The sequence below is a fragment of the Trachypithecus francoisi genome, unplaced genomic scaffold (genome assembly GCF_009764315.1).
Source record: "Trachypithecus francoisi isolate TF-2019V2 unplaced genomic scaffold, Tfra_2.0 Lachesis_group0, whole genome shotgun sequence".
Lineage (NCBI taxonomy): Eukaryota > Metazoa > Chordata > Mammalia > Primates > Cercopithecidae > Trachypithecus > Trachypithecus francoisi.
Window position 1 is genome coordinate 180,939,047 of NW_022681453.1, and position 276,686 is coordinate 181,215,732.

Sequence of the window (276,686 nt, forward strand, 5' to 3'; positions counted from 1 at the left end):
TTTCCCATCACACGTGTTTTTCCAGAACCTGGCCACTCCCGAACAAGAGGTGGAGTCTACGGCTATCCCCATCCCCTGAAAAAACTGGGTGGGCCTTTGTGACTGCCTCCATCAGTAGAGAAGGGCAGAAGTGATACTATCTGACGTCTGAGCCCAGCCCACGGAAGCCACCCAGCTTCCCCCTGGCTCTCTCTGGGGATGGCTTGCCCTTGGAACCTGGCTCTGCTGCTATGAGAAGCCACATGGAGAGACCCACCTAGAGAGATCCCTCCAGCCTCAGCCCTGGCTGATTGTCTAGTTGACAGCACCAACTTGACAGCCTGACTGAGCCATCTTAGAAGCAGATTTTCCCCAGTTGAGGCCTGCAGCTGACACCTCATGGAACAGAGACGAGCCTTTCCTTCCCCACCAAACCCTGTCCAAATTGCACAGTCATGAGCATAATCGTATTGTGGGGCTGCAAACTTCAACTTAGCATGATCTGCTCTCAAAGGATTCACTTTAAAGAACTGTGGGATGGTGGATAAACACTCAGCTGACTTGTCATGGCTGGCTCTTCCTAGCAGTGCTTTGTCTATAGCTGTACTGGGGAGAGACCTAGGTGTTAAATGGCTGCCTATTTCAGGAAGCAGTATTGAGTAATGAGCAGGTAAGCAGATTTGAGATCTAAAGGAAGCCAGGTTAAAATCTCAATGTCAATCACTTATTTTTTTTTACAGAGATTGTGCAATTTACTTCTCAGTTTCCCTGACTATTACATAGAAATGTCTTAAGCTAAATTTCTCAGAAAGAGACCCGAGAATAGGATTCATGCACAAGTGATGTATCAGGAAATATTCCCAGGAGACAGGGAAGGGAAGAGGGCCAAGCTAAAGTGCTATATCAAGCCAGATCCCATAGGGGAAAGTTTTGGTTTAGTTCCACAAGGGTTTAGGGCTACTGGGGGAAGGAGGTATGTAAACTGCCAGGCATTTGCAACTAGGCAGCCCAAGAACCATTCTAGGACAAAGAAACCAGAGACTCAGGTGCTGGCTGGGGAACCTGCGTGCAGGGAAATGGTAAAGGGATTCACAGGGATAAGGAACACGAACAGCACCAACCAGAGGATGACAGCACTGCTCATACCTAGTTATGTTGCTGTGCCTGGCTTCTGGTAACTGCTTAAGAAGCAGGAGGGAGTGAAGAAGAGGAATAGGAGGAGAAGAAGAGAAAGGCGAAGGAGAGAGGAAAACGAAGGGGGAAAGGGAAGAGGAGGAGGGGGAAGAAGGAGGAGAAGTTCTCCTGGGGAGGGCTAATACCCCATTGGGCAGTCACTCTGAAAGAGAAGAAACAGAACTGGCTATGCTCAGACTCGCTTCTTTACACTTTGTGACCAAAACACAAACCTAAGGGTAAACAACCTGGGCTAAGTCAAGCATCCTCTCCTCTCCAGACCTAATGAGAACATAGCCTGCACTATGGAGAAGAATCTGAAAAGTGCCGGGGTCAGTATGGGTCGCACAGAGGAGAAGAATTTGCTCACAGAGTCACAGCACACTGGCAATCGTTTCGGTAGAGCAGTGGATATCTGGTCTAGCCAGTGGACAGCCGGATATTAGTGAAAAGAAGGATTGAAGGATGGGACAAAACTGTAACACAGCTGGGATTTGTGAGAAAGGCTTTCCTACAGGGTGTGGTCCAGTCATTATTACTGTGTAACAATCCAGGCTAACCTTCGTAGCTTCAAAGAACAACCATTGTATTACGCTCATGGATCCTACAGGCCCAGGAATTGGGAAGGACTCCGTATGGCTGGCTTGCCTCGGCTGCACAGTGTCGGAGGCCTTGACTGGGAAGACCTGGAAGTTGGGATCCACTCAATGGCTGGGAGCTGGAATCAACTGCACACTTACTCACTCACGTGTATGGTGATTGATTCTGGCTGTTGGTCGGGACTACAGCTGGGCCTTTTGGACATAAAACCTGCATGGGACTGCTTAGGCTTCCTGAAAGCATGCTGGCGAGGTGCCAAGAACAGTTGTCCCAAGACAACCAGGCAGAAGCTGTTTTGTCTTTTATCATCTAACTTTGGAGGCCATGTAGTATCACCTCCAACATAGTCATATGCTCACCCAAATTTCAGAGGAAGAAACACAGATCCAAATTCTCAATGGGAAGAGTTTTAGTATCACATTGTAAGAAGAGAATGTGGGAAGATGTGGGAATTTTGAGGAAAAAATAAAAATAAAAACTGCTATAGGCAACTGGTACATAACCCTGAAGGAAAAAGGGTTATCAGTTTGACTCATTTGAAGAGAAGTCATTATACATTAGCATATTAAAGTCTGGAGTGTCCAACAGTAAGTCGATCTTACCACTTTGCTCGGCACAGCATATCTCCATTTTTTTCTGCTTCATACTAGTGCATAGAACACTCTAGTGGACACCTGCCTAGACTAAGTTCACCCCTTCTGGAAACCCTTAACCCAACTCAGAATTTGAGTATGTAAGATGAGGCAACTTCTGTCATTCTTTCCCCACAAACAGTCCCTAATGAATTGGACAGAGCTGTATTCTTGGAAAAAACAATTTATTGCTTCTCAGCTCTGAATGCAACCTTCAGTGTATGCTCTGGGATCACCCTGCAATTCTTTTAAGCATTTATTCTTGAAGTAGGGCATGATGTTCATTAAACTTCTCTGTACAGGGCGCTGGAGGAAACTGCAGGAGGAAGAGACTCTCCTGTCATTTCCCGAGTGAACCACGGGTCAGTTATATGGGTCCCGGGACAGCCAGTAGAGCCTGCCCCAGCCCAGGATACAGTCCCTCTGTGACATTACAGCCTCAGCCTGGCGATAGCCTTTCCACGGCCCTCTTGTCATGGAAACCAAAGCTCCGGTGCAGCCCATGTGCCCTGAGGGGCTCCTGTCCCCATGCAGACTCCCACGCTCACCCAAGCCCAGCTCCCAGGCTACCCTCTGGCAGGTGGCCTTTTGTTTTCCAGCAGCTGCAGGCCAGCTTTGGTCCAACAGAATTGGAAACCACTCTGCTGCCCAGTGGGCTGAACCACATCTTCTCCAGTGAGATGTGAACTTCTTTCAAGTTTGTGCTTCCTTTAGTACTTTCCCTCAGCCCAGGGCACCATATAGCGTTTTCTTGTATCTTATTGTTACTCTTTTAGCATAGTTAATACTTCTTTATATAAAACCTCCTCTACTTCACCTATGGTGTGGTTCTTTCTCCTGAATGGACCCATACTGTGAAACGCATGATATTACATTTCATTTATCCAAAGCAAAACATCAAGAAAGACTAGTCAGGGTAATCATTTCTGATTAAGAGAAAAAAAAAAGGAATTGTAAATTTCAAATAACATGAGGCTCTCACGTCAGCAATTTGTGTTAAGTGTTGAAGTGCCTCCCCAACACCACCCACTGTTTTTTTTTGTTTTTTGTTTTTTGTTTTTGTGACAGGATCTCGCTTGTTACCCAGGCTAGAGCGCAGTGGCACGATCATGGCGCACTGCAACCTTGACCTCCCACAGCTCAACCTCCTGAGTAGCTGAAACTACAGGTGTGTGCCACCACACCCAGCTAATTTTTAAATTTTTTGGAGAGACGAGGCCTCCCTGTGTTGCCCAGGATGTTCTCGAATTCCTGGGCTCAAGCAATCCTCCCACTTCGGCCTCCCGAAGTGCTGGGATTATAAGCATCAGCCACCAGGCCTGACCTTAGGTGCTTTTAATAGTAAATAGCTACTTTTAAAATGATCTGCTTTAGCCTGGAGTCATCCTTTAAGTCATTAGTCTGAAAATGGGTAAATCCAAATCACATAAGAAATACAATGGATTAGTTAATATGTGTGTGTGTTTCATGTGACCAAAATAAAAACAAGACAAAACCAACCTCCCTAAAAAACTTCAAATTGCTTGAAGAAGAGATGGAAAACGAAGGGGAAGGGAAGAGGAGGAGGGGGAAGAAGGAGGAGAAGTTCTCCTGGGGAGGGCTAATACCCATTGGGCAGTCACTCTGAAAGAGAAGAAACAGAACTGGCTATGCTCAGACTCGCTTCTTACACTTTGTGACCAAAACACAACCTAAGGGTAAACAACCTGGGCTAAGTCAAGCATCCTCTCCTCTCCAGACCTAATGAGAACATAGCCTGCACTATGGAGAAGAATCTGAAAAGTGCCGGGGTCAGTATGGGTCGCACAGAGGAGAACATACATTGGCTTACATAACCACAATATCCAAAGGCAGTGCTGGCTTCAGAATCAGTGTGATCCAAGCCTCAAATGATGTCTCCATGGGTGACTTTTTTTCTATGCTTTTAGATTTCTTCCCATACTATACCAGCTGCTCTCCCTCCAGCAGCGTCAGGTTCTCCCCTGTGTGGCAGCAAAATACCCCCAGAAAATACCTTCCTGTCTCGCTAGTTCTGATTGGGATATATTCCCTTTGCTGAACCAGTCAAGTGGCCAAGATGGTGACTTAGGCCAGTCAGGGCTCAGCCTTAGAATCAGTCCCATCTAAACCACATGGCTGAGAATGAGGAAACAGTGGTTTCCCAAAGGAAATTCAAAGTAATGTCTTAAATTCAAAGTCATGTCTTAACTGCAGAGTAGATGCTAAGCAGCTTTTTAAAATGACAAGTGTGGCTGGGCGTGGTGGCTCACTCCTAAAATCCCAGCACTCTGGGAGGCCAAGGAGAGTGGATCACTTGAGGCCAGGAGTTTGAGGCCAGCCTGGCCAACATGGTAAAACCCTGTCTCTACTACAAATGCAAAATTTTAGTAGAGCGTGGTAGCACCTGACTATAATCCCAGCTACTCCGGAGGCTGAGGCACAAGAATTGCTTAAACCCAGGAGATGGAGGTTGCAGTGAGCCCAGATTGTGCCACTGCACTCCAGCCTGGGCAACAGAGCAAGACTCTGTCTAGATAGATAGATAGATACATGGACAAATGTCATCTGTAGAAAGGATTCTAAATGTGAAAGTGAAAGAACACATTCCTCAACACATCACAGCCTTGAGCACATCCACTTCCTGGGCCCGACACAAACACATCACAGCCTTGAGCACATCCACTTCCTGGGCCCGACACAAACACATCACAGCCTTGAGCACATCCACTTCCTGGGCCCGACACAAACACATCACAGCCTTGAGCACATCCACTTCCTGGGCCCGACACAAACACATCACAGCCTTGAGCACATCACATCCCCCCATATGCCTGCCCGACACAAACACATTAAGAAAAACAACACCTGGAGAAGCTCCAATAAAGTTACAACCGTTTGTAAAAGCGCAGGAACCAATAAGAAGGCTGCTAAAAGCATAACTTAACATTAACATGTAAACCAATTGTAATGCTGTAGCCTAGAGAAATGCCTTGTTCCTCTGTAACCTGACAAGTCCTGTTCACTTCGAGCTATAAAAAGCAAGCGCACGCATTGTTCCAGGCCCCCTTGTATGTTATAGAACGGAGGGACCAAGTTCAAACTTGCATTAAAGATCCTTGCCGCTTGGCTTTGACTCTGGACTCTGGTGGTCTTCTTCGGGGAACAAACGGTCTGGGCATAACAAAAGTAATAACAAACAAAAAGATCATCCTCATTAGGGTGAAGAATTTGTGCCTTCTGCTTCCCTTCCAGAACTTTGGAGAAATAGGTCCATCTTAAGGGAGAAACGGTGGTACAATAATAAGTAATATGAGAAAAACACTTCAGAATGCCAGCCCCCAAATCCTAGGAATCTGACCTGTTATCATTTTAAAATACATGTGGGCCGGGCGCGGTGGCTCAAGCCTGTAATCCTAGCACTTTGGGAGGCCGAGACGGGCGGATCACGAGGTCAGGAGATCGAGACCATCCTGGCTAACACGGTGAAACCCCATCTCTACTAAAAACTACAAAAAACTAGCCGGGCGAGGTGGCGGCGCCTGTAGTCCCAGCTACTCGGGAGGCTGAGGCAGGAGAATGGCGTGAACCCGGGAGGCAGAGCTTGCAGTGAGCTGAGATCCCGCCACAGCACTCCAGCCTGGGTGACAGCGTGAGACTCCGTCTCAAAAAAAAAAAAACGTGAAAAAGTGGATCATTCACGAGGCCACTCCTAGCCCATTTGGTGCAAAAACACAATCCTGATCCAACACATTTTACAGACAACTACCAAAAATAGGCATACTTATCCAGATCTACAATGTCTACAATATGAATGGTGCCTCCACAGAGGGTGACACAACAGGTACAGCAGTTTGCAGAACACCAGTGCATTCACTCCAATGGTTTAAAACACAAAGGCACTTGAAAAGTATGTCTCCTTCCTTTCCCTGGTTTCACTGACCAGAGGCAGTGTTCCCAGAGAATTTGAGCTTCCCAAGATGTTTCCTTATTCTTCGTCACCTCTCGGGTTTAGAGAATACCAGGAGAAGAAAAAAGGTATTAGAGATTGCTTCACATCAGATAAACTGGCTTTCTTCCCAGCTGAAGGCAAGTGATGGCTCATTTTTCTAACTGCATATCCATGGGTACATTGATAATGTGCTTCTGATGGTAACCCTAGAGCACAACTTCTTTTATCTACTTACAATATTTATGACGTCTGATTACCATAGTGGTTGTTAATAGATATTAATATGCGACATCCTCGTAAACTGCAGTGTAAATACCATTCTTCCTTGATTCTGTACATGATAAAATTTCCATATAGAAATTACTACCTGCTCCCAGGATATTCAGAAATTATTATCGCTACTGTTGCCACCAAATGTCCACTGGTTTTCAGAATTAAATTTCACATGAATGACTATCTCACTCCTTTTAGACACTGCTGAAAAAATGACCTTTCCAAATGCCAATATAATCATGTCCTTCTTGTGCATAAATATTTCAAAGTTTTCCCCCTCTTTTAAGGATAAATTCCATACCTCTTAGCATGGTATGCAATGGCCTTCATCAAAGTATAATTTCGAAAACTGAAAAAATTAGACTTTCATAAAAATATAGATCAAAACGGTTAAAATTTATTGAATTCATTAATTAGCAAGGGAACCAATCAGAAAATAGAGCTGGACTGCTTGGGGAACTAGGATTTATATGGTCCTTTAAAAAAAGGTTAGAATAATTTTGCTAGGTTAGACATAAAGCTGGTTAATATCCTGCAAGGCAATAAAATTGTAACCTTTGGCATTATTTTTCTACCAGACAGAAATTATTTATACCTCTGCTAGACACAAATCTACTAGTTTACATGGAATGCTACAAAGTCTGAGTCCTTAATTAATAGTAAGTAGCAAAATCTGCTGGCACTGTGGCTCACATCTGTAATCCCAGCACTTTGGGAGGCCGAGGAGAGTGGATCACTTGAGGCCAGGAATTTGACACTGGCTTGGTCAACATGGCGAACCCCTGTCTCCACTAAACATACAAAGATTAGCCAGGCATGGTTGCACACGCCTGTAATTCCAGGTACTCAGGAGGCTGAGGCACGAGAATCACTTGAACATGGGAGACAAAGACTGCAGTGAGCCGAGATCACCCCACCACACCCCAGCCTGGGTGACAAAGCAAGACTCTGTCTCAAAAAATAAAAAGGGCTGGGCATGGAGGCTCACGCCTGTAATCCCAGCACTTTGGGAGGCTGAGGCAGGCAGATAGCCTGAGGTCAGGAGTTCGAGACCAGCCTGGCCAGCATGGCAAAACCCTGTCTCTACTAAAAATACAAAAAAATTACCAGTGTGGTGAAACGCACCTGTAATCCCATTTACTCGGGAGGCTGAGGCAAGAGAATCACTTGAACCCGGGAGGCGGAGGTTGCAGTGGGCCAATATCGTGCCACTGCCCTCCAGCCTGGGCGACAGAACAGCGCCACCCACTCTGAGGTTCATGTCCCTTTCTTCTCTACTGTAAGGTCCTAAAGGTCAGGGAAGACTGTATTCTCTTCTACTCTATGAACCATTATATTTCTTCAAATCTAAAATTTCATCAACTGTAAGATATATCATTATTTTGTGTACAATTAATAAAGTGGAGAGAAACTCTGTCAAGACAAATACAAGGAGTTTGTCTTTAACTCTATTGTATTAGAGAGGGTTCTCTACAGGGACCAGACTAATAGGATAGATGTATATATGAAGGGGAGTTTATTAGGAGAATTGACTCACACGATCACAAAGTGAAGTCCCACAATAGGCCATCTGCAAACTGAGGAGCAAGGAAGCCAGTCCGAGTCCCAAAACCTCAGAAGTAGGGAAGCTGACAGTGCAGCCTTCAGTCTGTGGTCAAAGGCCCAAGAGCCCCTGGCAAACCACTGGTGCAAGCCCAAGAGTCCAAAAGCTGAAGAACTTGGAGTCAGATGTTTGCGGGTAGGAAGTATCCAGCACAGGAGAAAGATGGAAGCCGGAAGACTCAGCAAGTCTGCCCTTTCCATTCCTGCTTTTAGGCTGGTGGCTGATGAGAATGGTGTCCACCCAGACTGAGGGTGTGTCTGCCTCTCCCAGTCCACTGACTTACATGTTCATCTCCTTTGGCAACATCCTCACAGACACACCCAGGATCAATACTTTGCATCCTTCAATCCAATCAAGTTGACAGTATTAACGATCACAAGTCCACCCCTTGTCAACTTGAAGCCATACACATTTCCTGAAATCATATATAATCTCCAAATAAAGACAGTGATAAGGTCATAATTATACCTAACATAATACAGCTATCCTTTGTACAACCGGAAGCGCACTAATCCTTAACCTAAATGTTTTTACATAAAGTTAACACCACTTAAATGCTGAAAGTCAAAAAATCTTAAGTCACATGACAAAGGAAAAAGAAAGGAAATTTAGAATGAAAATATTTTCTTAGTACAAGTGTATATATGCACAAACGTATTCTTAACAAAATAAGGAGGAAATATTCACAATTACGGTCCTTGTTTCTGCAACTGGTCACATGGTCGTAGCTGGTATTGATGACTAACTTCTTCTGCTACCCATTCTGTATTCTCTTTGCCTTCAGCAAGCACCTCAGCAGGTTGTGTTTATTTATTTATTTATTTATTTACCTGGTGGAATGACCCAAACCTTCATTCCTGAAGGTTCTCAGCCATTTGTAGTCCTGCCTGGATTGCGCTATTGTAGTTTCCCATTGACCTTAATTACACGGCATGGTAATACTAAGAGACACCCTAATGGATCTCCTGTATTCCACACATACTCTTCCTTACCTCCATTGTGGAGTAGCAGACTGATTTCATCTTGGTAGTCCAGGTCAATCACTCCAGCCAACACTGTAACTCCCTTCTTAGCCTGTTGACTTTAAAGGGAGGAGGAGCCCAAAGTGACCAGGTGACAATCTTAACTTCCAGTTTAATGGAAACGTCGTTGTGTCTCCTGATGGCAGCATTCCTCCCTCTGGAACTAAGACCTCTAGACCAGTATAGAACATAATGTCATGGGAATATCTATTCTTCAGTAAACACTAACTCTCAGAGCAGGCCTAACGGCTAAATGCTAACTGTTCACAATATCTCACAGGGAAGTCATTAGCAAGGACAATGACCCTCCCCTAAGATAACATGTGAGGCTATGTCTCTGATAGAATTCTCACTGAAAGCGGTGGTGATGTAGTAGATGTGGTTGCTGCCCCACCCAGATGGCCTTACCTGGCTGGCAGAACCATTCCCTAGCTGCTGCTGACTGTTGGCTGCTAACAGGTCACAGCTCCCCACCTTCTCCAGAGAACTGCACTCAGAACCACCTTGTTCAGAGATGCATATTCCCAACATGAGAAGGTGTGGCACCTAACGCCATTGACAGACCGAAAGAGGGGTATATAAGCCCAGCCTCTTAACCCAAAGTGGGAAAACTCCCTCTCCAGGGTTGCCCATGAGATCAGACTGAGGCTGGACTTGGGCTGAACCTACATCTTCACTTGGCTTCAATCTCTGGCCCTATCCTGCATCCTTTAGTCCCTTACAGGTTTTTCCTGAGATCACGACCTCAATAAATCCCTTACACAAAGGCATCCCCATCTCAGGCTCTGCTTCTAGGGAACCCAACCTAAAACAAATGTGGCTTAGGAGGAAGAATTATTGGAAGAACCTTGTCTGAGACTGAGCCTTTACTAGCCGAATGATCCTAGTTAAGTTATTTAACTTCTTTTTATGGGTTCATTAAACCAATGTATATTGGGCTAATCATGTGGCCTACCTACAGGATGGTTAAGAAGATGCCACAAATATAAATGTGGAAACCCAGTGCAATCTGTAAAGCTCTAAAATATAAAGACTGCTTTGTAGGTGCACTCCCACGGTCCCATTACAGCACTCAGCACCACCCACTCTGAGGTTCATGTTCCTTTCTCCTCTACTGTAAGGTCCTAAAGGTCAGGGAAGACTGTATTTTCTTCCACTCTATGAACCATTATATTTCTTCAAATCTAAAATTTCATCAACTGTAAGATATATCGTTATTTTGTGTACAATTAATAAAGTGGAGAGAAACTCTATCAACTAAACTATGAGACAATGACTCCTTATCACTTAAATTTTTTGTTTTGTACTTCTTGAAAGAGCTCTTTTGGACTTATTTTTATTTTTTATTTTTATTTATTTATTGTGAGATGGAGTCTCACTCTACCGCCCAGGCTGGAGTGCAATGACGTGATCTTGGCTCACTGCAACCTCTGCCTCGCGGGTTCAAGCGATTCTCCTGCCTCAGCCTCCCGAGTAGCTGGGATTATAGGTGCCTGCCACCGTGCCCAGCTAATTTTTGTATTTTTAGGAGAGATGAGGTTTCACCATCTTGGCCAGGCTGGTCTTGAACTCCTGACCTTGTGATCCACCCACCTTGGCCTCCCAAGGTGCTGGGATTACAGGCGTGAGCCACTGCACCCAGCCTGGACTTCTTTTTAAAAATTTTTCCCACCATTTTATTTTGAAAATTTTCAATCATACAAAAAAGTTGAAATTTTATCCCCAATTATCCACCACCTTAACGTTTCAAATTAATTTTGGATATGGTATGAGGTAGAGAGCAAATTATTTTTTCTTGTTGGTATCCATTGTTCTGGCACCATCCATTGGAAGATTTTTATTTTCCTATTGGATTGCTTTGGCCTTTTTAATAAACTTATTTACACAAATTTTTATCATATCTTCCTCTTGTGTATATGTAAAAGGAAAATATGTTTGTTAATACATACATAATATATAGATTGTATATGTATCATATTGTCCTCTAAGACATCCAGAGTATCGTATATATTCAGGATCTTTTAAGAAAGTGCTCCATTCTTCCCAGCTGGGAGCAGTGGCTCACGCCTGTAATCCCAACACTTTGGGAGGCTGAGGTGGGCAGATCACGAGGTCAGGAGATTGAGACCATCCTGGCTAACACAGTGAAACCCAATCTCTATTAAAATTACAAAAAATTAGCTGGCTGTCATGGTGGGTGCCTGTAGTCCCAGCTACTTGGGAGGCTGAGGCAGGAGAATGGCATGAACCTGGGAGGTGGAGCTTGCAGGAGCCAAGATCATGCCACTGCACTCCAGCCTGGGTGACAGAGTGAGACTCTGTCTCAAAAAAAAAAAAAAAAAAAAAAGAAAGTGCTCCATTCTTGTCTCCAGGTTTTTTCCAACGCTTTGACACCCATTTTGTGAGTCTTAATGATTTTTCTGGGTCAATAGAAGGGTTTTAGACAATAACCAGGACTCATATTTCTTCTTTAAATGCTTTTTAAATGATTTGTTGACTGATGTAATTTGAGTATGTCTTCCCAAAAAACATGTGTTGAAAACGTAATCCCCAACACAACAGTATTGGGAGGTGGGGCCTAATGTGAGGTGCTTAGGTCATGAGGGCTGTGCTCTCAAGGATGAATTAAAGCCAATTCTAAAAGGGCTTGAGGCTGAGTTCTATCTACTCTCTCTTTCTCATCTTCTCTTTGCCCTTCCACCATGAGATGATGTGGCAAGAAGGCCCTCACTAGATGCTGACCCCTTAATTTTGAACTTCCCAGCCTCCAGAACCATGAAATGATAAACTTGTTATTTTTCATTTTATTTAGTTTTTGAAATGGAGTCTTCCTCTGTTGCCCAGGTTGGAGTGTAGTGGCATGATCTCAGCTCAGTGTAGCCTCCGCCTCCCAGGTTGAAGTGATTCTCCTGCCTCAGCTTCCTGAGTAGCTGGGATTACAGGTGCCTGCCACCACACTGAGCCGATTTTTGTATTTTTAGTAGAGACGGGGTTCCGCCATTTTGTCCAGGCTGGTCTTGATTTCCTAACCTCAGGTGATCCGCCTGCCTCGGCCTCCCAAAGTGCTCAAAGTGCTGGGATTACAGGGATAAGCCACCGTGCCTGGCCTAAACTTCTGTTCATTATAAATTACCCAGTCTCACATATTCTGTTATAGCTGTACAAAATGGACTAAGACTGACCAAAACATTAAAGGAATTATAACTAAATTCACAAACATGTAAGCAGTGACAACTACTATCTGGACAATAGCCCTTTTACATTTCTTCTTCTTCTTTTTTTTTTTTTTGAGATGGAGTCTGACTGTGTGCCCCAGACTGGAGTGCAGTGGTGTGGTCTCAGCTCATTGCAACCTCTGCCTCCCAGGTTCAGGTGATTCTCCTGCCTCAGCCTCCCGAGTAGTTGGGATTACAGGCGCATGCCACCATGCTCGGCTAAGTTTTTGTATTTTTAGTAGAGATGGGATTTCACCATTTTGGCCAGGCTGGTCTCAAACTCCTGACGTCAGGATCCACCCGCCTCGGCCTCCCAAAGCACTGGGATTACAGGTGTAAGCCACCGCGCCTGGCCCAACAGTGCTTTTTAGACACCATTAGCTACCTCTCTACTTTTGAGATGTCAAACTGTTGGGGGAAAAAGTCTAATCTAGCATTGTATACTCAGTGCCCAGGACTGTGCCTGCCCACCAGGTGACCTTCAGTAAGTATTTCTTAATTAAATACATTAATTTTTTATCTTACAGATTCCTTTGACTTTCTGTTGTTGTTTCATAGTTCTGGCTTATGAAATACACTGTCATTATGTTTGCCAAGCCCCAAACCACCTGCTTAATAACGATGAAACTGTGTTTTGGGAACACTCTTAATTCCTGTTATTTGCTTTCTTTGATTTTGCTATATGCAACCTCAAGAGTGAAGGGAAAGAGGTACCAGATGAAGGTGCCAAAATAAAACACATAGCTTTTGAGGGACTAATGTAGGTGAGGCCTTGGAGGCAAGTTTTTAAATTCCAACTAAAATATACTGGTGCCATCGTTCTTACGATTGTTACAGATGCTGCTGATTGCTGTTTGGAGCAATGCTCCAAAGTATATGTGATGTATATATGATGTACTATGAAGTACCTAGTACTTTAAGAAAAATTTATTTTCAAACTCATTGCCCCTAAATATAAATGTGTTTGGGCCATCAATATCATGGGTTACTCTAAATTCAGTTATTCAAACTAGGAGGGTGCAGAATTTAAAACACTATTGTCCGTCAAAGCCCATTACATGTTATGCCTGTGACCTGGTATCTTGTTACTTTCACTAATTAAAAATGTTAATAGGTCCTTCTCCTATATAGAAACCTTGTAGAAAAATTTTATGTGGGTATAAATAATTCAAAGGGCCTCTTGTTATATTTATAGTAAGATTTTCCCAAAATGATGACTTGATGTTTCAAAAAGAAGTGAGAAAAAGAAAAAGAAAAACAAACAAACAAACACTTTCCTGGCTTGGATAGTATACTACGGTTATATCCCATGTAACCATTGGGGGAAGCTGGCTTCAGGGTTCCAAGGACCTTTACTGTGTTTGCAACTTCTTTTCTTTAAAATTAAAAATAAAGAAATGCTCTTTTGGACCATTGGATTTTAGGATTAAAACTGGTAACTGATTTATACTCAATTAACAAGTAGAGTGACATTGACCTCCAGAAAAAGTATCTTTGCATTGATATATGCATGTGTGTGTGTGTGTGTGTGTGTGTGTGTGTGTGTGTACAAAGCATATTTACTTTTTTTTTGAGACAGGGTCTCTCTCTGTCACCCCAGCTAGAGTACAGTGGTGTGATCACAGCTCACTGCAGCCTCGACCTTCCAGACTCAAGCGATCCTCCCACCTCAGTCTCCCAAGTAGTTGGGATTACAGATACATGCCACCACATCCCCCTAATGTTATTTTTATTTTTGATAGAGATTGAGTTTCGCCATATTGCCCAGGGCTGCTCTCAAACTCCTAGGCTCAAGCCATCCACCTATCTTGGCCTCCCAAAGTGCTGGGATTACAGGCATAAGCCACCATGCCTGGATTGTTTTGGGTTTTTTGTTTTGTTTTGTTTTTTTAGACAGTATCTCACTTCGTCACCCAAGCTGGAATGCGGTGGTCCAATCATGACTCACTGTAGTCTCCTGGGCTCAGGTGATGCTCCTACCTCAGCCTCCCAAGTAGCTAGGACTACAGCCACACATTACCATGCCTAGCTAATTTTTTATTTTTTGTAGAAATGGGGTCTCACTATGTTGCTCAGGTTGGTCTCAAACTCCTGGCCTCAAAAGCCTCCTTGGCCTCCCAAAGTGGTGGGAACACAGGCAGGAGCCACCACAACTGGCCAAAAACCTTTTTAAATCTTGCTTAAATTAAAAAATACAGTTATTGGCCGGGCGTGGTGGCTCATGCCTGTAATCCCAGCACTTTGGGATGCCAATGTCGGCAGATCAACTGGGGTCAGGAGTTTGAGACCAGCCTGGCCAACATGGTGAAACCCTGTCTCTATCAAAAATACAAAAGTTAGCTGGGCATGGTGGCAGGTGCCTGTAATCCCATCTACTTGGGAGGCTGAGACAGGATAATCGCTTGAACCTGGGAGGCAGAAGTTGCGGTAAGCTGAGATCGCATCACTGCACTCCAGCCTGGTGAGTGAGCAAGACTCTGTCTCCAAAAATAAATAAATAAAATAAAATTATTGTTACTTCTGAAGAGAAGAATAGAGAAGCAGCAATTTTCATTTCTTGCATTTCTTTATTGTTAGACAATGAGTTCTTACTGCTTTCACAATTTGGTGGTAAAAAGTGCTTACGGTAGACTTAAACAGCTGTAAGACTCAAATTATCCAGTGACAATTTTCCTAAATATTCTTTATTATCAGAGGGAAATCTTTTTTTTTTTTTTTTTTTTTTTTTTTGAGACGGAGTCTTGCTCTGTCGCCCAGGCTGGAGTGCAGTGGCCAGATCTCAGCTCACTGCAAGCTCCGCCTCCCGGGTTTAGGCCATTCTCTCGCCTCAGCCTCCCGAGGAGCTGGGACTACAGGCGCCCGCCATCTCGCCCGGCTAATTTTTTTTGTATTTTTTTTTTTTTTAGTAGAGACGGGGTTTCACCGTGTTAGCCAGATGGTCTCGATCTCCTGACCTCGTGATCCGCCCGTCTTGGCCTCCCAAAGTGCTGGGATTACAGGCTTGAGCCACCGCGCCCGGCCTATCAGAGGGAAATCTTATTCCCCTTTCAGTCTTATGTTTTGGGAATAATTTCAGCAGAGGAATAAATTTATGAACCAAAACTACTATTTCTACTACTCTACTAAATAAAAGTGAACTACATGATATTAAAACTAAATGTTAACATGCATTTCCCTATGGATTCTAGACTTTTCAGAAAGGACTAGATAATTATTATAATTCTATAAACTATCATTTTTATGTTTTCAAGATTAAAACATATTATTCTACAGCCACACGACAGTCACTATAAATAATTTTCTTTTCAGCATGGGATTATCCGTATAAATATTGAAAGATCTTAATACTTGTTGACTGCAAGGGAGATTTCATTCTCCAAACTTTGGTTTTGGAGTAGCAGATCCTGTTCCGTAAGAAAAATTTGAAATCATTGCTGTTTGTGGAACACTCCTATGCCTTGGGTGATATTTACCTCCTCCTTTGTTTTCCTCTGCCTCGTATCTTCTTAAAGCTCTATCACTCAATCAAAGGGATTTCAAGTCAATTCATTTTTTCTTTTTCAGTCACTACTAGTGGCCTATTGTGATTAGTGAGCAGACTCAAGCACAATACAATAACTAGAATGAAATAATTAAGACTGGGCTTAACCACAAAATCTCAATGGAAAATATCAATCCTTTGTTGACTTTAGTTCCTCAGTAAACATTTCCAGGGTACCTAGCGTGTCTCAGATTCTGTTCTTGGCACTGAGGACACAAAGATAAAAAGAAAATAAAGTGCTCCCTTCCTCAGGGAACCCACAATCTCAGTAGGGAGATGCCACACCTCAGGGTGACCTGTGCTATAATTAGAGCAACCGGGCAACTGTCCCCAAGGTGGGACAGTTTTAAGAGTCAGAGGAGAAACTATTGATACAACAACTGGAAAAAACATGTACACTCAGATTGTCACTGGCTCTAATGAAAGTTTACATAATACGTTATGGGAACAAAAAGGAAGGAGCTGGATGAAAAAACAACTGAAATAAAAATCACCATCCATTTCGATCCCCTAGTACTTTTAAAGCTAGGCTTTTAAAAATAATGTGCAATTAAATTATTTAACCTGTGAAGAACCTTTATTCAAATGGCCATGTATAAAAGGCACTATTAAAAGCAAAGTTGCCCAGTGTAATTTCTGAAAGTTGTATGAACATTTGGGTACACGGAGAAGGTTAAAGATAATTTATTCCTGGAACAAGTCTGTCATAGATATATTCATTTAATATCAAAAGTTAATAAACCAGCTCTAATGGAGTATTTATTTGAAAGCTCCCATCCAAAGCTTTCCTTTTTTACCCACTGCCACTCCCAGCACTGTTTAAAACTTCAATCCGAGCCACTGCAGATAATTACATGTGCTCATCTGGCATAAGGAATAAATTAATTTTGCATGTAATTTCCCACAATGACCTATATGACGGGCAATCCTATTTTATACTTCCCCCCCCCCGAATGACAATAAATAGCACTAGATATATGTGAAACTATACCTTGCTATGGTTTAAAATGTCTAATTATTTTTAGTTTACTCACGACGGTATTTCTAGTCCACAAAAGCACAGGTTTTTCTAGAGGGACTTATAACCATGTAAAATAAATTTTCTGTGTGTGTCTTTAATGGCTGTGCCTGTTGACAAATTTGTTTGTTTTCCCAAGTCAGCTGCCTAGGGTCAGGTGGGCTGCACGCATTCTGTGTACAGAGGCTTTCAGAGGGAGCAAAGTCTTATGTGCTATCCAAACAGGCCATTCCACCAGGGCAGGCTGGAAATGATATTTGCATGTGTGCAGCAGATACCTGAACAGTTGGTACATTGTGAAAAAACATCTGGACACCCATTATGTGGTATTTGGACAAATATGGATCGTTGCTTGTCTGTAGGGAAAGGAGTGCTGGGCTTAGGTCCTGACTTTGAGCACTCATCTACCCAGGTTGTTCTTGTATCTGTGAGGTCTGGGGTTCCACGTTCTCTAAGCCTCCTCCCTACCGAAAGAATCCTAGTCCAGTCCATAGCCTTGAGATGATGCACCATAGGGAGCAGCTGATGCAAGCCATTTTTGTTTCACATAAGCTTTCAGGCTTAATAAGATGGGACAACCATGATGACAATGTGCCAAAGGGGAAGCAGGAGGTGACAAAGGAGGAAATGCTGTCATCCCTATTTGAATACATAGGGCTCTGCCACTGGCCTGTGAGTCTACCATGGCTGGCTTTCTTTGGGATATTTAAATGCATAAAGGTTCAGGGTATAAAATAAGACCTCAGAAGTCACCTATAACAACACCTAATTTTCCAACAAATAATTATGATTTTCACCCAAATAATAATTACTACTCCTAATAATAAACTTTAAGAAGGCAGACCCAGGTTTTACGGGGTCAGAAAGTTTTGCAGTTTTGAGAGTCTTCTTTAAGAAAGAGAATACACAACTAGGCAAAATACATAAATAAATAAATAAATAAATAAAGACATTCTTAGAAGTCCTCCTAGGGCCTTTGGAAGGGCCTGTGCAATTGAGGGGCTTATAGATTAAGCATAATTAGTTTCACAGTAAGTCTGCCTCTTACTATGTGTTCAAGAAATACTTGTTGCATAAATGAATGAAAAGTAAAAACAAACCCTAACATTTCTAGGTCTCAAGAACTATGTTGAGTACTTTACATGTTACAAACTCATTGGATACTCACAACCATATTATGAGATCAAAATTGCTAATAGTTATTGCTACTTGATGGCAAGCAGTGGCTGCTCTTGGTGCTTTACAATATTTAGCAGTATAATTCTGACAAGAGCACTAGAAGGCAGGCGCTCTTATTACAATTCCTGGTTTCCAGATAAGGAATCCAAGGCACAGAGAGGTTAAGTCCATTGCTGATGGTCACATAGTTAGAAATGGCAGAGCTGGTATTCAAAGCCAGGTAGTCTGGCTTCAGAATCTATGCTTCTGGCTACACTCCAGCCTCCTAAATAAGGCTCAGAGAGATTCAGTGAAAAGTCAGCTTTGTTCATGCCTGAAAGCCCAAATCTCTCTTGCATTAGCCTATGTTACACAGTTCTTTTTTTTTTTTTTTTTTTTAAGATAGAGTCTTGCTCTGTCACCCAGGATGGAGTGCAGTGGTGCAATCTCGGCTCACCAACCTCCGCCTCCAGGTTTCAACTGATTCTCATGCCTCAGCCGCCCAAGTAGCTGGGATTACAGGCGCATGCCACCACACCCAGCTAAATATGTTTTTAGTAGAAATGGGGTTTTGCCATGTTGCCCTGGCTGGTCTTGAACTCCTGGCCCCAAGTGATCCACCCTCCTCTGCCTCCCCAAGTGCTGGGATTACAGGCATGCGCCACCGTGCCGGGCTGGTACACACTTCTTAGATAACACAAATATTGCCCGCTTACTAGCATGGGAAGCAAATACTTCTCAGCTCAGTCTTCATTAGAACCCAGACTTCGCCAAAACATAAGAGAAAAGGAAGAACTGAGTTGAAGTCACATTGAAAACCCAGTGGAAAAAAGGAAAAAAACATTAGATGTCTTTCCATTCAAGATGATGATTTCTAGGGGTCAGAAGGAGTTACCTTAATCACTCTCTCTCCTCACTGCCCGTGGCCATTAGCCCAGACTAGTGAATCTTTCTCCCAGTGAAGCCACTTGACATCAATGTAATTTTAAAAGATTCCAATTCAAATGTATTTTGGTCATATTCCACTTCCTCCTCCACTACCACCACCACCACTCATCCACACACACACATCTTGCAGTAATATCAGGGAACTTGGATTCAAATACCTACTCATAAGGAGAATGACTGGGCCATCCCTCCAGGAAGTGGCATCCATTTCCTTATATCCTTGGGAAAGGTACTTAACCTATTTGAACCTTCATGGTTTTTTCCTCTGTAAATTAAATCAGGATGATGACTTTGGGTTGGCTGAGCTCGCTTTGCTCCTGTGGATATCCTCTCTATACTTTCCCGTCCTGCTCTGGGTACCATACAGCCCTCTTTGGCCAGTGGGGGCCCACCTGGCACTAAGCCTCGGCCACTGCACAGCCCCTGCCCCATGTGGTTTTCTACCCTTTCCATAACTTCTCAAATAGTTATTTTATTAAACTCTTCTCAAATCATCCAATCTGATGGTACCGTCAGTTTCTGGGCGGGTCCCTGACTGATATAGATATGTTAATAACTAGGATGTTGGGAGAATTAGGGAGAAAGGAAATTTGGAAAATTGTTTTCTCTACGGACAGCTAAAGTGAGCCAGCTGGGCTTTCAGTAGGGAGAGGGAAAAGGAGTGGGTTGCATATCTGCCATAAGCCCCTTCCCCGAAGCCTAAACTTCCCAAGGGCACCATCACTAAGTCCTCAAGCCAGCAGATGTAACACACCTGTGACAGGTGAGGAGCCGGGCCTCCAGGAGAGGCATTAATGTTAGATGTGAAGCTGCTTAAAGTGATCCCACCTGAAAACCGACAGTGTTCATTCTCAAATGGCTCTGCAAGATCATAGCCTTGAGTGTCTGAATATCAGTAAGAACAATAGTAAAAAGTATTCCTTGGGCATTTACTATGCCAGACACAAGTCTCTTAACTTATCCAATGCTCACAAAATCCCAGTTAGACTGTGAGTACTATTAGTACATCCCCATTTTTCAGACAAGCGATCTGAGTGTGTACGTAGCAGGCACAAGGTAAAAAATGCTAATAATGGCTGTTCTGGTTATCTGCTGCTGTGTAGTAAACCACTCCAAAACTTGCTCGTATAAAACCACCACCATTTTTTTGTGCTCCGGGAATCTAATGGCCAGTAATTCAGACCAGGGCACCATAGAACTCGCTGGTCTTTGCTCTATAATGTCTGGCTATCAGCTGGGAAGACTTGGGTAGCTGGTGGCTAGAATAATCTGAAGGCATTTTTTTTTTTTTGAGACGGAGTTTCGCTCTGTCGCCCAGGCTGGAGTGCAGTGGCTGGATCTCAGCTCACTGCAAGCTCCGCCTCCCGGGTTTACGCCATTCTCTTGCCTCAGCCTCCCGAGTAGCTGGGACTACAGGCGCTCGCCACCTCGCCCGGCTAGCTTTTTGTATTTTTTAGTAGAGACGGGGTTTCACCATGTTAGCCAGGATGGTCTCGATCTCCTGACCTCGTGATCCGCCCGTCTCGGCCTCCCAAAGTGCTGGGATTACAGGCTTGAGCCACCGCGCCCGGCCAATCTGAAGGCATTCTTATTCACATGTTTGACACTTGGGCTGAGATGACTTGACCATCTGGGCTTCACTAGCACAGCCAACCAGACTGTCTGCATATGACCTCTTCATGTGGCTTGGGCTTCCTCACAGCATGGAGGCCCTCAGAGTAGTTAGACTTCCTACATGGTAGCTCAGGGCTTCAGGAGTAACTATCCCAGTGAATAGGATAAAAACAGCATCTCTGTTTATGATCTAGCTGAAGTCACATAGTATCACTTCCACCCGCATTCAAGGGTACAATATACATGACAGGACATAGACTTCACATCCTGGTGGGGGAAGGGTCAAAGAATTTGCAGCCATGTTTAAAAACCATTCGAGTGAAACACAAATTTGACCCTAGTCAATGCCTCAGTTTAGCCACCATTTCACTGGGAATGACCTAAAAAATATAATCCAGCACCTGAGATTTGTATAGTCTTTTACACTTTACAAATCAATTGCTTGATTTGTGAAACTTATTTCACAGGGTATTTCTATCCCTATTGTACAGTTAAGGAAACTAAAGCAGCTCTGAGACTTAAGCAACTTGCTAAAGCCAAATGACTAGTAATTCTGACCTCCTGACCCCAACTCTAGGGCTCTCTCCTGTAAACACTGGTCTTGACTATAGCAAGTAGCTTGGGCTGTGATTCAGAGGCTCCAGTTACACCACTTTCAAAAACATCTCTTCTAACAATGAAAGTTTGATTCCTGTGGGTTTGGAAGGAATCACTGCTTTTGGCGGTGTGCAAATAGCATAAGGTGAGTATGAACAATTACCTGTCTCTCCTCCATAGGGCATAATTTAAGGCAAAACCCTGCTAGGAAACAGAAGGGACTTAAGTGGCAAGGACAAAAAGGTCAAGGGAGAGGAAATGCCACCACTGAAAGACATACTATGAGCCTGCGGCTATGCCAGGTGCTTTATTTCCTTCATTTCATTTAACACTTCTAAAGACACGACAACATTATCTCCCATCCCATATGCTCTTGTACAATCTGATATTGTCACTCCTCCAGTGAGAGCTGGGGTCTAATTCCCATACTCTTTAGTCTGGGCTGGCCTTACAACTCACTTGCAAGTAAAAGGATGTAAAGAAAATGATGCCATCTGACTCCCCAGGCTAGGTCAAAAAGGCTGTACAGCTTCTACATGGTTCTCTCGCGATGCTTGCTCTGGGATAACCCAGCTGCCACGTAAGAAGTCAACTAAGGGCTGGGTGCAGTGGCTCACGCCAATAATGCCAGCACTTTGGGAGGCAGAGGTGGGCGGACCACCTGAGGTTGGGAGTTCGAGACCAGCTTGACCAACATGGAGACACCCCGTCTCTACTAAAAATGCAGAATTAGCTGGGTGTGGTGGCACATGCCTGTAATCCTAGCTACTCGAGAGGCTGAGGCAGGAGAATTGCTTGAACCCAGGAGGCGGAGGTTGCAGTAAGCCAAGATTGCGCCATTGCGCTCCAGCCTGGGCAACAAGAGCGAAACTCCATCTCAAAAAAAAAAAAAAAAAAGTCAACTAAGATTGTCATTCCAGATAGGCCACGTGTAGGTACCCCACTCAACTGTCCCAGCGGAGCCCAGGCTTCCAGCCATCTCCACCAAGGTGCCAGGCATGGGTGACACCATCTTGGATTCTTGCAGCCAATCCATCTGCCAGCTGTGCAACCTCAACTGACACTACAAGGATCACATAAATGACCCAGTCAAGTCCTGCTCAAATTCCTGACCCACAGGATCTGTGAGATATAATAAAATGGTGGTTGTCTTAAGTCATTACCCGTTGGGGTAGTTTGTCATGCAGCAAGTGTAATGGAACACACGCCTTCATTTCCTATAATCTTTATGACAATCATTATTTCCAGATTAGGAAACCAGGGGAGAAGAAATTAAATAACTTGGCCGGGCGCGGTGGCTCAAGCCTGTAATCCCAGCACTTTGGGAGGCCGAGACGGGCGGATCACGAGGTCAGGAGATCGAGACCATCCTGGCTAATACGCTGAAACCCTGTCTCTACTAAAAATACAAAAACTAGCTGGGCGAGGTGGCTGGCGCCTGTAGTCCCAGCTACTCGGGAGGCTGAGGCAGGAGAATGGCGTAAACCCAGGAGGCAGAGCTTGCAGTGAGCTGAGATCTGGCCACTGCACTCCAGTCCGGGCGACAGAGCGAGACTCCGTCTCAAAAAAAAAAAAAAAAGAAATTAAATAACTTGTCTAGCACTGGCCAGCTGATAGCTAGGGCTATAGCCTGGATCTTTTAGAGCAGGCAATCTCTGCCGCTTCTACTGCCACATGTTCCTTCTGGTGGGTGAGAGAGAACCTAGATGAAAAGTCTGCAGAATGCTAAGGAGAAGCAATGTCTCTCTCATAATTTGTCTGGGTCAGGCTGGTCCCAAAATAATGAATTATGGAAACAAATACATCTCCCACAGGCTGTGGAGTTAGACTCGAGCAGCCACCACCATGGCCTCAGCTTCAGAAAGGTCTTAGAAAAAACTGTTGTATCTCTCTGGGGTTCACGAAAGACAGGAAGCAGCTGGGGAAAGAGAGATGTTTGTCACCAGTCGTGAAGTCTCTCTGGGACAATGATTAAAGTCCCCTTTACTGCCTGCCCACAGACTGACTTCCCATCTCAGTTCATGGCAATTCCATTCATCCTGATGTTCAGACCAAAAACTTTGGAGTCACTGCCAATCCTTTCTTTCATATCCCCATCCAGTCCATCAGCAAATCCTGTTGACTGTATCTTGAAAATATATCCAGAATGTAACTACTTCTCATCTCCTCCCCTGTGACCACCAACATCAGGCTATCATCACCGCTTGTCTAGATTATTGTGGTCACCTCCTCACTGGTCTCCCTGCTTCCTGCCCCCTTGCCTACTGCCACTGCCAAGAGGCCTTTCCTGGACATCCCAGATAAACAGCACAGTCCTCCTGTAACCTGCCCTCCTTTTGAGTTGTGTCTTTCTACATGGCACTTGTCTTCATTTATGATTTATTTTCTGTCTCCCCCCTTGTATGGAAGGGATTTTGTCTGTTTTTTTTTTTTTTCACTGCTTTATCCTCAGCACCTAGCACAATATTTAGTGTGTAATAGGCATATAATAGTTATCAAATGTCATTGAATGAATTGAATCACACACTTTCTTAAAAATCTGATGACAGCAGAGAACTTCTGCTCAGATCAATACTTGGGCAGGCCTTGTTTTGCAGACAATTTCTGGGAGTCCCCAGATTTCCTGTATCCATGCAAGTTAAGAGCCTCTGCTTTAGAGTGCCAGTTTCAAAAGGCAGGAAGTGTAACCTCTGAATTCTAGAGAGTTGGATGTCAATCTCTAATTAGACTCGAGTCAGGTATCCAGTTACTTAGATTATTCTTTTATCCATTCAATCAACATTTGTTCAGTGTCAGCTGTGTGACAAGCTCTGTGCTAAGCCCCTGTGCTAGGAGAACAGAGGTACCTGTTCTTAAGGCCCTTAGATCAGAAGAAACATCACCAGGTAAACACCTAACTCTAATAAGATCACTTCAAAACTGGAGTGTTGTGCATCATTCAATGAAAACCTAAGGGATGGCATGACTAACTTTTCTTAGTTGACCTAGGAAGAACCCACAGAGAAGGATAAGCTTGAATTGGGTCTTGAAGCATGAGTAGGAGTTTGTCTGGCAGACACCAGGAAGAAAGGGTGAGACAGGCAAAGGGCCAGCAAACATCCTGGCATCCACAAAGAGAAAGCCACACATTTAGTCTAAAAATTCAACTTCAACAAAACTGTCTTAGTTTAGACTTCCCCTAGAAGCAGACATGCATCAAGGATTTGGGCATAAGTCATTTATTTGGGGATCTGAAGGGAGTATGGGAAGAGAACTGTGAAGTAATGAGGAGTAGAGAAGGCAGCTAATAGAGGGGGCATTGCTAAATTACTTACAGACACTGGACACCCAGAGGGTAACCCCCAGGGAAGCTCTAGGAACTGATGTACAACACATGGCTCAGAATTATCTCATTCCAGGATAACGAAGCTAGGGTATGTAGGAACTGACTCCTGAGCATTGAGAGTTATCATTGAGGGCTGCATCTCCATTTTTCTATTTTTCCCCAACATATTGGCTTGGTCCTCAGACCAGCTTTCTCCATACCAATCACGATGGCAAAAGGAAGTGGGATAAGCCCCAATTGCCCTGAACCAATCATGGTCCAGCCAAGGAGCTGGGGGTGGGATCAAACTCATTCTTCCATGATGGCCCCGTAGTGGAGGGGTTGATAGATGTTGGGGAAGAAATCTCAATGGCTATCAATTCCCTCTTTTCATACATGAACTCATCTTTCAACTTCAAGATGTGGTTTAGGAGGCTCTGAGGAACCGTGGCACGTGTTCGTAGTTCCAGGTGGCTGCTTGTTTGATTTGGTGGCTCCCTAGATTTGGGGAGATGACCAAAGTCCTGGTTGGTTCAGTCTTCTATATCTGACTCTGCCATATTTTACCAGTCACTGCTTGTTGAAAAGCCTCCTACCTCCCGCAGTTTTCAAGTTCTCTGGTTTTGAGTTTCAACATCTCCCTCAATCAATTTTAGGAAACGTGATTCTTATTACTCAAGAAAAGAAAAAGAAAGGCGTTGGGGAGATTGAGAGGTGACATTGAAAAGCCCTGGACTGGGGTGATGATTGACATTCCGGGAGAGAGTACAGACCTTTTCCTGTGAGGCTAATTTTGAGAATAATAAAGCAAAGGGGTCCCCTCCCTCAGTGAAAGCTGCCTTGACATAAAAGGACAATTGTTCTGCAGTAGCTTTCCATTATTTTCCTCTGATGCTATCTAGCTAAAGAAAACCTGAGCTGGCTTTGACGGGTTCTGGAGAGCTTTTTAGTTTAGCTGTTCACAGCAGGGGCAAAGCATAAATTGAGCAGCCGAGAAGGCTGAGACCTTAAGCAGAATGGAAAATTTCCCCAGGTTGAGACATTGAATCAATAACAAATGGCATTCTGTGCTGTGGACACCAAGGTGAGCATCAGGAAGCCTAATGTTTATTTTTTCCTTTCTCTGCCTTCAAAAAGTGGCTTGGAAGAGAGAGAAATGACGCCTAGGGGTGTGGTTCTGGAGACAGAAGAGGTAGAGAAATAGACAGGCATGTTTTTCAATCAATTCTTGAAAAGATTCAAATAGAATCTTTAGGGCTATATTTTTGCCTGGAGTTACTTACCTTAAACCTAAATCAAATAGCACAATAGGATAACTAGGATAACTGCTTTCTTGAAATTCACTGTCCTAACAGAAAGGAGATTTTCAGGACTGACTCTTTAGTTACTTTGGGGGCAGGGAGAGAAGTGGAGTGGAGAGTGTGGCAAGGGAAGACCCTTAAGGCCATGGTTCTCAAATTTTGCTGCCTTTACAGTCACCCAGGAAGCTCTTAAAAAGCTCAATTCCGGCCAGGTGCAGTGGCTCACGCCGGTAATCCTAGCACTTTGGAATGCCGAGGCGGGCAGATCACTTGAGGTCAGGAGTTCGAAACCAGCCTGGCCAACATGGTGAAACCCCATCTCTACTAAAAATACAAAAAAATTAGCTGGGCATGGCGGCAGGTGCCTGTAATCCCAGTTATTTGGGAGGCTGAGGCATGGGAATTGCTTGAAGCACTTGAACCCTGGAGGCAGAGGCTGCAGTGAGACAAGATCACGCCACTGCACTCCAACCTGGGCAACAGAGTGAGACTCCATCTCAAAAAAAGAAAAAAAGGAAAAAAAAAAAAAAGCTCAATTCCCAGACTGTACTTCAGATAAATTAAATCGGAATCCCTGGAGGTGGGATCTGGCTTCAGTGTTTTAAAAAACTCCCCAAATGACTCTGATGTGCAACCAAGTTTGAGAATGAGGGTCTCAAGGTGGCATTTCTCAAGTCTAACGTACACACAAAGCACCTGGGGATTTTGTTAAAATGCAGATTGTAGTTCAGCAGGTCAGGGGTGGGGCCTGAGATACTGCATTTCTAATAAACTCCCAGGTGATGATAATGTCACTGGTCTGTGGACCACCTTCAGTAAGCCAATCTTCGGATGTTTCTTTAACACCTGAAGGGAATGGAGCCACTAACGAGTCACAGAACAAAGCAAAGCACTTTTCAGAACACACAGCTCCCCACTTAAAACCTTTCTGAGAGGATTCCTCTGCACTGTTAAGATACATTGCAAACATCTTACTATGGCCTACAAATCATCACCTGGGCAACTTTTGACAAAGCACCAAAAAATCATAGTCTCTGGGGTAGGGCTTGGACTTTGGCAGATTTTTAAGATTCCCCAGGTGATGCTGATGTGCAGCCAAGTTGAGAATCCTGTCCTAAGTCCCTGTAACAATGTCCTAAGTTGTTGGCTCCTGCAGTTTCTATCAGAACAGCCCTTTTCCCAAATCCCCATGGCTATATTCTCTCTGGGCATTTTTGATTGGATGAAAGGCAGGCAGTGGGCTTAAGCTACAACATTATGCCCTTTCCCTGGGAAATTAGGTGTGAGACCCAGCTTGATCTGGCTATTCCTGTGTATTAGTCCATCTTCACACTGCTGATAAAGACATACCCAAGACTGGGCAATTTACAAAAGAAAGAGAGTTAATGGGACTTACACTTCTACCTGGCTAGGGAGGCCTCACAATCATGGTGGAAGGCAAGGAGGAGCAAGTCACATCTTACATGGATGGCAGCAGGTCAAAAGAGAACTTGTGCAGGGAAACTCCCATTTTTAAAACCATCAGATCTCATGAGATTCATCACTATCACAAGAATAGTGCAGGAAACCACCACCCCATAATTCAATCACCTCCCACTGGGTTCCTCCTATCACACATGGTAATTGTAGGAGTTACAATTCAAGATGAGATTTGAGTGGGGACGCAGCCAAACCATATCATCCTGTTAACCCAGGAAATATGTAGTGGGGAGCAGTTGGTCACCATTTCCCCCAAGTAGACCGGTAACAGAGAAAGTTGCTCTCCCACAGGAATCCAAAGAAGAAAAACAGTGGAACTTGGGACTTGGGGCTGGGGGGTGGGGAGGTTTCCAGGTCTCCCACTTTGAGGTTGTACATGGCAGCGTATGCGAGACTCTCAGTAACTACCACCTTTATCTTTGGAAGAGGGCCAGTTTCCAGGCTGAGGGGCTTCATGAAACTGTCCCTGCAGCTTAGAAGGTCTAATGTGACCCACAAACCTGGAATAGTCAAATCTTTTAGGAAAGATCCCTAAAAATCAGCTTAAACACAGCATTTCTGTGTCATAGCAACATCCACCTCCTTTAAAATTTATAAAAAATGAGCAGCTATTTTGCAAGCTTCAAGAATAAGGGCTTTTGGGGTCTCAAACTGGTTCTATTTGTAAAGGAATCATCAGTCTTTAATTTCTGCAGCTGCAACTTCTAAATCTAGGCTCTCTGTTGCGTTTGGGGATATAATTGCATGTCTTGCCTGTTTTCTCATCTATGAACTGGAACTAAGAGTACCAATCTGATCAGATTGCTTTGAAGAATAATAAAAGGGTTATGAATCATGATACAGACATGGAAATGTCTCTTATGAATGAGTCACCATCTCCAGGAGGCATTGCTGTAGAGTAGTGAAAAAGAGGCCTTTGGTGAAGACTTACTGAATTCCCAGCCTATTCGACTATCCAATTATGTGACCTTAGACCAATTATCGCCCTGGGCCTCAGATTCCTCATCACAGATACTGGCCAATAATCCCTATTTTACAGAACTTTTGTAGGAACTGAATGAGATCATATATGAAGACACCAGATATACAGTAGGTGTTCAAAGATATGTTTCCCTTCCCTCTGTGACCTAGATTAGTTAGGATATACCCCTTGTTACAGTATGGCTGTGATAAAAGACTACCTTTCCTCTCCAAATAACAATGGCTAAAATCAGCTAAACACTTATTTCTTTCTCATGTAACAATCTGAACATTGGGAATTCAGGCTGATGGATAGTTCTGTGGCTTTGGGAACTCTAGGCTTTTTTTTTTTTTTTTTGAGAGACAAGATCTCCCGCCGTCACTCAGGCTGGAGTGCAATGGCATGATCATGGCTCACAGCAGCCTTGAATTCCTAGGCTCAAGCAATCCTCCTGCATCAGCCTTCCAAGTAACTAGGACTACATGGTCATGCCATCAAACCTGGCTATTTTTTTGTTTGCTTTTGGTAGAGATGGGGTCCCCCATATTGCCCAGGCTGGTCTTGGCCTCAAGTGATTCTCCTGCCTCAGCTCCCAAAGCACTGGAATTTTTTTTTTTTTTTTTTTGAGACAGAGTCTCGCTCTGTCGCCCAGGCTGGAGTGCAGTGGCCGGATCTCAGCTCACTGCAAGCTCCGCCTCCTGGGTTTACGCCATTCTCTCGCCTCAGCCTCCCGAGTAGCTGGGACTACAGGCGCCCGCCACCACGCCCAGCTAGTTTTTTGTATTTTTTAGTAGAGACGGGGTTTCACTGTGTTAGCCAGGATGGTCTCGATCTCCTGACCTCGTGATCCGCCCGTCTCGGCCTCCCAAAGTGCTGGGATTACAGGCTTGAGCCACCGTGCCCGGCCTAGCGCTGGAATTAAAGACCACTGCACCCTGCTGCACCCAGGCACTTCCTATCGTGCGGTCCTGCCAACTTCAGTATGGAGCATCCGTCTTGTAGTTGAAGATGATGATTTTTAGCTAGGAGGAAAGAGAGAAGGGGCAATGGACAGCAATCCTCTCCCCTTTGAGGGCATGGCCTAGAAGTTCTGCTCTCATCCATCAGGCTAAATGTAAGCTAATGGCAAATGCAGCAGCCCCGTTTTTGAGATGAAACCCCAGCTCTACCATTTACTATCTATGTGGCCTTGGCCAAGTCACTTAACATATTGGTGCTCCTGTTTTTAAACATTTCATGAAGTTATTGTGAAAAGTACATGGGTTAGTATATCTAAAGCATTTAGGATAATTACTCAGCATATACAAGAGTATAAACTATTATTATTTTTATTTGTATAGCTACTTGGCCACCCCGAATTGTGAGGGAGACTGGGAAATATCTTTAATCAGGCGGCTGCATGTCCAGCTAAAGTTTTAGAATTCTATATTTGAAGGAGGGAAGAGTGGACACTAGCAAACAACCAGAGTTTCTGCCATATCTGCGTAGTTAAAACAAGTGAAAAGACTACAGAAGGAACGTGATTGTAATCTCTAATTTGGGTCTTAAAAAGCCTACATAGGCTAGGCGCGGTGGCTCACGCCTGTTATCCCAGCACTTTGGGAGGCCGAGGCGGGTGGATCACCTGAGGTCAGGAGTTCGAGACCAACCTGGCCAACATGGTGAAACCCCATCTCTACTAAAAATACAAAAAATTAGCCGGGCATGGTGGCGGGTGCCTGTAATCCCAGCTACTTGGAAGGCTGAGGCATAAGAATCGCTTGAACCTGGCAGGTGGAAGTTGCAGTGAGCCGAGCTTACACCATGGCACTCCAGCCTGGGTGACAAGAGCGAAACTCCGTCTCAAAACAAACAAAACAAAAGCCTCCATAAGGCCAGCCATGGTGGCTCATGCTAGTAATCCCAGTGCTTTGGGAGGCTGAGGCAGGAGGAGCACTTGAGGCCAGTAATTTGAGACCAGCCTGGGTGACATAGTAAGACCCTATCTCTACAAAAAACAAATAAAAATTTTAGTTAGCTGGGCATGGTGGTGCATGCCTGTAGTCCTAGCTGCTTGGGAGGCTGATGTGGAAGGATTGCTTAAGCCCAGTAGGTCGAGGCTACAGTGAATTATGATTGCACCACTGCACGCTAGCCCGAGCAACAAAGTGAAACTCTTTTCTCAAACAAAAACAAAACACAGCCGGGCGTGGTGGCTCACACCTGTAATCCCAGCACTTTGGGAGGCTGAGGAGGGTGGATCACCTGAGGTCAGGAGTTTGAAAGCAGCCTGACCAATGTGGTGAAACCCTGTCTCCACTAAAAATACAAAAATTAGCCAGGCTTGGTGGCGCATGCCTGTAATCCCAGCTACTTGGGAGGCTGAGGCAGGAGAATCACTTGAACCTGGGAAGCAGAGGTTGCAGTGAGCTGAGATCCTGCCATTGCCCTCCAGCCTGGGCAACAAGAGTGAAACTCTGTCTCAAAAAAACCAAAACAAACAAAAAACCCCACATAAAACTCCTCCTTGTGTGATAAAGCGAATGTGCACCATTCCTAGAGATGGAGAGAAGAAAAATAATAACAGTATGTGAGGCTCAGTGCCCAGCTGGACTTACCTGTCCACAATGCCATGTTTGGAGGCCTCATAATATTCTGACTTTATGAAAAGTACCATGTTTTTTAACCCCATTCTCTCTCCAGATCTTGTTGAATGCTTACCATCTGCCAGGCACTAGGCTAGGGGTCCACGGTGAATTTTCTTCTCTCTGGCAGTGCCATCATGCTCTGAAGTTTGTGAAGGCCCTCACAGGCAAGGCATCAGCACCCCCCACTGTGAAAGCACGGCTCCCATGAAGGTATCCCCTGCTCCTTCCTCACCAGCCCCCACCCTCCCAATGTGTCAGGAGATCTGGCTTTTCTGGTTACAGATTCACTAGGTCAAGGGAGGGGAGGAACAGTTTGTCATGCAGTCATACACCTAATGCTAACATTACTTCAGCTTGTGCAATGGGAGGCCTAGAAACCCGGGCCCAAAGCCTCTCCCCCAACTCCCAAGGCAGGCACAGGCTGGGCCCGAAGGACCAGTTACTTACCTTCCAGCAAAGTGGATTTGAACATGGAAATTAAAAAACAAAGGAGTGATTCTTGACATTATAAAAGATAGGCAATACAATTTCCAGAAAAATCCTGTAATACCTTTTACCTTTTATTTGCCAGTAACTCTTCAAGATTGCACACTTAAACATATCTTTTGTACAAAGTTGATATTTTACTGATGTTTCTTGGTGGTAACTCTTTAAAGACCCTAGCCACCTTTAAATTTCTCAGCTCCATCATGTCTCCTCAAATAGTTTATTGTCCATAAACAAACACTTAAATGTTCGTTGGCCCCTTTGGCTCAGAAGAGCCCTCCAATTAATTCTTTCTAAAGCAAAATAACCTGGTAAGCAAATAACCACTCTGTAAACTGCTTGCCTAATGTGTTCCTTTCAGAGAGTCTTCTGGTGAGGCATGTTATGGGTGTAATTACTCTGCCCCTTTTTTTTTTTTTTTTTTTTTTGAGACAGGGTCTCCGTCTGTCGCCAGGGAGTGCAGTGGCGAAAATGTGGCTCACAGCAGCCTCAACCTCCCAGACTTAAGCGATTCTCCTGCCTCAGCCTCCTGAGTAGCTGGAACTACAGGTATGAGCTACCATGTCCAGCTAATTTTGGGAGGGGTTTTGTTTTGTTTTTGTAGAGATTGGGGTTTCAAAATGCTCATCATCACTGGCCATCAGAGAAATGCAAATCAAAACCACAATGAGATACCATCTCACACCAGTTAGAATGGCAATCATTAAAAAGTCAGGAAACAACAGGTGCTGGAGAGGATGTGGAGAAATAGGAACACTTTTACACTGTTGGTGGGATTGTAAACTAGTTTAACCATTATGGAAAACAGTATGGCAATTCCTCAAGGATCTAGAACTAGAAGTCCCATATGACCCAGCCATCCCATTACTGGGTATATACCCAAAGGATTATAAATCATGCTGCTATAAAGACACATGCACACGTATGTTTATTGCAGCACTATTCACAATAGCAAAGACTTGGAATCAACCCAAATGTCCATCAGTGACAGACTGGATTAAGAAAATGTGGCACATATACACCATGGAATACTATGCAACCATAAAAAAGGATGAGTTCATGTCCTTTATAGGGACATGGATGCAGCTGGAAACCATCATTCTCAGCAAACTATTGCAAGAACAGAAAACCAAACACCGCATGTTCTCACTCATAGGTGGGAACTGAACAATGAGATCACTTGGACTCGGGAAGGGGAACATCACACACTGGGGCCTATCATGGGGAGGGGGGAGGGGGGAGGGATTGCATTGGGAGTTATACCTGATGTAAATGACGAGTTGATGGGTGCTGACGAGTTGATGGGTGCAGCACACCAACATGGCACAAGTATATATATGTAACAAACCTGCACATTATGCACATGTACCCTAGAACTTAAAGTATAATAATAAAAAAAAAAAAAAAAAAAGAGATTGGGGTTTCACCATGTTGCCTAAGCTGGTCTCAAACTCCTGAGCTCAAGCGATCAGCTCGCCTCAGCCTCCCAAAGTGCTGGGAGTATAGGCATGAGCTGCCATGCCTGGCCTGCTGTCCAGTTTTTTGATGTGCTTCTGATTTCATTTTGCAACCATCGTGGCACTTCTTTAGCTTTGGATGGACAGGCTCCTGCTCCTCCTTGGGCAGAGAAAGGCGTTGGCATTAGGACCTTCATATTCACCTTTTCCAAGACCTTTTAAGGGGGCCTAGAATTTTTGTCAGTAAAATACAAATAAAGCCTATAGGTTTTGGCCCATGTACTTTTAACAAGGTGCTATTAACATGCACAAGGTATTTTTAGCAGCCACTGCCTTGCGATTTCCCATGATTCCACGGAACTCCTAGAGCAGGTCCTCCAAACTCAGCTGATCTTTTCTCTAAAACCAATGTCCATCTCACTTGGGCTTCATCCACAAACACAGTCATTCATGCGTTTCCATCCGCTTGTCATTAATGCTGTTTCCTTCTTTGAATTGGGCCCCTTCAAGACATGTTTCAGGTAAACCTGCCCTTTCTTCAACAAACCTCAGTTATTTTCTGCTCTGCAACCTGATTTGGGGTTAACTAAGCCACCCTACAGAGGACAAAGTTAACTGTGTGTATCCACCCACCCCCACCCCATCCTCCAGTCCTCTTACTGATTTTTGTGGAAAAATGTATGTGTGTATACATTTAAGTATATATAGAAATTTAAATTTTCTACTGATTTGTCAAAGCAATTGCTAAAAAAAGTAAAAAGTCTGAAGACCAGGAAAAGACTCAAGGATTTCACCCTTCTAAGATTATACACACACACACCCCCTATGCCCTTTCACTATCTGGAACAGGATGTGAGTATGGTTTGACCTCAAGCTTCATAAATGCTCATTGATGGAATTTCTCCACATCTGCCCCTTTGCCAAGCACAATTTAGTGAACGTTTATTGAAGGAATGGAGAGGGAGCAGGGATGGCCCATTGTCTCCTATGCTGCGGGGGCAGAGGGTTGAAACTCCCTGTAGCTGCATTTCTCAGCAAACACACTGGTCATAATGCATCTTGTTGGGACAGGTTGTGTCCCTCCTTCTAGAATTTCCTCCTCTGTCCTCTTGTTCTTTCCTTAGCTAACTTTGAATGGCCCTTGAAAACAGTTTAAATGGCTGCTCCTTGAGGAAACTGCCTGAGCCCCAGGCTGACCTCACCATCCTCCCCTTACATGGGGGTGGCCCTGGGCCCACCTGTGGCCTGGCAGGGGTCCCACCCATCACTGATGTACTGGTCTCTCTCACTCTCTTGATGACCTATTCATTAAGGGAAGGGATAGTGTCTTATTGAGTTGTATATTTTAATAGTGAGTGGCATATTAGATAAATAAATGTTGAGCCAATGGATGCAGCTAAGAACTTTGAGAAATCCATCTTTCTCATTAAGGTTAAGACTCATAAGAATTTTTGTCTTAAAAGAGACAGGGTATTGCTCTGTTTCCCAGGCTGGAGTGCAATGCCACAATCATGGCTCACTGCAGCCTCAACCTCCTGGGCTCAAGCGATCCTCCCACCTCAGCCTCCCAAGTGAGTAGCTGGGACTACAGGTATGCGCCACCATACCAGCTAATTTTTGTATTTTCTGTAGAGACAGGGTTTCACCATGTTGCCTAGGCTGGTCTTGAACTCCTGGGTTCAAGCAATCCGCCCACCTCGGCTTCCCAAAGTGCTGACATTACAGGCATGAGCCACTGCCCCCACACAGAAAATTTTTTTATAATTAGTGACCTAATAAAATTATTCAAAGAGTTAAGATAGTGCTTGGCACAAAATAGGCCAACAATAAATTAGTTATTATTACATCTTCTAAGAATGCCTACTTTTAAATAAGTTAATTCTTAACATCCCTCCACAGTCTCCCAATCTGAAACTTCCCTGGCTCAGAAAGCCCTCTTCTGCCATTAGCAGCATCCCATTTGTTTCACGTTTTATTCACCACTCTTCTAAATATTTCCTCCAGCTACTCTGCTCTTAGTCACCCTCTTGACCCAAATTTTGTGTCCTCTGAGGCCTCTGGAGGGTCTTGCAGGGACGTGGGGGTCTGAGGCAGCTGGAGACAGAAGAGAAAGTCTCCTTGCTTTGTCGGAATCTGAAGGTATCAAATGATGGTTCTCATATATGTTTGTTTGGCCCACAAAGGCGACACACCGTGTTTTGAAATAAAGGATACTAGCTGCCAATATTTATTAATAAAAATTGGGATTTCTGTCAACACGAGGCCAAAATTCTTTTTTTTTTTTTTTTTTGAGATGGAGTCTCGCTCTGTCACCAGGCTGGAGTGCAGTGGCGCAATCTCGGCTCACTGCAAGCTCTGCCTCCCAGGTTCACGCCATTCTCCTGCCTCAGCCTCTTGAGTAGCTGGGACCACAGGCACCCGCCACCACGCCCGGCTACTTTTTTATATTTTTAGTAGAGATGCGGTTTCACCGTGTTAGCCAGGATGGTCTCAATCTCTTGACCTCGTGATCCGCCCGCCTCGGCCTCCCAAAGTGCTAGGATTACAGGTGTGAGCCACCGTGCCCGACCACTAGGCCCAAATTCTTTCAAGGCAATAATCAGGTGGGGCAGAAACTGAGATGGCCCCTTTAGAGCATTCATGCTCCTGTTCACCACAGACCTCCTGCCTCCACCCCAATTCCCTATTCTGCCCCAACAGAGTTCAAATGCTGGGGCTGATTTCACAACATTAGCAGTTTCTCCCAGTGTTATTTTCCTCATAGGAAGAGGAAAGGGAAGTATTTCTTGTCCCTGTGTCTCAAACTAAAGAGAAAAGTGAGAGTGAGACCCAGGAGGTCATATGTTTTGAGAAAAATACAGTGAACATACTCTTTGTGTAAGTAAAGAATTTGATACAAATATGTAAGCCCAAATGTGTCTGGTTCAGAAGAATACAATTCAAGAGGCCATTCTGAAAACAATCTGACTCAGTTCACTTATTTTCTTACCTTATATGCCTCACCCTGTTGTCACTTGGGCTGCAAACCTCTGGTCAAATTGACAGAGCCTCTTGGAACTCAAATCTACCCGAGATCCAAAAGTTCATTAGTGAATGGATTTAGGTTCCATCTCTTCCTTTTTTCAAACTGAAGATGGACTAGGCTGACTGGTGGCTTTGGGGACTGGAGTAGGAAGAACACTCTTACTTCTCAGCCAAGCTCCTGATTTCTTTCCCTACAAGACAAGTATTAATAGCACGATGAAGGGAGGCAGGAAGTTCTAAGATGGATAAACCACAGAATCCAGTGTGCCTGGAGAGTGTGAACTACTGTTTGGATTAGAGAGCTCTATTTTTAATCAACCATAAGTAATTATTTTTATTTTCTGAACTTTCCTTTTTGAAACAATTTCAGTCTTTAAAAAGTTGCAAAAATAGGCTGGGCACGGTGGCTCAGGCCTGTAATCCTAGCACTTTGGGAGACCGAGGCGGGCAGATTGCCTGAGCTCAGGAGTTCAAGACCAGCCTGCACAACATGGTGAAACCCCGTCTCTACTAAAAATACAAAAAATTAGCTGGGCATGGTAGTGGGTGCCTGTAGTCCCGGCTACTCGGAAGGCTGAGGCAAGAGAGTCACTTGAACCCGGGAGGTGGAGGTTGCAGCCTGGGCAACAGAGTGAGATTCCATCTCAAAAAAAAAAAAAGTTGCAAAAATAGTAAAAAGATTTCATATAAACTTTTACCCAGATACTCAAAGTGTTAATCCTTACTTGAGTACAAGAATTAAAATCACCAGGTGCGGTGGCTCACGCCTGTAATCTCAGCACTTTGGGAGGCCAAGGCAGGTGGATCACGAGGTCACGAGATTGAGACCATCCTGGCCAATATGGTGAAACTGTCTCTACTAAAAATACAAAAATCAGCCCGGCATGGTGGTGCGAGCCTGTAATCCCAGCTACTCAGGAGGCTGAGGTAGGAGAATCGCTTGAACCAGGGAGCTGGAGGTTGCAGTGAGCCGAGATTGTGCCACTACACTCCAGCATGGTGACAGAGTGAGAATCCATCTCAAAAAAAAAAAAAAAAAGGAATCAAAATCATGAAATTAACACTAATACAATGTTATCATTGTATCAATGTAACACACAATGTTTATCTGATCTATACAATTTATTCCGATTTCACCAATTGTCCCATTATTGTTCTTTTTCCAGCCCAGGCTCTAATCCAGGATTTCACATTGCATTTCACCGTCAGGTCTCCTTAGTCTGTTTTAGTATGGAACAGTTCCTCAGTGTTTGTCTTTCATGAACTTGAAACTTAATCAACCATCTCTCAATTTCAGTCTGTCTGCTCCCTCCTCAGGATTAAATTCAAGTTATGCATTTGGTAAGAATACCACAGAAGTGATGTTGTATCCTTCTCACTATATCATATTAGGAGATACATAATGTTTGGTGACATCCCAAAGGTTTCTCCACTGTACAGTTATGAATTTCAAAGGGAGAATAGTATCTTCTGAAGACTTTGAAATGATATCTTTTTGTTATTTTCTTTGTTACTTCTATTTTTTAAGAGATGATGTAAATATCCTTTTTCTCATCACACTTTCACCCAACATCCATCGATGATTCTTGCATGAAACTACCATAATTTTTTTTTTTCTTTTTTTTTGAGATGGAGTCTTGCTCTGTTGCCCAGGCTGGAGTGCAGTGGCACTATCTCAGCTCACTGTAAGCTCCACCTCCCAGGTTCACACCATTTTCCTGCCTCAGCCTCCCAAGCACCTGGGACTACAGGCGCCCACCACCACACCTGGCTAATTTTTTGTATTTTTAGTAGAGACGGGGTTTCACCGTGTTAGTCAGGATGGTCTCCATCTCCTGACCTCGTGATCCACCCGCCTCGGCCTTCCAAAGTGCTGGGATTACAGGTGTGAACCACCGCGCCTGGCCTATACTACCAGAATTTAAAACTAGAATAACAGTGAGGAGAAACATAAACCTATGAAAATTACCTAAAAAATGGGAATGTCCCTGGTTCTCTCTCAGAGAGCAGGTGGAAGTTATAAGCTGTCCATTGTTTTCTTTCAATTATTAATGAGTCCTGGGCTTCCACTGAATGCCCTTGACCCCACAGACCTTTGAGAGTGCTGTGTCTCATAACTTTGGCTCATTGGGTAATATGGCCTTGTGGCATCCATATTTTAGACTCTGCATAAATCCTTTACCCTACACTCCATGCTAACAGATCTTAGATTTTTCTGTATCTATTTGCACAGGACCTGCTCATCCTGGCACATGTGGTGTCACTTGGGCTGTACCTGTTTCCATTTTCTTCACCATTTTTACAAATCAAATACTTCCCAGAAGTCTCAGCTTGAAGCTCTCTTCTGCATTAAGGCATTATAGGGGTACAGGGCTTAGCTTTTCTTTTGACATTTTTCTGTACTTAAGAATGAAGTTTGGAGCCAGCATGGTGGCTCACACCTGTAATCCCAGCACTTTGGGAGGCTGAGGTGGGAAGATCACTTGAGTTCAGGAATTTGAGACCAGCCTGGGCAACAAAGTGAGACCTTATCTCTACAAAAAAATAAAAAACGAATTAGCTGGATGTAGTTGTGCCTGCCTGTAGTCCCAGCTACTCAGGTGGCTGAGTGGGGAGGATTGCTTAAACCTAGGAGGCCAAGGCTGCAGTGAGCTGTGATTATGTCACTGTACTCCAGTCTGGGTGACAGAACAAGACCCTGTCTCAAAAAAAAAAAAAAAAAAGTTTGGGCCTCAGCATTCGTTCAATACCTCCTATGGCAGGGGGCAGACAAGGAAGGGTAATTCATATCTCTTTTTTTTTTTTTTTTTTTTTGAGGCAGAGTCTCGTTCTGTCGCCCAGACTGGAGTGCAGTGGCCGGATCTCAGCTCACTGCAAGCTCCGCCTCCCGGGTTTACGCCATTCTCCTGCCTCAGCCTCCCGAGTAGCTGGGACTACAGGCGCCCGCCACCTCACCCGGCTAGTTTTTGTATTTTTAGTAGAGACGGGGTTTCACCGTGTTAGCCAGGATGGTCTCGATCTCCTGACCTCGTGATCCGCCCGTCTCGGCCTCCCAAAGTGCTGGGATTACAGGCTTGAGCCACCGCGCCCGGCCGGGTAATTCATATCTCTTGAGAAGTAGTAAAAAGAAGTGCATAAAATCAATGAATTATAAAACAAAAAAGAAAAGAACAAAGCTCATGGAAATCCAAAGAAATCACAGAAAAGGCATTTAAAATGGGCCATGAAGACTGCAGATTCTGAGCTCTGTGTGAAGGTAGGAGGCTTTTAGGCAAAGAGGAAAGCTGGCTATGGGCATAAAGGGATCACACTTACAGAGATATATGCAAAGTGTATCTGGGGTTGAAACAGTATGCATTCTAGAGTGGTTGAGAAAAGGGATCATAAGAGATAGGCTGAACTATCTTATATAGGCCCTTATGCTGTGCAGAGTGGTACCTTAGCCTGGGGTTTCAGGACAATAATTCTTGCAGGAAGATGGAAGGTGGACTGGATAAAGATGTTATTGGAAGAATGGGCACCAATCAGTAGAGTTTCAGGTGGAAGATAATCACCCAAATGTAGGCAGTAGTTAGAAAGGGGCAGCTAGTTTTCAAGCAACCACTGTATATTTTTTTCTCTGCAATTCTGAAATCTCAAAAGCTGAAAACCAAAAATTTTTTCCTCAGCTTGCATAAAACATATTTGGTAGAAAAACATAACCTAAACTGATGCAAAGCTATTTATTATCTTTGTCTTTATCTCACCTAGATTAAAAGACAGCCACAATTCTTTACTGCTCCTCCCATCCACAGGCGGTGTCTGTTTCCCCTCTGCATGAAGCTGGCTGGCCTTGTCATTCATTGGCTTAGACCCATAGAATGTGGTGGAAATGAGTCTATGTAGCCGTCACGGCTGGGCCTTAAGAGATCTGCTTCTGCATTTGCCCATCTTAGAAAGTCTCTTCCAGTAGCCAGCTGCCAGGTAGAAGCCCAACCACCATGAGCTTATCCATACTGTTAGAAAGCCCAAAGTTGCACGGAGAGGCAAGTTGAAAGAGCACTGAAATGCTCAAATGGGAATGAAGACTTTTTGGATTTTCTAGCCCTGCCAAGTTACCAACTGAAAGCAGCTGAGTAAATGACTCCAATCACACCATGCAAAGCAGAAGAACCTGCCAGCCAAACCCTTCCCAAATTCCTGACACAACAGATTTCTGAGCAAATAAAATGGTGATTTTAAGCCACTAATGTTTTGTGAACATTTGTTACATTGCAATAGATAATCCAAGCATATACTTATGTAATTCATGATTTTCTTTGCAGAAAATTAGTAGTCACCCCAGACCCTACCGAAGGTACTATGTAATATACGATACATGCACATTTTACCTTTCTAAATTGAAAAACAAAATCTGAATTTAGAAATTCATCTGACCGCAAGAATTTTAAGAGAGGATTGTCCTTTGTATTATGGAAATAGAGTCGTCTAGACTCCCTGTCTTTTGCGTTCACTAAATGTCATGCATGATGGTTGAGTCTCCTCCAGCCATTTCATGTATGTATCTATTTCCCCATACTCATTAACAGTTTCTCTAAACCAGCAGCTAACTTCAGCATGCATCAGTGTCTTTTGGAAGGCTTGTTCAAACACAGCTTCCTGGCTCCACACTCAGAGTTTCTGATTCAGTGGGTCTGGGGGTGGGGCTTGAGAACTTGCATTTTTGATAAGTTCCCAGGGAACTTACCTGCTGTTGGTCCAAGGACCACTTTGAGAACTACTGCTCCAGGGAAGAGTGCTATATTTTAAATTTTAAGAATTTACCCACCAGCCCAAAGTGCTTACCAAATACACATGGATGGAATTTCTCCGCATCTTCCATCTTTGCCATGCTTTTAAAGCCTCAACTTTTACTCCCAGAGGTCTTCCTGGCTAGGTCCTAGACTTAAAAGACATTAATTCCTTGTCTTATTAGATTGTCGTTTTTGCTTTCTTCTCAGCACATTCGATAAGACACTGAAGAAAATGTCCCTTGTGATCTCTTTTTTAACCTGTCTTGGAACAAATCAGCAGAAATGCCTTCACTGTGAATCAAAGTTACCCTCGATTTATAGCCTTTTCTTCCTTTTCTTATTTCTTTTTCTTTTGGTGGCTTCCAGATAAAATGTTTCTTGCTACCGTTTCACAAAATAGAAGGAGGGACCAATAGGAAGATAATCTTTTTGTTTAGAGGTCCATCTGTCAAAGCCTGCATTTTAGAGACTGCATTACTGAGGCCCGAAAAGTAGAGCCACTCGCTCTGGGTCATACAGCTGATAAACGCAAGCACCCGAGCTCAGTTCTTCCTGACCCTGTTACAAACTGCCTCACTAAATGAGGACCCCCATCCGCTTCCCATGCCAGGAAAGCACAGCTCATTTGTCCTAAAGTTAACTTTACACAAATCACACCTTTCAAGCCTTCTTGAAACTTTTTTTTTTCCCTCAAGGGTGACGGGACGGTCACGCTGATTCATCTTGGCCAGGGACCCCAAACATCTCCCCTCCTCCGGCCCAGGCGCCGTCACCCAGGCTCCACGGGTCCGCGGGACACAGCCGAGGAGAGCGCCTGGAAGCGTCGCGCCCTCAAAGCCAAGCGATTAAGTTGGTTCCTCAAATTGTTCCTGACAGGAGGGGCAGGAAATAACACCGGGGTCTGGCGGCGGCCGCAGCAGGAGGGGGAGAAGCGCGGGCCGTCTCCTGGGCAGTGCTGGCGGCCTCTCATCGATCTCGGGTCTAAGGTCCGGCCGGGTCATCATTCCTGCCGTTTCCCCAGCATTCGCGGCACCACATCACCCCTGCCTCGGTCGTCGCTCAGTCACTCCCTCCGCGCCGAGTCCTGGAGCGGCGGGGTTCCTGGAGGCCTGGGTTTCCCTAAGGGGCCCCAATGCCCGCAGCCCCCGACCCGCCCAGGTGGAAGGAAACAGGTCACTGGCGGCTGCAGGCCTGGGCCAGGCGGGGCCTGACAGAGGCAAAAGCCGGGAGGAGGAGCGGAAGACGGCCGGGAGGACCCCTGCGCCCTCTCCTCCGCGCCGCCCGCCGGGCTGCCAACCCAGCCACCCTGGGTGCGACGCGGCGCCTTCTCGGCCGCTGGGAGTCGGGCAACAGGTGAAGAGGCCGGGCGTCCGCTGCGCCTCCGCGGGGCGGTCCCTCTCCTGCCCGCCTCCCGCCCGCCCCTCTCCACGCCCCCTCCCCTCCTCCGGGCCTCCACCGCCTTCCCGGCTGCCCGGCAGCCTCCCCTCGCTCGCTCTCCTCTTCCTCTAGGGCCCCAGCGCAGCTCGGGAGCCCGCGCACCGAGGCGCTAGGGGCGCCGCGCACTCGAGGGACACGCGCCGCGCCTGGACAGCCCCCGGCGGGCGCCCCCTCGCACCCCCTGACCCGCGCCGGCCGCGCTCCCCTCCCCCGCGCCTGTGTCCCAGGGGCGCAGGGCCGCGCGTCCAGCCGCAGACCCGCCGGGGGTCCCCGGGGACGCGCCAGCCCGGCAGTGGCTCGACGATGGAGGATCCGCAGCGCGCCCGCTCGCACACGGTCACCACCACCGCCAGCTCCTTCGCGGAGAACTTCTCCACCAGCAGCAGCAGCTTCGCCTACGACCGGGAGTTCCTCCGCACCCTGCCCGGCCTCCTCATCGTGGCCGAGATCGTGAGTGCCGACGGGCCGGGGGTGGCGGGGGGCTCAGCTGGACCCCGGCGCGTGCTTCCGCCGTGCTTCTCGGGATGGAGCCTGCTCAGGTCTTCCCGCGGGCTTTAGGGAACGGTTTTGCTCAGCCTCGCCTTCTTCCCAAAGTGCAAAGACTCTCTAAACAAGGTCCAACAAACTCTGGCTGTCCTGGGAAGAAAGGGTTGTGATCCGCAGGATGCCTTGCTGTGGGAGAAATGCAGCTTGTTGGGCCCTCTCGGTGCGGCAGCAGATCCTGGGAGCAGGATAGTTGGGTTAGTGGCTATTGAGTTTGTGTTGAGTGTCAGAGACACCTGGTGCCTTTCTCACCTGATCTCCACGTGGATGGCTTCCTCCCTGAAAATAAAGCTTTCCTAAGATCAGGGGAAGAGGAAAGAGCTTCTTTCTTTTCCTAATTTATCTCCCCGGTAGTAACATTGAGGTGAGTTAGGAAAATTTTACTGAATAAAATCCGAGTGCCGCAACCTATTTTAGGACCAAAGAGGTCTTTTGCAAGGTGCTGTGCACATCCTGGTTTAGGCTCACAACATTCCTGGGAAGGAGGCAGGGCATGGGCGTTCTTCTCTCCATTGGAGGGCATAGAGGCTGGAAACTCACGTGATCTCCCCAGAAGTCCCAGTCAGTCCTTCATGGGCTGAGAAAGGACTGGAGCCCTGTCAGCAGCTAGAGGTGGTCACTGTTTGAGTCTTCTTCGTGTACCAGAGTCTTGTCAAGCCCTTCAGATGTCCTCATACCCTCGTGTAATCCACACGACCACCCTCCCCTGTGAGGGCCTAGAGAGGGGACGTAAATCACACCGGTGGATGGTGAAGCATGGCTTCAAACCCAGGCCTGCCTTTCTGCAGGGCCCTGCTAATAACTGCGAACAGTTGAGACAGCTTCCAGCTGCCTCAGCAGTGCCCTTCTGCCATCTCTCATAGACTTCTGTTAAATATTTGGGAATTCAAAGCGAGCCTATGTAGGAGTTAGAGAATGGGCACGCCATCACGGTGCAGAAGTGACTGAAGACCTGGCCGGTTCCTTTGAGAAACCTGAAGTAAATCCTGTGTACCTCAAGTAGCTTGCTTGCTCCCCCAGTCTCAGATCCCACCCGGACCTGCTCTGTGAAACTCCTGGTAGTCATAGTGCACATAAGGTATGAGAAATGTTGGCTTAGCTCCTCTCCCAGCTGGTTGCCTCAGCGGGTATTGAGGACTTCAGGAGACTCAAAAGCCGAAGGTATTAGAATCGCCTTGCAGGGCCTGGCTTTTAGGACTTCAACAAATATTTGCTGTGCAAATGGAGGAGTTGGCAGGCTCCTCTGCTTCAGCAGCGCAAACAAAAGCTAAAATGAGGGAGATGGGCCTTCTACCTTGGGGTGGATTTGGGCCAGGCATGAAGCCTAACTCCTTTTTTTTTTTTTTTTCCCTGATTTATAATCAATATGCTCTGTGTACTGCACTTTTCAGGAAATACAAAAGTGAAAGAAATGTAAATGGCCCACAATCCCATTACTAGAAATAGTCACTGTTGACATGTTAGCATGTGTCCTTTTAGATTTCATGTAAGTTTTTTGAAAAAGATGGGAAAACATGTAAGCAAAATCACCCTTATTACTACTATAGTTTTTATTTTTGACAGAGATAATTATGCACCTTTTTTGTTTGTTTGTTTGCTTTGTTTTGAGACAGGGTTTTGCTCTTTCAGCCTGGGGTGCAGTTGGCACCATCATGCCACCTTGACCTCTCCGGCTCAAGCGATCTTCGCATCTCAGCCTCCCGAGTAGCTGAGACCACAGGCATGCACCACCACAGTTGGATAATTTTTAATTTTTTTCCTAAGGACAGGGTCTCTCTGTGTTGCCCAGGCTGGTCTGAAATTCCTAGGCTCAAACAATCCTCCCACCTTGGCCTCCTAAGGTGCTGGGATTATAGGCATGAACCACTGTGCTCCACCTTATGCCCATATTTTAAAGATTCGGTCCTACAGGCAGAAATGTATGTTTCTCCGACTGTCTTCATCTCTTAGAGCTCTAAACAACATGTTTATAATGCTGTTTTTTGGTGTTCCCTCACCCACCCAGTGGTAGACATTATCCGTTGCCTTTCTACTCTGAAAGGTGAGGCTTTAGCTGGGATGCCCTCTTCCCCGCCTCCAATTATACATACCCTCTTCCTGTCTCCCAGTATAGGTCCCCACTTATGATGGTTCAACTTAGGATTTTTCAGCTTTACAGATGTTGTAAAAGCACTATGCATTCAGTAGATATCATACTTTGAATTTTGAATTTTGCTCTTTTCCCGTGCTAGTGATACGCGGTAGATATTTTTTCATGATGCTGGTCAGCTCTCAGTCACCCACGCCATCACCAGCGCAAACCACCCATCCTCTCCAGTGTGCTGTGCTGCCGGGTGATTCTGCCAGCCGTAAGCTAACCTAAGTGTTCTGAGCACGTTTAAGGTAGGCTAGGCTCAGCTATGATGTTTGGTAGGCTAGGGGTATTAAATGCATATTTGACTTTGGATACTTTCCACTAGGGTGGGTTTATCAGGATGTAACCTCATTGTTAAGTCCTGTCAAGAAGCTGAGAGACTTCGGATTCTGTCAGAATCATCCTCATGACTGGCCTCTCTGGGAGCCTCTGGCCTGGTGGCCTGCACACAGCTGGCCGAGTGGGCTCTCCTGCACCATCACCCTGAAGATTCTCTTCCTTTCTTTCCTGGGTTGGATCCTCTGCTTCCCATGTCCAGTGTCCTCTGTCTTGCTTTGCTTCCACTGGGGGGACCCAAAGCCTCTTATAGTTTTCCAAGAAAGCATGCATGTGGAAATGGAAATTTGCACCTTTCAGAATATCTGGATTCTATATACAATTCCTAGTTCGACTAGGTAAAGAGTGTTAGATTGAAAATGTTTTTCTTCAGAATTACATTCTTCAAATGTAAATTCTTCAGAATTTAAAATGTATTCTTTTATTGTCCTTTAGCTATTCTGATCTAGTTTTGTTTTGTTTTGTTTGAGATGGTATCTTACTTTGTCACCAGGCTGAAGTGCAGTGGTGTGATCACAGCTCACTGCAACCTACCCCTCCTGGGCTCAAGTGATCCTCCCACCTCAGCCTCCCAAGTAGCTGTGACCACAGGCATGGGCCACCATGTCTGGCTGATTTTTTGTGTATTTTTGGTAGAGACAGGGTTTCGCCATATTGCCCAGGCTGGTCTCGAACTCCTGAACTCAAGTGATCTGCCTGCCTCAGCCTCCCAAAGTGCTGGGATTATAGGCATGGGCCACTGCACCTGGCTGTAAAAATTTTTATTTCAATTATATATCTCCCTCTAACCCTGACTTCTGGAAATGTGTTGAACCTTCTTTTTCCCAGAGATCTAAAATATCACAATAATGTACCTTCATTTGAGTGTGTTTTCTCCCAGTGTACTGGGCACCTGGTGTGTTCTCTCAAGTAAGGGAAATTTGCGTAAGCTTTAGGAGACTCCTCCCCCATTTTACAAAAGTGTTTTTAGTAAACAAAATACAATTTTTTTTTGAGACAGAGTCTGGTTCAGTTGCCCAGGCTGGAGTGCAGTGGGTCTCATAATGTCACTCAGGCTGGAATTGAGTGGCGCAATCCCAGCTCACTGCAACCTCTGCCTCCTGGGTTCAAGCAATTCTGGTGCTTCAGCCTCCCAAGTAGCTGGGATTATAGGCGTGCACCACAACGCCTGCCTCATTTTTTTATTTTTCATAGAGACAGGGTTTTGCCATGTTGGCTGGGCTGGTCTCCAATTCCTGACCTTAAGTGATCCACCCACCTCAGCCTCCCAAAGTGCTGGGATTACAGGTGTGAGCCACCTCACCCAACCAAAATAAAATAATGGCTCTTTTAAAAGTTTATAAAAAATAAACATTTATACATTGTTGGTCGGGCATGGTGGTTCACACCTGTAGTCCCAGTACTTTGGGAGGCTGAGGCCGGCAGATTGCCTAAGCCCAGGAGTTTGAGACCAGCCCAGCCAACATGGTGAAACCCCATCTCTACTGAAAATACAAAAATTAGCCCAGCATGGTGGTAGGCATCTGTAGTCTCAGCTACTCAGGAGGCTGAGGCAGAAGGATCACTTAAGCCTAGGAGGTCGAGGTTGCAGTGAGCTGGGATTGCGCCACTGCATTCCAACCTCGGTGACATTGTGAGACCCTGTCTCAAAAAAAAAAAAAAAATCACATTCTTTTAAGTTAAAGGTATAGGTTGGGAGTGCATCCTTGGACACATTTTCGGATAAATGTCTTCTCTTCTCAGCTGCAGTTCACTCAGACTGACTTTTACATTACAAATTCAGGAAGGCAGTGCAGCTCACTCTGGTTGAATGCATTTGACTTGTGTTCAGTTTCTGGTTCTGCTCCTCACCATCTACAGTGTGAGCCATTCTTTCAATTGGAAAGTATCTCATAGAGTTGTCAGGACCCGAACCACACAGCTGTGCATGAAATGCTTAGCAAAATACCCTGGATTACTCTTCAGTTATCTCCTTGTCTCATTGCCTTCTCTTCAGCTTCCAGTTTTTGCTGCTTTGCTTCCAGCCTTTTCCTTTGGTATATTTTAACTCCAGCAAATGCCAGACAGAGAATTAATGGTTTCTCTGCCAAGATATTATAGCAGCAGGGATGAGTATTCAAGCATCTTCCAGTTCATGGTAGACCAACTTTGAATTCACTCCTGATCAACATAGCCCAGCCTCCAGACAAGTACATGAGGAGAGGGAGCTGTGGAAGGTCAAGTCCAGGGAGCTAGAAGGTTTGATGGTTTCTGGCTGCAGAACCACCTGTCCTTACCTGCACATAAAGCAAGACCTTACCGAAGGAGTTTTTTTGAGACAGAGTCTCACTGTGTCACCCAGGCTGGAGAGTGCAGTGGCGCAATCATAGCTCACTGCAACCTGGAACTCCTGGGCTCAAGCAATCCTCCTGCCACAGTCTCCTGAGGAACTGGGACTACAGACATGCACTGCCAATGCCCAGCTAATTTTTTTAGAGACAGGGTTCTCACTATGTTGCCTAGGCTAGCCTCGAACTCCTGGCCTCAAGCAGTTCTACTTAGGCCTCCAAAAACACTGAGATTGCAGGCATAAGCCGTTGCGGCCAGAAGATTTTTGTTTAATTTAAATTTTCTCTTTCCATTTTCTCAGTTCTTTCTAAAACTCCTTTTATACTTTTTTCTTTGCGTATGTTTTCTCATGATTGTTTTTCTAACTGATCTGTGACCTGCTGTTTGCTTTTACTATTCCGTGAACATTTTTCAGGGTCTTGGATCTTTTGAATTACTACCATTTTCTATCTTAAAGAAGTACCGTACCTGGTTTCCCCAGTTTTCTATTTTAAAACTAATGTGTTTCTAGGGTTTACTAGTATAACAAGTGCTGTAGCAATCTTTTTTCTTTGTCTGTCTTTCCACATTTGTCCAGTGCTTTTCTTGAGGAAAAGTTCCTTGAGGTAGAATTGTTGGGCTAAAGGGTATATAAATTTAAGGATTTTGTGACATAGTCTGAAGTTATCTTCCCCAAAGTTCTACTGGTTGAAACTGTCATCAATAGTATGAGCCTTTTAAACTAAAAATACTTTTTAAAAATTCCAAATGTTAAGGATTACCTTAAATAACATACTGTGTTTTATTGATTATAATGGGTATTTCTTATTCATGTTTTAATATCTGAATCAGGGTACAGCTTATAATTGAGGGTTTCTTGGATCTCATGAAAGATGGACCCATTGATTCTTTATCTGGGGATAGAGGAGAGTGTCTGTTTCAAACCTTTGCAGTCCCATTCCTGAGACTAAGATATACCTACCCGCCCCACCCCAAGAAAAATGCTACTTTCTGCCTCGTGAAAACAAAATACTGAGACAAAGAATGACTAAGAACCTGACTTCCTGCCTGAACCTGGGGAAATGAAATTATGCAGAGGACAAAACAGTGTTTTTTCAAATCCCTTGTCAAAATCGCTTGCTCTGGCTTTGAAGGTGAGTGGTAGTAGCTGTACCTGTTAAACTCAAGGCTGTGCCAATGTAACATCATGTGGAAACCAAACCATGGTAGTTTCCTTCCTTTTAAAGTTTTATAACAAGCTAGAAGCAATCCAGTACTTGACCTGTGAATTGTAGGATGCTGTGATCTCATAACTATTACAAGTACTTGAAGAATGAAAGTGATTTGTAAGAAGCTGAGTAAATTGTGCCCTTCCTGTTATTGATGACTTCAAAATGAATTATAGTATCCATGTAATAATGTTAGGTCACCTTTTATTTATTTACTGTCATGAGCAAACTTAGTTGGGAAGGATAAATAGGGTTTACTGAGAGTTGGAATTTTAATTATTCTATTGCCCTGTTGAGTTCCTTTAAAAAATAGTGAACATGGTTTCCATTTCTTAAAAGCAATACCCGACATTTATAGAAAAAACTTTTATTTATTAATTTTATCATTGTTGTTATTATTTTTAGATAGAGTCTTGCTCTGTCCCCCAGGCTGGAGTGCAGTGGCATGATCTTAGCTCACTGCAACCTTAGCTCACTGCAACCTCTGCCTCTCAGATTCAAGCGATGCTCGTGCCTCAGTCTCCTGAGTAATTGGGATTACAGGTATGCCCGCCACCACGCCCAGACAATTTTTGTATTTTTAGTAGAGACGGCGTTTCACCAAGTTAGCCAGGCTGGCCTCGAACTCCTGGCCTCAAGTGATCCACCCACCTTGGCCTCACAATTGTTCCAGAATTTAAGTTATATATTATCTGTAATTTTTTTTTTTTTTTTTTTTTTTTTGAGACAGAGTCTTGCTCTGTTGCCCAGGCTGGAGTGCAGTGGCCGGATCTCAGCTCACTGCAAGCTCCGCCCCACCGGGTTCACGCCATTCTCCTGCCTCAGCCTCCCTAGTAGCTTGGACTACAGGCGCCCGCCACCTCGCCCGGCTAGTTTTTTTGTGTTTTTTAGTAGAGACGGGGTTTCACCGTGTTAGCCAGGATGGTCTTGATCTCCTGACCTCGTGATCCGCCCGTCTCGGCCTCCCAAAGTGCTGGGATTACAGGCTTGAGCTACCGCGCCCGGCCTGTAATTTTTTTTAAAGCGTAGTCTCTTGTAAACTACTCTGTTTCCTGCTGTGACCATCTGTGCTGGATACCTTCCATTTGTCCTTCACATTCCCTCTCCACCGTGATCCTGTATGGACTTCTTAAGGGCCTCCCTGCCCTCTGATGTCCCACTGGCTGTATCTACTGGTATCATCAACACGAGACTCTCGGGTGAGAGGAGAGCAGGTTCTGGACCTTCATTCCGCAGGGTTCCTCCCTGCTGGGTCTCTGCTGGTTGTCTGTGTCCCTGTACAGAAGACAGGCTACCTAGCAGCTCTCTGCACACTGCTCTTTTCCCTGACTTTGATAACTGTTCGCTCACCCCCGCTTCTGATTGCCAAGTACTGCCCTATAGCTTGTGGTTTTCCTGCACCCTGCGGTATAAACAACATCTTTATTAAACCCTACTCAGATTACCCAATCTGAATGTGCCTGCTTTCCTGCTGAGACCTGATATATTACCTGTTTTCATCAATGATTAATTTCTCATGACATTCATAATGGCCATATAGTATTCCATAAATATCCAGGCTCCTACTGTTCAACGTATGTTTATTTCCTTCTTTTAAACATCTTTTAAGCTAAATCTTTCTGGATGTTCTTTAGTGTTTTCTGAGGATGATTACTTAGAATTGATAAGAGGGTATGTGAATCTTCTTTAAAGATAAGTTTATTGGCCGGGCAAGGTGGTTCACACCTGTAATCCCAGCACTTTGGAAGGCTGAGGCGGGAGGGTCACCTGAAGTCAGGAGTTCAAGACCAGTCTGGCCAACATAGCGAAACCCCATTTCTACTAAAAATACAAAAATCAGCCGGGTGTAGTGGCGGACACCTGTAATCCCAGCTACTCTGGAGGCTGAGGCAGGAGAATCGCTTGAACCTGGGAGGCAGAGGTTGCAGTGAGCTGAGATCGCACCCCTGCACTCCAGCCTGCGTGACAGAGTGAGACTACGTCCCAAAACGAACAAACAAAAAAGATTATTAAGGTATACAGTAAATCCACGTTGTTTAGTGTAGAGTTCTATGAGTTTTGGCATTTGTGTTTTTGAAAAGTAGCTTTATTGAGATATAATTACATATAAAATTGACCTTTTTAAAGTCTGCAACTCGGGGGTTTTTAGGATATTCACAGAGTTGTATAGCTATCACCACTGTCTATTTTAGAATTTTTTTTCCCCTCTGAGATGGAGTCTCACTCTTTCGCCCAGACTGGAGGGCGGTGGCACGGTCTCAGCTCACTGCAACTTCCGCCTCCCAGGTTCAAGCAGTTCATCTGCATCAGTGTCCTGAGTAGCTGGGATTACAGGCCACCATACCTGGGTGGCTATTTTTTTTTTTTTTCCTGAATTTTTAGTAGAGATGGGGTTTCACCATGTTGGCCAGGCTGGTCTCAAACTCCTGACCTCAAGTGATCTACCCACCTCAGCCTCCCAAAGTTCTGGGATTACAGATGCGCACCACCACGCCCAGCTAATTTTTGTATTTTTAGTAGAGATGGGGTTTTGCCATGTTGGCCAGGCTGGTTTCGAACTCCTGGCCTCAAGTGATCCACCCATCTAGGCCTCCCAAAGTGATGGGATTATAGGCGTGCGCCACCATGACCAGCCGAATATTTTCTCTTTAAAAATTTTTTAAAATGTCTTCCTACTGTCACTACTCTTATTCAAAGAACGTTTTCACCCCTCAAAAACAACTTCATCCTTATTAGCAGTCACTCCCCATTCCTCCCTTCCCTCAACCTTTGGTAACAACCAAGTTAACTTTCTATCTTTATGAATTTGCCTATTCTGGACATTTCACATAAGTGGAATCCTATGTGGCCCTTTTGGTCTGACTTCATTCACTCAGCATCATGTTTTTTAGGGTCATCCATGTTGTAGTATGTATCAGTACTTCATTTTTTTTTCAATTGTCAGATATTTCACTGATGTATACATTATTTTGTTTACTTATCAGTTGATGGAGTTGTAATAGGTACTTCGTGTTCATGTTTTAATATCTGAATCAGGGTGCGGCTTATAATCGATGCCAAATTCATATACTGCTAAAACAAACAGAAACCTGGCAGCTGGGATTTCAATCTGGATTCTGTTGAATCTATAGATCAATTTGGTGAGTACTGCCATCATAACAAAATGAAGTCTTATAACCTATGAACTTGGGATGTTCATATTGCCTATTACGAATAATGCTGCTGTGAACTTTCATGTACAAACTCTTTCTTTTTTTCTTCCTTCCTTCCTTCTTTCCTTTCTTTTCTTTCTTTCTTTCCTTTCTTTTCTTTTCTTTCTTTCTCTTTCTCTTTCTCTTTCTCTTCTCTTTCTCTTCTCTTTCTCTTTCTCTTTCTTTCTTTCACGCAGTCTCACTTTGTTGCCCAGGCTGGGGTGCAGTAGCGCAATCTCGGCTCACTGCAACCTCCGCTCACTGCAACCTCCGCCTCCCCAGTTTAGATGATTCTCCTGCCTCAGCCTCCTGAGTAGCTGGGATTACAGACGCCTGCCAGCATGCCTGGCTAATTTTTGTATTTTTTTAGTAGAGACTGGATTTCACACGTTGGCCAGGCTGGTCTGGAACTCCCTGACCTCAGGTGATCCACCTGCCTTAGCCTCCCAAAGTGCTGGGATTACAGGCAAGAGCCACCCTGCAGCTGGCCCAAGTTTTCTTTTTTTTAATTAACAGTTTTTTTTTTTTTTTTTTTTTTTTTAGAGACAGGATCTCACTCTGTTGCCAGCCTAGAGTGCAGTGGCATCATCATAACTCATGGGCTTGAGCAATTCTCCCCCTCAGCCTCCAAGTAGCTAGGACTCCAGGTGTGGGCCACCATGCCTGGCTAATTGTTTAACTTTTTGTAGAGACAGGGTCTTGAACTCCTGGCCTAAAGTGATCCTCCCACCTTGGCCTTGCACAGTGCTGGATTACAGTCATGACCCACTCTGCCCAGCCTATGTACAAGCTTTTATGTGTACATATGTTTTCAGTCCTCTTGAGCATTTAGCAAGGAATGGAGTTACTGGGTAATGTCATATCTTTATGTTTAATATTGAGGTGGCTCACGCCTGTAATCCCAGCACTTTGGGAGGTCAAGGCAGGCAGATCACTTGAGCCCAGGAGTTAGAGACCAGCCTAGGCAACATGGTGAAACCCCATTTCTACAAAAAATACAAAAAATTAGCTGGGTATGGTGGTGTGTGCCTGTAGTCCCAGCCACTCGGGAGGCTAAAGTGGGAGGATCACTTGAGCCAGGAAAGTTGAAGCTGCAGTGAGCTGAGATTTTGCCACTACACTCCAGCCTGGGTGACAAGAGTAAGATCCTGCCTCAGAAAAAAAAAAAAAAAAATTAAAGCACTGCTAGACTGTTTCCAAAGGGACTGTACTGCCTTACAATCCCTGCTGCAACATGAGGGTTCTAATTCTTCACTTCCTCGTCAAGACTTATTTTCTTTGATTCTGGCCATCCTAGTGAATGTGAGATCGTATCTCATTGTGGATTTGGTTTGCATTTTCATAATGACTAACAATATTGAGCAATCTTCATGTGCTTAATGGTCATTTGTACATTTTCTTCAGGAAGCTTTTGTCCATTTTAAAAATGGGTTAATTTGTCATCTATTGTTGAGTTGTACGAGTTCTTTACACATTCTGGGATAAATCCCTTGTCAGATATATGATTTGAAAGTATTTTTCTCCCATTCTGTCTGTTATCTTTTCACTTTTCTTGAAGATGTCCTTAGAAGTGCAAAGGTTCTTAATTTTGAAAAAGTCCAATTTTTATAGTTTTTCTTTTGTCATTTGTGCTTTTGATGTCATATCTGAGAAGGCTTTGACTAATCCAAGGTCACAAAGATATTCTCTATTTTCTTCTAAAAGTTGTAGATCTTATATTTAGGTCTACGATTCATTTTGAGTCCATTTTTGTCTATGATGTGAGGGAAGGGTTTAACCTCAGTCTTTCACATATGGATATCAATTGTCCCAGCACCGTTTATTAAAAGACTGTTTTTCTCCCATTGAATTATCTTGGCACTCTTGTTGAAAATCAAATGATCATAAATATGATGGTTTATTTCTGGATTCTCAGTTATATTTGATTGATGCACATCTCTACTCTTATGCCAGTACCATGCTGTATTGATTACTGTAACTTTGTAGTAAGTTTTGAAATTCAAAATGTGAGTCCTCCAGCTTGGTTCTTTTTCCAAGTTGTTTTGGCTATTCTGGGCCCCTTGCATTTCCAAATGAATTTTAGGATCAGCTTGTCCTACAGTGCCAAAACAAACTACTGAAAACCTGGTGGCTGGGATTTCAGTCTGGATTCTGTTGAATCTATAGATCAATTTGGTGAGTACTGTCATCATAACAAAATCAAGTCTTATAATTTATGAACATGGGGTATCTTTATATCTATTTAGGTCTTCTCTAATTTCTTTCAACAATATTTTGTAATTTTCAGTATACATGTCTTGCGCTGCTTTTGTTAAATTTATTTCTAAGTATTTTATTCTTTTTGATGCTATTGCAATTGGAAGTATTTTCTTAAGTTCATGTTTGGATTGTTCAGTGCCAGATTATAGAACTCCAATTGAGTTTTTATTTCTCTTATTTTATATAAAAAATTTATACAAAAAAATTACAAGGTTTCACCATGTTGCCCAGGCTGGTCTCAAACCCCTGAGCTCAAATGATCCACCTGTCTCGGCCTCCCAAACTGCTGGGATTACAGGCATCAGCCACCATGCCCAGCCTCCAAATGAGTTCTATATCCTTTCTCTTGCATTCTATAACTTTGTTGACCTAATTTATAGTTCTAATAATTATTTTGTGGTTCGACATATGTTTTTAAGGCTTTTGGTGTTGCTGCCAAGTTATACAAAAAAGTTCATACCAGCTTGCATTCGAATGGTGTTTCAGCATATAACAAGATTTGTTTCTGCAAATACTCAAATTTTCTTTAGATATTTGCCAACTTGTTTGGGGTAAGAGATATTTGGAATAATAAAAACCAATTTGGCATGGGCACCAACTGGTCAGAGAGAACAGCTATAAATAATATTCAGGGGATCCTGGACATGTGAAAAAGAGCAAATTGTTTTTATTTGCATTTCTGTGATCATTAAAGTTGAACATTTTAAATATGCTTATTAGACATCTATTTTTAATTAATTAATTTATTTTTTTTTGAGACAGGGTCTCACTCTGTTGCCCAGGCTGGAGTGCAGTGGTGTGATCATTGCTTACTGCAGCCTCAACCTCCTGAGCTCAGGTGATCCTCCCACCTCAGCCTCCCAAGTAACTGGAACTACAGGCACACGCCACTACACCTGGCTAATTTTTTGTATTTTTGGTGGAGACAGGGTTTCGCCATGTTGCCCAGATTGGTCTTGAACTCCTGGGCTCAAGCGGTCCACCTGCCTCAGCCTCCCAAAATGCCAGGGTTACATGCCTAAGCCACCATGCCCAGCCACATGTTACTTTTTATTACTATTCATGCCACTTTTTTTGTCAGAAATTCTAATTTGTATGAAATTTAAACTGTTAACTTCCTTTAGCCTTCTGGGCATTACTTAGCTAAACAGGGCTTCCCCAGCCCCCAAGGTTACACAAATACTTGAAGAAAATATAGGAGAATTTTTTTTTTTTTTTAATATTTACTTTTTTGGTTGGGTGTGGTGGCTCACACCTGTAATCCTAGCATTTTGGGAGGCTGAGGCAGGTGGATGGCTTGAGCTCAGGAGTTTGAGACTAGTGTGGGCAACATGATGAAACCCTGTCTCTACAAAAAGCACAAAAATTAGCTGAGCATGGTGGCGTGTGCCTGTAGTCCCATCTACTTGGGAGGCTGAGGTGGGAGGATGGCTTGAGCCAAGGAGGTAGAGGTTGCAGTGAGCCATGATCGTGCTGCCACTGCACTACAGCCTGGGCAATACAGCCAGACCCTATCTCAGGAAAAATACAATAAAAATATTTACCGTCTTAAATTTTAAGAAGATCTTCTTGTATGTATAATGTAAGAATTTTACTTTTTTACCCAAGTGGATATTCAATTGCATCACTATTAATCATATTTTATTTCCTTATATGCAGAACTATTTCTTAATCCTATTTTGTTCTATTCCTGTGTGAATTCCCAGGCCCTTTTAATTATTATAGTGTTATGTATTTTTATATTCAATAGGGTAAGCCATACAAAATTTTCTGTTTCTTTGCTGTCGCTGTATACTTTTACTAACATTTAAGGTGATTTTTAGAATCAATGTTTCTTCAATTCCATTTCAACTTGGATTGTGATTTCATTATATTTATAAACGAATTTGAGGAGTTGACTTTCTGTTACCAAACCGTACCATCTAGGAATGTTGTATCTCTTCATTTATTCAGGTTATTTTATGTTCTCAAAGTGCTGAGTTTTTTCCAGATTAATCTTAGGCATTTCTTACTCAGTTTTAAGTATTTTCAATTTTTGATAAATGAGATTTGTCAAAAATGAATTGGATTTCACTCATTTCTGATTATTTGTGATTTATAAGAAAGCTGTTAATTTTTAAATTTTTGTCTTGTGTGTAGCTATCTTGAGTTATTCTCATACTTTTTGAATATGGGTTGTTTTCATTTTCTTTTTATACTTTTTTCCATTATTGCATAGACTAAGATTGCCAGTGTAATGTCAAATAATTGGGATGATGTAGATATCCTTGGCTTGCTCATAACTTTAATTGGATATTTCCAATATGCCAAGCTTGTCCCTTTATGTTTTTATTTTTTATTTTTTTGGGGGGAGGATGGAGTGTCACTCTTGTTGTCCAGGCTGGAGTGCAATGGCACGATCTCAGCTCACTGCAACCTCTGCCTCCTAGGTTCAAGTGATTCTTCTGCCTCACCCCTCCCGAGTAGCTGGGATTACAGGCGCACACCATCACACCCAGCTAATTTTTGTACTTTTAGTAGAAACAGAGTTTTACCATGTTGGCGAGGCTGGTCTCGAACTCCTGACCTCGGGTGATCCACCCGCCTCAGTCTCCCAAAGTGTTGGAATTACAGGCGTGAGACACTGCACCCGGCCTTGTCCCTTTATTTTTTAATTGAGTGGGATTTGTATAACATAAAATTAACCAGTTTAAAATGAACAATTGAGTGGCATTTACTACATTTACAGTGTTGTACAATTGCCACTTCTAATTCCAAAACACTTCATGTCCTCCAAAAGGAGACACCCCTTTTATTTTTTACCTTTCCTTGTCATCTTGTTTTAAGTACATCTTCTATATGTATCATATAGTTAGATTTTATTTCTATACGCAGTCTGAGAACTTGTCTTCCAATATAGGAATTTAACACATTTATATTTATTGTGATTATTTAGAATTCTTAGTTTTCCTTATTTTTTCCCCTAGTGATTTAAAGTTATAAATTCTATTTGTTTGGAGTTACTTTAAAATTTTTACCCACATTTTAAGCTAATAGTTTTCTAAATATCCAGATAATTAATCAAGATATATAATTCTATGATTCCATTCAAAGGACAACACTTTCCTCCTTACCTATTCCTGGCCATGTACTTTATGTCAGCCAACTTTCTCTGGATTAAAAAAAAAAATGACAGCTTTATTGAGATATAATTTACATACTGTAAAGTCCACCCATTTAAAGTATACAACTAAGTTGCTTTTAGAATATTCACAGCATTGTATGATCATCACTACAACTACTTTTAGAACATTTTCACTACCCTAAAAAGAAACCCCATACCCACTAACATATATTCTCCATCTCTTCCCAAATCCTCCCTCCACCAGCCCTAGTCAGCTACTAATCTACTGTCTGTCTCCATAAATTTGCCTATTTTTGGACATTTCCTATAAAGGGAATCCTATAATATATGGTCTTCTTTGACTTCTTTTTGTGGCTTCTTTCACTTAGCATAATATTTTCAAGATTTATCCATGTTGTGGCATGTATCAGCATTTCATTTCTTTTTTTTAACAAACTATAGTCCATTGTGTAGAAATATCACATTTTATTCATCTGTTCATAAACATTTGGTTGTTTCTGCCTTTTAACTATTATTAATAATGCTGTTAAGAATATTTATGTAGAAGGTTTTGTGTGGATATATATTTTTATTTCTCTTGAATATATTTCATGCTGTTGAGAGTGGAATTGCTATCATCATATGGTGACTCTCCATTTAACTTTTTGAGGAACTGCCAGGCTATTTTTCGAAGCGTGTGTGGCATTTTACAATCCCTGTGCTACTTTTTAAAAAATGATTTCTTAGGAATCATTGCTTGGCAGTCATCTTAAGATTCCCACCGAATATACTGAACAACTATTTAGACTTAACCACAAGTTTAAATTTGTTCACGATATTATTTTTCATGTTATTTTTTGTGTCACTTTCTTGATTTTTCATTTTGCTGGAGATACCTTTTTGCGTAATTCTTTTAGAAAGGGTTTGAAAGTGGTAAACTTTTTGAATCATTGCACATCCATCACATATTCTTTTACCTTCATACTTGAATAATAATTTGGTTAGTATACAACTATAGATCTCAGAATTTCATTAATTTTTACTCAGTTCTTTTTTTGGAGAGGTGAGGACAGGATCTAACCCTGCCACCCAGGATGGAGTGCAGTGGCATGATCTTGGCTCACTGCAGCCTCAACATCCCCAGGCTCAGGTGATCCTCCCACTTCAGCCTCCCGAGTAGCTGGGACCACAGGCACTTGCCACTATGGCCAGCTAATTTTTTTGTAGAGACAGGATCTTGCCACGTTGCCCAGTCTGGTCTCAAACTCCTGGGCTCTAGTGAGACACCTGTGTTGGCCTCCCAAAGTGCTGGGATTACAGGTATGAGCCAGCATGCCCATCCCAGACAATTTTTTAAAATTAATTCTTTGAGGATATTGTTCCATTGTCTTCTAACATCCAGTGTTTTTGTTTTTTGACTTGTTTTGTTGTTGTTAGATAGGGTGTCACTCTGTCACCTAGGCTGGAATGCTATGGCTCAAACATGGCTCACTGCAGCCTCAGCCTCCTGTGTAGGTGGGACCACAGGTGTGCACCACCATGCCTGGATTTTTTTTTTTTTTTTGTAGAGATAGGAGTCTCACTTTGTTTTGCGGGTGGGTCTCCAATTCCGGGGCTCAAGCAATCCTTCTGCCTCAGCTTCCCAGAGTGCTGGGATTACAGGTGTGAGTCACTGTACCTGGCTGCATTCAGTGTTGTTAATAAGAGACTCGATGGTCTGGTAGTATCTAAACAGGCCTGTTAGTCTCAGCATCTCCCAGGCCTTGACCATTCGTGAATGTACATTCCCACAGACTTTGTTGCAGCAGAGTCTTGCGTGAATGATGTCTTGCACTACTACCCATGCAAATGTACACTGGTGGTGTAGCAATAAATTGTAGGTGAAATGGCGGTGTTATATACAGGAGAATTGGCTTATGAAAGGCAGTTTTGTAATCATGTAAGATAATTATAGGGAAGTTTCTTCAGGTTGATGTGGTTTGGAATAAAAGATTGTTAAGGCCTTCCTTGAAGTTTCCCAAGTCCTGGTGGGATCTCTCCCTGCCCTCACTCTAATCTGGGAGGACTCAGGGAGACAAGGCCCTCCTCTCAGGACAGCTCTAGCCTGATATTTCCTGGTGTTACCTGCTGAGAATATGTTCCTTGCATCTGTTGCAGTAAACTGTAACTTCTATAATGTTTGTCAGAGGGCTAGCTTTCGCTGGGCTTCAAATCCACTCCTCTGTGGGAATCAGGTTCTCTTTTCCTTTTAAGTAACTAAATGGTCTAGAAGCTTTTGAAATTGTTTCCCTAACTTTAGGGATCTATGGCGATATCTCCCTAGATACCACTATATGTCTGGAAGAGGCACGATCTCGGATCACTGCAACCTCTGCTTCCTGGGTTCAAGCAATTCTGTGTCCCAGTAGCTGGGATTACAGGCGCAGCCACTATGCCTGGCTAATTTGTGTGTTTTTAGTAGAGACGAGTTTTTGCCGTGTTGACGCAGCTGGTCTCAAACTCCTGACCTCAAGTGATCCACCCACCTCAGCCTCCCAAAGTGCTGGGATTACAGGAGTGAGCCATCACACCTGGCCTGGAAAGGCATTCTTTATTTGTCCTCCTTGTCATTTTTTGGGCTCTTTATGAGTACTATACAAATCTAGCTTCAGCATAGGGAAATTGCTCTTATTTTCTGCATTGGTTCTTTGTTTCCTCCTGTAAAGGAATCGTAATTCAATCCAGGAGTTCCAGGACAGATTAAACTATCTTCAATATCTCCTAATTTTTCTTTCATGTTTCTCTTTGTACTTTGCAAAGAGTGTAATTTTCTAGAAAAATTACACTTTAAGCCCAAATTCAGATTTCCAGTTAAGTATGCGCTGCCTTTCAACCCATCTATTGCTTTATTATGGCCTTTATAGTTTTAATTCCCAAAAATTAGTCATTCTAAAATGTTTGCTTTTAGTCTGATCTCTTTTTTATTGAATCACTGTAAGGATCTTGAGTGTATTTTCTTTGTTTTGAGAGACCACTTCTGCTTGTTGAATCTGTTGCTTCTCCTGTACTGTTTTCTTCAGTCATTTGGTGATTAATGGTTGTCCATGTTTGTAATCATAGATGAAATGACTGGAGCCTGTTTGCTCAGCTTAAGTGAGAATCCCTGTACCCCGGCAGTGAATACGGGTTTTCATCATGTGATCTGCATCTGGTGGTTTTTCAAAGGAAAGGAAATATTGATAGGCCTGGGAGGGGGAAACTAGGGGTAGTGGAGCTGCATAGGCTTTCTTATGATGTGTGCAAATAGCTTGTTGAAGCATCTGGAAATCTCAAATCTTTATCCTGGGGGCTATTTCCAGAAGTAGCTGCTGCAGGGAGGGGGAAGATAATTTACTCAGTAGTTTCTAAGTCTTTAAATGTACTCCTTAGCAGATTACCCTTGACTCATTCCTTCTCCAACTTTGGTTATTGCTTCGAATCCTTGGCTTATCTGAAGGTGTTTGGAGGCTTGCTTTTTTTAGTAGGTCCTCTATTTTCCACTCCAGAGCTGCAGACAAGAAACTCCCTTGGTTATCATTGGTTTGTTCTGAAGTGCCTTCTGGGAAGTTCTCTCTGCTCCAGACTGCTGTTGCTGCTTTTTCTAGCTTTTCAGCACTACTACGTATTTTTTTAATTTGGGGGTGGGAGACGTTTCAGTGGAATTTGGGAAGGATAAAGAGGTCAACATACGGGTCTAGCTACAAAGAAGTTCAGTAGTTTTGTTATTCACTTATGGATATTTTTAGCATCTATTAGGAATATTGACCTTCTTTGTTGTGAATATTTTTTCTAGCTTATCTCTTAGTTTTATTTACAGTGCTTTTTTTTTTCTTTTTTTTTGAGATAGTCTTGCTCTGTCACCCAGGCTGAAGTGCAGTGGCACGATCATAGCTCACTGCAGCCTCGACCTCCTAGGCTCAAGTGAGCCTGTCACTTTAGCCTCCTGAGTAGCTGGGACTACAGTTACATGCCACCATGCCTGGCTGATTTTTTTGTTTGTTGCCCAGTTCTCAAACTCCTGGGCTCAAGCAATCCTCCCGCTTTGGCCTCCCAAAGTGCCATAGTGATTTTATTTACAAAATCTAAAGTTTATCTTCAAATCTCTCAGTCTTACTGTCTTCCCCATGTTGGGCATCATCCTTACAAAGTACTGTCTCACTAACATGTCAGCAAAGCCTGAGTTCTGTCCCCTCGCTTCCCCACACCCCCGCCCTCGGACAGCGTGAGCTTCACCACTTGTTCCACCTTCTCCACCAACTGCCGGTCCCTGGGCTCTGTCCAGGCACCCAGCTATGGCATCTGGCTAGTCAGCAGCGCAGCCAGCATCTCTGCAGGTGCCGGGGGGCTCTGGTTCCCAAATCGCCGTGTCCCACTCCACCGGCTTCCAGGGTGGCATGGGGTCCGGAGACCTGGCCATGGGGATGGCCAGGGGTCTGGCAGGAATGAGAGGCATCCAGAATGAGAAGGAGACCATGCAAAGCCTGAACGACCACCTGGCCTCCTACCTGGACAGAGTGAGGAACCTAGAGACCATGAACCGGAGGCTGGAGAGCAAAATCTGGGAGCACCTGGAGAAGCAGGCACCCCAGGTCAGAGACTGGAGCCATTACTTCAAGAACATCGAAGACCTGAGGACTCAGATCTTCTCAAATACTGTGGACAATGCCCATATTGTTCTGCAGATTGACAGTGCCCGTCTTGCTGCTGATGACTTTAGAGTCAAGTATGAGACAGAGCTGGCCATGCGCCAGTCTGTGGAGAATGACCTTCATGGGCTTTGCAAGGTCATTGATGACACCAATGTCACTCGGCTGCAGCTGAAGACAGAGATCAAGTCCTCTCAAGGAGGAGCTGCTCTTCATGAAGAAGAACCACAAAGAGGAAGTAAAAGGCCTACAAGCTCAGATTGTCAGCTCTGGGTTTATCGTGGAGGTAGACGCCCCCAAATCTCAGGACCTTGCCAAGATCATGGAAGACACCCGGGCCCAATATGACGAGCTGGCTCGGAAGAACCGAGAGGAGCTGGACAAGTACTGGTCTCAGCAGACTGAGGAGAGCACCACAGTGGTCACCACACAGTCCGCTGAGGTTGGAGCTGCTGAGATGCTGCTCACGGATCTGAGATGTACAGTCTAGTCCTTGGAGATCGACCTGGACTTCATGAGAAATCTGAAGGCCAGCTTGGAGAACAGCCTGAGGGAGGTGGAGGCCCACTACACCCTGCAGATGGAGCAACTCAACGGGATCCTGCTGCACCTGGAGTCAGAGCTGGCACCGACCCGGGCAGAGGGACAGCACCAGGCCCAGAAGTACAAGGCTGTGCTGAACATGAAGGTCTACTGGAGGCTGAGATTACCACCTACCACTGCCTGCTGGAAGATGGCGAGGACTTCAATCTTGGTGATGCCCTTTACAGCAGCAGTTCCATGCAAACCATCCAAAAGACCACCACCCGCCGGATAGTGGATGGCAAAGTGGTATCTGACCAATGACACCAAAGTTCTGAGACATTAAGCCAGCAGAAGCAGGGTGCCCTTTGGGGAGCAGGAGGCCAATAAAAAGTTCAGAGGTCATTGGAAAAAAAAAGAAAGTAGTATCTCACTAACAAAGCTAAATATAATGAACTATGCATTAATATTTTGCCTATATTTTTCTTGTGCTTTAAAATATTTAACTTTAATATTGAACTGCATTTCAGCAGAAATATAAAGTTGGGCTCTAATTTTATTTTCAAATGTCTACTCAGTTGTCCCAGCATTTCATATTGGTAAATTCATTGTACATTCCCTTACCTGGATTGCTTTCTGTTTTTCATTTACTACTTGTACCTGCTTGGGTTCAACTGTACACTTTCTAGTCTGTTCTATTCTTTGTTTCCACGTTAGTTCTAGATTACATGTTAATATCTGATAGGATAATCTATCCCAGCTGTGATTTTTTAAAAATTTTTTTCCCTATTTTCACATGTTTATATGTTTCTTCTTCAAGTTGACCTTTATAACTTTTTTCACAGTCACTGCTGGTGCCTCCTTTCCTTTGTCAGATTATATTGGATTTTTATATGACACATAGATTAATTTTGGGAAAATCATTTTATACTACTCTAGTTCCTAAGAGGGAAACTTTTCAGCTATTTCTTTGTCTCAGGTTATGTCTTAGTACTGATTCTTAAGCTCCTCGAGGTCTTTCCCAGTCTAAATGCTATGAAGGTTGGATACAGTGGCTCACGCCTCTAACCCCAGCCTTTGAGAGGCCAAAGCCAGAGGATTGCTTGAGGCCGGGAGTTTGAGATCACCCTCAGCAACATAGTGAGACCATGTCTGTACAAAAAATTTAAAAATGAGCCAGGTGTGGTGGTGCTGCATGGCTGTAGTACCAGATACTTACTTGGGAGGCTGAAGCAGAAGGATTGCCTGGGCGACAGAGTGAGACTGTGTCTGTCTCTTTAAAAAAAGAATAAAAACTAAGAAAACAAAATGCTATGAGTTTTACAGTGCAGATTAATAATGCATATCTTGTTTATTGTCATAAAAATGTGTTGAATATTTACTGTGTGCCAGAATCTGTGTCTAGCCCTTAGAATATAGTGGTAAATAGCACTTTTCTATGTTTGTTGAAACAAATGATCAATTACAGGATTTAAGACATGTAAAGAAAAATATACTTAAAAAGATATTAAATTATAGTAGGAAAAACTCAAGTTTTCAAATTTGAGGTGAAATTCAAGAGACATTTATTCCTTGTAGGTATTTGGTCCTTTATTCACCCTATAGAGAGAGTTAAATCTAAAATTTGGCAGGAAAATACCATTTGTTTGTTTTTACTAAGATTTATGAGTAGCACTGTTTCTAGGAAGCTGCCTGTACTTTTAGAGAAACACTCTACCATTTAAAGGGTTTTCACGTTCATTATCTCACTTGATAATAAACCAGTCCCAGGTTGTGGGGAATCCCTTCTTTCTTTCATTTCCGTTTCTAGTTGAGCCATGATTTGAGGAAACAGTTCTTAAATAACGCATGAATGAGTCAGCCACACCCTTGTGGAGTTCAGCGTGAAATAAATGCCATCTGATTGCTTGTCCATCCTCTGTACACACCCATGAGATTCATGGTTCCAGCCTAGTAATATGCCCCTTTCATGGGAAAGTAGAATATTCATTGTCTTAGAGTTCAACTGAAGATGTCAGTCTACTGTAGCTGGTTGAAGCTGCAAGGGATTTATTATGCATCATTAGTTGGCTTCCAAAACTTTTGGTAGGGTTGGAGGAGCAGGCTCTAGGCTGAGCTTCCTGGAGCACCTACTGGAATCATACCACAGAACTGGCCTGCCATCAGAAGGAAGGCGAGGAAGCAGGATCTACTCTCATGTCTACTGGGTCCTGGATGTCCATTGTCCCCATTGCGGGTCATGATACCAAATGGCTGCCCCCTGACTTGCCTCTCAACACTATGAAGCAAGGAATGGGACACTGGGATTTCAGTTTTCTGTGGACTGACGCAGAAAAACAAGTACCTCCATGGCTATGTCTGCCAGCAGGAACATAGAGGCATCCAAAGCATGTCCTTTGGGACATGGTGTTGTCTTTTTCCTTCTAAGTCTAGGTTGGGTGTGCCTGCCGTAGCTACATCATTGTGTGGAACCTGGGCTGTGGTCCAGCTTTCCAGCCTCTAGTGAGCAGTAAGGCACACTGCAAGGGGAATGTGGCAGAGGTGAGTGGATCCACGTGGAGTATTTACTACATCCACTTCATTGGATTCTACCTGGGTCACTGTGTTGGAGGTGGAAGGCCACCTGTGATTTGTGTTGCTTCTAAAACATCCTAAGGACTTGCCCTATTTCAGTTAAGACACACATTAGATTTCTAGCTATGTAACCTTTACAACTGACCTGATACTTCCTGAACTTCCATCTGTAATAATGAGAAAGATAATGACGATGTCACATGTTAGTAGAAGATAAAGTGAGCAAAAATACATTGAAGCTCTGTCTCAGAGGTAAATATTAGCTTATTTCTTGGGTTACTATAGGCTTATTTCTTCCCTTTTTTTATCAGCCGGTCTAGATATTGTAGATTAATTCTGCTTGGACTGGGCTGTGTTTGGAATGAGTGGTCATATCAGCTTCTAGTGAGTTTTCACACACTCAGCAATGAGCGGGAACATAGAATTTAGCCTCTCTGGTATATACTAGGGTTAGAATTAGGATCATACCTGTAACTAAAGAAAGCTTAAAAGCTATATTAAAAACCACAGAGACCTGCTTATTTGAACTTTGAACACAACGAGTTCATTTAGACTATGTAAATGATTAGAATGATCTAGACACCGTCATGAGTGATGCCAGCTTTGTAGGTAGAGTGGGAACATTTCACTGATTTGTGTTCCTATAGACTGTATTCAAAGAAGTCCTAAAAAGCCATGGGGTAGTCAATTTTCCAGAGGTCTGAGTTTAATGACCTGTGTTGGAAAACATGCAAAGCTCTGATCTCATTCCTTATCTTGCCTTGCCCTTTCCTTCATCTATTCAAACTCTAATTATAACAGGTGCCGCTTTCTACAGGGAAAATGGGGATCTTTATTGTGTGTTTTAACCTGCCTTGTTTCCAGAAAGAGCTTCAGGTAGGACAGAAATCTTTAAATTTAGGTTTTAAAGGATGCAACAAGTAATCTACGTCAATCAAAAACTGAAAAGCACAAAGATCACTTTGTTTGAAGCACTAAACACTGAGCAGGCTTGAAGGGATATTCTCAGATAAGTCACCTTTAGAGACGAAAAGCAGTTATGTTGCCTGACACTGTTCACAGCAGTCTCGGAGTAAACAATATTGAGAGCTTGTCAGCTAATCTCCCTGCAACTTTAGTTTCAGAGGGGAGAAATGTCTGCGTTCTTTGAAGCTCTGACCTTCTTTTGGTCTCAGGGAATTTCCTCAGGGAGAGAGATGTCTGAAGAGATCTATAACAGGTATAGATTAATATTCTACTAGCTTATGCTTTGGAAATTATGTCTAAGATTCCTTTTAATTGTGACATGAATATTGAGCAGTTTTCCTTTTTATTCACATTTCAGATCATGAACTAATGTTCATACCTCCCTGGGAAGCTAATGTGAGATTTTCAAACTTCCCTTTATGTGATTAGGTTGCTTTTGTGACAGGTGGAAGACCAAAGCTCAGTTAACTAGGTCACTGGTGACTACCAGGCTGGTTTAGCGGCTAGCCTGTGGAACAAGAGCTCAGGTGGGAGCTGACGCTTATGTTTCCAGTCTCCCAAGGTACAAAAAAGGTCAGTCCACAAGAGTTAGGTTGCAGATTTACATAACTGAGAAGTGGGGAGATGTCTTCTGCATGCCCCCAGAACTAAGATTCCTTCTTTGTTTCACTACAACTTTTTTTGTGTAAAATATCATACAGTACTAAAACCCATATACAATTTATTTTTTTTAAGAGATGGGGTCTTACTCTGTTGCCCAGGCTGCAGTGCAGTGGCATGATCATAGTTCACTCTAAACTTGAACTCTTGGACTCAAGCAATCCTCCTGTCTCAGCCTCCTGAGTAGCTAGGATTACAGGCTTGCATTACCATGCTTAGCTAATTTTTTTTTTTTTTTTTTTTTTTTGAGACAGGGGTCTCACTGTGTTACCCAGTCTGGTCTCAAACTCCTATACTCAAGTAATCTTCCTGCCTCAGCCTCTCAAAGTGTTGGGATTACAGGCATGAGCCGCCATACCAAGCTATCTGGCTAATTAAAAAAAAAATTTTGTGTGTGGGGATAGGGTCTCACTATGTTGTCCAGGCTGGTCTCAGACTCCGGGCCTCAAGCGGTCTTCCTGCCTTGGCCTCCTAAAGCTCTGAGATTATAGATGTAAGCCACTGGGCCTGGCCTAGACTTTAAATCATGATCAAACAAGTAACCATACGCAGCCACTGAGGTTAAGAAATAGAACATTACAATATTTTAGAGACCCCTTGTAGCCCCTGCCCTCTTCTGCAGAGGTAACCACTATCCTGTTTTGTTTTGTTTTTCTTTAAGCATGTATGCATTCTGTATCCTTTTTTAATTTATTTTTTATTTTATTTTATTTTTTTGAGACAGAGTTTCACTCTTGTTGCCCAGGCTGGAGAGCAATGGCGCGATCTCAGCTTACCGCAACTTTTGCTCCTGGATTCAAGTGATTCTCTTGCCTCAGCCTCCTGAGTAGCTGGGATTACAGGCATGCGCCACCACGCCCAGCTAATTTCGTATTTGTAGTGGAGATGGGATTTCTCCATGTTGGTCAGGCTGGTCTCAAACTCCCGACCTTGGGTGATCCGCATGCCTCGGCCTCCCAAAGTGCTGGGATCATAGGCATAAGTCACCGCACCTGGCTGCATTCTGTATTCTATAAAGTTCAAAATTTTCCAAGTATTGTTTACCTTGCCTCATTTTGCATCTTACGGAATACAGAATCACATGGGATTTCCTTCTCTGACTTGCTTCTTCCATTCATCATTGAGTGTTTTCCATATTGACATAGGTAGCTGTTGTTTCTTAACTTTTGAAGTTTTACCATATTTTATTTTATGAATGCACCATAATTTGCCCCTTCTAGGTTGATGGCCTCCTGGATTGCCATCTTTTGAACTGATTAACTTTGTGTGTGTGTGTTTCTCATTCCCTTTCTTCTGTTTGTTTGGAAGTTATGCTGTATTCTTTTAGTAGATCTCTAGCTGTCTTAACATGCATATTTAATCTATTATACAGGCTAAAATTAAACAGTATTTTTATCCTGCTCCTAAACAAATACAAAGACCTCAGAACTCTAAATCAGATAACATTCTTCACAATTTATAGTATTTTCTTGTTATTTAGTGTTAGCTACTTTTCCACCTACAAATTAAGCATTCTAGTTGTTTTACATAGTCAACAATTTAGCCCTATTCACAACCCACATAGTTGCCTTATATCTTTGCTCATTGTTCCTTCTTACACCTCACATCTCCTATTTTTCTCTGGAAATCTTTTTCTTCCTCATTCTTGAAAGATAATTATACAAGTTATAGAATTCTAAGTTGGCAGTTATTTTTGTCTCAGTGCATTTGAAAGTATCATTCTTCTATCTTACTGGTCTCCATGGTTGTTGTTGATGCTGGCAGTCAGAATTGCAGATTGCCATTCTTTTTTTAAGTTTAGCTACTTTAGCTTTAAAAATTTTTTGTCTTTGTATACAGCAGCTTCATTATGATATGTCTAGCTCAGGTTTTCTTTTTATTTATCCTTGGGTTTGGTTGAGATTCTTAGATCTAATTACTACTCTTTCAACAATAATGGAAAATAATCAGCCATTAGCTCTTAAAATATTGGGAATATTGTCTTTCCCATTTTATTGCATCTACTTCTAAAACTCTAAATATGTATTAGATCCTTAGACTCTATCTTCCATGTCTTTTAAACTGATAATTTTCAACTCTGGGTTCCTGGGCTGCATTTTAGTTATTTATATAACTTTAATTTTAATAATTCTTGTTTTTAGCTGTTTAATCTATCATTGGATTTTGAATTTCAATTCTCTTACATTTCTAGAAATTCTTGAACTTTTCCAGATCTACTGTGTTCTTTATGGCCTACATAGACTCAGACCCAACTCAAATGAGAGAATAAGTGTGGCTATAAATTGAAAGCGAGATCTTTTACCCCTCCACTCATTGCCGAGATTGAGATACTAAAGTTATCTTGCTGCTCCCTCTGGACACTGAGTTAATTTCTTGTCCATCCTCACATTGAAGGGATGGCCTTTTAAAATCCCAACTGTACATGAGTGGTTTCCTGTTAGACTTTCTCCTTAAATGGGCCCTTTGCTTTGTCTCCCGCCACCCTGTACCTAGATGAAAGCTTGACAAAGGATTTGAGTAGATATTTCTCCAAAGATATACAAACAGCCAATAAGCACATGAAAAGATGCTAAAAGTCATTAGTCTTTAGAGAAATACATTCCAAAATCACAATGAGATGCCGCTTCACACCTACAAGGATGGCTATAATTAAAAAGATAGTAACAAGTATTGGCAAGGATGTGGAGAAATTGGAACAAATATATGTATGTTTGTGTGTGTGTGTGTGTGTGTGTGTGTGTGCGCGTGTGCGCGCGCGTGCCCAGGCTAGTCTCAAATGCCTGGGGTCAAGTGATTCGCCCATTTCAGCCTCCCAAAGTGCTGGGATTACAGATGTGCGCCACCGTGCCCAGCTAAAAAAAATATATATATATATATATATTTTTTTTTTTTGAGACAGAGTCTCGCTCTGTCGCCCAGGCTGGAGCACAGTGGCCGGATCTCAGCTCACTGCAAGCTCCGCCTCCCGGGTTTACGCCATTCTCCTGCCTCAGCCTCCCGAGTAGCTGGGACTACAGGCGCCCGCCACCTCGCCTGGCTAGTTTTTTGTATTTTTTAGTAGAGACGGGGTTTCACCGTGTTAGCCAGGATGGTCTCGATCTCCTGACCTCGTGATCCGCCCGTCTCGGCCTCCCAAAGTGCTGGGATTACAGGCTTGAGCCACCGTGCCTGGCCGCCCAGCTAAAATATTTTTAAACATGTTGCTGAGCTGGCATGAAAAGAAAGTATCCCAAGTTATATGTATATCTGTACACACACACACACACACATATACACACATACATGCTTTTTCAAGGTCATGAATGTTCATCGCAGCGTTATTCATAATAGCCAAAAGGTAGAAACAACTCAATTGTCCACTAACTGATGAATGGATAAACAGAATACCCATACAATGGAATCTTATTTGGCAATAAAAAGAAATAAAATATTGATACATGCTATAGTATTGATGACCCTTGAAAACATTATGCTAAGTGAAAGAAGTTAGACACAAAAGGCCACATATTGTCAAATTCCATTTATGCAAAATGTCCAGAATAGGCCCATCCGTAGAACAGCAAGTAGGTGAGTGCGTTAGTGTGTGCTGGGAGAGGGAGGAATGGAGAGCGATTGCTCATAGGTGTGGAGTTTCTTTTGGGAATGATAAAAATGTTATCATCTGAAATCAGATAGTTGTGGTAGTTGCACACCTCTTTGAATAGTCTAAAAATGACTGAATTCTACACTTTAAAAGGTGAATTCTGTGATGTATGCATTATATCTTGAAGTGGTTTAAAAAAAGGATAGAAGCTCAAGAGTCCTCAAAGTTTAACAGATTTTCAGGGTGGAAACTGGTTTTGACATTGATGACTCCTAGGATTCTTGTTTTATTTAATGTTTGGCTTCTTGGGATATTTTCTTTTCATGCCAGCTCGGCAACATGCTTAAAAATGTTGTAGCTGGGCACAGTGGCTCACATCTGTAATCCCAGCACTTTAGGAGGCTGAGATAGGCAAATCATGTTTGAGACCAGCCTGGGCAACATGGCGAGACCCTGTCTCTACAAAAAATTACAAAAATTAGCCAAGCATGGTGGTGCATGCCTGCAGTCCCAGCTACTTGGGAAGCTGAAGTGGGAGGATTGCTTGAGCCCAGGAGGTTAAGGCTGCAGTGAGTAGTGATTGTGCCACTGCACTCCAGCCTGGGTCACAGGGTGAGAAAAGAAAAGATCACTTTTCTTTTCTTTTCTTTTTTAAAAGACAGAGTCTCACTCTGTCACCCAGACTTGAGTGCAGTGGTGCAATCACGGCTCACTGGAACCTCAACCTCCCAGGCTCAAGCAATCCTGCCACCTCAGCCTCCCAAGTAGCTAGGACTACAGGTGTGCACCACCACACCTGGCTAACTTGGGTGTTTTTTTGTGGAGACAGGGTTTCGCCATGTTGCTCAGGCTGGTCTCAAACTCCTGAACTCAAGCAGTCTACCCATCTCAGCCTCCCAAAGTGCTGGGGTTACAGGTGTGAACCATCACACCTGGCCAGAATCACTTTTCTGCAAGCTAAATGTGATCTTTTTCTAAACAGAGTGACACAGAACTGGGAGCCAAACAGACTTGGCCCTGCTACTGTTAGCTCTGAGATCTTAAGCAAAATATTTAATATGTTAAAGCATCTGTAAAATTTGTCTAATAATACCCACCTCTTACGATTATTGAAAGAGTCAAATAGAAATCCATGTAAATTGTTTAGTACTAGCACATTATAAGAACTCATAACTCTTGTTCTGGGGGAGATGATAGTATCCAAATGGCATGGGGACCTCTCCGTCCCTCAAAGCTATTGGTGAAATTGCTCAGAATCTCTGTGTGACGAGCACAAAGGCCTCCCATATTTCTTTTTTTTTTTTTTTTTGAGATAGAGTCTTGCTCTGTCACCCAGGCTGGAGTGTAATAGTCCGATCACAGCTCACTGCAACCTCTGCCTCCAGGGTTCAAGCAATTCTCATGCCTCAGCCTCCAGAGTAACTGGGATTACAGGTGTGCACCACCACGCCCAGCCAATTTTTGTATTTTTAGTAGAGGTGGGGTTTCACTATGTTGGCCAGGCTGGTCTTGAACCCCTGGCCTCAAGTGATCTGCCTGCCTCCGCCTCCCAAAGTCTGGGATTACAGGCATGAGTCACCACTTCTATGTACTTCAGTTAATTCCCAAAGAGCCCGTATTCTCTTGCCCTTTTCCGCCTTCTCCCCCACCTCCTTTATCCTTTGCTGTCATCCATCTCTGGTGTCTGTAAAAAGCTCACTGGTCCCAGTGGTGGGTTGGTTTTAGGTGTTGACCAATGACCGGTACAGAGGCTCTTGGAGAATGCAAAGACCTACCTCCTGTTCCATTCTCCTCCCACTTCTGTTTGATCTCCCTTCCCTCCTGGATTACTCATCCTTCTCCTCTCCAAATCCTTCTTCTGTTGTGCAGGGAAACTCTCCAGCTCCTACCTCCAAACTGTGTATCTTACTTCAGTGAGGGCACTGCAGAGAAAAGACTCCTCGCCAAACCGGAAGCAACTTCTTAGAGGGCAGTGGGCCTTATAAACAGGAACTTCTTTTCCTGCAACATGATTGTTTTTATTCTTCTTATTGTGCAACAGCAATGCCGTGGATATTTCCCTGATGTTTATTTTGACTTGAGAGCACAGCAAGTGGTTTGAACCTGTATGAGCAATACCTTCATGCTGGCACTGCTTGGCTGGCAATTAGAGTAATTGCCTGTGGCTAACCATGGACCTTTGCATGGGTGCTTTACCTGAATCCAGAGGAGAAAGCTGGGGTCAGCTAAAATTGTGCCCACAAGATCTTTGTTCTTTGGAGGGGAGGATTAGCTGGGGCCCCGTGCAATGCTGATGCCACTTTGGTTGTTTTCTTATAACCCGTGTCGTCCGTGGTTCCCACAAAATGAGCATTGGATATTGCACCTTCTGCGTCTTCCTTTATGCCACCTCCCACTCCTCCTTCACGAAGCTGTTTGTCTGGATGAACTTGTTTGGTGAGGCTGCGAGACCTTCCATATCAAACTGAGAGCTGCCTTTTTCACCTGCTGTTTTTTGCTTCATGATTCTAATATCTAGCCCTGTCTCCTGAGAAAAAAAATTTGTTTTTTTGAGATGGTGTCTCACTCTGTCACCCAGGCTAGAGTGCAGTGGCACAATCATAGTGCCCTGCATCCTTGAACTTGGCTCAAGGAATCCTCTTGCCTCGACCTCCCGAGAAGCTGGGACTACAGGCACATCCCACCCTCCCCAGCTAACTTATTAATTTTTTTGTAGAGATTGAGGTCTCACCATGTTGCCCAGGACAGTCTTGAGCTCCTGGCTCAAGCGATCCTCCCACCTCAGCCTCCTGAGTAGCTGGAACTACAGGTGTGCTCCAACGCACCCAGCCCTGAGAAATTATTTAGTCTTGAAAAGAGGAGAGAAAGGGAGAAGAGAAAGGAACAGAGTTTAATCCTGGTAAAGGCCACTGGTATCCAGGGAGGCCCTACATGGTGAGGCTGTGGGCAAGTAAGGCCCCACCGTGGTTGCTGCTGCTGACTTAGAGGCTTTGTCTTTCCATTTTCCAAGGATTCTCCCTTTTTCTTTCTTTCTTTCTTTTTTTTTTTTTTTTTTTTTTGAGACAGAGTCTCACTATGTTACCCAGGCTAGACTCAAACTCCTGGGCTCAGGTGATCCTCCTGCCTCAACCTCCCAAGTAGCTGGGATTACAGGTGTGTGCCACCACATCTGGTTTATTCTCCAGGGAATGGGACTGCATTTGAGGGTAATGAGAGTTTGCAGGGACTATGTTGTGTTACCCAAACTCAAAGGACTCTATTACCCTAAGTTATGTTACTTGTTCCAGTGAAGTCGTTGTTTTGGAGAGGCCTGTGGACCAGAATGATACTGGGCCCCAGACCAGTTGTGTTGGCCTATACAGTGCTGAAAATCAAAATTAGTTGCCAGTATGTAAATCTCAGATATCATAAAATCTAGATTTCCATGATCTCTTGGAAAATTGGACAAATGCACAATACTGAGCCTACATTTCCTCATGGCAGTAATCCTTTGGAGCCAAGAAGTGGCTGCCCTCTGCATATAAGACTGTTGGTCAAGATGCATGTTTGTTGTACCAAAGACCAAAACAAGTGGCTTAAACAAAGTAGAAGCTTGTTTTTCTCTCATGTGACAGTCAAAGCACTAATTGCCCAGGGCAGATATGATAGCTCCATGGTGTCAGAGACACTATCTACTTCTGTCTTGTTTTTCCCTGTTCTCTGTAGTGGGTTCCATCTTCTGGTCCAAGATACTGCTTCATTTCCCACCTCCTGCCTGCTCCAGCCTTCAGCAGGCTGGAGAAGTAGGTCCCTTTCTTCAAGATCCAACCTGGAAGTTACATGTATCATTTCCTCTGGCATCCTGTTGGTCAGAATGTACAGCATGGCCACATCTGACTGCAGATGAAGCTGGCGAAATGTCCTCATCCACGTGGCCATGTGAATAGCTAAAACCCACTTCTTGCTAAAGGCAGAAGGTGAGAGTGGATGGTATGGACAAACTATACTCTGTGCTGTGAGGGGCCTTGCAGTCACCTATTTGCTACTACCCTCAGCTCTCTCCAGTCTTCCCGTAACTGAGGCCAAGAGGCATTGTCATTTGTTGCCTTATAACTGATGCGTTTCACTCATTTATGTTACCTGCTTGGTCCTTGTAGACATTTGAGTTTGCCTTCTCAGCTAACCCTGATCATCTCTTTCAACAGACCTCCATGCTTTTATATGTGTTGCTGCCTCTGTTTAGAATTACCTGGCCTCCCTTTCAGGCCTGGCAAACGCCTTCTCTGGATAACGCAGCCCCATGCCTCCCTTCCCAAACTGAGTTATCTCTGTTGACGTATCCTAATACATAAGCTGCTAATGTTACATAATACCTTTTAGTTTACTTACCTTTATATACTTGATGCCCAGAACAGCACTGGGTACATAAAAGACTGAGGGTCAGTCCTGTTTACTGAGTGTTCATTCAGAGAAAGACACTTCCTAGAACTTCAAAGCATTTTTAATATCTAACAGTGAAATAGTGCATTAGTCACAACCTGTACAGCTGTAGATGATGGAAACTTGGCTAAGTCGGCTTCCATGACAACGAAAAGGAGGAGGACTTACTGGCTCATGTATCTGACAAGCTGAGCTATGTATCAAGCTTCAGGTATGGCTGGAATCAGGAGTTCAATAGATAGCAGGACTCAGTCTCTCTCCTCAGTGTCTTGGCTGTGCTTTCTTCTGAATAAACTTCATTCTTAGAAAGACTTCCCCTGCATGATGACAAAGATGCCACCCACAGTTCTGTATTTTTCTTATAGTTAGTGACTTTTTAAGAAACCATCAGGCTGTTTCTTCACAATGGTAACCAAGCACTTCATAGTGGCCACCAATCAGAAGGAAGTCCCTGATTGACTTAGCTCCGGTCACATGGTCATTCTCGGTCCAGTCAATGTGGCCAGGCATAAGTGAGGGGGGAGAATAGGGTCTGGAAGCAGGGAGCCTAAGGCCGATTCACACTGACTTCCTAGAACGGAATCAAAAGGAAAACCCCAACTTTCCATGCCCAGGTAGTGAAAGGATCAGAGGCTACTTCCTTTGCACCCCCACCCACTTTTTCTTCCTGGCAGATGGAAAATGGAAAGTACTCTGATTGCTCCCCTCCTGCAACCAATCAGACTGGTCGTGGGCCTAGTCTTCATTTGCATAGGGGTATAACTTTGTAACTTCACTTCAGCCTTTGATTGGTCACCTTCTACAATCAATCAGACTGGTCATGGGCCACAACTTTATTTACATAGGATGTAACCAAGTAACCAATGAGAAATCTCTAGAAGGTATTTAAACTCCAGAAAATTCTATAACCAGCACACTTGAGCCCACTTCCACACTGTGGAGTGTGCTTTCGTTTCAAAAATCTGTGCTTTCATTGCTTCATTTGTGTGTTTTGTCCAATTCTTTGCTCAAAATGCCAAGAACCTGGATGACTCACAGTGAAGACCCCTCACTGGTAATATAAGTGCTCTGGCCACACTTGGGTCATCTGTCTACTTCTGGTACCTGGCATGGAGTCAACCCTACTCCAATTACATGGAAGGAAAGATAGGTCTCCAAGACAAAAGAAAACAGGCAAAAAAGAAAAAAAAAGTGGCAATTATATTTGGAACTACCTTTGTCTCATTTTATAAATAAAGCAGTTGAGGCTGAATGATTATAGTAACCTAAGGTCACAACCAGGATGCGGCAGAGGTGGAATTTACTCCAGATCTTCCTGACTCTAAATGGTAGACTGTTAATTCACTGTACCCAGTTATTTCTGAAGGGAGTTATCCTGGAACTCCCCAACCCCCATCTCTGCATGGGGACAATCCTGAGGTTTGATGCTCCTGTGTATGACTGTTAGAATATAGAGATACCTTGTAGGCCCATCATGGCAGGATTTTGTGTAGGTGCACATGTTTAGCTGTAAGCTCTGTTTTCCCTGGCACCTCTCTAGCGGCTACACTGTACCTGAAAATATTTCTCTTACCCATCAAAAGAACTCTTTACATTAATAAAAGTTGGAAGAGTCAGGCAGCTGGATTCGTCTCTTGGAACCTTTTTTGTTAATTTAGCACATGCATTCTCATTAAGGGGCGGTGTTGCATGCAAGGGAGCAAAAACAGGTTCTGGGCGGTAGGGAGGGAAATCTTACCTTTTTTAAATGAATAAAGTACATATATACATGTAGTATGTAAATAGACAGTTTATCTGTGATGTTAAAATTTCCTGGCGATAATATGCTGTGATGAATGCCGTCTTGAAAACTGTAACAAATCATCCCTCCAGGTCTCATTCTTCAACGGCTGTCACCTTTTTTCTCTGCTCCACCTTGGCAGCAAAACTTCCTGAAAGAGTTGTCTTTATTTCCTAATTCCTTTCATCCCATCTGCTCCTGAACCCTCTCCAATCAGCCTTGTCACTAGTCTACCCAAACAGCTCTTACCGAGGGCACCAGTGATGTCTGTTTTGCCAAAGCCAAGTGGTCAACTTTCAGCACTTACCACATTGAGCCTGCAGGCCACATTGACACAGTTGACCCCTCCCCTCAATCCTTTAAATATCTTATTTTCGCCGGGCGCAGTGGCTCAAGCCTGTAATCCCAGCACTTTGGGAGGCCAAGACGGGCGGATCACGAGGTCAGGAGATCGAGACCATCCTGGCTAACACGGTGAAACCCCGTCTCTACTAAAAATACAAAAAACTAGCCGGGCGAGGTGGCAGGCACCTGTAGTCCCAGCTACTCCAGAGGCTGAGGCAGGAGAATGGTGTAAAACCCGGGAGGCAGAGCTTGCAGTGAGCTGAGATCCAGCCACTGTACTCCAGCCCGGGCGACAGAGCAAGACTCCGTCTCAAAAAAAAAAAAAAAAAAAAAATCTATTTTTGTGGCTTCAAAGGTCACTGTCCTAATTTTGTTTTCTTATCTCACTGGATGTGCACCTCATCTTCTTTCCTGGTGCCTCCTTATCTCCCCAGCTGTAAACACAAGAGTGCCAGGGCTCAGGCCTTAGAACATTCCTCTTCTCCATCTACATTCATTCCCTCAGAATCATGGCTTTCGACTCTCTCTATAGGTCCTCATTTCTAGCCTCAGCCTAGACTTCTCCCCTGGATCCCAGATTTGTATATGCCCGCTCACCATCTTTTCTAATATGTCTCATAGGGAACTCAGGCTAAGTATCAATTTTGGGTTAATACAGAGAACAGAGAAACATATTAAAAGAACCCAGTCAGCAAAAATCAGATTGTATGTACAGGACAAATGACCCCATTTTTTCAAAAAGCAAATTTTAAAGAAAAAGTAATAGAGGAGATGCCTATAGATTAAAAGAGATTTAAGAGAGAAATGTCAATCAGTTGCAATATATGTACCATATTTGGATATTGATCCAAGCAACCATAAAACAATTATGAGATGATCAGGGTTATTTGAATATTGACTGGGTATTGGATATTATCATTAATTATTTTTAGCTATGAGAATGGTGATTTGGCGATATTAGAAAGAAATTCAAAAAAATATACCCAGAATGTTATCAGTTCTTACCACCTGCAGTATAATCACCCTCAACCAAACTAACATTCTCTCTTGTCTTATTTTTATATTGCCTCTTAGCTGATTTCCCTGCCTGTAACCGACCCCCTACACCAGTCTGCTCTCAGCACAACAGCCAGAGATATCCTGGTAAGATGTGTCATGGTATTCCACTTCCCATTGCATTTGGAGTGAGAGAGCCAGTCTGTTCAGTTTCAGTCTACAAGACCCCATGGGTTCCTCCCTTACCTCTCTGACCTCATATCCCACACTGCACTCCTGGGTGAGCAGCTCTGGCCCCCTTGCTGCTTTTGTGACACAGCAAGCATGCCCCAGCTCTAGGCATTTGTATTTTCTCTTCCTCCTGCCTAGAACCGACTTTCTCCGGGTCTTATTTCAGCACCTCCTTTCCCTGAACACTCTATGTAATAAGTTAACCCTTATTTCCTTGGCCTACCTAATATTTTTCCATAGCGTTTGTCACCATCTGACATATGTACTGTTTTTTAGTCTGATGCTTCCACTAGAACATGAGTTCTGTGAGAGTAGAAATTGTATTTTTCATTGCTCTATCCTTAGGACTTAAATTGCACATAACAGGCACTAAATAAATGTTGAAAGAAAAATAATTTTTCATGCAGGGGGAGAAAATGTTTATAAATGTTTAGGGGGAGCATGATAATGAAAAAAGTTGAGAATCCCTGCTTTAGCCTTGGAAAGCATGTGGTCATCTTGTACCTGCTCTTACTGTTGTTACTGTACTTACATTTTTCTCTCTTTTACACCTTGGGATACTCTGTTTTATCATGTTATAACGTGTCATACAGCAAAACTTTGTGAATTAGCTCTAATTGGGGGAAAAGCCATTTGAGTTTCTTCTCTTCAGACTGAGCGCTTGCTGTCTGGCTTCTGTACTGCAGTCGGGGAACTGCACATCACAGGCGCATGTAACGTGACCAGCACATCCCAGGGGAGTTAGCTTCCTTCCCCATGCATGAGCTGGAGCCTGCGGAACAGGATGGGGACAGTTTACTGAGGTGCCATTGATCCCGGGACACGTCTAGGCATTTCAGGCCGGGCAGTTGACCATCATATGGGTCTCTCCTACACAGCAGGATGTTTACTGTGTCTGCCTTTCATGATTTATCTTGACACACAAAAAAACTTGTTTTTTACATGCCCACACACATCCCCTCCCCTCCCCTCCGTCCCACCCTCCACGCTTGGAGAACTAAGATGTCAGGGAGGCCCCGAGGAGGAATAAGCAAGAAATGAGACAATCCAGGCAGGCACTCAGATGTGCCCTTAGTTTATGGCCAGAAAACAGTGCTCTAGGTGTTTCCAGATGACTGTAGCACCTTTTCTGAAACTCCATTTGTAAATATTTATAGCACACTTCTTTCCAAAAAGGATTTGAAGTAGCTTTATGAGTATACATAAACCCACACACAAATATACACTTCAGGCTGGGCGCAGTGGCTCACGTCTGTAATCCCAGCACTTTGGAGGAGGCGAGGTGGGTGGATCACCTGAAGTCAGGAGTTCGAGACCAGCCTGGCCAACATGGTGAAACCCTGTCTCTACTAAAAGTACACAAAATTAGCTGGGCATGGTGGCACATGCCTGTAGTCCCAGTTACTTGGGAGGCTGAGGCAGGAGAATCACTTGAGCCCAGGAGGCAGAGGTTTCAGTGAGCCGAGATTGTGCCACTGCACTCCAGCCTGGGCAACAGAGCAAGACTCCGTCTCAAAAATAACAAAAAATAGATATATATGTATACACACTTAGATTTAACAAAACAGGAGTGGAAAACAAGAAACCTGGCCTGAAAGAACAGGAGGAAGCAATGAGGGAGTCTTGAGGGTTAAGTTGGGATCTGTGATCCCACATGCAGCTGGATGCCCTCTGCCAGCCCAGTGCCCAGGGGAGCAGGGTGGGGCTGCCTCACCTTGTCCTCACCTTCTACCAGCCTGTGCATTATATCTCATAATTTTTCCCCTTTAGTCATCACATTGGGTTATCTATTGAAAAATCCTAGTAGCCAACTATATAGTATCATTTCAAAGTGGACGTAGGACTTTGAGTAGACACTCTAGGTGATTGGTGCCTGTCTCCAGCCCAGCCTGTGACCACAGCTTGCAGGGGGCGTGAACTGCATCTATTCATCTTTGTGCTCCAGTACCTGGAAGCCAGGAGGAACTCAATAAATATTTTACTGTATAAATGAAGGGCATTACAGTTCTTCTTACAAGAAAGGAAGAAGCCTGTCAGTTGTGTGAGGGAAAGGTCTTTGTTTTTGTTTTTTCCTGGTTCTATTTTGAGCGTTCTCTCGTGGGCGGTTATATTAGGAATTTTGAGTGGTGTCCTGGGTCTAGTTCTCAAGAAAATTGGGAGAAATACAGACACAGGATTCATGTGGCTTTCCTTGTAAAGGGGAAAATTGAAGTCCTGACTTTGATGAGCAGTTTAATGCAGAATCTGAGAGGCCCCAGCAAAGGTGATGAAGGGACACACCTTTTGTCATATGACCTGTTTCAAGAGCAAGCGGAGATTCCTCAGGGAGGGTAGAGAGCGGTACCTAAATGTTAACTGCTTTCAGGGCCACTTTGGGTACATGCTAGAGGTGGTTCAATTTGGGATTATGTAATATAGTAGTAAAAAGCAGGGACCTTGCATAGAATTATACACAAAAATATACCACAAAAAATAATAGTACAGCTGGGTGCAGTGGCTCTTTCCTGTAGTCTCAGCACTTTGGGAGGCCAAGGCGGTTGGATCACTTGAGGCCAGGAGTTTGAGACCAGCCTTGGCAACATGGTGAAACCTGGTCTCTACTAAAAATATGAAAATCAACTGGGCGTGTTGGCACACACCTGTAATTTCAACTACTCAGAAGGCTGACACATGAGAATTGCTTGAACCTGGGAGGCAGGTTTCAGTGAGCCAAGATGATGCCACTACACTCCAGCCGGGGTGACAGTGCAAGATTCTATCTCAAAAAATAATAATAAAATAAATAATAATAGTAGTAGCATGTGTAAACATGGGCGAAATCTATGTGAAGTGTATTGTGCTCATTTCGGTTTCCTGGTTGTGATAAAGTACTGTAGTTACATAAGGTGCCACTAATTAGACAAATTGGGTGATGGATATATAAGACCTGTCTACACTGTTTATGAGTCTATAATTCAAAATTAAAAAGCAGGGCATTGGCAACAGAGTTGGATTGAATCCCCCATTACCCCAGCTGAGAGGTGACTTTTTTCTCCTAGCATTTAACATAATTCTTAACTACCTATTTGTTCTTTGCCTTTCTCCCCCAGGAAAAAGCAGAAGCTGAGTCTGTTTTGTTCACTGCTAAATTCTCTGTCTCCTAGCACAGTGTGTGGCGCCTATGTTTTGAAGTCAGATGTTTGGATGAAAGAGTAATTGTGGACACAGGTGACTTAAATTCTCTCAGGTGGTCTGCAGTTAGGTTAATACCTCCCTCTCAGGACAATGGGAGAATTAAATGTGTATAATGTAGCTAAAGCTTAGGACCTTCTGCAAGCAAACACTCAACTCCAGGAGGTGGCAGACTTTTCCTGTCAAGGGTCAGATAGTAGTGGCTCGGGCTTTGCAGAGCCTGTGGTCTCTTGTAGCGGTCCACCTTGGCCACTGTAGCACAAACGCAGCCAGAGACAATCGGTTCATGAATGAGTGAGGTGCATTTAAAAATGCAACTTAAAATCTTTTAAATTGCAATTTAAAAATAATACTTTTTATGAATCTGAAATTTGAATTCTTTCCAACCATTTCAATGTATAAAAGTCTCTCTTAGCTTATAGGTGGTAGGCTAGATGTGGTCTCAGGTCCACAGTTTGTGCACTGTCACTTTTGGCAAGCTCCTTCTCCACACTGCTGGCCACTGGGGTACACAAAGAAGCTGTGGAAACTATATAATTTTGTGGCAAAGTTAATGTTCCCCACAAAAGCATATCTGTGCAATGAGTTGCTCTCTGGGCTGGGACGAAGGCTGCTCCTGTGGCCCAAATAAACCCAGCATGCATTTTACATGGGAGGCTTTGTACGACTGGCACCATTTCCCATAGGAAGGTGTAACACACATGTTCTCAGCTCTAGGCAGCTTGCTGTAGAGCAGGGCTGTCCAATCTTTTGGCTTTCCTGGGCCACACGGGAAGAAGAAAAATTGCCTTGGGCTACATATAAAATACGCTAACACTGACGGTAGTTGATAAGCTGAAAAAAAACGGTGCAAAAAAACTCATGTTTTTAAAAAGCTTACGAATTTGTGTTGGGCTGCATTTGAAGCCATCCTGGGCTGTAGGCAGCCCAATGGCCGCAGGTTGGACAACTTTGCTGTAGCGTGTTGTCCAGGTGCACTTGTCTGCTAGAAAGGGCAGATAGATGTGGGCTCTAGCCTGGCCTGATAGCCTCAGCTCTGAGCATGGGCAGATCTCTCAGGTCCTCTGAAACTTGGTTTCTTCTGCTTTAAAGGTGGAAAGGTGAGGTGCAGTGGCGTCCTACTTGTGGCTGTTTTGCTTAATTTGGGGTTAGCTAACAGCTGTTAAATTCCTTTTTCTGCCTAAAGTAACTATACTGATCCAATCCATTACAAAGTTGCTTTGAGGACTAAAATGAAACAATTTAAGGTGCCTGGCATTTAACCATCAGTTTTTTTTTTTTTTTTTGAGACGGAGTCTTGCTCTGTAACCCAGGCTGGAGTGCAGTGGCCTGATCTCAGCTCACTGCAAGCTCCGCCTCCTGGGTTCACGCCATTCTCCTGCCTCAGCCTCCCGAGTAGCTAGGACTACAGGCGCCCGCCACCTCGCCCGGCTAGTTTTTTGTATTTTTTTTAGTAGAGATGGGGTTTCACCGTGTTAGCCAGGATGGTCTCGATCTCCTGACCTCGTGATCCGCCCGTCTCGGCCTCCCAAAGTGCTGGGATTACAGGCTTGAGCCACCGCGCCCGGCTTAACCATCAGTTTTATTGGGCACCTTCTTAATGTTTGAATCTACAAAAGGTAAGATCATCTACATTCTTTCAGACACACAGCTATTTACTTCTCTGAATTTGAAATTTTTCTTCAACTGTTTGTCTTCATAAGAATTAACATGTTAGAGTCATAAATTTTGTTTTCAAAGTTTTACCTAAAACCCTCAGATATCTTGCTCCTAAATAGATTAAGGACCAATGTGATACTGCCCTCACTCTTAAAATCTTGAAATCCTTCAACTGTTAATACCATTAAACTATTACTAGCTGATTTATTTTTGTAGTATTCAAGTAAATTTTAATATAGGTTGGGTGAAATCTAGAAAAGTTGTATATTTTGTCTTTATGTATGATAGGAATTACAAGGAAGTGCCAATTCAGAGTAAAGTTAAATGAAAGCATGAGAGTTAGGGAAATAAGGCTTTATTAGACTACATAAATGCCTTCTGTGTTCAATTAGATTGTGAGAATCCGAATAAATATTTTAGAAAATTATTCTCTGAATAAAAGTGCACATTATTTTATGTATCCCTCATTATTTAATGTATTCCCTCAACCATATGGAGATGGTAGAAGAGATATTGATTCAGACTTTGGTTGTGAGTGAAGGAGATAGGAAAACTATCTGGAGGCTGCTGGTAGGATTATAAGGAAAACCACTAAAGAACCTGGAAATATGTTCATATGCCAGTGCCCCTCACCAGACAGTATTCCGTGCTTGAAGTTTGGCAAGAGAGAGCTAATCCGTTTATGACTTTTAAAAAAAAGTATTTACAAAATCTTAATTCACATGATATATACTATTTATTTGACATGTTTTATTATGGATCGTAAAACTAAGGTTCTGGAAGATTAAGTCACTTGCCAGGTATCGCATAGGTAGACCTGGAATCTGAACACAGTTGGCCTGACTTGCAGTCCATGGTCTTTTGACAACATCTTTGTTTCTCTGTGTTCAGGACTCTGCTAACACAGGATTTTACATGATAGGTCTTGCTCGCAAGGAGCTTACAACTTAATTGAGGAGCTGACTTTCGTATATGAGAGTAAGTAGAAGAAAATACCGCTATCATTTCTTTTTTTATTTTTTTAGAGACAGGGACTTGCTCTGTCACTCAGGCTAGAGTTCAGTGACATGATCGCCCACTGTAACCTTGAACTGCTGAACTCGAGTGATCCTCCCACCTTAGCCTCCCCAGTATCTGGCACTGCAGGCACCCACCAGACCCAGCTAATTTTTTAAAACTTTTTTGTAGAGATGGGGGTCTCACTGTGTTGAGTAGGCTATACAGCTGTCATTTCTTTTCTTTCTTTTTTTTGAGATGGAGTCTCGCTCTGTCACCCAGGCTAGAGTGCAGTGGCTCAATCTCAGCTCACTGCAACCTCCACCTTCCTGGTTCAAGCAATTCCCCTGCCTCAGCCTCCCAAGTAGCTAGGATTACAGGCGCATGCCACCACGCCCGGCTGATTTTTTGTATTTTTAGTAGAGATGGCATTTCACCAAGTTAGCCAGGATGTTCTCCATCTCCTGACCTCGTGATCCACCTGCCTTGGCCTCCCAAAGTGCTGGGATTACAGGTGTGAGCCACCGTGTCCGGCCACAGCTGTCATTTCTAAAGCACCTTTTGGTTTCCAATGAGCTATCTCATTTGGATTTCCTACCACTATGAATTAGCTGAGGTACATGCCATTAGCTCATTTTCATGGTGAGGAAACCATGAAAAGGCTCAAAGAGTTAGTGACTTTCCTAAGATTATACCAGTAAGTGACAAAGCCACAGTGTGGTACTTTGTGTCTTGCAGTTTCTTTTGTACCAGAAGTCACAATATCAACTGCATACAGGGGCCAGGAAAGCAGAATATATGAGTAAAGTGTGTTGTAAGGCAACAGGGAACAGTGGGTTTGTGATGAACCGGAGACTGACGCTTCCGTCTGAAGAGGGCACTGCTACTTTTCTACAGCTGGTTGTGCCCATAAAGAAGGGAAAGCCCTAGTGATAACAGATCTAATTTCTCAGAGATGCCCTAAATCTGAATTCTAATTTAAAATCTCCTGATTAACCTCCTCTTTGAAAATTCTCAAAACACTGAATTAACCAACACTATGTGTGCTAACCAAAACTGTCTTTTGGGCCTCGAGTTTGAGAATGAACTCTGCTGTATACTCTATGGCCTCTAAGACAAACTCTGATGGCTTTTCCCCAAATGAGTAAGAAGTCAGGAAGCTTCAGAGAGCCATAGTGTCAGAGAAGGCTTCCTGGAGGAGGTGGGATCAGAAAGGAGCCTTGAAGGATGGATAGTAGAAAAGAAAGGAGGGATCCTTCCAGGCTAAGAGAGGGGAGAGAATATACAGTATTGAGCACAACACCTGAAATATTATCTGAGGTAATAATATTAGCCATGATGCCAGTATGCTAGTATATTAATAAGAAAGCCAGTCTAACTGAAATAGATGCATAGAAAATGTAGGACCAGCCACCCAAACCTCCAGCAAATACCACACTTAGTGATGAAACATTAGAAGCTTTCTTTTATAAAATCAGGAACATAAGGATCCTATTACCATTTATATTCATCGTAGTACTGGAGGCCCTAACCCGTGTAGTAAGACAAGAATAAGAAATATAAGGATTGGAGGAAAAGGAGGCCAGTCATGGTGGTGCACACCTGTAATCCCAGCACTTTAGGAGGCTGAGGCAGGTAGATTGCTTGAGCTTAGAAGTTCGAGGTCCGCCTGGGCAACATGGTGAAACCCCATCTCTATAAAATATACAAAAAGTAGCCAGGTGTGGTGGTGTACACCTGTAGGCCCAGCTACTTGGGAGGATCACATGAGCCTGGTCAAGGCTGTAGTGAGCTGAGATTGTGCCATTGTACTGCAGCCTGGATGACAGAGTGAGACCCTGTCTCAAAAAAAAAAAAAAAAAAAGAAAAGAAACAAACAGTCATTATGCATAATCAGTATTATCTGCAACAAAAATCCAAGAGAATTTACAAAATAATGTTCAGCATGATTGCTCAATGTAACATCATAATACAAAAGTCAATTCCACTTCTGTATACAAACAATACACAGTTTGCAAATATAATTTCTAAAACTTACTATATTACCTTTATGGAGCAAACCTGTGAAACTTCATAGAAAGATAAAGATCTAAATAAATGGGAAGCTGTACCATGTTCATGAATAGGAAGCATCAGTATTGTAAGATGTCAGTCAGTTCCTAAACACATTCCATGTAATTATAATTCAAATCACAGTTTTGTGTGAGTATGGATAACGTACATGTATATTAAACTGCTTCTAAAATGTGTTATATGTGAAACAGGTAATCAAAGGCCAGCTTTGGAGGACTTTGGTGCCAGAACATGGAGTTTAGACCTGATCCAAGTTTGCTGCTGTTTCTCAGACTAGGGCCAGTGCTTGTATTTTCAAGCATTAAAAACACATTTTTGTGTTATTTTAACAATTCAAGCAAATTCTGGAATTTAAAATTTGCCCAAGGGCTTCTGGGTGATTTCAGGCTAGACACTTGTATTTGTGTTTGCAGTCACATTTATACCGAGTTACAATCATTTGTCATGGGCTGATGACAGAAGAACAAGGCAGACTGATTATATAAGCATCTGGTTAGACCAAGTGTAGGCCAACTAATCTTACAGCCCAGCAAAGGCTTGCAGCAGCTAGTGTAAAATGGTTGAAGAATTATGAGCCTGGCTCATTTTTGTATTTTTTATAGATACGGGGTTTTGTCATGTTGCCCAGGCTGGTCTTGAACTCTGGAGCTCAAGTGATCCACTCACTTCGGCCTCCCACAGTGCTGGGATTACAGGCATGAGCCACTGTGCCTGGCCAATTTTATTTTCAAGATTTTACTGCTAACAATATGTAGGATAAATGGGAGATAAGAGGCAAAGGTGAGTTTGAGTAGAGAAGAGTTTTTTCTTTCTTTTTTTTTTTTTCTGAGACGGAGTCTTATTCTGTCACCAAGGCTGGAGTGCAGTGGCACTATCTCCACTCACTGCAAGCTCCACCTGCCGGGTTCACACCATTCTCCTGCCTCAGCCTCCCGAGTAGCTGCAACTACAGGTGCCCGCCACCACACCCTGCTTTCTTTCTTTTTTTTTTCTTTTTTGTATTTTTTTAGTAGAGATGGAGTTTCACCGTGTTAGCCAGGACGGTCTCGATCTCCTGACCTTGTGATCCGCCTGCCTCAGTCTCCCAAAGTGCTGGGATTTGAGCTACCATGCCCAGCTGAGAAGAAAATTTATTGAAGATCAATTGTTGACAAGTCATTAGGCACTTACTCCCCTCAAAACGACTCCATGAGATAATTTCTCCCTTATATAAATGAGGAAGTTGAGCCTCAGAAATGTTTAGTAACTTATCCAAAGCTACACAGCTAGAAAGTGAAGCAGGTAGGTTGTCAGTTCCGACTGCATTCTGTCAAGCGATAATACGGGGATGAGTCATAGCCACTCTGGCATGGCCACAGGGGAATCCGGATAAAGGAATGAATCTGGAAACCTTAGTTTTGAATTGCCCTTTCCCACTAGAAAACCTGTGATACCCATTACCTGCCTGGTGTACGGTCTGTTAAACCTGTGATCTAGGGACTGTGTGGCTGGGTCCCAAGCCCTGCCTCCTTAAACCTAGTTCCTAGAATGTATGGTTAGAGGGGGCGTCCTTCCCTGCCACTCTGTATAACTAGTTGCGACTAGTTTCATGGCCTGTATTACTGTTGTTTTTTATTACTTGGTGATTGCATATAGGATGTAAATATTTTCTCGGAAAGTGGAAAAATAAATTAGGTGAGATTATATCTACTTGAACTCTTCCTGCAGATCTATAGCTCTCATTACCTTCTATCCGGATCAACCTTGTGATTTGAGTTTTAACAACCTGGCCTGGAAACAGAATGTTTTGTGTTTCAAGGAGAGATTATTGGAGAAAATGTTCAGGAGAATCCAAGTATTCATGAGCTTGAGTTTGTGTGTGGTAGAAATGTCTGCCTCCCACATTCAACCCACGCCACCTTGGATTGTCCCCACCTTCATCATGCAGGGCAGCTTGAAATCAGAGGAGATTGTGAAATTGGAGATTTCAAAGGGACCTTGAGCTCGTCTCGTATAGATGCCTCGCAGATAAGACAGGGGCCAAGAGACAAGGACACTTTGTGAGTTTCTGGAAACCCAGCTGAGTCTTGATCTAAAGCCACTCCTGTTTCCCATATGTTGCAACTTTGTGTTTCTCTTTTCTCAATTAAACTCAATTTTCAAATAGGCATAGACTAGGTAATCCATCTACATGGTTCAAAAGTATGAAAAGCTGTGCACAGAAATCTTGCTCTCCCCCGCCTTCCTGCCATTAATGCTACCTCTTACACATGACAACTTTAGGTTTCTTATTTCTCTTTCTTTATATAAACAAAGGATACTGTTTATCCTTTAGGCCCGGGCTTCTCAACCTGAGCACTGTTGACATTTGGGGCTGGATAATTCTTTGCTGTAGGGGACTGTTGTGTGCATTGTGGGATGCTTTGCAGCATTCCTGACCTCTACCTACTAGATGCCAGTAATAGCAACCCCCTGACCTGAGTCATGGCGACAAAAACGTCTCCAGATGTTGCCAAATGCTCTGTGAAGGGCAAAATCACATGTAGTTGAAAACCACTGCTTTATGCAAATAGAGGCAAATGCAAACATGTATTTTGATTTTCACCCTTTTCCTTGAGCAATCTATATACATAGCTTCTCTTTCTGACATGCATATATCCTGATAGACATATATCCATATCCTAATAGATAGATATATATCCGTGTCCTGATAGACATCTGTCCATATCCTGATCCATGTATCCCAGAATAGATGATGTATGTGTGTATATATGTGCATATATGTGTGTGTGTATATATATATTTAACTTTTACATGTATAGATACCCTAGAGATCTCTGAATCCGTGGAGGCTGCCCTCACTTTGGCAGCTGTGCAGCAGTCCATGGTGTGGAGGTGCCATCACTGATTGAACTTGTCCACTGTAGTTAGTTGGGTACTTGTTTCCAATCTGTAGCTATTAAACTGTGCTCAGGCCAGGCATGGTGGCTCATGCCTGTAATCCCCACACTTTGGGAGGCTGGGGGGGGGGGGGGGCGGATCACTTGAGGTCAGGAGTTCAAGACTAGCCTGGCCAACATGGCGAAACCCCATCTCTACTAAAAGTACAAAAATTAGCCAGGCGTGGTGCACACCTGTAATCCCAGCTACCCGGGAGGCTGAGGTAGTAGAATTGCTTGAATCTGGGAGGCGGAGGTTGCAGTGAGCTGAGATCATGCCACTGCACTCCAGCCTGGGTGACAGAGTGAGTGAGATTCTGTCTCAAGAAATAAATAGGCCAGGTGTGGTGACTCATGCCTATAATCCCAGCACTTTGGGAGGCCAAGGCAGGTGGATCACCTGAGGTCAGGAGGTCGAGACCAGCCTGGGCAACATGGTGAAACCCCGTCTCTACTAAAAATACAAAAATTAGCCAGGTGTGGTGGCACATGCCTGTAGTCCCAGCTACTCAGGAGGCAGACAGAGGTTGCTGTGAGCTGATACTGTGCCACTGCACTCCAGCCTGGGTGACAGAGGGAGACTCAGCCTCAATAAACAAACAAACAAACAAACAAACTGTGCTCTGTGAGTAAGGCTGTTCATGTGTCATTCTTCTTTGTGCAGGTGTATCTGTTGTGCATGTGTATCGGTTGTGCATGTGTATCGGTTATGCAGGTATATCGGTTCTGCAGGTGTATCTGTTGTGCAGGTGTATCGGTTGTGCAGGTGTATCGGTTGTGCAGGTGTATCGGTTGTGCAGGTGTATCTGTTGTGCATGTGTATCGGTTGTGCAGGTGTATCTGTTGTGCATGTGTATCGGTTGTGCAGGTGTATCTGTTGTGCATGTGTATCGGTTGTGCAGGTGTATCGGTTCTGCAGGTGTATCGGTTGTGCAGGTGTATCGGTTGTGCAGGTGTATCTGTTGTGCAGGTGTATCGGTTCTGCAGGTGTATCGGTTGTGCAGGTGTATCGGTTCTGCAGGTGTATCGGTTGTGCAGGTGTATCGGTTCTGCAGGTGTATCGGTTGTGCAGGTGTATCGGTTGTGCAGGTGTATCGGTTGTGCAGGTGTATCGGTTCTGCGGGTGTATCGGTTGTGCGGGTGTATCGGTTGTGCGGGTGTATCGGTTGTGTGGGTGTATCTCTAGGTTAGGTCCCAGAACTGGGGTTGCAGGATCAAGGGTAAATACATCTCATTTTGGTGGCCACCTCCAGATTTCTCCTCCATGAGAGTTGTGCCCTTTGGTACTCTTATCAGCAGTGACTTGAGAGGCCAGTTTCTCCACAGCCTCACCAACAGGATTGTGAAACGTTTGAATTGTTGCCTATCCCATAGGTGAGAAGTGTCACGTGTTTCTTAACCTGCATAACATTGATCCAGCCTTACGTAGCGTGAACAAGGAGCTAAGTGAACTCAGCCTAGTCTGCTTTTCCCTGAGTGGCAAGTGTCCTGTGCACATCTGTGTCCAGGCCTTTGTGCTTGCTGTCCCTCTGTCAGGAATGCTCTTCCGTTTCACTTCGGACATTTTCACATCCTGTGAGGCTTCCAGATGCCTTCTTTTCCAAGAAACATTTTCTGATTGTGCTTTACGCTCCATTTTCATCCTTCTCCACGTTCCCTCTAGCTTAGTGCTGCTGCCTTGTGCAGCTGCCAGTCACATAGCTGTTGCCCAGAGCCAGGTGGGAGTCTGTGGTCAGACAGGTCTGGTTTTGAATTCCAGTCTTACCACTTACTACCTCTGGATCCTTGGTCAAATTTCTTCTTGGAGCCTCAGTTTTCTCACCTATAAAATGGGAACAATACTTCCCTAGGAGAAGCCACATGAAGTATGCAGCAGCAGATAGGCGTTTAATAAACATCAGCTCCTCGAGGGCAGATCTGTCTTCTTGTTTTCTGCCCTGCCTTCCATGTGCCTTTGTATGCGGTAAATATTGTGTCTATTCTTTAAAACACAAAACTGTGGCCGGATGCGGTGGCTCACACCTGTAATCCAGCACTTTGGGAGGCCCAGGCGAGCAGATCACTTGAGGCCAGGAGTTTGAGATCAGCCTGACCAACATGGTGAAACCCTGTCTCTACTAAAACTACAAAAATTAGCTGGGCGTGGTGGTGCACACCTATAATCCCAGCTACTCGGGAGGTTGAGGCAGAAGAATCTCTTGAGCTTGGGAGGTAGAGGTTGCAGTGAGCTGATATCTTGCCACTGCAATCCAGCCTGGGTGACAGAGCAAGACTCTGTCTCAAAAAAAAAAGAACAAACTTTATAGGAAGTGAATGGTAATTTATTCAGCAATTATTTGAACACATATTTTGTTCCAGGCATAGATCTAAAAACTGAGGATTTAGGCTGTGCACAGTAGTTCACACCTGTAATCCCAGCACTTTGGGAGGCCAAGGCAAGTGGATCACCTGAGGTCAGGAGTTCCAGAACAGCCTGACCAATATGGTGAAACCCCGTCTCTATTAAAAATACAAAAATAAGCTGAGCATGGTGTCATGCACCTGTAGTCTCAGCTACTCGGAAGGCTGAGACAGGAGAATTGTTTGAACCCGGGAGGCGGAGGTTGCAGTAAGCCAAGATTGCAACACTGCATTCCAGCCTGGGCAATAGAGCGAGACTCCGTCTAAAAAAAAAAATCACCTGAGGATGTAGCAGTGGAAACAGAAAATCCCTGCCTTTGTGGAGCTTGCATCCAATTAGGGTGATAGACACCCAATGAATAGAAGTAAATGATACAGTAGTAAGTATAGATCCAACTACTGTATATCATTTTGTTAAGGAGCTGTAAGTTCCTTGGGGGCAGGAAGGATGGCTGCCCTTCATGGAACCTTCTCAGAGCCTAGTACAATGGAGGAAACCCAAACCCACCTCTATTAAGGTCTCTCCTCTGCTTAAACCCCTAGCAGCTCCTCGTGGCCTCTGGGCTATGGTTCAGACTCCTTTCCTGGACTGTAAGGCCCTGTGTCGTCCGGGGCCTGCCTTTCTCTCTGGCTTTATTTGTTGCCTGGATATCTATCCACCATATGTTCCAGCCCCACTGGACCTCCAGTTCCTAGAATGCTCCATGCTGTCTCATCTCTGCTTTATTCTACCTGCTATTCTACTTGCCTGTAGTGGTTTCCATGCCTATCTCACCTGGCTAGTAGCTATATATCCTTTAAATCCTTTTGTTCTCTCTTGTATGTCACTGCCTTCAGGAAACCATCCTTGATTTTCCCACCTCAGTCGGGGTCATGTGCCAGCCCCTCTGTGCTCAGTAACAGTCAGGACTTCTTTGCTTCAGATTTTTTTTTTTTTTTAGTAAAGATGAGGTCTCACTATGTTGCTCAGGCTGGTCTTGAATTCCTGAGCTCAAGTGATCCTCTCACCTCGGCCTCCCAAAGTGCTAGGATTACAGGCATGAACCACTGCACCTGACCCAAACTTCTACAGCATTATAGGGTAATTGCTGGTTTACTTGTCTGAATCTCGCTAATTGTTCAGCCCCCTCCGGAGTAGGCAAGTCTCACCCATCTGGTGGTATGTATCTGCAATGAGTACCTGACCTGGTATGTATCTGCAATGAGTACCTGGCACAATGAGTTATGGCTAGACAGATTAGACAGATGGATAGCTGAAGCGTAGAATAGGAAGTGGATACATGTTCTGACTTGGCTCTCCTCACAGGGGCCAGCCCAGTCGGAACCTGTTTTCCTTTGTAGAAATCTTGTTTCCCTTTGCCACTCCCTTGAGACAAGCAACAGGTCCTGCTTCTGGTCCATCGCAGGTCTGATGACCCTGGAATGATCACTTACCATTCTGGGGCATTTATTAAATGACCCACTGGGGCTGCAGGATTGCTTAAGTGCAAGGGCTCTGTTGATGTGTTCCACAGGAATGGCACCCCTTAGGGTTGTGTAATATGCCCGTGTTGCATTAGATGTTCCTACCAGATCTGAGGTTCCATGGGCGGGGGCCTCTTGCCTCTCTCACCCAGGTTTTCCTTGGGAGGAGCAGTGCCTAATTAAACCACAAAGGGAAAAACCAGGGCAGCTGGCTGTGTTGTTGTGGCTGGTGATGCTTGACCTGGCCAGTAGAGGGCAACACAGCCATCCACCATGATCTCCACATTTTTGTTATTGTAAATAAGGGATCCTCAGGATGCCTTCTCCGCCCCCTCCCCATATGTTTGCTCTCCTAGGACCGTTGTTTTTCTGGAAGGTTTGTGGTCTAGCCATTGATCAGAGAGAAAAACATCTCCTTAGGATGTGTTGGTGCAAAAAGATGGTTTTAGAAAAATTGCCCTCTGGGTTTGAAGAAAGATTACATCATTTCCTCACTTGAATGTACACAGTCTGGGGATATCTAAACTCTATTTTATTTATTTATTTATTTATTTTGAGATGGAGTTTCACTCTTGTCACCCAGGCTGGAGTGCAGTGGTGCAATCTCGGCTCACTGCAACCTCTGTCTCCTGGGTTCAAACGATTCTCCTGCCTCAGCCTCCCGAGTAGCTGGGATTACAGATGCCCACCACCATGCCCAGCTAATTTTTGCATTTTTAGTAGAGATGGGGTTTCACCATGTTAACCAGGTTGGTCTCCAACTCCTGACCTCAGGTGATCCACCCACCTGAAGTGTTGGGATTACAGGCATGAGCCACAGTACCTGGCCTGTACCTAAACTTTGATGAGGCCATTCTCATCTATGACCAACATTTGTGACTAAAGCTCACCTTGGGGAATACAGTGGTAGCCTTGCACAGAGAATGCTGTGGCTAGCAGCAGCCCTGTTCAGGGTGGCACAGACATGCCAGGCTGCTTTGTCTGTCTAAAATCCCAGCAGTGTCATCACAGCATCTTGTGCAAAACATTGATGGTGAAAGATAACAATTTCTTCTATTGTTCCCCAGCCTCATTTGGAAAGTTAATTACCAGTTAAGGAAAAATAAAGTTCTTAAACTCAGGGGGATTTGGCAGTTTAAAATAAAGGTCTGTGGGTGGGGAAAATAAGGTTTGTGTGTGGGAAGGATTTGGGAAAATGGGCTGGGTACTAATTTAAGGACTTGAAGTGTTTATGAGGGAACCCTGGATAAGAATAACATTTTTAAAATTGGAGATGATGAGAAATTCAAGGACCGAGGTAAAGAAGTCTGGCTTGTGTTCTTCAGCTGGTTTCATGGTCGTTAGCAGCAGCCATTGCTCAGAACGCCAATAAAAGCTCTCTAATCCCCTAACTAAAACCTTTATTTTTTTGGCGGGGGGCAGCGGGGATGCGGGTGGGGGCTGGAGTCTTGCTTTGTCGCCCAGGCTGGAGTGCAGTGGCGTAATCTGGGCTCACTGCAACCTCTGCCTCCCAGGTTCAAGCGATTCTCCTATCTCAGCCTCCCCAGTAGCTGGGACTACAGGCTCCCACCACCATGCCCAGTTAATTTTTGTATTTTTTGTAGAGACGGGGTTTTGCCATGTTGGCCAGGCTGGTCTCGAACTCCTGACCTCAAGCAATCCACCCTCATTGGCTTCCCTAAGTGCTGGGATTACAGGTGTGAGCCACCACATCCAGCCCCTAATTAAAAACTCTATATAAATATTTGAGGATCTAAAATACAGAGATACTATAAACATATGACTTTTTTTTTTTTTTTTTCACTTTCTGAAATCTTTCGTTCTCTTTAAAAAATTTCAGAATAAGAACTCTTGGTCTCTTTCCAGGGCGATCCTTGCTAGGTATTTTTCTTATATCCAGCTTCTGCTAATTAAATTGAAACCATCCTGACTTCGTATTTCACTTGCTCTTCTACCATTCAGCTCCGTATCAGATTGCTGCTTTTAAAAAACATTTTTTTTGAGAACAGGGTTTCACTGTCACCCAGGCTGGAGTGCAGTGGTGCAATCTCAGCTCATTGCAACCTTCTCCTGAGCTCCAGCAGTCCTCCGACCTCAGCTTCCCAAGTAGCTGGGACTAGGGGCATGTACCACGACACCCAGCTAATATATATATATGTGTGTGTGTGTATGTGTGTATATGTATATATATGTATGTGTGCATATATATACACACATACATATATATACACACATACATATATATACACACATACATATATATACACACATACATAATACACACATATATATACACACACACACACACACACACACACACACACATATATATTTTTTTTTTAAGAGACAGGGGTCCAGGCTATGTTGCCCAAGCCAAATCAAATGATCCTCCCACGTCAGCCTCCGAAAGAGTTGGGATTATAGACACGAACCACTGTGCCTGGTCCAGACTGCTGCTTCAAATCCCTCTTGGGATCACACCTCAGAGTCCTGACGTATTTTCATAGAAAACAGCCCATGGGCCTAGAGCCTGTATTATCATATAGTGTGAGGTGAGAAAATTTCAAGGCACGATTTTAAAATGTTAATTTTTCTTCCTTTACTCCTTCCTTTTGGAGAAGTATTTAAAAAGGACCGTTGGTTTGAATCAGTGAAAATACTGGCTTAGGTTACTCTGTATTTTGTAAACTTGTTGGAATACTTGGTTTAACCACTGAAATGCCAAGATTCTATTTAGTTCAGCTGTCTCTACACCAGAGATCAACTTCCCTGTTATAGGAGTCATTGATTCAAGAGGAAAATATAAACTTGTATTAGGTCATTTTTAAGAAAACTTTAAAAAAAATTTTTGTGGCTACGTAGTAGGTACTTATGTACATGGGGTACATGAGATGTTTTGATGCAGGCATGCAGTGCATAATAACCACATCTTGGAAAATGTGGTTTTCCACATTTTTTCTTCCCTCATGCATTTATCCTTTGAGTTACAAATGATCCAGTTATACTCTTATTTCTTTTTAAATTTATAATTAAATTATCATTGACTATGGTCTTCAAGAAAAATTTACCTGAAACTTAGAAAAAGGTTCAAGAAGATGACTGAGTGCCCTTTTAATATCCTACTAGAACAACATTGTCTGACAAACCCAGCAAAGATCATCTGATATTCTAGGGAAAAACATAGCCATGTTTTTCTGCAGATGGCCAGATAGTAAATATTTTGGACTTCGTAGGCCAAAATATGTACTCTCCATAGCTACTTAACTCTGCCATCATAGTGTGAAAGCAGCCACGGGTAATACGTAAGTGAATGGATACAGCCACTGTAGGTGCTAAAAAGGGATGATGCCTTTCTTCTCCATCATGAAAATCATGGCCAGCATCTCTATAACAAAAAGGTTAACAGACAAAAAGCATAACACATTTCTTTGATCATAGTTTTACATGACACAGGAGTCTTCAGATGGAAGACCCAGAGATACTGGGGAAGCTGTCCATTTTTATGCTTAAGTTTGATGATGAATGGATAGCTGTGTGGAACTGTGGTTGGACCAAAAGGGTATGATCTAATGCTAATAGGCTGAGGGAGGGAACCCAGCAAGGGCTGTCTGTTCAGATTCTTCTTGGACTCTCTGCAGCATAATTTTCTTCCAGGTATGGGGCAGAACCCTTTCTGGAATGGGGGTCTTATGACCTACGACCAAACAAGGTCGGTCAGATTATTTCTTCGTGGCCAATTCTTACACAGAAAAGTAGGGGAAAGTTTTCGATTTTATGACTGGCTTTGGGAAAAAGGGTTTTGGTTTCCATGACCTCCACTGGGGAAGAGGGATTCTAGTATCTGTGGCTTGCCTTTTTGGGGGAAAGGGGGAATGAGGCTGAGAGGCAAGCAGGAGAAGGTCAGAGAGAAATTGCTTTTTGAGTCCTTACTTTAGGGTATTGTCTTCTGAGCCCTAACACTGTTCCAATAAAACTTTATTTATAGACACTGAAATTTGGATGTCATAGCATTTTCATGTTTCATTTTATGTTATAAAATATTCTTTTAGGCCGGGCACGGTGGTTCACGCCTATAATCCCAGCACTTTGGGAGGCTGAGGCAGGTGGATCACCTGAGGTCGGGAGTTCAAGACCAGCCTGACCAACATGGAGAAACCCCGTCTCTACTAAAAATACAAAAAATTAGCTGGGTGTGGTGGCTCATGCCTGTAATCCCATTTACTTGGGAGGCTGAGGCAGGAGAATTGCTTGAACTTGGGAGGTAGAGGTTGCGGTGAGCCGAGATCGCACCATTGCATTCTAGCCTGGGCAACAAGGGTAAAACTCCATCTCAAAAAAAAAAATTATTTTAATTTTTTCAACTATTTAAAAATACAAAAATCATCCTTCACCTGTAGATCTTACAAAAACAAATGGCTGAGATTAATAAATTGCAAATGATTTTTGTCCAGTTAAGATGGGAAGGATTTTCTAAGGCAGAAAAGGAGCATCAGGGGTACTGTTTTATGCCTGGCAGGACATTAACCAGGTTTGTTTCTAAGTTTCCAGCCTTATTCCAGCATTCATCTTTCCACAGATTTTTTTGCCCTACTTAGGTTTCTGTGCCATCCACCTTTGAGCCAGCTTTGTCATTCTGCTTAAGTTGACAAACTCATCAAGTTACAGAATCTTTGGCATATGCATATTCTATATGAGTCAAGAGCTGACCTTTTCAAAAAAAATTATACTTTGACAGCCATATATATGTAAAGCAACATAAGACATTTTAAATAACAATATATAAATTTCTATCCTTTTGTTTTTAAAACTAGAAACAGGGCAATTAAATAATCATTCAATATATGGGCAAAAAGATTCCACCTTATCTTTCCCTCCTACCAGTGGTGCAGAAAGTGGTCAAGGGAGAGTGGTGGATGAAGAGGGATGGGGAGACACAGTCGTTGGGAGGGGTCCTCTGCCTACCTGAACTTGATCAAGCTGTAGTGTGACTCCTCCCAGCATCAATGGTGACATTGCAGTGGAGATTCCTGAAATCTCATACAGTTTTCCACTAATGATTTTGGTTTCCATCCAGCAGTACTTATCATTGATATGAAACAAACAAACAAAAGAGAAAAACAGTATTTTTCAGAGGGCATTAGTGTGAAAAGGCAGGAGATGTCAGAGAACATTGGTCTGAGTGTCAAGAGGTTTCCGTTTCAAGTCTGGCTAAACAGCAATGTGACATTGGGTAAATCACAGTACTTTTGTTTTTGCATATGTCAAATGAAAAGCTTGAATCATAGTCATTAATATTCTTTCCGGTGCTAGAATTTTTGCCACAAAAATAGAGTAGACCCAAATTCCTTTTGGTGGAATTAACAGTGATCACTGACTGCTGACTTTTTTTTTTTTCCCCTAAATAAGAATAGCGTAGACTGGACATGGTGGCTCATGCCTGTAATCCCAACGCTTTGGGAGGCCAAGGCAGGAGACCAACATGGGCAATGTGGTAAGACTTCTGTCTCTACAAAAAATTTTTTTTTAATTAGCTGGAATGTGGCACGTGTCCTAACTACTTGGAGTGGGGGCTAAGGTGGGAGGACTGCTTGAGCCCAGGAATTGGAGATGCAGTGAGCTATGAGTGCACCACTGCACTCTAGCCTGGGTGACAAAGACCTTGTCTCAAAAACAAAACAAAATACCCCCACAAAATAACTACCTTCAAGTTAATTCTTGACTGGAACAAGTAGCACAGCATTGGATAGAAAAGTACAAAATGGAATTGACTGTCCCCGTATGCTGTTCAGTTTATGGTTGTTCCCGACATCTTAGGTCACTTTCCAGTTCAAAGTTAGTTTTAAGTCTGAGAACAAAGATTTCCTTGCCTAAGGGAGGATGAGATGAAACAAGGCTCCCAAAAGGCGATTGGCCCCCTAACAGAGCCGGAACAGTGGTGAGACAGATGGAAGTAGAAGAGAAGGAATCAGAGGCCCTTTTGAATTTAGAAGTAGACTTGTGAGTGCTCGGAATTCCCTGGACTTTCAAGCCTAGAGAAGAGATTGGAGCAAATTTTACAAGGCATAGGTTTTTCACCTATTTGAGGAGGTGAGGAATCTGTTGAGAACAGAAGGCTAGGTCCCCCTCTTTGGAAACCTGTGCGCATACACACCAAGTTTTATCTATAACTTCAGGATCTTTCAAGACCCATGGCATGAAATTGACTGGCTGAATTTGAACAGAGGAACCCTGGGGCATTAGATGTAGAACTTTGTTGTCTTTGGAGAGGGACCTGGTCGCACACTTGAATACCCAGGTGACCCCATTTTGTTTTATTAAACCAATTTTGTCTCTTTAACCCCCAGCTCTTAAAATCACATGCCCGATTGCACAGCTTTCTCCCTTTCTTCAGCACATCATTTTCGATCACTATTACATAAACTCTAAATTGAATGTCCAAATTGCACAAGTCTAGGATCCAAAATAAATGTAGGTTGCAAATAAGTAAGGTTTTTAAAAAAAGATCTTTGTCTTCTTAAGTTGCTGATAGTTACTGCTTGCTGGGAACTGTAGGCCTTTCCTGGCAAGATTTCTCAACATTCTCTTGAGAGCAGTTGTGTTAACAAGTTATGAAGATTACTTTAATGCTCTGCTTGGAATTCATTTCGTGTCTGCATAAATCTTCAAGGCCATTATCATATCAGTGAGATATTTCTAGTATTTTTGAGAACTCTGATGCATCAAAATGTCTGAGTTCAGCTCGTTCTTAATATGGTGATAGGGTCAAACATGTTGGATTAGATTCGGGTGTTTCGTTTTTGTTTTTATCTTATGCCTCCAAACACTTAAAAGTAAATTGGGTCGCTTATCTTCAGATTTGAGGCAGGAAATACTATTTGGTTCTTATACTTTTTTCCCCTATGTTGCATTTCTGAAACATTCCGGCTTGTTTACACATTGATGGCAACCGAGCTTCTCCCCCCTCCACCCAACTGTAATTTTGAAAAATTTCAAATCTATAGGACAAGAGAACAATATAGACTCCTTCGCTTAAATTTTGTAGACTCCCTCACTTATATTTGCCAGTTCACATTTTTTTACATCTGCTTTCTCTCTGTGTGTGAATGTGTGTGATCTTATTTTTGTTGTGGTTGTTGTTAAACCACTGGGAAGTTGCAGGCCTGACATTTAGTCCCTAGGTATTTCAGTATGTATTTCCCAAAAATCGTTAAATAACTATTAAATTATTTAAATTAACTGTAATACCTTCACACTCAAGGAATTTAGCATCAATTCCTAATATGTGATACAGTCCATATTCAAATTTCCTGCATTGTCCCAACAATGTCCTTTACCTCAGCCTTTTGAGGATCCAGTCAAGGATCCACAGATTTCATTTAGTTGCCATGTTTCTTTAGTCACCTTTAATCTGGAAAAATCCTCAGCCTGTTAGACCATTTGGGTAAGAATACAGCCCAGGTGGTGCTGGCATGTGTCTGGTTGTGATCACATGATGATTGGTTGTACCAAAATCAGTGTTGCCAAGTTTGGTCACTTAGTTACAGTAGCATCTGCCAGGTCTTATAAAAGGGACCCTATTCTCATGTAAAAGTCTGGGTGTTGGCAGGGGGGTGAAAATGGGGGTCCTATTCTGAGACAAGGAGAATGAATTCTTCCCCAACAGACGTGGCCTCTCTGATTGTAACATCCACTGATGTTCTACTTTGACTTGTTGTTGGAGGTGGCATGGGGGAAAGGAAAAGTACAAAGGAAATGTGTTCCATCAGCTCTTTGCAGAATCATTTCCATTACTCCTTTATTTGTATAGTTACAAGAAATGAATTATGTGAGTGCTCTGTATTTTCTAGATTGTGATACTCAATCTATATGAACAAAAGAAGCTTAGTTTACTTGTCTCTGTAGAGAAACCTCCAAGGCAAATATTTGTCTGGAGTTAGTAGCCTGCAATGATTACCGAAGGTCCAGATGAGGTTATTAAAATGCCTGGTGTTTGCCCTGGTGGCACACACAAGATAAATGAGGCAGAATTCTTTCAGCTTAGTTACATGTTGGTTTTTCATGTTCCGGTTAATAGTACAGAGTAGGAACGTCTGCTTTAGCAGCCTTAGCTAGATAAACAGCTTCTGCAGTATGACAGAAATCAGCAGCCTATAGCATTGACTTAAGGAGACAGATTTAAACTTTGTAAATAAAAGATTTGACTAAAGCTTATGAGGAGGAATATTTCTGCATAGATGAGAAAGCCCAGGTGAATTTTGTATTTAATCTTTCCCCATAGGGTAGTGAACTAAAACATTAGTTTGGGCTAGTGGCTGAGAACCATCTCTTTAAGAAGGAAATATTTTGGCAATCTAAATCTCCCTTAGGCAGTATTAGGTAGAGAGTGATGTAATTCTTGATCTCAAACATTTTTGTTTCAAACATTAAATGTTTCTACAAAGCCATCTTCGAGTTGTGGCTTTATGGACTCAAGCGGCTAAGGCAGTGGTTCTCAGAGTCAGGGTGCAGTTTTTTTTTTTTTCCCTAGGGAACATTTGGTAATGACTGGAGACTTTTTCTTTTTCTTTTTCTTTTTTTCTTTGAGACAGAGTCTCGCTCTGTCACCCAGGCTGGAGTGCAGTGGCACGATCTCCGTTCACTGTAAGCTCAGCCTCCCGGGTTCACGCCATTCTCCTGTGACTGATGGCATTTTTGATTGTCACAACTGGGGGCGTGGTATTGGCATCACATACAAAATGTCACTAATGCCAAGGTTGGAAAAACTGCTTCAAAGGATAGAAAGCATATTATTGACAAATGTTTGCAGTATATGAGATACTAGGTGTTCCAAGAAAATGAAGTCCTAGACCCTGCCTTCAAAGCTGGTTAGATCACAGCTGTTGACAATCACAAAACTATGGTAAATACACTTTCTTATTCATCTGCAAACCTTAATGATCTGAGAGAAGATGGCACAGCAGGCTATAAACAGGAGCCCCATTTGGGCTGGGATTTACCAGATGAGTAGGCATTACTAAGTGTGGAGGTTTGAGAAATCCCACTCTTCAGTTCATACAGCATCATCCTTGGTCCATGGAGGCCTCCTACTGTTTCCTCATTTGTGCCTTCTTTCCTCCATGCCGTTGGCAACCATATTCATGGGTTAAACATAATAGAACTCTTTAATTTTGCATATTTTTTAAAAAATAAAATGTGTATTGACTATAGATAGCTTACACAAATGGAACTGTGTTAAGATATCTCATTCAGTTCTTTTCCAGTTAACTCTACGCTATTAAAATTGATTCATATTGTTATGGACCCATCTATTCTGTTGCTTCGGATTGCTTCCTGATACTCCTTGGAGTGTGTAGCAGTTAGTATGCTTTGTGATAAACCATCCCAAACTTAGTGACTTGAAACAATGGTCACTCCTTTTTCATGAGTCTGTGGGGCTGGTTGAGTGGTTTGGCTGATTTGTGTCTGAGTCAGCTGATCTCAGCTGGTGTCACTCATTCATCTGTGATCTGCTGGAGACTGCATGATTTAAGAGGGCCATGGCACATTATTGTTACCCTTCATCAGTTTGGCCTGAGCTTGGTCACCTGATGGCAAGGCCAGGAATTCAAGGGAGGAAAATTGCTCAAGGCCTAGACTTGGAACTTGAACACAGTCATTTCTGCCATATTCTGTTGGCTAAACCAAGGCATGAGTCCAATCCACGAGTCCAATCTAGATTCAAAGTGTGGAGAAATAGACTCCACCACTTGATGGGAGGAGCTGAAAAGTGACATTGCATAGGGAGTTTAATTAGAGCCATTGATTAGTCAGAGTATGCATCTACCACCTTTTACCTATTCACTCTTCCAGTGATGGAAGCCAAAGTTGATTCCAACTCTGGATGCTGTGATAAATATCTTTGTACAAGTCACCTTATGGAGCTGTTTGATAATTTGGGAGCTATATTCTCAGGAGTAAGATTGCTGAGGCAAATGGTTACATCTATCTGGAATGTCTATAGGAACAGCAGGAGATGAGACTGGGGACTTCCTTGTTGAGAAGTTGGGACTTGGTGCTAAGGTTTAGTGGGCAACCTTGAGTTTTAGGTAGGGTTAATGCATTTAGACTCATGTTTTAGAGGGATGTTATCTTGGCAAGAGTGTGAGGGTGGAAAAAACAGATACTACATTAGGTCCTTGGGTGCCTCATTGGAAGCTGACTTAGGCCAGCTGAGAACCTGAATTAAGGTCATAAAAATGGAGAGAAGAGGCCAGGCACAATGTCTCACGCCTGTAATCCTAACACTTTGGGAGGCCGAGGCAGGTGGATCACGAGGTCAGGAGTCTGAGACCAGCCTGGCCAACATGGTCAAACCCCGTCTCTACTAAAAATACAAAAATTAGCTGGGCGCGGTGTCGGATGCCTGTAATCCCGGCTACTCGGGAGGCTGAGGCAGGAGAATCACTTGAAACTGGAAGGCAGAGGTTGCAGTGAGCTGAGATCACACCACTGCACTCCAGCCTGGCCAACAAGAGCAAAACTCCATCTTAAAAAAAAAAAAAAAAAAAAAAAAAAAAAAGGGAGAGAGGAGGTAGAATCAACCCGACCTGGTGGCTGACTGGATGAGGGAAAAGCAGGAGTCTAGGATGACTCCCTGGTTTCTGTCTTGAGTAGGTGGGAAGATGGTGTTGGCATGAGTTGCTGGAAATAAGAGAGAAAGAACAGATCTTGGAGATGAGAAGTAAGTCCTTTCTGGGCAGTGTTGAGTATAGGAGACTGTGGCAAGGCAGAGATGTCCAGAGAGCGTACTTGCATATGTAGGTGCGTAGCTTAAAGAGAAGTTGAGGTTGAAGATGAAGATGTGGGAATTTCCAGTCAATGGGAGGAGGTTTGTCTAAGGCAATGGTTCTCAAACTTTAGCTGCATCAGAGTCACCTGGAAGGTTGTTAAATCGGAGGTCACCAGGCCCCACCCCCAGAGTGCCTGAGTCAGTAGATCTGGAGTAGAGCCATAGAATTTGCATTTTTTTCTTTTTTTTTTTTTTTGAGACAGAGTCTTGCTCTGCCGCCCAGGCTGGAGTGCAGTGGCCGGATCTCAGCTCACTGCAAGCTCCGCCTCCCAGGTTCACGCCATTCTCCTGTCTCAGCCTCCCGAGTAGCTGGGACTACAGGCGCCCGCCTCGTCACCCGGCTAGTTTGTTGTATTTTTTAGTAGAGACGGGGTTTCACCGTATTAGCCAGGATGGTCTCGAACTCCTGACCTCATGATCCACCCATCTCGGCCTCCCAAAGTGCTGGGATTACAGGCTTGAGGAATTTGCATTTCTAACAAGCTTCCAGGTGATGTTGATGTTACTGGTCTGGGACCACACTTTGAGAGCCAGTCTGGGGCAAAAGTACAAATGGAGAAGGCCCTGGCAGGCCATGTTCAAGGAGCGGGCAAAGGGAAATAAGTCAGCAAAAGCATTTAACAGAGTTTAGGCTCAGAGAAGCCAAGAGACTACTGAGATACCCAGTTAAGACCATTCCTTTTAGCGGCTCAATTCAAAAGGAGAAGAGAGCAGAAAATAGAAGACCCCACAGGGTGTCGGGGATTTTTCTTACCATTTAATTGTTATCGTAAGAGACTTAAGCATCCTTTCAGGATGAAAGAGTCATACCTCCTTCAGACTCTACCGACTCCTTGTCTCTAACTTAGCACGGGGAGGAGGAGACATTCCGACTAAATGGTCGTCCTTTCCACAGCATCAGAAAACGCAGAAGCAGATTCATGTCTACAGTGGGAGAGATGTTAGTGATATATTGTGAAGAAATAAAAAATCAAGCTACAGAGAATATATTGAGTTGTCTTTATAGAGAAAAACAATTATGTAAAGTCCCCCTCCCTATGCATGGTTATGCTTAAAAGAAAACGATTGCAGGAGAGCTCTTGAGCACACAGCTAAGCATTTCCACCCCGCAGTTTCTTCTCCAGAACTTAGCTGCTTGGATGGGACAGTGGAGAGTGCACTAGAGTTGGAAAAGGCGTGAGATCGTTGTTCATGACCTCAGCATGACTTCACCTCTCTGTGTCTCAGTTTCTCCATCTGTAAAATGGGACTAATTATGGTACCTACCTCAGAATCATGATGAGAATGAAATAAGAATAAATGGAAAGCCCTTAGAACACTGCAAGGTATGTATGAGGTACTCAAAATAGACATAATCTGCTCTTAATATATTTTAATATGGGTTGATAGACACAATGATGCTTAGTGAACTTTAATATATATTATCCATTAGATTCTATGGTACAACTGTTACATGAAAATAAGGTGGTAACACCTCTAGGAACCTAAGGTTCAAAACTCTTTCAGAGTTTGGGGTCACAGCAGCCCCACCAGTTAGAGATGTTCCTTCCTGTGCTGGAAAGTCATCGTGGCAGCTCCGTATCAACCATGACTGGAAGGGATTGGCCCCTGTCTTGAGACAGCCATCATCCCTGAGGTTATGGCATTGTGAGGCTGGAAGAATCAGGAGGTTTAAAAGGTCATTGGATGTTTCTTAGTGACAGCTCGGTGTCCTGGGGAGTGCTGAGTCTAGATCATATGTATGCATGTGTACCAAATTGCTCATCTCCAGACAAGCATCCTTAACACACTCACTGCTGGTTCACAGAAATGGGTGGGGCAGAGCATTACCTAAGCCTTTCTAGACTTGGTGCTGTGGCAAGAGCATGCCTGAGCTCTCAACCAATTTACCAATTTATTTTTATTTTTATTTTATGTTTTAGACAGAGTCTTGCCCTGTCCCCCAGGCTGCAGTGCAGTGGTGCAATCTCAGCTCACTGCAACCTCCACCTCCTGGGTTCAAGTGATTCTCATGTCTCAGCCTCCCGAGTAGCTGGGATTGCAGGTGTGCACCACCACACCCAGCTAATTTTTATATTTTTAGTAGAGACAGGGTTTTGCCATCTTGGCCAGGCTGGTCTCGATCACCTGACCTCAGGTGATACACCTGCCTCGGCCTCCCAAATGCTCCGATTGCAGGCATGAGCCACCACACCCAGCCAACCAATTTTTTTCTTATGCCCCCGTGCTTGACTCTTGTATCCATGTGGTATTCCAGACTTACAGAACCTAGGTGTCTCACTTTTCCTCAAAGGTCGGCCATGCTTTCAGTAACTTGGCTATTCTAATTGAGCCTGTGGTCCATCAGAAGTCCAGAACAGATGTTCATACCCTGTGCTAGCCCTGGCTGTGCTCCTGGGGTTTATGATTTTCCAAGTCACAGTAGGGAATGGGAGCTTTAGGCAGGGAAGGCCCCCTCATACTGCGGGCATCCTGAACTTTCAATGAGAATGTCTGTTCACACCCCCTAGGCATCAGATGACTGAGTTCAGTCACCCTCAACCTTGCCTGGTCAGCCCTGCTTTCTGCAGGACCATTTGAGGTTCTCACAGCCAGTCTTTATTTTCACAGCTCAGTTTTTAGAAAAGAGAAAGCAAATTAAGGACATCTCAAAATGAGACTAAGTGAACACAAGAGATCCATCCATTCTGATTTTTACTGTTCTCACATGTGTAGAAAGGAGTAGTGGAGCTGTGGATGATTTTTAACATTTTGTGGGTTTTTTTTTTTCCCCCAAAAATTGAGTTTATTAAGGCTAAAGTGTGGCTTTGAAATTAGGTACTCAGCTGTCAGGGGCAGATCTGGGAAACGGCTCTCCAAAGGAAGGTCCCATCAGCATTCCAGCGTGGCAGAATTCTAGAGCAAAGGGATTTTGCTGGCACTGTCAGGCTTCAGCTTAAATTTACAGTTCAGCTGTGTTTTTGCTCCAAGAAAAAAATATACCTGAGCTGTAGATACACTGTCTGGAGATGCTTTAGAAATCTCCCATCTGGTAAATAACATCTTAATGGGAGGCCTTGTCCTTGCCAATGAGGGGTGCCAAAGGAAGAAATGAGTTCAAGTAAACTAGGCCGGACTTAAAAATAGCCGTTTACTACTTTCTCCTAGGGTTATTTTCCTGCAGTGCGCGGAAGAAATCATACTGCGAGGCTCAACACAGCAATCATGTGTGCCATTTCCTCCCAGGAAGCTGATCATTTCTCTGCCAGGATTATCCTTATGGTCAGCTATGGGCTCACGCTTTTGAGTGGTGCCAGGTGTGACTCTGAATGTCTAAACAAACTAGGAAATACTCTGACTTGTTTTATGGGATTGGTTTGCATTTTCGTGTCATACAAGTATAAAGAATTGTGAATTGTAGAAAGTTGGAGGAAAACATAGAAATTTGGAAATATACAAAGTTGGAAAAAAATGTTACACACTTAAGCTACTATAATTTTTGCTTTTCATTCTGGACATTTTTAGAGCATATGCTTAATATTGCAATAATTAATAATGATTATGATAAAGACAAGGTAAACAATTGAACCTGTCTTTCAACAGGTGAATGAATAAACGGTTGTGGCGTAGTCAACAATGGGACACTGCACAGCAATGTTAATTACTAATGTACACAACCTGGATGAATTTTAGACATTGTGTTGAATCAGAAGCCAGACACAAAAGAGTATATACAGTATCAGGGGTGGTCAGCAAACCACAGCCTACAGGCCAAACCCACCCCATGACACAAGCTAAGAATGACTTTTATATTTTTTAATGACTGTGGAAACATTAAAACAAGAATACTGTTTTACAGTTTGTAAAAAATTATATGCAATTCAAATTTCAGTGTCTACAAATAGTTTTATTGGAACACAGCCATTCACTTGTGAACTGTCTATGGCTGCCTTTGTGCTCCAAGGACAGAGTTGAGTCATTGTAACAGAGACCATATGGCTGCAAAGCTTAAAATATTTGCCATCTGGCAGGACTTCACTCCTTCTGGAGGCTCTAGGAGAGAATTGGTTCCCTTGTCTCTCCAGCTGCCTTCTTGGGCTCATGGCTCCTTGTTCCATCTTCAAAGTCATCTTCAAATCTGACTCTCCCGACTCGTTTTCCACCTTTGTGGACCCTTGTGACTATATCAGGCTCATCTGGTAATCCAGGAGAACTTCCTCACTTTTAAGATTCTTAATCACATGCGTAATGTCCTCTTTGCCATGTGAATAGGACAACTCCTGTTTCCTCTCTAGTATTCATCATCAGCCCACTTCTGTGGCCACATGTGCACTTCTTTTTCCCACACCAACCAATTCTCCACCAGCTGGATGGCCTATAAATCAATTCAATTCTGACAGTAACTAGAGTTAGCACAGATCCCACAGGTTGAAGTCTCAGTCCCACAAGACTGCCCCCACCCACTTCAAACGCCAATTGCAAGTAGTAGGTCCTGTTGATCTAAAGGAAGAAACTGAGGCAAATTAATATAGGTAGAGAACTGGTTTGGGATAAGTTGATGACTGCAGCCCGGGAAGCACTGGGAAGTCCTCTGGAGAACAAAAGAAGCTTCAGCTTTTAAAGAAAAAAGGATGACTCAGAGGAGGGGCGATTATAAAAATTGTTTTTCAAGAATTCTCTCCTTGGTTTACAGAAGTAACATTGATGAGTGACTGGCTATACATTGTTGAACTATAGGGTATGGGTTATGGTGTCCAGTGTATGGCATCGTTACGTTAATTTATAGCTATTTGTGGTGTCAGTCTAGAGCCCTCATAGCAAAGCAACTCAGAGATGATTACTTAGTTCAAGCGCAGAGGATGTGACTCCCGAAATGAACTGTCTCATTTCAGTGCCTCCCTAGGCTTGATAATTTAAAGGTGGGCTGCGTTCCTCAGATTAAAAGTTTCTTTTCTTTCTCAGTCCCCAGGTTACCCACAATTTCTGTCTGACTTAGCTACAAATTGAAGTTCCTATGATCTCCCCCCATCCCCACTGCCACACACTCAGGTACAATCACTTGCTAGAACAGCTCACAGAACTCAGGAAACACATTTACTGTAAAGGATATTACAGAGGATACAGATGAACAGCCAGAGGCAGAGGTCCCCAGGGCAAGGCATGTGGGCAGGGGCATGGAGCAGCAGCTCTGTCCCCATGGAGTTGGAGGTCACCATCCTCCTGGCATGTGAATGTGTTCTTGCTCACCAACCTGGAAGCTCTGCAAACTCTGTCCTTTGAGGATCTTATGGAGGCTGCATGACAGAAGCACGCTAGATTAAATCACTGGCCATTGGTGGTCAACTCAATCTTCAGTCCCTCTCCCCTACCCAGAGGTTGGGATGTCAGGCTGAAGGTTCTAACCCTCTAATCACATGATTTGTGCCCCTAGCACCTGCCCCCCATCCTGTGGTGGTTATCTAGTGGCTTTGCAGAAATCACCTTATTAACATAAACTCAGGTGTAGTTGAAAGGGGCTTGTTGTTAAATGACAAGACTTTTTTTCACCTTTATTGGTCCAGAGGTGTTCCAGGAACCAAGGACAAAAGACCAAATCTTATAGTAAAAGATACTCCTATTGCTCTAATCACTTAGGAAATTATAAGGGTTTTAGGAGCTATCAGGCAAGAACCATGGATGAAGACCAAAATGTGTATCTTATTTCACAGTATCACACCATGTAAGGTAACATATTCACAGGTTCTGAGGATCAGGACATGGACATCTCTTGGAGGCCATTATTCTGCCTACCACCAATGGAGACAGGAGGCAGCCAACGCCTGCCCCCAGTGAAACCCCACTTTAAGCCTAGAACAGCCTGAAAGCGGAAAAACCGGACTGCTGGTCCCGGATGAAGCCCACTCTTTCCCAACTGATTCTTTCTGAATAATGCCCACCTGAGCACTGGGAGGACAGGGTGGGGCCTTGGAAAGTTCACGCCATTTGCAGCAGGGAGGAGCCTGGCGTTTCGTGTTCCTGTGTAGTGAGCTGGGATTCAGTCAGTCAGGTAGAGAGCCTATTAGCAGGACTCCATCTCACTTTGCTGAGTTGTTTTTCCTTTTTCCTTTTCACCCAGTAAATTCCATTCCTCATCCTTCTATGTGTCCACGAGCCTAATCTTTCCTGGTCGTGTGACAAGAACACTTTTTTTTCTGTAACAGCACAATGAGTCATTCTTCCTCCCACTCTTCCTTCTCCACCCAGTCTTTTAAAGCAGTGCTTTGCAAAGTGTATCAGTTACCTGTAACTTGTTAAAATGGATTCCAGAGCACTAAACCCCCAGAGATTCTGACCCAGTAGTTCTGGGATGGGTCCCAGATGTCTGCATTTTTAACAATTTCTCCAAGAGATTTGGATGCCGGGCCAGGCCTGGTGGCTCACATCTGTAATCCCAGTACTTTGGGAGGCCAAGGTGGGCACCTTGCTTGAGCTCAGGAGTTCGAGACCAGCCTGGGCCACATGGCAAAACCCCTTCTCTACTAAAAATACCAAAAAATTAGCCGGGCATAGTGGCATGAGCCTGTAGTTCCAGCTACACAGGAGGCTGAAGTGGGAGAATTGCTTGAGCCTGGGAGGTCGAGGCTACAATGAGCCACGATCGTACCACTGCACTCAAGCCTGGATGACAGAGCGAGACCCTGTCTCAGAAAAAAAGATTTGGATGACAGTAGTCCAAGCATCACACTTTAGCCTAAGCATCTGAGAAGATGACTCAGTCTCAGAGAAGCTGCCAAGGCTAGTTCCTGGAGAGGGTTCTACAGGATCTAGTTCTCATTTTTGGAGGCTGGTACAGCTGCAGTAGCGGCTATACCCTACAAAAGTAAAGCATCATTGCTTTGGTCTCCATCAACCATTGGGCCGTCTGGAGAAAGGGGAGCAGTGTGAGTTCAGAAAAGGGCAAGCTTGTTATTCTGTGGTTATGAGACATGAGAGCAGTGTTGGGTGTACAGGACTGTGGGGACTGGTTGAGGTACCACACGATTTGCTGATGAGTGCTGGAAGCTCCAGACCAGTGGCTGCTCAGCAGAAATTGAGAGAGGGTTGATGCAAGTTCCTAGTTCCAGAGGAGTCAGCCCTTCAGACCTCAGGGGTGTGAAGGCAGGTCCTACTGGGGAGAGGGTGGGTAGGCAGAGTACGCCAGAAATTTCATATATATATATTTTTTAAGACAGAGTCTCTGTTGCCCAGGCTGAAGTACAGTGGCACCATCCCAGCTCACTGCAACCTCTGCTTCCCGGGTTCAAGCAATTCTCATGCCTCAGCCTCCCAAGTAGCTAGGATTACAGGCACCTGCCACCACGCCCAGCTAATTTTTGTGTTTCGGGTAAGACAGGGTGTTGCTCTGTGGGCCAGGCTAGTCTCAAACTCCTCAGCACAAGGGATCCACTTGTCTTGGCCTCCCAAAGTGCTTGGATTGCAGGCATGAGCCACCACACCTGGGCCAGAAATGTTAATGTGCCTTTCTTTCTTTCCATTATTGGTAAGGAAGGAACATTTTCTAGGGTGGGCTCAGGGTAGGGGGGTCCAACTGAGGCCTTGTTGATGGAGATATTGATGGCCTTTTACACAGATCTTTATTTTTTGTGTGTTCTAGTGAATATAGGTGAAAACTTAGTAAGTGCCAAGAAAATTCCCATCACAGTTGTCCCTGTTTCCCTGTTCATACTTCCTGACCTTTGAGTGCCCCAGTGAGCCTTTGGTCTTTAGTTCAGTGGTGAACTAAGTGCTATGGGGAAACAAAGGTAACTAAGCCACAGCCTCTGTTTTCTTCGTCTTTTTTTTTTTTTTTTTTGAGACAAGGTCTTACTCTGTTACCCAGGCTGGAGTACAGTGGCATGATCTCGGCTTACAGCCTCTCCCTCCCGGGTTCAAGTGATTCTCCTGCCTCAGCCTTCTGAGTAGCTGGGATTACAGGCGCACACCACCACACCTGGCTAATTTTTGTATTTTTAGTAGAGACGAGGTTTTACCATGTTGGCCAGGCTGGTCTCAAACTCCTCACCTCAAGTGATCCACCCGTCTTGGCCTCCCAAAGTGCTGGGATTATAGGCGTGAGCTACTGCCCTCAGCCCTGTTTTCAAAGACTTTGCAGTTCAAGGAAGAGATGTGGACACTGAACCACGAAACAGGGTGGGATGAACCAATTGCTAGAATAGAGGCACCACTGGCCAGGTGCTCAGCGAAGGCACCCACAGTGGGATTCCCGGAATGTTAAAGCAAAAGAGATTCCATGGCTGAGCAAGGTTGGAAGGCCAGGTTAGCTTTAATATGACACATTTCCAAGAGATGGCTTGAGTCCAGCTTTTCCCAGATTTGACCATGAACCTGTGCTTCATAAAATATTTCTGAGAACATGCTTTGAAAAAGGTGACTTATGGAACAGATGGCATATTTTTGGTGGCTTGTGTAGTATTAAATACTAATCCCTAAACTATCTGGAGTTGACAACCTATACTTTATTTCTTTTAAGAACCCCAGATTCCTCTCACTCCCTCTCTTTTTAATGAATTGGATCTATTTTGAGAAACTCTTAGTTCTCCTTCAAATCACTAGACATCCTCTGGAAAGTTACAAAAGAAAATTACCAAGATCTAACATTTTACTTGATCTTTTCTGTGATTTCGCCTTTTTACTTTCTCAAGTCCATTCACTAGTTAAGCAGATTTGATGAAGTTTTGGCCATTGTCTTAAAAATAAAATTCCCCTGAGAAGAATTCTGACTTTCCCAGATGCTCGGTGTTTACACATTGTGTCCTGAGCCTTGACAGATGGGCAGCGTTTTAGAGCAGCTTTAGTAAAACGTTGACAGAAGGCATGACAAGAACGCAACCTTTATTGTTGAAAGGTTTATGGCTAAATGTATAGAGCCTGATGGAGATGTTGAATCAATTGTTGAGCTCTATGCTACCTGAATATGAAATGAAAGCTGCACATAGAAGTTCCTGCTTGTTTGGGAATTTTTTTCCCCCTAAAACAGCAGCAATTTTCATTAAAACTCCAGATTTATTCAGGGGAAATAATATTTGGGAGTGAGATGGGAAGGTGAGTTGAATGACTTGAGTTGAAAGCTAAATTTTTCAGTAAAGTTTTTAGAAACCAGTTATTACATGGCAGGATCAAATCCCTGACTATAAGTCCAGACTTGAAAGTCAATTTGCCAATATGGTAAATATCTTCCTATGATAGGAGGATGTTTTTGCATATAATTTATTCCTAAAAATACAGGACAAGCCAGTGTTTGGAAATTGAACACTAGACTTACATATTACTCTAAGAGAACCGAATATTGGAAGCATCTTGGGATCTAAATTTCTAACGCTTCAGAGAGCTCTGCACAGATAGGCAGCCAAGGGAAAGGGTGAAGTACATCTGAAATCTGCTTGTCACTTGCAAGCTGTGGGACCTGGGACAGGGACTCATATCCTCATCTGAAATCATAGTTGGTCATAGGATTGACCTCAGGGCCAGGCTAGGATTAAGTTTTTTTTTTTTTTTGAGGCGGAGTCTCGCTCTGTCGCCCGGACTGGAGTGCAGTGGCCAGATCTCAGCTCACTGCAAGCTCCGCCTCCTGGGTTTCCGCCATTCTCCTGCCTCAGCCTCCCAAGTAGCTGGGACTACAGGCGCCCGCCACCTCGCCCGGCTAGTTTTTGTATTTTAGTAGAGACGGGGTTTCACCGTATTAGCCAGGATGGTCTCGATCTCCTGACCTCGTGATCCGCCGTCTCGGCCTCCCAAAGTGCTGGGATTACAGGCTTGAACCACCGCGCCCGGCCCCAGGATTAAGTTTTTCAGTACATGGAAAGGGCTCAGAGCTGCCTGGACCACAGGGACTTCTCAGTAAATGTTTATTTTTTATATAAATACTTAAAACAGATTAAACAGTAAGTATGGACAATTGTTATTACTTTTTTAAAGTAAATTCCTCACATTTACCTTGTTCCATCTTACTTGAAATGACAGTAGAAAAATAAACATTAATGTTGGAAGAAAGACTTACTGCTAAAGGGAAGGAGGTAAATGGTCATAACTTTGGATTTTATTTTTGAATTCACACATTGTTGGTGGGAAATAAATTGGTCTAACCTTTATGAAAGTCAGTTTAACAGTAGCCATCACAATGATGAATGCAGGTACCCTCTGACCTAGTACTTATACTTCTATATAAACTTACCCTAAGGTGAACCTGAACACATACAAAGTGGCATATGTAAAGGTGATACTATGCAACACTGTTTGCAATAGGAAGAGACTGGAAACAACCAAAAATGCTCACCAATAGGGAACTAGTAGACACACTGTCTTACTCAGGAATACCAACTTTGTAGCAGTTTAAAAAGAAATAAGGGCTGGGTGTGATTGGCTAATGCCTGTAATCCAGCACTTTGGAAAGCAGAGGTGGGCGGATCACGAGGTCAGGAGTTCAAGACCAGCCTGCCCAACATGGTGAAACCCCGTCTCTATTAAAAATACAAAAAATTAGCTGGGCGTCGGTGTGGGCACCTATAATCCCAGCTACTTGGGTAGCTGAGGCAGGAGAATCACTTGGAACCAGAAGACAGAGGTTGCAGTGAGCCCAGGTCACGCCACAGCACTCCAGCCTGGGCAACAAGAGCAACATTCTGTCTCCAAAAGAAAAAAAAAAAAATGTGTTCTAACGTCTTAGAAAAGATCTCCCAAATGCAAATGTGTTAAATCAGGAAAGCAACCTGGGGGATGTCAGGGTGGGGATTAATTATGACTTTGGAAAGATACACAAGAAACTAAGAACATTGTCCACCTCTAGAGAGTAGGCAGGAAAAGCCGTGGCAAAGAAGACCCCAAAGGGGATTCCAGAGACAAGGAGACTTCTCCCAGTCTAACCTCTTATACTTTTTCATTTTTTAACCATGTCAAGGTGTTATCTATTTGAAGAATTAAAGTAATTAGAAGGAATTCAACCCCACCCTTCCTCCTTTTATAAAGGTGTCTGCGGCAAGCCGTAGCCCTGTTAGCATTCCTGAGACCCTGGGAGCTTCTTTCTGGGTTTAAGTTTCAGGAATGGCTGGTTTTATTTTTATCTGACTGTGGGAAATGTGAAACTGCGCACAATAAAATCCCATCTGCCCACTACACTACTCAGCTTTAGTCATTATTAATTTATGGTCGTATTGTTTCATCCATGTCCCTACCTATTCTTCTTCCAGCAGGATTTTAAATGAAATTCTAGATGGCATATCATTTCATCCATAAATATTTTCATAGGTAGCCCTAAACAATAGGAATTTTCCTTAATATTTTTGAAAATATTAACATTTTATATATATATATAAATTTTTTTTTTTTTTTTTGAGACGAAGTCTCATTCTTGTCACCCAGGCTGGAGTGCAATGGCGCAATCTTGGCTCACTGCAACCTCTGCTTCCCAGGTTCAAGGGATTCTCCCGTCTCAGCCTCTTGAGTAGCTGGGATTACAGACACCCATGACCATGCCTGGCTAATTTTTGTATTTTTAGTAGAGACGGGGTTTCACCGTATTGGCCAGGCTGGTCTCCAACTCCTGACCTCCAGTGATCCGCCCACCTGGGCCTCCCAAAGTGCTGGGATTACAGGCGTGAGCCACCACATCTGGCCATGAAATAGAAATTTGTGAGTTAAGCTTAACTTCTCTCCTTCTCCTCCCCTCCCTCCCTCTCCCTATGCCCCCACAAAATCACAATACTATCATACTTGAAAATTTGCCATGCTAGGTTTTTTTAAAAACACAAATCCTCAGTGCATACTTGTAAAGTTGTCTCCACCTTGCTTTTTAGATGCTCTGTAGAGAATTACTTCCAGCATTTCCTACATGTTAAGTGGCCCTTTTTAATTGAACAGTCTAGTGACTTTCACTCACTTTAATAGGCTAATGAAGGTAAAAGGCAAGGAAATATTCAGATATTTGTGCAAACTCTTGCTACTGTGAAGACAGGCATGGCAGAACTGTCAAAACAGCCCTTGAGGAAACATCCCCTGGAAGTATTGGTTTTTCAGCTCATGTCAGGATGCTTAACATAAAAGTCTTTGGGAGTTGCAGTCAGTACTGTGCCAAAATTGAACTTGAAATTTGAGGCCCGTGTGTACTTTCTTATGTAGGTATGCTCTGCTCCATGCAGCTTGTAGGAGAGGCAGCACCAGGAAAAACTTGTGTTCCTTCTGACTAGAGACCTGATGATTCTATGATCTAAAAATCTAAATTGACCCCTTGCTGGGCCATTCCCTCAGCTCCTGAGCAAGCTTCCCTTGTGCATTTGAAAGCGTATTTGGTTTAAGAGAAATGAAAACATATGCTCACACAAAAACTGTACACAAATGTCTTTTGCAGTATTCTTTACAATAGCCAAAATGTAGAAACAATCCAAATGCCTGTCAATTGATGAATCTATAAACAAAACGTGGTATACCAAACAGTGGAATATTGTTCAGTCATTAAAAAGATCGAAGCACTGTTACATGCCACAACGAGGAGGAACCTTAACAACTTTAAGATGTATGAAAGAAGCCAGACACAAAAGGCCACATCTCGCATGATTGCATTTATGTGAAATGTCCAGGATAGGCAAACCCATAGAGACCATAGATGAGTGGTTACCTTGGCCTGAGGGTGGTAGGGGTAGGAGAGAATGGGGAACAGCTGCTAATGCAGAAGAGATTTCCTTAGGGTGATAAAAATCCTCTAAAGTTGATTGTGATGATGGCTATACAATTCTATGAATATACTAAAATCTATTGAATACTTTAAGTGGTTGAATTTATGGTGTACAAATTATTTCTCAATAAAGCTGTTGTGTATCAAATAGGATTCATTTACACTGATGCCTCAAGATACGCCCAGAGGTCTTCACTGGCATTTATTTTTATCTTTTTCTTTGAGCTGGGGTGCAGTGCAGCAGCAGGGTGGGGGGTATGCTGGGTAATACAAGGGTGCAGAAAAACCGGTGTCCTTTCATCTTTAAAACTCTGTGTAGGCCGGGCACGGTGGCTCAAGCCTGTAATCCCAGCACTTTGGGAGGCCGAGACGGGCGGATCACGAGGTCAGGAGATCGAGACCATCCTGGCTAACATGGTGAAACCCCGTCTCTACTAAAAAATACAAAAAAACTAGCCGGGCGAGGTGGCGGGCGCCTGTAGTCCCAGCTACTGGGAGGCTGAGGCAGGAGAATGGCGTGAACCCGGGAGGCGGAGCTTGCAGTGAGCTGAGATCCCACCACTGCACTCCAGCCCGGGCGACAGAGCGAGACTCTGTCTCAAAAAAAAAAAAAAAAAAACTCTGTGTAAACTTAGTTCCTCTCCTCAAAAATCGCCCATGAAACAGTGGTGACTTTGTTTGGCCCTGTGGTCTTATTTTATTTCCAGTTCTTCGTTGGAGTTACTTTTAACAGATGATAAAGTAACTCCTTCCTTCTCTACCCACTCCTCTCAAACTAAATGTAAAGCATCTTTGTACTTCATAGACAACAGTCAATGACTTTCCTTTTTTCTGGAGTTTTCCTGGGTCAGGAATTGCTTTAGTCTTCAAAAAACAATATTGGTATCAGCTAAAGACAGGCCCTTTTATTTATAGGACCCGTCAAGGAGACAGAGTTTAGAAATAACACCAAGTCAGCGGTGTGTTTTCCTAGGGTGAAGCGGGGAGCGGCCAGCATTGTTTCCCAGAGAAACGCGACTCTGGTTAAACAACACTGGGGACTAACTAGATGAGGCTCAGGTCATATGTCAGCTTGTTCACTTGAAAAACTGCTGAATGTAGAAAACCGTGGTGGGAAGAGGGGCAGGAGCGCATTCACCCCGGTGTGCACTTGCGACGGGGGCCTGGGTGTGCACGTGGACCCTGATGCCTCAGTGGAGCCTTGTGAGGAGGAGGAGGGAGGTCAGGCTTGACCTTTTCAATGCCATGTTGTGCTGAGGAGGAGTGTGCCCTCCCGAGTGGGAGCCCCCAGCCTAGGACCCCCCAAACTCCATTTGCTGTGAAGGGAAATTATGACCATAATCTGCTAAATCAGGAGTTGGCAAACTACAACCTGGGGCCCAGATCAGGCCTATTGCCTGTTTTTAGAATTTTCTTTTTTTTAAGACAGAGTCTTACTCCCATCCCCCCGGCTGGAGTACAGTGGTGCAATCACAGCTCACTGCAGTCCTGACTTCCCCGGGCTCAAGCAATCCTCCCACCTCAGCCTCCCAAGTGGCTGGGACTACAGGCGCAAGCCACCACACCTGGTAATTTTTTTCTATATTTGGTAGAGACAGGGTCTCACTATGTTGCCCAGGCTTGTCTTAAAATCCTGGGTTCAAGTAATCCACCTGCCTTGGCCTCCCAAGGTGCTGGCCCCTGATTTTGGAAGTTTTTGTTCAAACACAGCCATGCCCGTTTGTTTATATGTTGGCCGCTTTCCGGCCTCAACATTAGAGATGAGTTAGCGCCACTGTCTGTCCTGTGAAGCCTAAACCATTCATTATCTGGCCCTGTCTAAGAGAAAGTTTGCTGACTTCAGTGCTAAATGATGGAATTCCCTTCCCATGGGAGTCCCCGAAGAGGCCTTTATTGGTGGTACTTGGAATTGGAGTCTACTGTGTGTATGAGGAAAACCGCAGGTCCCAGAGCTGTATACCTAGGGGTTCAAGAACCCAACGGAGCGTGCAGTCCAATTCAGATTATTCTGACGTGGCACATTGGCTGTGTATTCATTAGATGGCTTGTTTTTGGTTTTTTTCCTCCCTGGAGGAGTCAAGAAGGTAATTATTTGGTCATCTTTCAAATATTTTTTAGTGGTGTGTTTACTAATTACAAGAGCATTTGGAGTCAGTGAGGAGCAGGCATGAGACTAATTTACATTTTGCTTCTAAAGGATGAAGTTGTATGACACCAAGTTTAATGTTTCCCCGTGAGGGTAATCTCCTCATGGACTGATTACCTAAGCAGCTTTCTGACTGGGCTGCTTCTCATGCTGCCCTGGTAATGGATACCTGTTGAGTTATTTGTTCACAGTGTTTCTAGGAATTGTTAGTCCTTCTAACAGACTCTCATGTATGGTGGCAGTGAGAAGGGTGTGTTCACTTACTGTGATATCCTCCCACCCCTTCCCACCCCAGCCATGGCATAGATGGTTGGTTCAAAAGTGGGTGCCTGGCCCAAGCTGAGCCAATAGTGGCATAGCGTTCCCTGGGAAATTAGACCTCAGACCGAGTTGCTGTAAGCCTCTCTCTAAGTGACCGGAGCTCTAACTTTTACAATTGGGATTGCCTTTCTCTTTCATGTGGCTGGGATACAGAACAATCCAGAGACCGACATAGCAGAAGGGGACATCTTGCATTCCCCATGACATCTTGGAGGATCTTGGTTCCTGCTTCTCCAGAGTGGGTATTTTATGGCTTGGGCGGGGTGAGACCTCAGGGGATGCTGCATAGGCTCTCACCATAGACCCTGGCCTAGGTGCTAGCCCTGAGGCCTGGCCTTTCCTACAAGCAAGGAGACAGTGAGGACAGCCTAGCAGTTGGAGGACCAGGGATGCTGCAGCCAAGGGGAGATGATCTTCAGATGCTTTGGTGGCAAGACTAGGAGTGAGACCTCCCAATTGAACATCTGGCAGCTTTTGAGCTCCCGAGGCCAGCCTGGCTGGGGACAGGAAGGATGGGGACAGCTGGACAGCTATTGAGGGCCTGTTCGGGTAGCTTTCTACTAGCCACGCATCCATCCAGGTTCCTGTCCCGAGTTCACTTCCTTGAGATGCATTCATGGATTTCTGGGAGCAAGCAGCAACAGTGGAACAACCGTTTTCACATTCTCCCCCAACTCACCATCTCTATTTTATGTAGTTTACAAAAACAAGCTTGTTTTACTCCATGTGTAAAATATATTTTTTTAAGTTAATGTGGGCATGGCCAGATTTTGACTCTCATATTTTGTAACTTTTACCTATAAGGTAACCTTGTAACTTTTACCCCCAGTAGTCCTTCCATAGAAATAGTTACCTGTTGTTCTTAGACCAGAGACTGAATCATCACAACCTTCCTTGGAACTTATGAGACTCCCAGAGCCTTGTAGCAAAGCCCCTTTCCGGCTCAGGTTCACACAGAGGACGCCTGTGACCCTGAACTGCTGCATCCCCTTGGGCGTTTTGAGCATAACTCTAGAGATGGCCGAAGATCTTATAAATGAGTAAAACCTCTAGAAGTCAGAAAATCAGATACAGATTCTGCCTCTATGAGCCTGCTTTGCGCAAGTTGCTGAGTTAGCCTCTGTTTCTCCACTTTGAAAACGTGGATAAAACCAACACTATCAAGTTGTTGCAGAGATGAGTGGTGATACTTAGGAAGCCCATGCTAGGGACTCCAAGACTGTTCACTGTTTCTCTTTTTCTCCCCTGCAAATGATGCAGGCCAGGGCCAAAACTGACCAGTTCTGCTAGTTGCCAACAGCTCTGTAGAAAATTGGGTGGAAGAAGAAGTAAATGGCTTTGAATCTGTTAAAGTGAATTTGGGAGATGGATGGTAAACTTTGATATGCCAGCCCTCCTGTTTCTACTGCTAGTTGAGTCGGCTGTGCTTTATTTTTCTATTTGAATCCCTTCCTTAATTTCCATGTCTTTCACAATTATCGACTTTGAATTTCACCAGTGGTTTGCAACATGACCTATTACCCCGTTTATTTAAGAATAACAGAGTAGAGGTCTGGTTATGAAGTCGCATGCTTATAACATTAAAAAAAACAACTTTTTCCAGTCTAGTAGCTGAATCTGGTGAGTTTGGAAAATCTACTTCCATCCAAAAATGCTTTCAAGCTATTCCCAGAGAAAAAGGGTTCCCTGGGCCTTTCCTTCCAAAAGAGAACGCAGACTTGTTATAAATATTATCAACACCTGTCTGTTAACATTTGAGAGGAAGGTTTGTTGTCTACAGCGCGCAAGCTGTTGATTTAAGTGTAATTGTCTCAGGTTTATTGGCTAATTTTGGGTATGTCCTTCCCTTACGTAAAACTATGCCATGCTTCTCTAAGAGGGTGAAAAGGTAGCAGATGGTCTGTTTTTCCTCATTTAGGGAATTATTACTGTTAAACTTGTCTAAGGACAAAGATGGCAAGGTCTTTTGGCAGCATCTTACCCAGGAAGGAGCTCAGTGATGTAGAGGAGGCAGAATTACCTGCCAACCCCCTGCATCTGGCTGGGCCTAAGAATCAAATTGACATCAGACAGGTTAACAGGAGAGAAGTGTATAGATCTATAGATTTTTACACGTATGTGGGAACCCCATAGGAAAACAAAGACCCAAGGAAATTGCAAAGCCCAAATGCTTATATACTAGATTGGACAAAAGGAGGCAATCGTGGAAAAGTAACGTAAGAGGAGACCAAAGGAAGATCAGAGTTATGTTAAGAAGTTCTGTTTGCACAGAATTGTCTTGGCCTCAGTTCCCCACTTCTGGTGATAAGAATGTTCCCTTTCCTTCTGGGGCAGGGAGGGCATCTTTTTATCTCCTGCTTTCAGGAAGAAAAGGGGGCGGTCAGAGCACCCCTCTTGCACCTGTTGTTCTCCAAGTGTCTTTAGCTCAAATTAATGCTATGCCAAAGTGGCATATTTCAGGGTAGCATATTCTGCCATCCTTCAGTGAACTGTTTAAAATTTCAGCTCATTTGGCAGCAGCACTTATTCCAGCTTTAGTGGGGGCATTGATTTATGACCATCCCCAGTAGGTCATTACATGCCTATTTAAATTGTGAAATAGACCAAGGGGTGCTTCTGTGTAACTCAGTTACAGGGGGGAAAGTTCCAATAATAGAGATGCATTATTATTTGCATGCTTAAAAAGCCTCCACAATTGTCAGTTCAGATAAAAGGCCATGCTGAGCCATGAATAATCACTTGCTCCTAGAGTAGGGGAGGGGACTTCTCTTTTTTTTAAGACGTAATGGAACAGAAATGTCACAGTAGGCATCTAAATTAACAAATCTCGTTTCTGTAAGCCTGGACTTTCTAAGCTTTTCAGCCAAAGTATCTCACACCTCTGAAAGTGAACTTACTCTCTCAGGGGTCTTAAGGTGAGGCCTGGAACTACCCAGGTTAAATTTTAGTTTGAAGTTTTGTTTCACTTTTTAAATTTCTGTGAGCTGTCTTCTCCCCTACAATATTTCTGGTTGTGATTTTCAATGAAAATGTATTTATTTATTTCTCTGTGACAGTGCTTCTTCCCTACCTAACTCCCAAATTTTTGAATAAAATTGATTCTCCATACTCCAGCAGATCTCCAAAATTAGTTGGGCACTGCACAGTTTTCCTTCTCATCACTCAGTAGTCACAAAGGAAGCCCAAAGGGGTGAGCAGCTAATTGTGAAATGCCAGTGGAGCTTTCGAACCCACCGAGGGGAGGGATATTCCTCTCCCGGGGCAGTGGCATCAGTGGCTTCCACCAGGATGGGGGCGTTTATTAATGAGACTTGTGAAGCAGCCAGATCAGGATGACTGGCATGAAACCTTTTCTCAGGAATGCAGGTCTGCCCCCAAGAGGGGCAAAGGCAGCCAGGAAAAGTGCAGAACCCACCCTGGCAGGGCCCTCCCCACTATACCACTCATCTGCTGGCCTTCTAGGCAACATTGCATCAAAGCAAATCCTGCTGACTAGTCACACTTGATCGCATGACTGGGTCTCCCCATACAGCCATTGGCAAAGGAGATCTTGAAGATGTGCCAACTCTGAAACACTGATGCCAGAATAGGTTTTCGAAAATGCCTCTAGTTCTATCACTGCCTGCTCAGTGACTAAAATCTGAACTCCTTAACCTGCCATTCTGAGCACTCCAGTGCGGCCCCAACCACCCTCTCCTTCTATATCTCACACTACCGTCCAAAGTGTTGCCAACTCTATGGCCTTTTACCGTGTCCTCAAAGCAGGTAGGTGCCAAATCCCAGCCTCATCCTGGCCTGGAGTACAACTGCTCACACTGAGGTCCTGACTTTTCTTTCTCTCTCTCTCTCTCTTTTTTTTTTTTTTTTTTTTTACAGAGTCTCACTCTGTCGCCCAGGCTGGAGTGCAATGGCATGATCTTGGCTCACTGCAACCTCTGCCTCCCAGATTCAAGTGATTCTCTTGCCTCAGCCTCCCAATTAGCTGGGACTACAGGTGCATACCACCATGCCTGGCTAATTTTTGTATTTTCAGTAGAGACAGGGTTTCACCATGTTGGCCAGGCTGGTGTCAAACTCCTGACCTCAAGTGATCTGTCCACCTTGGCCTCCCAAAGTGCTGGGATTTCAGGTGTGAGCCACCAGGCACAGTCAGTCCTGGCCTTTTTGAGGCAGTGAGTTCTCTCTGAGCATCCAGAGTCATTTATTGGTCAACCCCATACCCCAAGAATGAAGCTCTCAACATGTCTTGATGGGATTCCACTTCCTGGACCCTTACCATTGGCTACATTTACAGTGCTAGTTTTCTATTTGTTTTATGTCCCTGGCCACACTGAACATTCTTTGAGGGAAGGGGCTCTGTCTTCTTTCTTGTATACACTGGCCTTGTGCATCACTTCCTTCGTTGTCCTGGTGTCCAGTAACTTTAGTGACCTTCATTCAGCTGCCACAAGAGTTAAAAAAAAAAAAAAAAAAAAGGAGTTTTTCACAAAGGTGCTGTAAACAGGTGCAATCCAGGAAAAGTCAACTTTACATGAAAACTAAATTAGAAAATGGTTGTCCTTCCAAATAGAATTATATGCATTCTCTTCTCTGAGGCTTTTTTTTTTTTTTTTTGAGATGGCGTCTCGCTTTGTCACCCAGGCTGGAGTGCAGTGGCGCGATCTCAGCTCACTGCAAGCTCCGTCTCCCGGGTTCACGCCATTCTCCTGCCTCAGCCTCCAAGTAGCTGGGACTACAGGCGCCCACCACCTCGCATGGCTAATTTTTTGTATTTTTAGTAGAGAGGGGTTTCACCGTGTTAACCAGGATGGTCTCCATCTCCTGACCTTGTGATCCGCCCGCCTCGGCCTCCCGAAGTGCTGGGATTACAGGCGTGAGCCACCGCGCCTAGCCTCTGAGGCTTTTAAAATAAATTTTTATTTACAGCAACTTGATAACATCTTTTAGAAAAAAGTCCCTTAAAATGTTGGGGCTTACCTAGATTTAAAAATATGGTTGTTGATGCATTTTTAAAAGATATTAGAAAGGCAATATTGATGGCTGTTAAATTTAAAAATGAAACATACTCCTAAACTCAATAATTCATCATTCTCCAAGGAGGATTTTATTTTTAAGGAGTTGCCCTACTTTGATTGCCTGAAGGTTTTGATTCTTCTCCTCTTGGAATGAAATTTGAATTTGAGACTGTCAAGCAAAATTGGATTTTTCTCAGTTGCAAAATACCAGATTCAGCATATAGGGGCTTTCAGAGGGTAACTGGAGGGTTCCATTCCCATCTGCCAAATTATATAAACTGTGCTGCAGCCTCTCCTAGTATTTAATGTAGGTAGAAGTTTCATTTTTTATGTGGCAGGTCAAAAAGATTGAAGTTTGGAATACATTGAGAGGAGAAACTGCCTGCTCCATATTTAGTATTATGGCAGATTGGCCACTTTCTCCATGCAGAATCTTTTCTATTATAGCAATAGGTGAACTTATAATCAGTGAATATTAGAACCCATGAATACATATATACATTTGTATGCTATAAGGATATGTGATTTTTGCAACACTTGGCTAGGTGCAATGGCTTATACCTGTAATCCCAACATTTTGGGAGGCTGAGGCAGGAGGATCGCTTGAGCTGAGGGGTTCGAGACAAGCTTAGAAAACATAGTAGAACCTCATCTCTACAAAAAATTTTAAAATTAGCCTAATTTCTACAAAAAAAAAAAAAGTGACTGGGCACAGTGGCCCATGCCTGTGATTCCAGCACTTTGGGAGGCCAAGGCACGTGGATCACTTGGGGCCAGGTTGACCAAGACTAGCCTAGCCAACATGGTAAAACCCCATCTCTACTAAAAATACAAAAAATTACCCAGGTATGGTGGTGCACACCTATAATCCCAGCTACTCAGGAGGCTGAGGCATGAGAATTGCTTGAGCCCAGGAGGTGGAGTGAGCTGAGATCACGCCACTGCACTCCAGCCTGGGTAATAGAGTAAGACTCTGTCTCCAAAAAAAAAAAAAAGGAATCCCAGCTACTTGGGAGGCAGAGGTGGGTGAATCACTTGAGCCCAGGAGGTCAAGGCTGCAGTGAGGTCTGCTTGTGCCACTACACTCCAGCCTTGGCAACAGAGCAGGACCAAAAAAGAAAAAAGAAAAAAAAAGCAACATTTAGTTGGTTTTTTGAAAAGATTGACAGAATTGACAAGCCCTTAGCTCAGCTAAGAAAAAAGGAGAAAGGACTCAAATAACAAAAATCAGAAATGAAAGAAAAGACATTGCACAAAAAAAAGCTGAAGTATCATAAAAGTCTTCTATGAACAATTACATGCCAACAAATTGGATAATCTAGAAGAACAGATAAACTTCTAGAAACATATAACCTACCAAGACTGAATCATGAAAAATCTGAACAGACCCATAACTACTAGAAAGATTGAATCAGTAATCAAAAACCTCCCAACAAAGAAAAGCCCAAGGCCAGATGGCTTCACTAGAAAATTCTACCAAATGTTTAAAGAAGAATTAACACCAGTCCTTCTAAAACTCTTACAAAAAATTGAAGAGAGAATGCTTTCAAACTTATTCTACAAGGCCGTCATTACCTTGATGCCAAAATGAGACAAAGATACTGTAAGTAGACCAAGATACTATACTACAAACCAATATCAATATTGATTCAAAAATTCTTTTTTCTTTTTTTCTCACAATACAGAGTCTAGCTCTGTCACCCAGGCTGGGTGCAGTGGCGCAATCACTGCAACCTCCACTTCCCAGGTTCAAGCAATTCTCCTGCCTCAACCTGCCGAGTAGCTGGGATTACAGGTGCCCGCCACCAAGCCCAGCTAATTTTTGTATTTTTAGTAGAGATGGAGTTTCACCATGTTGACCAGGCTGGTCTTGAACTCCTGACCTCAAATGATCCACCCACCTTGACCTCCCAAAGTGCTGGGATTACAGGCATGAGCCACCACGCCTGGCCTGATTAAAACATTCTGAACATAATACTAGTAAACCAAATTCAACACAGTAAAAGGATTATATGTGTTCAACTGGGATTTATTTCTGAAATGCAAAGATGGTTCAACATGAAGACTGATGTAATACACCACATTAATGGAACGAAGGATAAAACCACATGATCATCTCAATTGATGCAGAAAAAGTACTTGGCAAAATTCAACACCGTTTCATGGTAAAAACACTAAACATACTTGGAATAGAAGGAAATTACCTCAACATACTAAAGACCATATATGACAAGCCAATAGCTAACATCATATTCAATGGTACAAAAAAGATTTTTGGCTAAGACTAGGAGCAGGGCAAGGATGCCTACTCTTTCCACCCCTATTCAACATAAGACCAGAAGTCCTTTCCAGGCAAGAAAGAGAAATAAAAGACATCCAAATAGGAAAGGAAAAAGAGTGATTATCTATGTTAACCAATGACATGACCTAGTATGTAGAAAACACTAAAGATTCTACCAAAAAAGCTGTTCAACTAATAAATTCAGTACAGTTGCAGGATACAAAATCAACACACAAAAAAATCAGTTAGCAGTTCTCTGCACTAACAATGAGCAATCAAAAAAGGAAGTTAGGAAAATTCTATTTACAATACAATCAAAAAGAATAAAACACTTAGGTAAAAGACTTTTACACGGAAAACTACAAAACACTGCTGAAGGAAATTAAAGGAGACATAAATGGAAAGACATTCTATGTTCATAGAGTGGAATATGTAATATTGCTAAAATGCTCATACCACCAAAGATGATTTACAGATTCATTGCAATCCCAATCAAAATCCCAGTGGCTGTTTTGTTTTGTTTTGTTTTGTTTCGCAGAAATAGAAAAAAAATCCTAAAATTCCTATGGAACCACAAAGGACCCCAGAGAGCCAAAACAGTAGAAAGAAAGAAGAATAAAGCCACAGGCCCCACGCTTCCTGATTTTAAAAGGTGATACAAGCTGGGCACAGTGGCATGCTACTTGGGAGGCTAAGGCAGGAGGCTCTCTTGAGCCCAGGAGTTTGGGACTGTAATGAACTATAATCTCACCTATGAATAACCACTGCACTCCAGGCTGGGCAACTTTTAAAAAATATGTATATAAAACAAAGCTACATAAAGGTACTGGCATAAAGACAGACATATAGACCAATGGAACAGAATAGAGAGCCCAGTAATATATGCTCATGTATGTAGTCAAATGATCTGTGGACATTCATAATTTGTTATCAATATATGTCATTTATGGATAATAGATCATTTTCCAAATGGTCTATGGAAAAATGGACAAACATACCAAGACTACACAATGAGAAAGAAAAGACAGTCTCTTCAACAAACAGTTGGGAAAACTAGATATCCACATACAAAAGAATGAAGATGAATCCTTACCTGACACCATGTATAAAAAGTAACTAAAATAGATTATAGACCTAAATGTAAGACCTGAAACTCAAACTCCTAGAAGAAAATGAGAAAAGCTTCATGACCTTGGACTTTGCAATGATTTGTTGCATATGACACTAAAAGCACAGATGACAAAAGCAACAGTAGACAAATAGGACTATCCCAAACTTAAAACATCTGCCCAGCAAAGGAAACAATTATTACAGAAAGGGAAAAGATACCTGCAAGCCATGGATCTGATAAGAGGTTAATATCCAGAATATATAAAGAACTCCTACAACTCAACAACTACAACAATAAAAATCAAATTTTAAAATGGGGAAAGGACTTGAGTAGACATTTCTCAGAAAAAGATATGCAAGTGCCAACAAGCATATGGTAATATGAGCAATATTACTAGTCATTAGGAAAATGCAAATCAAAACCATAATGAGATATTACCTCATACCTGTTAGGATGGCCACTATCAAATAAACAGAAAATAGGTTCTAAGATCGCTGAATAAGAACAGCTCCAGCCTTCAGCTCCCAGCGTGAGCAACACGGAAGACGGGTGATTTCTGCATTTCCAGCTGAGGTACCAGGTTCATCTCACTGGGGCATGTCAGACAATGGGTGCAGGACAGTGGGTGCAGCCCACTGAGCAAGAGCTGAAGCAAGGCAAGGCATCACTTCACCCGGGAAGCACAAGGGGTAAGGGAATTCCCTTTCCTAGCCAAGGGAAGCCGTGACAAACAGCACCTGGAAAATCGGGTCACTCCCACCCTAATACTGCACTTTTCCAAGGGTCTTAGCAAATGGCACACCAGGAGATCATATGCCACGCCTGGCTCAGAGGGTCCCATGCACACGGGGCCTCCCTCATTGCTAGCACAGCAGTCTGAGATCGAACTGCAAGGTGGCAGCAAGGCTGGGGGAGGGGTGCCAGCCATTGCCAAGGCTTGAGTAGGTAAACAATGCGGCTGGGAAGCTCGAACTGGGTAGAGCCCACCACTGCTCAAGGAGGCCTGCCTGCCTCTGTACACTCCACCTCTGGGGACAGAGCTTGGCCAAACAAAAGGCAGCAGAAACCTCTGCAGATTTAAGTGTCCCTGTCTGACAGCTTCGAAGAGAGTAGTGGTTCTCCCAGCATGGAGTTTGAGATCTGAGAATGGACACACTGCCTGCTCAAGTGGGTTCCTGACCCCTGAGTAGCCTAACAGGGAGGCACCCCCCAGTAGGGGCAGACTGACCTCACACAGCTGGGTACCCCTCTGAGATGAAGCTTCCAGAGGAACGATCAGGCAGCAACATTTGCTGTTCAGCAATATTCACTCTTCTGCAGCCTCTGCTGCTGATACCCAGGCAAACAGGGTCTGGAGTGGACCTCCAGCAAACTCCAACAGACCTGCAGCTGAGGGTCCTGGCTGTTAGAAGGAAAACAAACAAACAGAAAGGACATCCACACCAAAACCCCATCTGTACATCACCATCATCAAATACTAAAGGTAGATAAAAACCACAAAGATGGGGAAAAAACAGAGCAGAAAAGCTGAAAATTCTAATAATCAGAGAGCCTCTCCCCCTCCAAAGGAATGCAGCTCCTCGCCAGCAACGGAACAAAGCTGGACGGAGAATGACTTTGACAAGTTGAGAGAAGAAGGCTTCAGACGATCAAACTTCTCCAAGCTAAAGGAGGACGTTCGAACCCATCGCAAAGAAGCTAACAACCTTGAAAAAAGATTAGACGAATAGCTAAGTAGAATAACCAATGTAGAGAAGTCCTTAAATGACTGGATAGAGCTGAAAACCATGGCATGAGAACTACGTGACAAATGTACAAGCTTCAGTAACCAATTCGATCAACTGGAAGAAAGGGTATCAGTGACTAAAGATCAAATGAATGAAATGAAGCGAGAAGAGAAGTTTAGAGAAAAAAGGATAAAAAGAAATGAACAAAGCCTCCAAGAAGTATGGGACTATGTGAAAAGACCAAATCTACGTCTGATTGGTGTACCTGAAAGTGACAGGGAGAATGGAACCAAGTTGGAAAACACTCTTTAGGATATTATCCAGGAGAACTTCCCCAACCTATCAAGGTAGGCCAACATTCAAATTCAGGAAATACAGAGAATGCCACAAAGATATTCCTCGAGAAGAGTGACTCCAAGACACATAATTGTCAGATTCACCAAAGTTGAAATGAAGGAAAACATGTTAAGGGCAGCCAGAGAGAAAAGTCGGGCTACCCACAAAGGGGAGCCCATCAGACTAACAGAGAATCTCTCTGCAGCAACTCTACAAGCCAGAAGAGAGTGGGGACCAATATTCAACATTCTTAAAGAAAAGAATTTTCAACCCAGAATTTCGTATCCAGCCAAACTAAGTTTCACAAGTGAAGGAGAAATAAAATCCTTTACAGACAAGCGAATGCTGAGAGATTTTGTCACCACCAGGCCTGCCCTACAAGAGCTCCTGAAGGAAGCACTAAGTAAACATGGAAAGGAACAACCGGTACCAGCCACTGCAAAAACATGCCAAAATGTAAAGACCATCAATGCTAGGAAGAAACTGCATCAACTAACAAGCAAAATAACCAGCTGACATCATAATGACAGGATCAGATTCACACATAACAATATTAACCTTAAATGTAAATGGGCTAAATGCTCCAATTAAAAGACACAGACTGGCAAATTGGATAAAGAGTCAAGACCCATCAGTGTGCTGTATTCAGGAGACCTATCTCACGTGCAGAGACACACATAGGCTCAAAATAAAGGGATGGAGGAAGATCTACCAAGCAAATGGAAGACAACAAAAGGCAGGGGTTGCAATCCTAGTCTCTGATAAAACAGACTTTAAACCATCAAAGATCAAAAGACACAAAGAAGGCCATTACATAATGATAAAGGAATCAATTCAACAAGAAGAGCTAACTGTCCTAAATATGTATGTACCCAATACAGGAGCACCCAGATTCATAAAGCAAGTCCTTAGAGACTTACAAAGAGGCTTAGACTCCCACACAATAATAATGGGAGACTTTAACACCCCACTGTCAACATTAGACAGATCAACGAGACAGAAAATTAACAAGGATATCTAGGAATTGAACTCAGTTCTGCACCAAGTGGACCTAATAGACATCTACAGAACTCTGCACCCCAAATCAACAGAATGTACATTCTTCTCAGCACCACATTGCACTTATTCCAAAACCGACCACATAGTTGGAAGTAAAGCACTCCTCAGCAAATGTAAAAGAACAGAAATTATAATAAACTGTCTCTCAGACCACGGTGCAATCAAACTAGAACTCAGGATTAAGAAATTCACTCAAAACCTCTCAACTGCATGGAAACTGAACAACCTGCTCCTAAATGACTACTGGGTACATAATGAAATGAAGGCAGAAATAAAGATGTTCTTTGAAACCAATGAGAACAAAGATACAATATACCAGAATCTCTGGGACACATTTAAAGCAGTGTGTAGAGGGAAATGTATAGCACTAAACGCCTGCAAGAGAAAGCAGGAAAGACCTAAAATTGACACCCTAACATCACAATTAAAACAACTAGAGAAGCAAGAGCAAACACATTAAAAGCTAGCAGAAGGCAAGAAATAACTAAGATCAGAGCAGAACTGAAGGAGATAGAGACACAAAAAACCCTTCAAAAAAATCAGTGAATCCAGGTGCTGGTTTTTTGAAAAGATGAACAAAATTGATAGACTGCTAGCAAGACTAATAAAGAAGAAAAGAGAGAAGAATCAAATAGACGCAATAAAAAATGATAAAGGGGATATCACTACCGACCCCACAGAAATACAAACTACCATCAGAGAATACTATAAACAACTCTACACAAATAAACTAGAAAACCTAGAAGAAATGGATAAATTCCTGGACACATACACTCTCCCAAGACTAAACCAAGATGAAGTTGAATCCCTGAATAGACCAATAACAGGCTCTGAAATTGAGGCAATAATTAATAGCCTACCAACCAAAAAAAGTCCAGGACCAGACGGATTCATAGTCGAATTCTACCAGAGGTACAAGGAGGAGCTGGTACCATTCCTTCTGAAACTATTCCAATCAATAAAAAAAGAGGGAATCCTCCCTAACTCATTTTATAAGGCCAACATCATCCTGATACCAAAGTCTGGCAGAGACACTACAAAAAAAGAGAATTTTAAACCAATATCCCTGATGAACGTTGATGCAAAAATCCTCAATAAAATACCAGCAAACTGAATCCAGCAGCACATCAAAAAGCTTATCCACCATGATCAAGTGGGCTTCATCCCTGGGATGCAAGGCTGGTTCAACATATGCAAATCAATAAATGTAATCCAGCATATAAACAGAACCAAAGACAAAAACCACATGATTATCTCAATAGGTGCAGAAAAGGCCTTTGACAAAATTCAACAGCCCTTCATGCTAAAAACTCTCAGTAAATTTGGTATTGATGGAACGTGTCTCAAAATAATAAGAGCTATTTATGGCAAACCCACAGCCAATATCATACCAAATAGGCAAAAACTGGAAGCATTCCCTTTGAAAACTGGCAGAAGACAGAGATGCCCTCTCTCACCACTCCTATTCAACATAGTGTTGGAAGTTCTGGCCAGGGCAATCAGGCAGGAGAAAGAAATAGAGGGTATTCAATTAGGAAAAGAGGAAGTCAAATTGTCCCTGTTTGGAGATGACATGCTTGTATATTTAGAAAACCCCATGGTCTCAGCCCAAAATCTCCTTAAGCTGATAAGCAACTCAGCAAAGTCTTAGGATACAAAATCAATGTGCAAAAATCACAAGCATTCTTATACACCAATAACAGACAGCCAAATCATGAGTGAACTCCCATTCATAATTGCTTCAAAGAGAATAAAATACCTAGGAATCTAACTTACAAGGGATGTGAAGGACCTCTTCGGGGAAAACTACAAACCACTGCTCAATGAAATAAAAGAGGACACAAACAAATGGAAGAACTTTCCATGCTCATGGACAGGAAGAATCAATATCGTGAAAATGGCCATACTGCCCAAGGTAATTTATAGATTCAATGCCATCCCCATTAAGCTACCAATGACTTTCTTCACAGAATTGGAAAAAACTACTTTAAAGTTCATATGGAAACAAAAAAGAGCCCACATTGCCAAGACAATCCTAAGGCAAAAGAACAAAGCTGGAGGCATCATGCTACCTGACTTCAAACTATACTATGAGGCTACAGTAAGCAAAACAGCATGGTACTGGTACCAAAACAGAGATATAGACCAATGGAACAGAACAGAGCCCTCAGAAATAATACTACACATCTACAGCCATCTGATCTTTGACAAACCTACAAAAACAAGAAATGGGGAAATGATTCCCTATGTAATAAATGGTGCTGGGAAAACTGGCTAGCCATATGTAGAAAGCTGAATTTGGATCCCTTCCTTACACCTTATACAAAAATTAATTCAAGATGGATTAGAGACTTAAATGTTAGACCTAAAACCATAAAAACTCTAGAAGAAAACCTAGACAATACCATTCAGGACATAGGCATGGGCAAGGACTCCATATCTAAAACACCAAAAGCAATGGCAACAAAAGCCAAAATTGACAAATGGGATCTAATTAAACTAAAGAGCTTCTGCACAGCAAAAGAAACTACCATCAGAGTGAACAGGCAACCTACAGAATGGGAGAAAAATTTTGCAATCTACTCATCTAACAAAGGGCTAATATCCAGAACCTACAAAGAACTCAAACAAATGTACAAGAAAAAAACAACCCCCTCAAAAAGTGAAGGATATGAACAGATATTTCTCAAAAGAAGACACGTATGCAGCCAACAGACACTTGAAAAAATGCTCATCATCACTCGCCATCAGAGAAATGCAAATCAAAACCACAATGAGATCCCATCTCACACCAGTTAGAATGGTGATCATTAAAAAGTCAGGAAACAACAGGTGCTGGAGAGGATGTGGAGAAATAGGAACACTTTTACACTGTTGGTGAGACTGTAAACTAGTTCAACCATTGTGGAAGACAGTGTGGTGATTCCTCAAGGATCTAGAACTAGAAATACCATTTGACCCAGCCATCCCATTGCTGGGTATATACCCAAAGGATTATAAATCATGCTGCTATAAAGACATATGCACACATATGTTTATTGCGGCACTATTCACCATAGCAAAGACTTGGAACCAACCCAAATGTCCATCAATAACAGACTGGATTAAGAAAATGTGGCACATATATACCATGGAATACTATGCAGCCATAAAAAAGGATGAGTTCATGTCCTTTGTAGGGACATGGATGAAGCTGGAAACCATCATTCTCAGCAAACTATTGCAAGAACAGAAAACCAAACACTGCATGTTCTCACTCATAGGTGGGAATTGAACAATGAGAACACTTGGACACAGGGTGGGGAACATCACACACTGGGGCCTGTCATGAGGTGGAGGGAGGGGGGAGGGATAGCATTAGGAGATATACCTAATGTAAATGATGAGTTAATGGGTGCAGCACACCAACATGGCACATGTATACATATGTAACAAACCTGCATGTTGTGCACATGTACCTTAGAACTTAAAGTATAATTTAAAAACAAATAAACAGAAAATAATGAGTATTGACAAGAATGTGGTGAATTGGGACCTTTGTGCCTTGTTCATGGGAATGTAAAATGGTGAGGCCACTCTGGAAAACAGTATGGAAGATCCTCAAAAAATTAAAAATAAAATTTACCATATGACCCAACAATCCCACTTCTGGGTACAGATCCAAAAGAATTAAAAACAGGATTTTGAATCTTACATTCAACTGATTAAAAAAAACAATGAACACATAAACCATACAAAAAAAAAAGGATCTTGAGATATTTGCACACTCATGTTCATTGCAGCATTATTCACAATAACCAAGAGTTAGAAGCAACCTGAATGCACATCAACAGATTAATGGGCTATGCATACAATGGAGAATTATTCAGCCTAAGAAAAGGAAATTCTGTCATATGCCACACATGGATAAACCTTGAGGACATCATGCTAAGTGAAATAAGCCAGTCGCAGAAAGTCAAATACTGCATGCTTTCACTTATATAAGGTATCTAAAGTAATCAAACTCTTAGAAAGTAGAATGGAAAGTAGAATGCCAAGGGATAAAGGGAGGGTGCAAGGGGGAGTTGGCAATTCAGTGCATCTACAGTTTCACTTTTACAAGATGAAAAAGTTCTAGAGATCTGCTACACAGCAGTGTGCAGACAGTCAACACTACTACACTGTGTACTTAAAAATGATTAAGGTATTAAATGTTACATTCTTTTGACCACACACACACACACACACGTCATGAATAAAAAGGGAAAAAAAGCAACACCTGGCCAGGCGCGGTGGCTCAAGCCTGTAATCCCAGCACTTTGGGAAGCCGAGGCAGGAGGATCACGAGGTCAGGAGCTCAAGATCATCCTGGCTAACACGGTGAAACCCCATCTCTACTAAAAAAAAAAAAAAAATACAAAAAATTAGCCAGGCATGGTGGCGGGCGCCTGTAGTCCCAGCTACTCAGGAGGCTGAGGCAGGAGAATGGTGTGAACCCAGGAGGCGGAGCTTGCAGTGAGCCGAGATTGCGCCATTGCACTCCAACCTGGGTGACAGAGCGAGACTCCGTCTCAAAAAAAAAAAGCAACACCTAAATTGTGAGGCAACCATAAAATAAACGAGGATTCAAGCAAATTTTGGATGAAAAAGTTGAAATCCTACAGAAGCACAGCGCACTTAGAAAAGCAAGGCATTGTCCATATGGGGCTGGGTTAGGTGCAGCCCGTCACAGTGGACGCAGCACAAAATGTAAAGCTGGGGTGCTGGTTTCTAGTTCCACCTGCTGCAGACCTGCAGTGGGGACAGTTACCTTTGAGCCTCAGTAGCCTCAGGCGTATATAAGGAAGGTGACCTCTGCCATGTGAAACCCAGTTAGAAGAGAGAGGGGGCTTATTAGCTGGGATAGAATCTCAAGCAAAATCACAGTGGGTTTTGATACCTGAGGAGTGGCAGAGAAGAGTCAGGAGATGAGGGGTGGGGAGCTTGGAGAGGGGCACAGAAGGAGGTGATAGGAATGGAGATCTGGCCTGTAGGGTAAAGGCCTCATGGGGAGGGGCTGAGAAACAAGGTTGCTGAGATATGAATTCAGGCTGGTTAGGGAAGTGCCTTCTAATGCTGTCCTGAGCACGCTCAATGGCCTGGATCTTTCCTGAATCTGTATAAAGCAGCCAGTCTCTGAAAATAGAGACCATTCGATGGGGCCTCTAGGGGACCCCTGTAAGAGGAGAGAGATGCTTAGCGAGGCAGTCCTGGTTGGTGATTGTCAAACTCTGTTGGACTTGGGGAAAGAGTTAACTTCCCCACCCAGTTCATGGCACTGTACCCTCATTGGTCCTCAAAAGGCCCCCCTTGTTTGGTTTGTTGCCTTTTATCCTTGTTTCTTCCTGTTATTCCCTCCCCTTCTCCCATGGGTTACCATTAATAATATGTGTTTGATGGTATATGCTGTTTGTATGTATTCTTATAAAACAAGAAGGTTTGGAATGTGTGTGCTTTTAATGTACATAGATGGTAGCAGTCTAGAGCAGCAGTTGGCAAACTGTAAAGGGCCAGAATAGTAAATATTTTAGGCTTTATGGGCCATATGGACTCTGTTGCAACTACTCCACTGTGTCATTGTAGCACAAAAGCAGCCAACGACATATGCAAGTGAATGAGCGCGGCTATGTTCTAATAAAACTTTATTTATGGACACTGAAATTTGAATGTCATATCATTTTTATATGTCACAAAATATTCTTTTGATTTTTTTCCAACTGTTTAAAACCACTTGTAGCTTGTGGGCCATACAAACACACTGTGGCCAGATTTGGCTACTGGGTTGTAATTGTGTGACTCCTCATCTAGCTCCTTGCTGCTCAGTATGTTCTGTGGACCCATGGCACGGGCATCACTAGAAAGCTTGTTAGGAATGCAGATCTCAGGCCTCATCCCAGACCTGCTGGGTCAGCACCTGCATTTTAACAAGATCCTTGGTGATTGTGTACACACTGATGTTTGGGAAGCACTGGGCTACATTTCATTTTTTTTTTTTTATCCTTTCTCATTTAGCACTCTTCTAAAGACCAAACCATTTTGCTAGATCTAATCCATTTCTTGTAACTGCAGCACAGTATTTCCATATTCATTTTTCCACCAAAAAAAAAAAAAAGAAAAGGTGCAGAAACATTGGAAAGATTACTGGTTGTCAAGGGTTAGAAATGACGCAGGTGAAAGATGAATAGGCAGAGCACAGATTGTTTTAGGTGGTGAAAATACTGTGTGCTGCTCTGATGATCTCTGATGATTGATACATGTCATTATACATTTGTGTAAACCCATAGAGTGCCTGCTACCGTGAGTGAACCCTAATGTAAACTATGGGCTTTGGTCAATAATAATGTGTCATTAATTGGCTTATCAATTATATAAATTATAGGGGAGCTCAGGGAGGCGAGAAGGGGATATGTGAGAACTCTGCATGTTCCAATCAATTTTTCTTTTTTTTTCTTCAAGACAGAGTCTCCCTCTGTCACCGAGGCTGGAGTGCAGTGGTGCAATCTCAGCTCACTGCAACCTCCGCCTCCCAGGTTCTAAGCGATTCTCCTGCCTCAGCCTCCGGAGTAGCTGGGATTACAGGCGTGCACCACCACACCCAGCTAATTTTGTATTTTCAGTAGAGACGAGGTTTTACCGTCTTGGCCAGGCTGGTCTCAAACTCCTGGCCTCAGGTGATCCACCTGCCTCTGCCTCCCAAAGTGCTGGGATTACAGGCATGAGCCACCATGCCTGGCCCAATCAATTTTTGTGTACTCAAAACTGCTCTAAAAAAATAGTCTATTATTCAATAAATGGTGCTGGGAAAATTGGCTAGCCATAAGTAGAAAGCTGAAACTGGATCCTTTCTTTACCCCTTATACGAAGATTAATTCAAGATGGATTAGAGACTTAAATGTTAGACCTAATACCATAAAAACCCTAGAAGAAAATCTAGGTAGTAACATTCAGGACATAGGCACGGGCAAGGACTTCATGTCTAAAACACCAAAAGCAACGGCAGCAAAAGCCAAAATTGACAAATGGCATCTAATTAAACTAAAGAGCTTTTGCACAGCAAAAGAAACTACCATCAGAGTGAACAGGCAACCTACAGAATGGGAGAAAATTTTTGCAACCTACTCATCTGACAAAGGGCTAATATCCAGAATCTACAAAGAACTCAAACAAATATACAAGAAAAAAACAAACAACTCCATCAAAAAGTGGGGAAGGGATATGAACAGACATTTCTCAAAAGAAGACATTCATACAGCCAACAGACACATGAAAAAATGCTCATCATCACTCGCCATCAGAGAAATGCAAATCAAAACCACAATGAGATACCATCTCACACCAGTTAGAATGGCAATCATTAAGAAGTCAGGAAACAACAGGTGTTGGAGAGGATGTGGAGAAATAGGATCACTTTTACACTGTTGGTGGGATTGTAAACTAGTTCAACCATTATGGAAAACAGTATGGCAATTCCTCAAGGATCTAGAACTAGATGTACCATATGACCCAGCCATCCCACTACTGGGTATATACCCAAAGGATTATAAATTATTCTACTACAAAGACACATGCACACGTATGTTTATTGCGGCACTATTCACAATAGCAAAGACTTGGAATCAACCCAAATGTCCATCTGTGACAGACTGGATTAAGAAAATGTGGCACATATACACCATGGAATACTATGCAGCCATAAAAAGGGATGAGTTTGCGTCCTTTGTAGGGACATGGATGCAGCTGGAAACCATCATTCTTAGCAAACTATCACAAGAACAGAAAACCAAACACCGCATGTTCTCACTCATAGGTGGGAACTGAACAATGAGATCACTTGGACTCAGGAAGGGGAACATCACACACTGGGGCCTATCATGGGGAGGGAGGAGGAGGGAGGCATTGCATTGGGGAGTTATACATGATATAAATGATGAATTGATGGGTGTTGACGAGTTGATGGGTGCAGCACACCAACATGGCATAAGTATACATATGTAACAAACCTGCACGTTATGCACATGTACCCTAGAACTTAAAGTATAATAAAAAAATAAATAAATAAATAAAAAATAAAAAAATAGTCTATTAACAAAAAAAAAAAAAAAAAAAGAGGGCGAAGGAGCGTGTCCCAGAAGTTCCCCAATTCAGCACAATTTGAACTTTTTGAAGCCAAAAAGTTTTTATCTTAAAAATACATTCAAATTTGTATTTGCCATATTCTTTTGCCTTAATGTGACAATTAAATTTTAAATTTCTTTCTACTTAAAGTTCACCTCCCCTCCCCCAGTTAAAAAAATTTGTGTAAAGTGAAAGCTGCAGGAAGATGTGTTGTTACTACCCTGTGACATCCCCTGCTCATGCCTGCCCTCCGCTACCTCAGTTGAAAACTGAAATCCTAGGCCAACTCCTACCTTCCAGAAGGTGAGGCCAAGGGTCTCCTGCACTCTTGCTTCCCTAGCCCCTGGGTCATCTTGGTGAGGGAGGGAGGGAAGGGAGAAGTTGCTGGCACATTTGGGGGCTGGGTCTCTCAGTGCCTACCTGAGTGCCTCAGTGCCTGCTACTGCTCCCTGAGTAATAGCATACCTTTGACATACTGTGCCCAAGTCGGGAGGCCTGGCCAGGGGCAAGAACTCTGTCCTTTCAGGGTTCTTATGTCAGATACAGAAGCAAGGACCTGGCTTGCTCTCCAGGGGCACCAGTGGGTCTGCCAAGCTGACACCAGGCTGCACCCCCCATCCGACTCCTTTCCTGGGAGAGCTGGGAGAGTATGAAGCCTTCCTGTACATCTCATTCTCCCCACCTTGAGCGTATTTGTGCTCATCTCCTTATGGGTGTAGACAAAGAAGGACCACTGTGGCATGTCGGAGTCAGGCGCACTAGGTGGTGGAACTCTCTAGTAAGCTGTCCATCTCCCGTCGGAAGCAGACCAGCTTGCCTGGGGAAAAGGCCACATGGAAATATGTGCAGTCAGACTCACCTCCGCAGAGGGCTTGACATTCCTAAACTTGTTTTCAGGGGCCAAGTGGTCAACTCTCTCCATCTTTGCAGCCATGAGTTTACTGACCTTGGCCATTGGACCCTACTGATCCTGGTGCAGCTGGCAGCTGTGGGGGCAAAGGCTAATTGGGTAGAACAGATGTGTTGAAGGTCACCTGTTCTCATGTGTTTCCTGGACTGATCATTATGATTTAAGGCCCTCCCAAGTTTTCTTCTGTTTGAAAGAAGGTCCAATAATCCAGGAATTTTAGAAGTAAGAATGGACATGACAAACGAATATAGATTCCTAAAGGGCATGTATGTCTGCCAGGCCCTGTCAGCTTCATAAAAGCAAGGATACTTGTAGGGCGGGAGATCAGAACTCTTCCCTGGAAGATGAAGCGCAGTCTTGCTTCCTGCACTCAGAGGCAGTTAAACATCCAGAGGGCAAGTGGACCGAGGGAATGACAGACTCCAGAAAGCAGCCCTGACCAAGTGGGAGAGGCCCTCCAGGGCAGCGACTCTCAGCACGAGGGCATGGATTCTCACACCTGCCAGCGCTGGGGCAAATGCTTGGCATCTTTGGTGGAGGCATGCATTTCATCATCCTCCTTGTTTGATTTTTATTTCATTTCTTTTGAGATTGACATTAAAGAGTAGCTGTGTGACTTTTGATACATGCACAGTTGTACAACTGCATCTGAACCTTTTTGTGTGATGTCCCTCCCTCCTCCCACCTTCCTCCCTAGTGCCTAAAGGTAGAAGGACAGAGGTGGAGCTATCCCAAGTAGAGCCGGTTCTCAGGCTCTGTGCAGTCCCTTCAGGGGACCTGTGATAAAGTGGAGTCGGCACAAATCAAGGCTTGTACATGTAAGATTTTATCTTGACCTCAAACTGAGCTGTGGACCTGAGGCAGTGCTGGGAGGCTCTGTAGCAGAAAGGAGTCCTTAGACCTGGCTTTCAGCCAAGGCTCCAGCAGCTTTGCAGAACATGGTTTTGAACATAGCCTTTCACTGCTGTGAGCCTCGGTTTCCCTCTCTAAAATAGAGATGATCATATCTCCATCATACAACTGTTGTGTGGCTAAATGAGATGTGAGTGATGTAACTGGTGACATCCTATACAAATACTGATGGTACTGGAGGTGAGACGTTTATTGTCATTCAATAAATGTTTCTCTCCCACACAGAAATGGAAAAAGCTGTTTTTATAGGGACTCTTGCCTCTTCCTCACTACTCTCTCATCCTCTTTCCTGTTGCTTCTTTCCTGTAAGCCTTTATCTCAGTTCTGTTCCTTAGGAGATAGCATTCATTTTTTTTTTCTCCTCTTTGCCTTTTATCCCCCCTGCTTCACCAAAACAGAAGGAAATTGTCTGTTTTCTGTTGCTATGACTGAATACCTAAGACTGGGTAATCTATTAAGAAAACCGTTGTTTCTTCCAGTTTTGGAGGCAGGAATTCCAAGGCCAAGGGGTTGCAGCTGGTGAAGGCCTTCTTGCTGGTGGGGACTGTCTGCAGAGTTTTGAGGCGGTGCAGGGCATCACATAGCAAGGAGGCTCACGAGAGACAGCCAGACTGGCTTTTAAAACAGCCTCCCTCTTGTGATAACAAACCTACTCCCATGATAACTCATTAATCCATGAGTGGATTAATCCATTTGTGAGAGCAGAGCCCTCATGATCCAGTCACCTCCTAAAAATCCCACCTCTCAACACTGCTGCATTTGAGGACCAAGTTTCCAACACGTAAAGTTTAGGGGACGTGTTCAAACCACAGCAGAAACCAACATGTGAAATGGAAAAGTGTTTAAAGAAGTAAGTAAATGTGGGAGCCAGGTTAGCATCTGACTACAGACAACACCATCCAGGCCTGCACAGACAGAGGTGGCCCTGGAATATCACCAACTCCAATCCTCTCACTCTGAGAGTCTTCTTTTCACACAGTTTGTTCAGTGTTCTTGAAGACTCTAAGCTGTTTGGCTGGGGCTGGCTGTTACTTTACTTATTGGTGATCCAGGACCATGATCCAGGTGTTTTTCACTGATTCTGGGGGAAGATTTGTGTTCTTTGTGAGTCCTGAGAAGATCTTGGATTGGGTCATCAGCATCCAGTATTCCTCTTAAATCCCTGGTGGGTGGAGCAACCCATGAGAAAGAGGGAAGAATACAGTGCTTCTTAAAACTTGAGCTGCAGAGGCCGGGCGCAGTGGCTCAAGCCTGTAATCCCAGCACTTTGGGAGGCCGAGACGGGCGGATTGCGAGGTCAGGAGATCGAGACCATCCTGGCTAACACGGTGAAACCCCATCTCTACTAAAAAATACAAAAAACTAGCCAGGCGAGGTGGTGGGCACCTGTGGTCCCAGCTGCTACGGAGGCTGAGGCAGGAGAGTGGCATAAACCCGGGAGGCGGAGCTTGCAGTGAGCTGAGATCCGGCCACTACACTCTAGTCTGGGCGACAGAGCAGGACTCCGTCTCAAAAAAAAAAAAAAAAAAAAAAACAAAACAAACAAAAAACACTTGAGCTGCTTGGAGGCGGAGCTTGCAGTGAGCTGAGATCCGGCCACTACACTCCAGTCTGGGCGACAGAGTGGGACTCCGTCTCAAAAAAAACAAAAAAAAACAAAACAAACAAAAAACACTTGAGCTGCTTGGGAAGACACCTTGCTGCGCTCCTTCCCAGAAATGCTGATTCAGCAGGTCTGGGTGTGACCCAAAAGTCTGCATTTCTCACACGCTCCTGGGGGATGCTGATTCTGCTGGCCTGGGACCAGACCACATCATTGGAGAAGCCAAGGCTACAAGGTAGAGGTTAGCAAATTACAGACCAGCAGCCAGGTCCTGCCAGCTTACTGTTGTCAATAAAGTTTTGGTGAAACACAGTTGCTCCCATTCATTTACATACTGTCTATGGCTGCTTTCATGCTACAGTGGCAGAATTGAGTAGTTGTGGCAGAGACCATGTGGCCCACAAAACCAAAAATATTTACTATTTGGCTTTTCTTTTCTTTTTTTTTTTTTTTTTTTATTGAGACGGAGTCTCGCTCTGTTGCCAGGCTGGAATGCATTGGCATAATCTTGGCTCGCTGCAGACTCCGCCTCTGGGTTCAAGTGATTCTCCTGCCTCAGCCTCCTGAGTAACTGGGACTACAGGCATGTGCCACCACGCCCAGCTAATTTTTGTATTTTTAGCAGAGATGGGGTTTCACCATGTTGGTCAGGATGGTCTCGATCTCTTGACCTTGTGATCTGCCCACCTCGGCCCCCCAAAGTGCTGGGATTACAGGTATAAGCCACTGTGCCTGGCCTGGCCTTTTACAGTAAAAGCATGCCCACCTCTGCTCTTGCAGTTCCTCAGCACTCTTAGCCCAGTTGTTCTAATTACAGGCATGGGACACCTCCCACTCCTTTCTTTCACTGACTGAGTACCCTAGGACCACTACTGCTAAGAAATCAACTCTGCTAAGCATTAAATCATATTCTCTGGAAGAAAAAACATGAGACTGATATCACTGCTTTTACCTCTATCTTTGTAGATCACAAAACACCTTAAGACCCTGTAGCAACCTAGGTGATGCTGTACCCATCTTGTGGAGGTACAAACCAAGGCTCGGAGGAGAAATAGTTACGCCTGTGGTCACACAGCAAATTAGTGACAAACCCGGGTCTTCCAGGCTTTGTACCTAACACGTTACCTATTGTATATAAGGCAAAATTGGATGGTACTTGGTATATTGGTCATCTAATTCTGTGTAACAAATTACCCCTAAATGTAATGGCCTAAAGCAGTAGACGACATTTATTATTGCTCACAGTGTCTGTACATAAGGAATTCAGGATCAACTTGGCTGAGCAGTTCTGGCTCAGCTGTTTTCCTGAGGCTCCATCAGATGTCAGCCAGAGCTGCAGTCATTTAAAGTTTAACTGGGGCTGGAGAACTCACTTCCAAGGATTCAGCTTGGAGAATCAGCTTCACTCACGTGGCTGGCAAGTTGGTGCTGGCTATTGGTGGGAAACTTCATTTCTGTTCCATGTTGACCTCCCTGCAAGGCTGCTTGAGTGTCCTCACAACATGGCTGCTAGCTTCCCCAGAGGAAGTGACCCAAGAGTGAGACAGCTGGGGGATGCTATCTCCTTTTTATGACACAGCCTCCCAAGTCACATAGCATCATTTCTGCCACATTTCTGTTTATCAAAAGCCAGTCAGGAAGTCCAACTTACCTTCAAGAAGAGCGTCAAAAAATTTGTGGGCATATTTTAAGGCCAGCCCAGCAGGCCAATTTCCATTCCCTTGCCTGCTGGGAAGATTCAGGGTCCTGTGGTGTTGTCACAGTGCCGGTCTTTAGTTGATTGTAGAATGTGAGACTAAAGTCCTAAGCAGGAATAAGGTAATTCACAAATTACTAGCAACATCTAGGCCTCAAGTTTTGTTCTGTTCTGGAGTAGTGTACCCAAAGGAATCCTACAGAAGGACTTCAGAAAAGGTCAGAGAGGGCCAGAAGGAGATGCCCATCTTCATGCTGTGTTTGAAAACAGAAAGACGACCACGTGGTTCGAAATCCTCCCACGCAATCCAGACATGCTTCTCCTAAGGGTCAGCTCTCCATTCCCAATTTAAAACTACCTTTCTAGCCCAGAGGCCAAGTGCCTTGTTGGAGAAAGCAGCAAGGCCCGAAGCCCTTCGGTTGTACTGGTTGATGCTCCACACAGTTCTCCTATAAAGTATTAAACACACTTCAGTAAGAACTTTGTAGGGGTAGGCCTGGTGCGGTGGCTCAAGCCTGTAATCCCAGCACTTTGGGAGGCCGAGACGGGCGGATCACAAGGTCAGGAGATCGAGACCATCCTGGCGAACACAGTGAAACCCCGTCTCTACTAAAAATACAAAAAACTAGCCGGGCGAGGTGGCGGGCGCCTGTAGTCCCAGCTACTTGGGAGGCTGAGGCAGGAGAATGGCGTGAACCCGGGAGGCGGAGCTTGCAGTGAGCTGAGATCCGGCCACTGCACTCCAGCCTGGGCGACAGAGCAAGACTCCGCCTCAAAAAAAAAAAAAAAAAAAAAATTAGCCAGGCAAGGTGGCGGGCACCTGTAGTCCCAGCTACTCGGGAGGCTGAGGCAGGAGAATGGCGTGAACCTGGGAGGCGGAGCTTGCAGTGAGCCGAGATTGTGCCACTGCACTCCAGCCTGGGCTACAGAGCGAGACTCCATCTCAAGAAGATAAATACATAAATAAAAAGAACTTTGCAGGGGTAGAAGGAGGAGGCTATGAATTTGTGGATTAAATTTGCCCTTCCAAGTCTTTGTATTAATTCATCCTTATCTCAGCCAGCTGACTGCATTTCTTGTCAGATCTGTTTCCAGGCAATGTCTGGTACTAATGGGTGAGAGTCGAGTTTATTCTTCCTTGCCCTGCCACCTCTGTGCAAGGCGTTTTAAGTGTAGGAACTCATTCAGACAGATGGTAAACTCTGATCTCTCTCCATTGAACAGGGTCTGGTTGTAGCGCCTTAGGTTTTCATAAGCAGTGTTTGGATACCCTCTAGTGGATAAGTGAAGATGGTCGCCATTCTTGCTAAACAGAAGGGCTCGGAACCTGGGATGGGAGTGGAGGTGACTGGGGCTTGAAGAGCCCCTTTGACTCTGGAAAACAAATGTAGGGAGAGGTCACTTTGAGGATAATGTAACTCCTTGATGGTCCAGGAAAGAGGTATACTTGTTCATTGTATAATCTTCTCTGGCTTGATATATTTAATAACCTGATTTGAAAAACAGGTAACAAAAACATAAGGACACATATATGTGCATGTGTGTGTATTTCCTAGTGCAAAGAGTGTATGTGGTGGTAAACAGGAATTGGCAAACTTTTTCTATAAAGGGCCAGATAGTAAATATTTCAGGCTTTGTAGCCAAGAGGCCACATATTCTGTTGTTGTAGTGTGAAAACAACCATAGATAATACATTCATGAATAAGCATGGCTGTGTTCATTGACTATACAAAACAGTGAGCCGCATGTGGCCATGGGCCAAAGTTTGCCAACCCCTGGTGAAAAAGAAAGAACTGAATTGTGTTTGTCTCTTGCACTAGATGGCAAATTCCTCCTGTGCAGAGACCCAAGCCTCATTCACCTTTGTACCCTGGGCACTCAGTATTGTGCCTAGCCTGTGGCAGGTGCCCACAGCCTGTTTACTGACTCAATAAGGCTTCTATGTCAAACTCTGTAATATATCACCTTTCTTGCAAGATTTCTTGGAATTCATTGAATTAAGAGCCGCATGCTCTCTAACTTAGATGTTTAAGCCATCAGAACAAACAGGATTAATTGCCATCCTGGTTTCCATGTACTTGTCCTTAACCAAGATGCCATGTGAAAGACCAGCACTTCAAAAGGCCTTGTCGTGATCAGCTCTATTCAGTCTGAAGATGGCACTCCCTAGTGGGCCAACAGTGGTGGGCAGCTGCCGGGCATCTTGTTTTGCAGAAGTGGGAGTGGGTTTGCATAGAGGCTTCTGCTGCCTTTACTAGAATCTCCATATGCCCAGAACCTTGCACGTGGGAAGGGACTGGCTGGTGGCATTCCAGGTAATGTCCCATCCCTAAGAACATGGCAGGAGCCAGCTTCTCTGTCTCAAACACCAGCCTGTTCCTCTAAGGCACGCTTATGGTCTGCCAAACTGCCCTGTTATTTTAAAGTATTAATCACAATAGCAACTATCATTTGTAGAGCTTATTGTCTTATGTGGATTTTAGGAAATATGTATTATCTCTATGTATTGAAGAAACTGAGGCACAGAAGAGTTAACTTACTTGCTGCATGGTGTTGATGTGTAGTACAGTAAAACTTGAGGCCAGGCTCACGCCTGTAATCCCAGCAGCAATTTGGGAGGCCAAGGCAGGCGGATCACCTGAGGTCAGGAGTTCAAGACCAGCCTGGCCAACATGGCAAAACCCCCTCTCTAATAAAAATACAAAAATTAGGCAAGTGCGGTGTCATGTGCCTTTGATCCCACCTACTCTGGAGGCTGAAGCAGAAGAATCACTTGAACCCAAGGGGCAGAGGTTGCAGTGAGCCAGGGTTGCCACTGCACTGTAGCCTGGGCAAGACTCTGTCTCAAAAAAAATAAATAAATAAACTTGGACTAAGTTTTTTAACTCACTGTGCCTTGGTTTTCCTATCTATAAAATCATCATGATAAAACCTATTTGAAGGCTGGGCGTGGTGGCTCACGTCTGTAATCCCAGCACTTTGGGAGGCCGAGGTGGGCGGATCACCTGAGGTCAGGAGTTTGAGACCAGCCTGGCCAACATGGGGAAACCGCGTCTCTACTAAAAACATAAAAATTAGCTGGGCGTGGTGGCATACACTTGTGATCCCAGCTACTCGGGAGGCTGAGGCAGGAGAAGCTCTTGAACCCAGGAGGCGGAGGTTGCAGTGAGCCAAGATCACACCACTGCAGTCGAGCGTAGGCAACAGAACGAGACTCCATCTCAAAAAAAAACCCCAAAAAAACAAAAACATATTTTAGGGGGCTAGCTGTGTGGGGCAAATGAGGTAAGGTACAAGAAACGTTTCCTTACTCCATAGTAGATATTAGACTGTTACCAGGGGCTTGGGCACATAGGTCCTCGATAAATATTGGTTGAGTAGATGAAAGCTATTTGCCTAGTCACACAGGTGGTAAGAAGTCAAAGCCCAGCTCTTCCTACCAGGCCAGATGGCCTTGGCATTATACCATTTAGCCAAACAGGAACAGGGGCATGCTAACCATGGTATTGAGGTGGGCCATGTGGCATTCAGGTGTCCACACAGGGCAGGGAAGACAGAGGTTCAGGGTTAAGCATTCACAGTTCACTTAGCCTGACATCGTATTGGCATTATTACTTATGAGAGAGCTCTCAAGCTCAGTCCATACATCCAGGGAGCTGGAAATAGACTTCTTGGCTCCACACAAATGTAAAAAGCTTCAGTTGCAGAGAAAAGTAGGTGTTTTACCTGAGAAACAGGAGAGGTGTTCCTCCTAAGAGCCATTGTAAACCCTGGCAATAATATTAGCATAGTAGTAGTAATTGCCACAGCACCTGGCAAGCACTGTTGCGCATACACTGATTAACTCATTTTGTCCTCGCACACCCTAGGAGGGAAGCCTCTGTATCCCCATTTGACAGTTGAGGAAACCGAAGCTCAGGTTAGTAACTTGCCCGAGGGCTAATGGAATTCAGGTAGACGGACTCCACAGTAAGAATTTTCCCCATGAAGCAAACTCTGCCTTTCGGTCACTGAGGTGACACTACCACACATGGTAATATGGTAATATGTGTGGTAGGGTCACCTCAGTGAGAGAGGAAGGAGAAGGAAGGAACAGGGAATCAGACGGTGAAGACTAGAGGATAAATAAAAATAGCACCAGATTGGAAGATGCCGCTGAACACTAGTTCTGCTTTGACCCCTGACTAGCTCCATGACCCTAGGCTGGTTGCCTCTGAACCTGTCCTGGACTTCTCTTCATTTGTAAGCATCTCTTCGTGTGTGAAATGAGTTAATCAATCCAACACTAACATTCTCTGGCCTTCAAACCACTATGGGATAAGTCTTGGCTTTAAGAAAAGGTGCCATCCTTGGAGACTGCTGTCTGATGCCAGGCCTTCTTTGCAAGTGGATTCCCACCTGGTCTTCATGTATCAAGTCAAGACCTCCAGAAGACCCATGTCACCAGCTGGGGTGTCTGTCTCAGAGTTTTGGCATTCCTCCCACCACCCAAATTTTGCCTGGCTAACTGTCATTCATCTATTTGTCTCTGACTTCCTCTGACCTTCCAGACTGGGTTGGGTCCTTGTGCTTTACATTCTTGTATCAGCATAGTTTCTTTTCATAGGATTTATTACAGCTTATGATTAAATATCAATTGACTTACCTTCTCTAGGGCCAGAGACCATATCTTTTTTCCCCATCGTTGCACTGCCATTGAGACCTCAGGTGTTTTGTTTTTGTTTTTGAGATGGAATCTCACTCTTGTCACCCAGGCTGCAGTGCAGTGGCATGATCTCAAGTCACTGCAACCTCCGCCTCCCGGGTTCAAGTGATTCTCCTGCCTCAGCCTCTCAAGAAGCTGGGATTACAAGCATGTGCCACCACGCCCAGCTAATTTTTTTGTATTTTTAGTAGAGACGGGGTTTCACCATGTTGGCCAGGCTGGTCTCGAACTCCTGACCTCAAGTGATCTCTCTGTCGCAGCCTCCCAACGTGCTGGGATTACAGGCATGAGCTACCACGCCCAGCCAAGACCTCAGGTTTTTGAATGAATGAATGTTGCCACGTGTGTGCCATATTAAATGTACATCAGAAGTAGAACAGCCAGGCATGGTAATATTGGTTGGTGCTCTTCTGGCAGACCACATAATAGCAAATCTGCAATCACTGATTTCCAATGCCGCTTCATTGCAAGGAATTAGTGTGATAAATGATTTAAAATCTAATGAGGTATTTCAGAGGTATGCTGAGATCTCACCAGAACAATGCACATCCCCTGAGTGAAGCCAGATGGGAACAGCTGGTGCATTGCTTCTAGGTTAGCCTAGTTAACTGTCAAAAGTTACCTGTTTTCAAGGCTAGAGTACATTTTCAATCATGGTGCTCCTGTCAGTCAAGGCTAAAGTCAAAACTAAGTCAGCCAACTTATGTCCTATAGCAACGTAGCATTTCCTGCCCCAGCAGCAGTGCCTAGAAAACCTGTGTCATAATAATACTCAGTAGGTATTTGAATAAATGAGGCTTTCTAACACTGCCATCAGATAATTCCTCTGAGCAGCAGAATAGCTGTCACAAAGCTCATAGATACCACAGGGAGTCCTCAGGGACAAACTTATTGTCTTTCTGGAAGATGTTGAAAATTGTGCCAGAATCAGTGGCTCATACCGGTAATCCTAGCACTTTGGAAGGCTGAGGCAGAAGGATCACTTGAGTCTAGGAGTTCGAAATCAGCCCGGGCAACATAGTGAGACCCCGGCTCTACAATAAATTTAAAACCTAGCTGGGCACGGTGACACGCACCTGTAGTTTCAGCTACTTTGGAGGCTGAGGTGGGGGAATCACTTGAGCCCAGGAGGTCGAGGCTGCAGTGAGCTGTGATTGTACCACTGCACTCCAGCCTGAGTGACAGAGCAAGACCCTATCTCAAAAACAAAAACCTGACATTTGTTTTCTTAGTCCATAGAATACTCGAATACAGATGATGTGGGGGTTGGAGGGTACACACAAAGGACAGAGGAGGGCAGTTGAAATCAGCTCACTGAGAGCTGCAAGAGGTGAGTTGATTTTCAATTTAAAAAATTTCTTCAGGCTGGGCATGGTGACTCATGCCTGTAATCCTATAATAGCACTTTGGGAGGCCGAGGTGGGCAGATCACTTGAGCCTAAGAGTTCAAGACCAGCCTGGGCAACATGGCAAGACCTCATTTCTACAAATTAAAAAATTACCTGAGCGTGGTGGTGTAGTCTCACCTACTTATGCTTGTAGTCCCAGCCACTCAGAAGGCTGAGGTAGGAGGATCACCTGAGCCCAGGGAGGTCGAGGCTGCAGTGAGCAGTGGTCATGCCACTGCACTTCAGCCTGGACGACAAAATGAGACTAGTCTCAAAAAACAATTTTTTTTGTCATAGAAAAACACATATAATCTGGTACCATTCCAAATAGAAGCAAGCAATTTCCTTCTATAGCACAAGGCAGCAATTGAAATATTTGATGTTTGTGATGATGCTGGGTCATCAAAAGGTTTAGCTGTGTTAGTAATACTGTATTTAATTTTGAAAAGGAGATACAGAAAATATATTTAATTGAGCTCATCAACTTATTGTTCACAGGAGAGGTTGGAAAAGAAACCTTAGGTCACTGAAAAGTAGAAACTTTCAGCTCCATAAAAGGTATCCATCATCTATCAAAAACCAACAACACATATAAAAACATAAAACATTAAAATTATAAAACAGAATAAAATAAGGATTGCCACCATCACTTGTGTTCTGGAAGATTGTTCTGGATATTTAAGCTAATGCAATAATTCAGGAAAAAGAAACAGGTGACACAATTATTTGAAAGGACCAAAGCTGCTGTTATTGCAGATGGCTTAGCCAGAAAATTCTAGATATCGGCCAGGCACGGTGCCTCACGCCCGTAATCCCAGCCAAGGTGGGCAGATCACCTGAGGTTGGGAGTTCCGCGACCAGCCCAACCAACATGGTGAAACTCTGTATCTACTAAAAATACAAAATTAGCAGGGGCGTGGTGGCTCATGCTTATAGTCCCAGTTACTTGGGAGGCCGAGGCAGGAGAATCGCTTGAACCCAGGCGGTGGAGGTGGTAGTGAACCAAGATCATGCCATTACACTCCAGGCTGGGCAACAAGAGTGAAACTCTGTCTCAAAAAAAGAAAAGAAAAGAAAAAAGAAAATTCTAGAAATCAACTGACATCAGTAGGGTGGTCAAATACATGTAGACCCAAAAGGCTTGTGAAAAACAGCAGTTCTCACTTCCATAACTCCCCATGTTTCTCCTCAGAGACAGCTACTCTGGCTTTACCTGTATCTGTAGTTATAAATAATATGTGAGCTGCCATCTTCTGATTCAATTCTACATGTTAACTAGTCACTTCTCGTTACCTTCTCTCTTAGCTTGGGCTGCCATAACAAACTACCATAGACTGGGTGGCTTAAACAGGAATTTATTTCTAATAGTGCTATAGACAAAGTCTAAGATTAAGGTGACAACAGGTAGGTGTCTGGTGAGGGCTCTCTCCTTTGTTTGCAGACAGCCACCTTCTTGCTGTGTCTTTACATGGCCATTCTCTGGTACATATCAGTGGAGAAAACATGAGAGGAAGCTCTCTGGTGTCCCTTTTTATAAGGGCACTAATCTCATCATGAGAGGTTTAGACTGCATCTAAACCTTATTACCTACGAAAGGCCCTACCTCCTGATACCATCACACTGGGATTTAGGGTTCAACATATGAATTTGGGAGGCACACATTTGATCTGTGGCACCATCTACATGCTTGAAGCTTCCTTTCTCCATGTTATAATTCCTTTTTTTTTTTTTTCTTTTTTGAGACAGGGTGTCACTCTGTCATCCAAGCTAGAATGCAGTGGCACAATCACAGCTCATTGCAGCCTCAACCTCCTGGGCTCAAGCAATCCTCTCACCTCAGACTCCTGAGTAGCTGGGACTGTAGGCATGCACCACCATGCCTGGCTTGCTTGCTTGCTTATTTACTTAATGTAGAGACAGAGTCTTCCTATGTTGCCCAGACTGGTCTTGAACTCCTGGGCTCAAGCAGTCCTCCCGCCTCAGCCATCCAAAGTGCTGGGATGATTCCAAGGTATGAGCCACTGTGCTCAGCCTATTAGTTTATGATTTAAGTCAATATTCTGTGTTTATTACCCTTACGTAAATATTATTTAGAGCTGAGTATCATAGTGCACAATGATTTTGTTTTTACTAAGGTTAATAATAGAGTGGGTTTGTTTTGTTTTCTTTAGGTTTTTTTGTCTTTTTTTGTTTAGTTTTTTTTGTTTTGTTTTGTTTTGTTTTTGGTGTTTGTTCTCTCTTTATAGAGACTCCGGTTCTAGAAACAACTCGCCTGCAGCTGGCGGGACCAGCACACACTCACGCTGATGGGGCTAGACTATTTACAGGCCTATTGTGGGCTGTACTTTGGCCACCTCCCAGCATAGCACTAAGCTGTGACGATAAAATAAGTTAGGTCCAGCAGGGCAGGGCTTGGAGGGGGCAGGGACGGGGACTTTACACACCAGTGCTGGGGGGCTCAGGGCCTCAGTACTCTCAAGGACCCGGCTTTGTAGCTAATTTTGTCTCACATGTTTTCCAATTGCCTCTTGGTGAAGTTTCCCACAAGGCCAATCACATCACATAATCAGAGTTCCCATTGTTATCTTGGATGTATTTCTCTTGGGGTCCTCCCTTCACTGTCATCTGTGGAATTCCTTTTGCCTTTCTGTTAGGTTGAATTTCTTGTTTTCTTATCTTCCTTATTGTCCTCTTTCTCGCTTTCCTCCCTCATTGTGATGGAGCAAGTTCCCTAATAGCTTCAGTCAATAAAAAGGGAGTAAAATGGCATCAGGCATGGTGATGAGAGCCTGTAACGTGGCTTGGCTGTCTTTCGAGTCAGTCTGCTCCAATCTGGTTACCTTCTATGTCTGAGGCACCTGTCGTGCTTGGATTTCCCTTCATCCTGGGGATGACCTTCACCTCTCTCTGTAGTTCTCTTGTTGGTTTATTCCATGTTGCCTTTTTTAAAGTTTTATGCTCTCCTTTTGGTGAGTCAGGTCCTTCAGTAGATTCCTAAGACAGAGTGCATGGAAGGTAAATTTTTCAGATATTACATATCTGAAAAAAATATATTCTCCACTTGCCCTTCATTGATCATTTTTGCCAGGTAATTTCTAGATCAAAAATAATTTTCTTTCAGTAATTTGAAATCATTGGTCATTGTCTTCTAACATTCTGTTTACTTTTAGAAAAGGTTAAAAGCCATTCTTGTTTCTGCTTCTTTTATTAAGCAGCCTATTTGTTCTCTGGTGGTTTAAAGAACCTTCTCTTTGTACCTGATGTTCTGAAATTTCATGATGTACCTTGATTTGGGTCTATTTCATCCACTGTGCTGGGTACTTAGAGGAGTCCTTTTATATAGAAATTCACATCCATAAATTCTGAGTTTCCTTGAGTTATTTTATTTGAGTTTTCTTGAGTAGTTGATTTCTTTCCCTCCATTTTCTTCACTCTCTCTTCCTGGAACTTTTTTTTTTTTTTTTTGAGACAAGATCTGACTCTGATCTCAGCTCACTACAGCCTTGACCTCCTAGGCTCAAGCAATCCTCCTACATAAGTCTCCCGAGTAGCTAGGACTACAGGCCCGTGCCATCACACCCAGCTAATTTTGGGGTTTTTTTTTTTTTTTTTGGTAGAGATGGAGTTTTGCCGTGTTGCCCAGGCTGGTTTTGAACTCCTAGGCTCAAGCAGTTCGTCCACCTCAGCCTCCCAAAGTGCTGGGATTACAGGTATGAGCCACCTCGCCTGGTCCCTGGAACTTATTAATCAGATGTTTGACCTTCTGAACCCATCCTCTCACTTTTTTACTTTATCTCACCTGTTTTTTTCTTTTTCATTGTTACCTTTTCTAGGAGGTTTTCTTGATTTTTATCATGCAGCATTTCTATTGAGTTTTTAATTTCTACTATTCTGTTTTTAATTTCAAAAACTATTTTTGTTTTAAAGGACTATTTTTGTGTCCTTGCAACCTCCTGTTCCTTTTTCCCTTTTGTAATATCTTTTCTCTCTAAGATACTGATGATTTTGGGGATGGGAAATGTTTTCTTCTACCACTTCAAAGTTAGTTTCTTCCAGTTTATTTTTTGGTTTGTACTCTCTGCCCTGTTATGTAGGCTTTGCTTTCTTCATAGATCCAATAATCTTGGTTATCTGCCTATGTTTCAAGAGCGCAAAGCTGTCTGGATGCTCTGAGCATGTGGATGGGGCTTATGAACCTTGAACTTCATTGAAGATTGACCTGGCTGGGCTGCGTGTTGAGGAATCCCCAAAGCAGTATCTTTGTCTTTTTTCTTATGCTAATGAAGACCAAGCAGAGGGAAAGGTTAGGGATTGGACAGATGAGGAAGTGTTCATACTGAATACTTAGTATTTAAGCCCCTGGTTTTCACTGTAATGTTCAAACCTTCAACTGTGTCCCTCAATCCAGAGACTATTTCGTTTTACCTTTTTTACAGTGTTTCTCAATCAAAAGTAATTTTGCCTCCTAAAGAGCATTTGCCTCCTAAAGACATTTTCGATTGCCATTAAGAGTGGGTAGGTGGAGCACAGCTGCTGGCATCAAGTAGGTAGAGGACAGGGAAGCCGCTATACACATCCTGCAGTGCACAGGGCAGCACTCCAGATCAATGATTTTATTGGCCCAGGCCAGGCGCAGTGGCTCACGCCTGTAATCCCAACACTTTGGGAGGCCAAGGCAGGTAGATCACTGGAGGTCAGGAATTCTAGACCAGCCTGGCCAACATGGTGAAACCCCATCTCCACTAAAAATACAAAAATTAGCCGGATGTGATCCCAACTTGTAATCCCAACTACTCAGGGGGCTGAGGCAGGAGAATCACTTGAACCTGGGAGGCAGAGGTTGCAGGGAGCCAAGATTGTGCCACTGTACTCTAGCCTGAGCGACAGAGCGAGACTGTGTCTCAAAAAAAAAAAAAGAATTTTATTGACGCAAAATGTCAATATGCCTGAGGCTGAGGAATCCTAATCTAGAGAATAAACTTTTACACTAATGACAGAAGGGGGGCAATCCACCAGCAGCTTGCAGTAGAGCAAAGGGTAAGGACTTAGCGACTTTCAAACAGCTTCCCACCAATCCTCCTTATTTTAGCCGCTCCTCTCCCACCCTCAACCTTCGTTTTCTGTCCTAGAGCTACCTGAGTCTTTTTAGACTTTGCAGTGAAGTTGATTTGTTTCTTGACTTACCTGTTAACCACCTTAGAACTCAGCTTTCTCAGGGTCATTAAGTCAGTTATCCATTGTTCATATGTGTTCTAAGCCTTTTTTTTTTTTTTTTTGAGACGGAGTCTCACTCTGTCACCCAGGCTGGAGTGCAGTGGTGTGATCTTGGCTCACTACAACCTCCACCTCCCGGGTTCAAGTGATTCTTCTGCCTCAGCCTCCCAAGTAGCTGGGACTAGATAGAGGCATGTGCCACCATGCCCGGATAATTTTTGTATTTTTAGTAGAGATGGGGTTTCACCATATTGGCCAGGCTGGTCTCCAACTCCTGACCTCATGATCCGCCCACCTCGGCCTCCCAAAGTGCTGGGATTACACGCATGAGCCACCACGTCAGGCCTAATTTTTGTATTTTTAGTAGAGATGAGGTTTCACCATGTTGGCCAGGCTGGTCTCGAACTCCTGACCTCAGGCGATCTACCCGCCTCGGCCTCCCAAAGTGCTGGGATTACAGGCATGAGCCACCGCACCCGGCTGTGTTCTGAGCTTCTAAAAATGTTGCTGTTGTCTCTTTTCCTATTCAACCCATCCTCTTGAAAAATTTAGAAGGGTTTTTGGAGGGAGCAAAATTAGGTGTTCAGTCTGATATACTTTCCAAGAGTGCTAAAATACATGAAATACATGTTGAAGCTACAGTCATTGGCACTGACACAGCAGATGACATGGGTGAATGGAATGGAATAAAGATTCCAGAAACTGCCACAATATATGGGAAGACACCGATAAGTGTCTATCTGCTAGAAAAAATAAAATTTGCCTTTCTTTACCCCATATGTAGAACTCAATGCTAGTGGGATTCAAGATGTAAGCATATATACAAAACCATAAAAATATAGGAGAATGTTTTTATAATCTTCTGTTGAGAATGACCTTGCTAAGAATGTAAAAATAAAAGAGAAAGAAAACCAATTATGTCGGCCAGTCATGGTGGTTCACACCTATAATCTCAGCACTTTGGGAGGCCACAGCAGGAGGATCACTTGAGCCCAGGAGTTCAAGACCAGCCTGGGCAACATAGCGAGACCTCATCTCTACAAAGAAATGAAAATCAAAAAGTTAGCCAGATGTGGTGCATTCCTGTAATCCCAGCTACTCAGGAGGCTGAGGCAGAAAGATCACTTGAGCCCAGGAGGTAGAGGCTGCCATGACCCTTGATCATACCACTGCACTTCAGCCTGGGCAACAGATTGAGACCCTGTCTCAAAAAAAAAAAAAAAATTATGTAAAAACTTAAAACTTCCATAGACAAAAGACTGTATGGCTTTGAAAAATAAAACTGGATCAGGAAAATATTTGCCACATATATGGTTGGTTACCATTGCTCTTATGTAAAGATCTCTACAAATCAGAAAGTGACTTAAAAATCTATCAGGCCAGGCATAGTGGCTGACCAGGTGCAGTGGCTCACACCTGTAATCCTAGTACTTTGGGAGGCTGAGGCGAGCAGATCACTTGACGTCAGGAGTTTGAGAACAGCCCGGCCAACAGGGTGAAACCCCGTCTCTACTAAAAATACAAAAAATTAGCCAGGCATGGTGGCGCACTCCTGTAATTACAGCTACTGGGGAGGCTGCAGCATGAGAATTGCTTGAACCTGGGAGATGGAGGTTGCAGTGAGCCAGGATCACACCACTGCACTCCCAGCCTGGGTGATGGAGTGAGACTGTCTGAAAAAAAAAAAACCACACACACACTGACAAAAAAAAAAAAAAGAAAAAGAAAAAGAAAAAGAAACTCTCAGGAAATAAGAGGAGAACTCTACGTGGTTGATAGCATTACAAGCATTCAAAAAACTGCTCTACTGTCCTTGACACTGATGAAGAAAAATGCAAATTAAAGTAAAAACAAGATGCTGTTCATCAGTGGTTCTTCATGTGTAGTCCCTGGGCCAGCAGCATCAGCATCACCTGAGAACTTGTTAGAAATGTAAATTCTCGATGCATCCTAGACCTGAATCACAGGCAAGTGATAGGCCTAGCCATTTGTTTCAACAAGCCCTCCGGGTGATTCTGATGGTCAAATTTGAGAAACCAGCAGAAAGAAGGAACTGCCTTCGGTATTGCAGATGACTCTCTCACACAGTATTTAGCAAGAGATGTCAGACATAAGACTGAATACTATAGGATCCATTTATATGAAAATCAAAAGCAGAAATTAATCTAGGATGATAGCGATCAGGGCAATTGTCACCCTTAGAGGAGTAACTAGAAATGGGGGTAAGGTTTTCAGGTGCTGGCAGTGTTCTGTTTCTTGATTCGGATGCTGGTTACACAGGTTTGTTCAGTTAGTGAAACTTCCCCAAGCTGTTCACTTAGGATTTGTATACTTTTCTTTATGCTGTATTTCAATACAGCAGTGAAAGTTAAAACAGTGAGAGTTCTGTTTTTTAAAAATCAGGTTTTTAGCCATTAAAACATAGAAATTTAGTCTGGTGAAGGTGGAAAGCATGCATATACTGATAACAGAGTAAATTCATACAAACTTTTTTTTTTTCTGGAGATAGAGTCTCACTCTGTCTCCCAGACTGGAGTATAGTGGTGCAATCTCAGCGCACTGCAACCTCCACCTCCCCAGCTCAAGGTATTCTCCTGCCTCAGCCTCCCTAGTAGCTGGGATTATAGGCACGCACCACTACGCCCTGCTAATTTTTGTATTCTTAGTAGAGATGGGGTTTCGCCGTGTTAGCCAGACTGGTCTCAAGCTCCTGGCCTCAAGTGATCCACTTGCCTCAGCCGCCCAAAGTGCTGGGATTATAGGCGTGAGCCGCTGTGCCCGGTCAGTAAATTAGTACAAGCTTTTGCCGAACAATTTGGTAGTACCTCTAAAGCTTAAAATATGTATTCTAGAAATTTTCCTCCTAGACATCTCCTGGAATTCAGGTATACAAAGGCATAGGTTATAAAAATGCTTCTGGGTATTTTTGTACAAACATAAAGAAGACAACCTAAATTTCCATCAATGGGGGATTGGTTACATGAATTGTGGAAGACTGAGCAACTGTTAAAATTGGCAGAGATGCGTGTGTAGTAGTGTGGAAGGTTGTCCTCTATGGTATTACTGACTGAAAGAAGCAAGTTATAGACTCTGTGAACAGAGTGATCCATATTTATACGGGAGAAAAAGAAAGATGTACAGGCAGTGGTTATAAATGCTAGGAAAGAGGCTAGAAAGGGTAAATACAAAATTGTTTATGTTGGTTTTTCTTGAACTTTTATAACTGGTGGATAGGGATGGGGTTGTCATTTCTTTAGATACTTCTGTGTTTTGTTTTTTTTTTTTTGAGACGGAGTCTCGCTCTGTCACCCAGGCTGGAGTGCAGTGGCACAATCTCGGCTCACTGCAAGCTCCGCCTCCCGGGTTCCCGCCATTCTCCTGCCTCAGCCTCCCAAGTAGCTGGGACTACAAGCACCCGCCACCACGCCTGGCTAATTTTTTGTATTTTTAGTAGAGACGGGATTTCACCGTGTTAGCCAGGATGGTCTTGATCTCCTGACCTCGTGATCCGCCCGCCTCGGCCTCCCAAAGTGCTGGGATTACAGGCGTGAGCCACTGCGCCCGGCCTACTTCTGTGTTTTTTATTTTATTTTATTTTATTTATTTATTTTTGAGATGGAGTTTCCCTCTGTCACCCAGGCTGGAGTGTAGTGGTGCAATCTCGGCTGACTGCAACCTCTGCCTTCTGGGTTCAAGCAATTCTCCTGCCTCAACCTCCTGAGTAGCTGGGACTACAGGCATGCACCACCACGCCCAGCTAATTTTTGTATTTTTAGCAGAGACGGGGTTTCACCATGTTGGCCAGGATGGTCTCGATCTCTTGACCTCGTGATCTGCCCACCTCAGCCTCCCAAAGGGCTGGGATTTACAGGTGTGAGCCACTGTGCTCGGCCCTGTGTTAATTTTTTACCTGCATTTATCACTTTGAAAGGTTAGTTTTGCCATTAAAAAAAAAAAAAGTCTTAGCCTAAAAAAAAAAAAAATGCTTATAATGCTTATCAGAGGAAACAAAAACAAAGAGTATTTTTGTAGTCTAAGCAAATAAAGATTTAGGTTTATCTTAAAGCAGAAGATGAGTAACATTTTGGAAGAGTGGTTTTTATCAGTATTGGCTACAGTGGAGATAAAAGGCTTGCTTCTTGATATATTTCAGTTACCTAGGAAATTCACTTGGGTAGAACAATTCTTTTCTTGACAGAGACATTCTTTTTACTTTGTTTGCTTGTGAGGTCATGTGTCAAGTATTCCTGTTCTTTGAAAGACGGCTCAGTTAACAATATCGTGCCTTTGTGTAAAAGATGACCACAGCCAGCAAACTAGACAATGCAGCCCGGGACAGCAGGCTTCACTTGTGTTAATAATGAAAAACGTTTTTGCATTCAGAGCCAAGAGCTGTGAGTTGAGCCTGTTTAGCTGGATACAGACTTGTGATGGAAACTCTTAAGCCCTTGTGATCACACAGAGAGACACTATCAACACATCTACAGTGCCTCTTCACTCACTGTTATGTTTCCTATGTGAATCATTCACAAAGGGCCTTTCTGACCCTATCTCAATCAAGAAGCCTGAAATGTTTCAGACGCTGCCATGCCGGATTACATCTGTTACCAGTCTTACTGATCCAACAGAATGTCAAACACATTGTATAGATTACCTGTCAGAATCAATTTGGGCCAAAAACCTCATTAGTGTGAGGCTTAGCGCTTTCTGGAATTATATCCCATTCTGTGTGTCTTCACTTTCAGTAAGTGTTGTTGCCACAGATGTAAACACAAAAGCACATCTCCATTAAGCATCTTGTCTCTGGAATTCATATACTAATATCAAGCAGATAAAAGAATGTTGATGCTCAAATCTAAAGAGCAGGAACAGCCACATTTAGAGTCTTAGCTGCTCCCCGGCACAGGCACCCAAACTGTACCAGGAAAGTGGCTTCTCTCGGGAAGCAGTTTAACATGTCCCTTGGAAACCTGTCTGATGGCTTCAAGATCTTCACGGGAAGTCTTCCTTCTTAAAGAATGGCCTGAAGTCTTCTCTCTTCAACATCCACTTCTAATCCCTGTTTGAAGGTCCCCAACTACCTCAAACTGAGTAGTTTGAAAATTTAACTCATGAACAACACTCCCTTAACCTGTCCCTCTTCCACTGTTCCAACAGAACAAGTCAAACCCTGATCCACTCCAGAAATCTTTCCAGAGACCTAGGGATCATTCCATTGTATCCTCTCCCTTCTCCTCCCCCAACCCCATATCTAATCCATTAAAGTCCCATCTGCTGAAATTTGTCTTGAATTCACTCACTTCTCGATATTCACTGCCACCTTATTGGTCTTGAAGACTTCATATTCTCCCGCTTGGATTATTGCACGCTTTCTGAATTTGTCTCCACACCACTGCTCCCCTTTCCCCTCCACATGTCCATTCTCTACCTGCAGCCAGAGTGGCTTTATAAAAAAAATCTAGCCTAGTGTTAACATTCTCTTGCTTAAAACTCTCCCACTGCCCTTTGGATAAAGCACAAAATCTCTAGGCCTCCTGGGCTCATATCATCTCGCCTTCCCCAGCTCTCTAACATTTTGCACCAATATCCTAACTTACTGCTTATTCTTACAGGTTTTAGAAGGTAGCAGAGCCCTTCCCACCTTCAGACCTTTGTCCACGCTGTGCCCTCTGCCTATAACGTTGCCTTCCCGCTTCTGTCTCGCCAGTGCTTTCAGCCTTCAGGTTATTCTTCAGCCTGGACTTCTCCGATGCTTCCTGTGCCTGCCAGCAAGGTCATTTCCCCCATCACAGACCCTTATCATACCCTTTACCTTCTTCATAACATTTGCCACAGTTATAATCTGTCAGGTATTTCCCTCCACTAGACTTTAGTTCTCTACAAGCAGGATCTGTACAATTTGTATACCACTGTCCTTGGGGCCTGACAGCAGGAAGCCCAGATATTGTAGGTGCTCCTGTGTTAAACAAATAAAGGAAATCTGTCTTCCAAGCCTGGTGATTAGAGTTACTTTAGTATTTTGTTTCATATACCACAAAGAAAGCTAAACCAGAAATGAAATTCTTTGTCCTGAGTCACACACAGCAAGCCAGGACTTGCAGGGCTAGAACCCACTCTGGACTCTTGTTACTGTGTCCTGGGCATGTGGTTCACATCTCAACTTTTTGGGACTTAGGAATAAAGTCCACTTGGAAGGTGCTAGAATGTGAGTGCATACCTTGCTCTAGCCTTCCTTTGTCCAGGACTCAAGACACCTACAGTTTAGGTCTGTTTCCTTTTCCTGGATGAAGCCTACCTTTAGTCAGTGAGTGGTGTTAATTTGTTTGGGTATGGTCTTCCTCATCGGCAGTTGGATGACTATTGCTGGGGTTAATGCACAACATGTGGTAAAATACTGAGTGTCTACATCTGGACTGGGCTGTTGCTCATTCTCTCTTCTGAAAGCTGTCTCAGACCACATGTTACTGGCCATCTGTGAGAACAGCAGGGAATGCCCAGAGGTTCGTCCCTTGAAAGCAGATCAGCTCCAGGGACCACCTCCAAGTGCACCTGCAGTCTTGTTTCCCTGGCAAGTATCAGTCTGGGAGCAAATTCCAGCCATGGATGTTGTTTTTCACCAAGTGGTGTTTTAAAACCCCCGATTAGTGCTAATATTTAAAATCAAGATTATTATGTACAAGCTTGAGTTTCTGTGTTCTCCTGGGGTGGAGGAGACCTGGCAAAACCAGCCCACAACTATCAGCTAGGGCTGAATTTTAAGATAACCCCCTAAAACAAGACATTATTGATCCCTGCCTGGACTTCCATGGTTACCTTCCTGGCACTTGTAGGCACATGAGTTTGCAAACCCTGTAATATTTTTAAGTCACGGCAGGGAAAGGTGGGAGTATATGCATGAAAGTTGTAATTGACTTAGCTGGGCATGGTTCTGCACGCCTGTAATCCTAGCTACTCGGGAGGCTAAGGAAGGAGAATCCCTTGAACCCGGGAGGTAGAGGTTGCAGTGAGCCAAGATTGCACCACTGCACTCCAGCCTGGGCAACGGAAGCAAGACTCCATCTCAAATACATCAATAAATAAATAAGTTGTAATTGACATTCTGTATAATTTTTTTTTTTCTTTGTCCCTACTTCCTTCTTTTCTTTATCTTCTACTTTCCCCTCCTCTCTCCACTGCTTCTACCACTTTACAGGTTCTGGGGCTGCTGGTATGGACGCTTATCGCTGGAACTGAGTACTTCCGGGTCCCCGCATTTGGCTGGGTCATGTTTGTAGCTGTATTTTACTGGGTCCTCACCGTCTTCTTCCTCATTATCTACATAACAATGACCTACACCAGGATTCCCCAGGTGCCCTGGACAACAGTGGTAAGGAAGCCATGGGTGGTGGTCTTGTCCAGTGCCTGCTCGGTAGGATGGCATTAGTCCTCCACTAGTCTCTCTGCCCAAAAAAGGTGGGCCATACCATGGAGAACCCGACACAGCAGACAATCTCAACATCCTCTAATTGCCTCTCAAGTGGCTTACAGCTGGGTGTGAAACGGGGCACATCAGAAGGTCCAGAAATTCCTTTCAGGCAGAATTGCAAACCAATTCTCAGAAGACTGAATCAAGAAAAGCCAGGTTCTCTCATGTAGACTCTCATTTTATTATTTCCCTGTGAACAATGTCACCTGGAAATAAATATGTCAGGTGCCAACCTCTGCAGGTCATGCTTCCTACAAACCTCTCCTGGGGCTGTGGCCTTAACCCTTTGTACATCACAGCTCTTTGATGCTGGAGCACATTGTGTATGGAGTTAGCATGCAAATGAAAATTGAAATTAGAACACATGGGTGTTCTTCTATATTTGAAAAAGAGAATTGTCAGGAATGACTGGATTCTCATCCTGGCTCTGGCACCATGCTGGATGCAGGATGGTGAACATGTGGTCCAGGGGAAATAGATGAGAAAATGAGAAGATACAAAACCCTGTGGCACACACTGCAGTGGGGCTGTGTAGAAAGTGTGATGGAGGCTGCCACCTCAGCTTAGGATGGCTGGGAACTCTTCAGAGAGGAAGTGACATTTAGCTTCATCCTGGAGATCGAACACACACATCCTAAGTGGATTCGCAGAGATGGAAGGTGGGTTCTCCTTGCCTTAAGAGCATTGACAATCTGGTTGGGAAATTCAAAGTAGCTAAATGATTTACAAAAGAAATTCCAGTGTTACCACATGTGTTTATGTATAAAACAGAGCTCTCCAGTGATACTATTTTTTTGTCTGTTTTCAACCAATATGTGAGAAAAAATATTTAATTCCAAATAACTGACTTATGAACCAAATTTGAAATATAGTCTATTTGTAGTTATAGACTAAGTTAAGTTGGCAGACTTTCAGACAACACTATCATTGTTCAAAATGCACCTGGCTTTGTTCTTTCTGTGTTGCTAAGCTAAGTCCCCGAGGAAAACAAGTCTTATTTTATTTCACAAAGCGGTTTGACTGATTCTTGACCATTTCCCCAAATCCAAAAGTAAGGACTCTTTATTAAGGTTTTCAAGAAAGTGTTGCAAGTTTGAAAAGTAATTCCAAACAAGGTGTTTAATCACTGTCTAGGGTGGTGGGAGCAGCCTTGTTAGAACTGTTGTTTTGCTGCCTCAGGTGGGCATCAGGAGGGAAAGACTTGTTTAGATGCTGGATTCAAAAACAGTTAGCACCTTGAAGTAATAGTAACTACAGAAACACAGGATGAGGGAATAATCAAAGTTGGTTGGAATTGAAGGAATGCCATTTTGGAGAAAGTTGTGTTCTAGGGTGGGTCTTGAAGAAAGTGCCTGTGAACTTGAAAGAGGAACTTGGACAGTGTAGTAGGAGAGCAAATTGTTGGGATGGAGGAATGGACAGTACCCTTGTTTCCCCTTTTGCCTGAGTCTCAATTTCTAGTATGTTATCTAGATCAGCAATTGGCATGCTGTCTTTGTAAAGGACCAGATAGTAAGTATTGTAGTCGTCTTGGGCTATACTCCCATGGCCCAGCCACTCAACTCTGCCTGCAGCATTGAGAGAAGCCATAGGCAATTTGTAAATGAATGAGCATGGCTGTATTCAGGTAAAACTTTATTTACAAAAACTGATGGTGGCTGGGCATGGTGGCTCACGCCTGTAATCTTAGCATTTTGGGTAGACACCTGAGGTCAGGGGTTTGAGACCAGCCTGGCCAACGTGGCGAAATCCTGTCTCTACTATAAATACAAAAATTATCCTGGTGTGGTGGCGCATGCCTGTAATCCCAGCTACTCGGGAGGGTGAGGCAGGAGAATCGCTTGAACCCAGGAGGTGGAGGTTGTAATGAGCTGAGATCATGCCACCGTACTCCAGTTTGGGTGACAGAGTGAGACTCTGTCTCAAAAAAACAAAGCAAAACTAGTGGTGGGCCAGATTTGACCCACAAGCCATAGTTTACTGACCTCTTGTCTAGATCATATATAGTCTTTCTCTTCTCCAAGCCTAAAACTCCTTCACTGATTTATTACATTAAAAATTTAAAAATATTGCCTTTAATGGGATTTTAAAAAGAATATTAACAATGCCCTCTTCCGGTACCCCTAGTTTTAAAATGCTTTGATTTGCATTATCAGAATTTATTATCATAAGGTATGTCCCCATTTTATAGATAAGGAAACTGAGGTTTGGAGTCTTGTGACTTTGCACAGATTTACACACAGCAGGGGTCCACATCTCTTGACTTCCATCTGCACTTTTTTTCTGATCTCATCCTGCTCCAGGCCTCCTCTGCCTGAGTGTAGGTAAGAACTGCAACCAGACACCAGGAAACCAGGACTCCTAGTCCCTTTAGAAGGGTTTAATCATTTATCCCCCTTAAGCAAGGCTATCAGCCTCCAGGTCAGGGGTTGCACACTCACATGTGTGAGGCACCAGTCAGGTCGTTCAAGTGAGTAAACTCGGCATGGGATTGAACCTTGCCACCCAGACACACTTTCTTAGCATCTTAAACAACTTGAGAATATTCTCACTTCACAAATAAATAAGCTGGAAATGTGCTCCCAGGATTGCTAAATATTCTGTTTGTTTTCTAAGGCAATCTAGAAATCTGGGCTTTGGTGTGAACTCTCCCGATTTTAAAATGCTTACAGCCATATTCTTAAAATTCATTTGCTGCTGGCAGAAGCTACAGGTCAAACATGTCGGAATTCTGGTTGGGGTTTATGTTTACTGTTACAAATAAATACACCTTTGTAACTTCTTAAAGCATTTGTGAGTTGGGTACATGGTGTTAACCAAATATCCAGAGTGGAGACTGGAAAAAGTTTCCGTCTATTAACAACTAAAGACTCTGACTAAACTTCCATATTTTCTACTACCCATAGAATCTCTTACAGAACAGCCTGTGGGGGATTCAGATCCCAGCCCAACTCTCATGTCCCAGCACAAATCAGGAGCGTAGCGAGTGTCAGGCTGGGACTTTGTGCTGAGGCAGCTGACAGGCTCCTGGTGCCGAACTGGACTGCCTAAACTCTTGCTACTCAAAGTGTGGTCCCTGGACCAGCAGCATCACTGGGAGATTATTAAGAACACAGAATGTTAGGCCCTACTCTAATTCTGATTTGTACTGACTGAATCAGAAATTCTGTAGAGGGCCTTAGAATCTCTGTTATGACAAGATTTCCAGATAATTCTTAGGCATCTAAAGTGTGGGAAATACTGTTTTAAAAATATAGATCCATAATCCCTGAGTCAAAACCTTTGGGTCAGATGTGAATTAAGAGTTTGTTTTGTTTTTTTTGAGACGGAGTTTCACTCTTGTTGCCCACGCTGGAGTGCAGTGGTACAATCTCGGTTCACTGCAACCTCCACCTCCCGGGTTCAAGCAATTCTCCTGCCTCAGCCTCCCGAGTAGCTGGGATTACAGGCATGCGCCACCACGCCTGGCTAATTTTGTATTTTTAGTAGAGATGGGGTTTCTCCATGTTGGTCAGGTTGGTCTCAAACTCCCAAACTCAGGTGCTCCACCTGCCTCAGTCTCAAAGTGCTGGGATTACAGGCGTGAGCCATTGTGCCCGGCCTAAGAGGTTTTTTTTTTCTTCCAAATTTTAGAAAGGTAATAAGGTAATTTGGTGCCTTTATGTCAATATGTGACATGTACCCCTGAGTCTGGGACTGCACTGTAATGAGACAAATTCATGTTTCTGCAAGAACACGTGGATTTTCCTGCTAAGAGGGATAATGAGGACCACATTGCTCCCATGTCAGCTCAGGTCAGCTTTTACTGCCAAATGTCTTTTGAATTTACTCTGCTTTTCAGAGGATTTAGGGAATCTAAGATTGCAGAGAAGGGATTGGTAGACTTGGTTTTAGTCCCCTGGGAACTTGTCTGGGAGACCACTGCAGAAACCAGAGTTTTATAATCTCGCATGTAGTGCCTCCATTGATAAGGCGTGAACTTTGCATTGGAATCTTATCTTAACAATAGCTCATTCCCTTAATATGTCTAGGGAGGTAGAAAGTGACCTATATCCATTTTTAATATGCAGCAAGAACCACAGCTGGTTCCTACTGGTGCCTCTAAGCTCCTGGGCCACAACTGTTATGATACCATTTATTCAGGGAGGCTTGGATAGGTTTTCCAACAAATCTGATTTAAGCTAAAAGGTCAAAGCAATAAAATTTGCCTTCTTCATAGCACCAAGCACTAGGGTCTACACACATGTGTTTCCTGAGGATTCGTTCTCTGTAGCTCATCCTGCTGACCTCACTGCAAGCCTTGAGAGCTCCAGAGAGCAGGGGCGTTTGTCTCCCTTTACCAGTAAAAGCAGCTACTATTTCTTTTTCTTTTTGTTTTTTTGGAGATGGAGTCTTGCTTTATCGCCCAGGCTGGAGTACAGTGGTGCATTCTCAGCTCACTGCACCCTCCGCCTCCCAGATTCAAACAATTCTCCTGCTTCAGCCTCCTGAGTATCTGGGATTACAGGTGCCCACCACCACGCCCAGCTAATTTTTGTATTTTTTTAGTAGAGACGGGGTTTCACCATGTTAGCCAGGCTGGTCTTGAACTCCTGACCTCAGGTACTCTGCCCACCTTGGCCTCCCAAAGTGTTGAGATTACAGGCGTGAGCCACTGCACCTGGCCAGCAGTTACTATTTCTTAAGTACATGCTGTATGCCAGATGTCACACTGGGTCCTTTATATTTTATACCATTTTATTGAATCCTTATAGTAACTCTGCAAAGATCGAATGCATTATTTCCATTTTGCAGATGAAGAAACTGGGACACTGAGAGGATGCTTGAGAGCCAGGAATGGAATGCAGGTCTTCTCATACCAACCACAATTGTGAACCTTGGTGTCTGTTTGGCTCCCAGTATACACAGATGTTCCAGTTTCTCTTGCCCCTGGAAGTAGCCATTTCCACTGTGCCATCCTGAGCAGGAAGTGCCAGCCCAGATGTTGGGTCTTGGCAGTCTTTTCAGCACAGCAGCTCTAAAGAGCACCATTTGTTATTCCAGATCTTCCAAGAGACCCTTCTACTAATGATGGTGCCAGAACTGAGCACATGACTTATTAGCAGAGGCTGAGAGTCAGCAAATGAGAACTTCCTGGTGGCCCTGTCTCCAGCCAGCCTGCCTGAACCTACAGGCCGCAGTCCCTGCTGTCATCTGGTGGGATCACGTTATAAGCAGGATCCACTGAGTCTTCCTGTCTCCTCTTAACCAGTCAATCCAAATGCCCTGACGGGCACAGTCAGGTTCTAAATGACTGCCTCTGGCCTCTAGCTGATACAATCCTTAAACAGGAATAAGAAAAGTAAGTTACTGTGTATACTTTATAGTTTACACAACTCTTTAGCAATATGGTCTCCTTTGAGATGGGTGAGATTTGTATAGTTTTTCCCATTTTGTAAATGGAGTACAATCAGTTTGATGGTAGGTTTAATCTCTATAAGAGAGGTCCAAAATAGCATTGCTTTAAAACTTATTTCTCTCTCCTGTGATAGTCCGGAGGTAAGTCACCCGTTCTATAAGATTACCCATGCCCCAGGTTCCTCCTTTCTTGCGTCTCTGCCATCTTTAACAGTTGGCCTGTGGTCCAAGGTGGCAGCTTCAGCACTGGCCACCACATCTACATCCTAGTCAGGGGGAGAGAAGGTAAAAAGTGGGCAATGGAGGGCACACTTCTTCCCTTTAAGGCATAGTGTTGACGTTGCATATGTTACATCTGCTTACATTCTGTTAGCCTAAAGGTGGTCACCCGACCACATCTCCTTCCAAAGGAGGCTGGAAGGTGGAATTTTTAGGGGGCCATGTGCTTTCTATATGGTAACTTCGTTACCACATGAAAAGAGAGAAACATAGCAGGGAACAGCCAGCAGCTCTGCCACAGATGAAACAGCTAAAGAGGTTATTTGCCCAAAGCCACAGAGCTGTGAGCGCTACTGGCCCATCTCCTGTATCCAGCAGCCCTTCTTCTAGTTGCTTATTATATCTTCCTTCTTTGTTTTTTGGTTGTGGATTCAAAATATAGCTTTTTAGATGAAACCTACATGGACATTCCCAACAGACCTGATTCAGTGTGTCTGGCGTAGGGCCTGAGAACGTGCTTTTCTGACAGATTTCCAGACAGTGCTGATACCACTCCTGCACTTTTAGTAGCACTGAGTTCCTTTACTAGCTCCTTGTAGACAAGGTGGGGAGGGAAAAGGGGATTCTTATCCAGCATCAGCCTATACCTTTTTCTCAGCCTTTGCCCAGACCCAATTTTCTGTCAAGCATGAGTGTCTCTTCTACTAATGTGTGGTAATAGGGACTAGAGAGCCGGAGAAGCAAGCTGCAGGTGAAGAGGACATCCCTACCACCCTTAAGAAATGAACTCTGGGCCAGGTGCAGTGGCCCACGCCTTGTAATCCCAGCACTTTAAGATGCCAAGGCAGGAGGATCACTTACGCCCAGGAGTTCAAGACCAGCCTGGGCAACAGAGCAAGACCTGTCTCTACTAAAAATAAAAATTAGGCTGGGTGCAGTGGCTCACACCTGTGATCCAAGCACTTTGGGAGGCCGAGGCAGGCAGATCATGAGGTCAGGAGATTGAGACCATCTTGGTTAACCCGGTGAAACCCCATCTCTACTAAAAATACAAAAAATTAGCTGGGTGCGGTGGCACACGCCTGTAGTCCCAGCTACTCGCGAGGCCGAGGCACGAGAATCACTTGAACCCAAGAGGCAGAGGTTGCAGTGAGCCAAGATCACGCTACTGCAGTCAGCCTAGGTGACAGAGTGAGATTCTGTCTCAAAAAAAAAAAAAAAGAGAGAAAAGAAATGGACTCCGATGGAAAAGATGTGTACAATGCTGATTATACTAATAAGAGGGATATTTAAATACATGCTAAAAAGAAAGGCAGGTGAAGCTCCAGGGGAGCCATCCTTCCCAACTGTTCACTTAAATTTTCGGCAGTTTGGGTATGCCAGATGGTGAAGCTAGGTAGCTGTGTCTTTAAACTCTTGAGGACCCAATATCAGATGCCTGAAAATCTTGCCTTCTTAGCTGTCTGATTAGAGTAACACCAGGGACAGGAGCTGCTCATTATCCCCCAGTATCTGTTTTCTTCTGTAGTAATAGAAGTTTCCTTTGAGCCTTGGCCACTCTGCCACTGGCTGGGCCCGGGGACTGAGTTCCAGCTGAGAGGAGGCTAGCAGCAGTGATGTGTGAAGCTTCATGGCCCTAAAGTGAGGCTGCTGCTTTTCTCCTCCCCCACCTCCCCTTCCTAGCTGCTGGGACTCTGCTGTGGTAGTGGGACACCTCCTGGGCCATGTGGAGAATGGTGAGACCCTATAGATGACCAAGTATTGCGGATGGAGCCTGTGTCCCTGTCACCCTGAGGCTGCCAGACCAGCTCTGGCTGCCTACGCCTTAGATAGGAGTGAACTCTCTTTCCTAAGCCACCATCTTGGGCCATGTCACCACAGCCAAACTTACTAACTGTATATTATCTCAGGGCTTCTTTCCATTATCTTGAGACCTGACATTTATCTTGATATGTCCACAAGTACTATGCATAGCTGGGTAAAAAATAAGCCAGTATTTGAGGAAGAAAAAAAAAAAAAAGAGAGAGAACATTTTTACACCAAGGAGGGATTGACTTTCAGAAAACAGTAGACTTCTCTCTCCTCCCTTCCTCCAAAAAGAGAAGTTGGAAACCTTTTGGGTTTTTTGTTTGTTTGTTTGTTTTTGTTTTTGAGACTGAGTCTCACTCTGTCATCTAGGCGGGAATGCAGTGGCATGATCTGGGCTCACTGCAACCTCCCCTCCCAGGTTCAAGTGATTCTCAAGACTCAGCCTCCCAAGGAGCTGGGATTACAGGTGCCTGTCACCACGCTCAGCTAATTTTTGTATATTTAGTACAGATGGGGCTTCACCCTGTTAGCCAGGCTGGTCTCAAACTCCTGACCTCTCAGGTGATCCACTCGCCTCGGCCTCCCAAAGTGCTGGGATTACAGGTGTGAGCCACTGCACCCAGCGGAAATTTTAAGTTACTATATTGTCCTTGTAGCTCTCTTTCACCATGGCCCAGGGAACTGGCATTTCAGTTGGAGGAGCTATAAGGTTTTTCAACTTGAAGACTCTCTGATCCAGGGCCTATTTCTCTATAGCAACAAGACCTCATGTTTCTATGAAGCTCAGTGACATTCTAGAGCCCTCTGAAGCTTCACGTATCCCTCCTTCACTTCTGTAGCCCAGATTTCTTTTTTTAACCTTTATGATGATCCTGGTTTCTTTGCTCTTCTCTTTTCTTTCATCTCTCCACTTATTTTCACTACATTTCCTCCAACCCAGGCATTCCCCTGGACATGTTTACTTTTGGGAGTGTTAAACAAGACTAGGGAAGTCACAAAGTTAGGTACTGTGAGGTAGTGCCTGAGAGAGGCTTCTAATAACCTGGCGGAGCCCCCAGTGTGGGGGGTGCACAGCGGGAGAATGCCCCTGCCTTCTACTCACGTCTCCACCAACCTTCTTCCCCTTCCCCATTTCTTTCCAGGGGAAAGAGCAGTTTCTTGTTTCTCTAGAGTTCAGAAAAATGGGCCATACTTACTGAGAGATGGGGTCATTGCATGTTCACAGGCCCTAGACTCAGAGAGTCTTTCTTACCCTCATCTTCTCTCTGCCCCTCTCATCCACATGGGTTCATGCACAAGGCCCAGGACATCAGGGCAGTTCTGGCCAGGTTGAGCTTTCCCTGAATTCTCTTTCATTCATTCTCATTCTTTCCTTGTATAAAGAACTAGACATGCATGAGAGCCCTGAAACATATCCTCAAAGATGTTCACTGCAGTAGCATTTGTAATCCTGGAAAAATCAGCAACATTGAAATGCCCATCAATGGGGAAAAAGTTAAATTATGAAGTATTAGTGGTGAGACAAGACTAAACGGCTTGGCAAGTACTAAATGTGTGTAACTCTATATTCTAAGACGTGATAAGGGGGAAAAATACCAGGAAGAGCTTCTGTGTTAATGCACAGTTGTGTTTCTAGACCAAAAAGTAAACAAAAAAACAACCAACAATCCTAATGAGTCATTCAGTGAGACCAGGGCTTCTTAGGGGACAGTTTCGGCAGCCTGACCCTGCGTCTGACTGTGATGAAGCCCTTATCTTAAAGGTTAAGTGCCCTGACCCGGGGACAACGTGAGCACAGGTGGAGGTGGTGACAAGGACATACAACCTCTGCCACAATGCTAGGGCCTGCAGTGGGAAAATTCTGTGTACCTTTTTCTTCTCTGAGAAGAAACAGATTGCTTCCTCCCTTTCCCCTATCCCTTCCTCTGTCTCCAAGTTACCGAGGGAAAGATGTTAGACCACAGAGGGGCCCGCTCCTTGAGAGGCATCCCCCTTCCTCCGCAGTTGCTTTCTGCTCTGGTTTCACCTCACCACCGCCCCTCCCCTGTTCAGGCAGGACCCAGCTTTGCGTGGTTCAGAGCATGGTTTCTTAGAGTTCAGACATAACTGAAAACCAAATACCTACTGGGACTTACATATCTTCTCTAAAAACAGGAAAAAATAAGGTGAAGCCAAGGGTGACATTAGTTCCCAAAGGGCTGTAATAGTGTCTATAACCGCCTTTTTAAGAACTTACAGCTAGGACAGAGAAGCTCACTTAAATATCCCTCCCTGTTTGGAACAGGGGGTTAGGGAGTCAGCTGGGTCTGTTTTGGGGGGCACTCTATTGCACCTCTATGTCAGGGACACATGCAAGGACAACTGCTGCTGAGGGCCAGGGGCTGAGGCTGAGCCCACTGAGTGGGCGCCACTGCTGCCTGCCATCCTCAGACAGTGTCAGCTCGGCTGACATCTGGATGAGATGAGGCTCAGGAGCAAACCAAAGAAGCAAAATGACTGAAGGGGCGGCATGCAGTCTCAGTGTCTTGTGGAGCAGGGGTGGCATCTGGTATGAGCTGCCGGAAAACCCTCTCCTCTCGCACTTGCTGCCTCCCCAAGGCCCTGAGAGCTGCCTTCCCACCGCCTTGTCTCCCACCCTCCCACAGGTATCCCACTTGGGCCCCTTCCCACACCAGAGGTACAGCCCTGGTCACTTCTGAAGTCCAGAGATGTGCAGACCCTCCGCTCTCCCTAAACACTCTGCCCCGTGTCCCCCCAGGGCCTGTGCTTTAACGGCAGTGCCTTCGTCTTGTACCTCTCCGCCGCTGTTGTAGATGCATCTTCCGTCTCCCCTGAGAGGGACAGTCACAACTTCAACAGCTGGGCGGCCTCATCGGTGAGTAGCCCTCCATCCCCACATGAGCCTCCTCTTCCCTCTCCAAGGCTTGCTTGGGGCTGGGGAGGACAGAGTCATCTGCAGGAAAAAGCAGTGCTTGCAGTAGTGACAAATTAGCAATTGGCTTATTGGTTTGAAAATATCTAAAACTGGCAGGGGGCAGGGGCCCTCCTGGCCTGAAGTGGGAAAGGGCTGGGAGACTGCTTGAGTGAATGCTCAATGACTGGAACAAGATAAGGATTCAAGGGAGAAAAACTATTTAAAGCATGCTAAGAATAATTCTACTGCCTATAATTTATTAAGTGGGGGAAGGTTGCAGAAAATGAACAGAATATGATTCCATTTAGTTTTTTTTTAAAGTGAAAACATTTGTTTATGCATTGAGAATGCCTAGAAAAATATATACCAGTAGAGGTTCCTTCTAGAGAATGGGATTGGAAAATGAGGGGAGTGGGACGAGGAACTTCTACTTTTCTTTTCTTTTCTTTTTTATTTTTTAGAGAAGGGGTCTTGCTCCATCACCCAGGCTGGAGTGCAGTGGCATAATTATAGCTTACTGCAACCTGGAACTCCTCGGCTTGAGCCATCCTCCTACCTCAGCCTCCTGAATAGCTGGGACTAGAATCTGCAACACCATGCCCAACTCATGTTTTAACTTTCTGTAGAGACTAAGTCTCACTATGTTGCACAGGCTGGTCTGGATCTGGGCTCAAGTGATCTTCCAGCCTTGGCCTCCCAAAGTGCTGGAATTACAGGTGTGAGCCACTGCACTTGACCTTACTTTTTAATTTATATACTTCTGTTTGCATTTTTAAACTGTAAGTGTGTATTATTTTTCTAATTAAAAAGAAAATACTGGTATTAAGAATCTCTCTGAGATTGGCCTTAAAATAAGCCATCTCCAAAAGAAGCCTATCGGGGGAGGAGGGGAGGCAGTTAGACAGAAGTGCCAGAATGATTATGTCAAAGCTGATTGATGGTACATGAGGGTTCATCATATTCTTTACTTTTATTTCTATTTGAAGATCTCTATTTAAAAGTAGATTGGTTGGGCACAGTGGCACATGCCTGTAATCCCAGCACTTTGGGAGGCTTAGGCGGGTGGATCACCTGAGGTCAGGAGTTCGAGGCCAGCCTGGCCAACATGGTGAAACCCCATCTCTACTAAAAATACAAAAAAATGAGCCAGGAGTGGTGGTGGGCACCTGTAATCCCAGCTACTTGGGAGGCTGAGGCAGGAGAATCGCTTGAACCCGGGAGGCAGAGGTTGCAGTGAGCCGAGATCACGCCATTGCACTCCGGCCTGGGCAACAAGAGCGAAACTCCCTCTCAAAAAAACAAAATAAAATAAAAGTAGAGCACGTGGATGCTGGTGACATTAAAAATCACAAGCTTCGTCAAGACTGGGCTCAAGTTAACACATAGCAAGAATGGACTAGAACTGGGTGGACGCTGCCCCATTAATTAAGAAGGGCCTGCATTTTCCTCCTCCCTGTTCACACCACACATACCATGTGGCCTTATTGCTTACTCTGGCCCACTCGACTCATTTATGTGAACTGACACTGTAGCAATCCGAGATTGTACCCTGGACCTAGATTGTCTGTGCTAAATTAGAAATAATACACTTTTCTCAGATGCACTGCCGGTGCATTCACTCCTAAGTGAATTCCCTGAGGTTATTTGAGCAAAACTACAGGCTTTCAGATGTTCTCCAAAATAAAAACAGCATAGCCAGAAATCATTTGAGAAGGATAGTAATTGAACCAATAAAGTAGTTTTGGATGACAAAGCCTGGTATCAAGAGAAGGTAGTGAGTGCATGATTCAGTGGAGGTGAAATGATAACTTTTGCTAATTAGGATGTGCCCTAAAATGAGGATGAGGATGTGCCCTAACCCCCACTTCTATTATGCTTTGTTTTCTCCAGTTCTTTGCCTTCCTGGTCACCATCTGCTACGCTGGAAATACATATTTCAGTTTTATAGCATGGAGATCCAGGACCATACAGTGATTTACCATTTTGATAATTAAAAGGGAAAAAAAAGGAAGACTCTCACTGTAAAAACAGCTGTAGGTATAATGTATATTCCCAGAGAATTGTATTTAACTAATTAATGTTTTTTATATTCTTAAATTTGCTCACAAATTGTGGTTTGTCACAATTAAACTGGATACTTATTTGCACAGTGGTGTAGCTTATAATGAACTCTTCAGTATCTTATTAATGTATTAATGTCGTCATAGATCGTATTTTCTTAGACAATGTTTAAATAGATAAATTGCTAATATCGAGAATGTATCAAGTTTGTAAACCTAACTTTTAAGATGCCAGATTCTTTTTTGATTAAATGTTGCAAAATCCCAACTAATGTTGTGTTTGATTGGAGAAAGGAGACCTACTGTTGAAGCCAGAGGCTAGGCTGTCAAGGCTGGCGGGAGGCTGGGAAGTGTCCCTCTTCACAGGGCTGCATGGTATGATATTGTCAGGAGACACTTATCCATAGTCCCAGGGCAAAGAGGCAGGAGATTCATCTCCCCAGTTCTGGGGATCATCGATCAGTGTTCATGATTTTCATATGCTAACAGGTTGCCCCAGAAAGCACCTATCCAGACCTGGCCTTGGACATCAGTGATAAGCTCATGGGAAGTTATGCTACTAAGTGCAGTGACTGACGTACTTGTGATTTTTTTCTAATATGCATTAGAAAAAAATATATAATCATTAAAAGGATAAATATCTGAATATATTGAATATATCTTAAAATTATCTTGCTGGCTGGGCGCCGTGGCTCATGCCTGTAACCCCAGCACTTTGGGAGGCCAAGGCGGGCGGATCACGAGGTCAGGAGATCAAGACCTGCCTGGCCAACATGATGAAACCCCGTCTCTACTAAAGATACAGAAATTAGCTGGGCGTGGTGGTGGGCGCCTGTAGTCCCAGCTACTTGGGAGGCTGAGGCAGGAGAATCGCTTGAACCTGGGAGGCAGAAGTTGCAGTGAACCAAGATCGCACCACTGTACTCCAGCCTGGTGACAGAGCGAGACTGTGTCTCAAAAAAAAAAAAAAAAAAATTGCTGACCACAGTAACACGTGTACTATCTTTTGTGAAAACTACTGAGCTGGGCCAGGCATGGTGGCTCATGCCCATAATCTCAGTACTTCGCGAGCCTGAGGTGGGTGAATCACTTGAGGTCAGGAGTTCGAGACCAGCATGGACAATATGGCAAAACTCCATCTGTATAAAAAATACAAAACTTAAGCCGGGCGTGGTGGTGCGCCCCTGTGGTCCCAGCTGCTTGGAAGTCTGAGATAGGAGGATCCCTTGGACCTGGGAGGCAGAGGTTGCAGCAAGCCGTGACCATGCCACTGCACTCCAGTCTGAGCAACAGAGTAAGGCCTTGTCTCAAAAAAAAAAAAAACATAATAAGACACTGCTGGACCAAAAGGTTTCAGTATTCCAAATCTTCAGTGCAAAAATATTATAACATCATTATTAGATATTATCAGGTAAGGAGAAGAACTCAGCAAGGCAGTATGTACTTAGAGGAAGTGTTTTTAGGTAGGACGGTTCTTGTTAGTACAACAGTGTATCTTGGATGACTTTTCAATATGAGCTTTTGAAAAACAAAAAACCACAGAAACGTTAGTGTAGTTGATGAGAATGCACAAAGCTGAAGCTGTGCACTCTGTTGATATGACTCCCATGGCCTCTGCCTCTTGGTCTCCCACCTGTTTAGCAGTGCGGTTTTTTTCTGTTTGTGCTGGTTCTCTTCTTCTGATGCTAATTCCGTATCCAAGCTCTGATTACCCCGACACAGGAGCGTTGAGATTTCTTCAGTGTTTGGTCATACCCACCACAGACCTTTGAAAGTACCAATGAAGAATGTTCTGGGGTTGTGGTCTAGGTCCCCCCAAAGAGGTGGTGGGGAGGGGAGCTCCAAAAATGAGAGGTAAGTGTAGGGTATGGATGTGTGTGAGCGGGTGGTGTTGGGGGGCACACAAGGCCACTCTGTGCCCAAAATGTAGCAAGCCATGGAAGGCCGAGCTTCCATAGCACAGACCTGTAGGCAACTGGTGCTGTGATATTTGGGGAGCTGATTCCCAGTCATCAGTGATTTTTTTTTTTTTTTTGAGAAGGAGTCTCACTCTGTCGCCCAGGCTGGAGTGCAGTGGCACGATCTCGGCTCACTGCAAGCTCCACCGCCTCCTGGGTTCACGCCATTCTCCTGCCTCAGCCTCCCTAGAAGCTGGGACTACAGGCGCCTGCCACCACGCCCGACTAATTTTTTTGTGTTTTTAGTAGAGACGGGGTTTCACCGTATTCGCCAGGATGGTCTCCATCTCCTGACCTCGTGATCCGCCCGCCTCGGCCTCCCAAAGTGCTGGGATTACAGGCATGAGCCACCGCGCCTGGCTGTCATCACTGATTTTGCAGAAAAGCTGAAATAACTAGTCCCAGTTGGCACGCTCTGCCTTTCCGTCCAGCTCTCCCTCTCACACTCACAAAAGCATGTGCACCTTTCACATACCCTGTGGGTTTTTCAAGTACTTTATGTTGCAAACAACACTCCATAAAAGTCAGAAAAACAGTAACCTACAGAGGCCTGCTTCTGGAAACAGAAAGAAGCCTGCTTTTATGCTCCATGCAAGCATGTGTGTATCATTTCTATAACGATGGCCACATTTATAGAATGTAACTTCTGGGGTGAAGAGTGCCATAAACCATACTTTGAAACGTTCTTCAAGTAGACTGTAATTTTAGTTCTTTCTTGAACTGGTAGCACCAAGGCATCTGTTTCAAAAGAACAATGCCTAGTTTGTGTCCATGCAGAGGCACTTGCTGTCTTATTTTATTGGTGTTTTTTCAGAAGCATGATCCTTTATGTTACCCTGAGAGTACACTAAAACAACAACAGCAACAAGCATTTATTTTTAGCTGAAAAATTATTATTTCATCTTTTGAATACTGAGACTTTGTTCATGAATAAGCTTTAAGTATAGGTTTTTAGACAACAAAATGATTCTCCATTGTTCAGATTGGAGCTATAAGTTGTGTATTGGGTTTGCTTTAATTTTTTTTTTCTAATAACAAGAGAAAACAAAGCCACACACAACGCAGTCAACATAAGAATTGGTTTCTGGGGGCTTGAAAAATATTATTACGGGGATAGTGTACAAGGTACTTAAACTCATCTCTGCCATCTGCACTTGCCATCTGCATTCACCTCTCAGCCATTCCAAAACCTTCATGTCCTCTTTGGTGGAGCACAGTGAGTTTTTAACTTGATATATTTACCCACTCATGGCAAATCAATAAAATGCTTTAGGCAATTAATCTCTCTTTATTGCTATTTCCAACTTACTTCTCCCAAAAGATAAATATTTGGCCAAGCTTTGAAAACTACAAGAAAATCTAGAGAAAAGGATGTTCGATATCAGTAATTTATTTATTTTTTTTAAGTTGCTGCCTTCACAGGAAAATCCCTTCAGGGCAACAGCACAAAAAAGATTATAAATACATGAAGTATCTCTGTAATAGAAGGTAGACATTTAGAAATGCTAACTGAAGATGCAGCCCTGAGTAGAAAATCAACTTAAAAGTCCATATTTTTGTCCTCTAGACAATTATTATTTTGATTGAAAAGATGAGTTTTCACAGAAAAACAAAATTAGTTTTATTGAAATTTAATTGAAAAGATAAATTTTCACACACAAAAAAATCTGGACATATGATACATGCAAGCACATGCGCACATACACAAGCACACACACTCTGAAAGGTGGCAGCCTGAGCACGTGTTAACTTGGCTGCACATGAATGTTCTGCTGGCAACATCTGCCGCCGATGTGAATTGTAAGCAGACACCTGGGAAGGAAGGTAAGATAACTTCCAGTGTTGATGATGACCTAGAATAATGGGGAAGATTATAATGTATGTTGTTATAAGTTGGGGAGTATATAAACTTGGGTTTTTGGTAAATATAAAAGAAGATAGGGTTTGGGAGAAAGTGCTTGGCATCACAGAGTGATGACTTTTCAGAAACTTAGGAAGGTAAGTGGGAAGAAAGGTGTTGATTAAAAAGATCTTCCAAGATCCATTTGGAAGATAATGTTTTGAGAAAACTTTCCTATCTATGGCAGAATTGTTTTTGCTAGAATATTCAGAATAGCTAAATGAACCCAGGGCATAGTGAACCTTGTGGCTGCCTCCCCAGCATCTTTTCTCCCTCCTCATAGTCTCAAACTGCCCTAGTTTTTATTCAGTATCCAGAACACCCTCTTATAGCCCCAGTGTTTTGTGAGAGGCCGACTCCATTAGCACTCTAGGAATGTAGCCTACAGCTCTGCCTCAGCTCACCAGCATGAGACCACCCTCTGCCACAGTGATTGGTTCAGAGATGGTCATGTGACCCAGGGCTTGCTTGGGAGTTCTGGGAAAGAGGCATGCTGTGTACGTGTGTTACGTAATATACATTGACCCTTTAGGCCAGGCACTGTACTAAAGGGCTTTCCATCTATGATCTCATTTAACTCTGAGAAGGGGAACCCTGCACAGTAGATACTAGATTATCCTCACTTTACAGATGAGGAAACTGAGGTACAAAGAGGTTAAGCAATTTTATAAAATGTTATAAAAGTCATCTAGCTAGCAAGTGTGGAGAGCAAGCATATTAACTGCTGGGGTTAATGTATTATGTATTTAAAGCACCTGGCACACAGTTGGTGCTCAACAAATGATTTCCCTTTCCTTCATTTTTTAAAATGTTTTGTTTTAATTGACAATAATTGTATGTATTTTGTGGGTACAATGTGATGTGGCTTTGGGGGGTTTCTTTTTTATTTATTTATTTATTTATTTATATTTTTTGAGACAGGGTCTCACTCTGTTACCCAGAGTACAGTGGCACAATAATGGCTCACTGCAGCCTCAACCTCCAGGGCTCAAGCAATCCTCTCACCTCAGCCTAGCTGGGACCACTGGGACCACAGTCATCTACTACCACACCTGGTTAACTTTTTTTTTTTTTTGTAGACATGAGGTGTCACTACATTGCCCAGGCTGGTCTCGAACTCTGAGTTTAAACGATCTTTGTGCCTCAGCCACCCAAAGTGCTGGGATTATAGGCATGAGCTGTGCCTGGCCACAATGTGATGTTTTGTTTTTTGTATACACTGTGGAATTATTAAATCCGTGCTTACTCTTTTTTTTTTTTTTCTTCCTTTGAGACGGGGTCTCACCCTGTCACCCAGGCTGGAGTGCAGTGGCAGAATCACGGCTCATTGAAGCCTCGACCTCCCTAGACTCAGATGATCCTCCCACCTCAGCTTCCCGAGTAGCTGGGACTACAGGCATGTGTCACCACGCCTGGCTAATTTTTGTATTTTCTGTAGAAACAGGGTTTCGCCATGTTGTCCAGGCTGGTCTCAACCTCTCAGGCTCAAGCGATCCACCTGCCTGTGCCTCCCAAAGTGCTAGGATTACAGATGTGAGCCACTGCGCCTGGCCTGCAGCTCTTTTGATGGAACTCTTAGAAGCAACAGTCCTCTCCTTGGGTGAGAAAATATGTAGCCAGAAAGTCATTTGCAAATATTTTGTGACCACAAGGGGGCATCAGTCATAGGATAACAGTAACGAAGAGTAAAGGGGTGTTAAGAAACTTCATCAATGACAACATCATTGAACCACTGAATCAATTCAGCCCTGAATGCTACCAAGCTTTGACTTTGCAATTACATGAGCATTTCTACCCACTTAAACTAATTTCCATTACTTGCAACAACACGCATCATAACCATTACACAGGACATCCTGGCAAACAGCTTTCAAGCAAGTCACCGCAGGGGCCTGTATAGATGGTAGTGATGATAAGAGGAGCCACCTTTAGCACCAGTGCTGTTTAGCAGTAGAAGGGTACATAAAGGGACATTCTGAGAGTCCATTTGAGAGTGACTCAGGCCTTCCTAAAGTTATTGCTGAAGGTGGCAATAGCATGGGAAAATTCTAGAAAGAGAAAGAGCTGGGAGGATGGGTACTCAAAGGAGCACCGCGTGACCTGTCTTTGGCCATTGCAATAGGAAAGCTGAGTGTGGAGGAGGAACACGAACCATCTGGCCTCCAGCCTTTTTAACTTAGGAGAATTCCACCGTGTTGTGTTGTCGTAAAGGCAAATAGTCACTGGAGAGGTGGCTTCTCTCTCTCTCTAGGTAAGTTGAGCATTAAGTGCCAACGAACGCTGGGAATGAGGTCTAGACCTAAACTCTTGGCATTTAGGAAAAAGAACTTAGATATCAAATATGGTGCAATTAAAACCACAATGAGATACTATTTCACACCCTCTAGAAGGGCTAAATTTTTTTTTAAATACCAGGTGGAATTTGTATACATTGCTGGTGGGAATGTAAAATGGTATAATTACTTACAAAGTTAAACCATACTTACAAACCCAGCAATTCCAGTCCTAGATATCTACCCATGAGAAATATATCCACCAAAAGATTGTGCAAGAATATGCATAGTGACTGTATTCATAGTTGCCCCAAACTGGAAACAACCCAAATATCTATCAAATGGTGAATGAATACATTGTGTATCTCTACAATGGAATACTGCTCAGCAATAAAAGGGAACAAACTACTGATATAGGCAACAATGTAGATGAATCACCAAAACGTTATGCTGAATGAAAGAAGCCAGACCAAAAAAATCATTTGATTCTATTTATATGAAATTCTAGAAAAGGCAAAACAAAGCTATAGTGACAGGAAGCAGATCAGTGGTTGCCTGGAAATAGGGATGGAGCAGTTGGCTTAGAGAGGGGCACACGGAGATGTTCTGAGGTGACAGAAATATTCTACATCTTGATTGTGGTGGGGATTGCATGGGTGTATACATTTGTCAAAACTCACAAAATATTCACATAAAATGGGTGTATTTGAATATAAATTATAGGTTGATAAAGTTGATTTTAAAAGAAAAAAAAGTGGGATATTTAAAAATGTCCACTGTAGCCCTTCTCCCATCTGCCATGCTGTTGAATTGTTTATTACCTCCTATGTCCCATCTGGTTTGTGATCTTTTGGAGAGTTGGGAAGGTGAGGTTTCATCCTCATCTTCCCTCTGGAGCTCAGCACAGTGCCTGGAATGTAGTATGTGTTCAATTAAATGTCTACTGAAGTGAAAAGACTAGGAAGTCAAAGAGTCCTGGAACACCGTGAAGGGTTACCAAGTCAGAAGACAATAGAGGTAAACCAATAGAGAGGGCAAGCGTAAGAGAGGTCTGTGAAATGACAGCTGTGGGGATGAGAGACTGCCAGGAGATGCAGGAGGCTCCAGCTGGGTGATGAGGCCACCAGGAACCTGGAAGTGAAGAGCTGAATCTGTGGATGCATCTGTGTTGCCCAGAAATAGATTGTCAGAACAGTGCTTGATAAATAGCAGCTACCAGGTGGCTAATGAACTGGGTACCTGGGAAAACACACAACCAGTACATGGGTTTCTAGAATATAGAAATGACTGTTTATGAGCTGTGGGGCCGAAGAACCTCCAGCCATTTAATGATACGGTATTAGGTTGAGCCATGTGAAATGGTCACTATTAGACTCTGTCCTACAAAAATGGCAATTTCATACGACTCACCCTACAACTTTATACTTGAGTTTCAAACATAATATCGGTTGATCCTCAAATCTTTGCCTTGGCCGGGTGCGGTGGCTCACATAAATCCCAGCACTTTGGGAGGCCGAGGCGGTTTGATTACCTGAGGTCTGGAGTTTGAGACCAGCCTGGCCAACATGGTGAAACCCCGTCTCTACTAAAAATACAAAAAATTAGCTGGGCGTGGTGTTGGGCATCTGTAAACCCAGCTATTCGGGAGGCTGAGGCAGAAGAATCTCTTGAACCTGGGAGGCGGAGGTTGCAGTAGGCCAAGATCTTGCCACTGCACTCCAGCCTGGGTAACAGAATAAGATTCCATCTCAAAAAAAAAAAAAATCTTTGCCTTACATTAGGCAGGTGTCCACTGCTCCATTTATCTGATAGGGACAACGGAGGCTCCATTGAGTGGTCAATGACTTGCCCATGGTTACACAGTTAGAATAGCTTGGGCTGACACAGATTTTCTCACTCCGTCCCAACTCCTCCAGCCTAGTTTACTGAAGACATCTGAACTGCGAGGAACGGAACTAAGTGAAAACTCGGCAAGGTGTGGGGATAAGGTAGTACATTTCCAGAAATCTATTTGGCATTATATATGAAAAGTCGTGTATATGTTTGTTCCCTTGATTTGGGGATGTATCTCTTAGGAGTTTAAGATTGATGCACAAGGATGTTAATCATGTGTTTAATCCAGGGAAACAACTGGAGTTAGCCTAAAACCCTAACGGTAGGAGAAAGCTGAAGTAAGTAGTTAAATCTACTCAATGAGCCTTTAGAAATTAATGTACTCCCAATATCCCCTCCCAAGATTATTCAGAATCAGAATCAGCTAACACCATTATTAATGACTCCACTTTGTATTTTTAACAGATACATTTCTCAAGCTGTGCTGAACCGTGGTTGCTAGATTGGTTATGGAATCGAAGATCAGTTAACATGTTGTCTTTCTAAAAATACATAATGGAGAAAAGTTGTGCACACAAAAATATCAGTAGCACTAAAAACTGTTTACGAGGAGCTTTTAGTACAAAATATTTATGGTGTAACTTCGAATTTACAAAAGGCAGAGCAAACTTGAGTAGTAAAGAGTGGCAGGATTGCAAGGTGATTTTTTATTTTGTTTTTCTGTATTTCTCCCAATTTTCTCCAGTAAGCATAAAACACATTCATAATCTGGAAATATTTTTAACTAAAAGACAAGATAAAGCAGTAGTCTTAGTAGGTTGAAACAATCAGGATCCTATTTATGGAAAAATTAAAATCTTCCAGCCTCTTTGCAAAGGCAAATAAGCAGCCTGGGCAATTGCATGAGAACCACTGAGAGGACTGCACCTGTTGCCTTTGCCTTTTTTTCAGAAGGAAGCGTAGTCAGCTTTGGTCATCATTTATCTCATTTATGAAAGATTTCGTGGATAAAGTAAGAAAGAGAGTTAAGCGTGAAAGAGGTGGATTTCAGTCTTTAAAGGTTATTATCTACTCAATGGCTGCCTGCCTGCAAATCCCTCATTTACAAATTTTGAGTAACAAGATTATTGTGAAAATTTACATCTGTATACTTATGTATAGTAGGAAAAAAAAACTATGAGAATTTACATTTGTATTCCCAGCCTACATGGAGAGAAGTTCTTGCATTTACACTATTCTACTGTCTTACACAATTCTAGAATATTCATTCATCATACTTAGAGAATGTATAGCATGTAATAGTCTTCTGTGATTTCTTAAATAATACGGGACTTTAACTTTTTAAAAATAAGGGATAGCTGAGCATGATGGCATGTGCCTGTAGTCGCAGCAATTTGGGAGGCTGAGGCAAGAGGATTGCTTGAGTCCAGGAATTCGAGACAAGCCTGGGCAGTATAGCAAGACCCTGTCTCTACAAAAAAAAAAAAAAAAAAAAACTACAACAGAAAAATTAGCCTAGTGGGGTAGCACATGCCTATAGTCTCAACTACTTGAGAGGCTGAGGTGGGAGGATTGCTTGAGCCCAGGAGTTCGAGGCTGCAGTGAGCGCTGACCACGCCACTGCACTCCAGCCTGGGCAGCAGAGCAAGACCTTGTCTCTAAAAAATAAATAAAATTTAAAAGATAAAATAAGGGATGATGTTCATGATGAAGAATACTGTAATGCAGCAAAGTCCCACCCCAAATGGCCTCATCTTTATTCCTGTGTCTACTTTTCATAGATTTACAGGCTCTTTCCTCACTGTCCAGACTGACAGTACAGTCTCTCTTTTATGATCGTACATCTCCCCTCTGCAGCAGTCTAACCCCTTCTAATGAAGTGTTCTTAATTTTCACTAGACTTGTTGGAATGGTATATAAAATGAGAGCTGGCATAGGCTGAAGGGCAGCATCTCTTATAAGTTTAGGGCATGATCCTTAATGCTTGAGCACTTAACCTTGGTCTTAATTAATGTTTAAGTTTAGAGAGAAAATATTTGCAAAGTGCAAATCTAATAAGGGAGTAAATATAATAAAATATATAAGGAACTCAAGAAAAAAACAACACAATTTTTAAATGGGCAAAGAACCTGAACAGACATTTCTCAAAAGAAGATATGCAAATGGTCAACAGGTATATGAAAAAATGCTCAACATCACTAATCATCAAGGAAATGCAAATCATTTTTGAATGATTTGAAATTTGAAAAAAATGCAAATGGGGGATCACCTTTCACTTATTAGAACAGCCATTCTCAAAAAAGATAAGCGTTGGGAAGGATAAGGAGAAAAGGGAACCTTGCACGCTGTTGGTGGGAATGTAAATTAGTACAGCCATTATGGAGAACAGTATAGAAGTTCCTCAAAAAGTTATAAATAGAACTACCCTATGATCCAACAATCCCACTTCTAGGTATATACCCAGAGGAAAATAACTCAGCATGTCAAAGAGGTATCTGCACTTTCATGTTCATTGCAGCATTATTCACAATAACTGAGAAATGGAAGCAACTTGAATGTCCTTCAACAGACAAATGGATAAAGAAAATATGGGCATACAATGGAATGCTGTTCCACTTAAAAAAAGAAGGAAATCCTGTCATTTGCAACAAGGATGAACCTGGATGCCAAGTGAAATGTCAGGCACCAGAAAGACAAATACTGCATGATCTCACTTATGTGCGGAATCTAAAGAAGTCACACTCCAGGCCGGGCGCGGAGGCTCAAGCCTGTAATCCCAGCACTTTGGGAGGCCGAGACGGGCGGATCACGAGGTCAGGAGATCGAGACCATCCTGGCTAACATGGCGAAACCCCGTCTCTACTAAAAAATACAAAAAACTAGCCAGGCAAGGTGGCGGGCCCCTGTAGTCCCAGCTACTCAGGAGGCTGAGGCAGGAGAATGGCGTAAACCCGGGAGGCGGAGCTTGCAGTGAGCTGAGATCCAGCCACTGCACTCCAGTCCGGGCGACAGAGCGAGACCCAGTCTCAAAAAAAAAAAAAAAAAAGAAGTCACACTCCATAGAAGCAGAATAGAATGGTGGTTGCCAGGGGCTGAAGGGAGGAGAGAGGAATGTTGGTCAAAGGGTACAAAGTTTCAGATAGGGGGAAAAAAGTTTAAGCCTTAGTTAAAAGGCTTTTATTTTTCCTGCTTGTTTCCTTTTTATTGTTACTATAACGTTTAGAGTTTTATAATATATTTACATTCAGAAAAAAGGCAAAGAGATATTCCCAAGTTTTAAGGATAAAAACAGTTTTTAATGTTTTATAAAACGCTTTTGATATTTTGAGAATGATCAAGAGATTTGTTTTCTGAAAGAATTCTTGATTGGTCCTGAATGCAAAACATAAATGGTACATTCGTTTGCTGGGGCTGCCGTAACACAATACCACTGACTAGGTGGCTTAATCAACAGAAATCTATTTCCTCACAGTTCTGGAGACTAGAAGCCCAAGATCAAGGAGTCAGCAGATTGAGTTTCTTCTGAGGCCTTGCTCCTTGGCTTGCAGACGGCCACCATCTCACTGTGTCCTCACTTAGTCACCTTCTCACTGTGTCGCCTGTTCCTAATCTCCTCTTCCTACGAAGACACCAGTCATACTGAATTAGGGCACACCTTACCAACCCCATTCTAACTTAATTACCTATTTAAAGGCCCTGTCCCCAAATACAGCCATATTCCAAGGTACTGAAGGTTTGGCCTTTAGCATACGAATTTGGTGGCGGATCAGGCGAGGCATAATTTAGCCCATAACAAATGGTAATGCTTTTTTCTCCCCAGATACCTGTATTTTCCCTCTGTCTCTGTCTGTCTCCCTGTCTCTCCGTCTCCACTTTTTCCTCTCCTTTCTCTGCTGGTAGCTTCATAAAGAAGTACCAGTTCTAGGCCGGGCGCGGTGGCTCACGCCTGTAATCCCAGCACTTTGGGAGGCTGAGGCGGGCGGATTATGAGGTCAAGAGATCGAGATCATCCTGGCCAACATGGTGAAACCCCATCTCTACTAAAAATACAAAAAAAATTAGCCGGGCATGGTGGCTTGTGCATGTAGTCCCAGCTAGTCGGGAGGCTGAGACAGGAGAATGGCTTGAACCCAGGAGGCGGAGGTTGCAGTGTGCCAAGATTGCACCACTGCAAATCCAGCCTGGTGACAGAGCGAGACTCTGTCTCAAAAAAAAAATAAAAATAAAAAGGACCAGTTCTGGCAGAAAGCATTAGCATAAAGACTAATAATGCCCTACACTTGTTTGGTGTTTGATGACCTTTCTCAACATTTCAAACCCATTTCTGGGTGAACATTTCACAAATGCAATCACTGAAGTCTGGACAATGTCACTTGCAGGCAGGCAGACCAGCAGCTGGAGTCCCACTTGCTTATTCCAGAGGTCAAGCAAAGCAAAACTGGCCTTAACGCAGACCTTCTCACTGCTTACGGAATGAGGGGTTCCTCCCCTTGTCCCGCCCTTTCTACAGGTACAGCCAAAAGCATGAGGAAGCAACCCTCCTGCAAGTTATAACCAATACAGAGCACCCATGAAGCGAAACGTCCGCAGGGAGGCCACGGTCTGTCTACCTGGGGAGACACGGCAAATCATCACACAGGAAGTCATCAAAAAATGAGAGTCAGCTGTCTAAAGCTTCGCTGCCTGACCCATGAAATGTCACCATGCCCTCACTGGCCAATGTCAAACCTTCTCTTTGCCAATCATGTCGAAGCACACAGACATCAGTGGTGATCTGTCTGCTGGTTGATAGTCAACTTTATGTTGGTTTTTCTAGAGATACATTGCGGGGAGATGGGGTAATGCAGGGACCACCTGTGCAGTTCAGCGCCAAATCATCTCTTGCCAGCTGGAACTAAGTACAAGTGGCCAGAGCTGGGAAACAATTGTTAGCAAATTTTATTGTCCACCCGCAACTGTGCACAGAGCTCTGTTTTGGGAACCGGAGGGGACCCTTACGTGCATTTGGACAATGCACGTAAGCTGGGCGAGGGCTACACAAAAGGGGGGGACTAAGCCAAGGGCAACCCAGAGGGGTGTTTTGTTTTGTTTTGTTTTTGCTAGGTTCTGGCTCAAAGTGCTGTTTGCACTTGTCTGCCAATACTCCCAACATGCCAGGCCCAACCACTTTAATCCCAGCCTATTTCAGAGGTCACTAATGGGCAGCAAATACCTGAATAAGTAAAATTTCATTTAGTCCTTAGCCCAGTGAGGTAAGCTATGTGAACCCCATTTTGCAGATGTGGAGACTGACATGCAGAATGGCTCTGAGGCCCCTAAATTCCAATGCAGGTCTTCTAAATCTGAACCCAGTGCTCTTTCCACTTTTTTATTGAATTGAATTCCCATATGTTTCCTCTAATTTATTCCCCCACTTTTTTTTTTTTTTTGAGGCAGAGTCTTACTCTGTCACCTAGGCTGGAGTGCAGTGGCACAATCTTGGCTCACTGCAACCTCCACCTCCTGGGTTCAAGCAATTCTCCTGTCTCAGCCTCCTGAGTACCTGGAATTACAGGTGCACACCACCATGCCCAGCTAATTTTTTATTTTGAGTAGAGGTGGGAGTTCGCCATGTTGGCTAGGCTGGTCTCGAACTCCTGACCTCAGGTGATTCACCTGCCTGGGTCTCCCAAAGTGCTGGGACTACAGGCATGAGCCACCACACCTGGCCTGTTGCCCATTTTTAAGTAGACACTTATTCTGCATGCTAAACAAATAATGCAGACTGAGCTTTCATGTTTAGAGTTAGACTCAATTTAATAGAAGAGTGAAGTTGATCTTCCCTGTTTAATGACAGTCACAATTATTCTTGGGCTGCATAGCCATTAAGCATAACTAAATAGTAAACACGTCTCCCCCTGTCTAATTTAAAAATTATAAAGCTCCACTACTGCATACCAGGCATTGTGATTGGTGCTGAGGATGTCAGGATGAAGGCCAACAAGAGCCTGCACACTTTAGAAGACTTAGTATGTGCCAGGCACTGTGCTGAGGACTTTCCATGCCTTAATTTACTGAATCCTCACAGAAGGCTTTACAGATTGTGTTTTCCAAAGATGATCACAACAATATCATCATATACCTTCCTAATCCAGTGGTGGAGTTTATTTCAGCATCCTCTTCAATGTGGGCAGGCCCTGACTAGTAGCATACAGAGGGAGTAATGATGTTCAGTTCCAGGCGTAGTCCTCATCTGTCTTGGCAGCTTCTTCTTGCTTCCTGGAATACCTGCTCTGTAATGTTTCCTCTCAGAACCCAGCTCTCATGCTCTGAGAAGCCCAAGCCATGTGGAGAGGCCACACATGGGCATTCCAGTGACAGCCCTCACTGATCTCCCACCCAATTGCCAGCATCAGCTGTCAGCCATGTGAGAGCCATCTTGGATGTCCAACCCAGCTGAGCCTTCAGATGACTGTATCCCCAGCTGCATTCTGACTACGACAGCATGAGACTCCAAATGAGAACCACCCAGCTGAGCCCAGTCAAATCACAGAACCATGAGAGGTAACAACAAATTATTTTAAGCCACAAACCTTTGTGTTGCTTTGATTTGCAGCAGAAAATAATTGGATTAGGAAACATAGGTATGAGTTTTCATCCCCATTGGGACAGATGGGAAAGCGTGACCCATCTGTCCCATCTGGGTTTAGAAATTTCCTGACTGCACAGAGCTGGTAGGTGGCAGATTTAGGATTTAAACCCAAGGCAGCATGACCCTGACTGCTGAGTTTCCACACATGACTTCTTTCTATGAGCTCCCAGTCTCAAAAGAGTCAGCCAAGACTTAAGTGAGATATGTCACACACACTTCCAGTGTGGGCAGAGGGCTGGGTGCACATACAGGAGTGAGGTAGCTCACCCACATTTGCCATATTATCTTGCCACCTATCTAGCCTCATGTAGCACGTCCTACTTCTTGGATCTCATGCTTAAACCTGCATGAACTTCATACCCTCTAATCTGTCATGCCCAAGTACTCACCTGGAACTCTCCTCTCTACCCACCCAAGGCTGGTTAACACATCTTTATCCTTCAGTATGCAGCTAAGATGGCCCCTCCTTTGGGAAGCCTTCCCTGACTTCCCCATCACATCCCTGACAGGGTAAGGTATCACCCCATGGGCTCCCATAGTACCCCACTTTTATCATTAGCATTTATCATACATATTGCCTGTTTTCTCAGTCTGGGCAAAGAACATGTACTCATGTGCCTGACACAGGGCCTGGCACTTTGTCGATGCTCAGTAAATATTGCCATGGGGATTACTCATCACTCAAAGAAGGCTTCTCAGAGGCCATAACATTTTGGCTGGACTTTGTGAGATTGGTGGACATTTGCCAGGTTAGCAGTTTTCAACCAGAGTCATATATGCATCGAAATCACCTGTGCAACTCTTCCCGAACATGGATGTCCAGCCCCTGCCTGAGCACACTGAATCAGAATCTCCAAGGCTGAGCCTGGGCAGGTACAGTTTTCATAGGTTTCACAGGTAATTGCAAATGACAGCATGGGATAAGGAAAGATAAGACAGAGATCTCATGATCATCATCATACTCATCATCTTACTGTCAGCAACAGCTCTCAGCATTTGACATATCTTAACCCCTTTGATCCTCACAGTGTTCATTGTCTACATAAAGCACAAATCCTAAGGTGGGCCTCCACAGTCCTGTGGTATCTCTCCAGCCAAGGCCCCCAGCCCTTTTCCCCATGTCCCCACACTCCAGTCACGCCAAAGGACTGGGAATGCCTGGAATCCATGGTGCGGTTTCATGCCTCCTTTCTCGACATGTGTCATTCCCTCTTTTGCCCACCCCATACATTTCTAATCACCCTACAATACCTAGTTCCAAGCATAAATTCTTTTTTGAAACTTTCTCCTCCCAGTTCAAGACAAGCTGGTTACTCCCAGCTTTGGGTCGTCCCTTACAGGGATGCTACAGCTCTGCATTAATCCCACAAATATAAACTGAGTACTACTTTGGGCCGGGCACTCTGCTAAATAATACTGGACACAAACAGGGAACCATCTAGCCCAGACCTCTACTCCTCCCAACGGAGATGATGACCACAGCTTCCTCAGTTATCTGACTCTATTTCCCTGTATTGCTCTGGTTACAGACTCCCTGCGGGAGGGAGTTCTTCTGGGAAGTGTTCGGTCAGGCATGCGGAAGGCTCTCAGTAACATTTGCTGAGTGAGGGTTGTGAGCAAATAACAAGGTGAATCCTCCTCTCCTCCCTTCCTCTCTCAGTAAAACTTTTCCCCAGCAGCTCTCAAAATTCCTTGGATTACCTACATCCAAAAAGTCTTTTATTTCACCCTTAAAGATGGTCTTTGATGCTTATGGTTATGGAAATAGCAACCTACAGGAGTCCCTCAGCCCTCAGATAGTGAATCCTCATTGTTCGATACATAAGGACTTAGGAAAAATGACAAACTAGGTCACATTTATTCCTATGAGCCAGACGCTACTCTAGGCAGTTTCCACATTTCTTATCCCATTTAGATCTCGTAGTTACCCTGAGGGGTCATTTCTATTACTGTTCCTCTTTACAGAGCAGGAAATGGAGGCTCAGAGAGGCTTGCCCAAGGTTGCACATCTAGCAAGTGATGGAACTAAGGGCCAAACCCACGCAGTTTGGTTCCAGAGTCCTGCCTCTCAGTCACACAGCCAGGCAGCACAAAGACAAACGTTTCAGGGTCTCACCTGGCCCTAAAGACCAGGTGTCCTGGCTGGCCCTGCTGTGGTGCGCACATGCTGCTCTCCCTCTGCTGGGCCTCGGCCACTCTCTTCTGCTCTGCCCTTCTTATTTCCTCCCATGGCCCATCCAGCCTCCTGGCTTCCACCTTCTCTCTATGTCCCAACTGCTAAATCCCTCTCAATGCCTCACATTCAAACTCCGCAGGAGACAGGATCATCAGTGGAGCTCCCACTCTTACTAGGCAAAGTTCCCTTATAAGGCCACTCCAAACACTACTGGCCAACCCACTGATGGGCGGCCCTTGGCTCAGGAGCCACCCTGATGCAATAAATTTCTGATGGATATAAGGCAGCTGATTGGTGATTCTCAGAAGGACCTGAGAGTTTGACTGATTTACAGAACCCAATAAACTTTTAAAAATTCACTGGAGGCCGGACGCGGTGGCTCATGCCTGTAATCCCAGCACTTTGGGAGGCCGAGGTGGACAGATCACGAGGTCAGGAGATCGAGACCATCCTGGCTAACACCTTGAAACCCCGTCTCTACTAAAAATTCAAAAAATTACCTGGGCGTGGTGGCAGGCGCCTGTAGTCCCAGCTACTCGGGAGGCTGAGGCAGGAGAATGGCTTGAACCTGGGAGGCGGAGCTTGCAGTGAGCCGAGATCGCGCCACTGTACTCCAGCCTGGGCGACAGAGCAAGACTCCATCTAAATAACTAAAGAAATAAACAAAAAATAAATAAATTCACTGGAAAAAGATTTTAAAGACTGATACTGGAAGAGTTTCATGGATACCTGATGCCTTTGCCTGCCTGGCATAGCTCAGACTTCCTAACAAAATACCATAGCCAGGTGGCTTGAACACCAGAAATTTATTTTCTCATAGTTCTAGAGTCTGGACAGTACAAGATCAAGTGCTCATCAATTTGGTTCCTGTTGCGGGCTCTCTTCCTAGCTTGCAGAAGTCTACTTTCTCGTTGTATTCTCACATGGTGGACAGAATGCCAGCAGGCTCTCTGGTGTCTTTTTTATAAGGGCACCAATCCCCCCGCCGAGGGCTCCACCCTCATGATCTCACCTAAGTCTCATTACTGCCCACAGGCCCCATCTCCAAATGTCATCACATTGGGCGATAAGGCTTCAACTTATAAATGCTGTACACAAACATTCAGTCCATAACACTACCTAATATTCACTCCCCTTTCTGATACTCGCACCTTGATTTTCCTTTTTGGAACCACCCCTTCCTCACTCAGTTGCTGTGGTTCTACTGGGCTGAAACTATCCCACCCCCAGCTTCATGGGTAGGTAGAACTTGACCTGGCCACCAAAAATGTTCCACTCCTCTGGCCACAGTAATTCATTGAAAGATGGAACCATGACCCGTATTTGGACCAATGAGAGATAGTGCCTATTATGGACTGAATCGTGTGTCCTCCCTGCCCCAAATACATATGTTGCAGCCCTACTCCCCAATGTGACTGTATTTGGAGATGGACCCTTTGGGGAGATAACATGGTTAAATGAGGTCATAAGAGTGGAGCCATAATCCAATAGGACTGGTGTCCCTTTAGGAAGAGACACCAGAGATCTCTCTGTCTCTCTCTGTGCCCACAGAGAAAAGGCCATGTGTGGACACAGCAAGAAGGTGGCCATCTAAAGTTATAAAGAGAGGCCTCACCAGAAACCAACCCTGATGGCAACTGGATTTTGAACTTCTAGTCTCCAGAACTGTGAGAAGTGAATTCTTGTTGAGAAGCACCCAGTGTGTGATATTTTGTTATGGCAGCCCAAGCAGACTAAGACAGTACCAGAGCCAGTGGAAAAGACAGGCTGTTATAACAAAGGTGGGATTATTATGTAAGCCTGAGCTGTCAGAGCTCATGAGAGGGCCTGCCTGACACAAAAGCCAACACAGAGCAAAGTGAAGCCAGGAGATGGAGGTCCTGACTGTGCCTGAGGAGCACCTGGATCCAGCCATGCCTGAAGTGGGTATATACCTCTGCATATCACAGTTACTCAAGCCAATGAATTATTTTGTTTTGCTTTTTATTGGTTTGTTTGTTTGTTTTTGAGACAAGGTCTCACTCTGTTGCCCAGGCTGGAGTGCAGTGGCACGATTATGGCTCACTGTAACCTTGAACTCTTGGGCGCAAGTAATCTTCCCCGCCTCAGCTTCTTAAGTTGCTTGGACTACACACCTGGCTAATTTTTTAATTTTTTGTAGAGATGGGGGTCTTACTATGTTGCCCAGGCTGGTCACAAAATCCTGGCCTCAAATGATCCTCCTGCCTCAGCCTTCCAAAATATTGGGATTATAGGCATGAGCCACCATGCCAAGCCTATTTTCTTTTGTTTTGTTTTTAAAGACATGGTCTTGCTATGTTGCCCAGGCTGGCCTGGAACTTCAGGGATCAAGAAATCTTCCTACCTCAGTCTCCTGAGTAGCTGGGACTACAGGCATGCACCACTGCTCCCAGCTTGAATGAACTCTTCTTTTCGCTTGATTTTAGTTTCTGTCACCAAAAGCACTGTGACTAATACAGAGTCAACTCTAATTTTATTACTTTTTTCATTACATCTGATCAGATACAACATCATAAGCACACTGGTGAAGAAGAGTTGTGGTCAGAGTACCACTCGAATTGAAGCTTTAAACTGTTAATAAGCCACCTGCAATCCCTCAGTGCACAGAAAAGGAGAATTTGGACACCTTGATTTCTCACCTGGTATTCAGAGGTCACCGACCTGGCTGGCTCCCTCTTAGAGTGTGACATCTTTAAAGTGGGCTATGAAGCCCTTTGCCTAAGACCTTGCTTTCCCAAGGGGCAGCTATTCACACCTAGCAGACAACATGCTAGTGTAGACATCTCAGTGCACTTGGCAAGCCTCTGAAGCCTCTTCTTGTAAGTCAGGCCAGCAAAGGCCCTTGTACTGGCAAGCATCTTGCTCAAGCTCTTAAGTGATCATAATAGAGTGACTAACACAGAGTGTCCAGAACAATGATTATTTCCTATCAGAGGTGGGCAGTGCATTAGTCAACAGGCAGAAAAGCCCAGCAATGTTTCTGAGCAGACTCAGGAAGTGATAGTTGTTCTCAAACTTGAGTATGCATCAGAATTGCAGAGAATGGTGGTGCAGGGGGTAGGGAGTGAGGGTAGGGTTGGGAAGACTTGTCAGGACACACACTGCTGAGCCCTACCCCTAGAGTTTCTGATTCAGCAGGTCAGAGTGGGCCCCTAGAATCTGCATTTCTCACAAGTTCACAGGTGCTGCTGGTTGGGGGGCTATACATTGAAAATCACTGTTAGAAGATTGCTGAATTGGATAAAGGCCCCTCAAAGGAGAAATGATCCAGCACTTGGTTTTTCTGCTTCCCTGAAACCCTCATCTCAACAAAGATGCCCTGTCATCTCCATTGTGGGTCCTGAAGCCTTGGACAAGTACAGGAGTGAAATATACATCTACATAAAAAATGATACACAATGGCCGGGCGCGGTGGCTTAAGCCTGTAATCCCAGCACTTTGGGAGGCCGAGACGGGCGGATCACGAGGTCAGGAGATCGAGACCATCCTGGCTAACACGGTGAAACCCCATCTCTACTAAAAAATACAAAAAACTAGCCAGGCGAGGTGGCGGGCGCCTGTAGTCCCAGCTACTTGGGAGGCTGAGGCAGGAGAATGGCGTGAACCCGGGAGGCGGAGCTTGCAGTGAGCTGAGATCCGGCCACTGCACTCCAGCCCCGGCGACAGAGTGAGACTCCGTCTCAAAAAAAAAAAAAAAAAAAAAAGATACACAATGCTAACTTCATGCCTGTGGGTATAGAGCCAGAAATGTCACAGCACGCCTGCTTATCTATCACATTATCACAACAGCCCCTAGATGCAATTATTCCTGTATTACAGAGAAAGAAATGGAGGTACCAGGCAGCTGTGACTGTTTCTACAGAGAAGACACACATGGAAGGCAATTTTTTTTGGTCATGAGAATTGTCAAATGTACATAAAGGTGGAATAAATAGTGTAATAAATCCCCAAATGTCTCAACTGCAGTGGACTCTGGCAATGACAGTGGTTCTCAAATTTGAGTGTGCATCAGAATCACCTAAAAGACTTGCCAAAACACAGACTGCATGGGTATCATCCACAAACAAGAATTATTAGGACTTCGCCACATTGAAAACTCTTTTGATGACAAGACAGCACTGGCAGGGAATAAACTTACAAAGGTAGTTTTATATTTCGCTTTGTTTTGTTTTGTTCTTGAGGCAGGGTCTTACTCTGTCACCCAGGCTGGAGTACAGTGTTGTGATCACGACTCACTGCAGCCTCAATCTCCCGAGCTCAAGTGATTCTCCCACCTCAGCCTCCTGAGTAGCTGGGACTACAGGCATGTGCCACCATGCCCAGTTAATTTTTGTATTTTTTGTAGAGATGGGGTTTCGCTATGTTGCCCATGCTGGTGTCAAACTTAGGCCTGTGAGCTTGACTTTGGGATTACAGATATGAGCCACCGCACCTAGCCAGATTTTTTGATGTTATCTCCAAATGAATAAATATAAGTATGGCCACAGGGACACTGCTCAAAAGGAACATTGATAACATACCTCATTTTGGTAGTCCTGTTTGGGCCTGTCTTCATTTTTATGTTTTTTTCTTTTTCTTTTTAAGAGATGGGGTCTCACTCTGTCCCCCAGACAAGAGTGCAGTGGCAAGATCATAGCTCACTGCAACCTCGAACTCCTGGCCTCCAGGGATCCTCATGCCTTGACTTCCCAAAGTGCTGGGATTATAGGCGTGAGCCACCACGCTTGGCCTCTTCATTTTTCAAACAACCCAGAAGGGATACAGAATAGAATGTCACTTGGATAGCTGTTTGACAGCTTTTTCTTTTTCTTTTCTTTTCTTTTTTTTTTTCTAATTGAGGCAAGGTCTTGCTTTGTGGCCCAGGCTGGAGTGCAATGCCGCTGTCATGGCTCACTGCAGCCTCAACCTCCTGGGCTCAAAGGCTCCTCCTGCCTCAGCCTCCTGAAACAGGCATGTGCCACTGCGCCCAGCTTATTTATTTATTTATTTATTTATTTAGAGGGAGTCTCGCTCTGTCGCCAGGCTGGAGTGCAGTGGCGCAAGCTCCGCTCACTGCAAGCTCCGCTCACTGCAAGCTCCGCCTCCCAGGTTCACGCCATTCTCAGCATCCCGAGTAGCTGTGACTACAGGTGCCCACCACCACGCCTGGCTAATTTTTTTGTATTTTTAGTAGAGACGGGGTTTCACCGTGTTAGCCAGGACGGTCTCGATCTCCTGACCTCGTGATCCGCCCGCCTTGGCCTCCCAAAGTGCTGGAATGACAGCTGTGAGCCACCGCGCTCAGCCCAGCTAATTTATTTTTATTTTTTGTTTTTTGTAGAAATGGGATCTGGCCATGTTGCCCATGCTGACAGCTTCTAATAGAAGCAAACATATGCTCCCCTTGTAACCAGTAAGTTCACTTGCAGATATTTATCCCAGAGAAATGAGAGTTTGTATCCACCAAAAAAAAACTTGTAACAGAATAGTCACTATAGCCAGAAAAGAAATGAGGGAGGTGGGAAAGGAGGGAGGGAGGGAGGGAGGGAGAGAGGCAGGCAAACAGGCAGGCAGGCAGGCAGGTAGGAAGCAAGCTAGGTGTCCATCAACTGGGTACACTTTTTAAAAATACGGTATCTTTACACAGTGGAGTACTACTCAGCAATAAAAAGGAAGGAACTGATATGAACTACTTATATTCCCAACAGGATGGATCTTCTAATTTGTTATGGTGAATGAGAATACTCTGTATTCAAGTTTATGAAGTACAAGGACAGGCAAAATAAACCTACAGTGACAGAAAGCAGAATACACTGTAGTGGTTGCCTGAGGCTGGATGGGGAAAGGTCTTAAGAATGGGGACAGGGAAGGAAGGTAGGTCAGGAAGGCCCACCACGGAACTTTCTGGGTTGGTGGGCACGCTCTATTTGTTGATGTGGGCGACGGTTACACAGGTGTACATACATATAAAAATTAGTGGAGCTGAACACGTAAGGTCTGGGCATCGCACTGTATGTAAGTTAAACTTCAGTAAAGTGCTCTCAGCACACATCCGCAGCCACACCCACACAAAATCCCAGGAGGCTCAGTACCAGCTGTGGTCCGGGCCTTACCCACTTCGGAGAGGCCACGACCCAAGGCATCCGGTTTCCTCTCGCTCCAGTTCAACTTCCGCGCATCTACGAGGGCCGGGACTGCCGCTACCTTTCTGGAAGGCGCCGGCCGGCCAGTCACCGGCTGAATCCCGCCGGAGGCGGCTCCCAATCTCCGGCTGCGGGGCAGGGACCCGGGCGCCCCGCCCTCGCCAGCGCCCGCCCCCCGCCCGCCCCCGGCCCGCCCTCCGTATCTGGCCCCTGGGCAGCTGTCCCGGGAGGCGGCCAGCGAGTTGGGGCCGCGCGATGTCGCACGGAGCCGGGCTCGTCCGCACCACGTGCAGCAGCGGCAGCGCGCTCGGACCCCGGGCCGGCGCGGCCCAGCCCAGCGCGAGCCCCTTGGAGGGGCTGCTGGACCCCAGCTATCCCCGGACCCAGGCGGCCCTGCTGAAAGTGGCGCAGATGGTAAGTTAGCGCGGGGCGCGAGGCCGAGGTCCCACGAGGCGTCCCGGGAAAGCAGGGGTCGGGGAGCGGACGCGCCAGGCGGCTGGACCCGGCCGGAGCCCAGGGAGCATCGCGCAGCGGGCGGGGGACCGCGTCGCTCAAGTTCGCGGCAGGCTTCCTCCGGGAAAGTTGCTGCCGCAGCCCCGGCGCTGGAGCTCAGTCCGCCGCGCTGGAGCTCAGCCCCCAGCGCCGCCCCCGACCTTGCTCCCGCGGACCCAGGTCGCCAGGGTTGCAAGTTTCTCCGGCCATCCCCCTGCGGAGCCTGACCCTCCTACTGACTGAAGCCACGGGCAAAGTTCCTTTTCCTCTTTCTTCCTCTTCTCTGGGCCGCGCCGCTTCGAACCCGAGTCGGGGGTGGAAGAGTCGCCCAGGCGGCGGCGCTGAGGCAGCGAAACCCTACCTCCTCCCCGTCCACGGCCTCCTCTTTCCTCTGAACCCAGCGCAGCAGGGCTTCCCTGCTGTGTGTGCAGTTTCGCTCGAGGGAGGAGGTCAGAGGGTCTTGCGTTCCATGGTAGGGAGAAAGAACTGGGACCACTGAGACGGCCGTCCTGGTCCCCTGTGCTCTCAAGTTCCGAGGGAGGGCCCGGGTCTCAGGGGACTCTGGAGGGCAGGTGGTCAGCTGGGAAAGGCCTGTTCTCAGGGGCTGGTACTCATGTGGGGGAGCCAGACTGTTGAATGGGAGTCACCCGTGGAGCCAGGCAGGATGAGTGTCTGGGCTTGGATTGTGACCAGCTCAGCACAAGGGTTTTCTACCAGGGCAGACGTTGCCTGGCCGATTCTCTTGTTCCCCACTCTTTTCTTTTCTCCCCTCCCGTTTTTTTCTTCTTTAAAAAACACCTTTTCCGTTTGTATGATGTGTTTTGAAACTGGGTTGGGCTGTTTGTGACTCTCCACCATTGTAATGTTTGCACCAAGAATGGTGGGGAGCGGAGCGGTAAGTTTCAAAAAGAGGTGTGGGGAAAGGAGTGTGGGGCTTGGACAAGGTCACAGACCCAGAAGCTGGGGCCTACTAAGGTGGACCGGCCCCAGGGGATTGGGCACAGGACGTCTGTGCATCCGTAGCACTGCTATTCCAGACACTGAGTGTGCATAAGGTGGCCCTCATGTCTTGCTTGGGCCAGACCTAAAGACAAGGGGCGCTGAGTTCCTGCCTCCCTAAGAAGGGTGTCTAGATAGACCAAAAATTAGGAATAGAGGCATTTTAGCAACGTACAAAAAAAATCTGGTGCTGAGCATTGTTGGGTTTGAGCAGGGCATTTTTTGGCCCAGGCTAAGAGATTTGATCAGCCAAATAGAAGAGATCAGCCCATCTCACCATCCTTAAAAGAAGGGCTGGGGTGAGACGGTCCCTTCCTGAGCATTGGAAGGGATGAGTTTGGTAGACAGAGAATGGGATCAGAAGCCTCCATCTTGGCCCATGAGTTTGCTGGACAAAGATATTGTGGGATGAAAAGTCTCCTTGTTGGTCTATGAGTTTGGTACACAAACATAATGGAGATGAAACCTGGGCAACACAGCGAGACTCCCATCTCTACAAAAAAAAATTTTAAACCTGGTGTGGTGACAGGGACCTCTAGTCCCAGTTACTTGGGAGGCTGAGGTGAGAGGATTGATTGAGCCGAGAAGGTCAGTGAACTGCACCACTGCACTAGTCTGCATGACAGAGGGAGATCCTGTCTCAAAAAAAAAAAAAAAGGTACAAAGAAAGGGTAATGGAGATGAGAGGCCTTCATGTGGTCCATGATTTTGATGAATAAAGATATTGGGAGATGAGAAATCTCCATCTCATTTTAAGCTCCTCAGCTAGCCTCTGGCCTGTGGCCCTTGGGGCAATTTACAAGTGACAAGAGTGGGGCCTGTTGTTCCAAAAAAGAGAACAAAGACTTGAAGAATTTCTTTATGTGACTCCTGCTTCTCTGTGTGCCCCTCTTAAAACCATGCTGAGGAGTCTTACACCTGCCCTGGAGGGTTCCCCATCACTGCTGCAGGCTTGTTTGATCAGACCCTCTGGGAGCAAAGTTGCCTTTGCAGGATGGCCATGTGAGTCCTAGTTTAGGGCTATCTGCTTGGGCCTCTTGTCTAACTCCTCCCTATTTTCCCCCTTCTCCTCTTTTCTAAGGCTCTGCTTGGGCATTTGAGGTTCATTTGTCTTCTTTGCTGGAAAATGCTTGTTTAGCCAAGTTTTAACTTTGGGGAAGGACAGAAGCAGCTAAATTAATGCCACCCACTGGGCTCTCTTTCTATGGGTCTCTCATTTTGACCATTGATTTCTCAGTTGCATGCTGAACAGGCTGATCCTTTTGTCCTCAGCTTCTCATGAAATGTTTTCATCATGATCTGATCAATAGATCTGCCAACACATTGTCTTAAGAAATCGGTGCAAAGGCAATTGGAGAATGACTTCCCTTGTCTTGGGCCTCTTCTGGGTCCACCATTACTAGAAAATGAGTTTCTAAGTGAATATGTATACTTGACATGTCATTTATACGTGTGTAAGTTTTATAATCTTCTGGCCATGATAATTCAGTTTCTTTGGTCTTCCTTTTCAGAGTAGAGACACAGTCACAAGTTTTGACTTTTGGCTTTAAAGGACTCTTTTTTCTTTCTTTCTTTCTTTTTCTTTTTCTTTTTTTTCGAGATGGAGTCTCGCTCTGTCACCCAGGCTGGAGTGCTGGAGTGCAGTGGCGCCATCTCAGCTCAATGCAAGCTCCACCTCCTGGGTTCACGCCATTCTCCTGCCTCAGCCTCCTGAGGTAGCTGGGACTACAGGCGCCCACCACTATGCCCAGCTAATTTTTTTTTATTTTTTATTTTTTAGTAGAGACGGGGTTTCACTCTGTTAGCCAGGATGGTCTCGATCTCCTGACCTCGTGATCCGCCCACCTTGGCGTCTCACAGTGCTGCGATTACAGGTGTGAGCCACCACGCCTGGCCTTTTCTTTCTTTCTTGAGAGGGAGTCTTGCTCAGTCGCCAGGCTGGAGTTCATTGGCACAATCTCAGCTCACTGCAACCTCCGCCTCCCGAGTTCAATCAATTCTCCTGTCTCAGCCTCACGAGTAGCTGGGACTACAGGCACTACAGGCACGCAGTACCACACCCAGCTAATTTTTTTATTTTTAGTAGAGATGGGGTTTCCCATGTTGGCCAGGATGGTCTCGATCTCTTGACCTCATGATGCACCCCCGCCTGTGCCTCCCAAAGTGCTGGGATTACAGGCGTGAGCTGCTGTGCCTGGCTAAATGACTCTTTTTTTTTTTTTTTTGAGAGAGACAGAGGGTCTTGCTCTGTTGCCCAGGCTGGAGGACAGTGGTGTCATCATGGCTCACTGCAGCCTTGACCTCCTGGGCTTGGTGGTTGTCCCACCTCAGTCTCCTAAGTAGCTGGGACTATAGGCACCCACCATGATGCCCAGCTACATTTTGTATTTTTTGATACAGATAGGGTTTCGCTATGTTGCCCAGACTGGTCTTGAACTTGGGGGTTCAAGGGATCTGTCCACCTCGGCCTCCCCAAGTGCTGGGATTACAGGCGTGAGCCACTGCACCTGTATGAGACTCTTTTTTTTAATAGCTATATTTTTTTAGCCCTATGATTGTCCTTGATAATGTTCTAGTAATTATATACCATATACCATGTGTGTATAATCTCATGAAATGTTTCTAAGAATCCAGTGAAGTAACATGTTTGATAGGTAAGGAAACTGGCTAAAGAGTTAAAGAGCCACTAAAGTCACACAGCTCTTAGCAGTAGTGGTGGAACCGATCCAGGCCTAATGGCCTGATCTCTAAAACTCATAACTCTGGCAGAGTTGTTGCTTGTTAATAGTTCTAGGGAAATAAAAGCCACAGTGAGATAACACTTCACACCCACGGAGATGACAATAGAAAATAACAAGTGATGAAGATGTGGAGGATGTGAAGAAATTGGAACTCTGATACAGTGCTGATGAGAATGCAAAAATGGTGCAGCCACTTTGGGAAACTGTGCAGTTTCTCAAAAATTACCATGTGACCCAGCACTTCTACTCCCAGCTCTACCCAAGAAAAATGAAAACAGATGTCCACATGAAGACTTACACGTTCATATGTGTTCATAATAGTATTATTCATAATAACCAGAAAATGAAAACAACACAGCTGCCCATCAAATGATGAATGTATAAACAGCAACTAAAACTAAGTGGTACATTCATACAATTGAATATTATTCAGTCATAACAAGGGAGAATAAAGTACTGATGCCTGTAACCATATAGATAACCATGAAAACACTAAGGTGTGAAAAAAAGCCAATCACAAAAGACCACGTGTTATATGATTCCATTTATATGAAATGTCCAGAATAGGCAAATGCATAGACACAAAAAGTAGATTAGTGGTTACCTAGGTCAGGGAGCAGGGGTTGAAAGGAAATGGGATGTGACTGCTATAATGGATACGGGGTTTCTTTTGGCGGTGATGAAAATGTTCAAAAAATTGGTGACAGTGCCTGGTGCGGTGGGTCATGCCTGTAATCCGAGCACTTTGGGAGGCCAAGATGGGTGGATCACCTGAGGTCAGGAGTTCAAGACCAGCCTGACCAATATGGTGAAGCCCTGTCTCTACTAAAAAATACAAAAATTAGCTGGATGTGGTGGCAGGCGCCTGTAATCCCAGCTACTGGGGAGGCTGAGGCAGGAGAATTGCTTGAATCCGGGAGGCAGAGGTTGCAGTGAGCTGAGATTGCGTCACTGTACTCTAACCTGGGTGACAGAGCCAGACTCCGTCTCAAAAACAACAACAACAACAACAAAACTGGTGATGGTGATAGTTGCACAACTCTGTGAATATATTAAAAACCACTGAGATTTACACTTTAAATGAGTGAACTGGATGGTATGTAATGATGTAAATAGACCTGTGGATGAGTGTGAGGGGCAAGGTGCTCTGCATGCAGCCACTGGCTGTGGGGAGGCAACAGCTACACTTCAGGAATCCCTGCGGTGTTCCCGCCACATCCATTCCTAGAAGAAGGGGTGTCCCCTGCAGAAGTCACAAAAGGTGGGCTGAAGGGCATCCCCTGAGTGCCTGAAGGGTCTGAGCTGAAAGGGATGCTCTGGGGTCTGAAGGGGTCTAGATATCTTTGCTGTGGGATTAAGGAGACCCCAGGATGAGGCTTGTGGCCCTACCAACACTCCCTATCTATTTGTTCATTCAGCAGACATTTATAACTGCCACATTCATCTCCATTTGTGCAGAAGCAGATGACTGTGACGAAGGTCTTGCCCTCAAGTAATCTGTGGTTCAGCTTGTCATGGGAAGAGGGGTCTTGTCCCAGATCCCAAGAGCCGGTTCTTGGATCTCGTGCAGAAAAAAAATCAGGGCAAGTTGTAGAATATAGGGAAGTCAAGATAGTTCACTAGAGACTACTCAATTACAGAGTAGGGAGTCTTCAGAAAGCAAAAGGAGGAATGCACCCATTGCAAATACAATGCTTGCTTACACAGGCTATCAAAAATAGTGTACTTTATTACAAAAGCTTGTGGTCAGCTTGTGACAAGCTATTAGTATTGTTACTTTCCTATGTGATTATTGATCTTAGCAAGAATTTATGAGTGGGCCATTATTTTAAAAGCAGAACCTATTCTTAAACTAAGAATACTTTTTCTTCTTAAAGTACTGGGACATTTCCATAAGTTCTGGGTCTTTATTTAGTTAGTTAATATTATTAACTCGGGCCGGGTGTGGTGGCTCACGCCTGTAATCCCAGCACTTTGGGAGGCCGAGGCAGGCAGATCACTAGGTCAGGAGATAGAGATCATCCTGGCTAACACGGTGAAACCCCGTCTCTATTAAAAATTCAAAATATTAGCCGGGCGTGGTGGCACATGCCTGTAGTCCCAGCTACTCAGGAGGCTGAGGCAGGAGAATCGCTTGAATGCGGGAGGCAGAGGTTGCAGTGAGCTGAGATCGTGGCATTGCACTTCAACCTGGGCAACAGAGCGAGACTCTGTCTTAAAAAAAAAAAAATTATTAACTCATTCCCTCAGCCATAAACATCTGTGACCGAGAGTGCCCAACCCCCCGGGAATGTAACCTAGCAGATTTGGCTTTCTCTCGGCCTTTATTCAAGATGGAGTCACTCTGGTTAGGATGCCTCTGACAAGCTGAGGGGATGAACAAGTACCAAAATTGGCTGCTCAGGAAGGTAAAAGTTCTGATAGTTGCCCACCTTATGGAAGAGGGTCAGAGGGCAAAGGTGATATTTAAATTGCATCTTGACAGATGAGTGTAAGTTTTTCAGGTTGGGAGTGGCTTATTTACCCCTTTACTGCCTTTATTCAGTGTATGTTTAAGTCAGAGATAAGTGATATGTTAGGGATGGGAAGGAAAAAGATGTAGCAAGAAATGAGCCAGTATTGGGTGCCATCCCAGACATTTAGAAATGGGTGCCATCTTATCCATTGAGCATCTGCTATGCTCTTAATCTTATGCTATGTGAAATACAGCTATTAACAAGATAGACTCTTTCTGCCTGTGCAGCAAAACAGACTGTGACATTTGCATAACCATAACATGGACAGAGAATCAGAATGTATTTCACAAGCGGCAGTGATGGAAATCTAAATGTCTTCCGGGAGGTTCATTTATTTATTTGGCACATATTTGTTGATCACCTGCTGTAATCAGCTAACTAGTAGGTGATCACGACTGTGTGCTAGGGCACTGTGGAAAGAAGACAGATGAGCCCCTGCCCCAGTATACTCAAATAGAGAAAATAAACATTAATCGAAACGGTTATGAATATGTAATTACAAACCGGTTCCAAATTATGAAGGAGAAGTACTCAGTGGTATAGAGCATATACTAGGGGGTGTGACCTTTTGGGGATTAGGAAGGGTGTTTCTGAGGAAGGGACATCTGATGTGAGCATGAGGAAATTGCATCACAAGCAGAAGAAAGAGCATTGGCCGGCGCAGTGGCTCATGCCTGTAATCCCAGCACTTTGGGAGGCCGAGGCAGGTGGATGGCTTGAGCCCAGGAGTTTGAGACCATCCTGGGCAACATGGTGAAACCCAGTCTCTACACAAAATACAAAAATTAGATGGGTGTGGTAGCACGTGCCTGTAGTCCCAGCTACTCAGGAGGTTGAGATGGGAGGATCGCTTCAGAGGTCTAGGCTGCAGTGAGTGGTGATCGCCACTGCACTCCATACAGCCTAGGTGACAGAATGAGACCCTGTCTTCCCATTCCCCCAAAAAAGAAAAGAAAGAGCATGGACCCTGGCTCTTAGTGGAGGGAGGAGTCTCTCTAGGGCTGGAGGGGAGAGAACAGGGTGGGAGTACTGGGAATGAGACTGGAGGTATGCAGGGACCAGACCCCAGAGTCTGCCAAATCTTGGTGAATATATAGTCCTTAGTCGAAGAAAAATCAGCAAAACATCCTATCAACTCACCATTCATGAAGTGACGCCTAACTCGGGGCTGTACCGCCCCCTAGGGGTTATTTGAGAATATTATGGAACTTTTTTTTTGATTGTCACAGGGATTAGGGTTATATTACATATACATTTTATTCATTTCAGAATAGTAATGCAAACTGGAATTTTGACAGTGCAATTTTGACAGTGCAAAATACTTTATATCCTAAAAGGGTGTTTTGTCTGGAATAAGATGGAAGGAACCGTCCCAGACTGGGTGCTAGGGGGAGTACACTAAGGTTTCTTGTCAGGAGAGTGGGTCCTAGAGACCCTCTAAGAGGCCTGGGCAATTCCAGGCTTCACTTTGGGAGTTCACAGCTTAGGTGCCAAGTGGAATTCAGCTGTGGGGGATGTCTGCCTCTGGTGTAGCAGTGAATAGACCTGTTAGCACAGAATAGCCCAGCATCATCCAGAAAGGCCCGCCCCTTGATGTTCTGCTTTAGACCTGTATGGCAGGGGTGAGGCAGGGGTCTAGTTTGGTCCCCAAGTGCAGTCTGCACACCCACGTCCTACTTCCTGGAAGTTGGAGAGTAAAAAGCAGCAAAGAACCTAACTGCCAAGATTCTTTGACCTCAGCCCATTCCTGACAAGAAACTACTTTCCATCAGTGACCAAACAAATGCAAAAATAAAATATAATAAAATCAGTTACTGGCTTTATTCCTGCTAACAAAAGTAATACTTGTTCATTATGGAACCTTTGGGGAGCACAAGAAGAAAATAGATTCACCTGCTCCCTCTTCCCCAAGACTAAAAAGTAAAACTATTTTATAGTAGATACACATAATTTTGGTGGTGGGTTTTTGTTTTTTTTTAATTTAAGAGACAGAGTCTCACTCTGTTGCCCAGGTTGGAGTGCAATGGTGTGATCTCAGAGTGCAGAGGTACGGTTTCGGCTCACTGCAACTTCCGCCTCCCAGGATCAAGCGATTTTCCTGCCTTAGCCTCCCAAGTAGCTGGGATTACAGGCATGTGCCACCACACCCGGCTAATGTTTGTATTTTTAGTAGAGACGGGGTTTCTCCATGTTGGCCAGGCTGGTCTCGACCCCCTGACCTCAGGTGATCCACCTGCCTCAGCCTCCCAAAGTGCTAGGATTACAGACGTGAGCCACCATGCCCGGGTGGTGGTGTTTTGCTTTAAACAAAACTAGGATGATTCTATACATATTTGTAAATGCTTTTCTTTTTTTTTTTTTTTTTTTGAGATGGAGTTTCGCTATGTTGCCCAAGCCGGAGTGCAATGGTGCAGGCTCACTGCAACCTCTGCCTCCCGGGTTCAAGCCATTCTCCTGCCTCAGCCTCCCGAGTAGCTGGGACTACAGATACAGGCCACCACGCCCAGCTAATTATTGTATTTTTAGTAGAGACGGGGTTTCACCATGTTAGCAAGGATGGTCTCAGTCTCCTGACCTTGTGATCCGCCCACCTCGGCCTCCCAAAGTGCTGGGATTACAGGCATGAACCACCATGCGTGGCTGTAAATGCTTCTCTTGCTGTTTGTTTAATGTGTGGTGCATTTTGTTCGTCTGCAGTTTGGTTTCTAAGAGTGCTGTAGTAGCCAGTCATGGAGGTACCGTGGTTGCGTGTACCATGGTACACTGTGGCTCAGGGAGCTTCCAGTTCTGCCTGCATACAAAGGAGGCTGTGATGAACCTCCTTGTAGAGAATCCTGGTGTACACGTCTGTAAATACTTCTTCAGGATAAATGGCACTGACCTTTTCCGAGAGAGAAATGAAGTGCCTCTTGCCCTACTCAGGTGGCTGGCATGAAACAATTCTCTAGACTTTTTAACATCTAGAAATTAGTGAGCGCCCCTTTATCATCCAGGAGTTTCAAGGAACCAAGTGCAGTAGTAATAATATTTAAGCTGTAATCGTATTTTTGGTGTCTGATGATTTGGAAAAGGAACAGTGACAGACGAGAAAATTCAAAAATGCTTTTAAATGTTCTCGTATTTAAGTAATGGCCTCAGTATCTGCATATATTTGAAGAATGGAAGTTCCACTCTTGTGGAAGACCTTAGCTATTGAGGCAGCAGAGCTTAAGGCTTTAGTAATCACTGGCAAGAATTCCCATCCAGGACACCTCAAATAACCACTTACACTCCGGCTGGGAATCACTGGTCGGAGTGAGGCGATAGGGATGGAAACACCAGCCCAAGGTCCTCCAGGCTGCCCGGCAGCCAGGGCGAAAGGGGGTAGAGGAGGGGTTCGGGGTTGGTTTTCTCCACTGCAGGGGCCCTAGAGACCCCCGCCCCCGCCAGCACGCCAGGACCCTGGAATCCTGGGGGATTCCCTGTGTGGGCCGGTGTATTTATTTAAATTCTCGTTGCAGCGAAGGCCGCCCTTCTGTCTTCCTGCCAGCCCTGGCGCTTCCTGTGCAGCGCCACTGGACAGCCATCTGTTTCCTCCCCTCTGCCATCTGCCTCGCGCCCGGCCCAGCGTGCGGCCCTGGAAGCCTGGCTCGGCCGCCGCCCGCGCACGCTGGCCTTCTTTGTTACCACTTTGGCTCAGTGGTTTCCTGGGCTCGCTGCTCATTCCCTGGCAGGGCTTGCAGCGTCCGCGGCGACTCCTGGGATCGGCAGAGGCCTGGCTTCTAGCCCAGCGCCGGCAGCAGCCCGGGGGCTGCGGAGGGGAAAGGGGCCTGGGACGCGGGCACTGCTCCAGGCACCCCGCGTTCCTGGGCGGAAATCGCGAGCAGAGCCCTTCTCAGCCTCCTGCAGAAAACGCGCCTCACCTGGCTTGTGTTTAAATCAGCAAGGGCAGTGACGCGGCTCTTCCTTTTCCTGGGGCATTCACCCTCCTCCCTCTGCCAAGCCCTCTCTCTTTAGTTTACTTTAAGCAAAGGTTTTGTTTATTTGTTTGTTTGGGTTGGGTTTTTTTGAGACGGAGTCTAAAAAAGTCTCCAGTCTGTCGCCCAGACTGGAGTGCAGTGGTGCAATCTTGGCTCACTGCAACCTCCTCCTGCCGAGTTAAAAAAGATTCTCCTGCCTCAGCCCTCCCAGGTGCGGGCCATCACGCCCAGCTAATTTTTATGTTTTTAGTAGAGACGGGGTTTCTTCATGGTGGCCAAAGTGGTCTCGAACTCCTGACCTAAAGTGATCCACCTGCCTTGGCCTCGCAAAGTGCTGGGATTACAGGCGCCCTGCCAGTTTACTTCAGATGGTTAGAAAGACCGATTGATAACCAGAGAGGCGGTAACCCGCAGTTTCCACTTACTACTTCCAAAGGGTTGCTCTGAAGCTTAAAAGCTGTGTCATGCTTATTTATTTTATTTTATTTTATTTTTCGAGACAGAATCTCGCTCTGTCGCCCAGGCTGGAGTGCAATGGCATGATCTCAGCTCACTGTAACCTTTGCCTCCCGGGTTCCAGCAATTCTCCTGCCTCAGCCTCCCGAGTAGCTGGGATTACAGGCTCCCGCCACTGCGCTTGGCTAACTTTTGTATTTTTAGTAGAGAGGGGTTTCACCATGTGGCCAGGCTGGTATCGAACTCCTGACCTTGTGTTCTGCCCACCTTGGCCTCCCAAAGTGTTGGGATTGCAGGCGTGAGCCACCATGCCCGGCCGCTCATTTTTTTTAAAGAGAAAAATGAAGTTCCTTCTGAAATAAATGGGAAGGGGGAAAGGAGAAATTAATTAAATGCTTTTGGGTACAGAGTGAAGTGGAGCCTTCTGGAAAGCAGAGAGAATTACTGTAGTGTGACCTCTGAATACTTTCAGTCTCTTCTTCCTCTTCAGATTTCCTTTATTCCCTGAGAAGCCAGCGCCAGCTCTCAACATTGTGAAGAAGCCTCTTTAAACGTTTCCTCTAAAGTTGTGAGAGTGGTACTTAACTAAATAATAGCACTTTGACTTCTTTAGGTGACAGCCACTGGGCTAGGTGGTTTTTGTTTTGTTTTGTTTTGCTTTTGGTTGTTCTTGTTTGTTTTTGAGACAGGGTCTCACTTTGTCATGCACGCTGGAGTGCAGTGGCGCTATCTCTGCTCACTGCAGCCTTGACCTCCTGGGCTCAAGTGATCTTCCTGCCTCAGCCTCCCTAGTATTAACAACTGGGGCCACAGGCGCAGGCCACCATGCCTATCTAATTTTTTATAGAGACAGTGTTTTGCCGTGTTGCTAAGGCTAGTCTTGAACTACTAGGCTCAAGCGATCAGCTCACCTTGGCCCCGCAAAGTGCTGGGATTACAGGCATGAGCTACGGTGCCGGCTGGGCTAGGTATTTTTTTATATGTGTTACTTTGCTTAATCCTTACAACAATAGTATGGGGTGGGTCGTATCATTATCTCCAATTCACCGAGGAAACTGAGGCACAGAGTCATAAATACTGAAGGTAGATTTGATTTGGAGCCAGGCGGTCCAAGTCCACCACTTGAGCTCTTAAAAGGACAATTTGGGGTATTTTTTTCATGATGATTATGTTGTGTATATTGTCCTGTGTCATTAAACGCTGTTTGAAAATGGTGTTATGATCACTGCATTCAGTCCGTTACTTGGTCGTACTGTATGTTCATTTGGCTCTTGCTTGATAGGCAGGCTGTGGCAGATCTAGAAGGAGATGCTATGAGACATAACAGCAGGTGCTAGTGATGACTTCATCCTTTGCCAGAGATGAATGCAGCTGGAGTGGGGCAAACCCCTCCCTGGGGTATTGAACGGACTAAGTATATGCCATGTTTTAGGAAGGATTTTCACATTACCCAACATTATTATTATCTTCATTTTCAAGTTCTAAGTTCCTCCAGGAAGGACTGGGAAGAGAGAGGGGATCTAAAGTTTCAATTCCTGCTCTACTATGTCTGGTGATTTTACATGCAATTTCCCTTTGTTTAACCTTTTCTTCCTTTTTTTTTTCTTTTTTTTGGAGACAGAGTCTTACTCTCTTGCCCAGACTGGAGTGCAGTGGCTTGATCTTGGCCCACTGCAACCTCTACCTCCCAGGTTCAAGCAGTTATCTTGCCTCAGCCTCCTGAGTAGCTGGGATTGCAGTTGCATGCCACCATGCCCTGCTAATTTTTGTAATTTTGTAGATACGGGAGTTCACCATGTTGGCCATGCTGGTCTCAAACTCCTGACCTCAAGTAATCCCTGCTCCTTGGCCTCCCAAAGTTCTGGAGTTATAGGTGTGAGTCACTGCGCCCAGCCTGTTTAACTCTTCTAATGACTCTGTGGAGTATTCAGTTTTTCCTCCTTTTGGTTGAACAGAGCTGAGAGGTTAAAAGTTAAATACATAGCCGTCCAAAGTTGAATACATCTATGAAGTTGTGGATCCAGCATTTGAACCTAGGTCCAGCAAGTCTTCTTTTTCCACTGTGGTGTGCTGTCTCTCTATGTACGGAAGGCAGTCCCCCACACTAGCCCACCATGGTATGCACACCTGAGGGTGACTCCTAGTCAGTCACATCCTGTGTTAAGTCCATCCTCTTGAGTGTGAGTGGAACCTCAGCCAGCAAGAAAACGGGACTTCAGGCTGGGTGCGGTGGCTCACGCCTGTAATCCCAGCACTTTGGGAGGCGAAGGTGGGCAGATCACGAGGTCAGGAGATCGAGACCATCCTGGCTAACAAAGTGAAACCCCATCTCTACTAAAAATACAACATAACCGGCGTGGTGGCGGGCACCTGTAGTCCCAGCTACTTGGGAGGCTAAGGCAGGAGAATGGCGTGAATTCGGAAGGCGGAGCTTGCAGTGAGCCGAGATCACGCCACTGTGCTCCAGCCTGGGCAACAGAGCGAGACTCCATTTCAAAAAAAAAGAAAGAAAGAAAACGGGACTTCAGACCTGTGGCTACAAGAAACTGAAAGCCACTAAGAGCCATGTGAGCTGAGAAGAGGACCCCAAGCCTGGCCAACTTCTTGTTGCAGTCTTGTGAGACCCTGAACAGTGGACTTCTGCCCAGACTCCTCCTCCATGGAAATTATGAGATGATAAATGAATGTTGTGTTGAGGTGCCAAGTTTGTGGTAATTGGTTGTAGAGCAATAGATAACTAACGCACTCACAAAAGCCTTTTTATCCTGCATCAAAGCTGGAGCTCTGATGGCTGCTCCTTAGCAAGGGAAGATGGAGCAATAGCAGTTCAGGGGGCAGCAGGGGCAGTGGCCGTGTTTATCACTGCGCTCTGGTCACATAATCATTAGATTCATAAGGAGTAAATCCATGTGTCAAGTTATTGCTTTTGGCATCCTGTGGCTTGTTTTACACACAAGAACTCATTCATGATTACAATATCCCTATGAGATGTTAGTATTCCCACTTTACAGATGAGGAAACTGAGGCAGGGAGTTTATCTTGTCTGAGCCAAGTGTGGTGGTGCGCGCCCCTGGGCCCATCTACTCGAGAGGCTGAGGCATGAAGATTGCTTGAACCCAGGAGTTCAAGGCTGCAGTGACCTCTGATCTGTACCACTGCACTTCAGCCTGGGTAACAGAGCACGAACCATCTTTTGAAAAATTAAATAAACAAACAAATAAATATCTTGTAAGTTATACAAACTGACTCCATCTCCAGGCTGTCAGCCTCTTCTCCGTGGGGTTTTCTTGGAGCAAGTCCAAAGCAAAATCCTGATGCAAACAGTAACTGTGGTTGTACATTGTTAAGTTGTATTTACTTTTTTGAATAGGTAACATTTACATGATCAAGATTCAGAATGTACCAAAGTCCTCCCATTTTCAGTTTTCCTCTCTGGAAATATACAGGAGGCTACTGGTGACACCAGTTTCTTGTATAACCTTTAGGAGTTGTTTCACACTTCTGTGTCGGCCTCCCTTCCTGTGCCAGATAAGAGGGTACCTACACTCACTGCTCTGTACTTTTATAACCCAACTTTCTGCCTTGGAGGTAATTCCATACCCATTCAGAAAGTGTCCTCATTCTCCTCCTTTTTTATAGCTGCATTGTATTCCAGAGAATGGATTTACTGTATTTATTTAACTAGTCCCCTATTGACAGCCGTTGAGGGTATTTCCCCCTTTTGTTATCTAGCCTGCTGTAATGGTTACTCTTGTACATATCATAGTCTTGTGTATGTACAAGAATATGAGAAGGAGCAACTCCTGGAAGTGGAGGACCTGCACCGAATGTTGCATGCGTTTGAACATTTTTTCATCTGTTCTGAAACTCAGCTTCTCAAACATCAACTTGTGATCTTCTCCCAGCAGGCTTTAGGGGTCTTCCATGTCCGCTGTCATGGAGAAGGACGCTACTTAGTGTTGAGACAATGTTCAGAGGTCCACCGCCCTCATATCCCACTCAAATTTCTTTAGCATATTAGGAACCAGAGGAGTCTAAGTCGGGAACAAGAAGACTTGCTTGACTAGCATTTTTCTTAGTGTTTCCCAAGATTTGTTAACACGGAGTGTTCAAGTCAGCTTCCCTAAAAGCAAAAGTAGATAGGGGGATTCTTGTGCAACTGGTTTATTGAATGAGGAAAGAAAACAAGGGTAGAAAGAGGAGGGCAGAGACAAGTTTTAGAAGCCCAGCCTCAGCCTGATTCTATGGGGAACACTGGAGAATGAACTGCACCACAAAGATTGCCCTGTTCTGAGGCAAGGGAGCTGGGCTTTTGTACACCTTTCGTTGCCTACAGACCAGAAAGGAGGATACATCAACTCCCAGGGATCTCTGAATCAGACAGCTCTAGTTGTCCAATGGAAACCACTAGCAGAAGGGTGCAAGCATAACAAGTTAGCAGCAGCAACTGCAGTAGCTGGGGGCTGGATGCACAGACTTGGTGAAAGGGTACCTGGGAATCTGAACAGGGCACCAAGGGAGTCCCTGCTGGTATTCCATAGGAGCCATTTGAATTGTAGAATTGCCTCCCATCTATCTGGTGTCTGCCAAGTCTTTAAGCTGATGTACTCTGGGGACATACAAATCTGACTGCACCTTCCTTCCACTTGCAAACCTGGCTTATCTGTATTCTTGCCCAGGCAGTCCCCTGGATCTGCCATGCCAGGCAGCTGCCTTACACATCTCACAAGATTTTTTATGTTACTTTTTACTGTCCACTGAAAGAGTTGAGTTATATTTTTCAACTCTCATTTGAGACAAGAGGAAGGAAAAAATGTTTACTGAACAGAAAATAAAAGTCAATAGGAAGCAAAATTATTTCTGCAACCTTTTACAGGAGAATTACAAGGAATATCACAGCAACACAAATAACTCGACCACATCGTTTGCAACTCCTTGGAAAGCCCTAAGGCCACAACCACAGAAAAAGGTTTCCTGCAAATCAGATATTTGATTTCTGGACTGAGGGCCTTTGTGACACATACAGTTTCACCTGGGAAAAGTGAAAGAGGCAACACAGACCCTTGTGTTGATAATGTGACATTGGTTTTTCAAGGGTTCCTCAGTGTCCCCATTATCAAGCAGTGCGTCTTGTTTTCTGGCTACCATGTTGGGCAAAGGAAAGAACTCTGTAGCAGAACATGTATCCCCTGAGCCTGATGTGGGTCTGCGTGCTGACAGGAAGTCTACTAGGTTTGTGACGACGTATATCCTGAATTTATGGATGTGATCACTGCTGTAACATTGTTGCCTTACTGTAGTTTAAGGATAAAAGATTATTTTCCAGATGTAGTGGGTTGAGTGAAGGCCCCTCAAAATATGTATCTTACTTCCTCAGAACCTGAGAACGTTCCCTTACTTGGAAAAAGGGTCTTCTTACATGTAATTAAGTTAAGGATCTTGAAATAAGGGGATCACCCTGGATTATGTGGGTGGACCCTAAATCCAATGACAAGTGCCGTTGTAAGAGAGACACAGAGAGGTGATGGTGATGTGAAGGCCAGGCAGAGAGTGGTGATGCGGCAAGGAAATCTCTCCTAGAGTCTCTGGAGGATGCACTGTCCTGCTGATGCCTTGACTTCAGCCCAATGATAGTGTTTCAGACTTCTGGCCTTGAGAACTGTGAGAGAATAGATTTCTGTTGTTCTAAGCCACCAAATCTGTGAGCTTGCTACAGTAGCCACAGGAAACGAATACAACCAATTAAATATTTTCCATTACAGTCAGATTCTAAAAATCTTCAGCATTATAGACTGTAGACATTTAATATTTTCTCCTTTTAGAGATGCTTTGCTCATTTCTAGGAATTAACTTTCAGAGAGGTGATAGCCACGCTGTCTACCTCTCGGAATGGCAATGACATCTCATCCACTTTGAGTACATCTTTTTCCTTGATAGCTTATTCAATGAGAGAAGCAGTCCTTGAATTTCTGCTGAGAAAAATGGAACAATAAAGACAGAAGAAAACGTCAGAGAGTGGTTCTCAGATGGCAGGGTGGGGGCAAAAGATGGAAAGTACATTCCAAAGAAGCACTGCTTCTAGCCTTCCACAGATGATGAATAAAATATCCCCAGATTCCCCCAAACCATCAGAATGCCAAATAAATCTTACTGCATCCTAGTAGAATCTTTTTTTTTTTAGATGGAGTCTTGCTCTGTCACCCAGGCTGGAGTGCAGTGGCGCGATTTCGGCTCACTGCAAGCTCCGCCTCCCAGGTTCATGCCATTCTCCTGCCTCAGCCTCCCGAGTAGCTGGGACTACAGGTGCCCGCCACCACACCCGGCTAATTTTTTTGTATTTTTTAGTAGAGACGGGTTTTCACAGTGTTAGCCAGGATGGTCTCGATCTCCTGACCTCGTGATCCGCCCGCCTCGGCCTCCCAAAGTGCTGGGATTACAGGCGTGAGCCACCGTGCCTGGCCCCTAGTAGAATCTTTAAAAATGAGCTACTGCAACCCAAAAACATATGTATTAAAGTGGTCAAGTTAGTATTGCTTAGTCTACTAGTTGTGAATTGATTGCTATCTTTTTAGTGTTTGTAGAAGTATCGGATGATTTAAGTTTCTTAATTATATATTTTTGTAACTTCTTTTTTTTTTTTTTTTTTTTTGAGACAAAGTGTCGCTCTGTTGCCAGGTTGGAGTGCAGTGGTGCAATCTCAGCTCACTACAACCTCCACCTCCCAGGTTCAAGTAATTCTCTTGCCTCAGCCTCCCAAGTAGCTGGGACTACAGACACGCGCCACCACACCCAGCTAATTTTTTGTATTTTTAGTAGAGACGGAGTTTCTCCATGTTGGCCAGGATGGTCTCAATCTCTCAACCTCTTGTCCTTGTGATCGGCTCGCCTGGGCCTCCCAAAGTGCTGGGATTACAGGCATGAGTCACTGCGCCTGGCCGTAACTTTTTATTTATAAATAATCCCAGGTTTACACAAACTTTTGAAGAACAGCACAAAAAACTCCCCATATATCCTTCCCCCAGGTTCTCCATTTGTTACCCTTTTACATTTGTTTGATTGTTTTCCATTTGTATACATGCTATTATTTTTTTCTCGGAACCATTTGAGAGTGAGTTGCAGGCATCATGCTCTTTTGTCCATCAGCACTTCAGCATGCATTTTCTAAGAAGAAAGACCCCTTCTTACAGAACTGCAGTACAGTTACTGAAATCAGGAAATTAATAACACAAATGCTATTACCTTATCTACAAGCTTTACTCAGATTTTGCCATTGACCCACTAATGTCCTTGGGTCTAGGATCCCATCCCAGATCATAAGGTGTATTCACTTGTCACATCTCTAATTCCCTTCAATCTGGAACAGGTTCTCAGTCTTTCTTGTTCTTCATGACCTCGACATTTGTGGAGAGTCCAGGACAGAGCGGTGCCTTTGTTGGATATTAAAGTTGGTTTGGTGGGACCCTCTGATTCTCAGCATTTTGTAGCTACACTGAAGGCAGAAGACAAAGAAAGAAAAGAAATCATGTTTGGCATAACTTGTCTCAATTTGAATGCTTTTGTTTTCACCAAAGTCCCTTTTACAAGTGTATTATCTGAAGTATATAGTTAATGGTTAAAGTTGAGCTTTGCTGGATGTCCTGTTCTTTTAAAAAGCCTTAGCTCAGATGTCACCTCCTTGGGACAATGGCTAACTACCCAGTCTTATTGTATGAATTTGATGTGAATCACCTCATTTAATCCTCACAATAGCCCTATCATTTAGGTACTCTTATTCTGCTATTGTATAGTGAGGAAATAAAAACAAACCCAGGTCTGGGGGTGCCTGCTTCCCCGCTGGACTGCCCCTCTCCTGCCTCAGAAGGGCCTTCCCCAGCCCCTCAGCTTAAGTCCCCTGCACTGCCCTGCTACCATCACTCTACCCTGTCTCCTGGTTCTGGTTTCATTCCAGCACTTTGCCAGCCCGAATCCCTTTGTTCACTTAATTACCTGTTTATGGTGGGCGCTCTCTACCAAGACCTGAGCTGCAGAGGCGCAGCCATCTTTCTGTTTGGGTCACCATGGGGTGTCCAGTTCCTAAGGTGGTGCCTGGGACACAGGAAATACTCATAATCTTTTTTCAAATGAACCCATGCATATTTTCTTTGACAAGGCCTTTGGTAATAACACTGCTTTCCAAAAAGTCAGCATGGATGAAGTGCTTGAGAGACTTGGGTCTTCTCCAGAAGATGAAATAATGCTGTGTCAGACACGTGCTGAGGAAGGGGGCTGGCGTGTGGGCCCAGCAGTGGAAAGAACCCTTCTGCCAGACCCAGAACAGGCCATGGGGCCTGGGGCACATATCTTCAAGCCTGTGGGCCAAGAAGCTGGGAGAAGGCACAGCTGGGTACCCCAACGAAGAGAGGCTAGGGTGCCTGTCCTGGAGCAGCCCACCCTCCCCCACCACGATAGAGATGCAGTTTCTGTAGTAGCTGCTAGCCTGTTGTGATAGCACCTTTCTTTTTTCTTTAGTTGAGTTGACGGGTTTCGGCAGACTCACAATCAAAACAGCAGAAGCAAACAGAGACAAGCAGAGGGATGACAGAAGTGTCTGTCAGCTCATCAAGCTGTCAGGGCAGGGTTTCTAATTTAAAGCAACACCAGGAAACGCTGAATAGTGGCATTACTGGATTGGATTAAAGGCTAAAAGGATCAAATGCCAGAAGTGGCAAGCTCGGTTTCTGATACCATTCCTCACTCGAGTGTTAGCCATTTGGTGTAGTCCTAGCCGTGGCTCTTGGCCTGGCAGAGGCGCTACCTTAAGTCACTTCATCAGATGTTTATTGAATGGCTGCTGTGTGCCAACTCTGTGTCACCTGCAGGGGATACAGCTGTGAATGAGGCAGAGCCAGCTTCCCTGTCGCTGAAAATCAAGACCCTAAACAAGGATGGTATTTCACTACATTGAAGGCACCATTGTTTTAGGCACTCCCTAAGAAAGAAAGAAAACTATTTATTATGTGGTAACACCAATCTTTCTTATCATTTAGAATTTTTGTCTTATGCTTATTGAAAGAACTCTTTTAATTAAATATAGATTTTATATATTTTTATGAATATATAAAAAGGAAAATAGGTGAAGAAAAATAAATTGGTTAAGATATCCCTAAAACTTGTTTTACAGCCAGAGCATTCTCTTCTAAATCTTTTTATTTTTAGACTATTTCTACACAAGCTATTGTCCTCTATGCCATCAAGAGTGTGAGACATGCAGCATTTCTCAGAAGAATCCATACAAAAACTAAAAGCCATCAGTGCTGGGTTTGTGCACTGGCTTTTGACTCCCACTTTGGGAATGATGCTAAGCAACCCCTGAGTCACTGTCCCTGCCATCAGTCCCACACCCTAGGGGTCAAGGTGCTCTACTCTTGTCTCTGGGATTTTCTTCCTCCTGCTGGCGCCTATGCCACACGTTTTGATGCTGGTGTGTCTGACCTTGCCACATGCATAGGCAGTGATAACTACACAACTGTTTTTCCAGTGGCCATTGAAACACCCCGACTTGGCCATGTGCAGTGGCTCACGCCTGTAATCCCAACACTTTGGGGGGCCGAGGCAGGCGGATCATTTGAGGTCAGGAGTTCGAACGAAGCTCCAGGCTGAGACCTAATGCACAGGAAGGGGCAAGGCAGGAGGAAAAGGTGGAAGGGTGTCCTGGAGGAGAGAACAGTCTCTGCAAAGGCCCAGAGTTGGAAGAGAAAGTAAAGGGTTTGCAATCTTCTTGGTCAGTTCATAAAGTAGGCTTTTTGCTAGTGGTCAAGTATGGAAGAGCTGTTAGCCACAAAAATGTTAGTGGTTCCATTGGGCTTTGCCAACATCCCCACCGTAGCTGACTGCCTCGTAGAAGCTGCTGGAGGAATTAATGATGCAGTGGGCATGTTAATATACCTAAATTAAAATATCCATTGTAACCTGGGCATGGTGACTCACACCTGTAATCCCAGCACTTTGGGAGGCCGAGGCAGATGGATCACCTGAGGTCAGGAGTTTGAGACCAGCCTGGCCAACATGGTAAAACCCCATCTCTACCAAAAATGTAAAAATATTAGCCGGATATGGTGGCACACGCCACTAGTCCCAGCTACTCAGGAGGCTGAGGCAGGAGAATTGCTTGAACCCAAGAGAGAGGTTGCAGCGAGCTGTGATCATGCCACTGCACTCCAGCCTGGGTGACAGATTGAGACTGACACACACACACACTCACTGCATCATTAATTTCTCCAGCAGTTTTTCTTTCATCTGGGTCTTAAGTTGAAGGATTTTATAGGTCTAGCGTTTTTTTTTTTTTTAAGTGTTTGAGATGTTTATGTTATTATACAAATATGAATAGGGAAATATTAATATAATTAAATCTGAAAGTTATTTGAAACAGCTAAATTCACCCATAGGCCCACCATTCCACAGTTTCTACAATGTGATATTTTGGCCCTTGTTTGAGAATATGTGTGAACTTTGCAGGGCTGTTACCCTACTGACAATAATAGATTCCTCTTTGTTGCTTATTTTTCTATTACAAAATTTAGTATTTGGTAATGCCCCTGTTGCTATGAAAGCTTTATAATTGTGCATAATATATCCAGTCATCTAAGTGGATATTTCTAAATTTACATGACCACTCACTTTTAAACATGTAGGTTACTTTTGAGCTTTTAGCTACTGTAAATGATGTTACACTGAACATTTTCAGGGGTTGGCAAACAACAGCCCACAGACCAAATCTGGCCTTCCACCTGTTTTTGTAAATAAAGTTGTATTGGAACACAGCCAGACCCATTCATTCATGTATTGCATATGGTCACTTTCGCACTAGCACTGCAATAAAGATTGTGTGGCCTGCAAAGCCTGAAATATGTACTATTTGGTCATTTACCAAAAAGAAATTGCCAATCCCTGTTTTACGGTATGCAGTAGAGTTTTCTTTTGACTTAGATTCTTTTCCTTAAGATAAATTCTGAGAGAGAGATATTTATTCATAGGATATATAACTTAGTTTGTTGATTTCAAAATAACCTCTATTTGTAACATGAATACGGCCTTAAAGACATTGACATATCAGAACAAATGAATTAGCTGATTCATTGATACATTCATTTATTAACTGCTATAAGATTAGAGTGATTAGAAGATATTATTAACGCACCGTTGGTCCATTTCATTTGTACTCAGAAATAACTAACCTTCATCTCCATCATAACTCCTCTAGTAGCACCCAGTTCTTTTCATTCACAGCATTTCTCACAGTTTTACATTTTTTTATGAGTGCAACACTAGCTGCTGTAACAAGTAACTCTCAAATGTTACTGGTTTGACACAACAGCTTTCTCCGTCCCCCATTTGGGAACCCCAGCATGGGGGTTCCTGGTCCGTGGGCAGCTTTTTCCTATGTGGCTATTCAAGTTTGGGCCAAGATTTTTCTATTCTTTTTTAACTACTTTTTTGGGGAAAGAGCCCACTTAAACACTTGCAGTGCACATACTGTTGTGTGCCCAGGTATCCCTTTTATTGCTGAGGCATTCATCCCCCGCAGGTTCCAAGAATGTGACCTGCCGAGTCCCTCTCCACAAATCGATGTCCACCCAAGGGACTCTCCTCACTCAAGATGATGCCTGTCCTTTCCCTGGGGGCAGCCTGTATCCAGTGGTCAGTGCAGAGTCAGGGAGGCCTGGTCTCCTTGCTTCAACAGAGAAACCTCTGAAGAGCGGTCCTAGCTTCAGCACTCCTCAGAGGATCAGCCAAGGCCTTTATTATGACTGCTCAAATCCTCCCTCCACCTGGTCCTGCATGGCTTACTCTCCCACTGTGATCTCCTGGAGACCACTCCCCAGTTAACTTTTTGGATGCAAATATCTTTCTCTGAGTCTATTTCCAGGGAATTCCACCACCCCAGGCCCAAATGACCAAGCTACATTTTCTTGGTTCAGTTTTCATTCTTCACTTTCCATTGACTTTGAAAGTGTGCACCTTCTTTACTACTGTATTTCAGCACTGTGTTCACAGCTTCTGTTTGGTGCAAGTCTCTGCTCTTCCCCTCATCTTTGGCATTTCTTATTAAGGCTCCTTTTATTGCCTCATTACCTTAGGAAGAGGTGAAGTACAAATTACCAAGATAATAAATACTCAGATTGCACAGACCATCTGCCCCTGAACAGATGTCCACTTTAAGTCAATGTCAGTCTCCATCCCTGCGGCAAGGGGAGAGGTGAAGAAGCTTTACCATTGAAGCTTCATGGGAGGAAAAGGGATGCTGGGGAAGTGTGGCTTCTATTGAGTTTCTGATTCATACACAGGAAGAGATTCCTTCCAGAAAATTCAGCTAAGGAAGAGGAAATGATAACCCAAGAATGTTACGATATGGAGCCTGCCAAATGTTTACGGCAACAGAAGTGCTGCATGGACCCAGTGAGAGTTTTACTTTTGCATTTAGCTCTTGTGGGCAGAGCATGTGATGCATGCCAGGAACTGTGCATAGTGCTTTTCAGGTATTAGAAGAGCTAACTCTCTAAGCGGGTTACTATTTGTCACCCCCACTTTCCAGGTGGAAAACAGGCCCTGGGAGGTTACATAGCCTTTCCAGGTCACACAGCTAAGAGGCAATAGGAATTTGACCCCAGAACTGTTTGACTCCAAAGCCAAGCTCTTAATCTGTATTGCCTGTCTTCTGTAGAGGCCAAGGTTGTCCACAGTCTAGCCCAGGGACCAGCCAAAGTACTTTGGCTGGGGAGGGAAGTAAACCTGTTCAAAGTGCAGATTCCTGGGCCCCAACTCAGACCTACTGGATTAAAAACTACTCTGGCTGACGAGATCACGCCACTGCACTCCAGCCTGGGTGACAGAGCAAGACTCCATCTCAAAATAATAATAATAATAATAACTCTGGCTGAGGTGCCCAGGGACCTGCATTTTAACACGTCCCCTTGTGGATACACTCTCTAAAGGATGAGAATGTCGAGTAGTGACTTTCTCACTGCCGTACAGATCACAGGCCACCTTCATAACTTCCCTTGCCTTGTGTCAAGCAAACCAGCAGGGACCTGAGACCATCAGCACCTTTGTGACACCTGCAGGTCATCTTCCACTCTCATGCTGCCTTTTCAGTAGGTCCTCCTGTTGGGAGTGAGTACTTTCTTTCATGCTGCTCTTCATCTCCTGATAAGGGAGGGAAACTGGGGCAGTGGAACTGCTGGATTCCTACTCCTCAGTAAAATCTTGGGTACGTCACCTACCCTCTCTGTGCCTCAGTTCCCTCTTCCGTGAGATGAGGGTGATAATATTACCGGCACAGGGTTACTGTGCAGATCTTCTCTGAAGTATTTAAGCTCTGAGTGAATGTTAGTTATTATTTTATTACCTCCTTTCAGTTGTCTAGTGAGATCTTTAATCTTTTCTCCAGAAGTCAGCTGAGTCTGTTCTTGCTATTCCATATTCATAATATTTTCTACAAGGTCTTCATTTCCTTTTTCCCTTTGCGCATCTCCACCTTGCCTCTACAAATCTATGCTAGTCGCTTTGATAAGAATATTAGATTAACACAGGTCTGTGTCCGCATGAGGAGAGAGTCCACTTGGTCTTTGTTCAAGGCATTTCAGACGTTTGATTTTGCATTGAGCTGTCATCTGTAGAGCATATCATACATGCCAGGCTCGTGTTTTTGACTTAGCATAGACATCAAGGTGATGAAGAAAGAGCATTGGGTTGACTCTTGGCTCTGCTGCCCACTAGATGGGTAATCCTGGGTAAATCACGTCCCCTCTCTTGGTCTCAGTTTTCTCTTATGAAGTAGGGGGAGATTTTTTGGGATCAGCATTGTTCTAATCATGATATATATGTGCACATAAGTAGTTTTTTGTGTTTTGTTTTGTTTTTTTGAGACAGAGTCTTGCTCTTGTAACGCAGGCTGGAGTGCAGTGGTGCCATCTCGGCTTACTGCAGCTTTCACTCCCGGGTTCAAGCAATTCTGCTGCAGCCTCCCGAGTAGCTGGGATTACAGACATGCACCACCACGTCGGGCTGACTTTTTTTGTACTTTTAGTAGAGACGAGGTTTCACCATGTTGGCCAGGCTGGTCTCAAACTCCTGACCTCGTGATCCGCCCGCCTCGGCCTCCCAAAGTGCTGGGATTACAGGCGTGAGCCACTGCCCCCAATCATATGTACTTGTTAAGAATGAATTGCTGGGCAAGCTCAGAAAAGCCTGGGCTCTGGTGTAGATGAACTGTGAGTACTGGGGGCTGTGGCATTGCTGCAAGGTTTTCTTTTGGTATCAAGAAATTCCAGGGCAGAGAAAGTAAGAGTTCTGAAAAAGCTCTATGGAAATGAAGTGAACTTTTTACAAAGTGTACTAAGGGCTGGGACCTCTGAATTTCATCTCTTCTTCACAATCTAACTCTCATTCCGCAGTAGTGTGATTGTGCCATTTCTTGGCAGATGTCTTTTTCTTTTAAGTTTTTTAAATAAGAGTTTTATTGAGATAGAATTCACATACTATAGAAATCATCGATTCAAAGTGACAATTCAGTAGTTTTTAGTCTATTCACAGAGTGTGTACCGTCATCACCACAATCAATTTCAGAACACTTAGAACAGTTCTGTGGGTTTTGGCAAATGCATAGAGTCATACATCCATCACCACAGTGTGTACAGAACAGTTCCATCCCCCTCAGATTCCCTCATGCTGCCCCTTTGTAGTCAGCCCTTTCCCCACCTTGTAACTCCTTGCAACCATTGATATGTTTTCCATCCCTATAGTTTTGCTGTTTCCAGAATGTCATATAAATGGAATCATATAATATGTAGCTTTGGGACTGGCTTCTTTCACTTAGGAAAAGGGGTTTAAATTAATCCATGTTATCACATAGATAATAAAAATATTCTTTCTTTTTTTTTTTTTTTGAGACGGAGTCTCGCTCTGTCGCCCGGGCTGGAGTGCAGTGGCCGGATCTCAGCTCACTGCAAGCTCCGCCTCCTGGGTTTACGCCATTCTCCTGCCTCAGCCTCCCGAGTAGCTGGGACTACAGGTGCCTGCCACCTTGCCCGGTTTTTTGGTATTTTTTAGTAGAGACGGGGTTTCACCATGTTAGCCAGGATGGTCTCGATCTCCTGACCTCGTGATCCGCCCGTCTCGGCCTCCCAAAGTGCTGGGATTACAGGCTTGAGCTACCGCGCCCGGCCCAAAAATATACTTTCTATCACTGAATAGTGTTCCATTATATGGATATGTGTCTGTTTACCAGTTGAAGGACATCTGTTTCCAGATTTTGGCAATTATGAATAAAGTTGCTATAAACATTCACTTATAGGTTTTTCTTGTGTGTTTAAATGTAAGTTTACATTTATCTTAAGTAAATACCTATCCGTAGTTTTGTTGATTCGTATGTTAAGTATATATTCAAATGTATAAGAAACTGCAAAATTATTTTTTACAGTGGCTGTACCATTTTGCATTCCCATAGCAATGTATGAGAGTTCTAGTTGTTTACCACACTTGCCAGCATTTGATATTATCAGAATTTTCTAGTTTGGGTTTTGTTTAATTTTAGCTCTCCCAATATGTATGTAATGATATCTTACTGTGGTTTGTTTTTGGTTTGGGGTTTTTTTTTTTTAAGACAGGGTCTCACTCTGTTGTCCAGGCTGAAGTACAGTGGCACGATCTCAGCTCACTGCAACCTCCACCTTCTAGGTTCAAGCAATCCTCCCATCTCAGCCTTCTGAGTAGCTGGGACTACAGGCATGTAACACCACATCTAGCTAATTTTTGTATTTTTTTTAGAGACCAGGTTTCCCTATGTTGCTAAGGCTGGTCTGGAACTCCTGGGCTCAAGAGATCCACCTGCCTCAGCCTCCCAAAGTACTGGGATTATAGTTGTGAGCCACCACGCCTGTCCTTATTGTGGTTTTAATTTTCATTTCCCTAAAGACTATAATGTCGAACATCTTTTCATGTGCTTATTTACCATCCACATAGCCTCTTTGGTAAAGTATCTGTTCACATTTTTTGCCCATTTTTAAAATTAGGCTTGTCATTTTTTTATTTTTAGGTTTTGAGTATTCGTTGTATATTCTGGATAAAGTTCTTTGTCAGAAATGTGATTTACAAAATATTTCCCCTGCTCTGTATCTTGTCTTTTCTTTCTCTTAGTCTCTCGAAAGAGCAGGGCAAAAGTAAACTTTGATAAAGTCTAATTTATCAGTTTTTTTTCCCTCATGGATTGTGTTTTCAGTATCTTATCTAAAAACTCTTTTGTTAATCCAAGTCACAAAGATTTTCTGCTATGTTCTCTTCCAGAAGTTTTACAGTTTTATATTTTTGGTCTGTGATCCATTTTGAATTAATTTTTGCATAAGGAGCTAAGTATGGGCCAAGGGTTGTTATTTTATATGTGGATATCGAATTGTTCTAGCACTACTTGTTGACAAGGATATCCTTTCTCCACTGAATTACTTTACACTTCTCTCAAAAGACCAGCTGATTATATTCATATGGGTCTATTTTTGGACTCTGTTTTGCTGCATTGATCTATTTGTCTGTGCTTTCACCAGTACCACACTGTCTTGATGACCATAACTTAATAGTAAATCTTGAAATTGGATAGTGCTCTTTTGCAAAATTGTTTTGGTTATTCTGATTCCTTGCCCTTTACATATGAATTTTAGAATCAGTTTTCCAATATTACAAAAATAACAATAAGCCTATCGCTGGGATTTGATTGAAATTGTGTTGAACCTGAATATCCATTTGAGGAGAATTGGCTCATTAACAATACCATGTTGTTCAATCCATGAACACGGTGAGCCCTTCCAATTATTCAGGTCTTTGATTTCTTTCACCAGTGTTCTATCATTTTCACCATATTGTAAAGTTAGATTTACACCTAATAAATATTTCTCTTTTTGCTGCTATTGTAAATAGTCCTCCCCTTTGCTTTTAATTTTTAACTTGTTGTTCATTGCTAAGACATTGAAATGCAGTTGATTTTTGTAAATTGATTTTGTATCCCATGACATTACTAAAGTTATGTATTAGTTCTACGGAGGTTTTTAGTAGATTCTTTGGGATTTTCTACGTAGATCATTATGTTGTCTACCAGTGAAGTAGTTTTGTTTCTTCCTTTTCAATCCAGATGCCTCTATTTTTCTAACCTTATTGCAACTCGCAGCAATATAAGAATGTGAGGAAAGACATCCTTTCCTTGTTCCCTATGTTAGGGGAAAGCATGCAGTATCTCACCAAGTATGATGTTAGCTGTGGGTTGTTTGTAGATGCTTTTCTCAGTTAAGGAAGTTCCCTCCTATCCTTGCTTGCTGAAAAAGTTGTTTGTTTGTTTGTTTGTTTGTTTTTTATCATGACTGGATATTGAGTTTGTCAAATGCTTTTTCTGTCTTGATACTAATATATGACTTTTCTTGTTTTGTCTATTCATAAGGCATATACATTTGAAACATTTGGAAGTACTGAACCAGTCATGCATTCCTGTGACGAACCTTAGCTATGGTACATTTATATTTCTTATATATGTTGGATATGATATGCTAATACTTTATGGAGGGTTTTTGATAGCCTGGAGTTTCTCTGTAAGCTTGTTAATGATTCAACCCACTTTGCATCCTTCCTTTTGAGATATTCATGTATTCATAGTCTAGTGTGGGTTATTCTGAATCCGGGTCTCTCTTTCCTCTCTCTGTGATTGGTGTTCTTTTGCCTTTCTTTGTTTCTCCTTTTTGCCTACATGTTAGGAAAACATGAAGTTATGCAACTCAATTCAGGAACAGGATTTAGGAAGAAGTATTTGAGTCCAGTAGCTAGATTCAAATAGATTTATCTCACATTACTGAGGTCCTACCAAGTGCTGGATCCCTGTTGTCACCTTAGAAGAACAGTTTATTTGTGTTTATCTGAGCAGTCCAGTTCTCCATCAGCAGGCACATGAGAGGTGTTGTGGAGGATGAACCTCTCCTCCACGTCTCTTTGTGACCTCCCTGTTTCCTCCAGAGGCATCCAGATCAGGGCAGAGGCAGAGCCTGCTTCATGGGGACTGAAAGGGCTTTTTTGTCTTTCCACCAGGAGACTTTTGCAGTGGCAAGGAGGCCTGAGAATGACCCTGCAGGCAGGGCAAGGGGAAATGTAGGGAGTGACCAGGTACTGGCCTAACAGGTTATTTTTAAAAAGTGAAGCCCAGTGAGGTGGGGAACTTTCTGAAGGGAGGTCTTCGTTTTCACTTGGCACTTAGATGACTCAAAAGTGAGAGAGCAAAGGAGAATGCAGGCTGCCTCTTCGCCTGCCTTCTGAAATGACTGCAGCTATACTTGGGCCTGCAGGTCACAGTGATCATGCCTCTGAACGGTTGAAAAGGCTGGAAGAGGAAGAAAGGGGCAAGGTGTCCATGCCACTGTCTGCCTGACTGAAGGGCGGTTTACCACAGCTGGCTTTTTGTTCCCTAGCAAATACAACGGCCAGAGAGCAGGTGGGAAAGGCCCTCTCCAGGGTGTTGTTCCTCAGAGCTGGGTCTGGGGGCAGGAGAGGGGCCAGCTAATGGCCTGCAGAAGTGGCAAGGCCTGCTGCCTTGCTTGCTTGACTCAGCGGTTTAGTTTGTGGAAGAGTTTGCAATGATGGAATCGCTTGAGCATATTGTCCACAATCTGAGGCAGCCAAGCCAGTCGGGGGAGTTTTTTTGTTGGTCTCACCAGCTGTCTGGACCCTCCCATTGGAGGCGACCCTGCTCCCCACCTCACCATGCAGCCTGGGTCCCTGGAAGCTCCCTGGGACATTCCTGCCACCTGCTGCCCTCCTCGCTCTCCCTTTTCTTCTGGCCAGTATTCTGATTTCAGTCCCCATTACCTTGCTAGAACTGACACAGCCTCCTATAAACTGACTTCTGTGTCTCTTCTGTCCCATCTCCAGTCCACCTGCCACTAGATTCATTTTCCTCAAGAACAATTCTGCTGTGGCTCTTCTCTGCTCTGTAACCTTCACTGGCTCCCCATTGCCTACCTGGCGTATGTACTCCCTCAGCCTGGAATCTGATCCCCACTCCATCCCACCAGCTTTGCTTCCCATCACACCTCTTCACATACCTGTGCAGTTTGCCTCCTATGGACAGCAACCCTCTTGTTCCCAAATATACGCTTGTGCTTTCCCACCCCTATGCCTTCTGTGGCTGTGTTCCCACTGCCAGAAGCCTCTGATTCCCCTTCTCTGTGTGTTGGAATGCTTTTGTGGAGTCCACACCAGGGCCACGTCTGCTCTTCATCGGGGACATGCCTGACCACCTCCTTCCTCTATTCCTCACAAATTGTAGCTCTCTGGTAGTATTTATCCCCTGGTTTGTTGCCATTACTTGTATCTGGATCTTAAGCTCCTTACCCTTTAGGACGGGGTCCGTGTCTAAGCTGTCCTCATCTCCTGGTGACAACACACTGCACTCAGAGGAATCATCATTTTTGTGCTACTTTGTGCCAAGACCTCAAACATTATCCCATTTTTTTCCTCCCAACAAACTTCTGAAAGGAGTTTTAATACCTAACATTAGTTGAGCATTTACCGGAGCAGTACCAGGCTGTTCTAAATATTTTGCCTGAATTCGTTCATTTAATCCTTGTATTAACTCATCAACTCTTTGTGGTACGTTTGATTATTGTCCCTCATGCCAGAGATGCGGAAACTGAGGCCCAACGGGGTTAACTAGCCCCTACTGGCTGTGTTGAATGACTGTCTGACCTGTGGGGGTTGCTAGCCATGCTTTATTGCTCCCGTTTGGCCTTCCTTCCTCTGATGGAAGGCCAGCCTTTGGCTAACACTCAGACTTCCTTCCCCAGGCCCCACAGGGTACCACACACGTTCTCAACAATAGTGATTTTTCATCCGTGACATGTGCTTACAAATCCCTTAATGGCTTTTGTATTCTTGCTTTGTCGTTTTTTATCCCAGACTAATTTCTTCTTCCCCAGGCTGGCACTTATTTGGCATTGTGCTGCCTGGGGTTTTAATCAAGGCGGCCTACACCCACATTGTGAAACTCAACAGGCACTCATTTGTGGCACGGGCCCAGGGCTGGTTGCCAGGCCTCCTGCTGGGACTGGCCCCACAGCTTCTCCAAATATTTATTCCCCCAGGGTAGTGGCCAAAGTACTCAGCAGCAGAACTATTTCTTCTGTGTCAAGGTTCCTTAGGATTCTCTTTGGCAAAATGGCAACCAGTGTCGTCTCGTATCCGTAATGCCAAGCACAGAGCTGGACATGTGTGTGGCCATCAATAAATAATCCTTGAATGAATAACTTCATTCTTCTTTCCTTTTTAAAAGCTAGGGTTGCCTGACTGGGAAACTAGGAAAATTCTGAAAAGAGATGTATCAGTTAGCTTTTGCTGGATAACAAATATAGACACTCCTCAACTTATGGTGGGTTACTCTTGAGAAATCCATTGTAAGTTAAAAGTACTGTTAAGTCAAAAATCCATTTAATACCCTCAACCTACCAAACATTATAGCTTAGCCTGGCCCACCTGACACATGCCCAGAACGCTTACATTAGCCTACAGTTAGGCAAAATCATTTAATACGAAGCCTACTTGGTAATAAAGTGTTGAATAACCCAAGTAATTTATTGATGTTTTACTGAAAGTGTATCACTTCCATACCATTGTAAAGTTGAAAAATCATAAGTTGAACTATCATAAGTCCAGCCATCATAACTGTGGGCACAAAACCTCAGTGGCATACAACAATAAGAGTTCATTGCTCACATGACTGAGGTCAGCTGGGGATTGACTGTGCTCATTATAAATTAGGCTTGCGTCTGTGCCTGGGGGTTGGCTGCTGTCATCTGATCTGGGCTGGTTTCAACTGGGGTGACTGCAGTGACAGCACTGTACATGTGCCTCTTATCCTTCTGAGGCCAGCTGAGTAGAGAAAAGTGGTCAGATAATTACATTGTCACAAAGCACACGTTGGGTGGTATGAGCACACCAAACTCAAAAGAACCTTCCTCTGCTGTGGCACTGAAGAGTGGCCACATTTCATTTTTTAAAAAATCAATATGTAGATATATTTGCTGATAGAACTCTCTTTTCAGATGGAATCTTTCAGAGAACATGAGTAAATGATTCTTATAAGCTGCTCAGGGGTAGGGGCCAAGAGGAGGGTGGAGGCAGAAGTTCTGTGTCTTCCTACTGCTCCTTCTCGGTTTCTGTGGCTACTGGGAAACCAAAACCAAGAGCTCTCAAAAGTGCCACTGTCGCTGACATTCTTCATTGACCTGAAGCAAAGCGTGGATCCCCCAGGCCCAGCAGTTAGCCCTGTCAGAGTCTCTAGCCTGCAGAGGTTTCAGAACGAGCAGAACTGCAGTGATGTAGTATGGAGGTGTGGGTTTCTCAAACTTTTCTCAAGGTTTGGCCACCAGGGTGGTTTCATTCTATAATATTCAGTAACAAGCTTCTCAGAGGTGACAGCTGCCTTTTAGCTGAGCCATCCTGAGAGTATCTGCTGAGGATGCATTTTTAAGCCAGACCCCCAGGTGCAGGTCACAGATGGTGTCTCTCTCACCTGTGCCCGTGACTGTCCTCTGGATAGATTTCAACTTCCCTGTGCAAAGAATCAAAACGTGAAACCCAGAACGGTGCATATGTTACTTTCAATAGAGGCCAGATAGGGCCTTTTTCTCTTTAAGTGCTTTTTCTGTAACGGATTACTCAAAAATTTAATGGTGTAAACCAACCACTTATTCTCACAAATTCTGCAGGTCAGGAATCCAGGCAGGGCACAGTGGAGAAGGCTTATCTCTACTCCACAATGCCTGAGGCCTGGGCTGGGAAGACTTGAAAGTTGGGGCCAGAGTCCTCTGAAGGCTTACCGTCTCACATCGCAGTTGATGCTGGCTGGGGGCCTTATAGGCCATAACACCTACACATGGCCGCTCCAGTGCTCTAAGCCTCTCGTAACATGGTGCCAGGGTTCCTAGGGCGAGCAGCCTGAGAGTGCGGACCAGAAAGAACTGGTATGGTAGACTGCGACCTCGCCTTACAGATCACGTCCTGTCACTTCCATCACATTACAGGCGGCCACCAAGCCCTGCCCAGCTTCAAGGGGAGAGGAAACAGATTCTACTTCTTAATGGGGAGTGGCAAGGTTCTGCAAGAGCATATGACACTAAAAGTATCACTGTGGCGGTTTTTGGAAAACACAGCCACGCTACATGAACACAGTGTTGGGTGTTCTTTTATATCCCATTACCAAGGCCAAAGGATTCAGAATATCTGGTTATAGGGAGCTTGTTTAAGCCTCTTGTCCCCTCTCCCAGACCACTGAGCCCTTGGGGAAAGGTGGTTTGTTTTTTGTTTTTTTTGCAATGGGGGGATACATGATTCCACTCTGTCACCCAGGCTGGAGTGCAGTGGCATGATCATGGCTCACTGCAGTCTCAACCTCCCAGGCCTCCAGCAATCCTCCCAGCCTCAGCCTTCCGAGCAGCTAGACCACAGGTGTGCACCACTGCACCCAGCTAACTTTTCAATTTTTTGTAGAGACGGGGTTTTGCCGTGTTCCCCAAGCTGGTCTCGAACTCCTGAGCTCAAAAGATCTGCCCACCTCGGCCTCCCAAAGTGCGGGGATTATAGGCATGAGTCACTGGCCTGGGAAACCTTTACAGTTAGAGCTTTGCTGAAAACAGAGGCCAGAGGCCCAAAACGTAGAAAAAACATAGAAGAGGCAGGAAGCAGTGTCAGTGGTTAAGAAGCAGACCTTGGAGCCAGATGGAAAGGACTGAATCCCAACTCTGTGCAGACAGCTCTGTGGCCTAGAGCAAGAGCCTCTCTGTGCCTCAGTTTCCTCATCTGTAGAATGAGGGGAATAATAGGGTTGTCATAATAATTTGACAGCCCTGTGCCTGGCACATAAGTGCCCAGTGAATATTAGCCATTTATGAAACTAATTATCATTATTGGTATTATTTCAGCTCCTTGTAAAAAAAAGCTTATGTCTCAGCAAGAGCTATAGATCCTGCCCCACTCCTGCCAGTCCTGGAGAAGATTTCTTGGCAGTCACTCCCTTTTATTTTGTGATTGACCTCATCAGGGAACCTGCAGGAAACATGAGCTCCCAGTAATACCCTAGCTGTATATAGGGATTTCATCTGTCTGATTTTGTCTAGTCACCCAGGTCTTAGAATCTTGACTTTCCAGGAAAAAAATTTTTAAAAAAGAGCATTTCATGTATTTTCTAAATTTTTCTCATTTGTAAATTAACATGCTCTGTTTCCTCAATTCTAAGCTCCCCCCCAACCTTAAGACCATTGATTTTTATAACTTGTTAGGTTGGTGGGGGAAGAGTGCCAATCTCAACAACATAGTACATTCCAATCTCAACAACACTAAAATGTAGAAAGGTACAAATTGGAATTAAGGAAACACATTGAGTTCACTAGAATTTAGAAGTCTAGTAAAACACCTTAGGACTCCTTATAATTAGGTTGGGTGTGTAGTTTTAGGAGGATACTTTTGAGCAGGAGAGGACACTGGTCGGCACCTGGTCACAAGCATAAAACTGGGATTTGGCTGGGTGCGGTGGCTCACGCCTGTAATCCCAGCAGTTTGGGAGGCCAAGGTGGGCGGATCACCTGAAGTTGGGAGTTTGAGGCCAGCCTGACCAAACTCCCAAGGAGACCATGGAGAAACCCCATCTCTACTAAAAGTATGAAATTAGGCAGGCATGGTAGTGCATGCCTATAATCCCAGCTACTCAGGAGGCTGAGGCAGGAGAATCGCTTGAACCTGGGAGGCAGAGTTTGCGGTGAGCCAAGATTGCACCATGGCACTCCAGCCTCGGCAACAAGAGTGAAACTCCGTCTCAAAAAAAACAAAAACTGGGATTTGCCTGAGCAGACTAGAATACCTGCTCCCCTAACCTAAAACCCTGAGTTAAAACTAGAGCTAACCACAGTTAACACACCAGGCCCTTGGCTTCCATTTCTTCTCTCAGTGGTTGTATTTTCACACCATGAATCTTTCTTAACCTTTTTAATATTTATGTCATGAATATTTTCCCATGTTATGAAAGCAAGATTATTTAAAGCTACATTTTTCACAATTACAAAAGTAGTAATATTTTTAATACAAACATTTAGAAAACACAGAAGCAGCATGAAGGGGAAATAATCACTCATAATACCATGACCCCCAAAGAGTCACAGTTAGCATTTTGTCTGCAGTATTTTTCTTTAAATATATTATCTGTGGTTTTATTAGGGTGGTGGAAAGGGTGGAGTTACAACTTCTATGCCTGATTTCTTTTTTCTTTACTAGGTGAACATTTTTGTTAATGGCTACATAGTATTTTGTCATAAGGCTAAACTATAATTTATCTAATTAACAAGTAGTATTTCATATCTACAGGTTTTGTAATTTTTCCACTTTTATAACACTGTCATAACTATTCTTGTAAATAAATCTTGGCCTATATGCATGAGTGTTTTAAAATTATTAGAGGTGAAGTTATTGGGTCACAGAATATGCATTTTTTTTTAGATATTCGATAATTTAATGCTAAGTCCAGAGGTGCCTTTTAGACCCAAGCTCAACCATCAACCCTTAAATGTTAGTCGTTATTTCACTACTTATTATGTACTTTATAATGTGCTATATTATATACTTACTTTGTGTCAAGCACAGTGCTTTATATGTATTAACTGATTTTACCCTCATAACTTCCTTGTAGAGTATATGATCCCTTCCATTATATAGGTGAAGAAATTGAGACATGATAAAATTAAGGCCACACCACTTGAAAATGGCACCAGCCATTGAACTGAGTGGAAATACAACAGGGTTTACATAGAAATGAACTCAGGGCATGGCTGGAGGGACCACTCCCTGGCTAATATCTATGAAAGGTTACTGACTTCTCCAGACTAGCTGAGTAGCCATTCCTAGAAGCCCAATACTTAATCTAAGGAGGGACAAAGGTCTGGTCCCACTGAGTAGGACAAACACATAGTGAGTTCTTTTGTTGAGTGGCCGCCTTATGAGATCCAAAGAAACCCAAACCCTGCCTGGATCTGAAGGAAGTTTCTTCTCATGAAGGGCATGAGAATGAGACTGGAAGGAGCTGTGGCAGATGCTAGAGAAAGCGTGGGCAGGAGAGATGCCCTCAGTATGGGGACCAGGAGGGCAGAGAGTGCTTCTTAGACGGTCTAAAAGTGTATAATACCATAGCCATTAGCCACATGAGGCTATTTAAATTTAGATTAATGAAAATCAAATCAAGAATTCAGTTCTTTGGTCACACTAGCCCATCATAAAGGCTCAGCAGTCACAGGAGGCCATGGGCTGCCTTATTGGACAGCACAGGTAGAGAACATTTCCATCATCACAGAAAGTTCTGTTGGAAATCTGATCTAGAAGCAGGAGTTTGGCAGGCATGGATTAAGGGATGGAGAGTGACCTGTAGTCTACTTCAATTTGGACATGGGTCATGCATGGGAAAGTAGAAGCAGACGTTGGAAAGGGAGTTTGGGGCTATTCCTTGGCGTGTTCAGTGAGCCTCATTTTGTGTGGACTTTGTATTAGACCTCTGTAGTAGTTAGAATACATGGTTAGATCAAACTCTCAAGTGTCTATCATGCCCATAGCCTCTTGTGAGGAAGCTATGCCAGTATGTGCTACCACCTAACCCTGGGCCAAACTGGCTAGAGCAGGGACTGCATTATCCACATCTGGACACAAGGAAGGTCTGAGGCCCATGAAGTGACTGGTAAATACGGTCCTCCCTGTGAAGAGTGTGCTGTGAGAGAGGCTGGGTCCCAGAATACATGGCAGGGACACACAGAAGCAGGAGAGAAGGATGGCCACTTGTGGCTATACCCTGAGTGGTGAGGAAGGCCCGCCAGCTCTCTCCAAAGCCTGCCTGAGAGGTGCTGAGAGGGCTCCCCAGGCCCTTTGCAACAAACCCCATTGCCAGAGGTGGCCAGAGTGCAGCCTCAGTCCTCCCTGCAGCCTCAGAGTCCGACTCCTGGAGCCACCTGCCTGACATTGAATTTTCCCTTCATTTCCTCATCTCAGTACCAACCGGATCAGGGTACCTCATGGAGGAGAAATGTAAAATAAACAGGAGTTTCAGTGAACTGTCGGTTAGGAAGGGGTATAAGCGTCTGCTGAGCCTCCAGAGAGCTGGAAGTCAAGGGTGTCTGTGAGATTCAGGCAGGTGAGGGGTTTAGAAAGGAGCGAAGCTGAGGTATTGTGGGGTGGCTTCCCTGCTGGGGGCGAAGCCAGCCTGGACTTTGGCTGTAAGGAGTCAGTCGCATCTTAGTGTGAGCCCTTTTGCTCCTTTTTCTGCTTATATAACATCTTTGTTTGGCTTGTAAAATTGCACCATGCCAGACATATTTCCAGACACCTCAGGCTCTTGTCGCTGCCCAGTTGATCCAAGCAGCTGGGTTGTTTTTCCAGCCAGTCCTGATCGTCATTGCTCCGGAAGGTTTCTTCTGGTCTTCACAGAGACTTAGATGAGCTGTGTTCAGCCTACCTTGCACCTGAGAGTCGTGGAAAGCCGCAGACAACAGCTGTCCACCTGCGGCCCACCTGGCCCCACTCAGACACCAGCCAAGGTTTGCTTGACTGCATCAGACCTGCTCCCACCTAGACTCTGCGCTGGTATTTGCACTGGTGACTTGTGAACGGAGAGCCTCATTGTTTGGTCTGGCTGTGGTCAGAATGTGAACTATTGCACTTTCATTCAGTTTATCGAAAGGAACCAAAAATCGTTGTCTACTCTTGGGTGAAGCCCCATTGTGTATCACACTGCTCAAATTGCTTATTAAACAATTATTATTTTATAGTTTTAAAAATGAAAAGAATAAATTCACAACTTCCTCTCACGCCTATAGGGGAAGAGTGATGACTGCAAATCTGAATCCTTTTTTCCCCCTCCCCTCTTTTGTCTTAATGACTGTTAATTCTTTCTCTAAGCTTATTGAGCAGTGTATTTTTTCTTTTTATTTGTTTTTTGAGACAGGGTTTCACTCTGTCACCCAAGTTGGAGTGCAGTGGCACGATCTCGGCTCACTGCAACCTCCACCTCCTGGGTTCAAGTGATCCTCCCACCTCAGCCTCCCGAGTAGCTGGGACGACAGGCATGTGTCACCAAACCTAGCTAATTTTTATGTTTTGGTTAGAGACAGGGTTTCACCATGTTGACTAGGCTGGTCTCAAACTCCTGACCTCAAGTGATCCACCTGCCTTGGCCTCCAAAAGTGCTAGCATTACAGGCATGAGCCACCACGGCTGACTGGAGCAGTGTATTTTTAAAACATTTTTTATGGAAAATTTCAGCCATGCACAAAAGTAGAGAGAATAGCACAGTGAACACTTGTGTACCTGTCACCCGACTGCAACAGTCACCAACTCAGGGTCAGTCCTTGTGGAGCTGTGGTTTCACTGCCATATTATTGTTTAACAGCTTTATTGAGATACAAATTAATATCAAAAGAGTCATTCTTTTTAAGTGTGTGCAATTCAGTGATTTTTAGTAAACTGACAGAGCTGTGCAGCCATCACCACAATCCAATTTTTGATATTTCTGTCACCCCCCCCACCCAAAGATCCCTCGTACTCGTTTGCTCCCATATTGTTGTGAAGCAGATCCTGCGTTGTTTCATCTCATCTGCAATCATTACAGTATGTGTCTAAACTGCTGGCCAGCGTATCTGCTTGTCATGGCAGTGCCTGCTCAGGCGGTCCCCATTCTGCTGATGCCTTTATAAAAGCATATGTGTTCCAGGCTACTCCCTAGAGAGCCCGCACTCAGCCTGCTGGCCATTTTTATTGTTTAGAATTCGATTCAACCCCAGATTCAGTTCTACATGACTTATTGACGGCCTACTATGTGCTGGGCACTAGGGACAAAACAGGGAATCCATGTAGTCCCTGCTGTGTGCACACAAGGTCAGACTATGTGCATAGTTGATGATGCAGTGATCAGAGGCAGCCTCGATGGGATGTGCACTTAGTAGGCTGCTTGTCTCCAACTGAAGCATCCTTCTGCCCTGATCTGAGTATGTGTGTGTGTGACACAGCGCTCCTGATGACCCTTTGCTTCTGAGTGTAAAGCCCCTACTTGTTTCAGGATGGACAGGAGAGAGTGACCATGCTGCTCTCATCCCACATGTTAGAGAGAAGACTTCGCACCAGGGTGATGGTTTTGTGTTTCTTTACTCACCTCTCCTCTAGACAGTACGTGGAGAGGGAGTAAGAACGTGGCCCAGCACAATGCCTGCGCTATAGAAGGCCCTCAGAAAAAGGATATAAAATGGCATTTGTTCATTCAATCACTTATTCAGCAGATATCTATGGAGAACCAATATACCATTCAAGGTTTCTGGCACTGGGAAAACAACAGTGAACACAACAGATCATTACAGGACTCACATTCTGGGGTGACAGACAGTAAGCAGACAGATAAAATATACAACTTCCTGGGCAGTGATAAGGGGATTGAATGAGTGGCATCTACAAATGAGAAAATATCTTTTTAAGAGGCAGAGGATAAAACTATATGTACAGTATGATCCGTTTTTGAAAAGAGGAAATAGTACATATGTGCTTGAAACATACATACATGGAAAGAGATACCTCGCAATGCCAGAGGAGGTGGTTATCTCTGAGGAGTAGCATTATGGGTAATTTTTGTTTTCTTAAATAGACACCTGCCTGAATTAATTTCTACAGTGAGTAAGTATTGATTCTATAACTAGAGTAACACTTTGTTAAAGCAAGAGACTTGACATAAGCAACCTATCTAATGGGCTCAGCCTTGTGAGTTGGAGTCCCAGAGCCCTGCTGGCCAGCGTGAGGGAATCTGAGGCAGTGTTAAACTACGGACTTTCCTTCTATCACCTAGCTCTCAGTGCTCACTCCCAGGTGGGACAGAACTTAGGCCCTTGACTGAAAACAGAGGCCAGAAGCTGGGACAGGAGGCTCTGTATACAAGAAAGTGCAGCCTGCAATGGAGCAGCGTAGTGGTTAGGAATAGGGACTCTGCAACTGCAGGCCATGGTCCCGGGCCTGGCTCCTTAACCTGGCTGTGTGACTTTGAGCAAGTTACTTGACCTTCTCTGCCTCAGTTTCTCCATAAAAAGATGATAGTAGTACTTACCCACTAGGACTGCTGTGATGAACTTAGTTAAAAATTTTAGGGGCCGGGCGTGGTGGCTCACGCCTGTAATCCCAGCACTTTGGGAGGCCGAGGCAGGTGGATCACGAGGTCAGGAGATCAAGACCATCCTGGCTAACACGGTGAAACCTCATCTCATTTAAAAATACAAAAGCCAGGCGTGGTGTTGGGCCCCTATAGTCCTAGCTACACGGGAGGCTGAGGCAGGAGAATGGCATGAACCTGGGAGGCGGAGCTTGCAGTGAGCCGAGATGGCGCCACTGCACTCCAGCCTGGGTGACAGAGCGAGACTCTGTCTGGGAAAAAAAAAAAATTTTAGTCCGGGCACAGTGACTCACACCTGTAATCCCAGCACTTTGGGAGGCCGAGGTGGGCAGATAACTTGAGGCCAGGAGTTCGAGACCAGCCCGGTCAACATTGCTGACTTCAGAGGAGACACCCCCTACCCTGGAGGTGGGTACAAGCTCAAACCACTGAGTCGTTTCAGCCCGAGCTCGCTTCTTGAGGCCTCCCTCTGGGATGTGCTCCCTTCTACGAGCCTTGGATTCAGAGAGGCCTGGATTTGCTTCTTGGTTCCACCACTCGCCATCTAGGTGATCTTCCTTGGGCAAGTGACCTGCCCTTGGTCCTCACTTTCTTTAGATCTGGGAGTTGGGCAGAGTGCCACCTGGCCACAGTTGTGAGGATCAAATGTACCAGCACTGCGCTGCCTGGTATCTAGCAGGTGTGCGGTAGATGATTGCTGCTCCACTTGCCTCCTCCCACCATGGGCTTTCCCACATCACTCCCTGGCCCTCCATACCCTCCGCCCTGCCTCAGCTAGTGCTTCCTTTGCCCCTGGGGATTCCCAAGGCCCTGACCCCCAGACATTTTCCCTGCCCATTCCTCGCTATGCTGTTCACTTTTGGTGACCACATGTCAATAACCAGTGGTGAGGCCGGAGTACCCTTTGGAGCCACAGCCTCTATGGCGAGGGACATCATTGCTATAGCAACGAGAGGCAGCAGCCCTGAAGAGGGTGCCTGCTGAGCCGGGCTGCCTGGGTCCCAGCTCTGGCTCTGGATGCACTAGTTGTATGATCAACTCAAATCACTCAATGTCTCTGTGTCTCACCTTCCTTTTTATACAGTGAGGAGAGTAATAGTCCCTACCTTGTAAGCTTGTGAGGATATGATGGGCACACAGATGTAAGGCACATAGAGCTTGGTGCATGGTGAGCGTACAATCAGGGTTAGTGATTACTTTTGCTCTTCTTGTCATCCTAGGATTCATGCTGATAACCATAGCAGATACCCTTCTCTTTGGGGTTCAATCCTCAATGCCCTGTGCCATCCCCACATTGTGTCAGCTGCCCTTGGTTCCCTTTGATGACCTGCTCCTCCAGGGGTTTTCTTGTGGAGATGACCATCCACAGCCCCGTCCTTTCGCTCTCATGCCTGTCTAAAGAAGCATGTCCTCCTGCAGTGATGACAAGAGTGAGCGGCAGAAAATGCTCTTTTTGCTGTCTTGAAGTTTAGTCAGCCCCAAAAGAAACCAGGAAATTGTGTCAGACACCGAAAGAGAAACAAGACAGAGAAAAACCATTGCTTGTTGCACAACAAAATTTGTGATTTCAGTTCAGTTCAACACAAGCACTGAACCACCAGGTTTGCTACACAATAAGTGTCAATGGTGCTTCTTGCCCTTTTGGATGCAGTGACATTTTTGGCAAGTTGAGCTTTCCAGCCCGATCTTTCTTTTTTTTTTTCCCGCTCTGTCGCCCAGGCTGGAGTGCAGTGGCACAATCTCGGCTCACTGCAAGCTCCGCCTCCTGGGTTCACGCCATTCTCCTGCCTCAGCCTCCCGAGTAGCTGGGACTACAGGTGCTCGCCACTACGCCTGGCTAATTTTTTTGTATTCTTTAGTAGAGACGGGGTTTCACCGTGTTAGCCAGGATGGTCTCGATCTCCTGACCTCACGATTCACCTGCCTCGGCCTCCCAAAGTGCTGGGATTACAGGTGTGAGCCACTGTGCCCGGCCCCAGCCCGATCTTTGTAAATGTGATCCTGACGACCTTTGCCAGTGAAGTACAGTGGTGACTCAGTGATGTGATTGTGGTACAGGCCATCTGTCTGGGCTGCACCTGTTGTGAGAAATCGGTTAGGGATGAAGAGAACATGGCCTGGCTCGAATAACAAGCAGAGAATGTTCTGGCCCCATCACTAGCCAAGAATCTGGAACCTGAATCCCTACATCACACTCACACCTTGGGTAGTCTGCCTGGAGAGCCTGAATGGCACCCTCTGGGGGCATTTGATGAGTACATTCTACCAAGTGGAAAGATGCTCTGAGGGCAGCCTCCAAAATCACCTCTTCTCCTAGTCACAAGGGACCTTGTGCTGGGTCCCTTATTGATGTTTGGCAAAAACACAGCACAGTTCTCTCCTAAAGTCCTACAGACCAGTGAAGGAGGGATGTGGGCTTTTTAAATGCAACAGAGTGTCATGGAGCTGTCACAGAGGATGGCAGGATGAGCCCAGGAACCATTCATTCACCCAGTGTTGAATTGAGCACCTACTATGTGCAGGACACATAAAGGATACAAGTGAAACCAACAGGGTCCCTGTACTCATGGAGCTTGCATTCTAGGTGGGAAGGTCGGCAGTAAACAAGTTAACCAACAAACATAGATGTAGTACAGGTTGCAAAGGTACCCTAAGAGAATATTCGGGACCTTCCTGAGGGGCCGGGTGTGAAGAACTCTAGGAACCCAATGTGTTTAGAGAAGGAGAGGTAGCTGGGATCAGAACCTGCAGCTCCACTGGGCCTCATTAGAGGATGCTGAAACTGATTCAAGAGTATGGGACTGTCGAAGGGTTTTACATTAAGACTTTAAGGTGCTCTAAAGTTGATGATGATTGCTGTGTGGACAGTGAATTGGACAGTGGACAGAAGTTTTTATTAATGGTGGCATTTCAACCAATGGGGAAAGAATGAGCTGTCCTGTAGATAGGTTAATACAATCGATTGACTGATTGGATACAGTCAGAACCCTACTATATGCTCTAGTCCCTGCCATCTACAATCCCAGGCTGGATCCCATCTAGATCCCAGGCTGGGTGCAGTGGCTCACACCTGTAATTCTTGCACTTTGTGAGGCCGAGGTGGGTGGATCACCTGAGGTCAGGAGTTTGAGACCAGCCTGGCCAACATGGTGAAACCCTGTCTCTACTAAAATACAAAAAAAAAATCTGGACATGGTGGTGGGCACCTGTAATCCCAGCTACTTGGGATGGGAGCTACTTGAAGTGGGAGAATTGCTTGAACCCGGGAGGCGGAGGCTGCAGTGAGCCGAGATCACGCCATTGAACTCCAGCCTGGGCAACAAGAGTGAAGCTCCATCTCAAAAATAATAATAATAATAATAGTAATAATAATAATAAAATAAATCCCAGATGATTAAAGAGCTAAAAATTGTATGTATATTTTTAAAGGCAGCAAATATTTATTTTTAATGTAGGAGACTTATTTATGAGTTAGGTTCTCACTTTGTCACCCAGCCTGGAGTGCAGTGGCCCAACCACAGCTTACTGCAGCCTCTAACTCCTGGGCTCAAGCGATCCTCCTGCCTCAGCCTCCTGAGTAGCTGGGACTACAGGTGCATACCACCAGGTCTGGCCAATTTTTAAATTTTTATTTGTAGAGATGTGGGTCTCACTATGTTGCCGAGGCTGGTCTCAAACTCCTGGCTTCAAGTTATCCTCCTGCCTGTCTTGGCCTCCCAAAACACTGAGATTACACCTACTGCACCCAGCCATTTTTTTTTTTTGAAATAATTTTGAGATAGAGAACAAGACACAAAACCCAGAAACTATAAAAACTGATGCATAGATTTGACTGTATAAAAACTTTTAACTTTAGTCAAACAAAAGACTAAAAATAAAGGCAAATGAGAAATGGAGAGAATATATTTGCAATATCTATAAGAGACTAAGTAAGTTAGTATTTAGAATATAAAGAGCTCTTTGAATCCATAATAAAAATAGAAGCAATAGAAAATTAAGCCAAGAACATGAAAAGGCAGTAGCCAATAAACATATGAAACGATATCCAATCCACTAGTAATTAAGGAAATGAAAATTCAAACAATAAGATATTATTTCCATTCTTTTTAAATACTGTTCATCTGTGTTGGCAAGATTCCCTGTGGAGGGAGACAGGTATCTCTTTTGGATAACATTTTGGTAACAAACAACAAAATCTTAAATGTGCATATGCTTTCACTCAGTAATTTCACTTCTAGGAATCTATCAGAAATATTCATACAGAGACCAGGCGCCATGGCTCATACCTGTAATCCCAGCACTTTGGGAGGCGGAGGCGGGCAGATCATGAGGTCAGGAGATTGAGACCATCCTGGCCAACACGGTGAAACCCCATTTCTACTAAAAATACAAAAAAGTAGCCAGGTGTGGTGGCGGGCGCCTGCAGTCCCAGCTACTCGGGAGGCTGAGGCAGGAGAATGGCGTGAACCTGGGAGGCGGAGCTTGCAGTGAGCGGAGCTTGCGCCACTGCACTTCAGCCTGGGTGACTGAGAGAGACTCCATCTCAAAAAAAAAAAAAAGAGGAAAAAAAAAAGAAATATTCATACAGTTACCAAGAAGTACGTCTAATTCTTTGCCAGGTTGTTTGTATTAATGAAAAACTGGAGATGTGCTAAATGCCCACCAATAAAAGATTAAGTAGGTCTCCTCAACCAGAGGCAATTTTGCCCCCCAGGGGACCTATGGCAGTGTCTGGAGACATTGTTGATTGTTGCAAGTGGTGAGTGGGTAAAGGCTGGTATCTCGCAGGTAAAGGCCAGGATGCTGTGATAAGACAAGCTATAGGACAGCCACCTACAACAAAGAAGTACCCAGCCCCCAATGTCAGTAATGCCAAGGTTGAGAAGCCCTGGGTTAAATAAAGCCACTGCCAGACTGGGGAATAGTATATAGCCAATGAAAAGAAAAAGGTAAAATTATATTTGCATGACATTAAAGATCTCTAAGATGTGTCATTTTAAAACTGCTTTTTTGAAACTTAATATGTGATTCTTACAATGTAAGAAAACAAAATATATGGATTTTTAAAACTACTACATATCACTTCCCCTCCCCAGAGGCAAGTGCTGTTACCAGATTCTTATGTCCTTCCAGAATTACCACCAGCCTGGACAAACAGAATCTGGTTTTCGGTACGCTGTAAACAGGTGACTCTGCTGTGCAGTTACATTCAGAAACCAGTGGTGCATCACTGACCTGCCCAAGTCCTAGAGCTCAGGACCCCTGACATATTTCCTAGATTATTCTCCCTCCCTCGAGTTTCTGTGGCATTTTCATTTGTAGATACAAAACAGAACTATGTTTTGTTTTTGGGGAGGATAGGACCATGGGCAGGACCCTGGGGCAAGATTCTGATGTTGGTGAGTGAGACAGGACCTAGAGGAAGCCACCGGGCAGGTTTCTCAGCCAGTGGGTGTTAATGAGATTGCACAAAGGCTATTAGATGATGATGACTTTAACAGGGAGGCACGGGTAAATCTCCTTACACTCAGTGCAAAATTCAGCCAAAGTTGGGAGCATACCACATTCCTCTTCCTGTCTGCCACTGCCAAGCAGTCATTTATGGGCCCACCTGCATTTACAAATGCAGGTTCCAGGCACTGCATCCTCATCTGCTTCTCTGACTTTCTGAACAAGCCTGGCTTTCATATCCTGGGGATTTCCTGGAAAGCCTCTTAGAGTTGGGTCTGAGACTTTTGATGTTGGCTTTCATCAGTTACTTCTCCGCCTCCTGCCTTCTCTCACTGAAGTTTCATTCCAAGGTCAGATGCAGGGAGAGTGGGGTTGGGTGACCTACCAGCATCCAGCCCAGGGCTTCCAAAACAAAAGGTGTCTGGGTGCCATCGTTAGCCAGACACAGGCACACTCAGTGGATCAGAGTTGGCAGAGGCATGAGGGCTCAGGTCTGCTGAGGAAATGTTCCCCAGCATGGGTGGCAGGAGACAGGGTCCTGAGACCACCAGACACCTCCCCAGCCCAGCTCAGAAGCAGGCATCTCTTGAAAACTGCCTCTCGAGTTTTCTCTAGAGATTTTTCATCTTAGACATCAAAATCTCGTTTCTTTCTGGAAGGATACTCAGCGAGGCTGAGAACCTGGGCAAACTTTCTGGCACCTGGCTGGCTGCAGGTGTACACTCAAGCTGCAACCAGACTAGTTTGGTTCCAGAGTCCTCAGGGGACCGTCACTGTCTCAGATCATGTCAGCTTGCTTCATCTCTTGTGAAATTTAAACCCTCTGCTCCTTCAAAAAAATAATCTCTTCTTTCTAGTAAGAATTCTGACAGAATGGAGTCAGAAAGGACACAGGTTTTGGGGAGTGATGTTTTTAATCTGGAATTCTAATTCCAGTGACTCTGTAGTGTCATGGCTGGTCTGTGGGACCCTTGCTTTGAGTTGAGGGCTCTTGCAGTGTTACTTTTAAACTCCTGGACATGGCTGGGCACTGTGGCTCATACCTGTAATCCTAGCACTTTGGGAGGCTGAGGTGCGTGGATCACTTGAGGTCAGGAGTTTGAGACCAGCCTGACAAATATGGTGAAACCCTGTCTCTACTGAAAATACAAAAATTAGCTGGCCGTGGTGGTGCAAACATGTAGTCCCAGCTACTCGAGAAGCTGAGGCAGGAGAATCACTTGAACCCAGGAGGCAGAGGTTGCAGTAAGTGGAGATTACGCCACTGCACTCCAGCCTGGAGCAAGACTTTGTCTCAAAAGAAAAAAATAGGCCGGGCTTGGTGACTCATGCCTGTAATCCCAACACTTTGGGAGGCCAAGGTATGCAGATCACGAGGTCAGGAGATCGAGACCCTCCTGGCCAACATGGTGAAACTCTGTCTCTACTAAAAATACAAAAATTAGCCGGGTATGGTGGCTCATACCTGTAATCCCAGCTACTCGTGAGGCTGAGGCAGGAGAATCCCTTGAATCAGGGAGTTGGAGATTGCAGTGAGCCGAGATGTTGCCACTGCATTCCTGCCTAGCGACACAGTGAGACACCATCTCAAAAAAATAAAAGAAATAAAATAAACTCCTGGACATTTATGTTAGATATTTTATTTTTATGACAGTTCAATATAAAATAACCGTTATGAGAGGAGCTAGAAGGCACCTTAAGAGGCAAGTGAACCCTTTGGGCAGCATCACTTTGAAGTCACTCTACACAGAAGCATTGTCTTCCAGGACCCTCCCAGCTGCTTCACTCGGTCCTCAAGTTGGAACCCCTGCCTCCAGTCCTCTCTCAATTCAGGCGTGTTTGTTCATGTGCTTTTCTTTCTTTCTTTTTTTTTTTCCGAGACGGAAACCTCGCTCTTTCGCCCAGGCCGGGGTTCATGCCATTCTCCTGCCTCAGCCTCCTGAGTAGCTGGGACTACAGGCGCCTGCCACTACGCCCGGCTAATTTTTTATATTTTCAGTAGAGACGGGATTTCACTGTGTTAGCCAGGATGGTCTCGATCTCCTGACCTTGTGATCCACCCACCTCAGCCTCCCAAAGTGCTGGGATTACAGGCGTGAACCACCGCGCCCCGCCGTTCATTTGCTTTTCTAACTGGGAACATGAAGACACCTGAGAGGGGTGGGTGGAGCTCGCGGGAGGAGGGCAGGGATAAACACCCCAGCGCCTTTTCCCCACTGTTGTCTTGTTCTTTCTTCTACTTCACCTTTCCTTTTTTTTCAACTTGTATATTAAGTTCAGGGGTACAAGTGTAGGTTTGTTGTATGGTAAACTTGTGTCATGGGAGGGGGTTGTTGTACAGATGATTTTGTCACCCAGGAATTAAGCCTCTAAATAATTCAGGGGGCCGCAGCATTTGCAGAAGTTACCTTCTGGCTTTAGAAGGATTTCTGAAAAGTTTGATGTCAGTGAAAAAAAAGTTTTTTTTTAATGTAATGTGCTGGCTAAGATGCTGGCTATTTAAACTTGGGATGAATGAATCCCTGGGCAAAAAGGAAGCTTTTAGGAGCATGCATAAGCACACACCATACTCTGGCTAAATTAGATTTTCTAAAATTGGGCTTTCCTAAAGAAAGGCATATGGTAGACGGCCATAGGCCAAGTGAACCGAATTCAGGAAGTGTTATTTCATGAGCACGTTTCCCAGGGAGGTTTGAGATGTTTCTAACAGAGCAGGAATGCACTTCCTATCACACAGTACTCAGCCCTGGAAGCTCGGAGCCGGACGACCTGCACAGGCCCCTTTTGTTCTCTGGGAAACTTCCACATCCCTGTGTCACCATGATAAAGAGCTAACTTTGTCTTCAGCGAAGAGTTGGAAAATTATTTTAATCTCTGCATTAAACTAGGTGCAAAATTGCCTCTCTACCTAGGAATCACACTGCATAATTGCACATTATCTGCATTTTCAGTCATACCTTGAATAATACTTCTTGAGTTCATGAGGAGGTCAGTGTGGGGCTGGGAAGACCCCTAGACTTCCCCGTGTAGGTGTGGCCTGGAAGTAAGACTGACGCAGCAGCAAAGCCCTGGTGATCACGCACACTTCTGAGTAAGGCAGAGGTGTGAATCATTATATCACCATGGCTGGCTAGCTTCAGAGGAACCGAAAAAATGAAAACACTTGGCGTTGCTCATTAGCAAAGGGAAATACACAAATGTTGAGGGACTCTTCGTGTCAGAGCTGCACTCTTCTCTTTTGATCTGGTAAGCAGAGCACTCTCCATGCCCACTTCAGGCTTCCGGCTGAGAGTCCTCTTTTAGCTGTTGTACCTGTTGCTGAGGATCTTGGTAGTGGGCTAGCCACAAGGGGCTTTAGAAACTAGGAGCATTTCAGCATCAACTGTTTTAACTGGAGTTAGATCCATTTTGTGATTTGATTTGATTTTTCTTTTTTAGAGACGCACTCTCACTCTGTCTTGCAGGCTGGAGTGCAGTGACATAATAATAGCTCACTGCAACTCGACCTCCTAGGCTCAATTCATCCTCCCACCTCAGCCTCCCAAGTCACTGAGACCACAGGTGCATGCCACCACGCCCAGCTAATTTTTGTATTTTTTGTAGAGACAGGGTCTTGCTTGTTGCCCAGGCTGGTCTCAAACTCCTGGCTTCAGATGATCCACCCGCCTCGGCCTCCCGAAGTGCTGGGATTGCAGGTGTGAGCCACTGCACCAGGCCCCATTTTGTGATTTAATTCTCATTGTAGACTGACATTTTCTACAGCAGTTTTTCAACAATAGTATTGTAGTTGAGGGGCCACATTTGGGGCTGGAGCTGGGTAATTCTTTACTATGGGAGCTCTCCTGTTTATTGCAGGGTGTTTAGCAGCACCCTGGGCCTCTACCCACTAAATGCCAGTAGCAACCCCCATCCCCACAAATTGTCTAAACCAAAAATATATCCACACATTGCCAAATGTTCCACAGGACACAAAATCGCACACCCATTCACATACCCCCTCCCCCCCCACACACACACACACGCACACACACTTTAAGAATCACTGCTCTGGCCAGGCGCGGTGGCTCGCGCCTGTAATCACAGCGACTTTGGGGAGCTGGGGCAGGCGGATCACTTGAGTTCAGGAGTTTAAGACCAGTCTGACCAACATGGTGAAACCCCGTCTCTACTAAAAATGCAAAAATTAGCTGGGCATGGTGGTGCATACCTGTAGTCCCAGCTACTCAGGAGGCTGAGGCAAGAATCACTTGAACCTTGTAGGCAGAGGTTGCAGTGAGCCAAGATCATGCTACTGCACTCCAGCCTGGGCGACAGAGTGAGACTCCATGTCAAAGAAAAAAAAAAAAAAAATCACTCCTCTATAGGAAAGAGGCAGTATAAAATAATCTTTTTCCTAAGCTGGTTGCGCATTTTAAATAGATTCCTGGCTGGAAACAATGGCTTACGTCCATAATCCCAGCACTTTGGGAGGCCAAGGCAGGCGGATTGCTTGAGCTCAGGAGTTTGAGACTAGCCTGGGCCACATGGCAAAACCCCGTCTCTACTAAAAATACAAAAATCAGCTAGGCATGATGGCACACGCCTATAATCCCAGCTACTTGAGAAGCTAGGGTGGAAGGATGGCTTGAGCCCAGGAGGTAGAGGTCTCAGTGAGCTGAGATTGGCTCACTGCACTCCAGCCTGAGAGACAGAGCCAGACCCTATCTCAAAAAAACAAAAACAAAATAAACAAACAAATAAATAAATAAATAAAGTAGATTCTAAGATTTTACACACATTGAACCCTGTGTGTTACTGGTTTGTCCTCTACATGGAGTAGACAGGTTTTCTCTTTGAGTGGCCTTCACAGAAGCTCAGACTCTTACTCATTCTACTCTCTGGTACTCATGCATTGCTAATAATAGTTCATCTGGTTATTAATCCAGTAGCAGGCTGTTAAGCATGTTCACTCGTGCTGCTATATTTCTTAGTGAGCTCTCACCACATGCCCTGATGGTGAGCAGCCTCATCTCTTAAACAGGATTCCCGCACGGTTGAGAACCCATCCACCTTTCTCGGCTTGTTATGATGAGAGCTTACACTTTTGGGAGGTAGAACTCCATCTGACATGGAGAAACATGGTCCTTAGAGTCAGACAGATCTGGATTCAAATCCCAGTTCTCCTGCTTACAAGCCAGATAGCCTTGGACTGAGATCGAACCTGCATGCCTGTTTACCCTTATGAACACGGGGATGATTTTGTCTACCTGGCAGGGTTCTGCATGGCCTTAGTGAGATCATGTATGTCAGACATCGGTAAATGGTAACTTGTTATCTGTCAGTTGATAGCTGTAAGGTATGAATTGCCATCTTTGTAGGTCAAAAACCATCAAATATTGGCAACTTCATACAATTGGACCTAATATGTAAACCCCAGGTCACCATCACGCTGTCTTCTTCGCTCTGTGGATATCCAGCAGATGAAAGGGATGGTTCTGCTTTTATATTTTACTGTTTTCCTGCTTCTTCTGAGGGGGCTTCCTGCCAGCACAATCTAACAAACTTCAGAGAGGACAAAGTCAGTCTCTGCCGTCATCAGTTGCACTCTTCCAACCTTCCGGCCAGTGTGTGTGGAAATAACCTGAATTGTATTAATAGCAGTTCTTCAGTTTGGGACTGCCGGGGGATGCTTGGTTTGTTTTCTGTTGTTTATTCCCTGGGTGCCCGTCTTGGGCAAGCATTTCTCTGATGTCTCTGTTTCTGTGGCAGGTCACTCTGCTGATTGCCTTCATCTGCGTGCGGAGCTCCCCGTGGACCAAAAACTATAGCGCCTACAGCTACTTTGAAGTGGTCACCATTTGCGACTTGATAATGATCCTCGCCTTTTACCTGGTCCACCTCTTCCGCTTCTACCGCGTGCTCACCTGTATCAGCTGGCCCTTGTCGGTAAGAGAGTGGCCTGGCCCTGTCCTCCTCATGCACAAGTCAGGATGTCAGCTGGCGTACTGAGACCTGACAGAGTTTTTCCCGTCTGTCCATCTCACCTCTTTACCCATTCTTTGCTGCCTCTGCCCTGAATTTCCTGTTGTTTGGTGAGCATCTCTGCCTGATGTCCTGCTGGTTTTTAAAACTCATTTTCCAGCTACAAGAAGTCTGTGACTATTGCCTCGTGCTTATTTTCTCAAGCAACAGAGAATGGCTGTGTGTATGAGTTGAGAAAAGGAACATGGAAGGAAGGGTATTGATGCTGTTGTGAGGATCGAATGATAAGATTTTCTGGCTAAAAGGGACTAGTAGGGGCTGAAGAGACAGTCAGAAGTTGCCAGACTTTTTCTTCCCACTGTATTATTTTTTTAAGTTTCATTGAGATGCAGTTCACATGCTGTGTTGTTCACCCATTTCAAGGGTACAATTCCATGGAGTTTAGTATATTTCCAGAGTTGTACGACCATTACTACAGTCATCTTTAGAACATTTTCATCATTTCAGAAAGAAATTCCATTCGTTTTAGCTGTCACCTCCCTAACACTCATCCCTCCGGTCCTAAGCAATCACTAATCTTCTGTCTCTAAAATGTTTCCACTCTGGACATTTCATGTAAATGGAATTGTATTTGTGGTCTTCTGTAACTGGCATCTTCCACTTAGCAGAATGTTTTCATGGTTCATCCATGTTGTAGCATGTATCATATTTCATTCCTTTTCTTCTTTTTAGAGACAGGGTCTCACTCTGTCACCCAGGCTAGAGTGCAGTGACGTGATCACGACTCACTGTGGCCTCAACCTCCCAGGCTCAAGTGATCTTCCCACCTCAGCCTCCCAAGTAGCTGGGACTACAGGTGCATGCCACCACACCTGGCTAATTTTTGCATTTTTTACAGAGATGAGGTTTCACTGTGTTACCCAGGCCAGTCTAAAACTCCTGGCCTTAAACAGTCCTCCCACCTTGGCCTCCCAAAGTGCTAGGATTACAGGCATGAGCCACCATGCCAGCCCTTTTTATAACCAAATATTATTCCATTGTGTGGATACACCAGACTGCATTTTGTTTTTCATTCATCATCAGTGGACCTTTAGGTTGTTTTTACCTTTTGGCTATTATGAATAATGCTGCTATGAACATTCATATGTAAGTTTTTTGTGTGGACATATTTTCATTTTTCTTTGGTATATATCTAGGAGTGGAATTGCTGAGTCATATGATCACTTTGTGTTTAATTGTTTGAGGAACTGCCAGACTGTATGCCAGAGTGGCTGCACTTTTACATTCCCACCAGGAGTGTGTGAAGCTTCCAGTTTCACCACGTCCTTGCCAACACTTATTATCTGACTTTCTGATTCCAGCCATTCTAGTGAGTGTAAAGTGTTATTTCCTGTGGTTTTGATTTTCAGTTCTCCAATGAGTAATGATGTTAATCATCTTTTCATGTGCTTTTGGCCATTTGTATATTTTCTTTGAAGAAATGTCTATTCGAGTCCTTTGCCTATTTTTTAATTAGGTTATTTGTCTTTTCATTATTGAGTTGTGAGAATTCTTTCTATAGTCTGGATAAAAGTCCCTTATCAGCTATATGACTTGAAAATATTTTCTCCCATTCTATTGTTTTTCACTTTTTTGATGGTGTCCTTTAAAGCACAAGTTTTTAATTTTGATAAATTCAGTTTATCTATTTCTTTTTAGCTCACGTTTTTCTTATATATAAGAAGCCATTGCCAAATTCAAATTGTGAAAATGTACTTCTATATTTTCTTCCAAGAGTTTTATAGTTTTAGTTCATATATTTAAATATTTGATCCATTTTGAGTTAATGTTTTTTGCATAGGGTGTGAGGTAAAGATTCATTTCATTCTGTTGCATGTAGATATCGAATTATCCCAACACCATATGTTGAAAAGACTATTCTTTCCTCCATTGAATGGTATTGGCACCCTTGTTGAAATCAGTTGAACATTAAATACATGGATTTATTTCCGGACTCTCAATTCTATTCCATTGATCCATATGTCTATCTTTATGCCATTATCACGCTATTTTGGTTACTGTAGCCTTGTAGTAAGTTGTAAAACTAGGAAATATGCAGCCTCCCAATTTGTTCTTCTTTTTTTTTTTTTTGAGACAGAGTCTTGCTCTGTCTCCCAGGCTGGAGTGCGGTGGCAGGATCTCGGCTCACTGCAAGCTCCGCCTCCCGGGTTCACACCATTCTCCTGCCTCAGCCTCCCGAGTAGCTGGGACTACAGGCGCCCGCCACCTCGCCCGGCTAGTTTTTTGTATTTTTTTTAGTAGAGACAGGGTTTCACCATGTTAGCCAGGATGGTCTTGATCTCCTGACCTCGTGATCCGCCCGTCTCGGCCTCCCCAAGTGCTGGGATTACAGGCTTGAGCCACCGCGCCCGGCCCTTGTTCTTCTTTTTTAGGATTGATTTGGATCATTACAATTCCATATGAATTTTAGAATCGGGGTTTCAATTTCTGCAAAAATCAGCTGGGATTATAATAGGAATTATGTTGAATCCATAGATCAATTTGGAGAATACTGCTCTCCTAATAATATTAAGTCTTATGATCCATGAACATGGGAATTTTTTCCATTTTTTAAGATAATCTTTTATTTCTTTCAATGTTTTGTAGTTTTCAGAGTAAAATTTTTGTTTGTCTGTTTGTTTTGTTTGAAACAGGATCTTGCTCTGTCACCCAGACTAGAGTGCAGTGGCAAGATCATAGCTCCCTGCATCCTCAAACTCCTGGGCTCAAGCAATCCTCTTGCCTCAGCCTCCCAAGATACTGGGACTACAGGCATGAGCCACTGTGCCTGGCCTGAACTTTTAAAATTAAATTTGTGTCAAAGTATTTTACTCTTTTTGATGCTATTTTAAATGGATTTTTTTCTTAATTTTATTTCCAGATTGTTCATTGCAAGTGCACAGGAGTCCAGTTACTTTTTGCATATTGATTTGTGTCCTTAACTGTGCTAAACTACTTAGTAGTTCTAATATATTTTTCTAATATATTTTTAGTGGATTCCATGGGATATTCTATAAACAGGATCTACAAATAGAGATATATTTACTTCTTCCTTTATAATCTGGGTGCCATAACATTGTCTTGCTTTATTGCAAGAAATTAGTTGAATAAATTAGACAAATATTGAGTAGACATGGCAGAGCAGCCATCATTATCTGTTTCCTGATGTTAGGAGGAAAGCATTCCTTCTTTCCTCATTAAATATAACATTGGGTATGAGTGTTTTGTAGAAGCCCTTTATCAGGTTGAGGAAGTTCCCTTCTAGCACTACTTTGTTGAGTGTTTTTATCACAAAAGAGTCTTAGAGTTTGTCAAATGCTTTTTCCATATCTACTGAGGTGCTGAGTTTTTCTCCCATTATTAATATGGTGTCTTACATTGTTTTTCATTTTTTTTTGTTTCTTTTTTTTTTAGACAAGATCTTGGTCTGTCATCCAGGCTGGAGTGCAGTGGTATAATTACGGCTCACTGCAGCCTTTATTTCTCAAGCTCAAGCTATCCTCCCACCTCAGCCTCCTGAGTAGCTGGGACCACAGGTGTGCACCACCATGCCTGGCTAATTTTTTTTTGTTTTTGGTAGAGATGAGGTCTCCTTATGTTGCCCAGGCTGGTCTTGAACTCCTGGGCTCAAGTGATCCTCCTTCCTCGGCCTCCAAAAGTGTGGGGATTACAGGCATGAGCCCTCACACCTGGCCTGCTTTGTTTGTATATGTTGAACCAACCTTGCATTCCTAGGGTAAATTCCATTAGGCCATAATGTATAATCCATTTTATATGCTGGTATGTTCAGTTTGCTAATATTTTGTTGAGGATTTTTTTGCATCTTTATTTAAAAGAGATATTGGTCTGTAGTTCTCTTTTTTTTCTGATGTCTGTCTGGTTGTGGTATCAAGGTAATACTGGCCTCACAGAATAATTTAGGAAATATTCCCTCCTCTTTTATCTTTTGAAAGAGTTTGTGCAGAATTGGTATTAATTATTCCTTAAATATTTGGTAGAATTCAGCAGTGGCACCATCTGGGTCTGGGCTTTTCTTGTGGGTAATTTTTTTTATTGTTAATTCAAACTCTAATTTTACCATCTTTTCAGATTGTGTCATTTATTCTGGAGTCAATTTTAGTAGTATATATGTCTAGGAATTTTTCCATTTCATCTAAGTCACTGAATTTATTGGCATGCAATTATTTATTGTATTTCTTATATCCTTTTTATTTCTGTAGTGCAGTAGTAATGTTTCCTCTTTCATTTGCATCTTCTCTCTCTCTTTCTTTCTCTTTGATCAGTCTAGCTAAAGATTTGTCAATCTTGTTGATCTTTTCAAGAACCAGTTTTTGGTTTCATTGATTTTTTTAATTGTTTTCCTATTATCTTAATAAATTTTGCTTTAATCTTTATTATTTTCTTTCTTCTGCTTGCCTTAGGTTTAGTTTGATTTTCTTTTCCTAGTTTCTTAACGTATAACATAGTTTGGATATCTGTCCCCTCCAAATCTCATGTTAAAATTTGATTCCCAGTATTGGAGGTAGGGCCTAGTGGGAGGTGTTTGGATCATGGGGGCAGATCCCTTATGAATGACTTGATGCTGTTCTAGTGGTAATAAGTGAGTTCTTGCTCTGTTAGTTCCCATGAGAACTGATTGTTAAAGAGAGGCTGGCACTTTCTTCCCGTCTCTCTCTTGCTTCCTTCCTCTTGCTGTGTGACGCCTGCTCACCTTCACCTTTACTTCAGGAAATAGAAGCTCCCTGAAGCGCTCGCCAGAAGCAGATGCAGGTGCCATGCTTCTTATACAGCCTGCAGAACCGTGAGCCAAATAAACATCTTTTCTTTATTTATTACCCAGCCATGGGTATTCCTTTATTAAAACAATGCAAAACAGACTAAGATGATGTGGAAGGTCATCATCTAATTTGAGACCTTCCTTCTCCTTTAATATTGACATTTACAGCTATAAATCTCCCCCTGATAACTGTTTTACTTGTATTCCATAATTTTGGTATATTATGTCTTCATTTTCATTCATCTCCAGGTATTTTCTAATTTCTCTTATGATTTTTTTTTCTTTGATCCATTCATTATTTAGGAATATGTTGTTTAATCTCTATATATTTCCCTGATTTCCCTTTGCTCTTGATTTCTAATTTGATTCCATTGTGTTCGGAGAACATATTTTGTAGTCCTTCTACCTTTATTGAAGTTTGTTTTATGGTCTGATATGTGGTCTATCCTGGACAGTGTTCTGTGTACATCTGAGAAGGATGTACTTTTACACGTTGTATATTTGTATATTATACTTTTGTTGGATAGAGTTTTTATACGGGATTTTTAGGTCTGGTCATTTTATGGTGGTGGTTGAATCTTCTGTTTCCTTGTTGACCTTCTTCCTGGTTGTTCTATACATTGCTGAAAGTAGGGATATTGAATTCTGCAACTATTATTTTTGAATTGTCTGTTTTTCTCCTTCATTTTTTTCATTTTTCGCTTCATGTGTTTTGGCTCTTTTACTAGGTGTATATATGTTTATAATTGTTATATCTTCCTTATGGATTCAGCTTTTCATTATTATAAAACGTCCCTCTTTATTTCTAGTAACTTTTTTTGTGTTCGATTCTATTTTGTCTGATGCAGTACAGACACCCTGGCTTTCTTTTGGTTGTCGTTTGCATGCCATATCCTTATCTTTGAATATAAAGTCTCTGTCCCATAGACAGCACATACTGTAGTTGTATCTTGTTTTGCTTTGTTTTTTAAATCCAATCTGACCACCTCTGCATCTTGATTAGATTGTTTAATTGTTCACATTTAACATATTACCCACTGTTATCTTGAAAGAAATTTCCTTTGTGTTTCTAAGTTCTAAGGCCCCTTTCAAAGTTATGGCATTTTTTCTGCTTCTTTTGAAAACAAATTTATCTGGGGCTTACCCGATGCAGATACTGAACCAGCAAAGGAGAGAACAGAAGCTCAGCGACAAGCACAAGAGTGGGCTGCGTGGGGAGTGAAAGTTGGAAGGACAGACTCAGCCACACATTTCTGGTTGCGATACTGTGTAGGTACTTCCGGTTAGGATTCTCTCCAGTAGGTTTTCTCTGCCCCATGTCATCCTCCTCTGTCTTAATAGGTAAGAATCTTGGAAGTGAGGAACTTGCAGTTACTCATCTGCTCTTTAGTTAAAATCTCTGTGATCTATCTTGTGATATTCCTTTCTAGTCACTAAGGGAGAACCAGGGTCTTTGATTTTACATAGCTTTGAGAGGAGCTACAGCTTTAAATTGGAATGCTTTTCCAAAATTTAATAGCTGCCTGCCCTAACGGACAAAACTTCATGAAGGAATGATTTCTAAATTCTCATTGAAGACAACTGAAAATGGATGCACCCTGGATTCAGGGCAAGCACTGGAAGTGGCCCCCAGCCTCAGTTCTTCTCTGATCTGATGTTTAACGGGGAAGAGAGAGGGTGAGGTGGAAGCTTTCCCTCGCTACTGAAAGGCCTGGTCTCATCCAGGGCCTGCAAGGATGCTGATTCATCATGATGAGTGAGTGTGGAGGAAATACACGGCCCAGGGGCCAAGGCAAGAAGCAAAGGTGGAACTAGTCCTGCCAGTGGATTGGCAGAGCTTGGCCAGGAGGGCACTCTTCTGGAGAAAAGAGAAGAGGGAACGACAGAAAAAAAAAAAAGCCGGGGGGGGAGGGGGCAGGAAGGCTCAGGAGTAAGAAAACCAGCTGCCACCACACATCCGCAGGCACATCACAGAAGTGCCACTGACCTCATTCTAGAGTCTGAGTCTGACAGGCCCCGGGAATGGACACCTCTCAGGTTCACACTCGGGCCGTTCCCAGAGTGGGCAGATGCTCCAGTCAGTCACACAAGACCAGCATGTTGTTAGCCCAGAACTTCCTCTGAAGCAGAAGAGAAAGGCAAATATCTGTAAGGCACTTTGCTTCTCAGAGCTGGAGCTTTCTTTAAACTCTCCAGCCGGGAAGTTGCAAGAAGCTCGTTTGCCTTTTAGTAGCTTTAGCCAAAGGTTAAGGCATTGTCCACGTATTGCTCTCAGGAGTAGAGAGGAGTCCTTAGTGGCTATCTCTGCTCACACCAGAAGCTTCCTTTCTTTCTGTCCTCTTCCCTTCCCACCTGCCCGGCATCACTTCTGTCTTGCTTGGCCTCTTCCTGTTCAGCCCCCACGTTGGCTGCCTGCGAGCTGCATTGCTCATCCCATCTGCGTGTTGCAAGGGAGAAGAGGAAGTGTCACTCTCTCCCTTTCTTTTCATCTCTTCTGATGCCCAGTTGCTCTTCCCGAACCAGGAATGGACCGCCCTACCCACTTCTTTGCTTTGTTTCTGCCCCCAGGAACTTCTGCACTATTTAATCGGTACCCTGCTCCTCCTCATCGCCTCCATCGTGGCAGCTTCCAAGAGTTACAATCAGAGCGGACTGGTAGCCGGAGCGGTGAGGACGTTTTGGGGAGCCTTTAGGAATGAATTTATATTTAAAATGCTCATTTTCTTCCTGATGGGGGAAGAGAAGGGTTTGGTTTCTGGGGCATTCCTTTCATAGAATCAACACCTACCTTGATCCAGTCATCAGCTCTCTTCAAAGAGCCTTAAGCGGAGGCGTCTAGTCCCAGAAGGTGGATTGTCAGGGCTGCCGGCAAATTCACAGAGCCCCAGCAGCCCAGGCCTCTCTCTTACAGCCACTACTGAAATCAGGGGGCCAAGCGGGTTTTAATTCACACACCCACTCTGATTGTTTGCTCGTTGGATGTCTCAACACTATGCAGAGACAGATTCTGGGACCTCTTTTGGGCCCAGTGGGAAATGTACTGTGATCAATTAGAGATATATGCCATGAGCCTGAGCTTTGCCATTCCTGATTTTTAACAGTATTCAGGCCAGGAAATAATACTCCTGTATCTTTCAGAAGCAAAAATGGATCCATCTGATAGCCATAAATAGAAGCAGATGGAAATATACAAAAATACAGTCCTGTGAGATATATACATACATATATATGTATATACATACAGATGTATATACTATTTTTTAAAGATTCATAGATTCCTGTCATCTGATTTCTGATTTAGCTAACTGTTTATAGTTCAGTGACCTGTGGGCCAACACTGATTTGCTTCACTGATGAGTAGACAAGATTTTAAAAATGAGTTTTACGAAAAGCTCTCTCAAGCCAGACGTGGTAGCATGCACCTGTAGTCCCAGGCCCTCGGGAGGAATGCTTGTACCCGGGAGTTCGAGTCTGGCCTGGACAACATACTGAGACCCTGTGTCTTAAAAAAAGAAAAAGAGAAAAAGAAAAGCTCTTTCTGTATGTGACATTCATTGTCTTTCACTTACACATATTACCAAAATTTTCCAGACTTTGGCCTGGGAGTGGGTTGGCTCCTGGAGTTCCACTGAGGGATGGAGTCTGTCCTCTGAAGGTCAGCATGGGGACAGAAGGTCACTGTAGAGGGTGGCCAAACCTCCCAACACTGATGCTCCACATGGCCCTCCCACAGCCCACCGCCCCACCCCTCTGCCCCCTCTCTCTGCCCTCTCTGAAGACAGGGATGGTTGCCCCCTGCAGCTTAATACCTGCCCAGCTACAGTGCAGGATGCTGGAAGAGGCACGCAGTAGACCTGTGCCCACTGTGTTTTCGGGCCCACTTGGGGGGATTCCACTGTGTTTGGTAATTCAGGTTGCACGTAACTGTTTAGCCCTGGAATGTCTATAGCTAACATTCATCATATGCTGTTTTGTGAAAAATTTAGAAGAAATTTTTCAAATATAGTCCCTGCTTATAAGAAAGTGGTCATCTAACTTAGGAGACAAGACACATGAAACAATTAGCAAACAAGGCATTGTAGTCTAGAATAGCATTCTGTAGCGATATAATAAACTGTTCAATTATGCAATGCAGACACTTGGAGACTGGGATGGTATATAACGTGCTAATTGTGCAGAACAATGAGAGGCCGGGACAGGCTCTTAATAGGCTAATTATGTGCTGCAGACAACTGGTACAAAAGGAGCCCAGGAAAAGGAGCCCAGGGAAGAAATAGGGGCAGCTGTTTATGTAAAGCAGCATCTGGGCTTGAAAAGAAAACCAAACCTTGTTGAAAACCCTACCCTTTAGCTGCCCCTGTGCCATTCTCACCGGACGCCAGTGCTGGTGTAGTGAAGTGGAGGCCGTCGTGTGGGTCCGAGAATAGCCAGGCACTGGGTACTGCAGAGCGCGGACTCTGGAGTCAGGCTCCCAGGGCTCCCATCCCATATCTGGCCCTTGCTGGCTCTGTGGCCTTCGGCAAAATAGTTGACCGCCTGTACCTCTGTTTCTTTAGTTGTGAAATGGAGGAGCAGGGGTGGGTCATCGTAGCTCCCGCCCAGCTGAGTTGTGAGGGTTAAAGGAGTCAGTACACCCACAGGACCTCGCACCCTGGTAGGGCTGTAGTAAAGTGGTCAGTAAGTTTTCACCACTGCAGCTCCCAGTGTTGTTCACAAGCAAGGAAAATGGCTGCAGGCTTCAAAGCCCAGAGATTCCAGAAGAAGCTACTGCCTCTCCCTCGACCATTTGATGAGCCTCCCCACAGGCGCTCTTCCTTTCCCCGCACCTGAATCTCATCTGCAAGTGAGGGCGCTGCGCTAGGTCAGCCTTCCTCACACTTCAGCGCCAGATGACCCTGAGAAAGGGAAAGGGTGCCGCCTTCACTTAGTTTAGTCTAATATTGTTTAATATGTACAAACATAAACCTAGATGTAAAGGCCTCGGCTTCTGGCTCTTATACGGCTGTAAAGCCAGAACGGAACAGAAAACCATTACAAATGAAATGCGAACAACGCCACTACACCACAGGTCATGTGAACGTTCAGATTTGTTAAACCCAAATTAAAATTTCACCCTTTTCTTCTCTACTGGTCTAGGATAATCCAAGTCCATTGGCTTAGCCCCAGCTCTCTTGTAAATGTAAACCCACACCAGGCACTGAGGCTGCCAAAAGAGCGAGAGGCCTGGCTGCCAGCCCTGACCTGGCCCAACCTGGGGGACCAGGGCCAGTGGCTGGGCCTCTTGGGGCTTCCTCTCTGCACCTCATCCAGGATGAGGTGGTCGGGTTAGATGACTCTCCAAGCTCCTCTCTGGCCAGAGGCATGAAGGGAACAAGCGCAGAGATGAGAAGCAGACAGGATTGCCCGAGTAATTGGCCCTACAACCCGTGAACTTCCTCTCCCCTCTCTCCACTGCAGATCTTTGGTTTCATGGCCACCTTCCTCTGCATGGCAAGCATATGGCTGTCCTACAAGATCTCATGTGTAACCCAGTCCACAGGTGAGTTCTGGTTATCTGTGCACAGAGGATCTCTCAGGAACAGGGGATGGCTTGTTCTTGACTTCAGCCATAGGGACAAACCCTGCTGTTGAGAAGGCTGTGTCCCAAGGGGACTTTAGAAGTAGTATTAGAGCACAGGGGCCGGCAGAGGGGGAGATGTGGCCCCAGAATCTCCCCTCACATGCCCATCTCCACACATCCAAGGATGCCCTAGCATTTCAGCCTCGGTGGCCAAGCTTTTTTCTCTTGCTTGCTTGCTTGCTTTCTCTCTTTCTTTACTTTTCTTTTTTTTTTTTTTTTGAGATTGGGTTTTGCCGTGTTGTCCAGGCTGGTGCAGTGGTGTGATCAGAGCTCACTGCAGCCTCTGCCTCCCAGGCTCAAGTGATCCTTCAACCTCAGCCTCCTGAGTACCTGGGACTACATGTGTGCAGCATCACCATGCCTAATTTCAATTTTTTTTTTTTTTTTTTTTAGAGATGGAGTCTTACCATGTTGCCCAGGCTGGTCTCAAACTCCTGGGCTCAAGCAGCCCTCCCACCTCAGCCTCTGAAAGTGCTGGGATTATAGACATGAACCACCGCACCCAGCCAGCTTTTTCTTGTTAACTAATGACAAAAATAAAATGTAGGTTTTTAGAAAATACAGATAAAAACATATTTTTAATAGAAACCGTCTGAGCCAGGGACAGTGGTATGTACCTATAGTATCGGCTACTCGGGTGGCTGAGGCAAGAGGATCACCTGAGCCCAGGAGTGTGAGACCAACCTGAGCAACAGAGTGAGACTCTGTCTCTAAAAAAAAGAAAAATGTATTTTAAAAAATTAAGAAAAAGCCATCTGTCATCACACTACCCAGAAGTAGCACTGAGTGTCTATCCTTTCAGTATTTTCTCTCTGAAAAAATACAAGGATCAAACTTCATGTTTCATAACCTGTTTTTTCTCCTACTTAGCCACCTATCAAACATTTTCCCAGCATCATTAGGAATTCTTAGTGGCTCTGTGGGTTGCAGCATTAAGTCCATGGCATGACTGGGCAGTTTATTTAACTTGCCTCCTGTTTGAGGGCATTACTCATGGAATCCTACACTAAGCCCATGGAGTGTAGGATTCCTCTAATAAAAATTGTCTAGAACAGGCAGATTCATAGAGACAGAAAGTAGACCTATGGCAGCCTGGGGCTTGGGGGAGGGGACTCGGGTGACTGCTAATGAGGATGAGGTTTCTTTTTGAGGTGATGCAAAGGTTCTAAAATTGTGGTTGCGCAGTCCTGTGAACATACTGAAAAACACTTTAGATGGGAGAATTGTATGGTATGTGAATTATTAAAATATCCCAGTAAAGCTGTTTAAGACAAAAAAGAATGATTTTTAAAAAGTAGAGAATGTAGGGGGAAAAGAAGTTAATAGGTGATGTCTAACAGGATAAACCTATAAATATTGGTATAAGTTGGTTTTTTAAATTGTGGAAGAATCACCAAAAGAAACCACTAAAGCGCTTATGGAGGTTATTGCTGAGGTAAGACTGAGGTGTGGGGCGTGGGGATGCGAGTCTCCTCTGTGCTACCAAAGTTTTTTTCTTGTTTGGAAATGTATTTTTTAAAAATGGAATAGTCTCAGTGAAAGTCGGCACTGGGTGGAGGACAGAGGTGCCCCCCGAGCAGAACTTGGAGTCCAACCTGTGGAGTGTGGCTTGTGGGTGGACCACATCCCTGGCAAGCTGTCCTGACTTTGCCATTTCCTTCCCAAGATGCAGCCGTCTGATGAGGCCACAATCCCTAGGCCCCTCAGGAGCTTTGCAAAGACGACATGTACTCCAGGCGAGGCCTGTGGACCTGTGTTCCTGTGCCGAAGTCCTGTCAGGCTGGTGGGAACCAGGAAAGGCCTGCCCCCTCTTCCTGCTCTCCCAGGAAGCCAGCTCCCTGAGCTCCTGAGCCAGCCGGAAACTCTTCCTCCAGCCATCCGGGGAGAATATTCCTCCCCTTCTGGAAAAGGAAAGCAGCCTCCAGGGAAATCTGTTTTCTGCCTTCCTGCTTCTAGAACCACCTCAGGTACTGATGAACCCCACTTAGCACAGCTGGAGGGGTTTGTGAATACTCCTGCCTAAATCCCTTCTACTTCACTCCTCAGGGGGGAGTGAAGCGCCTTAAGAAACAAAGCCCCCTCCTAATTTATCTAGCTTGTCAGTCCAGTCTTAGAGATACCCTCTTTCCTGAAGCGAGGCGTGCCTGTAGAAACACTATGTGGTTAGCCTGTCCCTAAGGAGATCTCGCGTCTCCTCTCCGTCTCTGCCTTTGTTACCATTGTACACGTGTTTATGCGTTTTTTAATAAAATATTGACTCGGCCAGTTGCACAAGGATTTCTTATTGAACCAGATGAAGACTGTAAAACCCGGCCTGAAACAGTTTCCATTCAAGCTTGTGTCTGGCCCGTGGCCTCCACCGGTGCTCTGTGGGTGCCCCTTGCTCAACTGCTGGACTTCAGGTTTTCTCTCCATCTTGGGGGATGGTATAGCAGGGCTGAGTTTTAGGTAAATGTGCAGGTTCTCATTTATATTAACGTCCTCCTTCCCCTGGAAAGAGCTTTAGAGCAAGCTAAGGATTGTGTTTACACTGTGATGATTAATGATCTTGCCCTAAATGCGCGGTTTCCCTGATCTTGAGCTGCTCAGTTGGCTGGAAAAAGGAGGGATGGAACAATGTTTGAGCAACCCTGTGTGCAAGCACCTACATTCACGACCACGTCCAGTAGCGATGATAGGGACTCCAAGGGGGCAGGGGACATTTTTAGAACTGAAATCGGGTCTCTATCCCAAGGCACAGGGCAAGCCAGTGGGGAAGTGGGCTCAGGATCTAGGTTCGCCTGACTCCCAGCCCCATCCTTGCCTCTGCTGAGTGTTGCGGGAAATGGAGGCAGCCCCTGTGGGCTTTGAGCTGGAGCTCTGGGGCTGCTCTTGTGGCTGCTGGCCGGCTCGGGGCATCGGGCTGTCTGGGATGATCTAAGGAAGCAGCACCCGTGGTGTATCTGGAGCCCAGTGCTGCTGATGGGAGGGGATCCTGTGTACCAGCTAGGCCGGAGCAGGAACACGGCTGAGCTGACCCTGGCACGGTCGGCTCCTCCGGGGCAGTGGAATGGAGGAGGCTCAGCTGAGGAGGGCGCGGTCCAGGTGAGGCAGTGGCTCTGGGAGCCCCCTGCCTGTGTAGTGATGATGTGGGCCTCGCTAAGCAATGAGGATCCCAGTGTAACCATTCGAGCCTCCCCCTAGGAGGGCAAAGGTGGGTGGAGGACAGTTGGAGGAGTAGTAGCAGGAGCCAGAGTCTGCTCAGTGAGGAAGGAAAGCAAAACGCAGAGCCAGGTGAGGCCTCCACAGACAGCGAGCAGTGGACCATGCAGCCAGCAGCTTGGCTGAGGGGTGGCTGTTTGAGACCACAGGGCCTTTTTAGAAACAAGGGTTTCTGTGACCTCCTAAAAAACTGTCTGGTAAAACCACCCCTTCTAAATAGCCACATCCCCAGCACCAGGGAGTAAATGTTTAAGCAAAGAGCTAAGGGTGGTGGGAAGAAAGTCAGGCTGGGAGCCAGCAGACGTGGGGTTGAGTCCAGCTCTGCCATTGACTAGCCCCCGACATGGCGCTGGTCATCTCGCTGAACCTTAGTTCCCCCTTTGTGTAACGGAGAGAATAAGCCCATCCTGCCTGCCTGTGACCTTCCTGGACCTCAGTAACCTAGCAGCGCGCTTCCCTTAGCGTTATCTTAATCCCCAGAGAGGCACCAGAATGCCAGGAAATGAGCAGGTGAATGTTGCAAAAGTGATTGAGTCACCTGGGTGTGAGGGAGCTGGAGAACATAATTTACTTTTAGTTCCCTGGACCTTAAACTTTGTTATAGTCAAGATTGGGAAGCTCAGGGCAGTTTTCAGCCAAGCGCTGGGACCCATGGTGGACAGAGGGCATGATGAGACACCTGTAGGGAACTGGGTGGGTGAACATATCCCCAGCAGCCAGCTCTGGGCTGAGTTGTGGGGGTCCTCCCTGAAGGGGACACTGGCTTTTTACTTTTGAAGTAAGACAATGGGCCGGGTGTGGTGACTCATGCCTGTAATCCCTGCACTTTGGGAGGCCGAGGCAGGCAGATCACAAGGTCAGGAGATCAAGACCATCCTGGCTAACATGGTGAAACCTCATCTCTACTGAAAATACAGAAAATTAGCCAGGCGTGGTGGCGGGCACCTGTAGTCCCAGCTGCTTGGGAGGCTGAGGCAGGAGAATGGCGTGAACCCGGGAGGCGAAGCTTGTAGTGAGCCGAGATCATGCCACTGCAATCTAGCCTGGGCGACAGAGTGAGACTCCGTCTAAAAAAAAGAAAAAAGGAAGACAATGACCTTCAGAGCCTCTGCTCCTTCAGCTCTTTTAGCCCTGGCGGCGCCCCAGCCAGTCAGGGACGTTCTAGAAGCAGGGCCAGCACCTTTGAGCCCCTGTAATCTTGGCAACCTCTGCACACAGCTGGCTCTCCATTGGCAGTTGAGGATGCTGTTGACAGTAGGAAGAAGGAGCCCCTCTGGTTTTCCTATGGTGACTCACTGCCCCTGGACACAGCTTTTTGACCTAGAGAGTGAATATCTGAGCCAGGGGGACAGTACCATTCAGCTGCCCCATGGAGGACCAGCCTCTAAACCCAGGCATTAACTCATCATGGCAGCGTGCCCTGGGGGAGCCGACCAGCCTTCCTCCAAGAAATTGAGATGCAATAGGTCTGAAATGGGAGCCAGGAATTCCTAAGCCTTGTCCACAAAGTGGATGTCACCTGGCAGCTGGTTAGAATTGCAGGATCCAGGCCCCACAAAGACCAACTAAAATAGAATCATCTGCATCATAACAGAGTCCCAGTGGTGTGTGTGCATTGCAATATTTGTGAGACACTGTTGGAATCAAAGACGCTCTAGAGTGGGTGCAAGTCTGAGGCTGATTTCACCGAAGGAGGAGGGAGATGAGAAATGGTGTCAGTTGGCCGGTGTCTGAAGTCAACCCTAATTCTCACTGGATCCACAGCTGCATTGGAAGAAAGATCCTTTTAAGAAGTAGCTAATGGGCTGGGCGCGGTGGCTCATGCCTGTAATCCCAGCACTTTGCGAGGCCGTGGCGGGTGGATCACCTGAGGTCAGGAATTCCAGACCAGCCTGGCCAACATGGTGAAACCCCGTTTCTACTAAATACAAAAAAGTAGCTGGGCGTGGTGGCATATTCCTGTAATCCCAGCTACTTGGGAGGCTGAGGCAGAAGAATCGCTTGAACCCGGGAGGCAGAGGTTGCAGTGAGCCGAGATTGTACCATTGCACTCCAGCCTGGCAACAGAGCAAAACTCCGTCTCAAAAAAAAAAAAAAAAAAAAAAAAAAAAGGAGCTAATGGATGCTGGGCTTAATACCTTAAGTGATGGGTTGATCTGTGCAGCAAACCACCATGCACCATGGCACACGTTTGCCTATGTAACACATGTTTACCTATGTACATCCTGCACACGTACCCTGGAACTTAAAATAAAAGTTGATTAAAAAAAAAAAAAAACACCTCCACTGCCTCCTGTCTTGGTATTTTTGAATTCCTGACCCTTCCCATATTCTGGCTTCAGCCCTCAGAGCCCCTTGCCCCTCTGGGCACTGTGGAGACCCAGAGGCAGAGCAGAGGGTGTAGGGAGCAGCACAGTCCCTGGATCCTGGGAGCTTTCGAGGAAGGCTGGCCAGAGCTCTGGGGCCTGGGGCGAGGAACACACAACCACCCTCCAGCCCCAGGGGACAGGTGAGAAAATAACGTGCTCCACACGCCTCCCACTGAGGCCAGATGTCACAGAGCTTTGTGAACTAGGAAGAGGGAGCTCACTGAAGGAGGGTGACCGCACTCCTGCTGCCCCAGGGAGAAGTTGCGGAAATGAAGGGGCCGCTTCGTGCTACCTGGGGGAACACCTGAGTTTCTGTGCCCCACTGGAGGTAAGAAGAGTAGAGTTTGAAGAAGATGGTGATCTCGAGATTTCCGTATTTTGTACTGTTTATACTTGTATAAACTACTCAAAAGCAATACAGACAGCCTTAAAGAGGAAGGAAGTTCTGCCACAAGCTACAATACAGATGAAACCCGAGGACGTTATGCCACGTGAAATAAGCCAGACATGGACAGACAGATACTGCATGATTCCACTTATAGGAGGTACCCAGGGTGGTCAAAATCATGGAGACAAAATCTAGAAGGGTGGTTGCCAGGGGCCGGTGGAAGGGGGATGGGAGTTATTATTTAATGAGTACAGTTTCAGTTTGGGAAGATGAAAAGTTCTGGAGATGGATGGTCATGGTGGTTCCACAACAGTATGAATGAAAGCACTTAATGCTACTGAACTGTACACCTAAAAATGGTTAAGATGGTCAATTTTATTTATTTTACCATAATTTTAAAAAAAGCAATTCAGGGCCAAGTTCAGTGCCTCATGCCTATAATCTCAGCACTTTGCCGGACTGAGGTGGGCAGATCACCTGGGGAGTTCAAGACCAGCCTGGCCAACATGGTGAAACCCCATCTGTACTAAAAATACAAAAATTAGCTGGGCATGGTGACACACACCTGCAGTCCCAGCTACTCAGGAGGCTGAGACATGAGAATTCCTTGACCCTGGGAGGTGGAGGTTGCAGTAAGCCACCACACTCCAGCCTGGGCAACAGAGCAAGATTCTGTCCTTAAAAAAAAAAAAGGCTGGGCGCGGTGGCTCAAGCCTGTAATCCCAGCACTTTGGGAGGCCGAGATGGGCGGATCACAAGGTCAGGAGATCAAGACCATCCTGGCGAACACGGTGAAACCCCATCTCTACTAAAAAATACAAAAAACTAGCCGGGCGAGGTGGCGGGCGCCTGTAGTCCCAGCTACTCGGGAGGCTGAGGCAGGAGAATGGCGTAAACCCGGGAGGCGGAGCTTGCAGTGAGTTGAGATCCGGCCACTGCACTCCAGCCCGGGCAACAGAGCGAGACTCCGTCTCAAAAAATAAATAAATAAATAAATAAAAATTTTGTAAAAAGCCAATTGAGGACCTATGTCTAGGCACCTCAGTACCTGAAAGAGCAAAAATTACACCAACCCAAAATGGCAACCCACAGCCCAACAGCAGCCACCCCATGTTCTAACAGCTAAGCATTATGGGTCCTGGAGAACACAGCTGTGGGTGCATTTGTCTTCTCTAATCCAGGCTGTCTGGGAGCTGTTCAACCCAGGCGCCTTGTGGAACCCAAACTGTGCACCCACCAGCCCTGCTCCCAGAGCAGTCACAGCCAGGCAGGTCCAAGCAAAGATGTGAGAGGAGGAAGGGATGTGCCCATGGGGGGAGGGGCAGGGAGCCAGGGGAGCCATCATGGCAACCTGAGGCCCCAGGAAAGGGTGTTGGCACCCGTGGCCACAAGGGGCACTAGGAGATGAGGCCAATGGCGGTCTGCTCACATCCCCCTCCACAAGCAGCCAGTTCTGTGGCCTTGCTCTCAGGGAGGGAGGGAGGAAGGCCGAGGGCGGTGCCATCCCTTGAGCACGCCTCTGCCAGGTTTTCTCATTACCCACAAGAGTGGCAGAAAACTGTTGCTCAGCCAGGCTCTGGAAGACTACAGCATCTGTGGGGTTTTCTGTAATAGGGGGCAGGGGGGCCTGTGGCAATAGAACTCCCAATCTTTAAGGACAGTGAAGCGGGGAGACCCAAGGAGAAAGCCAAGTGGAAGGGAGGTTAGTGATGGAGCCGGGTGTGAGCCGAGGCCTGGCTGTCTTCTGGGCGTGGCCTGGGACCACCCCACTGCGGGCTGCTGGGATGACAGGGCAGGGCCAGAGCTAGATGTCTGCAGACAGACCCAGAGGGAGAACAAGTGTGTTCCTGAAGGGGCCCCCTTAACCTGGGCCTGAGGCGCCCCCTGTGCCACAGCCTTGTGCCGAGCTCAGCCTGGCTTCCAGCCAGACCACTGAAGAGACCCCAGGTGGGGGAAGATAGACCCAGAGCTGGCCCATTCTCTGGGCCACCCAGCTGCAGGCCTCTTCACTAGCATGAAAAGCAAACTTCTGTTGCCATGGAAACACAGCAGGTCTTTGGGGCCCCTCCTCAGCAACCACCACTTCCCTCCTTTGTGGCAGTTTCTGAAGTGCATCCTGTGAACTCTCAGAGGTGCTTCGGACTCACAGATACCCGATTTTATGAGTAAAATATATGCAAACACTTAAAACACTCCAGCCTTCAACAGCAAACATGGACACTGGGAGCCCCTCGGCCTCCGTGGCCCCTGCCCAGGGTAATTCACCTCGTGCAGCCACCGTCAGTGCAAGGCCACCCAGAGTGTGAAGCGAGCTGCTAAAAACCCCGCCACCACCTCACTGGGCAAGCCTGGACTCCTCCATCCTGGGCAACTCAGACGCAGCCATGAAGCTGCAGCTGCAGTTATCTCCTTACTTATCCAAACTGTGGACTTTCCAAATTAATCCCATTGTTCCTATGCACTGACTTTATAATAAGTAAATGTTGTCAATGTAGTCATTGATATTCATACCATATTTCCCGTTTTATATAATGGAGTTTCATGCATAATTTAGATTGAAGAGGGGGATTTCTCTGCTAAAAAAAAAAAAAAAAAGTGGAAACCACTCACATAAAGGGCAATGCCAGGAACCACCGTGCACCAGGTGGATGGAAAGGGCCCAGGTAGGGGGAGGGCTGGGGAGACAACCGGTGGACTGTTTGGGTTTTATTGCCATATTCTATGTACACAGAAAACAACATAGGCCGAGTGCGGTCGCTCACGCCTGTAATCTCAGCACTTCGGGAGGCTGAAGTGGGCTGATCACCTGAGGTCGGGAGTTCCAGACCAGCCTGACCAACATGGTGAAACCCCATCTCTACTAAAAAGACAAAATTAGCCAGGCATGGTGGCACAGGCCTGTAATCCCCGCTACTCAGGAGGCTGAGGCAGGAGAATCACTTGAACCCGGGAGGCGAAGAGGCTGCGGTGAGCCGAGATCACACCATTGCACTCCAGCCTGGGCAACAAGAGCAAAACTCCGTCTCAAAAAGATAAAATAATAATAATAATACTCCACGTAGAGTTGTGCAAAAAAGGAAGTGTTACCACAGCATGAAGTGTGCCACTTGGCTCAGTTCTGAATAGTGATAATAGCCAGAATAATCGTCACGCGGCATACTGATTTGACCAAAACTATGACAAATCTCATCAGCCGGGCAGGGGTGCGTGTGGAGCGAGCTGCTGTCCGAGTGCTGCCAGATGCCCCAAGTGACCCAGAGAAATGGTCATCTGGATTTCCAGGCTAAACAGTTCCCGATTTTTAAATGTTGCCAAGTATCTTTTCAAAGATATACTCCAGGCCAAACACACCTGCTGGGGCCTAGCTGCAGCAGCCTGCCCGTTTAGCGACCCTTCCCGGGAGGGCCTCCAGCGCTTGCCCCAGGCTCTTCGCAGTTCTCGGGGAAGTCGGGGCCCCGCCGGTCTGGCAGATGCTTCCTCCCCAACCCAGGGACAGCGCGCTGGGCGGAGGCCCTCCCTGGGGAGCCCCCGGGGTCCCCGGCCAACAGCTGTGCCTGCTGCCACTCCTCCCAGCTGGACACAGCTCTCCTGTAGCGAAAACAAAATCCACCGCACAGGTGGCTGCGGGAGCCCGCGCGACGCGCCCGCTCTTGGCCACGCACGTCCCCTGGTGGCCATCGGGAAGCATCGCCGCCGCATCCCTTGCAGAGAGCCACACCTCTGGAAAGCTAAGTTCAGGGTTCACATTAGAAGCATCACTTGCACGTGTGTTTTTTTTGTTGTTTTTTTTGGGTTTTTTTTTTTTTTTTTTTTTGAGACAGTCTCACTCTGTCACCCAGGCTGGAGTCCAGTGGCACGATCTCGGCTCACTGCAAACTCCACCTCCCAGATTCAAGCAATTCTCCTGCCTCAGCCTTCCGAGTAGCTGGGATTACAAGCGCCCACCGCCACGCCTGGCTAATTTTTGTACTTTAGTAGAGAAGAGATTTCACCATGTTGGTCAGGCTGTTCTCAAACTCCTGACCTCATGATCCACTGGCCTCGGTCTCCTAAAGTGCTGGGATTACAGGCATGAGCCCCCGCGCCCGGCCTGCACATTTTATTTGAACCTCAGGTACACAGACTAATCATCATCTGGAGTTTATAACACTCTTACACTCTAATCATGGTCCATGCATGGCCTCCTTCCTCCCTCCCTATTTTTTGTTTGTAGTCAGCACTGAAGCTAGAATCGTGACAACTTACATTTAACTGTAACAATATGCTTCTTCGGCTCATCACCCTCCCATCTTTCCCCTCCCAAGGTAACCTCCCAGATCCCCCATTCATCAAGGGTTTGCATTATCTTGTAATCTTGGTACTTCATAATTAAATGGAAAAGATACCACACTGTATGTAATCTTCCAGGACTTCATTCACTTACCATTATGCAACATGTTACATCCTCTTGGCCTCACCTATCCCTTGATCCAGCCACCACTGCAGTGCCAGCCCTGCAAGGCCTATGACCATGTCATGCCAGCATAACCTGATAGCTGTGCTTTGGGCCTTCAACTGTCACCTTGACGCTTTCCTGTGGACACTGCCATGGGACCTGCTCAGTGGCCACACAGTACAACTCGCAAGTGCAGGGGAATTCACTCCTTGTGCGGTAACACCGACCAATGGGACACAGGAACCAGTGCGTGCATTCTTCCTCCTTCTCTCCTGGACCAGACCACCCTGAGGCACATTTTACACAGCTTCTCAGAGGACAGTCCTGTGGGATCGAGGAACCAATCACACAGTGGTGGCTAACTCAGTAATATCCTCATATTGGCTCACTCTCCTTCCCTGGTTCACTCATGATGATGGCTCAGCGGGCCACGTGGATACAAGCTGAAAATGTGTGCTGGCTGCACTAATAGCCCTATTCCAGGGGTAGCCTTGAAAGAAACAATGAAAGGAAACACTCCCAATGGGCAAAGCTCTGGGCAGTGCATCTGATCATCCGCTGGAAAGAAAATATACAGACTCAGGGAGTGGTGAACGGCTTGGCTGATTGGCCAGGGGACTGGAAAGAGAAAGTCCTCAAGGCCCCAGAGGGATAGGTGAGACAAAACGAGTCTTCAGCCACTAAACTTCTCAAACAAGTCAGTCATTTGAACAAGAGGTGGATTTCTTACAAAATGCAAGCCCTGAGTAATGAGGCCACTGAATGTCAGGAAAAAAAGCCCAGAAAAAACCCCTGCATAACACACGTTATGGCTGAAAGCCAGGTATGGATGGAATGAAAGAGACAGGCAGAGCTGGACTAGCCAGGGGGCTGTAAGGGTGCTCAGAACAGCAGATGACCTGATACAAAACCTGGAGTGGATGTCACAGTTCCTGTGGAGCAAAGATCTGAAGTCTGAGCTGATACAACTCAGTCTGGGGCAAACGACAGCAGAGGGACAAGAATTAGATATGGGGTTGCGCCCCCTGATTCACTCCCACCCAGGAGGAAGCCCTAAATATTCCTAAACTTACTACGTACTAGCTGCGGTTTTGTGAGGTAGGGTGTGTGTGTGTGTGCCTGGATGGTGCTTCTCTTTTGCAAGAACCTGTTCACTGGATACATTTATTGTGAGCCCTGTTGGTGACTCATATCAGGAGCAGTCAGATGCATACCCAAGGATGGTGTTTACTCATAAAGCTTGCCAAGCATAACATTTGAAACAATGCCTCTTTCTGGGAGAAGAAAAAGTATCTGGTCTTCTCACACAGATTTTATACCGACAAGAGGTGCTATACAGAGCTTTCTTTCTTTGAGATGGAGTTCTGCTCTTGTTGCCCAGGCTGGAGTGCAATGGTGCGATCCCGGCTCACCACAACCTCCGCCTCCCAGGTTCAAGCAATTCTTCTACTTCAGCCTCCCGAGTAGCTGGGATTAGAGGCATGAGTCACCACACCTGGCTAATTTTTTTTGTATTTTTACTAGAGATAGGGTTGCTCCATGTCGGTCAGGCTGGTCTCGAACTCCCAACCTCAGGTGACCCACCCGCTTCAGCCTCCCAAAGGAGCCACTGCACCTGGCCTGTACAGAGCTTTCTTTAAGCTGAACATCCCTGTCTGTCGAATGGATGCTGGGAACTCTACTGTGGATTAGGGAAGCTTCAACAAGAGTGTGGCCACCTTTTGTTTCCATTGTGCTGACATAATAAAAGTGAAGGAATGTTTTGTTGCCATCCTACCTGGTACTTGGTTTGCAACCTAGGGTGTTGCTAATGCATTATTTTAGATCCCCCTGCTTTCACCAGCACAGCATATAGCACACTTTTATTGCCCTGGATTTCCCAGTGATATGGCATCAGTGGGTTGGACAAATCCAGTACAGTGTGAACTGGTGGTGTGTGGGCAGGCATTTCCATCATGTCTGCACAGAGAACACATGCCACCCAGCACCACTGACGAAAGACAGGTGGGCCCTGAGCAAGGATAAAACCCAAGCACTCTGCCTTTCAAGTGGCCATCTTGGGGGCTGTGTCGCAGCTCAAATAGATACTTCACAATTAAATAAAAACTTTGTAATAGCCACAAACTACAAAAAAAAAAAGAAAAGGAAAGAAGAAGAAGAAGAAAAAAATGTGACCCTGCAGCAAAACTGGCTGCCAGACAGTACATCCCAAACCTAGGAATATTCCTATAGCTTCCATCCCCCAAGTCATGAGACATGTGGCCACATTTGCGCGAGGGCCCAAACAACAAAGAATCTTAGAATCAGCCCAGAAAGCAGTAAAAGAAGCCTTGCCCTAGAGCCTCTATTTCCTTCGGACCTCAAGGAACTACAGGGGTCTGGGACTAACTGCACAGTTAATTAGAGCCTTTGGCAAAGCAGACTTCTCTGGTTTTTCTAGGCTTCGATCTTTTGAACTTGAAGACTTCTTCCTGCTGCTGAGAAGCAACTGCCAGCATCACTGAGCCCTACCTATCCAAAACCGTCTTCAACTTGACATTCTCATCCTGCAATTCTGAACTAAGTTTCATAAATGGGTGGGACAAGCTCCAGAACATCCCATCACGAGAAGAAAATGGACCTTCCAATTAAGGGCCAAACCCAGCTCCTCAGCCTTCAGCCATCTTCTGGGTGGGCCAAACAGGTGGTGGCCCACGCAGGAGACAAAAATAGTGTCTTTCCTACCGTTTTACCAAAACTGCTGGTTTAATGAAGGTGCCACCTATGAAACAGGCCACCTGACAAGAAAGCATCACTGAAGAAAGAGCTCAGCCACCTCCAAGCGAGCAGGGCCTTTGGAATGCTATAGCCATCCAGTGATGGCGCAAGGGTGGTGGCCCACAGCTGTGCACACTCTGTGCGATGGGCTGAACTCCAGATGGGACATCTGACCACAGAGAGTCCTGCCCTAAGATTAAACATGCTGCATGAGCTGCCACTAATGGCCCATCTGTATGGTCAGATCTTTGGGCCAACCAGGACTGGACCAGAGAAGACACACCATATATTGGGTGGCACCTACCTTGGGGACGTGTAACGATTTAATTACAAGCTCAGTATTGATCTATATGGTTATATGAAGCAACCACATCTAGTGAAAAGCATTTAGAGTGAAAAAGTCAATCAAACATACGTGGCCATCACCTCCATTACAGACTGATCAACCTGTGCTCAAATCCACCACAGGCATGGAACCACCATAAAGGATTGAGATGCCCAGTGATCAATTATGGAGGCCATGTTTAACTGCAAAGACTATTATTTGCCAACTATACTGGACTCTTCAATGAGGACTTCTACAGGGACAGCTGGTCCATCTTCATCTATTTACAAGTTGTACAAGCTGATAATCCCCTCTGCTTACCCGAGCTCCCTTCAATGGATAAACAGACGAATGGTTCATTTTGTTCTGATTTCTGTGGATAGACTAAAACTTGGATACTCTATTAATCAGGTGTTCTGTGGCCACCTTCCTCTGCCTGCTATGTACTTACAACAAAATGGCAGCTTGTGGGTCCAGAAAAAAGGACAACCTGGGTAATCCCTAAGACAGGATGACAGATCCCAACTGATCTGGTGTAAATGTTTGACCCTAGAAGTGCATGGGGGCCAAGGGGAAGTGAATCACTCCCTCTTTTTCTATTACAGGTGTGAACAACAGTCCCAAATGTCCAGATTCTACTACTCTTCCAGTTCTCATGTTGTTAAATATGCCACCCCTGACCCAGCCCAGCTGTAGAACCCCAAAGGTCAGGGGTTAAGACAAATTTGGATGTTGTGGAGGTTTGTTTCCTTCCTCATTTTAGTAGCTTATTGGAGAGATGGCTCAAAATGTCCAAGTCAGCGCAGTGGACTAACCTAAGTCTAGCCCCTGAACCTTTGGAAGAGCCCCTTTTTGAATAAAGCCATTTATTACTCTACCAGGGGCTTTCATTCTTATAAAATTGCATAATTACTGTTGCCTCCTCCAACTTCCCTATAAACACATGAAGCACCACGGGTCAGGTCCCTCTCTGCATGTAGGCTCTTTATGTCCAGCATAAATTGTGGGATAATGAAAGCTTGGGGAACTGTGCGTACTCAACTTTTTTTTTTTTTTTTTTTTGAGACAAGGTCTCACTCTGTCACCCAGGCTGGAGTGCAGTGGCATGATCTCAGCTCATTGCAGCCTCAAACTCCCAGGTTCAGGTGATCCTCCCACTTCAGTCTCCCAAGTAGCGAGGTCTCCAGGCGCATGCCACCATGCCTGGCTAATGTTTACATATTTTTTGTAGAGACAGGGTTTTGCCATGCTGCCCAGGCTGCATACTCAACTTCTAATCTGCTCGTTTCCCCCAGTGCCTTACTCTTATCTGTACTATGAAGCACAATGTCATATTAAGCTAGACAGCTTTCCATCTCAGTAGAGAATTTCTGTATTTCACTGTGTGAACGTATTCCCTTGTTCAGTAAAAATATTCTTTAATCAGAGAATGCTCACTGATGGCAGGAGCGACTGCTCTTGATTTTAAGGGCACAAGCTCAAGGAAATAGATAGATGAGTAGGATACAAGGAAGGAGTGCCTGCTGGAGAATGGCCCCACCCTCCATCCCTCCCTTTCCCATGCCCTTTGCCCTCACTCTGTAGAACCTCCTCCCTCTGACCCTGGGCTTGGGAATGCTAATGAATGTGATAAAAGCAGCCTGAAAACAACTTGCCTTTGGGGGCTTGTCCCTGTTGCCCCTGTGCCACGGCCATGTGAATATTCCCAGGCTTGCCTGCGGAAGGGATATGAGAGACACACGGGGGGGCCAGTTTCCCCAGCTGACAACAAGCTGACCCAGAAGCGTGAGCTTCCCATCACCAGTGAGCCTGCACCCAGACATGTAAGAGCCCTGTGGCCTAAACCATAACCATAGACCCATGAACTAGTTTTTGTTTTAAACCACTGAGTTTTGGGGTGACAGTATTCATCATTTTTTGTGGTGACAGATACAGAAGGTGCCAAGGGTGATTTTTTTTTTTTTTTGAGATGGTGTTTCACTGTCACCCAGGCTGGAGTGCAGTGGCACAACCTCGGTTCACTGCAACCTCCACCTCCCGCTTCAGCCTCCCAAGTAGCTGGGACTACAGGTTTGCACCGTCACGCCCGGCTAGTTTTTTGTATTTTTGATAGAGATGGGGTTTCGCCATGTTGCCCAGGCTGGTCTCAAACTCCTGAGCTCAAGTGATCTGCCCGTCTTGGCCTCCCGAAGTGCTGGGACTACAGGCGTGAGCCACGGCACCTGGACCCAAGGGTGATCTAAAACTTCAGGGTCTGCATCCATGCCACCTACCCACAGAGGCTGGTTTCTCTGTTGCCCACATAAACCTGAGGTTTAACGTAAGAGGATTCCAAAGGAAAAGCAATAGATTGGCATGGGTTTGTCCAGTGCCAATGGCAGGTCCCATTCTGCTGCTAGTGGAACAATCCTTCTGGGCATTAAATGTTCTGACTTCAGATGAGAGAAGGAGGGCAACAGGTGGCTAGGCCAGGTATCCAGAGGCTATGCCAAGTGCAGAGGTGATTAAGTACCTGAGGATCAAATAAAAAGGACTGAGCCACTGGAAACTTAGAGTCACACTCCCAAATGATAAAATGGAACCAATATGAGAAGGAAGACTCCATAAATCCAACAAACAGGAGAATTAGCACCAAAAGAACTTACGATCTTAATAGAATGGTTTCAAAGAAAATGTAGTATATGAAGTCAAAAACTCAATAGACTTGCTAAATAGCAAATTAGTTAAAATTAAATGAATAAGTTAAAAACAGCTTAAGAAACAAAATTAGCATTTGAGGCTATCATCCATCTTCAAATATCTGTAGTACAGAGAGATAAAAAAGTAGAAAAAAAATCGGAAGATTAAATATTAGAGGACTGAATGAGAAAGTCCCACATACATCTCATAAGGACTCTAGAACAAGAGAGAAAATAAGAAAATTTCAAAGTGAAAATAGATGAGAATTTTGCAGAAATTCAATTTCATTCCTCAGATTAAAGCAGCACAACACATCCCCAGCAAGTTAAATAAAAATAAATCCACAGACATCTCCAGTGAAACTCAATACCAAATTCAAAGATACTATCTTAAAAGAACCAAAGATGACCTAGTATGAATGCAGGCTGACACCATGCTTTTGGCAACATCAGGGGCCACATGACAATGGAATAACATAATATCTTTGACGTAATGAGAAAAAATATTATCAATCTAGAATTCTATACCCACCTTAGCTATGTTTAAGAGTAAGGGCAAAATGAAATTTCACTCTTGCAGAAAGGACATACAACACTGAAGTTAGAAAACAGTAACCAAAAATAAGGTGGGATGCAAAGACTAAACTATGTTGGTAAACCTAAATAAGTAATGACTGCATAAAACAACATTAATAGTTAATTTAGGAAGTTGCGAAGATAAATGTAAAATACTAGGCAGTAACAACATAGT

The 276,686-nt window shown here is 44.5% G+C and overlaps 3 protein-coding genes and 1 pseudogene across 6 annotated transcripts; 3 read left to right on the forward strand and 1 right to left on the reverse strand.

The window, feature by feature from the left end:
• The first annotated feature begins 42,180 nt into the window (after positions 1–42,180).
• Positions 42,181–174,892, forward strand: CMTM8 (CKLF like MARVEL transmembrane domain containing 8). 3 transcript variants are annotated; one of them, XM_033212891.1, is made up of 5 exons: positions 42,183–42,620; positions 77,860–77,928; positions 161,953–162,126; positions 172,409–172,525; positions 174,455–174,892. In XM_033212891.1, the coding sequence occupies exons 1-5, from the start codon at positions 42,474–42,476 to the stop codon at positions 174,536–174,538; spliced, it is 591 nt and encodes a 196-aa protein (XP_033068782.1). In that variant the 5' UTR covers positions 42,183–42,473; the 3' UTR covers positions 174,539–174,892. The 3 variants fall into 3 exon arrangements, with proteins under 3 accessions (XP_033068783.1, XP_033068782.1, XP_033068784.1); XM_033212892.1 differs by lacking the exon at positions 77,860–77,928 and having other exon boundaries at positions 42,181–42,620; XM_033212893.1 differs by lacking the exons at positions 77,860–77,928; positions 161,953–162,126.
• On the reverse strand, positions 47,145–47,319 carry LOC117084300 (annotated as a pseudogene).
• Positions 61,987–62,689, forward strand: LOC117084298 (keratin, type I cytoskeletal 18-like). Its single transcript, XM_033212894.1, has one exon. The coding sequence runs from the start codon at positions 62,151–62,153 to the stop codon at positions 62,424–62,426; it is 276 nt and encodes a 91-aa protein (XP_033068785.1). The 5' UTR covers positions 61,987–62,150; the 3' UTR covers positions 62,427–62,689.
• Positions 174,893–197,513: 22,621 nt separating the features above from the next.
• Positions 197,514–262,053, forward strand: CMTM7 (CKLF like MARVEL transmembrane domain containing 7). Of its 2 annotated transcripts, XM_033212896.1 has the most exons (5): positions 197,523–197,952; positions 249,134–249,310; positions 256,731–256,829; positions 259,620–259,701; positions 261,449–262,053. In XM_033212896.1, the coding sequence occupies exons 1-5, from the start codon at positions 197,794–197,796 to the stop codon at positions 261,460–261,462; spliced, it is 531 nt and encodes a 176-aa protein (XP_033068787.1). In that variant the 5' UTR covers positions 197,523–197,793; the 3' UTR covers positions 261,463–262,053. The 2 variants fall into 2 exon arrangements, with proteins under 2 accessions (XP_033068788.1, XP_033068787.1); XM_033212897.1 differs by lacking the exon at positions 256,731–256,829 and having other exon boundaries at positions 197,514–197,952.
• The last annotated feature ends 14,633 nt before the right edge of the window (positions 262,054–276,686 follow it).

Excerpts from the sequence above, each read along its gene's own strand:
- CMTM8 (XM_033212891.1), top strand. The coding sequence starts at position 42,474 with ATGGAGGATCCGCAGCGCGCCCGCTCGCACACGGTCACCACCACCGCC. Across the intron at positions 42,621-77,859 it reads TCCTCATCGTGGCCGAGATC|CTGATTTCCCTGCCTGTAAC; the intron begins GTGAGTGCCGAC and ends ATTGCCTCTTAG. Across the intron at positions 162,127-172,408 it reads AGGTGCCCTGGACAACAGTG|GGCCTGTGCTTTAACGGCAG; the intron begins GTAAGGAAGCCA and ends GTGTCCCCCCAG.
- LOC117084298 (XM_033212894.1), top strand. The coding sequence starts at position 62,151 with ATGAAGAAGAACCACAAAGAGGAAGTAAAAGGCCTACAAGCTCAGATT.
- CMTM7 (XM_033212896.1), top strand. The coding sequence starts at position 197,794 with ATGTCGCACGGAGCCGGGCTCGTCCGCACCACGTGCAGCAGCGGCAGC. Across the intron at positions 249,311-256,730 it reads GTATCAGCTGGCCCTTGTCG|GAACTTCTGCACTATTTAAT; the intron begins GTAAGAGAGTGG and ends TTCTGCCCCCAG. Across the intron at positions 256,830-259,619 it reads GCGGACTGGTAGCCGGAGCG|ATCTTTGGTTTCATGGCCAC; the intron begins GTGAGGACGTTT and ends TCTCCACTGCAG.